The sequence below is a fragment of the Nipponia nippon genome, unplaced genomic scaffold (genome assembly GCF_047370975.1).
Source record: "Nipponia nippon isolate SJK-2023a ecotype South Korea unplaced genomic scaffold, ASM4737097v1 scaffold_2, whole genome shotgun sequence".
In the NCBI taxonomy this organism is placed as follows: Eukaryota; Metazoa; Chordata; class Aves; order Pelecaniformes; family Threskiornithidae; genus Nipponia; species Nipponia nippon.
In genome coordinates, this window is record NW_028262336.1 from 32,444,313 (window position 1) to 32,732,670 (window position 288,358).

General features: G+C 41.1%; 1 protein-coding gene and 2 long non-coding RNA genes across 5 annotated transcripts; 2 read left to right on the forward strand and 1 right to left on the reverse strand.

Annotated features, from left to right (window-relative positions):
* The first annotated feature begins 20,075 nt into the window (after positions 1-20,075).
* On the forward strand, positions 20,076-41,760 carry LOC148055726 (uncharacterized). Its single transcript, XR_015704679.1, has 8 exons — positions 20,076-20,160; positions 22,277-22,446; positions 23,401-23,488; positions 31,618-31,869; positions 33,094-33,270; positions 35,675-35,805; positions 38,695-38,841; positions 40,015-41,760. It is a non-coding gene; the product is annotated as an uncharacterized LOC148055726 (long non-coding RNA).
* Positions 28,054-192,440, reverse strand: KCNJ6 (potassium inwardly rectifying channel subfamily J member 6). 3 transcript variants are annotated; one of them, XM_087757185.1, is made up of 4 exons: positions 192,129-192,260; positions 145,547-145,595; positions 71,410-72,330; positions 28,054-31,362 (listed from the first exon to the last, which is right to left on the reverse strand). In XM_087757185.1, the coding sequence occupies exons 2-4, from the start codon at positions 145,569-145,571 to the stop codon at positions 31,037-31,039; spliced, it is 1,272 nt and encodes a 423-aa protein (XP_087613311.1). In that variant the 5' UTR covers positions 145,572-145,595; positions 192,129-192,260; the 3' UTR covers positions 28,054-31,036. The 3 variants fall into 3 exon arrangements, with proteins under 3 accessions (XP_087613311.1, XP_087613314.1, XP_087613312.1); XM_087757188.1 differs by lacking the exon at positions 145,547-145,595 and having other exon boundaries at positions 192,129-192,440; XM_087757186.1 differs by lacking the exons at positions 145,547-145,595; positions 192,129-192,260 and adding an exon at positions 142,956-143,016.
* On the forward strand, positions 146,957-160,955 carry LOC148055727 (uncharacterized). Its single transcript, XR_015704711.1, has 3 exons — positions 146,957-147,046; positions 157,294-157,424; positions 160,839-160,955. It is a non-coding gene; the product is annotated as an uncharacterized LOC148055727 (long non-coding RNA).
* Positions 192,441-288,358: the final 95,918 nt, after the last annotated feature.

The following is a 288,358-nucleotide window of genomic DNA, read 5'->3' on the forward strand; positions in this document are numbered from 1 at the left end:
TGTGCTTCCTGCCCTCACTTTAGTGCTTTTCAGGTGTATTTCCCCTTCCTTCTCCACTTTGTTTCAAAAGCTTTTCCAGGCGTATTTCTTCTTCCCCTCATTCATTTTTCCCATCCCCTCCCTGCCTTGATTTCTCTTCTTTCCCATCCTTTTCCCATCTCTTCCATGCTTTTTGGGTCATTTCATTTCCCCTCCACTTCTCTGTTCCCTGCTTTTAACTGCTTGGAGTTCTCTTCCCTGTTTGTTTCTGCGCACTGCCCCCCCTGCCCCATCCTCCTTATAGTATTTTCATTGCTTTTCACTGCTCTGACTTCTTTTCACTGCTTTTCTTGTCTCTTCTCTTTTTTTCCACCTTCTCTTGGTTTCCCTACTTACGCCTGCTTTGACATCCTCTCCCATCTTTTCACTCTTTTGACTTGTTTTCACTGCTTTTGTGGTCTTCTCTGGCCTTTTCCCTGCTTTTCAAGTCTCTTCCTTGCTTGGCACTTTGTCTTTTTCCTTCTTCTCTGGTCTCATCTTTTCCCCACTTCTCCCTTCTTGCCTTTCCCTCCTTGTCTTTTCCCTGCTTTTCAGGGATTTTCATCTCCCCTCCCCTTCCTTTCTCTTCACTGTTTTGATACTTTTTCACAGCTTTTCCCTGCTTTTTTGTTTTTCACTGCTTTGACCTCCTTTCCCCTGCTTTTCAGATACTTTCCCTCATTTTCTCTGCTTTTCATTAGCTCAATGTTTTTCCTCTGCTTTTCCCTCTTTGCCTTCTCCTTGCTTTTCTATCCTCATCTTTTCCTTCCTTTTCATGCTTTTATTCCCACCTGGCTTTTCAGTACTTAGAGACTTTTCTCTGCTTTTCAGGTCTCTTCCTTGCTTTTCCCTCCTTCTCTTTTACATACTTTTCCCTTCCTTCCCCACTGCCCCTGCTTGCCACTGGTTTGACTTCTTTTTCTCTGATTTTCTTTTTCCCCTCCTTTTCTCCCTGGTTATTGCTTTTTGATCTTTCCCTGCTTTTCTTGTTTTTACTTCTTTCCCCCTCTCTTCTTTTCAATGCTTGTCACTGTTTCAACTTATTTTCACTACATTACAGGTCTTTTCCTCCCCTGCTTTTTAGGTCTCTTCTCCCCCCTCCCTCCCTTCCCCTTCTCTTCCCTGTTTTTCCCTTCTCTTCAGTTGTCTGACTATTTTTTACTGCTTTGACTTTTTCACTGCTTTTTACTGCTTTGACTATTTTTCACCGCGTTTCAGATCTTTGAACTTCTTTTCCCTTCCTTTCCCTGCTAGTTACTGCTTTGACTTCTATTCCCTGCTCCTCTGGTCTTTTATCCCCTCCTTGCTCCTTCTTTTCCCTGCTTTTCATTGCTTTGACTCTTTTCCCAGCTTTTTCCTTCTCTTCCCTGTTTTTCACTGGCTTGACTTTTTTCCCTGGTTTACTTTTCCCCCTTCTCCCAGCTTTACGGTGCTTTGACTTCTCTGCTTTTCATGTCTTTTTCCTTCTTTTCCCTTCTTTCTCTGCTTGCCACTGCTTTGACTTGTTTGCACTGCTTGTCAGTGCTTTGACGCTTTTTCACTGCTTTTCAGTGCTTTGACTTCTTGGGGCCGCTTTTCAGGTCTTTTCCTGCTTCCCACCCCGCTGCCCCCCCTCCCTGTTCCCTGCTGTTCACTGCTTTGACTGTTTTCCCTGCTAGTAACTGCTTTGATTTCTTTTCATGGCTTTTCAAGTCTCCCCCCTCCCCTTCTTTTCCCTGTTTATCACTGCTTTGACTTCCTTTCCCTGCTTTTCTGGTCTTCTCCCTGCTTTTTTCCTTCTTTTCCCTGCTTTCCACTACTTTTTAGTTTGTGTGGCACCCCCCTCCCCGTTTTCCTTCCTCTTCTTTCCCCTGCTTTTCAGCCTCTTCACTGCTTTGACTTTTTTCAACTGCTTGTCTGGTGTTTTCCTTTCTTTTCATTACTTGTTACTGCTTGGACTTCTTTCCACTGCTTTTCAGGCCATTCCCTTCCTTTTTTTTTTTTTTCCACCTGCTTCTCCATTCTCTTTGCTTTTTTGACCTTTTTGCTGCTTTTTGGATCTTTTCTCTTCCCCCCCCCCCCCCCGCCCCTTACTTCCCCTTCCCTCCCTGCTTGCCCCTTCCCTGTTTTTCACTGCTTCTCCCTGCTTTTGGCTGCCTTTGGCTGCTTTTTCCTGCTTTCACTTTATGCGATCCTTTTTGCTACTTTTCAGGTGGGTTTTGTTTGGTTTCCCCCTTCCCTTCTCTGCTTTTCCCTTTCCTGCTTTCCACTGCTTTAACTTCTTTAGGCTGCTTTTCTGGTCTCTGTTTTTCCCTGCTTGTCACTGCTTTGACTGCATGTCCTTGCTTTTCGTGTCTTGTGAGTCCCCCCCCCCCCCCCCCTTCTTTTCTCTGTTTTTTCCCTGCTTTGACTGCTTTTTCTTCTTGCATGCTTTACACTATTTTGAATGCTTTTTGCTGCTTTTCAGGTCTTCCCCTCTTCCTTTTCCTACCCTTCTTTTCCCTTCCTTTGTTCTCTTTTCCCCCACTTTGGCTTCTTATCACTGGTTTTCAGATCTTCTATCTCCCCCCTTCCTTCCTTCTTTTCTCTTCCCTTTTTTTTTCTTTTCCCTTTTCCCTTTTCCCCTGTTCCCCTTCCCCCTTCCTCTCAGTCTTTCTCCATCTCCCTCTTCCTCCTCCTTCCGCTTCCCCTGTTTTTCACTGCTTTTCCCTGCTTTGACTTCATGTTGCCAGTTCTCACATCTTGTCTTTTCCCCTTCTGATTTTCCCTTCTATGCTTCTTCCTGCTCTCCCCTGCTTTTCATGGCTTTGACTTCTTTTCGCTGCACCTTGACTTCTTTCACCCCTTCTTTTCCTTTCATGTTTTTTCCTTCCCTTCTGCTCCCCACTTCTCCCAGCCTTTTTGCTGCCTACCTCACCTTTTGGATGTTTGTCCAAGATACGCACTGCTTTTGATTTCTTTTCACTGCCTTTCAGGTCTCTTCCTTCCCCCCCCTTTCCCCCCCCCCCCCCCTTTCCCCCCCCACTTTCCCCCCCACTTTCCCCCCACTTTCCCCCCACTTTCCCCCCAGTGTCCCCCCCCCCCCCCCCCCCCCCCCCCCCCCCCCCCCCCCCCCCCCCCCCCCCCCCCCCCCCCCCCCCCCCCCCCCCCCCCCCCCCCCCCCCCCCCCCCCCCCCCCCCCCCCCCCCCCCCCCCCCCCCCCCCCCCCCCCCCCCTCCCCCCCCCCCCCCCCCCCCCCCCCCCCCTCCCGCCCCCCCCTTTCCCCCCTTTCCCCCCCTTTCCCCCCCCCTTTCCCCCCCCCTCCCCCTCCCCCCCCCCCTCCCCCCCCCCTCCCCCGTCCCCCCCCGCGCCCCCCCCCCCCCTCCCCCCCCTTCCCCCCCCCCCCCCCTCCTTTCCCCCCCTTTCCCCCCCCCCCCCCCCCCCCCCCCCCCCCCCCCCCCCCCCCCCTTTCCCCCCCGCAATCTATCTGATTGCTAGCTTTTTGTAGGGACCATCTTATGACAGTATTTGAGTGTCACACAATATGTACAGTACACCTAATGTCCTCGGATTTCTAATTTCTTTGGGGGAAAGGAAGGAGAAAGAAATTAACCCAAGGCTTCTAGGTATATTTTACAACAAATTGCAAAAACTAGCAGCAATGAAACAGCCAGAAGACACATTTGCTTCTATTTTTTAAATTTTATTTTTGTTAGGAATCAAAGGATCAATATAAACATGATACAGGCCTTAAACGATATTAGTTACAGTTTGAAAGCAAACACTTGAATACAAATCATATAGTTAAAGGAAGAAGAATGAGAGAGATGGAATAAAGAAAAGTAGAGGAAGTACAAAGCAGTAAAGAAGCAACATGAAATGAGTAAAAATTATAGCATAAATTGTTTTTTAAAAATAGAAAACACTATTGGGGAAGGAGTAAGTCACAGCACCACAACAAAGGAAAATTTGAGACAGGATGCAGCGAAAAAGGAGGCAAAGACTTTCAAAGGAGAGTAATTACACATAAAGGAACATTAATGGTAAAGTACAAGTGAGAATGACTGAGAACCTGTTTCCACCTTAATTCCTGACGCTCATTGATTTTTTACTTATTTATTAATTTAGCCTTTAAAAAAAGGTGCAAAGAATAAAGGGAAGAAAAGTTTTGACTCTATTCAACCTTCTACTGGTTTGCTCATTGTCTTTTTTGTCACCTAGAGAAAGGCAAAAGGAGTGTGAGAGGCTTGTCAATAAGGCTGTGTTTAAAATAGAAGATTTTCAACCTCTGGATGCCTGGAAACTGAACTACGTAAAAGTTTGTAAAGTTTACCATGGGAAGCAAGTCTATTGTCAGTAGGTTGAAATTTGCTTTTTCTAGGCTGCAGAAAGTACTGGGAGCTGGACCAAAGCATGACAGGAGATAGTAACAACAAAAACCTAAATTCAGGACCTGGTCACCATGATTTTTGGAATGTGAGATGGCAACATGAGATGAATTTGAGAACTTCAACTTTAATTCTTGAAATAAAATAGTATGTTGATTAAGTTTCATTATATTGGGTTTAATTGGAAGTGAGCTCTGCTAAGTGGTGGTTGAATTATTATGCTAGCTTTCTGCCCTTGATGTTCAGATTTATAATCTGGATTACCAGTAAATTGTGCTGGAGGACCCTGTCATATTTTCAGTCAACATTATCTATATTACAACAATATCCTGCATTTTTTTTCTTATAGGGTATCTACCAATGAAGCATAAAGACCCTGAGAAAATCCATTATTTAGGTATTTAGATTTGTAAGATTATTTTAAAGGTAGTTTTCATGTATATATTATGATTTGACAGTGCAAGGCTATTTTTTCAAATTGTGGCTTATGGTATGCGTCTGATCAGTACTCTCTGCCTTCCAGCATCCTCACTTGGTACCAGTCTTTCAATGATAAGTGTAGCTTCTAGTAAAACATATAGCAGTTATAAGGGAGATACAGAGATTGTGTAGAATTTTATGGCCCATAACCAGTGCAGAGAAGTCACCACAATTTACTTAACCTTGAAGACCTGAGGCAGCCTATGAATTAATGAGATTTAAAACAGAGTCAGTCCTCCCCCTGCCCATGCCTTTCTTCTCTACCCCTGCGATGCAGCACAGAATTTCAGTCTTTGTTTCTACTTGAAGTGCTTGAAGACTTCAATCCTGCCTCTGCAACAGTATCTCATCCCTGAGGAAGATGAGATATTTTCCATGATAAGATGAGTATTCACCCAAGTTATGCAAACAGTTGAGCATATGTCCATAAAACTTGCTTTCCAGGAGCACGTTTGGAACAAAGATTGATTGCTTGCATGTTCAAGAAGAGCAGACGCGAACTCATCTGAAACAAATTTTCTGCTCTGATCTAACAAGTCATTGTTGAAAAGGCTCTTTGGCATTTACACAGTTCTAATTATTCTGATAATTTTTATGTGCTGTATCTCTCATCAAGGGCTTTTGGCATCTATGGTAAATCCACTTTGTTCTATCTTTCTCTCATCTTTCTGTGCCCTCAGGTGAACGTATCCAGTCTTTGTCTTTCTGAAAATGAATCTGCCTGTTCACTATTTCTTCCTGTTGATGTTTTTAATAATAAAAAGTTTTAGTAGTTTTTCTTTGTAATGGTGAAAGGCTTGTCATGCCAAGGTTCTTACTCTAGCCACTTTATACCACATGAAAATCAGCTGTAAAACCAAAGTATCCAGTAGTGAAATCATCCAGTTTTAGAGATTAACCTCTGGAAGACATGTTGCTCTCATCGAAGTACAAGTTGCATGGGCCATGGCTGTAGCGAGTTTAACATCAACCCCACCCCCCCTTTCTGGGCAGATTTTGCTTGTGGTTTTGACCTATAGAAGGTGAAGAAGCCTTCAGTTTGCTCAAATCTCTGCCAGTTTGACATGAGTTTCCCTTGATAAGAGAACTGATATCATGATTTTTATGCCTTGCTCTTCATTGCCTTCTTCACAAAGTACAGCATGGGCAATTTAATTTCAGTAAGGGCTTTTCCTGGTTCAAATGTCAAAATGTTTCCCATTCAAATGTTCAAAAGTTTTTTGGCTCTAGACTTTTTGGCTGTATGGGTGTTTTAAAAATAATGCAAAGCATACGCGTAAAGAAAATGTTTTTCTCATAGTGGAAACCATTGGGATTTTAGTCATACTAAATTGAAATTATTTGAGTGGTTTAGTTGCTAAATGTAGTAGTTATCGATAATTTGAATAAATGACTGAAAATAGGAACTCAGGATAGAGGTAATTTATGTAGCCTTATCTATAATTATCCATCTTGCCATAAAATGAAATAATCTTTATGACATCTTGTTTTCTGTTTTCTTTAGTCACTTTTTCTCTGATCAAATATTACAATTAAATTGAGTAAGATCCAAAAATGTTTCTCTAAACAGAAGTCATGACTTAGAAGAACACGACCAAGAGTGATGTGTTTTTTAGCACATATTGATAATACAACTGCAACTTGTAACTGTGTGTTCGCAATATACCTCTCAACACTTAAAGAAATTTTTGTTTAAACAAGCTTGCTTTTCTTTTCTGATAGCTGTTCTAATATTCTCCTGTGTGCCATCTTTGGTGGAAGAGTCTCAAATAGCTTGAGGAGGTAATGTAATAATTTCCATGAGCAGAAGTAGTCATTTGATTCTTGCCACCTTTGAGCTGTACAATGGAAAACATGGTTAAGAAACAAGAAAATACATATATTTTCATGTATTTTTGCTTTTACTATGATGCAAAACTTATGCCCTCATGTAGCTGCTTATAATCTCTGATGCTTCTCATGGATTAAGAATGGTAACAAAGAGAAGAAGCACAGAGAACAAAATGTAATTAACCGTATCATGATCACCCTCAGAAAAACTCTGCTCTACTTGGATCATATTTCTGCATTCACATCTTCTTCCTCATTACTATAACCTTGGAAGTCTTTCTGCACTGTCTGCCCACTGCTTTGCTTCCTTTCCCCAAAGGATTCCTCTGCTCAAAATTTTCTAGTTCTGGCAGAAGACAAGAAATGGGGGGACACAATAAATCTACTTACTGGAGCACTCCACTTTCATTTTCAAGGAGCAGTCATCACAGAACCCAAGTTCTGAGGAGCTAAAGAGGAAAGCAGGAGCAGAGGAAAGGAGGAAGAAACCAAGCAGTTATTCATTAATTACGTTAAAGTTTATCCATCTACCTGCCTACCGTGATACTGTGTTTGTGTCACACCTCCTGTGTCCAAGATTATGAACTCATTGTGGTAGAAATTGAGACGAGAGTGACTGATGCACCCGCAGACGATCATTACAGAAGGGGAAAAGGTAGGTCAGATTTAATTTAGGGAGCCCTCCAAACCAGCCAATGCCTCTGAGAATCTCTGCGGTCCCCTGGACTGTAACTGTACCCATTTTATTGCCAAGGGGTTCCTCCTCACCCCATTCATCTTGTGAAAGGTTTCCAGAAAACTTTTGCATGGCTTCCATCTGGATGGTCTGTTTTTGGGAAACCCTTCTCTGTGGAAATAGAGCACTCGGCAACTTTCAGTCTGGTGTGAAAGGTCCATCTCGAGGTAAGGCTCTTTTGAGACTCCCTGTTGGGTTTCTTACAGCACTAAGCAGTCCTTTGGCAGATTAGTAAACAGGTTTCTTCAGCCTGTGGAAATAAATGTTATAGAGTGCAGATGAGCAGTATGTGAAAACCCAAGAGCTCTGATCAAAGTCTGCTAGTGAGTCTTGTAGTAGTTGTTATACCATCTTTAGATGGTACCTCCGCGAGATATATCAGATGTTGGTTGCTTCTGGACCAGAACTAGGCAAAGGGGAGATTTCTTCCACAGCGAACCTTGGACCTGTGCTCTTACTGCTGATGCACTCATGTTTAAATGAAGATGCTGGGCAGTAAGCCGTGACAGAGGTGTAGGCACATATTCCCTTCTGCCATGCCTGCTTTGGCAGCGTTATGACAGACAGCCGCAACAAAGCTGCTTAGCTGCTGGTGTGAGATTCTCCAGAGATTCTCCATCAAAGCTAATAGGTCTATATGGGAGCAGCATTTCCAGAGGAGCTTTATAGTATAGTTTGCATTTTTTTTCCATCAAACTTTTAGTGAGCTATTTAGAAATATGTTAGGAATGACTAAATGGAGAAACAGCTTTTAAGCTAGTGTTTCTGGCTTTACAACTGTGAAGTCCAGAACAGCTCACTGTGTTGCTATCTGTGACCATACTTAGATAGGAATCTCAAATAAGGAGTAATAAAATAGTTTCTCTCGTGCTGTAAGATACATGTCACATTTGGAGCTATTCAGTATCTTTGTAAAGCCATTTATCTTGAAAAGTAAAAGTCCTCTTCAAGTTTTAAAATCTTTTTTACAAGCAAGAAATTAATTTACATTTCTTGAAGTGGTCTTTCTTATGGATGACACCAACAACAACTTGGCTTTTTGACAAGATCATTGCTAGCAACTTTAATAAAATAAGAATTCTGGAATAAATGTTGAATCTTACAAATGGTACAAAATACTTCCAACCAATCAGTCTTTAGAAAAATTGTAAAAGAAAAGTAAAACAAATGGTTTCTTTTAAAACTTATTCATAATCTCTAAGCGTAAGTACAACCACTGAACTGTTTTTTAAGACTTTTAAAAAGAGGGGGAGAGGACAGGATGAGAAATAAGAAAACAAAACGGGCAAATATATCATTCATCAGTGTTTAAAGTTAGAAAAATAGACAAGAATGTAATTCAAAATATCATTTATTACCACTTCTGTTGAGGGAACATTTTATTTTGCTAAGTAAAGAAAAATTCATGGTGGCAATTGTTCTATAAGGTACATCATTATTTCCTTTTTTGTCGTGATAGTCACAAGCGGATGTGGCAAGAACACAGGGGAGTTTGGCTGGGAAGTCTCCTTGCCTTGCTCAGCTTATGTTTTTCTGGTTGTTTCTTTTCTGAATGTTTCTTCTGAATGTTTCTGAAAAAGAAACTCAAGCCTCCAGGTTGGAGTTTGGATGAAGGTGTATATTAAAACTATATGGTACAAATACATATGGTATATTAAAACTATGGTACAAAAAGTTGCCCAAGTAGCCTGTAAAGAGTCAGTGAGTCAGGTTACAACATGTGCCTTCAGTCTGTTGCACATGCTGTGCACATCAGATTTGCTGCACTGGTACAGGTCGATTTGCTTTCATGTGTTGTGCTGTTATTTCTGCACGCACAGTAAAGCTGGGGGCATGCAGAATGCCTCAGACCGGCAAAGAGTAACTATATTGCAAGCACCGTGTGTTATTGCAGTTGTGCACTGGCTTCCCTGTGCATACACTATTCATTGTATGCATGTGCCATTTCCGTAAGGCTTCTAGAATTTCTGTAGATTACTATTAAAAATGGTTGTCTGTCACTCAAAGCTGTAGACTGAGAAGGTAAGCAAAGGCACAAGTAATTTCCAGAAGGTAATGTTTGGATTGATAACAATCACCCCATTTCACCACGGTCAGAAATAAAAATAATTATTAATACCTTACGTACTAATCTTTTATCGTGAAACTTTGAAGATAACTGTACTAAAAACCTTGTTTCTAAGGAAATTGTAATGAGAAAACAAGTTTTGACATCTATACCAAACCCCTTTCCTTAATTCTCATTTCTTCTGAGGAAGGCGGGAACATCCGTTTCTGTGGGTGAGTGAGTGCTTATGCTGCCCTGAACTCATCCCTCTTCTTGGCCCTGTCTATATATTTTCTGCTCTGAAAATAAAAATTTTCAAGAGTATGAACAAGTAGCTCATGACTTCTGTTGCTGGCTGTAATTTGAACAAGGATAACGAATAGAGTAAGTATTGGAAGATCAAAAGGACCCAGTTTCCTTCCCCTGAGGGAGGAATGGTTAAACAATCAGGCAGCATCCTAAGGTCTAAGGCATTGGGCTTATGTTACAACAAACTTTCCATGCCTTTGTTTCACCTGTGAAGTGGAGGTAGCTGTACTTTCCTGTCTGACAGGGTGTTAGGTGAAAGCAGATCTGGTAAAGATGTCTTAGCTAGAGAAGAACCTAATTCTACTGCTGAGTGATTGGGAGTGGTGAGGCTCTGGTTCTCCATGTGTTGTCAGTTTTGCCAATGCAGGCACATTTTGGGTCCATTTCTGAGTGCTGTAAATGCTTCATTAATACTTTTTAGTTCTCTTTCAATTATTTCCCTGTTTTCTCCTCAGTTTTGTCTTTATAGCATTTTGTTTTACAGGTGTGAAAAAAGCTGAGAGAAGAACTGATGTGAAACTTCCCTGAGCAAAAGGCCGGTGTTGCCCAGGGAAAACTTGGGAGACACAGTCTGTTGTGGTCCAAAGTAGAGCTGTCTGTAATTGTCTAACCTAGGAAGTGCTGAAGTTCAGACTTTTCTCATTTTTCTATGACTCTTCCCAGTTGAAATATATTTATGTCCAATGCAAAAAGAATATGGTATGTCCTTAGCGCTGATGACTGGTCTTGTAATTACTGACTTGAACCCAATGTATTTCCATTGTGAGCTGACCTATTTTCACCTGCAGCGTAAATAGGTTTTGAGCCTCTTGCTCGAAAACATTCTTTGTTCCTGCCTTCAGGTAACAAGTGGTACCTTCTCTGTGACATGATGCAAATGCTTGTTGAAGATTTGTATGTGGCCCAATTGGTGTGTACCATAGAAAAGGAAAGGAAGATTAATACTGTAAATCATTTTACAAGACATGTGCTTCATTGCTGTGTAAATTCAGACCAAAAACCCTGAGCCCTTGTTTGTTCGGGTCAGCTTGCTTCAAGAGCTATCAAAAGCTTGACATGTCCTCTCGACTTCCTTAGTAAAGGTGCAGTTAGTTGGGGAAAGAAACCAGAGTGTGGTACAAGTTAAAAAAAAAAAAACAACACCCAAAGTGATGGAGAGGAGATAACTGGCAAACTGTTGACACTCTCGAGGGCAGAGAGGCCCTGCAGAGAGATCTGGACAAATTAGAGAGCTGGGCAATCACCAACTGTACGAAGTTTAACAAGGGCAAGTGCTGGATTTTGCACCTGGGACATGGCAACCCTGGATGTACATACAGACTGGGGAACGAGAGGCTGGAGAGCAGCCCCTCAGAGAGAGATCTGGGGGTTCTGGTTGACGGCAAGTTGAACACGAGCCAACAGCGTGCCCTGGCAGCCAGGAGTGCCAATTGCGTCCTGGGGTGCATCAAGCACTGTATTGCTAGCTGGTCGAGGGAGGTGGTTGTCCTGCTCTACTCTGCACTGGTGCGGCCTCATCTTGAGTGCTGTGTGCAGTTTTGGGCGCCACAGTACAAAAAGGATACAAAGCTACTAGAGAGTGTCCAGAGGAGAGCCACGAAGATGGTGAAGGGTTTAGAGGGGAAGCCGTACGAGGAGCGGCTGAAGTCACTTGGTCTGTTCAGCCTGGAGAAGAGGAGACTGAGAGGAGACTCATCGCAGCCTACAGCTTCCTCAAGAGGGAAGGAGGAGGGGCAGGTGCTGATCTCTTCTACCTGATGACCAATGATAGGACCCGAGGGAACGGCAGGAAGATATGCCAGGGGAGGTTTAGGTTGGACATTAGGAAAAGGTTCTTCACCCAGAGGGGGGTGGAGCACTGGAACAGGCTCCCCAGGGAAGTAATCATGGTGCCAAGCCTGACAACATTCAAGAAGCATTTGGACAATGCCGTCAAACATATGGTGTGATTTTTGGGGTTGTCCTATGCAGGGACAGGAGTTGGACTCGGTGATCCTTGTGGGTCCCTTCCAACTCAGGGCATTCTATGATTCTATGAAGCCAAATTATAGTGTCTGATAATAGAACAAATAATAGTAAAAGTGCTCTGAACTTCTCCAACTAGTAGAAAGTTGAGCCATAATCACCATATTTTTTTATTTAAATGAAAAGCAAGCAAACATTATTCGTGACAGAGAAGTGTAGGTCTACTCTGCTCTGTTGTCTGGAAAGCAAAGGGAACAGGATGATTCCTACCCTGTCTATGTAGCTCTGGCTGCGTAAAGAAGGCTTGAAGCCACCTGCGTAAATAGTTTCTGCTCTTGACGAGGTGCCCCATGGGAGCCTGGGGGCAGGGAGGGAGAGCAGGACTCTTTCATGTAGTGTAGAAGTTACCACAATGCAAATGAAAGCAGTAACAATATTTGAAGTTGCAAGCAAAAGGTCCTTGATTAGGACCTGTATCCTTATTAGACATTTGGAAAGAGGGTGAGGAACACAATGGCAAATCCCATAAATGACACGGGGTGGTAAACTTGGACAAAGTTCATAAAAGCTGTGAGAAACTTGAGAGGCACCTCAGCAAGCTGGGGAATTCACTGAACGGCTCGCTGCCTGCAGTTGGATATCTGCAGCTCCGTGAAAAGGTCCAGGGGGAAGGACTCAGAGAGGAGTGAGAAGAAAGGATGAAGGGAATGGAAAAGCTGTCATGGAGGGAAACTGAAAAGACTCAGGCTCTTTATTTAATGGGAAGGGACAAAAAGCATGTAGAGGAACTTAAAAATATACCCTGGTATAGCTTAGTGAAACCTTCTACTCACCTTTTTATTTATGAGGTGAAATATTGTGAAATTGTTTTGCTTGAAAAATTGAATTGAAGTTGAAAGTGACAAAGTCAAAGCTTTTCTATGCTTTGCTCTGCTAAGCCAGTGTAACTTACTCCTGTAACTCTCATTGGAACCAAGGACTGAAAAAAAAGCATTAGAGAAAGTATGGATAATGCTTAATCAAAATGAATAACAGATACTGAAGAGAACAAGCACCTTCAATCTTAAAGGCATTAATCAGTTCTAATTATTGAAAGTTAAGAGAAAACTTCCTTGCTATTTCTTGGTACAAAAAGCTGCCCGTGCTGCTTTCTACTGTAGCTATTCTCTTTGCAACTTGGGTGCTTGCTGTAGTTGGGAAGAAGATACTGAAGATCTTTTCTATGACCATGTAAGGGCTTTATCAAAGCCTGCCTGTCCTGCAACCTTCTCCTTCATCACCGAATCCACATTCAGCTTCAGCTGTATTACATAAAAAGCTCCTTGTCCCTTTTCTTGGATGTTGGCCAAGCTCACAGCTGTGAGTTCAAGAAGGCATGTTTTAAAATCCGAACAAGAGAGAGAAGGATTTAGGAGGGGTAATAGGAGAATGAGGAAAAAGTGGATCTAAGCATGCATGTTTCTACCAACTTGTTTTTCCTCTGGTTTGGAAAGAAAACCCTGACAAGGTAACTCTCCATCATTATCTGAAATAGATTTCAGGCCAACTCAGTAGAAGGGCATTCTTGAAAAACCTTAAGAAATATTTGACTTAAAGTGGGTTCTTAACACATCTGACATGGTTTGTTCATGTCTAATTATAGCTACTGCTCTGCGCGTGCGTTTGATTTTTGTAGCGTGGCTGGAGTAGCTGTTTCGCTTGGCAGCGTGTGTGCTGGCCTGCCACCCCGCTCTTCATTCACTGAATTCTGACACTATGTTTAGAAGCACCAGCCATCCAAATTATAATGGGCCTCATACTTTGCATTTAGACTGCAGAAGTTAAAGCCAATTAAAACAAGTGCCTCGGCATTTGATTCTTTTTTTTTTTTTTAACTTTATTTTAAGATGTTCTCTTTAAGGGCAATTTTTAATGAAATCTATTTTGGTATGGTACACTGAAAATGCATTTATTAATACGGCCTATTTTTTTTAATCCAGTACACTTCTTGTGCATTTGAAGCGATTTCACTTCAAGTATTAATTTAGAAGAAGGGAGAGAATATTTCTTAAACACGGGTTTGAAGAGGAGGGAAGGAAATGTCTTCAGACATGTACCCTCTTCATTCACCCAGTAACAGTGGCTGGAGCAGTACCTGCCTCTGGGCATGAAAGCGGAGAGCAAATTCATGCGTGTGCAGCCCCCTTCCCATTTGCACTGAAGCGATGTTGAACCCTGGTTATTCTTTGTGTGTGTGGGATGAGGGTTAAAGCACTAAGCTGATTCTTGAAAACTAAGTTCTATATCCAGCTCTGTGCCAGATTTTCAGCGTACCTTTAGACAAGCTACTTCACTTCTTCTGTCTCTGAGTTATGCACCCTGCAAAAATCTGTAATAATGGAGCTTTTTATAAAAGATTGTTTCAGTCTTGCAACTTTTTGGTTATAATTTCTTCATGAAGTTGGAATAATTTTTCTTATGGGCACAAACTGACAGAGCAAATAAGGCAAAATATTGTACTTCTCCTGAATGGGTATCTCTGTTCATTCACTCTGGAAATGGAGGAAAAGCACTGTGTAGTTTGTGACTAGTCTCAAGTAAAGAGACAAAGCAAAAGCTTACAATACTCCGTCTGCTGAAGAAACAAGAAAACCAGTGAAAGTATACTTGAGTGAAGCAGTTCTGGACTTTGTCTAGGCGTACCACAAGCAAAAAAACCTCACAAGGCTAAATTCCTCAACTTGGGAAAACTAAAAGGATATTTTGATGTTCATTAAGGAGGTAAAAAAGGCATTTGCTACAAATTAGTGAAGGTGGAATTTGTGCTGTATTTCTGGGGGCAGAGAGACAAAAGTGCTAACTCAGTCTACGATGCTTCAGAAGAGCATAATTCAAGAAAGGGAAGACATACGCGGTAGATTAGATAAAGTGCAGAGGCTGCAACTGTCAACACAGAAATAACTGAAAGTGAATTTGAGGTAAGAGATATGAAGGATGAACAGCTATTAATAATAATGAGACATTGAAAAAATCCCACAGCCGTTGATGGAAGAAATCTGAGAACGTAATGCTATTAGAAGGGTTTGTAAAAATAGTAAGATATGTTTGCAGGGGATGGTTCTCAGTCATGTCGGTGGAGTAATGGAACATAAAATGCAAGTTTCTAGAGTTGGCGCATTGGAGGTCCATAAGCAAGTTAGATTTCTGGAGCTAACCAAAATCCATGCCAGAGGAAAAACCTTACAGAAATAGCTGAACTGCTGTATCAGATGACCACAGTGAGACTACATTTGATATAGCATGGAAAGCAGAAACACTTGTACACGTCAGTCAAGAGTGAAACGTGACAGGAAGAAAGTGGAGTGGATAAAGCTCAAAGAAAGTAAAGAATTTAAGCTAGCCAAAAAAAAAAAAAAAGAAGAAAATAAAGAAAGAAATAAAAACTCTGAAATCCATCTACTCTTCTGATGCAATTATGGTTTTCAATGGGCAGGAACCATTTTTTTCCAGTCATTGAGTCTGGACAAGAATATGGAGGAAAAATAAAATAGTGCAGGCTCAGTGGAAAAGGTACTGTGCTGTCTGGCTTGACTGATAACAGGATTTTTTTTTCCCCATGAAATACAACTGAAGAAAGAGCTGTCTGGCTGATAGCTCCCTCTTTTCTTCACAGTAAAAGTTAAAGAAATCTGTTTGCATGGAGTTGAGCAGCTCTGACCTGATTCGCAGTTCATAGGAGAACCATTTAGCAAAAAAAAAAAAAAAAAAAAAAAAATCATTCCTCTCCTTTTCAGTTTTAATATAAAAATACAGGATGTCATTATGGTAAATTGTTATACCAGCAACAGTGTAACCATTTGGCATAGAGTACCAAATGGCATAGAGGCCTTCTTGCATGTCCCTTGGACCTTCAACTTCCAAGTAACCTGAGTCTTAAGAAATTTAAAGGAAAGCATCAGTTTTCATGGATCACAACAAGACCAAGACAAAATAAAAAATCCCCCTATGAAATGGATTATTTCACATAAATACTCTTTGTATTTGCTTCTGTTCACTGAGAACCAGGAGAACCTTACCAAACCAGCAAGATTTTTTTTTTTTTTTCAGTTCCAAATGAAGCAAATTTGCCTAGAAAGATTTCAGCCAGCTCTGTGCATGGCTACTGGTCATTGCATAAGAGCATCCCTCCCTTGGAGGGAGATGTGACTCCCCTCGCTGATCTCTTGGATAGCAAACAACTACACGCAGACAGCAGGTTAAGCACGTTGCTGGAATTAGACTGGTAACTTGCATGCCCTGGTTATTATTGTTCAGTGGGGAGTAAATATAACAGCTTTGCAGCCCACCGTGTTAAATGGAATTCAATGATGTGTCATTTACAAAACCAAATGGTTTTAAGATGATCTGGCAATGTGCTGAGTAGCTCTTGTAACGTCCATAGACTCTAATTTGGGAAAGGTATTTGTGCAAACCCATGACCTTAAGAGCACAGCTCCATTCCTGTGCTTAAAGACAAAATTTCCTAAATTGGTGTCACAATACCTTCAATTCTCGTTGAAAAATTCACAAAATTAAAATGAAAATGTTGATGAAAATGTGACTGTCTTGCTCTTCTTCCAGCACATTTTAGCAGAACACAAACAGCATTATTGCTACATGTTATGCTAATAAAATATACATGCTGTTTGGAGGGTGTAGGCTTGTGGTTAGTTTGTATAACAGCAACTGTTTTCTTGGGTTTGTGCAACATAATTTTCTCTGAAGAGTTAGTTAATTTTTTTGCTGTCCTTGGTCCTTTTACATAAGTTATCTAACGTGAAGTAAAATTTGGCATGAAGGGAGTAATAATCAACATCTTGTAAAACTATATCTGAGTATACTCAGTTTTTTAATACCAGCAGGGAACTGAATCATAGTTAATGCTGTTTCTCCTCTTTGTTTCCGTAACAAAATAAAATAACAGAAACTGATTTTCAGTTATTTACCAACTGAAGAAAAAATGTGCATTAGAAGTCAGGTGTGGGAGTTGGTATGTATTTTAATGATTCATATTCCCAGGACTGTTGGTAGGTGGGCTTTGGTTTTGTTGTTTTTTTTTTTTTTTTTTTTGCTTCTCCATTCATTTTGATACATTGAATTGGCTTAAATTCTTACCTACTTCTCATTATTTTTATAAAAAATAGTGTAAATCCAATCATTCAATCTGAATATTCAGTTTAGAGGGGATATGATGCTATCAAACTACAAACAAGTAGTTTGAAGTCCACCCCCCTGTTATATGGAAAGCAAACACGAACCAAATATTTGCAAAAAGTTGAAAACCAGCTGGAACTTTGGGGAACAGAATGAACAGCTTATAGAAAGGTAGAAAGACCTTTGTTTTTGTTCTCTTCCTTCCCTTACCCCCAAAAGAGGTCCTGTCTGATCTCTCAGACATGTTTTTATTCCACCTTCCCCTCTTTCTTCCTAACTGCATTTTTTTTTTTTTTGACATTTTATCACAGGATAAGTGCTCTTGCTCATCTTCCTCCTCCTGTTCATCTCCAGGCTCACTGAGTGCTCTGTTTGTAGTCACTGGTGTCTTTCTCTTTCCGTGCTGCCTCTTGTCCCACTCTCACCCTTGGGCAGAAGCACCCTCGCAGGCATGTGGGGAGGTTGCTCTGTAAGCAAATTTCAGAAGGGTGCTCCATCTGCCTCCAGCCTTCATGTTGGAGGCATGTTGTGGCCTTGGAAACACCAAATTGCCGTCATCTTGAATTCTTCTTTCCGCTGGCTTTCTTCTGTGAGGTCTCCTAGAGATCAGCTCTCTAGAGTTGCTTCATCAGAGTTTCCACAGAGGTGTACCTCAATCCCTCCAGAACTTGCTGTGGGAGTTTAGTGGGTCTCTGTCCTTGGACCCCTTCTCTTCTCCCTACCCATCCCCATTTCTATCCCATCCCATCCTTCGACAGAAAAATCAGCAAGTATCTGCGTGGAAAACTCTGTAATCTACCTCTCTGCTCCAGTCCTGCCTTGTCTGTCCCTAGGGTCAACTTCACTAAAACTCAGATATATGGCCCAAATATTTAAATTAAATTTATATTTAAATGCAAATTTCTATATTATAAATGTAAGGGTAAATTATCCAGTCTTCTCATCTTCCTTGTGTTTCTCTTTTGCATTCAAGAATAACTCTCCATAAATAGTAAAATGATAGTTTTATGTATAGCTTTAATTTTCCTCCTTGTAGCTTCTGTTTTTTTTGGTGACAGTTACAAAAACCTTAATACTGGTTCGTCCACATGCTCGCTGATATTGAAGCCTTACCCAGCCTAACAATGATGCTGCATTGCTTCCTTTTCTCTTCATATTTATCTGTCTGTCATCTCTAGTTTTATAACTGAGACTTGTCTACCCAGAAAGTTAATCTAAATTAGCTAATGGTATAATTTGAAGTGGATTAGTTTGATTGCACTGAATCAGTTTATGGCACTTACTCAAAATTTAAATGGCTTTAACTTAATTCAGTTTATTCCACTCTCCAAATAATGATCAAATAAGTTTGAGTTAGAGTTAATTCTTATGGGCTTTTCAGAAAAAGCAAATTATAAAGAACTTGAGCAATGAGAAGCAGAAATTTGCCTTGAGATGTGGTGCAATGGGCAGCCAGAATTAGGTATAGTAAAATGACTGATGAGGCAAGGGACAGGGTATGGAATAGAAAGCTGAGTTGTCACTGAGAAAACTGAATTCTGGTAAATTATATTTGCTTAACTATAAAGCACATTCAAAGAAATATCTGTTGATTTGGAATCTGATTATAGTATGTTATGTGAATAATCTAGTGTTGTAACATTTAGAGAAAGTATAAAGGAAAATACACTTTGATATAATGTGAGAAAGTGTCACACGAAACTGAAACTGTTGAAAACCAGTTTCAAAATGTCTGAGAGACCCAGACCATTACCCACCAACCCCCATTATTTAAAATTTTGTATTTGCAGTGTATTAACTGTTTTTCCCACATAAATCAAAGCAGAACTTGGCAAACATATGGGCTGTAGAAAAGATCTTCATCCTGTTGTCCTATAATCCAATGAAACATTGTTAAATTTCAAGTATCCTAGTAGCAATAATGAAGCTCTTACTAGAACAGTGCTTGGAGGCTGATCTTTCATAACCAGTTTAAGAGCATAAGACCTATTGAAAAGTATATTACCATTTTAAATACTATGCCTGTCAAGATAATCTTGTAACTTTTAACCTTTTTAAACACTGGAGTTTGTAATGTTGGATAATTGAAAAAGCATGCACCTTTTAGAGGTTGTATTTCATCTACTAGAACTTACTTAAGTGTTAGAGGGAGAGTGACACTTTTTTTCCTCCCTTTCTTTCTCCCTTGCTTCTTTTCTTTCAGCAAATTATCCATGTTTATGTGAAACGGTACTACCCCCCAATGACTAATGATGAAGAACTGCATTTATAGAAGAAATGTGGTCTGGAAGCACAACACACAAACCTAATCAGTTTTGACCACATATAGATTCCTGACAGATAATTTCTGTGACTGTGTATCCTCCATTTTCAGGCTAATGTTGGTGCATATTCCTGTAGTGCCATAAATGCAGTGACTGATGTAAGCCTATGTGTGTTGCACCGGCTTTGAACTGTCTAGTTCAAGTCCCAGCAAGGTACCCACAGGAACAGACCCTCGGAGACCTCTGGAGCCATGCAGCCTGTGTTTGAGCTGTGTGCACCACTAGCATTTGCAGGCCAGGTGAAAGTGAGTTTGCAGGCCAACTGGATGCATTTACTCAGATAGCTCTTTGCTAATTTTCCGATAAAATGATTGCCAAATCAACCAAGAGTGAAGTGCGATGTACTGACAAGGAATGTAGCTTGCCTTTGGCTGAGGTGGGTAGAATGTGAGTCAATGAAAGTGTCCGGACATGGCCCACCTCCAGACCTGAGGCTGCAACGAGGTCCTTGTTCACCCACACCTGCTGTGACATCCACCGTTTCTCAAAATGTGGAGCCTTGTAGGTACACCGCCAGCAGGTGAATGCAGGAAAACCAAAGATGCAAAAAAAGGGAGCCTGAACTCTGGGCTATGAACTAAGGAAAGCAGCTCTTCATTCTCAGCTCTCACTTACAGCTGTCCCTTCTGTTACTTGCACACTGGTGAATTAAACACAAGCAAATTAAAGACAAGCAAATTAAATCAAGACATTGTCCGAAGCTGTTTATTGTTCCAGAGGAAAGAATTTATTTATTTATTTATTAGTATTCCTTTTTTTAGAGTGGGTAAACAATTTTCCTAGAATAGTAGTGTCATATATGTTTTGTTAAAAAAAATAATTAGTTGTCTAAATACATTATCTTCTTGTGCTTTCTTAATAAATGTGCTTTCATTATTACCCATTTACAGGTGTATCGATATTGTTTCTAGGGAAAGACAAAAACATGCAAAGGTAGGTTAATAGCCGAACTATTACTTTTGCATACCTGCCTCATATCTTCTCTTATCTGATAGAATAATGGTATAGACACTGCTATGACAGCAAGTAGGCAACTGCACCTTCCATAGAAGTTTTTTTTCTGATTCCTCCTGTTCTACTGACTAAGATGATTTGTGCATGTGCAGTTTAACTAATTTATTCATAAACTTCTATGTAAGTGTTTTAGGGTAGATACAATTTCCTAATTCGCTAACCTAATTATGTTAACATTCAACTGCTGAGATTTATGCAGAACTGCAGAAAAAAATATATTTGATATTTGAATAAAAAGAAAGGCGACTATGCCTTGAAGTGGTTTAGAAAAAAGGTCTTTACCTGCATGTTTTGCTTATCAGTAAAAAGTTTCTAAAGGTTACAAACATGTCTCAAAATGAAGAGGTTTCACTTTTAACCGAATGAAATTTCTACTAACACCATAAAACTGAACTTCTGATTACATTATTATTTCTTACTGTACTGGGAATGATATAGCAGACTTCAGGCTTTGAAAAATCTGGAATTTGTGACTACGGATAAAGTGGTATCTAAACTAAAGTAAAAATCTTTATTCATGTTTATCTAAGGTAGTTGCTTTAGTTTCTGTTTGTCCATTTGCTGGATTAAATGGAAGAAAAGATCGTAGTAATTGCCTTTCATGCTCTGACTCTAGCCATTGGTGATATTAAAATGTAATGTTACTTATGGGACTCTTTAAAATATTGTCATTTGGTGCTTCAATCAGCAGTAAATTACTTACCATTTTGATATTCAAAATTAACTTTCATAGTTAATTTTTGTAAAATGACCACACTAAACAACAGAAAAGTGATTTTAGGTGGTTTTGTGTGTCAAGTGGACGTTGTTGATCCATACCATGAAGATTTTTGGGCACATCATTTTGAAGATGTTTGCCTTTGTCCTTACTGTACCCATGCGAGGTTGAGAGGAAGGCAACATTGAGGGCTTGTTACCAGGACAGATTGCTGAAGGGCCAGCAAGCCTAGAGGAAAATGTTCCCCATTTTGAGGGCTCTACCCAGGGCTTCCAGGAAAAGTGTTGATTATTTGCTAGCATTCACTTGAATTGTCAAGAAAAAACCTTGATAACAAGCTCTAATTTATTATTGCTGAAGGTACTCTAGGGTCACAGTGTTCACCATCAGGTGCTTGTTCCTTAGGAAAAGTGGGCTTCTCTTCTCACAGTGTTCATCACAAGCAATATCAAGAACACAGTTACCAGGGTGAGGTAGAAAAAAAAAAAACCTAAACCAAACAAAAAAAAAGCACCAACAAACAAAACCCAAAATATACAAGTTAGTGAGATATTCAGAGCATCATTTAGTGAAGTGGGAACAAGTCCTTTCCCCCCCTTTCCCCCCCTTTCCCCCCCTTTCCCCCCCTTTCCCCCCTTTCCCCCCCTTTCCCCCCCTTTCCCCCCTTTCCCCCCTTTCTCCCCCTTTCCCCCTTTCCCCCCTTTCCCCCTTTCCCCCTTTCCCCCCTTTCCCCCCCTTTCCCCCCTTTCCCCCCTTTCCCCCCTTTCCCCCCTTTTCCCCCCTTTTCCCCCCTTTCCTCCCCTTCCGCCCCCTTCCCCCCTTCCTCCCCCTTTTCTCCCTTTTCTCCTCCCCCCATTTTTCTTCTTTTCCCCTCTTTTCCCCCCTTCCCTGCCCCCATTTTTTTCTATCCTTTTTTTCCTTTTTGTTGCCTTTTTTGTCCCACAATCGAATTTTCCATTGTGGGACAGCCACAATGCAGAAAAAAAGCAGTCAGTGCTTCCTTGGTGTTTCGGATGCGACTTTGAGGGGCTGTTGCTGGAACACGCTGGCATTTCCATCCCTGTGCTCGTGTAACCTTTCCCCTCTCTCCTGCTGCTCACAAGCTGTCAGCTATGATCATTTTTTAATCATTCATTTCTTAACTGGCTATCCATTCGTTCCAGGTGGACCAGGATAGAGTATTGCTCTTTCAGCCTTTGGAGGCACAGCTCTAGTTTCAGCCAGTGACTAGAGAAAGTCTTTGTATCTCATCTTACTGTGAATTTTATGGTAGATCTTAGAATTTTTCAACTTAACCCCAATTTTTTTTTCTTTTAGCTCTTCAGAGATTGACTGATAATTTGTGACCTGATGGGTAGAAAATGCCAGGGGAGGAAGGATATCTGGCTTGAGCTTCTGCAACTCCATATTTAAGATGATCTAAGATTAAAAATTTCTGTCTGAGTCAGTTACAGCAGGAATTTCAGACTACACTTCCCAAATCCCAGGTGGGTCCTTGACATTTCAGTCCAAACCCTTCACACGTCCATTTTTGTGAAAATGTACAAAATGTCATATTGTGAATAGTTTAATTTTGGCTGTAATCAGTCGTGGCAATGACTGACTCATATTGTAAAGGTGAGCTTGGTGGCAGACTTCTTCACTGCTAGATATCTCCAGCAGTGTATTTTATAAAAAAAAATATTAATATCTATTCATTTTTACAGCAGGTAAACTGACATTAACTCAATGGTGTGAATTTGTTCATTATCTGCCAAGATGAGCAAAAATGGATTTTTCAGCCTATTTCAAGAAAGTCTCCAGCTGAACAAAGCATTTTGTTCTAATATCAAAATGCTTCATTTACTGTATTTTGGAAATGTGAGAGGGAAAAACTGTGAATGGTATATTCCCTTCTGATTTGTAAAGTGATGCATTTTAATTGTTGTGAATTTTTCCTCTGAAGCAGTTCAGTATATTGATCTTGTTCTAATTATCAGTACTAATCCACAGATTACTGAATAATTAATAACTAAAGACCCAAAATTTCTTTACAAAACTAGAATTAGTTTTGAAAGGTCATATTTTTATGGCCATGTAGATTTTTAGCAAATCAATCAGAGCGTTGACACAAAGAGAGAACAAACACTGTCATTAAAAAGGAAAAAGGAAATTGTTATTTAAATTTATGAAATAAAGCCACATCTTTCTCTGCCATTTTTCAGGAAAATTTCTATGTAGTTTTCTTTTTCTGTTTCTGTTCTACTGTGTTTTCTCTGGGAAATCAGGCTAAGCAGAAGCTTAACTCCTTTTACATGTATTAGTTATCTTTTTAGGTGACCTTGCTGTGATTTGTCTTCAAGTTAATTTTGAATTTGTGCCTCTCAAGGAATAAAAGCTTTTCTACAATCAGTACTGTAGGTACTAACTAGCATACAACTAATTTCTTCCTTGTTATGTAGGTGGTGGCAACAGGCCCTAAAGATGGGATCTTGAAGAGGCACAATGGTTTTTGTACATTGAATATTTTCCCCCCTTCTTTTGAATTCAGTAAGTTTAAAAACAATGCTGTCTCTTGTTGATATTACTTTAATGCATTTCACAGGGAGAGAAAAAGTGCTGAATGGGGTTTAAGTGATGAATTCTCTCCCTTGTCTCTTCTCATTATACGGATTTCATTTTGATGATTTGGCTAGCCAATTTTTTTAAGCAATAGTTTTGGTTATGCTTTACTATATTTATTCATAGTAATTTTGTGCATGTCAAAGAAATGCTACTTGTGTATAAAGAGTGAAAAATGGGCAGTAGCATGGCTTAGCTTTGAACTCCTAATCCCAGTGGCCCTGCCCTTTGGCCAAGACTTTTGTTGGGTTTCATTTGTGGACTTTGCACTTACTTGTATTCCTTCCTTTCCCTGTCCCCAGGGATCTTTTTTATTTGCTATGAACTATTTTACCTTTTGATTGGAAAGCGCATTATCTTGTTTTCCCATTTTTAAGTATTGAGCTTATTAGAAGTATGAGGATTGCTGGTTTCTCTGCTAAGTGATGGCTTCTATTTTTTCCTACAGAAGCTACAGCACAAGTGCAAGCTGTGCAGCTTCTGCTTCTTACCCCACTGCCATACCTTTAACCCGATTTCAATAAAACGCCTTTAAGAGAGTCAAGTAATTCTTCGTTCTTGTTCAGTAGTGTCTTTAGCACATTTGACAGTGCCTTTAGTGATCCCAAGGGTGCTTAAAAACGTGTGCCTAAAACCTACTGCAACATGTGTGGGTTCTTTAGGACTTTGGCATGTATTTGATGCAGATGGCATTTCAGTGAGGTGGAGACCTCCTGACTCCATCTTGTCCCAGGGAGCCTAAAAGCAGGAGCAAAAGGCAGCACCAAGTTCCTACGTCATCATCTGAGCAGATGGTCTCTCTTCACAGAAATGCCTCCTAATTCCTACTGATCTTGGTAAGATCCGGTAAATGTTCAGCATTTCTGAAAATCAAAAGCAGAGATTTAGGAGGTTACTTCTAGCATCCCATCCATGTAAACCAAAAATGTTGCCGTGAAAAGGAAATAACTTCTATCACCGTCTGAACGCGATTCATTATAATGACTTCAAAGTGCAACAGTTTGCGTTCCCCACCCCCAATCTTACTGATATTTTCAGATTAGAGATTTCTCATTAAGATATCATAATCTTTTTTAGAAAAGGTCCTTTTTACTTTGAGTTTAATTTGATTAGAGTTACATTCTTGGGAAGATTTCTTAGGTATTTAAAGAGATCTGCTAGCAGTGTCATGCTCCAGCTCCATTTCCTCAGCTCAGCAGAAGGCTGCGTACGACATGCTGTGCACGTGAAGAGGACTGAACACTGTGTGTTGCATTGCTGTCCTTTCTGAACTAGAATGGTGCCATCTCCAGCATCATATCACACATCATTTAGCACGGATATTTCAGTGAGGAATCTGGGTCCTCCTGGTCACGATGATGGGGAAGCAGACAGGCAGGGTGGCTGCAATGATTCGTGCTTGTGTGCCAGGCATCCTCCTTTCCTGAGCTGGAAGAAGTCCAGAGGACTCCAGTCCAACAGACTGTGAAAAGCATGTGGAGGAAAGTGTGGTGGGGTAACAGTTCTCCACCAGTTCTTCCCGTTAAAACTTCCAGAAAAGTTAATGGAAGTGACTGCCTATAATCATTTGAGTGAAAACAGCTCTATGGCTTGGAAGAGTGGCTGATACAGATTTCAAAGCAAGCTGGTAGCAAGATGGTGCCCGTAGCTTCCAGAGGACTGCCCGTGAGCTGCAGCTGTGAGTTTGGAGCTGCCGCCTTTGATTTAAAAAAAAAAGGAAAAAAAGTGGGGAGGGCTCTCCCCCATCCTGCCCTCTGAGAAAAAAATCCTCAAAGCAGCTGGTATTATTTGAAACTCATAAGTTTTTATTCTGTGTGGATGACACACAAGTTAGGGAGGATGAGGGAAGAACTGTGGTTTATACTTGTGAATGTGCTTAGAACAGAAAACAGATTTCACACTTGAGATGAAATAGCAAGATACTCAGGTCTCTTTAGAACGCTGTCTTTGGATACGATGTCTGTGTGCTATCGGTGTGAAACTGTGTTAGAGCATCAGACAATAAATGGGAGAATGGCAAGTGGTAAAATAAGTATGCCATGGCACCAAAGTTGCCACTAGGTTATAACTTCTGGAAATCCAGAGGATCTGAAAAAATGGAAATCGGTAGAAGTAAGCTTGAACTAAACGCACAAAATGAAGCGTGCCCTGAAATTTCTAACACCACTTCTCCCCTCCAAAAAGCCTAGAAGTTTAAAATTCACTCAGGAAGCATAAAAGAGCATCATCTAATATGAATAATAAATAACAGCTTTCAGGTCTTGTCTTTAAGAATTATTTACAGCATGTAGTCCAAATTTATGCCTGCTTTTCAAGCGCCTGTTTCCAAACAACATGTTTACGAGCTGAAGGAACAAGAGTGGAAGAGAAGCCAACTTTTGTTCTTGTTTTATTAGGTCTGATTTATAGCCTAAAAAATGTCCGAGTGAGGCAACATGGCTGTTAAGGAGGCTGATATTCTGAAAAGAAAGATATTTTGATGGACAGAGAGTACCATAATAGTAACAAGTTTGTGTTTCACAGTCAGAAGCTCTGGTGGTAGCTGCTAAGAAATGTCCTACCTGAGGTGCCCAACCTTCCCATTGCCATATAGACAAATTACATTTTCTGCTTTGAGCCTCTAATTCACATCCACATTAAATAACTGGAGGAAGTGGTATAAATTAGGGTTAAACTTGCTTAAATTGAAATCTGCAAAAGACAGGAGTCCCAGATACCCCTTCCTCCTGCCGGCCAGGGTTTCTGGGCATAACATCATGCATCCTCTCAGGGCTGTGCGCTGCTGTACCTGTCTGACAGTGAAGCTGGAGTGAGATAAAGCAACTTGGCTTCCCTCCACCTCCACCTCCTGGCGAGGCTGGTCTGGTGGGTGGTGTTCAGAGCACATTAAACCCAGGCCTTCGGGGATTTTGCCCTCCTAGGAGATGTGGTAGCTGGTTGCATTCGGAAACATAGGCAAAGGCCGTGCTGCTGCACCTCTGCAGATAGCAGCTGACTGCTGGCCGTGCTGGCTCAGGGGATGAGAAACCTGAGCACCGTGTCTTCCCCAGCCTGAGGTCTGCCATTTAGCCCCAGGGAGAACCCTGAAAGACCGGATGGAGACTGTTATGGACCCAGGGAATGAGGAATTTTCCATTCTTCCATTAAAAACTCAATGATTTAAAGTTTCTTTGGGCTAGTGGGAGAATTCAGCAGCCCTTGGCATAGGGGCTGGGGCTCTGTCGTTGCTGTTACGGCAGGGTTAGTTTCTTTGGAGAAGTGGGATGTGGCTTTGAACCTCCTGGGCTGAAGAGAGCACTGAATCCAGGTCTTCCCTCTCCTAAATAGCTGAATACCGTGAAGCTGAGCAAAATGGGAACTTCTGCCCTGTGGCTGGAAAGAGAAAGGGATTTCTTCTCTGGTTTTGAAAGGCCTGAGTTTTCTCTTTAACTCCAGCAGAGGAACATGAGCAACCCCAGATCTGGGCACCTCCGTGCACCAGGGTTAAATCCAGAGCCCGTCTTGAAGTTCACTTCAAACCACCCTTCAGGCGTTTTCCTCTTGCATTTGCCAGCACCTTGTCCCACCTGGTTCAGCAGCTGCCTGCTGGGGACCCTTCTCTGGCATGCTACCTCCTTCCTCCGCCTTGCAAGGCGTGCACAGAGCTCTGACTCAGGGCTGTCAATCCTCTCTACCTGCATGCTTGCAGCAAGGCCCTTCATGGAAGCAGATGTTCAACTTTGATCACAGAAGTTAAATTTGTTGGGATGGTTCACATCAATGCCAAAGACTATGGTTTTGTAGGGCAAAGTTCTAAATCATAGCAGCTATATACTGCTAAGAGAATGTTTGCTTTTTTTTGATGCCTATTTTGAAATAATTTCTGAAATTTCTTTTAATGCTGGTAGGATGGTATTTATTGCTAAATAATAATCCAGAGATTCAAGTATTTGCTGGATGTCACATTCTCTCCCAGTATAAATTTTTGTTGCTCCATTAAAAGCAGTATGTCTGTGTCTATTATCAACACCTGAAAGATCTGATTTGGAAACTTGTGGGGGGGAGAAACAATTAGTGTGTTATTAAAAAAGAAAAAAAAGAAAAAAATGTGAGGAGTCAGAGAGAACTGTGCAACATTGTGCATGAAGTCTGTACAAAGCAGCTCTGTGGCATTTCTGTTCATTGGAAGAAGGAATTGAGAGCTGCAGTAGATTACTGAGAGCTCACATTTATCTCTGTAAATTCTTTTGCTCCTGGAAATCACAAGCTACTCAGAGAAAAAGACATCAAAATGTATTAGTGAAGTATACAGAGATGTAATGGGTCTTGATTAATTATGTAGTCAATTATATTAAAATGTTGCATTATTCATGTTCCTTAAATGTGATTTGCCAAAAATATTCCCATAGGGCACTGATATTTCATAGTATATTGTTTAGGATTGGGAGATGAAGTTCTCAGGTTAAGTTATTTACTGTTAATGAAAACACCACTCAGTATATACGGCTTGAAAATCCATTGTTAATTAACAGCATTCAATTCTTAATTGTCTTTTTACCAGTTCAGTTGAAATCATTGACACAAAATACATTGTTAAACTGCTTAATCAATCATTGTAGAAAAATAGAGGTGTTTGATAGGGACATTCTAGTACAAAGTTTATGTGAAGCTTCCCCGTTGAAAGCTTTGGAGGCTTCTTTTTTTTTAAGCTTATGTTACAAAAATGAGATTTCATAAACTTTACAGTCCGTACTACATTAATACTAAAGACAATAAAATACAGAGGGAGAAAGAGATGAACACACACACCTTAAGCTTTAAGTGCCCTATTCACAAAAATATAGCTTACACATGCGCATGCCCCAGTGGCGAAAAGTCTATTTTTTTGTGCTAAAGGACACAAAAAAAGTTTAATTAAGGCCCTGAGCTGCTGTTCTAATTAACGCAAACTTTTGTTAAACTGCAGCAATGAATTATAGAGTGGCCCAGTAAATTACAAGAGCAAAAAGCAGGTTTATCCTCAGAGGAATGGTTTGCTTTCAGCTCGTGCACCTTTCGCTAGGACTGATACATGCGGGTGCCTCATCGCTGCCGATGCCGCACTCCCTCCGGCTCCTCTGCTATAAGGCTTCTGTCATCCAGTGGAGCTGTGGAGCCACCCTTCCTTAAAAATGCTCAGTACCTCTCACGGGTAGCCTTATGGGTGGGCTGTGATGGATGAACTGGAGCACTCAGCAGCTGCTGATGCTGGGGCAAAAGAACGAGCTTCAACAGGGCTGTAGAAAAATGAGTGTTATTTCACAAAAGTTAAGTGTAAGTAACCTTTACTGAGTTGGCAGAATCAGCCATCCCAGGTGGAGGGAGCAAAAATCCATATTCTGCACCGTTCCTTACATCATGCTGCTTTGTGAAAGCCTTCTAGGGAAAACGTTCAGGGCTGACCTGCCAGTCCCTGGTGTGCAATCCTTTCCCCACACCCTACTCTGCCCACCTCAGCATGAAGCACGGCTGGAGGACCTGCAGAAACCCCACTGATTAGCCACATACTGTGAAAATTAGCAAGGGGCAGTTGTTTCAGCAAAAAAATTCAAAACAGGTGTGAAATTAATGTGACAGCTATATCACAGTGCAAAATTTCCTCCTGCCCACTAAGTTTCTCCTGAGGTTTTTTTTTTTCTCTTCTATTTTAACGTAAATGTTTCTGTACAAAAATGCTTCAGATTCTCTTCAGTGTATTCTTCCTTTTGGGAGTAGGCAGGTATAAAAAACAAAATTAAGGCTGCAGCTTCTTCTCCTTTGCTGACAGAAACGCTGTTCTTGATGGGCCTGAGGGAAAGCCCACCGAAAGCAACTCAATCTCTTTTCAAAGGTAGTATTTTATGCACGCTGGGCCTGACGGAGAGGTCCTTAGCACTGGGCAATGCCGCACTGCGCGAGCAGCCCCATGTGGAGCATGCCCGTGAAACTGTGACCGTACACATCAGTTCCCCTACTCGCGTGAGTGTTGCCGTGTAAGCTATGCAAATTATCACTGCCCTGCTAGTTTTGAAGTTGTCAAGTCAGAATGTACAGGACTTACACTGATTTACAACAGCCAAGGAGCTAACTGAAGGTGAAGAAAGTTGTTAGGAAGCCACTCTCCTGAGCACGGGTGGCAGGAACCATGTGTTTAGCTGAGAAACCCTGTTGAAGCATATACCCAGGGATGTCACACCATCCATGACTCTGCAGGACCGGCCAAGCACCGGCGCTGTCAACAAATGAATTTCATTGATTACAGCTTCAGATGAAATTCAGCTGTTTCTTTCCCAGCTGAGTAGCTAAAATCTACTCGCTAAGGTGCAACATTCGGTTTTCAATGGCTTGTGCTGTTTGTGTAGCAAACTACTCTGCTGAAATCCCATGGTTTGGGTGGGGAGAAGGAAGAAGTTTCCTTAGATATTGCACATAAAGGATAATGCCTCCACATGAAACATGCTCGCTATATTAAGAGTATACAGGAAATTCTGGTTTGCCATGAGTTTGCCACAGCCTAAATTTTAGGTTGAACTGCCAAAAAAATAACCAGGAACAGTTTGCCTTATTTGTAAACATTTTCACAGTATATCAGTAATTATGTTACAATTTCTCTACCCTGCCCTCTCCCAGACTTATGGCTTTTTAGAGTCGGTGAAACGATCTGTTTGGCAAACAGTGAGGTACTCTAAATAGCTGCCAGTCTGGTACACTGAAGAAAATGTCATGCGCTAGAAGAGCCATAGATATAGGGGGAAAAAAAAATCAATATTACAATCCAAATATTAGAAGAGAAATGCCTACTTGATGGGTAGTTAGTTTTTGCATCCCAATATTTCTAGAGCTCTGTTTCTAACCTACATTAATTACACATCTATGTACATTATTTAGAAGTTCTTTACTACAGTACTTTTGTACATGCGGTATTTATTACTAAATGTAAAGAGAAAGTAATTACATAAGGCATATGTACAGTATCGTGTTGGATTGCAGATCCCTCTGCTCACCTTTGTCTTAAAGCTGCAAGGCCCATTTCATAGAGGCTTGCACTCAGTATGTGAAACTGTTCTGAAATACATAAAAACTAGAGCGAAGGCCCATTACTTTGATGAGTGTTAATTAGTCTTTCCTTTTAAATCCCTTGTATATATTCCCATTGCTTTTGGTTTTTTTTGTTGTTGATGGGAATAAACTTGGAAGTCTGAACTCAGAGAGGTGCCGAGGAAGCCAGCAGTCGTTACCAGGGTGGGGATGGAGATTCCACCATCAATAATGGGTATTGCAGCTTTAACCCACGCCTTTGCTTAGTCTGTGAATCTCTTGAGTTTAAATTGGGCAGGTAGATATTTCGCATCTTAAGTATTTATTTTCCCAGAATTAAGAACAACAAGGAAGAAAAAAAAAGGTGTGTCGGAGAAAGAAAAGGGGAGCGAAGAGGGGGAAGATAAAGGAGGTGGTGTGGCCCTTATGCCTCCAGTGGTTCTACACGTTGGACTCATTCTCCAAGTTGGCCACATCACCGTTTCTTTCATTTTGGTCTTCTTGATTCTTTTCTTCCTCTTCAGTTTCCAGCTCAGCATGCTGGTCCAGCTTGCTGGAAACAGACCATGTGAGGGGCAGTTCTGCTCGGCTGGCCATCTCTGCCAGCTCTTTGGCACTGTAAACTGGTGTGTTGGTCTCATACGTTTCATGAAAACTGTTGTAGTCAACTTCATAAAATCCATCCTCCAGAGTGAGGACAGGGGTGAAACGGTAACCCCACAGGATCTCACTTGTAATGTATGAACTTCGAGCTTGGCAGGTCATTCCTGTAACAGAAAAGGAAGAAGTGCTGTAATAAGGACACACTGCTTTCCCAAATCCTTAATTATTTATTCATATAGGCAGAGAAGTGTTTGTAAAAGGACATATGCCAGAAAAGAAATAGGTTTGACATCACATGAGGTTGAGTGTGGAAAGCAATTTTACAATGTGTAACCTATCTGACACCCTTTCCTTCTGTGTGTGTACATAATAAGCGGCGAGTCTGTGAACAAAGATTAACATTTCTTTATTAAATGCAGTTCTTCTTCCTGTGTTTCATCAACGAGTAACTCACCCACTGACGAGTCTCAGATGGCTTATTGAGAGCATACGTGACTTGCATCATGCCACCCTTTGATTCCCTGATGTGTAACAAACCCACGCTGCCATGTCCAGCAGTTGCCCAGGCTAACTGAGGAACTTATGCAAAACCTTTTCTCTGCTGGAGCTAACCCCTGAGCCTGTGACCACAGGTTGACTTGGTTCCCTTAAAGGCTGGAGCTGCCTTTTAGGTACGTTGCTTTGAGGTTTGGGCTGGTGGCCAAAGCACAAACATCATTAAAACTCCTGAAGGACGTTGTGATAGTGTGTGGTGTTGAATTCAGATAACTGGGACTAACTTCTTTGTTGCCTTTCCTTCACAGCTCTGCTGAACCTCACTCTGGGAGCTGCTATAGGGCAAAAAAATCTGTAAAATACTGTATTTTGTTAAGAGGCACAGAGAGAGGCAGCTGTTCCAAGCTTAAAGTATAGTTCAGAGTGTCCTCTGGGTGAAGAAACCCCTGGCTGTGGCAGGGACCTGAGACTTGAGAACCTGCCCCATCTCAGACAGACAACTCAGGGAAACACTACGATAATATATTAATGCTCAGTAGTGGAAGGGGAAACCCAGCTGACTAGGAGAAGTTAATTTAAGAAGCAAAACCATGCTGCCAACAAAATGGGAGTACACTGAGAGAGTGTGATGGTTTTCCTTTAATTATTTGCACGTTATTAACTATGTATTACTAAGCAAACATCAGCTAAACAGTATATGTCAAATGCTTAGTAAATAATGATACATAACCCGTGGACAAGCCTGCCACACATCAGTTATTTAGAAGGTAATCATAAGCAATTAAAATTGTTTAATTTTGGGGGCACATATGGCAGTCTGTAGAAATGCACATCATTTCTCTGTGCTGCTGGCATCGTATAAAGTCATACGGAGAGTCTCAGGAAGAGCAAACATTGGTAGTTCAAAGTCTCTGATCTTTTTCAGGGCTGTGCAAACTGCTCTAGATAATTCTAACCCCATTCTCTTGGGCCTCCTCTCCAAGCTCAGATAACTTGCTTCTGATGGGTGAAAACTGCTGTTTCTTGGTACTCTATCTTTTTTGATAACATTATGTTTGGAAAGACATTTACCAGCTGTTACCACACTGTGGTACTTCAGCGCCTGTCCATCGTTTCCCTCTGCTTACTGCAGCGCCTCAGACCCTGTGGAGGGGTGATTGTCAGGGAAAGCTTTAGCATGAAAACTGCTGCACTGTACCTACCTGCTACAGCCAGGCAGAAAAGGGACCATACTTCTACTGTGCTTACTGATCTTAATTTCTCTTTCCTTTTGCCTGACAGAAATACTCAAGCCTTCATTTTTCTCGGTTTTGCAGGACAAGACATGTTTGCGTTTCAATTCTCAAGTAACGCGCAAATGGAAATATAAAGATCTTACCATTTTTTAATTCATTTCACAGGTAGGAAGGGCTGAAGGACATGAAACCATACAACAAAATCATCTCTTGTGAGATTTCCTGTGCGATTTTCAGTCTAAAGATCTTTCCCACAAAATGACAGAGGGAGAGGAACTTGGCCGCTCACAGAGCACTATACATATCAGAAACGTACTAGTTGTGAAGCAGCTTCCCCAAAGGGTAATTTATTTTTTTGCAATACTTTTCTGGGCAGACCCAGAAGCATGGGTGCAGTATTTAATAGGATCTCCCTGCCCTGGGAGGGATGCATCAGCAGGCTGGGGGCAGAGAGGGCCAGCAGCAACCAGTGCTGTTGTGGTCTCTTCCTGCTGTCTCAGGCTGGGGTGGTGTCCTACCAGCTCCTTTGCTGCTCCTTGGTGGCACACCGAGACCAGTGACCCCTGGATGGGTTTCCCCAAAGGAGTGTGCCATTCCTAAGACGCATGTGTTTCTAATTCCTTTCTCTGCTACTGAAATTTAATTTCGAAGTGAGTGGGAAATTTGGAGTTTTCATTACAAGGGCAATGAGATTAAATAAAAAAAAAAAAAAGTTGAAGTCCCTTTGAAACAGTATTGCCTTCCTGTGCTCAGACCAAATACTCAGTGATCCTGCTGCTTTGGTTGGAAAAATTCGTTTGACTGGTGGGAAAGAGGAGGACAAATTTCTGCAGAAGTCAAGCAGATTAACTGAATTACGTTAGAGTTACAGCTCATTAAAAACAAACCCTCATCTGAAATTTTGACCTGTCTCAGTTTTTAATTTAGTCTCCCATTCAACAATGATTTAATACCTGTTTTTTTTCCACAGCTAGACAAAATACTTTCAGAGCTAGAATGAAAGAGTTAGGATTTTTCAAGCAAGTAAGTTGAAATCAAGAAAGAGACTTTATCTAGTGAGGAACTGTGTATGAGAGAGACCATATTATGCTCTCTAAAGGTTTGAGAAAGCTAATATGGAAAAAATTTGTAAATGGATCACAAGGATTCCAGATTAGAATGCGCCACAGTTGTGGAGACCCTTGAAGTGATTGCCAGTGTGCCTGCATGGCTCTGGAACCAGAATAGAGAGATTTCTGCAGTTCTGCACGGTGCAGCTTTACCAGCCTCTGCCTGTGCTGGCTCAGAGGTCCTTCAACTCCACAGTCAGCAGAGCTTCTGGACTGTCTTTTCTGCATTTAAACCCTTATATATTATGGTCTAATTTACACATTTCATTATACGCCATAGTTTTAATTGTCCTGTAAAAGGAAATGTGACTTTTATTATTTGCTGTAAGTTCTGAACATGCTCTTGGTTGACAGGGGAGGGTGCATCTTGAGTGAGGGCGTTTTAGGCTTTAGGTTTCCAAGTATTGTGTGATTTATTCAGTAATTGTGTGGTTCATATCTAGCCATAGATCTGTTGCACAATGGCTTTAAAAATGATTGTGGTTTGACATTTTGACTAGTGTCTCATTTTAATTGGATCCCTTCAGGGTAGATGAGAGCTGAGGAGCCTTTGGAGCTACTTAGCTCAGCATTAATTGGACTTTTTCAAAATAAGCCAGGAAATTAAGAGACCCAAATAATTCATTCTAAATTAATTAAAACTGTAACTAGAAGGAACGATCTATTTGAGAAGGAGTGTCGGAGCCCAATGAAAACCTCGAGGCTGGACTATCAGGCCCTGCTGTGATGGGCATCGAGTGAAGCCGGGGCAGCGAGTGGTAACAGAGGAGCATTCCCACTGGGCTGGGCAGCCACTTGCCCCTGCACGTCCCGGCTCAGTGGCTCTGCAGCTCCCCGCACCATCTGTCCCTGCTGCCTGGCACAGGGGGATGGCAGCGGCAGGATTAGTTTGGCCTGCAGTGGGCTTGTGCTTGCACCTGTTCACCTCGCTGCATACTGTATTTTAAATATGCCGTGAGCTGACGAGACCTCTGATGGTTGCCCTTAACTGCTGTCTCCTTTAAACTTGAAGCATTTTTAATGAGTGGTAATGAGCCTTTGTATATGTTGCAGCTTTCTGTTTGGTCTTAATGACAGCGTTTTGGTCTGTTTGTTTTATGTTTGCACAGGCTAGGGGATCATGACTGAATGGTGTGCAAATACTTGATTGCTGGGCAAGTTACCTAAGAAGTAAAATTAATTGTCATCTTACTTCACTGTGGGTTTTTTGTTATGTTTAATGTTCAGTTAGAGCTTTGTGGGCTGTAACCAGCATCATAAGAGTTGCCACAGAGAAAGACACACCATGGTGGATACTGTTGCTATCGCTCCCCCATCCCCATTCCTGGGTCAGAACTGTGCAGGCAGAGTTGCAAGGTGAATTTTGGTCCTTGTTATATTGGAGGAGACAAACTAAATTATGTGGATTAGGTGAAGGAGACTCTTTTTTTTTTGAGATAGCCAACCTAACATGGCAACATTTTTATTGTTTTGCTTTCAAATGGGAAGAAAAAAAGGTCCTGCTGACAGTGCTGGGATTAGCTCCATATATCTGAAATCAGCAATTAGACACTACTTTGGATAGTCCCATTACCATACAACCAGTGTAATTAAAACTTTAATTTATCTTCTAAATGCTTATTATTCCTGTTCAACAGGCAAGGAGCTGAACTGCATAGAAACTTGAGCAACACTGCAGAGTGAAGAGTGGCTTGGGAGCAGGAGCCAGCCTGCTAAGCCACTTTCTGTCTGCATTGAATTCGACACACAGCTGGGCTCCTGCTGCAAGGTACCTGTGCTGGGGATGCTGGGTATCTGCCCGTGGGTTAGGCTGTAGAGGACTTGGTCATGTCCATGACATCATCTCCTGTTTGCTTCAACAAGAAGTTGGGACCATGCTCTGGGTCCTGGTACATGTGGGCTGATCCTATCCAGAGCACAGGCTGAGGTGGCTCCCGCTGCCTGACTGGGAGGGTGGACACTATTTCAGTGCACCCCATCAGCAATTTTTCTTGCAGCTAGAATGAAAGTTTTGATCAAGCTTAATATTTGCACCATGCAGTCTATGAAAATGACAGAATAATTCCTTTAAGCTGTTGCTGATATGCGGGTAAGGTTACAACCCCATCTTTGACTGATTAGAATTAATAACAAAGTTGATGCCACCTCCAGATTCATTACTCTTGAAAAGTCGCCCTGTGTAGTTATTTTGAGGTTGCGGTTTGTTCATGCTGTCTACTGCTATTTAGGCTTATGCTTTCCACTGTCTTACAGCGCTACAAGGGTTTGGTGTGGTGACCCAGAGTGACTTGATGCATTTCCTCACAGCGCACTTAATTTAAGATTTCATGGTAGCTTACACAGTAATATGTTGTGTCATGCCCTTTCACCATATATTATTTCACTTTGTGATGGGAGCCATCAAAAATAAAACGCTATAAAAAAGTTAGGGGAAAAAGGATACTTCAGAATCATGGAATCAAATACATGTTTGGGCCAAAATACAGTGATTTTCAGCTCTAGGTCAGCCTACTGCAGGTTACACATAGCGACAGCCTCATTCAGCTTTTGTTTTACTTGGGGCAGTCTTTGTTACAACACGACTTTTTATTTTCAAATTCCACTCCTGTGATAAAAAAAGGGCTCTAAATGAAATGAAGAGGGCAAGGATTACAGCCCATTACTGACTGCATCTTTTTGGCTGACAGTCACGATGTCAAGCTGATTTCGAGGTTCGGCGATTTTCTGCTGGAACTTAGCAGAATGAGGCAGACTTTCTGCTGCATAAAATTGAACGGTCTGTCCCATAAGAATGATCCGTTTTCAATCATTGCATTGGAAATTCGCTTCATGGTTCAGCCTGGAGTAAGACCTCAGCAGCAGAGGATTCAAGTGTGCACAGAAAACAGTGGTGTCCCCATTTCTGGGGTGAGTGGAGTTTCACTCATGTACAGGAGTACAGAATTTAGTCTGGGGTCTCCAGCTGGGAGCTGAGACTTCCATGTGCATGTGCGATGCTCCTATTAAATTACTTTCACCCTGTCTTTATTCATAATTTCCTTTGCTGAGGTATCACTGTAGCAATTTCGATCTACTTTTGTCAAAAGTTCAGTAGTATGATAAGAACTTTCTAAAAACAAACCCAAACATGTAGGAAATTTGCTACCCCTTGAGATTAATTCCTACAGCCTCTGTGTCAGTGCTCATGATGAAACTGTAGGAACTATTAATTTACTGTAGGAATTACAAAGAAAGGGAGGTGCTGGCCCGTAGCATTAGAGCTGACTTTTGCACCTTGCCTGGGGCAAGGGTGAGAAGATGGGAGAATTTTACTTAAACACTGTGATAATGGCACTAATATTGAGGTAATTAGATGAATGTGCACTTAGTGTCTGAAACTCCAGTATGGTGCTCAAAAAAGCTACAGTGATTTTCTAGGTTTGTATCTGAGCGTTTCTTCTGTGTTTATAAAGTATCACCAAGCAGCGTCCTACAAGGCAGAGAGATGGTCTCTGCCCGAATGACCTTTTGGTCTCAAATATATTTGGTGCAAGATTTGTCAGTCTGCTATTTTTAGATGTTAAGGAGAATGAGAAAGCAATGTGTGCTATTAAAAACAAGCAAAAGGCTAGGAGTCAAGAACTCCTAATTGATATCTTGGTTCTCCTGCAGACATTACTTAGCTTTGCTGGGTCTGTTTTATTGGTGTGCCACAAGGGACATGCTGAGATTTAAAGGCAGTAGATGTGCTTGCAGTATATTCTCTTCCTCATCTAGACTTTCACTGTCAAATTTGTACTAAACAATTCTTCCTTGTGTGAAAATCATCACTTCAAAAAAGAACAGAGATTTAGAATAGAATTTCCATAGTACCACCAAGTCATTGTCAGAAACATTCTGTATTAGTTAATTTGTTCTCTTTAATCAAGCTAAAAAAAAGAACAAAAGAAAAAAGTCATGCTGTACCCTGAATTCACCACTTTTTGTAAAAGCCCACAGCATCAGTTGTCATTGCTAGAAAATGTTGCAAATACTATGCTGTGGTAAGACATTTTCGCCCTTCTTTTTGTATTTGTGTACATCTGACAAGAAATCAGTGTTTTTTCAATTTTGAGTAAAAAAAAAATTAAATATATATAACCTCTCATTAAGAGCTAGCAATGGGAAATTCTCAGGGGTTCTGATTGATAACTTCATTCAGAACATGCCTGGAAATTGGATGCTTATCTCATCCTGAGCAATGTCTAAAGCTCTTGAAAGGAGTAAAAACTGGAAGGGTGCTGGTGAGTATTTCAGTGTGTCTGTGTCTCAGCATGCCTGGGAATCTGTGCAGGACATCCTTGTGTTGTGGGTTATGAACGGTGTGCGTGTCTTCTCCATGTCGCAGCTACATCGCAGCATGGCCACTCCTGGCTCTGGTGCAGCGACTGGAGAGAGGAATGTGTGTGTGAGTGGGAGAGAAAAGGAGGGGGAGGACAGATGTTTTTTCCTATAAGGATGTAAGGAATTAACTTTCATTGGCTTTTTTGTTTGTTTTCTTTTTTCCTTTTTAATGGTAAAACTGGTGCTTTTTTTCTGTAAATGATTTGAGTAATTTGGTATTTCTATTTTCATATTTCTTATTTAATCAGACCAAGAGGCTGATCACTATATTTGAAATTTTATGGCTTTGATCTAGTGCCATCTGTGAATTCTGATCAGAGGTCTTTGTGGTAGCTGCTGTCTTCATCTCACAGCTGATGACGGGACCAGAGACAAGCTCCACATCGGAAAATGCAAGTTGCCATGGAGTGGGCTGGAGCGGCTGGCCTGACCACCACCAACGGTAATAAAATTACATCCCCCGTGGAAGAAGGCATATATTATTAGATCTCGTGCACAAGAGGTGAATATGCATAGGAAATTGGGCTGGTGAATAGCCATAATTTCAAGTCAGGGGGATTTTCCGACACTCCAAAATCTATTTCTTTCTAAACAAGATAAAAACAAATAACAAGTATAAAAAAATGGAACTGATATTAAGTTATATTCTAAACAATATCTAACTTGGGTCAGTCAAAGCATTCTGTTTTCATTCTGACTTCTTCAAATATGATATATTGTATAATGCAGCATCTAAATTAGAAAAAGATGGCCATGTTTTAGTCTTTTTCGAAATATTAAAAAAATGCACATTTTTTTCCCCCAGTAGGAGATTTCAATGCCAGCAAAATGATATTTTCCAATGGAAAAATGCTGAGTTAGAAATGTTTGATTTACTTGGTTAACATTTCTCCTATCAGGAATTAAATATATTTCACTGAGTATGAATTTCTTGCTTTCTAGCTGCATGTAGCTTAGTCCGAGAAATGGTACATGTATAAGGCAGAAAAGCTTGTCTGATTCAATCTCAAATGTGCTGCCACATTTAGCTAACAGTGCCATATCCATTCTCAACAAACAGCTTCTCAAAGAGATGGTACAATTACTATTCAGCCAATATTTAACCTTCATTTAGCCTTATATTCAGGCCATGCCCAGCAAATCAAGCTGCCTGATGTGTATGAATTTTAATCATTTTTTCAGCTGTGCTCTTTTAAATGGATGATGATTACATTTTTCTGTCGACTAAATCTGTGGAAATTTAATATATCAAATAACACAGCGTCTGACCAGAGAGAGAAGCTTGTTCCAGAATTGGCACTCGGAGTCCTTGGAAACAGGAGACTCAATTTGGTGGAACTGGAACATGAAGTACCAGGATTTTGTACCCTACTCTGTGTTTGACTGTTGGGATACATTTATAGATTCGGTGGTTTCTCAGACATCGAATCAGCACCATGTAAGTGCTTTATTTCTCCTAGCAGATGCCCGCACAGGAGGACATAGGGGAGTTTTGTTTTAAAGAAGCTGCAGTACATGATTGTATCATTGGTGGCTCTGCTTTCAAAATGCGAAGTGCTGAGTAAACAGAAGACCTGTCCTGACCTTTTAAACATACATTGCTATTAATCCACAGGCTTCCTCCTGAATTCTGGACTGCAGATGGGACATTCTCCTCCGGTGTGGTGCATGGGCAGCCTGCTCTGCAATTCGCTGACAAACAGCTGGGAGCAGGCAGCAAAGGCACCGGCTCCAGCTGAGCTGCCTGCTGCTGCCGCACCGGAGAAGAGTCTTGGCAGGATTTTATGCTAAGCAACCCAACCTGACCCATCAGGGCTGAGATACGGCATGGAGCAGAGAGGATCCTAGGTGGCAGGGGGTGTGGGGAAAACCCCTGGCGGTACATTAAGGCTAACAGTCCTGTTTATGGTTTTGGACCTCTCCAGCTGTCTTGCTAGGTTGCTTCCATAACAGAGAGGATGACCAGCCAGCAAAAATCACAGACTTTGCTTGCGTTCCTGTTGGCTCCCTATTTCTTTTCCACAGTCATAAGCAACATCTTTAATTCTTATACAAGAGAACCTCAGGAAATACATAGTTCACACAAATATTCCAGTTTAGTTATCTTGGCATTTGAAAGCACTTCGGGCTTAGTCTGTTTTATGGTCTCTCTCCAGTCACTAGATTCACTGCTACTGGGGAAAAACATCTCATAAAAGCACCAGGAGAGGAGAGCATCAGGGGGCACCCAGCTGCACACTGGTATGCAGCAATGCTGTGCCTCAGCTGGCTTCCTGCAGCATGATCTCAGGCTGAGAGAAGCTAAAGGGGGGCCCTTTTCCTCCAGGGGCTCCCCTGCCTTTTCCCTCACCTTTTATGAAGGGGTGGAGGGTTGCAGAAAAATCTAGTTTTGGGTAAAAAAAGGGTGAAGAAGGAGCTGTGTGAGCTGCTGCATTACTCATCTTGGGGAAGAAAGCAGGAGAACAGCTCCTGTTCTTCTCTGTTCTGCATAAACCCAAAGGCTAAATGAGATCAGCACCTCAGAAGCAGGTTCCTCTCTCTCCAGTCCTCCTGGGGAGGCAGAAGATGGGAAAGGGACAGATAAATAAATCTCAGGTAGGAAATGAAGAAAAGAAAAATGCATCCTCTAACATTTCTAAGCTTCACAGTTTAATAAAACCCTATGTCTTTTTGAAAACTCCAGCTTTGATGGGCAGTTTGGATGGGAACTGCCTCTTCTCCAAAATGTTCAGGCTAACATTGCAAGACGCAATTGCTCAGACACACCTGCAGCAGGCCTCCCAAGGCAATGCCCAGGGACAGCATTAGTAGAGCTGGATGCTCTGCAGGTTACCTGCTGAGAACATAGACCTTAAATGCATTTTGCCTTGGAAAGGGGTAGAAGTGTTGCTTATGTGAGAGGTCTTCCAAGATGGCCAACCTTTTGTGGAAATATATGGCGGACTGCTATAGTGGCTCTATGCTACATAACGCATAGCACATGCAACCCTCTTGAGGAACATGTATTTAGCACACAGTAGTAACTGGAACTGAGACTAGAACAAAGCATGTTTGGGCATTGCTGAAATCCCATATTAGCATTAATGCCAAGGGATGGCTGGGAGAAAAACCCCTTTAGATGGAATGATGCTTGCTGTGAAAGAAGCATTTTCTGTAATGGCTTGTAGCTGCTGCACACTTGTGCTGTCATGACTGTGTGATAAACGGTTAATTAAAATATACATGTGATCTGTTTCATCTCTTGCTGTGCAGACTTCTTAAACACGTAATTTGAGTCTGCATGTTTGGATGGCTTTTGTTTCTCTTCTTAAAACGCTACTTACAAAGAGAACAGAACATCCAAGGTTTGCTCTGTCCTGAACTTTACTGACTTAGAGCTTTTTATAAAAATGTCACATTTTACTGTGGAACTGTTTGTGAACCCAGGATTAAAGACAAAACAGTGTGAACACGCAGCTTGGCATGCTGTAAAATTCAGGAAATAAGGAAGATCACTAGCTTTTTGACAACAAAATCTGTGAATCACCCACAAAGTATTCTGGTGGTTGTTTCTATGTTTGTGGCTAATGGCATTGCTGAAGCCTGGTTTAGCTGTTGTGAAATCGGAGGAGGAGATGAAAGAGAGTTCAGGATAAAGCACTTGTTTCTGCCAGGCAGATGTTGGTGAGAAGTGATGTCTGGAAATGAAGCATAAATAAAGAGAAATTATGTTCTATCCAAAATCACTTGGATTTTTGGTATGCAACAAAACATTTCAGTGGGGTTGCCTGGGCAGTTTCATAACGGGGCATCCTTTTAGGTGGGCTGGAAAACAAGCTAAACGTGGGTAGGTGGTACTTTCTTTTAGAAGAGACAACCTGAAGAAATCGGTTTTTCTAAAGATATCTTAGTTTCAGAGATGATATTTTTGATTTATATTTCACCTGAAAGAGTCCCAAAAGGAGTGGTGTAGAGGTGCTCTGTGGTTTTCAGAAGAAAGATTTAAATCCTGACGGCATCACTGAAACCCTCATGGCTACCATTTGAGAAGGCCAGCTATTATTATGTCAGCCTACAAAAAGCAGCTGGGCATGGGGATGTGTGAGAGCTGGATCGGTCCAGCTCTGTAGCACTGGCTAATAACAGCACAGCTGTTTTCTGGTTCTTTAATCAAGCAAACAAGCAACCAGCCCTTTCTCTGGGTATTTTGGACGAAGCTCAGCTCCTTGAAGGTGTTGCCCTTTGGTGACGGTGGTTGGACCTGTGCTTAACTCAGCTGGCAGCTCCTCCTCTCTTCTCTCTGGTGGCTTAAGCATGGATCTGCCTCTAGCCCTGTTTCTGTTCCTATGACCTGTTGGCAGTACAGCCCTTGGGAGGTGGAGAAATTTTGGTCAGATGTTTTGAAGCATGACCCTGGTTTTACAAGTCTTCAGTGTAAGAGGTGAAGGGGCTCAGTGCTGCGATCCTGTCTGAAGGACCCCCACACTGTACATGGCCCAGACCTTACCTGCTCTGGGAAGAGGAGGAGGAATATCTGGGCTAATTTTGCTAGTATTTCAAATGATGGGTTTGAGTCGTAGACCTTACACCCTTTCATTTTTTTAATGGGAGAGAGTTTAAGCAACCAAATATTTGTTCATTGTATTATTTAGTGTGATTGGTCAACTCCTTTATAAAAATCTTTTTAAGGGAAACTTTTAAACACACTAAGCTTAAAAATTCATCTGTCATAACAATGATCTTTAATTAAAATTTAAATTAGGTTTATTGATTCAGCTATTGTTATCTTTATCATAACAAAAGAATCAGCCAATCCCAGACTTCATGCAGCTCTGATTTTTGATGAACTTTTGCAGGCCTTCTAGCAGTTATGCAAAGAAAATCATCTGTGCCGTTAAAATCCTCCCACTGAATAGCAAGTAGGTTTTGAATTTTTTCTTTTTTTTTTTTTTTTTCAGTTCATAGGATGAGATTTATTAAGTTGATGCTTTCAGGTTAATAATATTGGCTATCTGTCAACTTCAGCAGCATATTTTTGAAATGCAGGACTGAGCAAAAACTGGGTGCCTCAGGGAATGAGATGCAAAGTTTTTCACTTCCTAAACACTATTTAATATTCAAGTTATGTCAAAATTTGTATCCATATTTTAGCTGCTTGGCATCCTGTCTGATAACAGGTGCTATTAATATACTTGCCAGTAGATCAATGACCATTTTAGGAAAATTAATATTTCACTTGGTTTTAATTGGCTTTGGTTTTATTTGAGGTGGTGAGGAAGAAGCTGATTCTGATCTTTAATTACTGCCTAGCATTTAGCCATGGGTCCAATAAAGGAGAGCAGCAGCAGTAGAGTTGGGATTTAGGAAAGCTTCAGTACTACTCTCCTGATATTTCTATTCTGGGAAAAAACAGGAACAACACGTTTCAAGCTCTAGGCTTTTCAATCTAGCACTTTCCTCAATGCCTGAATTCATTTAAAAGGGAAAAAAAAAGAAGCAAAAAACCAGCAAAAAGCTATTTTGCTATATTTCTTCTTCATGTGTTGTAAATATTTAAACTACCTGTTTCTGGGAGGAGCATAGATAAATCAATCCATGAGAATATGTGTCTGATTTTGCCTCAAATATTTCCAGCTGGTGATGGAGCAGAGAAATTCTGAGTTTCTTTGACATGTGCACCTCATTTATGGAAGCACCAAAGAGTCATTAGACTTCTTAGCACCCCAAAATTCTCCTTAGTTTAGCAATATTGATCTCAGCTGGTGAGAAAAATTAGTTGTTTTAGTAAGGAAAAAATAATGAGCTTGAGAAGGTATGTTGTAAGCTGTCTGAGGAAGCAAGGAAAAGAGGGTGCTCACACTCAAAACTGTGCAGTTCCCAAAGCAGAGGTACCTAAGATAGTGCAGAGGAGTCCTGAAACAAAATGTCTGGGCTTTTGAAGCAAAAAGCACCCTGTATAAAAGCCTGAATAATGTTGTCTGTTTTTCCTGAGGAATTTGTGTTCAACACTGCGGACAGGCTTGGTGTTCAGCAAAGATGCTAAGCTTTTTCTCCTGGAACAATGCTCACAAAGCACATGTTTGGCAAAGGAGTATTTGTCTCGGGGTGTTGGGGTGCTGGGTGGGTACACAGGGCATGAGCTGTTCCAGTCCCTGGCCATGGGCACTTGAGTGTTTTCAGCTTTACTGCTGTGGGTTGTTCCATTCCTCTGTATCAGTCGTGAGGTGGCACTCTTCTACCAGAAGAGATAGCTTACAAAGATTTTGAAGTGTGCATATATCTAAACTAAGAAAAAAGAAACAATGCCAGGAAAATATTGTTGAGAGATTATTACAAAAGTTACTTTCAAAATGTCTGGGCAGGCAGGCAGATGAGACACCACCAGGATGCTGTGTGTTTGTGGCAGGAATGTAGTATTTGAAGGAGATACCTTGCTGAACTCTCTTTAGGCTAGAGGTTAGTAGCTTACTTGATTTTCTTCTGACTCCCATACAGATTTGAGGCATTTCTGCGCACCAGCTGCAGACTATATTCTTCTTCATGACATGCACAATTACACAGTCTTTCTTGCAGCTTTTATTACTGCTGCCAGACCACTGCTAATTTGGAGCACTTTGTTGATATATGGTTTGTACAATGAGCACTTGGCTAAAACTGGACATCCTTCACTCTGATGATATCCTGCCTCTCCGACAATAAACTAGACCAGGCTCCCGGTTTCAGAGGTAAACGGGGGGAAAAAATAAACTCAGGCATTGCTGGCCAAAGAGATCTGTCTCTGACATTGCATACGAGTGTTTAACATGAGGTTTTAAAAAATGTATGCCAAATGGAAAGCACAACTCCAGATTCTAATCTCAGTCAGCAGCAGTTCAAACCAGGACCATCTTCTGTCAGGATATAGTTATTCCAGACTGTGGACCTGACTCAGATCTCCACAGTTTTACACCTCCATGGGATCCTTGCTAAATCCCAAGCAATCTAGCAGATGTCTGCTTGTGAGGCAGCATCCCCTGGCTCCTGCTGTGTTCCTAAGGCATGCTTAACCTCCAGAATGGGAAAACAAAATAAAATTTGGCATGATCTCTTTGAAAGTTTGCTGACCCCTTCTCTCCTTCATGCTTGCAGTGAACCAGGCTTGGGTAGTAGGGGAGCTCAGGGATGGCTTTAAAGGTAGCTGTGCTTCCTTCAAACAGTGTAAATCACCATGCCTGTGAGGAAAAATGCAAGAGTTTGGAGACAAGGCAGGCTGACGAAGGGGATGTGAGTTTGGGAGGAATTCAAGAAGGCATTGGAAGCATGCCGAATCCCACCAGCTCTGTGCCATGCCAAGCTTCTCTTTCTTCCCACCATGACTGAAGTTTTCCCTCGCTGCCAAAAGAAATACACTGCCATTGCCTTCACTTCGTATTTACTCCAGGCAGAGATTTTTTTTAACCAGAGAGATAAAAGAAGCAAAAACTCTGCACAAGGCACTTTATTATCTAACTAAACCTGGGAGATGCTCCTGGGACAGATGACAGATCGATAGGGCCACCTTGGCTTCTTTCCTTTCCTTCTTCTCTCAGCCCACCTGAGGATCTGGGCCCTGATGTGAGTAAGTGTTCATCATCCCCCCGAGGCTGAACTCCCTCCTGGCTAATCTGAGATCAACACAGACAGAGCTGTCTCAAAGAACGAAGACTCTTTTTTCTTTTTAATCACGTGTTTCTAAAGAAAAAAGGGAGAAAAAACTGCCATTGCTTATTCCCAGCATGGATGTGAGTACTGGAAATGAATTGAAAAATGTAGCTGTACCCTAAAAAGCCCAAACCCTGACATTACACATTGCTTTAAGAAGCAACTACAGAACTGGCACATGCCGGGTCCTATGTGCAGAGAGCATTAGCTGCTACTCATTTGGTACAACCTGGATTCTTTGCTTCTTGTGTTTCCTGTCAATTTTTAAATTACATTTTATTCTGAGTTTGCTGGAAATGGAGGTCAATGCAAATACAACAATACAAGCGCAGAATGTATTATGCCAATAAGTTTTCATCAGAATCCAGAAGCCCAGCAGGAAGTGAATTACTGAGGCTCAGAAAGGATAGTACTAGTAATGTTTGGCTCTTATTTCCCATGATCTTTTATCTGAAAGTCTCAAAGGAAGGGAAATATTATTATTTTTGTTTTACCAATGGGGAAATTGAGGCAGAGAATAGTGACTTGCCCTGAGGCCTCATAGAAGGTGTGTAGCAAAGAAATGCTACCGTGGTGAAGATACATATATTTTGATAGTCATTTGGGGGCATGCTGACTATCTGCTGTCCTTTGATGTGAGCCAGGAGGGTTTTTTGGCCTAAAGCACTGACGCAGTTTTCATGGAGAGCTAATGTTTTAGAACAGCATTGTTTTCAGATCCTGTTATTTCAACACAAGGCAAGCTTCTGCTTGTTACCAGGGTCTCAGCAGATATCAAAACTTTTCCTAGGAAAGGAGACCATTTCTCTCCTTTGCTTTAAGCAGAGCAGGGTTTGGATGACAAAACTGGAGAGCTTGTTTGGGAACAGAAGGCAGATGAGATGGATCATGTCATGGAACATGAACATGTTTTCCTGGAGTTGCAAGTGTACTTCCTCAGCTTTTTCCTCTTGTCTGTGTAGTGGAGCTCTCCCCTTCTTTTAATTGCAAATGAAAAATTTCTACTGTCAATCAGAATAATAGAGATTTTGCCTGCGGGTGCTGTGATAACACGAGGCTGTGGCATGTGCACAAGCACACTCACACACATGCATGCACACAGATACATAGAGCTGTACAGAGATACCGAGGTCAGTGATTTTGTGGTTCTCCTATACCCAAAATAGCAAATCCTTGATGCGTGAGCCTTGGAAATCCCCAGTCTCTTCAAATGCTTAATGAGATAGGTTGATTATCATCAAATGAAAATTACTTCTGTTGTATGAGGGGGGAAGAAGAGAATTTAACTGGCAGCAGTGAGAAGACAATTAACAGACTTCAGAGAGGCACTGGGACAGTTAAGATGTTGTTACAAGAACATAACTGGGAAATGATGGATAGATCAGGCTATTATAAACATATGGTGAAACCGAACAACAAATCACCACAAAATACTCTGGTATGGTCGGATTAAATCAGCCAACATAATGAGCGAAGCTCTGTTGCGCCATCACGGTGCAGAAATGTTTGGGTTTTACATTTTTGGGAAAGTTAATGGCACTCCCTCCCTCTCCCCACACACAAAAACATTTGTAGTGCAGAAAGCTTCACTTGATTTCTAATTTGGGAAAATGCTGTACGAAAACTCATAATTATTTTTCTGCACAGTTTACCAGGGTAGTATTACACATTTTGGCTGCAAGAAAACCCTGTAATAAATGATAGCTCTTTCAGCCATCAGTCTTGTAAATGTTCCCATAACCATTGAAAAGTTGAAATAATTTGGAACTGTGGCTTAACACATTATTAATCACAGAGCAAAGGGTTTGCTCTGATTTCACCAGGCATACTAATGTAAAAAAACCTGTGATCTTCTCAGATGCCAGCACAGGGATAAAAGCACAACTAATCATATGCTGCTCCCATGACTGAATACAGGCTTCAAGCCCATTATTTCAGGGAGCATTCCTCAGAGTTTGGTCAAGTATGAAGGCTTTCATTTAACAAATCCCTTTGTGAACTTGGCCAGCTTTTGTGTGTCAATATGTGTGTGTGTGTCTGTGAGTGAAGGAGAAGCTGATTAATATCTTGTTCACTTTCCTGATATCGAGAAAGAGAAATATGATATGGTCCCCTCATGAACTGACTGCTGTAGCTATGATGTGTGCCTTTTGGGCCAATCAGTTATCCCATTCCTACAGGCTTTCAACCAGCCAGCTAATGGAGCCAAAGCCAATGACAAAGTGATGGCCCAATCCAAGATTCACGAAAGTAAAAAGTATCTTCTTGCTGAATTTCTTGGCTTTTGGAAGAGAGGGGTTTAAGTCTGGATGAGAGTGGGTTGCAAAAGTCCCTATAGGAACAGGGTTGTTCTTCAGGATCCCTTACCATTGGGGAATTTCTCTAGGTTTTTGTGTGACTGCTGAAACACATGAATGTTTCTGAATCCAAGTGTGGTAATACATACGAAGTGACAACAAAAGAACTCATTCAAACAAACTCAGCCCAAGGTAATGAGGATGTCATGACTTGGGTTATTCATATCTAAAAGGTATAATTAAGCTTCATGAACTCTGCAATATCTAACAATACCAGCTTTCCACTACATACAGTGCCACGTTCAAGCCAGATCAGGCTGGCCTGCTGCTGTTTGGGTTATTGTTGTGCCTTGAACTAAATTGCTGTGAACAAATATCTCAAAAGAAGCAGCACAATCAGAGCCCTGACACTGCAAAACTCCTGAATAATGCTGTAGCTCATGGCTCTGCTGCTGACAGGAGAAAGATGGAGATTAAAATGGCAGCTGCAGAAGAAAATTCACTTTGCAGCCTTTTTACACTGTCATATTTAAGAGAGAAAGCTACAAGTATAACTGATGAGGTATGATGCTTTAGAGGAGGAGAGTTTGGATTTGCAAGAAGCTTTGAACATCTTGTTTTCCCACAGGCGCTGCCATATCCCTTGGTAAGCTAATTTTAAAAGTTAATGGACTAGATCCTTCAATGTGCTAATGCTGCATTGTACTGCTTCAGTTGCGTGAAAGAGCACTACAGCAGTCTCCTTCTGTCACTGGAGGTTTTCCCCTGTTCCAGGGAACTGCCGGGCAATATGGGTCAGCCAGAAGGGATCTTTCATGAGCCCTGATATGTCTGGAGCAAAGAGTTCTCAGGAAGAAGTGGGATAAGAGGTGTAAACATACACCCCGATTCTGAGTGACTACTGCTTTAGGGCTGTAGGCTGACAGCAAAAATAATGTTACAAGCTACCGATAGAGCAAATATTCCCAAGAATGGAAGAGCATTGAAAGACTCCAAGTGGTGTTTTGCATTGCCACTGCTCCTCCACCCAATCAGTAGATGTGGGTTCCTGCTACTTTTGACTGCATACTTGGAAGAATGTGTGAAAAACAGTGAGGGATAAAGGATTCCTTGCAACTCATTTCCTCAGCTGTGCTGACTAAACAGACAATTCCCTTTTTTTCGTGTGAGTTACGCCTACTGGCACGTGGCTGTGGTCAATGCACACTGTGCTGAGTTAGGCACCAGCTGCTCTGGGACCTGAGAGGGGATGCTGACCCAGCAGGGCACTGACATATCCACTGTGCAATCAAGGGGGAGTCTAAACCAAAGGCTAGTGCTGTGGATTGCACCATCTACCCAAATCCTGCAATGAACCTACTTACTAACTCCATACTTACATGATCCAAACCAGGGGTTTTGAAAGGTTTTTGTAGATACCCTGGAAAACCATAGGGTGCAGCAGCAACAGTGTTCATTAAAACAGCACCACCTGTGACAACATGTGTCAGAAAGAAGAGGAGGCTGACAGGGAGCACTAACAACTTTAACTGGCCAGTTTTAATCTGCTGTCTTAAGTCACTCTGACTCCAAGCCAGGGAGAGACACTGAAAGAGGGACTGACTGTATGGAGAGAGCCCCAAGCCCCTCTGTTTGCTTCACCGTTCTGATGTGAATACAAGCCCACAGTAAACCAACACGAGCAGGGCATCTAAAAAAGGAAACAGCAGCGAATAGGCAATCAGACTGGTCACTGTTGCAACTTGGTGCCATCATGTAGCAAAGTTTAAACTTTCTGCGGCTCAATTCTGTCATCATCCAAGAGTCTAGACAGCCTCCTGGCTCTCCCAATTGAGACTGGTTGTTTTTCACACAAGAGTTTGAGATTATTGTTGCTGTTTTTTAGTTGAATGAACGATCTTGTTGGAATTAGTCCAAAACCAGAGATGTGGACAGGTTTTAGCACAGCTGATGGTTCTCCTCCATTTCAGTCCAATGGACTGACTTTGGGCCTAAATAGTCCTTCTTCATCTCATAGAATCATAGAATCATAGAATCGTTAAGGTTGGAAAAGACGCTTAAGATCATCGAATCCAACTGTTAACCTATCACTGCCAAGTCCACCACTAAACCATCTCCTACCTGGGCAATGCAATGCAGTTTAGCTGTGCATAAAACCATGGATCCAATCCATGCTGAAAGCTGAAGCACTTCCAGAGACATATCTTACCTGTCATTTGATCTCTATAGTAAGAATAAAAACCTGTGCTTATTTTCAAGATGCTCATTACCTGAGACCAGAATAACTGTGAACTGTTTCCATGTTAGGTAAGGATGGTCAAAATGGAACTTTTCTGTTTTTACAGAGGCAAGAGACTGAGAAATAAACTCCAATGACAACTAAAACTCAGTAGTTTTCATCTGAAGTGCCAGACAGGCATTTTTGACCTTGTCTTTTTAATACAAACACAGAATCGCATGGATCAAAGATAAAGAGAACCAGCCATCACATCTGACACACACTTCTCCTGATGCAGTGAGGCTATGGACCACTTCTGATGCATTTCAGTTGTGCTGCATAATGTCTTTAGACACTGCAGCAGCAGGGATCTGTCTGAGAATGGGACAAAAAGGAGCTCCCTGGGTAGACAGTAATGAGACCAACAGGGAACACTGCTTCCTGAGAAAAGCACCATTTACAAAAGGAGTGTTGTTTCTTGGGGCAGTGAAGAGGAGGCTGTGGGAAAGGATACAGCACTGAGAAATCTGAGGTACAGACTAGCAACTTGAGTGGTCAAGAGCATCTTTTCTTTTACCCCAGGGTACATGAGCTGCTGGGGACAAGGCAAAAGGGCAGGTCTGAATTTTCTTTTTTTGTTCTTGTTGTGTCAAGTGTGAGGAAGCAGACAGTCAGTCAGCTGGGCCACCCATGAGCAGAGTGGATGGCTCAGTGGGACAAGCCCTCAGGGGTCATGACCAACTGAGCAGGTGGGGTTGAGGGCTGATTCTTTGTTTTGCATCAGGCTTTGATACTCTAGAGGGGGTGAAATCTCTAGGCTAACCCAAAAACTGCTGCTAACCCACTTCCATGCTGCACTTCCCTGAAGGACTGCCATGCAGGAGAAGCACAGATAGCATCCAGGCTGAGCAAAAATGCTGTGTGACGGAAAACTGAAGCTGTAGGGAAGCAGCTGGCATAGAAGAAGACATGCTCCTTCTGCCTTGTAGGTTAGTACAGCTTCACAACCTGTCATGGAGAACTTGAGAAAGACATTTTGATTCTAGAAAATATTAGTCCTAAATCTCAATGTTTTATGGCAACATGGAGAGGCGTAACTCTCAGGGTGCACCTATAGGTTGTCAGCACCAGAACACAACCTAGAATGTGAATAATAGTAGCTGGAGAAGTTTTGAACTGTGGACATCAATGTGAGCTGCAAGAGTAGAGCAAGTTTTACATGTTCAGCAAGGATGTGCATGCATTTTCTGTGTCCTGAGCCATTCTGGTCTTGGTGTTCGTAACCCTCCTGCTACCAGTTGTGCAATTCAGCATTTTGAGGTGATCAGCTCAGGTAAATCTGAGTTGAATGTAAATCTGGCCTCTGTGTGGCAGATCTGCCTTAAGGGAGGGCAGTGATAAAGATAAAACTTACTTTACTTTTTCCTTTTGTCTATTCTTTTCTCTTTCTCTCCTTGTCAGAGAATGACAGATGCCTATATGTCAAACTGACACACCATCGGGTATAATCTTGAACTGAATGAAGGCTGTAATTTGATTAAGGGGCTATGACAGGTTTTGAAACGATGGCAGTGTTTTAAGACTGAACCTGGAGGATTTCATTCATTAATAGTGTAGGTGCTGCATAATACAGTTTTCATAAACCTTTCTTACTGTAGCAGCTGGAACACCCCTCCGTCTGCTCATCCTGCTGAATTCAGAGGGACTGAACAGAGCTGAAAGATCTTGTGAAAGGGGCAGCTAATGAAGTGAAACTTCAGGGAGGTCGGATTCAGCAAATGAAGACCTGCAGTGATTTGACGGCTGCTGAGATAGCTGTGTGGAAAAGAAGCTGAAACTCTCACAAACCGCAGAACTGATTTGAGATTAATTTCTCCTCTCTCAGTTCAGATCAGTGTCATAAAATTAATAAACTGGCATCACTTGACAAACCCTGTACTTACATATGGGGGCTGGTATAAAACTAGTTGAAACTCAGTAAAGTTGATTGAAGTCCATGATGTTGTCAGCACAAATACAAAGCTTGAAGTGAAAAGCTGTAGGTCAGAATTGAGGAGATTTTTTTCACCTGCAATTTGTCAGAAAGTAATCCAAATTTGTTCTCCTGTGATCTGTATGATGGCCTTAGCAGTGGGGTGGGAATCAGATATGTGGGTCAGACCTAATTGCTCTTATCTTTAATGGATCAGGTTCACTGGGACTCTGGTTTGCAGACAGGTAGATGTGATGGCCTTATGGAGCCTCCAGGAGAAAGCTCGGTTCGTAAAACGCCCATCATCTTTAATGTTTTGGCTAGAAGACTTTGGATGTAAGCAAGCTAGTTAAAGTAACTGAGTATTTTTCTATTCATCCAGCACCATGAAGGACATACAGAGGAAAGGGTTCTGGTGTCTTTCTGATGGAGCCAGGGTTAGATCACTGGGTTGACAGTGGGACATGGTCTTCACTTCTTTGGAGAGAGCTAAAATATCGTAATAAATAAAGGTGTCTCCTGGCCCCAGAGAGAAGGAAGGACCAATCCTCTGTTAGAAGGAAGGGAATCTCTTTTTCATTCCTGAGAGTCTACTTCAGTAGCACCCACGCACTGTTCCTTGTATTGGAAACTTAATAACTTCACTTGAAAATCATGCCTTTTTGATGGCAGTGGAAATAACATGACTTTTAAACAAGTAGAGGAGACTGTCATTGAAGTCGAGCCAGCTATGTGGGAGTCAGATGATTAAGGTAGATATGATGTAGGAGGGAAGAAATACTATCATTTGGAAAAAATACTGTATTTTGAACAGGTTTAATGTTCTCTTCCAGGAAAGTGGGGTTGTTATTATTAAGTGCATTACCAACATTAGATGCAAGGCTCTGTTGACGTGCCTTCTCTGTAATTGTTCACATGCATGCAAATTGCCTATAAAATGAGTCTAAGTTGTTACTGAGCTGTACAGTTGAAGTCTAGGGGAACTGTGTGCTCACTTTTTCAGATGTAGAAACAAAGAGGCAGAGGGCGAGGTGAGAGGGGATTGCTCTCTCATCCAGGTCATGCCAGTGTCTGCCTGTCTGTCTGTAATGCAGCAACCCAGGGATCTATTTTCTGATGCATTTATAAGGACTGTTCCATTCTTGTTGGCCTGACCTGAGTCCTAGCTCAAGGCTGCATGATGCTGTTCCCAATGTTTCTGGGGGACAGTACTGCTCCAGCATGGATAACTCGCCCCTTCCAGGGTTCTTGGGCTTTGAGTCATGTGGGGGTCTCAAATTGGCCTCTGAGGCTGCAGCCCAGCAGCCTTAGAGAGGCTGTTGCATTGGTGTGTGCAAACAGACCCTTAATTTATGCCTCGACGTGCAGCAGTGCCCAAAGCTGGCACCACTGCAGGCAGCCCAGTGCAGCAAGAGCAGCTGGAGGGCAGAGGCAGCATCACTGGGCAACGTGCTGTCGTGCGTGAGATGCAGCAGCTGGGCATTGGCTGATGCTGAAAGGTCTGTTCTTGTTCTGAAGCAGGTTTCACCTCTGAAGCTTCAGGCCCTCTGCTCCTCTCTTCACTGCCCACTGGAGATGTCTTGCTTTTGGAGCATGGCTTCTTCATTGGGCCTGTTCCTGGTTTCTCTCTGTGGGACCAACCCAAAGCCAAATGAGGCCAAAAGACTTGGATCTGAACATTTTTCCCCCCCCCACATCTTAGTCCAGTGTGGAAGCAAAGACCATTGCGCACAATTTGGTAGTTGAAATTTAGATCTTGAAGTATTCATATTTAGGCTTGAAGCATTGCTCAGATGGTACCTTTTTTTCCTAATCAAATGGTCTTGCTTTCAATTACTCTAACCTGAGAAAGGGGGGAGGAAGTAGAAAACCTGCACTGAAAACCTAATAAATTCAGCATCTGAGATAGATTTAGTGTAATATCTTAGTATCTGGATGCAATAAAATCTCAGTGTAGTGATTATGCAAATGTAATAAGCCCTGGTGACGATGCAAGTAGACCTAACTCAATGCAACAGGAATCTTTCTGTTGATTTCAGTGAACTCAGGGTGTTCTCACACAGACTGGTGACAGCTTCATCTTAGTGTCTCAGCATTTTAATATAAACAAGTGCCCTCTTGGTAGCAGCCCATAGCAATACCATTCAAAATGCTGTATTTTACTACCAAAATGGTTTTGTGCTGTAGACAAAACTTGTCCACTAGCAAATTTCCTTTTCTCCTCCTTGACAAACCTGTACAACTTTCAAACTGGTAGAAAAATAAGATAGAACATAGTCTGTGCTCTAAATATTTTATGCCAGGTTGTAGAGAGCAGCTATTTTCTTTCTTAGCACAATTACTGGTCTCTGAGTTTGCAGTGGAGGAGCTAATTAACCCTGAACTATAACCAGGATGACAACCAACTGCTGTGTAACTTAGCCTCTGAGCCCACAAGATGTTCTGTGTTAGCAAGTATATTTTGATTTGTATCAGTTCCTCTACTTTTCTCTAGCCTTTCTTCCCACATATGTAAACACCATATCCACAAAATGAGTTAGAGGACCATGTTACTCGTTTATCACTTTGCCTGGGATTTGAGTGACCATGTGTGTTTGAGTGGCCTCTGCCTAAACACTTTCCCTGGTATTCATTGCAATTTTATAAACTCAGTGTTTTTTAACAATCTGTGGTTAAAAATTCATTGAGAAAATTACGTTTCTTCCCTGGCAGATTACAGCTGTTTTCAGGGTCCCTTTAGCATCAGGCCTTTAGGCTCACGATAATGAAAGTTCAAGATTTTACAGACTGGAGAACAGAAGGGTACTACCCCAGTACAAATATTACTGTTACAAAATTTTCTAGACTGTGCTTACTGTAATTACATGATGTATATAGAAAATACAGTTGCTGTATATTATCACCCCCTGCTTGGAATATCCTCTTTGTATCAGCATGGCTTCATCATTTAGTTGTAGTGTTATGCTACAGGGTCTCATGATAAAGACATTATAACACATATTATAAATGCCAGTATGGATTTATTAGCCAACCTGCATTTCTTTGCTTTCACAGCGCCAATTGTACACTGAGTGCTAATCTTCTGCCTGTATACCTGTTCCTGCTCGGTGCTATTTTCTTTCTTTTCCTTTTGTCTAAACAACCTACAGGTATGTCATGTATTGTGTCCATTTAAGTAAGTTATGTCCATCCTCAAATTAAATATTAAATTGCTTTAAAATTGATTTTTCCTTGTCTTCCCAAGTCCTGCATAGCTGGAATAGTGGAGATAAGGCATTCTGTACTATGTTGTGCTGTTTTTACCTGGAAGGTATCTGGCTGAAGTGTACTGCTCTCCCAGTGACCAGTGACAGCTGTGTGCTGGCTTTTTTTGGGAAACGAGGCTGAAGGGTGCTACTCAAGGGCAGGCTCCAGCTGCCTCAGCACTGCCTGGACCTCCATGAGGTCTCACAGGTGTGACATCTCCTGCATCCCTGCAGGACGGTGCATATTTTTTTGGTGTCCTCACATCCTCCCACGTGCCTGGGGGAAATGCAGTGTGCTGGCGAGGGTCCAGGCTGTGAGGAGGGACAGAAGTCCCTGGCTGCCTGACATAGAAGGTATCCATAAAAATTGGGTAGCATCACTCTCAGTATCTGTTGAATAGACTGCTGAGAGGCAAACCAGAACTAGAAAGCTTGCCTTGGAGAGGATGACAATTTGAGCTTCTATTCTCCTGTTGAGGCTGCTGCATTCTGCCTTTCTCAATTGCCCAGGCTCCCTCCTCTCAGGTCTCAAGCCATCAGCCTTTCTGTGACCACAGTGCAGCAAGGAAACAGCTGTCCTGTGGGCTGGGTGTTTTGGCATCAATGCGTTGAGCTCTCTCTCTCACATTTCCATCACACACTCAAAGCAGTGGTTCATATTTGGCGCAAAGTTCTTTGTGTATTTATTAATTTGGTTTTCAGATGTTACTTTTTGCTCCGTCTTCATTTTTCCAAAGTTTGGGGGCTCTGAAGTAGGCTTAGCGTAAATAATTGCTGAGATGGCAGAAGAAACAACTCATATCAGAAGCCAGTTTAGCTGAGCAGCTCTCACATCCTCACACCATGACTTCATTTAAATATTTTGTATATATTTTCATTTGGCTGTTTTATACATACACACACACATATATATACACTTTACCACACTAATGTATGAGATGTGGTATTGCCATAGTAAGTTAAAGACATCACTCTTACCCTATGCATAAATGCCTCTCAAGTGCCATGAGCCATCCCTTCACTTTGTTGCAATTCCTCATACCAGTCTTCCTCAGTCACACAAATCCCCTTTGTGTGGGGGATTGCACAGCCCAGTGCAAATCAGCCTATAACTGCTCACCTCTAGCTTGGCTGCTGATATTGCATCATTGGAGATTTACATTACTGTTTTGGCCCCCAAAAGATGAATGTGGTCATTTTCTGTTCCCTCCACATGGGTTTCTATGTCACAGTGGGGCAACACATGAAGCTGGATTTCCAGCAACCAAAACTGGTTGAAGAACGTGGGAATGGGAGACTCACAGCACTAACCTATCATGCCCTGGCTGTTCCACAGTCCTCAGGTGGAAGATGGCGTATGAGTTGCTGGATAGAAATTACTATGATTATTTATTGCTTTCTATGCATTTTATTTTGGTTGCTTTGTAGACATCACATCTTGGCATCACAGGTTGGGCTGTTGGGCTCTCCAGAAGACTACTTTGAAATATTAAGATTACCTGCCTATTGGGCCCTCCTAAAAAGAAATAAGAATATAAAAAAATGAGGAGGAGGGGAACATGGCAATGCTAGAACAGTGATGTCCAGACCCCATATTATAAACAGGTTTTCATGCCCAAGAAACCTTCTTGCTTCTGAAGGGAGAAGGTCTTAATCTGGAAAAAAATTTCCAGGGGAACTCCTGGAGATATTTCATTTTTTTTTTGCTGTCAGTGTTCTTCTGGTCTGCTTGATGTGATATTTGCATAGTGTAATGAAAAGGGTTTCAAGAGACATCTGATCTCTGTCTTGGCTGCCATAAAGAGGATCAGCCTTGAGAGTCCCTAGCTCTCTGCTCTAGTTCTGTTATCTTTTAAATTAAATCATTAGCACATATTTGTAATGGACCTGCTATACCTGGTGAAATTTTGGCTCTCAGTTCCTTTCTTTGTAACAGATTATGCACTAAACCACATGTGACAGATGGAAAGCGTGGTAGGAGGCAGTGAATTGAGTACATAAGAAAGGGAGATAGAGTAAGGTGTATTTCCATGGACCGAGCATTTTTGTACATAGCAGTGTTTGTATTTGCCGTGAACAGTTTTTATGATGAAATATTCAAGATTTGTTGGGGCTGTCTTTGTGGAACGGCTTGTTCCGTCTGTACGCAGAAGGAACAGTGGCTGCAGAGAACAGAACAACTGCAGGACTGCTGCAATATGGCATGCCTGAGGGAAAGATACCCTGCCTGATACCACCATTCCTCCCTTAGGTATGGAGTCTCCTCAAATGTCATGAAGTCCCCTTTTAATAGACCAAACTTCCAGTATGGATACTTTATCTATATTATAAACATTTATCTGCTTCTAATCTTCCATTGCCTTTTAATTAGAGTCTTAATTGTTTCTTCTCTGAGGCCATTAGGGAGCTGACAGGCATTGCACAGCTCAGTTTATTCCTTTCGGGTCCTAATTCAAAGTCCACCAGAGACTGAGACCTACTCCACAGGTTTGGGAGAGCTTTGGATCACGATCAAAGTTGTATATTAAACATCTGATACACATTGGTAGGGATGTTTCTGGACTGGATTTCTATCAGTGGTGGCTTTTGAATACTTGAACAGTATTTTATATCCCTTTGGAGGGTAAAGGAAGGCAGATGTAGCAAGATTAAGATTCATGTTTTGTGTCTTAAACCCTGGATCTTGACTAATTTAACAGGGTTTTAAAACCCTCTTGTAGTTGTGTTCAAGTCCTGAGGGGAGAGTCTTAAAGAAGAATTTGAGCACAGTTATAGAATAAGCTGTTCTGGAGCACAGACTGGCAACTTTCACTCAACTGTTTCTAATTCACCTGTAAGTTGAAAAACACATACTGGATCTATTCTGAAAGACTTGTCTTTTGAAAGGACTTAGATCTTTGCCTCATTATTCGTTGCTACAGAAAGAAAGAAAAAAAACCCCATCAATTTCATTGTAAAATTGGAAAGGGGAACAGATCAATTGTTCTTCAGGGGAATAGTTGTAGAAGGCCAGTTGTGAAGGGTGGGCTTGGGCTCATTCTGCACTACCTGCTGTGATGCCTCCCTTGAGCTGATGTTAACCCCTCTCTCTTGGTGTTGGCTCCCCTTCCTGCCCTTCCCCACACTGTAGATTGTGGTGGAAGTGCTGTGAGTGAGTGCTTTGCTGTGGTCTTGACACACAACTGTAATTGTACTTACAGCCTGTATTTCTAAAATGAATACTCTGCAAAAATGCTCTGCAAAGGCTTGAGTTGCTGTAATAAGGTTGCATAACATGAGGCCAGATCAATCCCTCGTAAAGCACCAAACTTGATTAGTCAGGTGCTGGCAAACAGTGGGGCAGTTGTGTTGTGAAGGCAGCTGCTGGCCTCTGTCTTCCCAAGAGAGCCTGCCCTTGACTCGTGGTAGGAGAAGGGCATTTTCCACAGACTGCAAAGCTAAACCTCCTCTACTTCACAGATGTGTAGATGTCGCTAGTGCCTTTAAAACATGTTCTTGGCCAGACAAGAATCCTTGACTGACTCGAAACCTTTGGTTTTGGACTCTTCTACACTTTTTCACAGCATCCATCATGGCCCTATTGGCAGTTAGAAACTCATTGGTGCACTTATTATCTGAAAAAGTAACTCATTTGTTATCTTCTCACTGTAAAAAGATACTAATGGGAAAAGAATTGGAAAATTATGAAAAGGGAAGGGAGATTTTCCCATCCTGGAGATCTAAGTGTAATAAATTAATACTTCTTATGCAAGGGTGAAAAAATTGAACCTAATGGCTGGTTAAAAAAAGTGCCAGCACAATTTAGCTGGACTGGCTGAGTCATAAATCTTTTTTGTTATGGTGGTGCCTGGCAGCTCTGCCACAATCAGATTGATTTTTTCTCCTTTAGTGGTAAGCCCCTGCCTCTTCAGTTCACATTAGTCTGCATCAGTCAGAAATGTGGAATAAAAGTTGTCAACCCTGATGTGCCTTACGGCTCCCCACAAAGACAACTCTTAAACATCTTGACTCTATTGCTAGACACAAGGTTACCAGTAGTGTGATGATGACGACGACGATGACAATAATAACAATAATGATAACTGAGCAACTGCTTTAGTTGGATTTTGTGTTGGCAGCTTGAATCACACAAGACCTGTCCAACGGAGAGAGAAGCAGTCAATCACAGCAATGTTAGATGCCCATCTCAACCTCCCTCACTGTCTAGAGGAGCAGAAAGATGCAAAAGAGGGTGATTGTGGCCAGGGTAGTGGGACAAAATCCAGGACAAGTAGGGAATGCTCCGAGTTAGTGCAATCTTTAGATCACTCTTCAAAGACTAGTTGTCTGATGGAGCGCAGCCATACAAGTTTAAGATTTCCGCTTTCATCAGACGTCCTGGAGCAAAGCTTGGTTGCACAGGCTGCCTGCCTGCCCACAGTAACGAACTCATGCTCCTTACCCAGTTCTGCCTTCCCGCTCTGAGGCACTGCTGTCTTGAATGGTTCAGCGGTGGCCACAGAACAACTTTCAAGTACATAAAACACAATTTCTTAAATGGCAACATGGGAGAACAATGCAAGCTGTTAGCTGGGCTATTTATTTTTCAAAGCCATTCAGTTCTTCACAGCTATAAAATACTAGGAGGAGCTGGCTTTGAGTTTTATAATCACAGACTAATTTAGGCTGGAGGGGATCTGTGGAGTCATCTGGCCCTACCCACTGCACAAAGCACAGCCAAATAGACTGAGTTGCTCAGGGTTTATGCAGTCAAGTTACAGTTATCTCTAGGGATGGTGATTCCCCTATGATCCTGGGCCCCTGTTTCAGGGTTTTACGAGATTTCTGGTTACAAAAAAAAAGTTTTTCCTAGTGTCTAATCAGAATTATCTGCGTTGTGACTTGCATGTGTTGCCTCTTGTCCTGTCACCCTGCCTCCATCTTCTCCGTAATCTCCCATTAGGTAGGTTCACATAGCAATAAGATCCCCCTGCACTGTCTCTTCTCCAGGCTGAACAGTCCCAGCTCCCTCCTCCTCTCCTAGTGCATGTACTGTGCTCCAGCCCCTGACCATTTGGTGGCCCAGTGTCCCAGGACTTGCTCCAGTACATCCGTGTCCATCTTATACTGGGGAGCCTTGAACTGGACACAGCACACAGGAGGTGGCCTCACAAGTGGTAAACAGAGAGGAACAGTCACTTGCCTCAAGCTGCTGGGTACACTTTTACTAACATAGCCCGGGATGCACCCGGCCTTATTTGCCATAAAGACTTATTTTGATTTGTATCATTCACTTATTTAATAGCTTGTGCTAAGAGTTGTGGTTTAATGATTTGCTTAGGACTGTGTTTGCGGAGACTTCTACTCATTTTACTGTAATGAATGTAGTGTGGGCAGCAATGTTCATTGTACGTGTGAACCTGAGCCCATTCTTCTTCTTGGAAAGGCTGTACCTAAGGGCAGAGGTAGGCAGTGGTGCTTGACAGCTTCCCTTCTCATCTTGTCTTTTTCCTCTTTTATTGTCACTGTCACTTTGGTGACATCAGGGACATGCTGACCTCTTCCAACTCCATTTAGTAACAGCTATGAATTCAATAAAAAACCCTGGGGCTTTGGCTCCCCTATTGGCCTTGGCCAGTGCCATGAACTGTCCTGAAGCAGATGTCTTGCCTGCCCTTTCCCCTTCCCTTGCTATGATAGTGGCCTGCATTCACACTGACCTAACTACGACATTGCCCTCCTCCAGTTCTCAGAGTATGAGGTCAACTCCTGATCAGTTTTGTCTCGGGCAGCTATTTGTACAGTTCATGGCTTGTAAAATTAAACTGCTGGGGGGAGCCTACAACCTGGTGTCCTTTGCAGGGCGGGAAATCCCCTAGAGTGTGTGTTACCCACCATTTATTTCTGAGAAGTCAGTGGAGCTGATCCAAATATTCCTTCTGAATTGGTTTTCTAAATAAAATTTTGTCATTCCCCAGAAAGCTCAAACAGGTTTCTGATAACCACTGAAAATCTGTTTTTGTTGATTTCTTTCATTTTTGCTTTGTTTTCATGTTTTGCATGTTTCTTTAAATTGAGTTTCTTTATTTGGATAACTTGTAAGAATGGAATATCTCAAATTCAACAATCCTATATTTATTAAAACCCTGTTTTTTAAACAAAAGTTTTGTTCCATTCTGCAGACATCCCAACAAATGAAAATTGCAAAACCAGGAAGAACAGAAATCTTGGAAATCTTAGTGACTCATTTTTTTCTCTAATTCTCTTGGGAATGGCAGGAATGAAGGTGAGAGAGTGAGCAAGCAAAAGCATGAGGCTGGTCATATGAGCTCTTTGTGCCTTTCACATTTGTTGTCACAGCGGCTGCCTCATCATTCCCAGAAGATCCTCTCTCTTTCCATCTCTTCTGCCAATACAGCAGGTTTGGAGAAGTGGCGAGTGGTGTACAACCAGAAAAATGAGATGAGGTTGCTTGGCAGTTATACACGTTGTTACAGGAGGAAATGTTTTTTATATCAAAATCAACTTTGTAAACTAAACTATAGATATTCAGCATCACTTACTGGAACATTAGCGCCTAACATTAAATGACTTGTTAAATTAATCTGACTTGTAAGCTGAGAGCATGCCTCATTGGATATGGCTATTTGGTAGCATATTCTCCCATTGAAGCTCTGGATTGTCCTCCTCACTTAGTGAAAAAAGCAGGCCAGCCTCCCTGCAGGTGGGCAGCACAGATTAATGCTGCTATGAATTGCAGGTGGGAGTCCTGAGAAATATGTGGCTGCTCAGTATAAGCAGACCATGTGTGTATGCTGCAATTGGTGCCTATGCTGCTGCTTGGACTCAGGCTCAGACTCACCAGCCTGGTGTTAGTTTGCTCCTCTTCAGTAACACAAATGAGCAGCTCTCTGAACCCCGTTGGCTACATTGGATGAACTAGAGCTCAGCTGCTTTGTAGCATCAGGGTGGTGAAAAACAGGCAGAGCACATCAGCAAGTCCGAACCTGTGTTTGATTTTCCTTGAAATACCATGGTTGAGGCCACTGACCACTGCAATTCTTTGTGATTTGTTTTTGCTGGAACCCCTTGAGGACTTTCTTGAAGTGGCCTCAGGAAACCCAGAAGCTATGCCATAACTGGAGTTTTCAGTGCTGGCAGGAGCTTTGTAGGATAGCAAGCATATACTCGTAAGTATTCTCTGTTGTTTTCATGTACTTCATGTAGCCAGTGGGGTTAGCTGCTGTCCATAGCCTTGTTCTTTTTAATCTGTCAAATGTTGATTTTGAATTTCTGGTTTACTTAACAGCTTTGCTTGCTTGTTCTTCAATCTTTCAGGTAACTTTTGACTTTACAGTTACTGCTCTGTTCAATTTTGTGAAAACCTTCTGCTGAAGGTGAATAATCTCTCTGCTTATATTCATTAGAAATTGATGTAAATATTTGTAACTTTAGAGAGGTCTTACTGTTATCAGGGAGTGTAATGTAACATGTTTATCCTTCATTACAATTCAGTGAGACAGAACAGGATGAAACAATGTTATACATCTGGAAGTAAATAAGCGCCAAGGGGAGAAGTGAAAAGATCTTTTAGAAATATGGGCAAGAACAGAGTTTGCCAAAAATACTTCCCATGGTTTTGAGCTGCAAGATAGTTAAGTATGCTTCATATCTGGAGATCAAACACGAGTGAACAAGGTAATCAACATGAAAGAATCAGTTCATTTCGGCAAAAGTTCCAGGGGTGAGACACTGCCCTGACTCAAATCAGTGTGTGCCTGGGATGCCATCGCAGGTGCTCAGCAGCCTTCGTCTCCAGGTTGGTAACAACCTCGGATGACCAAAAGTGAAAGTCTAAAATTAGAAATGATAGCTATATTTTTCTTTTTCCAAATCAGCTGTTTCAGTGCTGACCCTTCATTACACTGTTCCAAGACCAAATGGACAAACTGAGCATGCTTAGGTTAATAGCCATTTTCTTTAAAAGTGTTTAGAAATGTAAAAGGCACTTCATTGTCCTGAAGCACTTCTCAGGAGGGCTCAGAAATCATGTTCAGTGAGCCATTTCTGCCTGGGGAACCCTTTGACCTGGATAAGGCTGCTGTGCCCTTTGCAGAGAATCATCCCTTTGGTTTTGCAAAGTGTAGATCTTTGTGATGGTCACTGTGTGAGCACAGGGGACAAAAGCACTGCTCAGTGCAGCTCAGCCTCTACTTTCTTGGTCCATCCAGTAATACACAGTCATTCCTCAGTGTCTGAGCTGGATCTGGTGTCCCGAGGACTCCACAGTATCACCTTCACAGGTGCCTTGCTTCTGTGCTAAAACTACTGGAAAACACCATTGTTTGAAGCTATGTCGGAGGCAGTGGTGTTTGTTAGGTGTCTGGCACTGCAGGGTTTTAGGGGGAGTCTGCTGGTGGTGGCAGGTGAGGTCTGGGCTGGTCAAGGAGGAGAGTGCCAGCAGAGCTTCCCACTGTGCCCTTCTGCTAGGGAAACAGCAGCAGGGCCAGTGTTAAAGCACAGCTTTGTGATCCAGTCATTTCTCTGGCCGTGGAGATCATGAGTGTTGCAAGGAGTAATGTGTAGGCTCACGAGTGAGGAGTGGTGAGCAAAGACCACCTCTCTCTGCTTGCCACTGTGCTAGGAAAGGAGCAATGCTGACAACGGAGGTCTACAGGAATGTGCAAAGAATGGGAAACTGCCCTTTCTCTCTGCCCAGAGTGACCTAATACAGTTTGCAAGGACATGATGTGCAAAATGAAGCTCTTCTACTGCAAGTTTGATTTGTGTTCAGACCAGAATTATTTAATAATATCTAATTAGGTATAAGGAAATGTTTTTTAATACAGAGGGGTCTCAAACCTGTTTTTTAGGAATCTTACTTTTTAACATATGAGTTACTGCCTGAATCTGAATATTATATCTGAACATTTACGGTTGAGGGAGCAGCTGTAGTCATGAAGAGCTGAGCAACTAATTGGTGAGAAAGGTATGAACGATGGACAACAAGCTACTATTGAACACTCAGTAACATGTTGATATAGTACCGCGCTATTCAGAGAATGAAGCTGTTAAACAGAATGTGCAATCCCTTTTCTCTACCTTCCCTGAAAGTGATATAGACTCCCCCACCAGAATTTTGCTTGAAATATCATAATCAGCATATCTCTTTTCTCATAAACTTTGCTCCCTGACTTCTTGCCATTTTGTGTATTGTTCTGACTATTGTGAAATTGTAATTGCCTCATTTAAGCCTTGTAGTCTTCTTCACCAAATAGACTAATCTTTTCTACCTGTAGAGAAAGCTTCCTGAAAGAAACATCACAATGAAATCAGAGTGCCTTTCTTTGTCGGTGTTCAGAACTCCAGCTCATGACTACAATCACTCATGCTAACGTCCCTAATTTTCTGTGTTAGAATTAATAACAATGAAATGTTTTGTTAGAGTTAACAAAATTAAAATGAGAGCAAGGAACATAAGTGAAAGGGATTGCTGGCAAGCACTAGGGAAACGGGGATATATGAGAAGGTGAACCTAGATGTCTAAGTCTAGCACCTAGCATCACGAGATGTTAAAACCCTCAAAACAGAAAGAAAGAAAAACTAAAGACTGGAGAGCCATTGTATTCTGACCATTCCTGAAATGATGATGATCCAGCTTAGAGCAGAAGCCATTTATTCTTAACCCTGTTTAAGGTGTATTTCAGTCAACGTACATTGGTCACATCCCAGAGCACAACAATCAAATCTACTTTCACCAGTTGCCTTGCAGAAACACTTGGGTGTGAGAAGTCCTGGTTCCTTTCTTCCTTTCATCTACATCCCCTTAAGAAGCAATTTGATAGCATAAACATCTCTTCTTTGAAGAGCAGTAAAAATTTCTAATGAAAAACTGTAACCCGAGCAAGGCTTATTTGTAGAGAGAGCAAAGTCTGCTGAGATGTTTTGAAAGGTTGAAACTGCTAACATACATATCAAAGGGAGATATTTGTTAGGATTGGGCAAGGATAAGGGGTAACTATGGCAATTCATCAGGGAGAAATAAAAAAGACAATAACTCAGTCCGTCAAAGGGGTTGTGGTGAAGAGTGGGAACAGCTTTATACAATGTTTGTCTAGTTGATAGCATCATTTGCTATATAAATAACCATCTATGTGAACTTTTTATTGCTTTCCAAACACATTTTCCACAGCTGGCAAGTGTGTTTGTTTACGTATCTATAAACCATTCTGCAAATCCTGCTCTCAAGCTCCCCGTGTGTCAGAATTATAAATGCACCCTATTACAAGTTTATTTGTAAAATTATCCATATGAACATAAGGTTATCTGTCTAGCTTTGTTGCTTATTTTTTGGCAGTTATAAATATGTAGATCATTTTCTTTCCTCAGTGCTGTTTCAATTTTCATGTTTTTATTTTTAGGCAGAGGGAATTGCAAGAATGTCATCTAGTGCACCCTACTGGCCAGATACAACTTCACCAAGTTTGAGAGTCTTGCTGGCTCGTATTCTTTTCCTGTCTTAGAAAATGCTGTTTTCTGTAAATTAATGCAGGTTTAGAGGAGGGATTTGAACCAGGCTGCTTATGATTCAGGAACCACATTACCAACAAGGCTATGGGCTGTTCAGGATACTCCTCTTTCTCTCTCTCATTTTTTTGTAAATCCCTCTCTCAGTTTCTCAGTTTCTTTCTCTTCTCTCAGTTTCTGTTGTAGCATGCCTCACTTTCCCACTTCACTTCTCCAAATTTAAAAGACTTTCCTCTTATTGGTCTTGGTTTATTTTCTATATCAGAATTATACATTTGGTAGTCTTGTTTAACTTTTTGAAATGACTTCTTTGTTTATGATCATAAGGCCTCCCTTAAAAATAGATTTCACTAGGCAAAAAAAGCTTTAAAATTTCAAGCCTATTGTTAGGAAGAGGCTATTAAATTATCATAAAAAATTCTTAAATGTAGATTTTTTTTTTTTTTTTAAATTTAAAACAAGAAAATAAGTTCTTTAAATCCAAGTTTTTGTGCCTGCTGTTTAGGGGAGACAGGGTTCAGTATATCTGAGCCTAAGTTTTTTTTTGTTGGTCCAAGGAAAAAAAATTATTTTCTCAAATTCCATTACTATAAACGTGCATATTCTAACAGACGTCTTAACTGGTTTCTAATAAATCTCTTAAGTGGTCTCCAGAAAATAATATGAAAGCAGTGGTCGCACTTTAATATAAACCAACTATTTTGAGTGGCGATTATCAAATACTGCTGAACTGAGATCAGTGTGTTAGTCATGTTCTTTCCAGTTAGTTCATTTGCATTTAATGTTACAGCTCTCCCATAAGGAGCAGAGGGATGCCAGAATCCTGCTTTTTAGGGCTGCGTAAGCGTGGGAGCAGAGCCTTTGCTGGTAAGGGGCTATTCTACAGCTGTACAGCTACAGCTGTAGTCTGACACTAAAAGAAGCATAAGTGCCTCAGAAACGACTTCCCTGTTAAAGGTGGATGTTACTTTAGTTTTTCAGAGTTAGGATCGATCCTTGCATCGCACTGGCACTCCTACCAGCTGTTAGCATAGTGGGAAATGAAACGGGGGCTGCAAAAGGTGGAAGTAACAGATGCGTTCTTCAGATATGGTGATGCTTGGTTGGACTTTCCCCCCTCCAATCCTGAAGGCTTGTCAGTTGCTTCATGGCAGCCTAATGTACTTCACACCATGACTGGGTTTTTTGGACACTTGAGAGATGTGTATCAGTATCAGGAAAACCATACGAGTAAATCTTTGCAAGAGTGTTAGCCTTTGAACACAAAAGGATGTTTTTCAATATCATTGTAAATAAATACGGAAAATTGCATATTGGAAGGATCCATAACAAACATTTTAAAAAACAGTCTTGTTTTGAGTTTTTGCTGATGCTGTATAAAGTAGTCAGATTGACTTCACGTCTTGTTGAAAATGCTTTGTTGAAGATTCTGCCCTCAAAGTAATCTTCATGGTAGAATGAAGATTGATGAAGATGAATGTGCACAGTCAAGGTGTAGTGATACTTCCCAAGCTGATATTTTGGTATCTGCCTTGGTAAAGACATACCTACTTCTTTTTGCATGTCAGAAAGTTATGGTGATGCTTCCAAGGGGAATTGAGGGGTCCTTGATTTGATCTTTCTGCTGAATTTTAGTTTGTTTAGTTATTTCAATTTCATTTAATAAGATGCGTTATTCTTCATTTCCTATCCTAACATGCAATGCAGAGCTCACATGACACTACATAAACAGTTGTGTTTCATACTAGAGGGAAACATGCTTTTGGAGCCCTTAAGGTGGAAAGTATTATATATGTATAAAATTATATCACCTGCTCAGTAAAACTTTAAACAGAATAATATCAATAATTAATAAAAATAATAGCAAGTGTTTATACTTAGCATTTTCCACTGTGTTACTTCTCATTTAAAGGGATAAATGTTATCAGAGTGGGGAAGCTGTGAAAATAGAGGAAGGATTGTTTCCACTGGTCAAACTTGGGAGTGGCTTTTCTGATGAATAACATAAGCTAATGATTTCAGTCTGGTTTTGGCCCATGAGCAACGATACTGAATGATGATATTGCTATAGATGAGATCACAGTTTCTTAGATTCAGCTTTAATGTTTTTATATCCCATGACTTTGACCAATATTGGCAGGTATGATGGGTAGTGTGTTACTTGCTCTCCAGGACTGGAGATCAACTTACAAGCAACTTCTTTTGCTGCTCTCACTCTACATTGGGTGTAAGAAGGAAAAGAGAATATATGATGGCCTAAATTTGCTTTTAGTGTTTGCCAGGATGTAACTGGAAAATATTTGTAAATTAAAAAGAGAAAATGTCTAGTTTTGGTAGAAAGTTGGCCTGATTGCACCTTCAACAAAAATAACCCAATACATGTAGGCAAAGCACAGAACAAGTGGCTACTTCTGCACAAACATGTTTTGGAAATTGTGCTGGTAATTACAACATTAATATTTCTGATGCCATAGTTAAGCGGCATTACTTGATGCCCTCCCCTCTCATGCAGCTGTGTGCTAGAGAGCTGACCCAAACAGAACAAAATGGAGCAGCTTAAAATGCTAAATGTAGCTACGTATCCAGTGTCAGGGTAACACCTTAATCCTGGATGGCTTCAGTGAGTTTTCAAATCACTGCATCGAGTTTCTTTTTTAATATGGACTCTTCTAGCATTTTAACTTAGAATTTGCCAGCCTGAGCAGTCTGAGAAGTAGCCCCCTCTGGTGAAGACTGATAATGGCTCAGTGGCAGCTGTGGTCAGTATCAGACCAGCAAAGGTGAGCCCAGAGAGCCATGTGAGTGTGCAGGGGTGAAGACGAGGTAAGGGAGGGAGGGTTAAACAATGAAGAGTGATGAGGCTTAGGACAACAAAGCTACATTTGATGCACTGCAGAAGTATACTGTCTTTTGATCTTATAGGTATTTTCAGTGAGATGTATTTTGTACCTACTACTTGCCAATCATTTTTCTGGAAAATATGGTGTTCAGTAACCCTGAAAATATCCACCACTCTTTGGGATGTCAAGTTAATTTAGTTGCAATTCAGAAATTTCAAAATGGTTTCAGCTAACAAACAGCAATTTCCTCATCGTCTCACCCAAAGGTGATGCAGATGTTTGAAACCTCTGTGCCTACTGCACATATCAGAAACACTAAACATTTCATCTTGATTTCTCTTCAGTACCACCTACTTCCTGGAAAATTTGGAAGCCTTGCATTTACCACTTCAAATTCTCTGCCAAGTTCCTTTCAATTTTTTTTTTTTTGCTCCATTTTTGTCTCACACGTTTATTATATGGTGACAAATGCAGTTGTCTTCTGACACCACATAATAGATGTGTGAAACACACACACATGTTCTAGTAAGAGACTGCTCTTTATTTCCTGGCTCCAGTTGCAAAACATGAGTCAGGGTTAGAAAGGTTGTACCTCTGTCAGAGATGTGTAATCCACATCCTCAAACTTTCCTAGCTTTTGCTACAGTAGTGGGGAAAAATGACAAATCTGGTTCTTCTATTTCTATACTGTTTCCTCCTCCCCAAGCACATCTTTTCTTCATTTTATAATCACCATTCCCTTGTATTGATTATATTTACTCACTTCAGAGACTGATGCTGTCATCAACAGGAAAAAAATCCCTCCATCTCCTAAAACAAGTATACCAGCACTCTGACTGCAGGAGGTACAGCAGTTTTAGAGAAAGCATCTCCTACTATTCTGGCTTTAATGCAAAGAAGAAACATTACTAGTCTATTTGCTGTGAATTCCAAGCACTATTTTCTCGGCGTCAAATTGCCCTGGTTTTGGCTGCGATAGAGTTAATTTTCCTTCTAGTAGCTGGTACAGTGCTGTGTTTTGGATTTAGCATGAGAATAATGTGATAATACACCGATGTTTTAGTTGTTGCCAAGCAATGCTTATACTAAGTCAAGAACTTTTCAGCTTCCCATGCTCTGCCAGTGAGGAGGTGCACAAGAAGCTGGGAGGGAGCATAACCGGGACAGCTGACCCAAACTGGCCAAAGGGCTATTCCATACCATATGACTTCATGCTCAGTATATAAACTGGGGGGGAGTTGGCCTGGGGGCAGCAATTGCTGCTTGGGGATGGGCTGGGCATTGGTCAGTGGGTGGTGAGCAGTTGTATTATTTGTTTTTCCTGGGTTTTGTTTCTTTTTCTCTTTTTGTTATTTTCCTTTTCATTACAATTTATTATTATTTATTATTATTATTTTATTTTATTTCAATCATTAAACTCTTCTCATCTCAACCCATTAATTTTCTCAGTTTTGCCATTCTGATTCTCTCCCCCATCCCACTGTGGAGGGGAGGGTGAACGAGCGGTTTTGTGGTGCTTGGTTGCCAGCTGGGGTTAAACCACGACACAAGTGATATTTGATGTTCTGCTGTATCATTGTAGGTAATGACCAAACAGCCTCTCAACAAGACTCTGGTGACATAACATGACTTATTTATATATGCCAGCTTTAAGTGTTCTGTACACTTGTGCAGTGTGTAGGGGGCCTCAGTGAAAGACAAAATCAGACAGATCTTTTGTGAACTAAAGTGGAACAAGCCCCATGTTACAAGTTAAAACAAAAACAAGCAAACAAGCAAAAAGAGAAAACTGAACACATTATCACTTCCTACTGGATCCAAACAGGCTAGGAATTTCATGTGTGAGGCAGTTATTCTGCAGTTACCCACATGTGACTGGAAGCAGCAGGAACTATGGTGGTTCCATGTTAATAATAAACAGATTTTTGTATTGATTTTTTTTTTTCTAAATAATTTTATCCCACAAGGTTCTAGTGGTTGAGTTGCTGCTGCAATAGAATGACAAATAACTGGGTGACATGCTGTGAAAAATTTAGAAAATGAGAAATGCTATCCCATTTTCCAAACAGAGCAGAAACAACACTAATTCCATTAGGCAAGATGGAACAGACAATTAAACTGGGCATGCTTTTAATGTTGAAGCTAACCAGATAACTGATGCCTTTTTCAAATGTAATGACTATTGAAGTGATTCCTTTAACGTGAAGCAAACCCACTGATTTTCCTTTCTAAAATTAAAGCATTTACCTTATACAAAGTATAAGAAATGTTACCTGTTGCCTCCACCATTCCTTCTAGGATTACAACAATTTCTAGCTCCTCTTTGGGCAACTGGGCTTTGGAAATCTCCCAGAAAGGACTCTGCTGGTTAATTTCATGGCTGATGATCAGTGGTGAAACCAAAAAGAGACGATCATCCCCTGTGTAATAACCTACGTTGATATCTGTCTGGTTGAGTGGTATAAATTCCCCCTCCTTTGTCTGTTTGGATTTGATCAACTTGGCTCGTATTGATGCCTCTACAATGTGTGAATTCCTAAGGTCTCCTACTCGGAACATCAGACACAGCTTTCCATCCCGCATGGAAATAACTGCGTTTGTAGAAAAAACCAAGGTTTCTGCCCTCTTCTTGGGTTGGGATATTTTCACAAACATGCAGCCAACCATGAAAGCGTTGACGATAGAACCTAAAACAGACTGCACTAAAAGCAGAATAATTCCCTCGGGACACTTGTCCGTGATGACCCGGTAACCATACCCAATGGTGGTTTCTGTCTCGATTGAGAATAAAAAGGCTGAGACAAACCCATTGAGGTTGCTGACGCATGGGGTCCACGTGCTGTCCCCTATATGATCCATATCTCCTCGCATGTAGGCAATTAGCCACCAGATCATTCCAAAGAAGAGCCAAGTCACAGTGTAAACCATGACAAAAATCAACAGGTTGAACCTCCACTTGAGATCGACTAAGGTAGTGAAGATGTCAGTCAAGTAACGGTAAGTCTCTCTGACATTCCCATGGTGGACGTTGCATTTCCCATCTTTCCTAACATACCTCTGGATTTTTCTCTTGGCACATTCTTTGTTTATATTTTTTGGCAGATCCTCTCTAGCTTGTTTGGGCAACTTTGGCTGATGAATAGTGACAGGGCTCTCTATGTCCTGCTCCATTGAGTCTTCTTCCAGTACGTTAGCTGCCATTAAAAACAAACAAACAAGAAAAAGGCAGGCATTATTTTTCTTATTATTTCTCTAAGTCAACACACAACTTCCTGTATTACTGGCATGAAATTGCTATTAATCAATAAAATTATCATCCTTGTTCTTTGCTCACTTATTAGATGTACAACACAAAAGTCAAATGATGCCAAGCATCCTCAATTTATTGCTTAATAGAAATACTTTGAAGGAAAACTCTCTTTCTCATTTCCTATTCATCAGGTCATCCTATCTACACCCATATTTAAATTCTGCAAGACGTGTTCAAGCAGATCTTTCTTCCCCCCACCCCCCTTTGCAGTTTAATAAATTAGGTTTCTTATGCACCAGGAAAGATCTTCTGGGAGATAGTAGATATAAATGAGGAAATGGATTCGCTTGGGGGTTTCAGTCAACAAGATGAGCAGGGAAAATGGGCAATTGTTGAGCTATTTTTTCTATCAATCAATTGCACTGCTATGGGGAAAGTATTAAATAAGTATAAGGAGTTTAAAAAACCCCAACATTTTTTAGAAAGAACCAATAGTACTCTTGTTGAAGGAAAGGAGGGCTTTAGTGTAATATATACCAAGAGCAATTCAAGCACATTTCCATAGAAAATCAATGTCTCGCTGATACTGAGACAGGGAATTGTTTGTCCTTCTCCCAGTAACATAAAACATACAGTCTTCAGAACACGATTTCATTTTAGTTCAGTATGCCTGTGGCCTTTAATTCAAGTGTGCATTTTTCTTTAACTGTATGGGCCTACACAATGTTCCCCTGTAAGTGTCTTACAAGAATTTAAAACCCAAAAATGCCTTTTTTTTTTTTTTGGCTTACCAGCCTTTTGAAATAAATAGCTTCATTATGTTTATGTGCAAGAAAGAAGAGTTTACTAAGGAGGATAGTGGTATAATCGAATGGGTTTTGCATGAAGGTGAGGTCTGGGGTAACTGTTGTCTGTTTACTGGAAAAAATTCTGCACTCTGGGGCTTGTTCCTGCAGGAATTTCAGGTCTTGAACTCCTAATTTTCTCCCTTTTGGCTAACTGCTATCATTCTGCTGCCAGGCAGTGAAGGGAAAAGGCGTTTGCTGGCTCTGCCTAGATGCTTGGCTCTGAATATAGTAGCACTGTTGTACCATTGGTTTATGGAGATGCTCTTCCTGGTCAGTCAGGGTGTTGACCTGCGTGTTGTCAGTGCACCCTGTAATGGCCACATTTTACATTGATGTGCTGCGGTAACTGCTGTGCACGCTCAGGTGTGGGCTGACCAGTCCTGCTATGGGTGGTGACCTTCATGCAGAGAGCTGGGAGCAAGCAGCTTGGGTTGGGAATCACTTCATTTCCCTGAGCTTCGGTTGCCTCTGAGTACCTCTTGCCTGGCTGGGAAATGGGGGCATAAACCCATCAAAGCTCCTGCTTGACACAGCAGTCCTGTCTCTGGCACCCCAGGGGCTTGGGTGTCTCTGCCTGGCACTGCCCTGGGCAGTAGACCCAAACTCTTTCACGTGGAGGAGCTACCAGGGAAGCCTGGGCTCTTGTCCAGAGAGAGGGTTGCACAAGAAGCTGCTCTTGGTGGGTCAGTACGGCTCGAAGAGCATTTTAGTCTTGCACTTTTAGAAACATGTGCTACATAGCAGATGATCTGTGGAGTCTCACAGAACCTGTAGCTTTTTCAAGATGCGCAGATTCATCCCTGTGGAGAAAGATCAAAGACCCTTGTAAAGTTTTAGGGGGTGACTGAAATACCCAGGAAAAAAAAAATGGGTTGGAGACTGGTAGTCTCTCCTTCTGGCCGGCTCCACTGCCAGCCAAGCCTCTGTTCAGTCCTGTAGCCTTTTCTGAGTTAAAAGAAAGGCTCAAAGGCCAACAGTAGCATGGAAACCTGATAGCAGTTCTGTGTTTAAAGACTGTGTGTTCCATCCTGTGTCACCTTTTCAGTTTGCTGGTGTGTCTAAAGAGAGCATTATTCAGGCTGATGGTAGCGACAGCACTGGAAGTTGTGTCACAAGGCAGTCAGTTCTGAATACACTTAGCCCAGTTGGTGACAGTGTGCCTACTTGCATTATCATTAATAGTATGTAATGTATGACGAAATAAACACAATAAAAAGGCATTGCAGGAACTTTGTGAGGCAGACTTAAGCAAAAGCCAGAAAATTTGAAGTTAAGTCTTCACACTTTACGCTTAATTCTCTATTGTGCCTAAGGAAATTTCAGTCCACAGGAGCTATCACATCACTGCAGTAATAGACCCCTCAAATACTTATGAACAGCCTATGACGGCTCTGGCTTTGGAGGCTTTAATGCGATGTATGTTAGACTAGTAATGCTGGTTTAATGTGGTTCATTATCTTTAAGGCATTATGAAAATTTTGCTTTCCCCTCCCAGTTAGAGCCTGGCATGAACACAGAGACAGGGTGGAGGTGTCCTCTGTTGCCTTTGAGAATATACATTACTTCTGACCTTGCTATTAAAGGCAACCATGTCCTAGACCTCCCCGCCTGAGCATCTCTTACCAGAAACGGAAAAGCATACTAAAAACCATAACAGGGCTGGGAGGGCACATACATGCTGATTTTATCAGTGGCATCAGGAGAAATCTGAAGGGATGTCCCCATCCAGGGATGCCTACCAGTCACACAATGCACCCAGCTAGGCTGCTTTGCATACGGTGTTTATTTCCTATAGAAGTACTTGCTAGCGCTGAAGCACCTTATATTCATGCAACAAATTTTAGTGATGTTTTCAAAATGCTTTAAGTTGAGTAAGCCCTTGTGCATCATAATCAGCCTTTCCTGTCTTTTACAGGATGTGAGCTGACCCACAAAGAGAGGTAAGGGCCACATTTTCTCAAGTGACCATAGGTTTTGTAGCAGGAGCAAGGAGCCGCTGTGCTCCCCAGCACGTGGTGGTGGGCTGTCACTGTCACTGTAAGTGGGCTTCAGAGACCTGCCCCTTCCAACATGGGAGAATTTTTCTTTTAACCTTGAGAGGTCACACCAGAGCTGACTACCATCCGGATATGTAAGAGGGCAGCTTTGGACAACCAAACCCAGTGACTGCATTTAACCTGTCTCTCTTAGTATAGCATCTCGCTAACACTCTTGTGGGCATTTTAATCTCCCTGGGGGCATCTGGCCATTTTGTAAACTCTTCAGGCTCTTTCCAGTGCTGTCATTTCTCAACTCTCAGGCAGGCTCTGAGAGGAAAAATTAAGGTCAAGTTTTCAGTCTTTTTCTCTTTATGCAAGATGCCCTTTTACTCTTTCCCTCACCCAAATTCTCCTACTGTGAGACCCAATGAATACCTGTATGGGGAGGTTTCTAGATCAGAATCACAGCCTGTCACCGTCTCCTGGCCTGAGTTCTCACTCCAGAGTGAACCTTGGGAGCAGCAATTCCCGAAATAAGTGATCCAAGAATTGTGCATTTGTGTGTTTCCATGGAAATGCTTGATGAATAAATTTTAAACACATGGCAGGATCCCTGTTCACCACTAAGGCTGAGGAACAGCCACATATTGTCAGTGCCTTTGCCACAAAACACTTTGACTAATTATATTTTTACTTGATATCAACCCAATTAGCTTATGCTGTTTATTTCATTTAATTTTCCTTTTGGTTATATAATGGCTGTCATGGTTCCAGGAACAGAGGAGTGAATAGCAGCTATCTCACTTGAGAGCTATTTTTACTCTCTCCGCTTCTCTTCATGACAAAAATATATGCATATTATTAATCTGTGCTGCAAAAAAAATATGTACTTCTTCTGAATGCTTCCCCCTCTCCCAGTAAACATTGTTTGTTTGGACACAATGGCCAGTATCAATACTGTGCCAATTTAGAGTATTCTGTTCAAAGTATTTGTTTCAGTGAGTCCCTTAGGCAAATGCATACCACATGTATGAGATTTCAGTGGCTTGTTTCATTTTCCAGCAAATGACAAGGAGTTCTCCTAAATAAGCCCCTGAATAGTTCACTTCTGTTTCATCATAGCAGTATGTACGGGCTATGGCTATATTAGTAAATTAAATGTGCCCAGGCCTGTTCTTTAGCATGGAGGCTGAATGGAGTGGTACAGCCCACATTTGTATTATTGAACTGCTGTTGTTTTCAAAGCAGGGTAGTGTCATGCAATCTGCTTATTAGGAATAGTCTGTGTCCCATGATAACACCTGAAATGTAGACAGGAATTGTGTGTACTCAGTTCTGCACTGGTCAAAACCATGCCAGGGGCTTTTCTAGGAATTTTACCATGAAAGGAATTGGGTGCCAGTGGTCGGGAATATTTTATTTTCAGGTAAAGATGCAACCAGTGTTGGTGTCCTGGTCTTGTCTATTCCAGAATAGCATTGGAAAGGCACAGTCCAGTGTTTCCAAGCACATATTTTTATTTAGAGTCTGCAGAATAACAAGAATCCAGTGACAACAACAAACTATGAGCTGTACAGGAGACGCTCTCATGACTTTCATGGCTGTGAATGTAACATATTACTATAATCCCTAAGGAATCATTTTATCATTAGCAATGTGATTTTTTTGTACTTTGGTAGTGCTTCAGAGATCCTGTCGTGATACTGTGCAAATACAAAGCAAAAGGAGGTATGTAAAGGGCATACTTGTCTAATTTAAATACTGGTATCCCATTTTGATCATATACTGTAGCAGAGTTGTAGGATGACCTGCAAAATAATTAGGAGTTTCAACAGAGAATATTACAAATTATAACTGACCTTTTTGTAACAGAAACTGATACAGAGAGTTCAGCAAATGTTTCTGTAATTTAGTAGACTAATTTTATCTCTTGTAACATAGTTGTGAATGGTTTGTATGCAACTTTATTGAAAATTCATTGTTTTCAGAAAATCATTTACAATCTACAAATTGTTCTCATGGGCTTTATTGCACGTATACAAATGTTGAGAAGACATCTTTTTGACTGTGATTTCTGTCTGCGTGCAGGTCATTGCCCACTTTCCTAATAGGATGAGGGCAACTTTTAAGGTAAGCAGGTGTTTGCTTTTGTAAGGTCCAAGCTTGCCTTTTGTGAACATTTTTCAGTATTCACCTCTCATTTGCTGTGATCACAAACCTCCCTGACACTGAACTCATCTGTGGAATATTTGGCAGTACCAGGTGGCTCTTTCTGTTCCCCACTGCCTCTGTGAGGTTGTTAGGCTTTGACATCAGGAGAAGGCGGCATAGCACTGCGCTGCACAAGGCATTTTCTGCAATGTTCAATACTCTGCTCTAAGTCTGGGTCTTTCTGTTTCTTTTCTTGCCTGCGATGCAAGAAGAAGTCAGAGAGAGGAAGCAGAGGGGGAGATTTTGAAATGCTTTGCCTGATCTCTGGCTGGTTTTAGTCACTGTTTCAGAGCTTTGTAAAATATCAGGTCTGATGAGCACTGAGGGCACAGGAACAGATATTCTCAGAATAGAGGGGGATTTGCCTGTTTGATGAACTCAGCCTGTATCACTTGCAGCGAGACCAGGTAATCCATACTGCGAGACATTGTGTATTACCACTAGATATGAGGAGAAAAGAGTCTTGTTTACTGAAAAAATGGAGCTTTTTATGATCAGCTAACAATTGTAAGCAGTCATGATCACAAAATGCAGATTTTCTTCTGAAAAAGAAAGGAATTAGGATCCGGTCCTCCGCTGTTGAAATCAATGCAAGATTGTCTGTTCACTGGGCTGGGAACATTGTCTAGTCCTCATTTTGAAATGTTGAAATGTTCAATAAACACTGACTTGGCAAATTTCTTCAAGAACCAAATTACTTATTTGCATCCATAGAAACATAAATATAATTTCAGAGAGAGCATGCGTGTGATTTAAATTTATATCAGCAGCAGTTTTCACTAGAAAAGAAATGCAAATTGAAGTATATTTATGATTAGAAAAGACGCTGTAAGGATGATACCTTGTTTTTTCACGCTACCTGCTTCATCATTGCCTTCTAATCCAACTTGATAAAAATAACGTTCTACTATTTTCATTTCTTTTAAGCCTGTACAGCTGCAAAAAATCAGCCTGAGTAATGCTTTGCCTCTATGCAGTACAAACATTTCCATTCATTTCTGATTCTTGGCCCTTTTATTATGGAGGATGGAAAATGAAGCTGATACATGAATTGAAAAAAGCACAACTCCATTTTTGGTAGTCATTTGACCTTGTAGTTTTTGTCTTGGATTCTAACCAATTTCATTACAGAATTTACCACTAAAGGCTCGAGAATGCTGTTTTTACATCTGCTTTGCTAAATGTAGCTTCATTTGAAGCACGGGGAAGCCAAACAGCCTCCGCTTTGTTATGTATATGGGACAGTGTAAACAGGCTAGACATTCTGAACCTGCAAAGATGTGTGGAGACAGTTGATTATCAACGTCTTCTGCCTTTCATGAGGCCAGGGATCCCAAATTGGATTATAAAATTGTTTACTACCTGAAGTCTGAGTGCTTGTCGGTGTTAATTCAGAGCCATCTCTAGTGCAAATGCCTGGCATCGAAAACAGATTTCTGGAATAAGGAGAGTTTGCTGTTACATATCTCTGCTCCTGCCTGATTAGTCTAGTTATACATGATTTTTACCAGACTTTTGGCTTCCAGAAAAGCTTGAGCTAGAGGTTCAGAGCAGGTAAGGGTTCTCCTGAAAGCCTGTGAATCTACATAAATTAACCTATTGTTTTTGGTGTTAGCATACATGCTGGCCATTGGCCCCCTTATGTATGTAGTGACTGGGACCAATATCCAGAGTGGTTTTTGGGAGCCCAGTTCAGTGCAGTCTATATGCTATTCTTTTGAGCAGACTCAGCATACGTATGAGCTATTGCTGATATCGCACGTGTGCTCTGGCTTGTGCTGTGTTCTTATTCATCATATTCCCCTGGATGGTACAAGTAATCTCTGCCACAAGCTATATCTAAATTAACAACTCCCTCTTATCCTTTATGGCAGATGGCCTATCACCCTTGTCTAGTGCTCACTACCTCTTTATGTTCAACCACCCCACTTTTGTTCCCTTGCTCTCATCAGAAAGGCAAAAGCAAAGATGTTTTCAACTTAAGCAGGTAATAAATAGGAAAGTCTGAGAATGACAAACCTGTAGAGCTACAAAAAAGAGACAAATAGGTGTCCCGTGCAATTTCAGAGAACGTTGAACAATGGAGACTAAGCTCAACATGATGGAGGGAGCAGTGGTTACTCCGAAAATCATGGCCTACCAATGGAAGGCTAGACAATGGAGGACTACCAGAAAGGCAGAATGAAGATTCCTGGCCACAATAAGCGAGCAAGGCTGGCACTAAAATCAGAGACTCTTGCATGCAATTGCTCATAGCAACGTACAAAGAAGTCAGAGTGGTACTCTCTCTCTTTTGAAAAAGTCAGGTCTCCTTTGCTATAGTGTTCTTGTCCTATCCACAACCAATGCAGAAAACAGCCTGCTCAGAAGCAGTGTTTCTTCTGAGAAGGTGAGAAAGATAGAAAGGATGCATTTTTTGCACTTGGAAAATGCATACTGTTGTCACCGCTGCTACAAGCAGTGGAGCAAGATCAGTGGCAGAGACAGGCCAGGTGTCTCACCTTAACTCATGCCAGCTGGCAACATCAGACCTTGGATCTTGTATAGTATTTCCATGTGGCAAAACTACTGACAACTGCTGTAGTAGGGATAATAGGGATCATTAATGATTCACAGTGCCGACAGGCCTTAATAGCTGCAAATACTGGCCACATGCTTTCTTTCTGATGTCTCTGCATCAGATGTATGTCCCCCTGAGTTGCTGTAATGTGTCATTGTCTGATGTGCCCCCTGAGACATTTCTTTTTTGCAGTTACTCAACCCAGCTATTTCTGCCAGTTACTGTCACGTGTACTAATGCCAAAATTTTTACTTGTCAGTTGCACTATTTCTTCAGAGATTTACTAAGAACTCAACTTTTCATCTCTGTGGGGTGTACCAGGAAAAGGAGAAAGCATGAAGGAAGTATACTGACGTGAATTCTATCACTTTTAAACTGTTCGTGTTTACATGCTCTAACTGCTAGAAATAAAAATGAAATAAGTTTAAAACCTGCTTAAAATCATAGAATATTTTGGGTCAGAAGGGACCTCTAAAGGTCTCTTGACCAATCCCCTGCTTAACACAGGACCAACTTCAAAGTCAGATTATGTTGCTCAGGGCCAAGGATGGGAATTTCCACAGCCTCTCTGGGCCCTGTCCAAGTGCTGCACCTCACTGCAGCTTGTGCCCATTGCTCCTTGTTTTTCCCTGTGCACCTCTGAGAAGAGTATGACTTCATCTTCTCTGCAGCTTCTCTTTTGCATCTGAGTTGTTGATTTACAGCTCAGCCTTCCAGGGAAGTTGTGTGAGGGCTGGTTAAATCCTGGTTTCTCCAACTATTTTCCTTACTGATTACATGGAAAAAGAGTATTTTCAAGTTTTGTAAGAAGAGATGGAGAGAATCAGTTCCTTCTTCTCATGATTTTTTCCCATTAAAATTTTCCCAAATGAAAAGTCTAGAAACAAAAATTAGCTGATCAGCTGAACATTTCATATAGATAATTCTGACTCATTTAATTCTGCACCTGTAATGTCACTGATATCTGGGGAGTGCTCCTGGTTGTTTCTGGAAGCCGAAGTGTAAATAGGAGCTTGGCTGGCCTGTCCAATGCTGATTATCTGTACTGCTAAATGTTAGCAAGCTACCCATCTTGGCTTTGGCCTGTGCCAACTACTGCTCTATGACAATATGTGGTTTGGGAGACAGTATGTGCCAGGGACTGCTCCCATTAGACAGCATGGATGAGATTGCATCAGTTTTGGCTTCTTTCGCTCTCATCTGCCAACACTGTGCCAGCAGGCTTTGCTCCCTCAGGCATCTTCACAAGCCCTCATGCCACCTCTGTGTCAAGCAACATATAACCTTGGTCTGCAACACAGACCTCATGTTATTTCTAATAATTTGAAGTGGAAAAAAATCACTGTCAATATACTAATTATGCCTTAAAACGAAGACACACAAAGTCCACACAAGACTCAGGGCCAAGTGCTCTGCAGCATGGCATGGACATCCTGTACCACTCACTCTCAAGGTTGCAGAACAATTCCTGGCCTGGTTTTATTTAGTATTGTAGATGTAGTCAGACTGGTGATGGGCCTGGTGCATAGTCCAGTATGTGAAAAGTTTAGAAATCAAGGCAGGCAGCTGTTGCCCTTGTCAAAGTTAGGTGAGTAAAGAGAAGAGAAACAGACCTTCACAGAAGGAGTTGATACCACCAGTTTTCCCACTTTCATATTGGGAGGAGAAGCCAGCCCTTCTCTCTCTTTGTTGTTTTCTATCCCAACTCTATTCCTGTCATTTTTTCCTCCCTTTCCTGAAGTAAGAGTGGCTTTACTTGAATCTTCATCCTTGGGACAGCCAAATACAATTTTTGCCTGCATTGCTGAACAACCTTGAGACAACTTTGTGCCTGAATATTCATAGAGCTCCTTGGGCAGGTGTTGTAACTATCTTGACTGCTGCACAGACATATTCTGACAGCTTGCTTTGCTTTGATCAATGAACTATCATAAATATAAGGCACAGGAAGAATGGTGAAGAATATTTTTGTCAGAAAGAAAGGACTTGATTCAATCAATATGCTGTAGCAGTTGACTGAAGCCAATGACTTATGCAATGAAGTAAGCCTGCAGACCAAGCAGAAGAGCCTCTAGTACTTTCCTACAGAAATTGGCAGAAGACGCCATATATTGATACAGATCTTGGACCTGATCAGCTTAGGGTTAGGGGATCTGAGATGACTTTGAGAGCGTTTATTTTTTCTTTGCAAAACATCATCTACACTGAGTAAACTTTCCCTATGTCAAGATGATCATGCACTGGGGAAACCACCTGGCATTGGTGCTCTGGGTAGTGCGTGTGTATGCTATGATGTAAAGTAGCACACACACATGCTACCGACTGCTACTTTGCAGCTCATTTTGCCCACCAGCAGCTTCCTAGTGAAGCAAGACTTTGGGAGAGCAGTTTGAATGCCATTGGTAAAGACGAGGTTTTTGAGCTAGAAAGAACTGTCACTTGCTACGTCTGCTTTTTCAAGAAATATGGACTACAGAGAACAGAGTGACTCTGAAGTACAGATACCTGATTCCTCCTACCCTCCCCCAATTCTCGAAAGAAGAATGAAAAAATGTCACAAACTTCCTTCCTTAAATTATATTTTTTCCCCCTCAGTTTGCATCCAGCTGCACCCCAAACAGGCTGCCCCTAGGTCACAGACATTGTCTAAGCATATTGGTTTTCGTTCTGCTATTACTGTTGCATGCATTTACAGAAGGGGCTGGAAAGACTGGGAAAATTGAAACAGCCAAGATTATTTTTTTTTTTTAAATCTGGTAATGGAGATTTCTTTTTGGATAACTTCTTTGCAGTCAAAGGAGGATTTTGGTGGCTTTTGCTTCTAGGCAACATATTTCAGATGAGCAAGGTGTTCCTCGCTTACAAAAATCATGCAGGATTTCAATTTAACTTATTTGCACACTTGAGAAGAAATATTACTAAAATTTTTCTCATAGATGCTGGGGAAACAATGTTTCTGTGATTGTTGCTGTCTGTTGTGGTGGTGACTTGGTGGATGTACGCAGTTTTGTGGCAGTTGAGGTGAGTGACATTGTTTATTTGGCCTAACATACAAAACCAAACTCTTGCATCCAAACATCGCCTCACAAATAACATTGCCTCAGAGATCAGGCAGTTACCCCTCTTACAATTACTTAGTTTATCTGAATGGCTGCCATGTTCTTTCCATCCCCTTTCTCTTCCATTTCTTACTGCAGTTGATACCAGAATTCTGGCTGCTTTGTTTAAGCTAAATAATTAGGCCATCACTAGCTTCATCCCCTTTCCCTGCCAAAAGAAGTCACAGTGAAATACAAAGACCTACTTTCTTGCTACTGACTTCCCGTTTCTGCTTTGTGCAGTTTATAGACTGCAGAGAAAAAATAACTGAGAAATAAGGCTGGAACTAACATTTAAAAAGACATTTAGAAAAAGAAATTTTTGAAAACTGCCATAATTTCAGCTGGGTCAATGTTTTGTTTCAGGTTGTGGTATTTTGATAACCTGGAAATGGTAAGTACAGAATAGTACTTTAGCCATGTTTCCTAAGGAAATGAGCCTTAGCTATCACTCTGTCTGGCCTCCCCCCAATCACTTTTGAAATTTTGGCTTTTACATTTCTTTCAGATCTTTAGTTAGATTCTGAAAGGTAGGCATAGCAGCATTTGACAGGTGTGTGGAGGTCTCAGAAATACTGAATTCCTACCAGTGTCATGAAAACAGACTGAGTTGACCACACTATCAGATGCCAAGGAATCTATATAAAAGGGAGCTACAAGAAATGTTTCTTTTTCTCGAGTGCTGCTGCTCCCAAAGCTACAGTCAAATATTTTTTCAAATAGCTATTCCACTCAATGTCCCTGTGAAGTATCTTCAAAAAAAGTGCTCCTGCTTTGTATGGAGCATGAAAGGTTGTGTGCTTTTGTTTTCAGGCATGGAGTGCAACCACAGGCTGGATCTGCCTGATGCTCTTCTTTGATAGAAGGACTTCCATATTCAACAAGAGGGTTGTTTAGGTCAGAGTTTGTAGCTTTGTCTACAAAGCAAATTGAGTGCAAGAAAATAAAACTGACTCAACTCATGCTTTTTTTTTTTAATAAATTTTTTAGTTGAATCAGAACAAAAGATTGAATTAACATATGTTTGGTTTCAATCTAAATTTTTTCTTACCTTTGTTTAATTTGAAAGAAAAGCCATACACCCTTTCTGCAATGAGCATCAGGTATACAGGATTTTATACCCATCTACATATGAATTTGTTAAAAGATGTATTCAGGCAAGTACAATGTCAGATCCAACATGACTGAAAACATAAGTGAAAACCACGAAAAAATGTTTCCATGTCAACAAATAGCAACTTTTTTTCTTGAAATAAACAATTCAATTGTGTCTAAACTACCATTTATTATGTTGTTTCACTTAACCTACATAATAATGTAAATAGGTCTATACACTTGTTTGAAAAAAAGAATCAAAGGAGTTGCTGTGAAATTGCTATAATTGCTATTATCCTTTTCTATAGGGAAATAGTAGCAAAAAAGAATTGCAAGCACTGAAACATTTTGTAAATTGGATTAAATTTGACCAACAGGATTTTTCAAAATATTTTATGAAGAAAAAGACATTCAATTTCAGACTTTCAAAAATGTGTTATTTAGTCTGTGAAATACCGAAGTCTGGGAGCTTTTAGGAACAACTTCAGAATTCAAATTTTCCCTCCTTTTTCACAGTAATATTTTACCTGGCTTTAGGAAACAAAGTTGTTCAAAAGGATTAAGTAACACCAAAATGGAGGGATTATATGAAAGACTTTGTAATGCCTATTTTGGGTGAGGTAGGGGTTTTCTGTTTGTTTTTCTTACTTTGTTAAAAAGTGTGTAAAAGTCTTTTTGATTTGGTCTTCATTTTTCCTATAGCTCTTTCTAGTCTGACTGAAAATAACCCATCATTCACCAGGATTGTCCCATGCACGAGTCACTAGATCACCAGTTTCCTCTCTCAAAATAAGGCACTTTGAGAGGTAACTGGAACCTTTCTGAAAGACTTGGCGGTACCAGGCTCTCATGTTATTCCAGCTGGCTAGATTGAAACATCCAGTTTCTGCAGATCTGTTAAGGAGTCTTGATGGTATTTGATTCTGTGTGGCTGAATTTAGAGTTTAATACCTGTGGATTTAAATTTTCTTTCTACAATATGTATGGATCTTACCAGAACAGGCTGAACTGGCATTATGGTTTTTAAATAATTGACATTTTAGATGGCACATTAGCCTTCAGCTAGCAAAGCCCATCTATCTTTATTGGAGCCAGCAAAGCTCAGCATGAGCACAAATAATTCAAAGCTTTTGTAGCCTTTAGATGTCTTGAGAGAAAAGAGTAGTTCTGCTTTTCACATATCTCCTGATTTGTATGGGGAGATCTACCTCTGAAATGTACGAGCTATCTTTCAGGGATTTGCTCATAGACATCAGAAATACAGATTGCTCTTGTTAGAGCTACTACATGAAACAATAAATATGCTGGAATAAAATGTGAATTCTATGTCTTTTTTAGTCAGGTACATGTAGTCAGACTCACTTAAAGAAATAGTTGATAAAGGAGTTGACCTTTTAAAGAGAATACAGCTCCTGTGCAGTAAACAAAAGTATTGAACCCAAGGAGGAGAGCTTTTGATAAATGAATAGACTGGTAACAAGAACACAGTTCTTGTGCATCCAAAAGCAAAATTAAATGGAAAACCGAGATGGTAAAAATAGAGCTTGGCTGCTTCAGAGTGGCTTTCTGCGCATGAAACGAGTGGAACATTTGCAAACAAATTAGCTTGCATATTGGGTAGGTTTCTGATTTTCTTCTGTTTAAAACTAACTCAACCCCCTTTTGTGAGGCTGAGGCCAATGGCAGAAGGGTAATGCTTTGCCAGGAATGATGCAGGATTTCAGCTGCCTGCCCTGGTGCCTGAGTCTCCCAACAGCTCAAGGACCATGGGAGCCCACTTGGCTGGTCTAAAGGATGCAACTAGTGGCTTTGTAGATGCCCAGGCTTTCTCAATAGAGACAGCAGTTGCAAGAGAGGGCTTCCAGATCAGAGCATGTGAAGTGGCAGAAATGCACATGGATTCATTTTTAATGAAATGACAAAAGCTTTAAAAGGCCTTCCCTAGAGGTTTGATTGTGCTATCCTGGTGTGCGTGTGCATGTGGGAACATCAGAGGACATGGGTGCGTGGGAGAGAAACAAGGATCATGGTATGTCTGAGATGTGGGGGGATGGTAAGCGGGCAGAGTGAAATATCTGGGCACCAGCGTGGGTATGTTTAAACAGGCAGAAACAGAAAGTGCAGGCAGGCAGCTGGTGAGAAAGGAGGAAGGAGGCACTACAGTAACAGAGATAAGGAGCTGGATTTGTATTTGAGAGGGTGATGGGAAAGACAGTGTCTGCAGTATTCAGACTTGTCTGGGTTTGTGCATAGGATGAGATTCATTTGTGATGTTACAGAGAGTACCTTTGTCTCACTCCTTTCAATTCTGGTGGCAAAACAACCCCTTTATGCTTGAGCTGTAGCTTCTTTTTCTTTGTCCAGGACAAATGGTGGTGGGATGAATTATGATGGGACAAGGAAAAACAGGTGACAGTTCCTTTCAGTGACTTGCCCAAAGTCTTACTCAACTCCTTGACTCTCATCTGGGGGTCTCAACTGGTGCTGGATGCCTCAGGACTTGGGTGTCCCAGCTATGAGGATAGAGTATCTGCATAGCTCCCCTGGCATCCCATGGATGGCCAAGATGAATGTAAATATTCCTTATTTCCCATCTAAGACATGAGGCCCCAAGGCCTGCTTGGCTTCCATAAAGGAAAAAAAAAAAAAAGATGGTAGTCATAGCTCCATTTGTTTTCAGGGCCAGGAGCCATCTTCTAAAACCAGGTAACATCATATTGTACTGTGTGTGTGCACAGTCCCTGGACCTCAGGAGGCCATGGAAGAACTGGAGAAGGTAATGGAGATGGGCAGCCAAAGGGGTGGAGGAGTCCCAGCACCTGCCACTCAAAGAGATGGTAAGAAAAACCTGGACTCTTCAATTTAAAGAGGGTGAAGGCAGAGAGGGATGGCATGGAGATGGAGAATAGAGAATCCCATGGTACTGCGGATCTCACACAACTAGTAGGAGATTGGTTTTAAAACATTTACAGGAAAGTATTCCTTTAACAGCAGGTAGTGGCTTCAGAAGCTTGCTGCCCTTGGGAGGCTGTGGGGTTGGACAATATCAGGAAGTTCGAAAATGGTTTGGCAAGTCCGTAGACAAGGGGTCTTTGAATAGACAGTGAAAGGATGGGGCAGGGATGCTCCCTCCAAGAGGGCTAACGCAGGAGGTAGGGTTGCAAGGGAGTTGGTGGGAAATGGACCACCAGGCTTACGCGCTCCCTCTGTCATGGAATGGTAAAGCACTTCTTATATTCTCCCAGCTGTATAATACACATTTCTCTTTTTAAAGTCATTGACACATCCTCTGAGGTTAATGGGGGGGTTCGAAGAAGTGGACAGATGCTAAGAAAGATATTTTATCTCTATTCTGATAGGATGCCTTTGTTGTTCATGTAAATACTGTGATCAGTTGACATCAGAGGTGACTGGGCCTTACTTCACTGTTATAAAACAATTTCTGAGTTCAAATATAGAGTCTTAGACTTATCTTTTTCCTAGCCTTGCTAGTTTCCAAGGAGATCTAACCATGTAGATTGTCTGCAAAGGTGGTAATTAGCCAGCAATGAACAAGATGGACACAAAGAACTTCTTGGCAAAAATCAAAATTTCAAAGCAGTTCTTTCTTTTAACGGCTGGTATGCAGAAGCAATCTGATCAGTTCTTTTCAGGCTTTGAACAGGCATCCTCATTTGCCTTCACAGTATGGTTTTGTAAACAACCGCCTTTCAGATTGGTGGTTGAACAGAAAAATGAAAAATGTCCTCAGATTGATTTGGATGCAATTTTTTTCAGAATATCTGGCAATTAAAAATAGGATCCAACAAATTATTCTGCCTGCCTATAAATAATAATAGTTTGGATTTATAACTCAGTGTTCAGATAAATGGTAGAGTCATAAGGCAGGGAGGAGCAAAGGCAGGTGCCATTCATTCAGATAAGAAGGGTCTTAGCTCTTAGTGACTCTCTTGGGAATGCCACCTGCATTTCTTTATTGATCTAACCCACAAATATAATACTGTTTCTGTATATAATAGCTATATTTTCCTCCTTAGGAAAAATTTAAAAAATATTTAGTTGAAAAATATTTATTGAATTTGACCCAAATGTACAGATTTTAAGCTAGAATACTTAAAGCATCATTTATTCAATAAATAAACTATTTGCCATTAAAATGCCTCACAGCCTGTGTCTCAATGTAACTCAGGCACATCTAGGATGATGCTAAAAGAGAAGCTTTAGAAGAAAAGTCCTTTGCAATATCAATTGTGGAAGGGGCACTGTGGCTGAGAGTTACCCAGACACAATCTGTGGGTAGAAAAGTGGAAAATCTGCTGGTTTACTCTGGCTTTGTCACTTTGGGAAGATTTATAGTTATTATTACACTTTTTATAAGGACTGGATTAAGATTTTGAGCTTGTGTCTGACTTTCACACCTCCTGTATATCCCAATACGGACCTTATTTGTGTTCAGAAATGCATATTTATTTCTTTCTACACAGAATATGTAGGAGCCACGTGTGAAATGAATAATGAGGACCTGAGATACATGGAATACAAAACAATGAACATGCGTTCAGGAAGAGTGGGGGAGATGCACAGGAACCACTTTATTATCTGTATGCAAACAATTTTTTTCCATTGGATACTAAACTCTGAAATGGTGACTAAACTCTGTATTTTGGGACTGTTACTCTTCCTCCAGCTTCTGCAACTGCTCTTTCATTCTGGAAGGCCAGTACGTGAAGCTGCATCAGAGACATTTTTACTTGATGCTTCCTCAAGCAGGCAACAGGGAGCAGTAGCAGAGCAAGCATTTCCTTCTGCCTGATGTGTTTGACTGCTGGAGATAGCCCCGGACCTACAGTTTTCCTCTGAAGCCCAAGAGAGCAGTGAGTTTGTAAATCAGCATTCCCGGAGGAACTTGATATGATTAGCAGCACTAAAGCAAAGTAGAAAAATCACATCTTTCTCTAGTCACAGACTGCTTCTCTCTCAGTGGAGGGTGTCAGAAGTAGTGAATAGGATTTACCTGCTCACATACACAACACTGGGAAGGTGACCTGGATAAGGGTGTTATAGTAATGCAATGAGACACTCACTCTCTTGACACCTCTGCTAATGTTGGAATAAAAAAAAGGTAATGGCATAAGTACTTTCCTGTGGACTGTTACGTAATAGGAGATATCGGTCTCCTCACATTTCTCATTTTTGTGTATGTATAGGGACCCTAAACAGAGCTTTATCTGAGGGTCCCAGACAAGCTTTTTTGAGGTTTGGTAAATGGGGGATTAGGAACAAAGAGACTTGCTGCTGAACGGTCATCTAAACCTTCCAGGGACTCAGTCATCACCTTTAAAATAGAGAGAATGTCACTTACGGACCTTCAGAAAGAGCAAGGAAACGTATAACGACCCACACTGGGTGTTACTTGTGCAGGTATCAAAGAAGCTGCAACCTCATTTCCAAATTAATCTCCAGTTTGAGCTCTGATCTGTGCAAGGAGCTGATGCCCTGAACTGCCACAGGACTGCCTCCAGTGCATGACATGACAGGCACTACACCTTCTCTGTGTTAATATATTTATTATCACTGTCTTCTCATACAGAGCAAGCTCTGCTAGCAACATCTGGCAAGCCATTAATAACAGTTGACTGTGATAAATGTCTGTTAGTTACAACTGATTTCAGTGTTTCATGGCTGACCTGAGCCTAGGCAATCAGACCGTAATACTATTCACATGCAAATTAAGTACAAGTTCCTATTGCAGGGATGCTGTGGCTAAATGGGCAACCCTTTGCTTTTCATCTGTGATCAATTTTAACAAATTGCCTGACTTGCTTGCTTTCACCTTCCCTCTCTTGCAATTACCTTGATTATTTGTTTTTATATTTAGCATTAGTATGCTTTGTCTCTGGTAAAGCCTCCCTGTCAAATCAATAAGGAACAGTGCTTTCTCACTCACCCTGCTCATCCTCTCAGTACTGTTTAAGTGTGCTGATGCTATTGGGTCCAGACAAAATTAATAACAGGAGCTAAAAAATGCAGCTGGGTGCACTGGTAAGTATGTTTGTAGGAGGCAGCAATGTATTATGTTATCTCCACATTGGTGGGGGAAAAGCAGTGCTTAGTGGTATTCACAAAACGCTCCCTTTCTTTGGCAGGCTGAACACATTTCATCTTCTGTGGTGTTATCCTAGGAACATTAGTGCAAATAAGGGTGGCCTGGAATCTCCTCTAAGAGAAGTCATAGCTTAGTCAGGAATTGCAGGGTGGAATTTTAGGAGCCGTACTATGCTAGGCATCAGATTTAGTGGTTTTAAAGGACCTTTTTGACCTTTTGATTAAAAAGACTCCCAGCATTTGTTCTCCTCCACCTCCTCATAAAGCTGTCACTGTTTTCAGTCCTTCTGTTCCGTTCTCTTCCTACTTAAAATAAAATGAAACTGTTGGCCTCTGGTCAAGTGACTTTGAGCTGGAGAACAAGCCTGTATCAATAGGAGGGAACACCTACACTCTGTTTTCCTGTGTAAAGCCAGGACCAGTGGATAAAGTAGGGGACTGGCAATTATGCCGCATGGGATCTCTGACCTGGCAAGGCACTTAAGACTGGACCTAGTATTAGCCTCAAATCCTGTTTTACTTGATTAAGTGCTCAAATTCTTGTCAGATCACAAAACATGGGATGAACCTTCCCTGGACACTTAGTACTCCTGGCACCTGCATGCTTTTGTTCAAGCGGCTGTTGCTGAAGTGGGGCTGGTGCTTTCACAGGGGGTTACAGAGAAGATGCACTGCTTTAATGTGGTGGGATTTGGCTCCGACAACTGGGAGCCAGCAGTTGTCAGAAAGAGGTAGCCAACTCTGAACTGTAACACTCCTGGTCTGGGAGATTATTTTTTTCTTCTCTTTTACAAGATGCAACTGCAGGGGAGAAAGAACATAAAAGCTGTCTCTGTAATGCAGTAAACTCTGGGACAGATTATTTCCTACAAGTGAGGCTCTGCCAAGCTCCATGCTGTGGGGGTATCTGGGTGTTGGTGAGGACTCCTGCGCTCTCTGTGCCTGCTAACTTCAAGCAGTGCATGCACAGGGCAGAGAGGGTTGCCAGGGAGGAGGTGTGGGAAGCTGCTTCGCCAGCTGCTTGCCCACAGGAGTAATGCACGCGTGGAGTTTGCATAGTGGGGGGACTCAGAAGGAAACAGTTTTCTGTTAGTACCTGGATGCTGAAAAGGAAGATCTGCCCATAATGCACAAGGGGAGAATGGCAAGTAGGAAAAAAATAACTGCCTTGGTGAAGGGATCTTGGGTTTATCTGGTTCTCCCTGTGAGTCTGTTCAGAGTCATATGTACAGATGGGAGGACAGAGGAAAGGCAGCTCATGCAGCTCTTCCCATTGGCAGTGCAGCCCAGCTTGCTTTCAGGGTGGCGAGTCTTCATTTTTGTAGGCCTTAGCCTAGACGTGTTTTATAGCTCCAAATCCAGCTCACATTGGATAAGGAAAACAAAAGAAGGAAACCATATGCAAATTTGTTGTTAAATAATGAGAGTAACTTTCCTGTATCCAGTTAGCTTGCTTACAAATGAGGGCAACAGAGAAGGAAAGGGACCTGAGACGTGTTTTCTGGGGTTCTTTAGGACTCTCGGCACCTGAAACCTCTCTGCCCTTTGGCTTTAATATGAGAAGATGATGTGAGTGCCTGCTTTGGATTTACACTTGCTGATATACTTTGTGAGATTACTGGCAAATCTGCTTGGTTTCATTGTGAAGGGCTTGCTGATTCCTGATAGCCTGATGTACTTCAGCCCTCCTGGAGCTAGTGGGCTCTGAAGGAGGGGTCTGATGGGAGTTCAGAGGCGGGTTTAGCCTTCCCTGTCTTTGATAGCATTAGCCTAATAGGAAGCTGGGTGTCAAGTAAGAAACTCCTGCACTAGGCTGGGGCTTGGCTGCAAACATTCCCACGCCTGGATATGAAAGGCTGTACTCTCAGACATTTGTAACACGTGTACCCTATAGAACCCCTTAACTGCTGTTATACAGACTCAGAAACATCCATGTCTCTCTTTTCTGTTCATTGTCTCTCTTCAAAGACTGTGAAGAAGCTTCTAATTAGTTTCATGGTGCAAAACCAAAGGGAAATGCAATTGAGGAAGGACAGCCTTTTGTTGATGTAAATATTCTAATATTCTAAGGAGAATAAAAATTTACAACATCCGATTCCTACCATGGAGACAAGTTAAAAGATCCCGTTACTGACTCCCCTAAGACCATCACTGTGTCCTGATTCTCCGGGGTCTCAGTTTCCTACTGCAGCGGTGCTCCAGCAGGAACCAATATGAGCAGTGTTTGCTCCCATGTGAAAGGTTTTGCAGAATTGGACTGTTGGGGCACATCTTCCAGCTTGGGATTTGTAGAATCCCAAACAATTTCCAAAAATTGTACAAAAGTAATCTATTCACTAATTTTAATGGACATGCTGATATTTAGCTTTAATAGATCCACTTTGATGAGGACAATCAGACTTCCTGCTAGTTGCAAATTCTAAAGAAACTTCTACGGAAAGAAATATTAGAAGTATTGAAAGCATTTCAGTTTTTCTCCTGACCCTTGCAAACATCAGTATGAAAGAAGTGTGGTGATCTCTCTGTTGACAAGGGATATTATTAGCATTTGCTTACACTTCATAGTTTCTGCTCTGTATGAAGTGGTAGATGTATAGTAACTCTTTGGAATGGAAAAGTGAGATGCTCTGAAAATGGAGAGAACCTGTTGTTATAAATGAAGGGATTCAAAGAGGGGAAAACCATAAGTAGAGTTTAATAGATGTGGGAGATAATATGTTAGTTGCAATGGAATAAAGCAGCAAAGACGACTAGGTTGTGTGTCAGGATTTGTTTTTTATTTCTTTTCACTAGGCTTTTCATCCTCAATAACTTTTCTGTCTAAAATAAAAGAGGAATACCATTGATTTTCAAGTTGCACTGGGATGTCTCTGAACGTAAAAGCCAATTTGGATATTCTATTTCCTTTTCCCCTTGTTATTTTCCTTTGCGTTTTTATAGCTCCTCCTGATTTTTAGAGCTTTGTAGCACAGGTTTTGGTTACAAAAATGGTGGAAATCAATACCATCTTAATATCTTGTGTTCTCATGGTCTTTTTTGAATTGTGCACTATTCTCACATGTTTTCAAAGGAGTTGTCAAATTGCCAGTCCGGCTAATGTAATTTATCAGTACAAGCACCCTGAACACCTCAAATTATCAGATGTTAAACTCTCCTCACCAAATACACTAAATAATCCGGCAACTATTGAGCTTCATACTTGTGGGTAGAAAAGCAGAGCTTTGAAAGAGTCTTAAATCTCTGGGTTGCAGACAGTGTTAATCATGGAGGAAAAATGAGTAACAGGCAATGAGAAATCAGGGAAGCCACAGCGGAGATGTTGGTCTGCCTTTTCAAATACAGTTTACTACCTAGGCTCTGTCTAAACAATGTCTTTCAACATTCAGTACCTAGCATTAAAGCAATTATTCACGCCAAGGTAGTTGTTAAGACTATCAATATTACCTCTACTTTCTATTGTAGAATTTGTCAGCCTTTTATGGCATTTCAGATGAGGCAGTTGGCAGCTTTATGTCGAGCACTAGCCTAGTGTGCACACATGCTGTAAATCCAGTCACCTCCTACGAGTCGTACTCTTCTAAGTCATTGTTTTTCAGTAAAAAAAAATAAAAATTATCCTTTCCCTCATAGAAGCTCTATCTTCTTTTTTTTCACCATAAATAATTTTTTAGACTGACCCCTCCCCCCAAAAGCTCCAATAGTAAGGATGCTTGTGATATATTTTGCAGTTGTGAAGCCTACTGTACAGAAAGAGGGGATTTAGGAAAACTCAAATAACTGTATTCAAAGAAGCTGCTAAGAGGGGAAACACGTGGCTTATGCCTTGCAGAAAGTAAGATTTCAGCTGCTTCATCTGTGGGCAGAGCGCATATTCAAAATTGCACTTGGCCATGTAGCTGCTATTGGGACATTGTCTGGCAAGTGTGGCATTTGTCAAGAGAAGCATTTTGGGGGGCAAGGGAGGAAGTCTTATGATCTGAAAATTTTCACCCTAAACTGAAGGTGAACTCAAGAGTTACTGATTTTTCCTTTACATCTGTGATGTTTCCGCCTCCTCAGGTAGCATTTTACATTTTTTGAGCTTTGTCTCAGGTGACCCTAAAGAAATTAAAACTTTCATATTGTGAAATTGAGGAGATAAATGTTTTCATGTATTTCTACAGTTTTATTAACTGTGACTATTTGTACTTCAATTTTGTATTACTACTTTTTCCAGAATTTTCCTTAAAGTTTTGTGTTTTCAAACACATTGAATGCTCTTCTGTTACAGCTTCAGCTCTACCAGACCTAGTTAGTTGTGTATGATGTCTGTAAACACACACTGCAGAAGACAGAATGTGAACTACAATTTTCATGGCAGTGGTAAGATTATTCTTGGGAATAAATGTATGTTTTTTGTTGTTAAACCAAAACACCATCCTATCACTTTCTATTAATTTCTTTTATTGCTTTAGTTGGAGGGAAGTACTTGGGAGAAGGAGGCAGCCCAATTACGGTTTCACTTGTCTGAGGAAAATGCAGAGCTTCCTCCACCTAGAAAATTGAGTTTTAGTGTGAATTTAATTATCACACTCTGCTCCCAGGAGCATTCTGTGTGCAGAACAGCAAGGCAGGCCCTTTTCTTTCTCTCTCTCTCTCTCTTTTTTAAAAAAAAACCAAACCAAGAGTCTTTATGCTTCCCTGGCTTGCACATTTGAAGGTTAAAACTGCATCACTGAGAAGGACAGTCTGAAGGTTGTGTGCAGGTACTTACTTTTCAGGTAGAGCGTTTCTATATGGTCTCTGTGTTTTCCATTCTGCCCTTCCAAGAGCTCTCACATAAACAGTTTCATTAGAGTGGATCATATACACGGTGTACTGCCTTCTGCTCGTTTATTAGTGTACTGCTCTGGCTGAGTGTCTCCTGTCCCCTCTAGTGGCTGGACAGTGAAAAAAACCACCCTGTGATCCATGTTTTCAATGCTTCTCTTCTAGTTTTTGGAATAAACATCTTATGTTGGATCTTTGCTGGGGCTCTTTGCCCATTTGTGCACTTCTTACAGCTGGTAAGGAAAGCCCAAAGTGGAAAATGAATATGCAGCTGAGCAAGAGATGATATGTCATATGGGGTGCTTTTTGTTCAGCAAGGAGTTAGAGTTCCTCCAAAACTACATCAGAGACACAGCAGAAGATACTTTCTGGAGCAGAATTTGATAATTTTCCCTTCATTTTCTACTCACAAACATGTAATGATTTCTTGGCACTCATGCTGGAAAGCGTCTGATAAATATTTCTGGGACTTTCTTCCCTTTCCACTTTCCCTTGATGAACTGGTCCTAGAGAGTTTGCTGCAAATATTCAAAATGTTGCATTTGAAGTCTGGGCTTGGTTCTCCAGCTGGGACTAGTCACATAAATCTCATGACATTGTTGCTGTTCCCTGGTTGGATGGGTTGGAGAACACGTGGAAGCTCTGAATTTGTCACTGGGGCCATCAGTGTGGCTGAAAGCCCTGAGATCGTGCATTCATGCAGTGTAGCGGCAGTGCCCTGCTGCGTGGGGACACCAGCCTGGCTCCTGAACAAGCAGTTGGTGTAATAGTACAGTGCCGTGCCTGAACTCCCAACCCAGGGAGGCTACCTCCTGCTCATGGAAACCTTGCCTTACACCTGTGCCTCTCCAGCTGTGCGACCCTCTGTGCCTGGGCATCCCCTGAGGGTGCATGGGAGCGCAGCTCTCCAACCGGGCTAACCTGCCTCTGGCCTTGGAGCTGCCTGAAAGGTAGTCTGCTAGCACGAATGTGCCTGTGAGAAATAACACAGTGAGAAGGAGAAAGTCAAAGGGGGATTTCTGTTAAAAAGCTTTGTTTCTGACTGTTGGCGTTGTTCTGAGAGAGACTGGGTTACTGCAAGATGCTCATGCTACTGTAGGGTTAGCCTTACTCTCATTCTATTTGCCATTTTGTTATGAAGGATGAGCTCTCATCCTCTAGGAAGGGTTTTGCGAATGCTCTCTCACAGCTGTGGTGAGCCAATACAGCTCACCAAATACAGCTTTTCTGGCAGGGATATTCAAGTCACTTGACACTTAGTGAAGCCCTTTCTGACAAGTGTCCATTGAATCTTTTTATTTAAAGAATTATTTCATTTGCTCTTAACATACTTTAGCCTCAGGATACTGTTTAGGAAAAAAAAATCTTACTAAAATGATACCAGAAGCTAATGCTTACAGGCTATTAAAAGGAACAACAAACTAGCCATTAACTGATGGTAATCAGCGATTAAGAAAAGCTTGCACAACTCACTTCCAAGTGGATTATTCAGTGCTCAGTCATAGTTTGCTGCATTTCTGTGCTTCCTAATCATGGGAAGATACAATATGCTAAATAAATTACATCAAAGATTTTTGTCTAGCTGTTGCAAGTTCTACGGGACCAAATGAAGGATGCTATGCATTAGCTTTATGAATAATAGCACCTGACTATGTTCTGTAGACCTGCATTGACCTCTGGACTGCTTGAGGACCATGTCATCTACCTCCTCAGACTATGGGCTGAATATTGCAGGTGAAATCTAACAAGTGAATTCAAAGCTTAATTCAAACAATATTAGCTTTTGGTTGCAGAACTTTATCAAAGCATTTTAACAATGGAATTTTTCCTAGCATATAAAAATCTGGAAACATAGAAGGACAGAAATTAGAAAGACAAAAGAAATTAAGTTGATTTGCTCTGTTACTACAGATTTCTAAGAAGTTTTTAAATACATTTTTTTCTGTTAATGATTTAGCAAATAATGAAATTGTGTCTGTTCTGAATACTGGACAAACACCAACATAATTTTCCACTTTCATTAAGTTTAAAAGGAAAAAGCCATTGCATTTAGGTTTTTCTCCTCTTTGCATTTTGGTTTTTGAACCTTTAGGTTGCCTCTGCAATCATGACAGAGAAGAAACTCCACTTTTGTATTGAGATTCTCACATAACACATGGTTCCAGAAGGTGAAAAACACCCATAGTGTTCAAAGACCTGTAGGCAGTACAGTGAAACTAAATTTTCAGGAGTATTTTGCCTGCTTTCGCTGCCTGCTCAGGCTCCCAGTCTGGGTTGAGTCATAGAAACCTGAATATATCCCTGCCTGATGTCCCCATCTAGACTTTAATTTTCATTCATTCTGTAATACGCATTAGGTGGATGATTGCAAAAATTAGTAGGGATGCTTCATAAAGTTTTGTTTCGAAGCATGGTTGGCTTGCATCTGAAACAAGAAGTGCTTAATAGGTATCCAGTCACCGCCAAAATGCATCCTTAAATTTTAGTGTGAGCTCATTACAAAAACATGGTAACAGGACTTTGAAATTGTTAATCTACAAAAGTGAGATTAGATGCTTTTAATCACATCTTTGGTTTTGTTACCCAGTTGCCTACAAAATCCAGGCAACCTTTTTTGTAGTATATTTTATCATGCATTGGAACTTGGCAGGCAGGTGTAATTCACTTAGGACTGCTGTCAACATACACATTTAAAATAAGCTGCTTGCTTTCAAAGCTGTAAATTAACAGGCTTAACAAAGCTAGAAGCCACGGATTCCATGGAAACCAAAAGTACCTGAGTCAACAGAGATGTAAAGTCAAATGCACATTTCTTCATTTTGATTGTCCCTTGCAAGTAATTGCCTGAGCAACTGAGGTTATACCTGCTGTCTTTGGAAGCCTGCAAATTAGGTACAATTGACACAGTTTAAGAAACAAAGCAAAACACCCCAAACAACCTCCAAGAGAGTGAGAGTTAAAAAAAAAAGTTTTAACACTGAAAAGAGTTGAAGCTCTTGTTTCAGCTCTGTGTCTGTCCTCCCAACACGGAAATGATTCCCTGATCGTGACTATAGTATTGGTAGGGCTTGTAGCTGTTCATCTGCTACCTGCCAACACATGAATCACTAAATGTGTTGCTTTTCCTCATCGCAGCGGCACAGTCCTGCAATCCAGCACTGCACATGGAATTTACTACAGCTGCAGTGGGAGTTACATGCCTTGCTCTAATTTATTATGGGTTAAGCACTCTTCCATGGTGGGTCAGAAAGACTCTGAAAACCACCTGGCTTTCCCAGAAAGTGCTTTCATTTCAGATTTCCCAAGAGAAGTAGTCTAGATCTAGGTTATATTAGATGTATCACATGAAATCTCAATGTGCAAGACACTTGCTGACTTTTGTGCGCCTTTGCAAACCAAAACTTCAACCCATGGCTGTTTAAGTACTTGGAGGTAAAGCTGGCCAGGGAACAATTTGTATTTCATGACAGCTTCTGCAGTTTTTGTGACAGTTTCTGAGGTCGCGAAGTTTTTCTTGTGCACTGAAGGAAAACCAAATCCTTAAGAATGCTTTTTACAAAATGGATCCATGGAAAACATCCCTTTTTGTCTTGGCAGGATCAGATTTTTTCAACCTGGCTTCCTTTCTGCAGGCCCTCTGACCTGATAGCCCAGTTCAAAGCCTTACTAACCCCTTCCCAGTGCTGGTTTTCCTGAAACCGGAACCCACCTTGCTAAGCATTTTGGCTTTCAAAGAAAAATGTTTTCCAATAAAACTTTTTTTCAGAACCATTTCAACAGGTTTGACTTCCTGGGGTGCCTGATCACTGCTCCCCTATCAAGCTATGTGTGGAAACAACGTAAGGTATAGGGACCTGATGGGCTGTAGGACTTTCCTCTGTCCTATATTTACTCATGCCCATTTACTTGGAGCATGAAGCCACCGTAGGAAATATTGGGTGGGATAAAGATTGTGTGCAAACTGTGCAGGAAGCGCTGACGTTTTGCACATCTCTGGTGAGCTAGCATGAACTCTAGGAGCCTAAGGAGAGATCTGGGATATGAGGAGGAGCAAGACACATGCTTGATTGAGAGAAGCGCAAAATGTTTCCACAGCTTTACTATTCCTATGCCTTTTCTATCTCGTATTTAATCAAGCTGTTACTAACATCAAGCTGTTTTGTTTTTTACGTGAGAAGTAGCATATTGTACCATAGTTTTGAGAAACAGCCAAGGTCTATATGAGCCAGAGCAGTGCTTGGAACATTGTCTTCCATCCAGGAACTGCCAGCTGTTGTGCCCTACATCGAGACTAGACTAACCACTGGGGAGCAAGGCACTGAAGGAAGAAATTTTCTGGGACAAGCAGGCTAATCAGTCAGACAGTTGAGGTTTTCTGGGTTATGTCTGATATGAGAAGGCACTAATGTGACTATTAAGCATTGAGCAGCCTTTGATCTGTGAGTCAGTCATTCAGTATTCTTGGCCCAATGAGGGCACATCTGCTCCTCTTTGATCCACAGGGCAGACTCTGGTCTGATGATCTGCTTTCCCCAGGGGTGCGCGACTGGTTGCAATCTGTTAAGTGGACACAAGATAGTTGCCTTAGCAAAGACTGGGAACTTTGTAAAATCCCGGAAGTTTATTGACAACAGATGTGTTTGTCAATCTAATTTGCTGTCATAGAATCATGGACTTGTTTAGGTTGGAAAAGACCTTTAAGATCATCGAGGTCAACTGTAAACCTAAGCATGGCCAAGCCCACCACTAAACCATGTCCCTAAGCATCACAACTACACGTCTTCTAAATACCTCCAGGGATGGAGACTCAACCACTTCCCTGGGCAGCCTGTTCCAATGCTTGATAACCCTCTCAGTGAAGAATTTCTTCCTAATATCCAATCTAAACTTTCCCTGGCACAACGTGAGGCTGTTTCCTCTTGTCCTATCTCTTGTTATTTGGGAGAAGAGACTGACACCCACTTTGATACAACCTCCTTTCAGGTAGTTGTAGAAAGCAATAAGGCCTCCCCTGAGCCTTCTTTCCTCCAGGCTAGACAACCCCAGTTCCCTCAGCTGCTCCTCATAAGACTTGTTCTCTAGACCCTTCACCAACTTCGTTGCCCTTCTCTGGACACGCTCCAGCACCTCAATGTCCTCCTCGTAGTGAGGGGCCCAAAACTGAACACAGTATTCAAGGTGCGGCCTCAGCAGTGCCGAGTACAAGGGGACGATCTCTTCCCTGGTCCTGCTGGCCACACTGATGCAAGCCAGGATGCTATTGGCCTTCTTGGCCACCTGGGCACACTGCTGGCTCATGTTCAGCTGGCTGTCAACTAACACCCCCAGGTCCTTTTCCACCAGGCAGCTTTCCAGCCACTCTTCCCCAGGCCTGTAGCGTTGCATGGGGTTGTTGTGATCCAAGTGCAGGACCTGGCACTTTTAACCTTGTTGAACCTCATATAGTTGGCCCCAGCCCATCGATCCAGCCTGTCCATTTCCCTCTGTAAGGCCTTCCTACCCTCCAGCAGATCAACACGCCCTCCCAACTTGGTGTGGTCTGCAAACTTACTGAGGGTGCGCTCGATCCCCTTGTCCAGATCATTGATAAAGATGTAAAACAGAACTGGCCCCAATACCGAGCCCTGGGGAACACCACTTGTGACCGGCCTCTGTCTGGATTTGACTCCATTCACCGGAGCTCTTTAGGCCTGGCCATTCAGCCATTTTTTTTACTCAGTGAAGACTATGCCCGTCCAAGCCATGAATAGCCAGTTTCTCCAGGAGAATGCTGTGGGAAATGGTGTCAAAGGCTTCATTAAAGTCCAGGTAGACAATATCCACAGCCTTTCCCTCATCAACTAAGCAGGTCTCCTTGTCATAGAAGGAGATTAGGTTTGTCAAGAAGGACTTGCCTTTCATAAACCCACGCTGACTGGGCCTGATCACCTGGTTGTCCTGGAGGCTACCCAGACAACTATAGCGTGTGCAGCACATTAGGCATGATCTAAAGCAGGAAATTTATGCTGTTGGATGACACACGAAGTACAGATCAGTCTCTTTTCTGTTCTAGCTGGCACACTACCACCGCCCCTTTGTCACTTCCTCTCCTTCAATCCGTTCAGTCCAGGACCTACTAACATCCCTGTTGACAACATTCAGATCGGTTGACCTCTTCTCTCTTGACAGATACCCAAATGGGCGTGATCCCACAGTGCTGTGCTGCCTCCTCCATGTCTTCTAGTCCTGTTCACCTTTCCTCTCCCCAAAATATCCCCTTTTCTTTGCTCCTAGGGAACATATAGCAGTTGTGCTAAATAAAGCCTATCCAAATTTGTTCTGTTTGGTCCTACCCTTCTGTGAAGAGGGGATGAATTAAGGGTTGTTTATACCCTGAAATAAAACAGAAGTATTTACTGATTTTTATTGCTTGTACTGCAATGACTCAATGTATTAGGACAAAATGCTATTTAGAGTAATGAAGGAATGGATACTTCAGTGACAGCATTGATTTTGATCTAACACAGACTAATATCTAATCCTGGCACAATGCAAATCACAGCCAAATGAGATTTTCACTCCCTGCAACAGAAAATTATTAAAGAGCAGTACTCAGTAAAAGCATTAACATATGGTGATATGACTGTGATTTTGTCTGCACTCCGCAGGGCTCATGGAGAACGTGTTAAACTCTCCCCTCCCCCAGCCCCTTAAACACACATTTCCTACTTAGGGAAGAGCAAGTAAATAAAGACCAGAGCTCCTGTTTCTAACTTTTGTGCTAAATACCAGTTCTGACTCTGACTCCAGTTGCCCAAGGCCAAAACTGGATTTACCTGTCATATTTAGCCTGGAGAAGAGAAGGCTCCAGGAAGACCTTATTGTGGCCTTTCAATATACAAAGGGGGCTTACAGGAAAGATGGAGAGAGACTTTTTACCAAGGTCTGTAGTGACAGGACAAGGCACAATGGTTTTCAACTGTAAGAGGGTAGATTTAGATTGGACATAAGGAAGAAATTTTTTTACTGTGAGGGTGATGAGACACTGGAACAGGTTGCCCAGAGAAGTTGTGGATGCCCCATCATTGGAAGTATTCAAGGTTAGGGTGGCTTTGAGCAACCTGATCTAGTGAGACATGTCCCTATCCATGACAGGGTGGTTGGACTAGATGATCTTTGAAGGTCCCTTCCAACCCAGAATTTTCTATGATTTCTTTTCCTTTCTTTTGGATGCTGCTTGACAACATGTTACTTAGCCAAACCTCACCAGCCATCCATGGTTAACACAGTGTATTTGCAAAACTAAATAAAGATCCTCCACAGGTCCACGTGAAAGATTAACCTAAAGGTTATTTCAGTTCACTGTCACATTTGTATATGCAGCCTGTATTGATACCAGGGATTCCCCCGACCCAGGTGCAGGACCTTGAACCTCACGAGACAAATGAGGTTCACATGGACCCACTTCTTGAGTTTGTCCAGGTCCCTCTGGATGGCAAATAAGACTCCTAAATAAGACTTCTAAATGAGATTCCCCTTCTGATCAAGACCATGCATAGCAATGATGCAGTTGGTGAGAGATTTTCAGTTTTTGGCTTCTCTAGTGAGACTATTGTTTTCTGGAATCTGCATAAGCGCATGTGTTGGTGTTTTCTAGAGGACTGTGGGAGAAACTGGAGGGGCTGAAACACTCAATGGTACATTCACTCAAGCCTCAGAAATTTCCTGGGTTTAAGGCTATTAATGTAGAATTTCAAATTTCTGGTGGAGTCAAGTTCTGAGCGAATCTGTACAATCCCCATAATTATGTGTAACAGTCATTCAGGCTCTTAGTAACAGGCTCGCAGAAACACACAAGAAAAAAAGCCCCAAAAGAAAGTAGGACAATAAAAGAAAACTATTCTGAGAGTCAGGAGAGTAGAGAAATTAAGTAGAGGCTTGCTTTCTTCCTGAAGCTCCAATCTTAGGGCTTCCTAAAGGAAATACAAATAAAAGAACATACCTCCTTCATTTGTAGCAAAACCAGCCTGTATCCTAATCTATTGGGGTTTCTAACAGACTCCTCAACTTTTAAAAAATCCTTTCAAAAACACAAATTAATTTCTATCAGGCTGTATTGCAAGACAGATATTTTAAAGTTTTAGGTCTCTCAGCCATTGTGTGTTTTTTAGGGGAAATGTCTCTTGTGCACACTGGTAGTTCATTGCACAGCTGTAGTGCCTTTGGCAAATGAAAGGGTTATAATGACTCTGCTGGAGTTGTGCATTTCCTATGTCTCTGTAACCACTGGTACAAAGCAGCGTTTAGCACTCTCCTGCTGCACGAGGATTTGCGAACTGCTGGGGGACAGGGAGCCCCAGATAGACAGCTGAGAGAAAGGAAAACTGATGTCAGAGGAGGCACCAAACTCCTGCAGTTGGGAGCTCCCTTAGAAGAACTGGTGGTAAGGGTCTAATTGCAGGTCCTTTACTTCCACACATGGACACTGCTGAGAGGAAACTCATGGCTGCCCTTGTCGCTGAAGGTGCATATGGGGTACAACAACCTGAGGGAGTGTTAGAGGCGTCCTGCCCTGCTGCTGAGGCCAAGAGGGCCATGGCTGTGGTGTGAGACGTGTGTGGCTGAGGGTGTGCTCCATAGCCTGGAGGGTACCAACCGTATCAGCTGCCAGGTGTGGGTTCCCCTCATGCAGATCTGTTGTATGAGCTGCATTAAAGGCCTTCTCTTCACCATGCTTAGAGCATGGTGCAATGAACACAAACCCCCACGTCGTCATGCAAGTGTGACGATAACACACCAACCTTTCAACCATCAGGCCTAAGTTAATGATATAAGTAATTCCCTCTCGCTGATAAAGTGTGTTAAGGTGAGGTAAGCATGTGTCCAAGTCTGTCATTCTTAAAAGGGCTGAGAAAATGAAACAGCATAAGGGATGAATCTCTGGCTGCTAGATACTGTCTTCACCTGTTGATTTATGTTAGCTAAAGATCTCATGCAAGTGTGTTGCTAAGAGTACTGTGGGAAGAAGAAAATCAGATTTCAAGTAAGGAGAGAGCTTCATGCTTTTAATTTAAATGATCAACTGCATATGCTTTTACTAATCCTATTTTTTCTGATTCTTAAAGTTGGCTAGATTAAAATTCCTTGTGGCCCATCAGCATAATAGCCCCAAATAAAGCTGGGGAAAAAGTCTATGGTCATAATAGAAATTCAGAGAGTAAAATGATAACAGAATCATTAGGCCCGTGCCAGACAATGAGAAGCTATTTCCATTGACTATCAATTCACATTGGGACCAGAAACTTGCTGAAATGTCCCGCTCTTTCCCACTAAAATGTGTGCAAGTTCCTGCACTGTCAGATTTGCTGCCTTTGTCGTGCAGTAGGTTGCTGAGCTGAAAGTGCTTTTTTATCACAATGTAAAAAATAGACATCCAATAGGAAAATTGGCTCCTTTTAGGTACTATCTGGCATGCACCTTTGTTTGTCTTTCCAAATCTATCAGCACCAGCTTTAAATATTGGCTGGATTAGAACAAATAAATATATATATAGATCTTTTTTTTTTCTGTTTGATAAAGGAGGATAAAACAAGATTTCCCTACAAAAGTGGTATTGTGAGTGTCCTAAGGGCAACATGATAAGGAAATCACCTTGTCTTCAAATAAGCTGACAAAACAATTCAGTTCATGGCATGAACAAGGTTTCTAGCAAAAACAAATGTGGTAGTAATTTGTAATTCTGCACCTGCCAGATGCTATCATGAAATATGCACTTTGTTTAATTGAGAAGGGATGTTGCATTGTTTGAAGAAGTAGCTTGATTTTGTTGGAAGCTGGTCTGTGTTTTGGAAATGGACAAGAAGAACCTGCTTTTTATCACAAATGACCAGATCCTTATGTACCTCACCTCAGCAAAAGATATAACATCTGTATGCCAGGAGAAACTCCCTTGAAATCTTTTAATGGATTGCTCAGATTTTTTACCTCTTGGTGGTGCCAAGACTGAAAAGAAAATTAAAGTAAAATTCACATCTTCCATGATTATAGCCTCCAAGTATTAGCCACTGCCATTATGATACTCAGAGCACAACAGACCAAAAGCATCTTGAATGCGCTTTCTTTAATTTCAGCAAGGACGGTTACAAAGGGCATGTCTCCAGAGGCAAAAGTCAGCCATTGCTAGGTACCTCTTTGGGGTGTAGTCTGAATGTTGCTTGCTTGGTGGTATCAGGGAAGTTTTGAATTGTGGTAAAAAGTGACTCTCACCAGCTGTTCTGAGCCTTCCTTGCTGAGGTTCTGACTCAGCCTCTTGTTGCTGCCTGATACCCTGATTTCTGTAACGTGCCTCTGATCCCTCTCTGCCTTGGGTCTGGGCTGCACCGCACGGTTTCCACAATGGAAGTCACCCGTCTCAAATTACATGCATTTGTGCACACATTTGATGTTAAGATTGCTACACTTAGCTTCTTTGCCACTGAATGCTATCCCCTTCTCCAGCTGTACAAACCTGCAGGTAGCAGGTAGCTACCAGCAAAATGCTTTCCAGCCAGGTAGCCATGTCAGCAGCTGCAAACCAAGACATTTGCTCAATGGATCTACCTAGTGCAGATACACCTCTCATGGCTTTTAGCTGCTTTACACCAGGAGAGAGAGGGCTGTGGGCTCTTACAAACAAGCTTTGGGTTCTCTGGCCTGCAGGGCCAGAGCAGCACTTGGCGGGTGAGAGAGGGAGGGCTTCTCTGCCCCACCAAGGCTGCATTATATGGGGCTGGCATGCTGTACTGCACAGTGTGGCAGTGAGGAGTGAACTCCTCCTCCATACGCCAGTGCCTGAATACCTTTCTGGGTTTTACTGTTCTTGTTTTTCTGCTTGTGCCAACTGTCTGACCTGACAAGCAGGCTTCCCTTTGACGTGGAGAGCTGCTTGCTGAATAACACAACTCCATCCTTTGCTTGCTGGCTGCCTGCTTGCCTTTCCTCATGTCTTTTCCTATGAAAGATATATTCTTCTCTTCTTTTGTGCCCAGATCTGCATGCATATTCTTTGCTTGCCAAAACTTTCCTGCATTCAATGGTTTGATCAGTTCCCAGCTGTTTATTTGCATGTATATGTACATCCCAGCACTCCTCCCCCCACTTTTGTAAAAACATATAAATATTTGAAACAGAAAACCATGAATGTAATTTCCCCACTTTTGTTATTTTTAAGAAGTACTTCAAATATTGCAGTGTGGGGGAAAAAACAAAACCCAGCAGAACCCACACTAAGATGTAGCCTTATTACTTGTGCATTAATAGAAAAGGACTGTACTACTTCTAACTTCAAAAGGAGTTTAGTGTTACATTCCTGCAGCATATGGAGGGTTTGTTTGATACTGACTTGATCAGGATTCTCTTGGGATCTATTCCACATCCTGCCCATTTGTTTCCTTAGACAGATATTGTACATGATCCCTCTCCCTCCCCCCTGGAAATGGCTCATTGCCCTCTGTCTGAACTGCTTTACAAGGACGGTTGTAGGGAGCGTGTGGTAACGATGACAAAGCCTGTGGTGCATGCCAAGCAGTGGATGGTTCCTATAGGGGAAAATGCAGTCTGCAGACACTCTGCCTCCAAGTCCGACATCAGAGGCAGCTTTTCCCCTTATCTCCCAGTACTTACAAATATGCTGTTAGGCATATCTTTTGCATGAAGTGCCGGGTTTGAAAGCTGAGACAGGTGCAAGGAAGGATGAGATGCATGGGCAATTTAGGAGCTGTGGTACACGTGGGTACAAAAAGAAAGAGTTCAGCAAAAAAGCTGGCTTTCTATTCTGGGGTTTTGTTGCTTTTTTGTGTCTCCTTCATTCAGAGATAGTACTCAGAGGTATTTCTTCTTTGTTCATAACACTGGCAACTTTCTTCTGGGCTTGCATAGAAATCGGAATCAGAAACAGGGAGAAATTACGGGACTGGCAAGGCTGGGAGCCTTAATAGAAACCTAAACAAGAAAGGAGTGACTTATTTTTAACAGGATGGGAAATTGCTCCTGAAGTTGTTCTCACATGGGAGGTAATGTGACTCCACATTGCCTATAGAAGGTAATTATATCTTCTAATAGATCAACTCATATAACTGGGGTCAAAAACAAACAAACAAACATGCTTTTAGGCAGAAGCGTTCTTTTTTATTTTGGAAATGTAGTGTAGGAGGAATGCATTAGCAAAGTAATAACCCCTCTACAGGGGTAACCGGATGAAATATTCTTGCAAGTGTTATAAAGAACTTTTGGTCTCTGCTGACCTTAAAAGCAATAGAGAAAGCAGGAAAAAAATCCACCTTCCAGCACAGAAGAATCTGTATTCCTTGCTGATGTGAAGGTATGGATTTATTGAGAAGGGTAAGCACAGCAGAGCTGTAGCATGACCTGCGCAGCATGTGCTTTTTAGCTGGTCTTGTTGCACAAGAAGATCCCTCTCTCTTTCCCCCTGTCCCCACTGGGGCTGCCCCCAGCCCCTACCTGTGCCTCAGTGATGCAGATCTGTAAAATTACACGATTGTCTCCCTTTTCTGTAGCCAGTTTTTGTTTGTTTTGCTTTCCCCAGGACTGTTGGGGAGTTTCCTTTAATGGAAGGAGGTGGGTGTCTCTGAAATTGTTTTATTTTACTTGTGTGGTGTGAGTCACATGAAGCCTTCTAACTCTCTTCTTTTCTTTGCTGTCCTTTTTACCAGTCCTCAGTAGTCTACTTGAAGTGCTATCTTGCAAGTAAGAGCCTGCATGGGTCTGTAAACTACAAGAAACCAGTCTGTGAAAATTGTCTTATGGGGAAAGAGGAGAGGGATGGGGTGAATTCTGCAGACTCTTCATGTATTATCGCTCTTGCTTTCAGCAAAAGAGCTGCAGTTGTTCAAGTCTTAGTTCAGGCTTATTCCTTCACCATATGCTTGATCAAGGAGTTGTCTACACTTTGGTGTAGTTTTACCATGTGATTTTTCTCATATGAATTGCCGGCCATAGGATGACACGTGGCATCCTCCTGATGTTTCATGTGACATACTTGCTATGAAGATAACACATGCTGGCTGAAGGACCAGGATGTGCAGAGCAGATTCATGGTCAAATGCACCCTGACTGAGTTTGGAACATGATTTCAGACTGTCCATGTCTACAGTGCAGAAATTCATGTCAGCATAAGTATATCTTTGCCTTTTTTATTTTCTTGACAGCTGCTTGCCTGGATCTTGCTTAAGTATGGATACCACAGTTAATATGTCAAATCAGGCTGGATCGATGGGCTGAGGGCAATTGTATGAGGTTCAAGAAGGCCAAGTGCTGGGTCCTGCACTTGGGTCACAACAACCCCATGCAATGCTACAGGCCTGGGGAAGAGTGGCTGGAGAGCTGCCTGGCAGAAAAGGACCTGGGGGTGCTGGTCGACAGCCAGTGGAATATGAGCCGGCAGTCTGCCCAGGTGGCCAAGAAGGCCAATAGCATCCTGGCTTGCATCAGTGTGGCCAGCAGGACCAGGGAAGAGATCGTCCCCTTGTACTCGGCACTGCTGAGGCCGCACCTTGAATACTGTGTTCAGTTTTGGGCCCCTCACTACAAGAAGGACATTGAGGTGCTGGAGCGTGTCCAGAGAAGGGCAACGAAGTTGGTGAAGGGTCTAGAGAACAGGTCATACAAGGAGCAGCTGAGGGAACTGGGGTTGTTTAGCCTGGAGGAAAGGAGGCTCAGGGGAGGCCTTACTGCTTTCTACAACTACCTGAAAGAAGGTTGTATCAAAGCGGATGTCAGTCTCTTCCCCCTAGTAACAAGTGATAGGATGAGAGGGAACAGCCTCACGTTGCGCCAGGGGAGCTTTAGATTGGATATTAGGAAGAAATTCTTCACTGAGAGGGTTATCAAGCATTGGAACAGGCTGCCCAGGGAAGTGGTTGAGTTGCCATCCCTGGAAGTATTTAGAAGACGTGTAGTTGTGATGCTTAGGGACATGGTTTAGTGGCGGACTTGGCCATGCTTAGGTTTACGGTTGGACTCAATGGTCTTAAAAGTCGTTTCCAACCTAAATGATTCTATGATTCTATGATTCCATGATAACAGCTTAGTGTTGACAGGTTGTTTGTATAGTCAAAGGAGAGATTTCAGCACCATCTGGGGATGATTTGGTCCATATGTCTGGATAATCTTTCATTGTGCTGTCTCCTTTCCTTTGTCTACAAAAGATGGCCATGCTTCTTGTAATGCAGCCCCCTCTGGAATATAGATAAAGCTATGTATGATGAAAACAGGTCTAAGAGCTCTGGTTTTAAATCTACACTGCATAAGTAGAGTGATCTCCCTTCCTTCCACTCTATCTTGCCTTGTTGAATTCAGCAGGGGTTGACATGGATGCAGGGGCCAACATGAACAGAACGAGTTGCAGAGTTACAACACAAATTATTCTTGATATAGGGAGGAAAAAGAGATTAAGAGGGAGGAGGCAAGAGGATGCAAAAAATACATGGGTTTAGTGTAATGTAACCAATTATTTTAGAATATAATTGAGCCATTAATTGGATCTGGGTGTTAACTGAGAGAGGGATATTCTTTGGTAATATAAAGTAATTACCTACTGCCATTTCTCTTTTTGCTGCCATGCTTTCAAGCCTAGCTCAATTATCTATTATTCCACATAGTCTATTACTAAGGTCAGCCTCTGCCACACAGTGCAAATTTCTGTCAGTTTTCTTTTGTCTTACTGTGGCTCTGTAGCAAAGCCCATGAGGAAGTCAGTAATTCTGTCTGCTGAGCTGTGGGTAAATGGTCTGCAAGAAAGAGAGTGTAAAGCCACATTGAATAACAAGAATAAAACAAAATACTGAATACCTTCCAGTTGAGTGAGCACTATGCATATTTGTGCACTGAATGAGACAGGGCCCATGGAAACAAGAGACAGTGGTGTTGTGTAATTAAATGCTCTTCCATAATGTATGTGCTCAAGCGGGTGGGAATGTGAAGTTTTCCTGGACTTTCTGAATAAGCACATTTCTTAATTTCTCTTCTTTTCTCCCTGCCACATCCAGTAAAATGCTTTGACTGAAGTTGATCCTCAGCATGGAAAATTTCAGCCCAAGCAGTTATTCTGATGGGAGGTAAAATAAGCTGAAAAAGTTGCTGTAATGGGAATTATAAGGCAGTTTTAACAATACGAGATACAGCTAGGAACTTCAATTGGGTTAATTTGGCCACATTTAAATCCATTGTGAAGCTGAATAGATGTCCATAACTCCTTGTGTCTGCCTAGATGCTAGATTAGAGCTTAGGATGGGGAACCCCAATATTTGCTTGTCCCTGGACAAGTAGCAATGTCGCATTGACTGAAAGTGGAGAATCCTGAAGTATGCACTGTTCAGAGGGGTGATGCAGTTCAGGCTCAGTCCTCCTCCTCCATGGGAATTTCACCTACGTTATGCTCTAGCATTAATTAAAGCCCCAATGCTAATACCTAGCATCCCTCCTAGTATCTTCGTAGATTTTAAAACTCAACTATTTCAAAGTATGAACAAATCACCAGGTTAGAGTGGAAAATCCAAGCACCATGTCTGTACTGTGCTCTGAAATAAACCGATCCCAAACTTTCCTTCATGATCCATGGAGATGCTTTTTGACAGGGAGTAGCTGAGAGTGGATTCTTATAACCAGGCCTTCTGGAAACGCAATGAGCTCTCCTTCAGTGAGGAAAGGCACTGTCGGTACAGCTGACTTTCTTAAAAACCCTTGCGGGGGTGTTTTATTATTCAGTTTATTCAGAGCAGGATTAACATTCTAAAAACTGTTGTTCTAAACAATAATGAGTTCAATCTAGACAATGTGCGAAAGTCAGAATTCAAATCTTCAAAGATATAACCCACAAAGAGTATTCAAATGAGTAGTCACACTGCATTTATACTCAAGATGCCTACCGAAAACAAAGCTCGCAGATTAATAGGTAAGTTTGCCGTTAGCTTTGCATTTCATTCTATTTGCTTGTATATTAATTGCTTTTGTCTCATATGAATTATTTTGAAGGAAGAAAATGATTTTTCGATGTGCAAGGTGTGATTGATATGTAAATACAGCTAATATGCAGGAAACGCAGGAAGAAGGATAAAGAACTTCATGTGGTGGGAGATTTAGTTAGAATACAATTTGCCATAAGATGTGAGCTTTTTTTTCTCCTACAAGAATGGGAAATGTAGACAATAAAGCTATTGTTACATGTGCTGAATGCATTTAATATTTTTAATTAGGATGAATGTGCAGATGCTAGAAAATTCCTAATGGCACCGCACATTGCTCCTTGCCATTTTCCTATCAAAAGAACTGTTAGTATGAAAGAATCACTGCAGATTTATTTGCCTTGCTGGCTTGCTTTGCTCCTTTGGGCTTCCTTGAGCTCCTTTTTTTCCTGTCATTTTGAGATATTAAACAGTATTTAATCAATGTGCAATAATGCCCAAGGCTTCATTAGTGTCGCTTGGCTCTCCTAATGGTTGCCCTTTTATAATGAAGCAGCTCAAATTATAGCACCTCTTCAAAATGTGCAAGGGATCTAGGCTGCTCCTGTGCTTCCAGGCTTGCCACAGTGCTGTCAGCCAGGGAGCGTGGTCTCATGACTGCTTGCTGGTGAGATCTTTGCATTCTCCTTGTTCGCTTTTGGGGTTGCCGACAGGCCAAATGAAACGTAGGTGGCAGAAAATGAAAATGAAAGTGTGTTAATCTAAACTGCCAAGATGTAGAGTGATTTGCTTTTCTTAGAAAAAGTAACTATTCCCTATTTCACAAAGAAAAAAAGGGAGAAAGAAGTCTCTATCCTCTTTTTTTTTTCAGGGAAGCTGCAACTCAGAGCATCATGTGACTTTTTGCTACCAGGTTGTTTTAGGCCAGTTATTACCGAATACAGAGTGTGGTATAGCTCTTGCTCTCCCTTTTAAATTCATCCTACTCAAATGGAGTATAGCACAAGTATCAGGTAATGTGCACAGAGTGAAGACTATCACATAATGTCCTGCAGGGACCCTTCCCTTCTCAAGCTACCCTGCAGTAAAGTATGAGGAGGGGCAAGGCAAGACCTTTTCCCCCTGCTTAGCAGCTGCATGTTGACAGAAATCTGTGGTACCGCTAGAGGAAATGAAGCTGAGTTGAGCACCAATTTGCTTGCCTGCAGGTCTTTCTGGTAGCTGGGTGGAAGACTGTCCAAGGAATTGGGCAGGATGAAGGAAAGAAAGACTGGAAGACCTTAGGAAGAAGGTGGTGGGCAGAAGAGTCAGGCTGAAAAATGCCCTGCTGTTATGGAAAAGGGATTTTGATACACGCCACTTTTGATGAAACAGTATTTGGAAGTTTTATAGATGTGCGAATGTTCCTGGTCAGGCATCCTATATGAATCTGAATTTTCTATTTTTGAAGTACGTTTATGGTTGTAGCAGAAGATACCTTGCCATTACAAGTTAACAACACAGGATATGAGCACATTCCAAGCAAGAGGATGAATCTTGCATACTTTCAAGAGTATTTTAAAGGTTTTTGCTGAATTTTCCTTACAGGGCTTTATAGGTACCCAGCTGCATGGAAAGGAATATGCGCAGCAAGACTGTGCTGGGGAAGAGAAGAAGCATTGCTGTGGATTTCACACTTGCTGTATGTTAAGTATGATATGTTTTCCTTAGAAAGCTTCCTGATCCTTCTTGTGCCATATCGTGCCTAGCAGAAATGTCCCTCTGTTCATTTGATGATTCTACCACCAATGAGCCATTGTCATTGATGGCTCCTATTTCTTTAATAACATTTTGTTTTGTGTTATTTTGACAATTCATCATCATCTTGTTGGATTATATAGGAATTTGGATATTAGTTTTGTTTGTTTCTGAGGGCAGAAATATTATTGAAAGAGTTTTGTTCTCAGGTTTGCTTGAGAAGTTTTTTTGTCAATGTGACTTACCAGTTTCTCATCTGCAGTGACAACTGTTGAAATATATTTTTGGTTAACAACAAAAAGAGCCATTTTTGTTAACAATAATAATGAGAACTAGGCTTCTCTGTGTAATGGAAACCCCTGCTGGTTGCACAAGCAACAGGCTCTGGTGTACCATCGTTTCCTGTGAAGTTGTTTATTGTTCACACGTGTACCTAGGACACATTTGACTTATTTCCTCTGACGGCTGAGTGAAAGGAGTGAAGATGTGATGTGCAGGTAGCTTGACCTGCTCTAGATGGACTTACTGGATGGACTTACTGGATGGTCAGGAGAGATGGTGTGGAATGGAGAAATCTGTCAAGCCTAGGGGACTTTAGCTCCAGATTGGGAAAAAGTAATCTCTGCTCTTATGAAGGTTTTCACAGCCATCGCAAGGCACTGTCAGAAATGTGCACTGTTGCACCCAATGCACCCGTGTGGTCTGTTTATCAATCAGTCGAGTCTCTGGAGCAGCTTAGATCACATTGCAGCAGTCATTTTCATGCTGCTCAGATGTATGAGATCATGACTGATATCTGCAGAACATAAGAAAATTTTCTTGATATTCTATGACACAAACAACCGCATAGCTTTTGATCACTTGGAGGAAAACGAGGAGGGAGAAAGGAGGGAGCAAGGAGAGAATGTGAATAATTAAAGCCATTTGACTGATGCCTTCCAAACTGCTAAATCTGATATAGCTGTTTAATTTCAAAGGCAACTTAACTAAGTTTCCTATTTGTAGAGCAGAGCTGGGAACCAACAAGATAACAGCATGCAAGAGCAAAATGACTGATTTTCTCCCAGGTCAGCACTTAGCACTCTCAGAGTTAAATGTTTTCTGTAGATTATGCTTTTAAATCATTTACAGCCTCAATTCGCTAGCAATCCTGAAATAGAAGAAATAGAAGCCCTTTCATTGCACTAAACATTTTAGACTCAGGACCCTTGGGGGAAAAGAAGGGTTTCTTTCTGCAGGAAGCCAGAATCTGCATAAGAGAGCTGCGCCTATGTGGTGACAGAGCACATACCACTTTGGACTGATTTTGCATCCACACTCACAGTCTTGGGTCAGAATTTACTTCCTCTCCAGTAATGGGACTAGGGATGGCAAAGGAGGGAGCAATGCTTTAAGAGATCCTCTGTCCCTTCCCTGGAGCCTAGACCCTGGGGTTTAACTCCTGGTCTGTACTATTCCTTTCTGCTCTTCAGTGGTCCCATTACTTGGAACACAGAAATTATATGATGGATGTGAATGGACACATGTGACTGAGCGAAGGTAAAAAGAAGAAGAAAAAAAAAACCCTGGGAACACATGTCAGTCTTCTTCCCTCTGCACATCTCCAAGGCTGTAACATGTAATTCAAAATGGGGAAGCATCTGTCCAAAAGAACTGCTTCGAGGTAGTCCAGCAGCTGGTTGTTCCAGAGACTGCAAATGTCCCCATTCCCACAGCTCCCCCTTGGACAGCAGAGCAGTAACTTAGATGGCCAGAAGATTCTTTCACTGTGGTGGTAAGCCAAATAAATTTGTCTGGTGTCATTCAATGGGCAATCCTGTTTACCTTTTCAGTCAGCTTGCAAAACTGATTATATCCTTGTGGCTTTAGCTCTTGGGTTTGCTTGTGCTCCCTGAAGGACTTGTGAGACTCTGAGCAGGCTGCCATGGTTTGGCACTGATAGAACTAGTGCAAAGAATAAGCCAGCCATCTTCTCCAAGTTTAAGAATCCTCTTCTAGATCGTCTTAAACTTGGAGAATCCAGAAAAGGGTGCTTTTCTTCTCATAATAAATGTTGTGAGGATGTAGGGGATGGTCTTAACTTCCATCTTTTGTTAGCGATCAGTGAAGGGAGGAGGCAGCCTATTAGACTCAAGGTAGCTCCAGCCTGAGAGCATGGCTGATTGCACAGGATCAAGGCCATGGCATTTCCTAATGGAGAGGTTTAACTTTCCTTGAACAAGAATATCAGTTCCCAAACAGCTGACTAGCTCAGAAATCAGCACCTTTTTCTTTTGCCCAGCCCTTTGGTTTGCCTTATTGAACAAACTTCTTTCAGGCTTGGACACTAAAGGAAATACTTTGCTGCAACTAACATTCTGCTTACTTACCCAGCTCTCACGTGGACTTCAGGCTAAGCTCATGTGTACAAAAATCAGATATTTAACATTTCACTCATTAAATGTGCCTCTTGCATGGAAGCAACAGCTTTAGCATAAAGTGGCTGGGTGACAAACATGGAGGAGGGGATTCGGTTCTGAAATCACTGTGTAACAGAAATATGATGATAACTGCAAAATACACTTATCTTATTCTGTGTCAAAAGGGGAAGATAATTTAGGGAATCAGTGTTGCCCCTCAGTTCTGTGTCTTCTCCCTTCACCCTGAAAACTTCACATCAAGCTGTGATGCAACCTGTATTATTAAAATTGAATCCCTAGCTATATGAGTCAAGACAGCTATGTCCTAATTCAATGTATGTCACCCGAAGAATGACACCTTGCATTCTTCTCCCTGAAACAGTTAGAATTATAAAGAAGTTCTGGTGTGTTTTCACATGAAAGAAGCTAATCCTAATGACTGATGAAAGATTCAACCAGTAGGCTGCAAAACTCTTCAAAGCCGTTTTAAAGGTCTCATCAGAAAAAGACTACTAAGAAAATGACACACATGGGTCTTCCATCGTGTTGGAGTCTTAGCAACTGGTATATCTCCCTCTGTATTATTTAGGTAAGCTCTCACCACAAACCTTTCCTCATGAGTCTCTTCCTTTATGTGGAGGGGGATGTTGTATATTAATTGGAACAGAAATGCTTCTTAACTCACTATGGTATGAAGGCCCAGCATATAGTATGTGGCACATTGCATTAGCAAAACATTATAAGTAACAAAAAAGCTTTTAACAAACTTGTGTTTCAGACATTTTAAAAGACTGTTCTCCTATTATATTCCATATTCAGTACCACTAGAAGATGACACATTGTGAAGATCCCATGGGCTGAGTGTGCTACACTCAACAGGCACTCTTTGTTCCACCACTACATTTCTTCTTGTACAAGTTTCCTCCAAGAGTCGGGATTTCCCTCACAGGCTTCCCTTTCACTCCTCTGGTTGGTCTACAGCCAATCACATCAATGGTAGAGGCCAATGGCTCTGTGTACTGGTTTTGACTGAGAGAGAGTTAATTTTCATCATAGCAGCTTGTATGGTGCTGTGTGTTGGATTTATAACCAAAACAGTGTTGACAACACAGGGATGTTTTAGCTATTGTTGAGCAGTGTTTGCACAGCATCAAGGCCTTTTCTGTTTTGCACACGTCCCCACTAGCATGTAGGCTGGGACTGCATGAGAATTTGGGAGGGGACACAGCTGGGATAACTGACCCCGGCTGACCAAAGGGATATCTCATACCATATGACATTGTGTGCAGCAATAAAAGCTGGGGAAAGACCAACGGAAAGGTCTAAAAGTTCTTTATCAAGAACTAAAAGCCTAAATGGTGGGTTTCGAAGACAAAAGGGCAAGCACATGAGAGTCATTTGGTAGAGCACATAATTGCTATTATTCCACCAAAACAAACTGTAATTTGAATACTTACTATTGCCCTCAGAAGCAAACCTCATATTTAAAGTTTTTGGAGATAATTTAGTAAAGGAACTTAGTTGCCCTCAATGATACATTAGATGTAACTACTTGATTTCATTCCTTTACTATCTTCCCACATGCAGCTTCTTTTTCTGTCACAATAAATGAGTGACTGGACAACTACAGCATGCAGACATACCTCTGAATGTCCTACCTAGGAAGGTGTAAACTATAGGGGTTTTTTTGTTTGTCCACCATTTTCAAAATTTGCTGGTTTTGATTTGGAAGGCTAAGATGATTTTTAAAAGCTTTTATTTTTACCTGTAAGGGTGACGGATGCAAAAGCAAACCTACAGCTAACCTCTACAGTGTATGAGGACAGAAGCAGCTGGCTTGAGTGGATGACCTGCTTGGGACATTGTCTGAAACACCGCTGCCTCTTGCACTTTTACTACAGGTTTTCAAGAAGGAAAAATTTCTGTCAGATATTAGAGGAAAGAAATGACCAGTCTTTATTTTAGTAAAACCATGTTTTCCTTCACAAATAGTCATATGAAGCATGTTTATTTGTAAGAATTATGCATGCTGAGGTGAAGGTTTTTGGCTTGGGTTTGTAATGTGAATATGGAAACTTACAGTTGAAATGAATACATGTATCCCTAGGCTCCTTCAGCTTGGATGCCGATCTCCCCAGACTCTTTCCGTAGACAGTGGAGGGAGAGGATCTCCTCCAGAGCTCCCTAATTCAGAGTATCTAAAATGGGCACTTAAACTAACCTATGCAGAAGCCTTGGAAGAGAAGCTTTCTGATACAGCACTAGAAGTTAGGCGGTGACACTGGTCATTCTGATGTTTCATAAAATGCCCTCTGGACTATGTCAGGTAAAGGGGAACCGCTTGTCAGCTTCAAGAAAAGGATAAAATTAAATTACTTAGTAAGAAAAATAGGTGGATTTTCCAACCAGTCAGTGTTTGATGGTGTTACAGTAAAGTTTCCTGTTTGTCCATATTTTATGGAGGCAGGAAAATGGGAAGAATCGATTCTTGTAAAGGAATGATGGGCCTAAGGGACTACAGATTCAGTTCTCATTTGCTGGCTCCTGTATCATGTTGGGTAAGAGTTAGATAATTTCATGAAGCAATTCCTGATGACTGATCTCCAGTCTGAGCTCCAGTGTTCCCAGTGCAGTAGTTGGTAAGAGAGTATGAGAAGATTTCAGACCAAGCTATAGCCTACAAGACCATAAGGAATATAAGTGGAAGGAAGAAGAAATGTATGCAAAAGCATGCTTTATCTCGAAAATGCAAAATAATAGAAGTGCCTTCTTGATGACACAATCCAAATGACATTTAATGAAAGATGGTGTATTTTGATGTGGCAGGCTTGGAAATGATTTCAGTGATAGTTATGAAAACAAGACACCAAAAAACCCTGCAAATTACTGATCTGCTTAAGGGTATCATATGCTACTAAAACAGATGAAGATAATCTACCTCCCAAAAGGAATAATTGTATTTTGGAAGGTGAACAAAGGAAGAAAGAAATCTAATGATTATATGACACAGTCGTTTTTGTTTTTTAACCAGCAGACGAAGAGCTGAAAAGTGTCACAAAAATGACACACAAAAAAAATCCCTCACAAAATGTGATAGTTGCACTTTGTTTCTAAGGCCTTTTTCTAAGTGGCTGAATCATTCTTAGTGCTTCAGTAACAACCATCAGATAGACTCGCAGGGATCCGAAGTCCTCTTAATATCTCTTGTCGGGCAAATTTGGGAGTGCTGGGCTCTTTCTGGCTATTCTTTTTAAGGAAACGAGTTTAATGCATTTGACTCCTGTTTCTAGCTCTGTGCTAACTAGCTGTCCATGTATATCTATACTTATATCTATTTGTTCGTGTGCATATAAGTATTTTTCCTAGTAAAACCAGGTACAAGATGCTGTTAATTCAACAGTTTGGAATACTGAAATAAAATAAAACAACATGTATCAATATGTTTACTACTAATGATAAGCAAGAGCATATGCTGTATTTTATGTCCACTTTATTGGAATCATCAGATTCTTTGGTATATTTGGTACTGTAGTTTAGAGTTCAGTTTTATTGGCATTTCATGGCCACCAATTCCATTGCTGGAGCTTCTCTGCCAAACATCTTAAGGTGCTTCAGGGCAAAGTTTGCTTTGAATCTCTTCTTGTCTATGCCTTAGTGCTGGTGTGGTACTTCAAGAGACTGATATATCTGCTTGTACGAGCGACACATTTCACCCAGCTGCCAAGCACACATTTCCATCTAGGAGAAAAAACCTCTGCTTTCCTTCAGAAATATTTCTTGTTATGAACTGGCAGTAACAGACAATCGTGGGCTCTTAAAATACCATGTTCTTCTAGCACTGTAGAGTAAGGGTGGTTAGGCTTTTTGTGTGCACATGCCTGAGGGAGAAAGAGAGAAATTCTGGATCCTCCCGACATATCATCTACTTGTCAGAGTGACTGCCAGCTGACATAGAGCTGTATTGTCTGCACCCTGAGACTTAGCGCTATTTCTGAGTTGCCTTCAAAATAGTTACTCTCTGCAAAGGAATTCACAGCACACTAAAATATCCTCCCTGTACCTAAGCAGTCTTTGGGAATTCAATGAAAGAATCACTCCGGGGCATTTCCAACTGAAGGCAGTAAGAGCAGCTACTCTGTATTTGCTGCTCACTGATTAGTTAATGGCAGTTCGGCACATCCCTGAGGGCCTTTTCTAGCACAAATACAAAATTCTGCATCTCAGGCCTGAGGGGATCTGCCAGGCCTGTAAGGTGCCTTGGACTCTCTCTCTCTTTGCGTCAAGAAGCTGGTTAACATATTTCATGCTGGGGAACTGTGATTCCTCTTTGCCTTTACCCATCTGCTTGAGATGTGCCTCTGTTGCAAATATGCATAGAAACTCACCTGCTTGGAATATTTTTTTGAACTGAGCATGCACGCAAACAAGGGAACAGTTGGTGTGCACGCACTAATCACGGAAAGTAAAATTAAGCTTCTGAACTGTGTGTTTACCGGTGTTTTTCATTCCCAGCTTAGAGGTCAAATGGACACCAGACTGCTTGCAGTTCAATGGAGGTGATCACACCCAGACTCCAAACAGTATGTGAACTATAGCACCTGGTGAACCCAACTTTGCCAAAGAAAAGCAGTTTTTCTTGTCAACCTGAAAAAATGTATTTGCCACTGAGTAATACCTATGGAGAAGGTACCATTTTTGTAGGCATAATTCAATTCTGCCAGCTCCCTGTTCCTACTCCATCTTTCCAAATGAGATGAAACGTAGTCGTTCATGAAGGTAAAACATAGCAGCACATTCCTTACTTGTGAGCTGAATAACAGGATTAGGCTCAAGTGATTAATACTCTATTGGTTTCCTGTGCAGAGTGTGTATATGAGGCAAGATTTCCTCTCAGGCTAACTGGCATATTTACACTATTTGGGGAGCTAGCAATGAGCATTTGAGGTGGCCTGAGGTATTTCTGTTAACAACCTTAGTTACATTTATATTGCCATGTGTCCCAGAAGAAGACTGTACTTGTGCCCAAGGCACGGAACCCAGGAAATCTGTTCCCCACATTTCCATAAACATCCTTTGGGATCTCTAGCAAGTCTCATCAGCGGGTATTTTTTTTCTGGCACATGTCAACTGAAACTAGGGGCTTTGGATTTTGTTGCCCCCTTCAGACACACACATTTCTGCTGCAGTGCACCACAGCTCAGCTCAGACTTTTTGAAAATGTAAGCCTATGTTTGCATCTCAGGGAGCAATACTGCCTTACCCTGCAGTCCTACGGAAAGGTAAAGCTCAAATAATATGGCAGTGCCTTTAAATAACAAAAAAATAAAATAAATTGAATTCTCATTGCCAAACATTCTTAGCAAATTGCTTGGTTTTTTTTAACCTCAAACAGCTATAGAAGTATTATTAAACCTAAGCAAATACAAATGCTAAGTAATATGAAGAGCTTGACTCAGACCCAGAGTTAAAGCTGGAAATAACTCTGTCCTTAATCCACTTTGTAGTGCCCTGTGGTAACATTGGTTGTCATGCCAGAAGTCTAATAGACTGCTTACATTCTCCTTGGATAGCAGAACAAACTGGCCAGGGCACATTTTCACTGCAACATGCATTGAACTTCTCATTGCGCTCCTTGTTGGCTTTTAAAAGAACATTTACAAATGTAATTATTATTATCTGATTATTGCAAGATATACCTTTGCTGTATAAATGATAAATGGAAATTCAAGTTCAGGTTGCTTATGGAATACACAAACTGATTATTTTACCCTTGCACACTTAAGTAAAGCTTGAGGTGTTATCAGAAGCTTCAGACTACTGTAGCTCTCTACTCTTTTTTTTCTGTATTTATGTCTTTTTCTGGCCTTAGTCACTGAATTCCTTGACTTGGGGAACTTTCTCATGTAGCAATACCTAGAAACTATGCACACAATACATTGATATGGAGTTGGATTGATTTTCAGATACGTGGAAGGCATTTGGTCATTGAACTCTTTAAATATTTGTAAATATTCTTCTTGAAAATGTAAATATAATATATCATGCGTGTAGTAAAGTTCTTTAAAGACAAATTAGTGTTGTTACCCCTCCTTATACCTGTGGAAATGGAGTCATTGGGAGAGACTGGGAGGCACTGGCAATGAGATTACTGAAAAGTGGCAGAACAAAGCAGATAATAAGTTCAGACTCCCTGTGAGATCTTGTGGTTTTTCTCAGCATTGATAACACAGATGAAAATAATATGTATGCCCTGGGACTGCTGCAGTGCTTAATTGACTGACCTCTCCAAAGCTGGATAGCAGCTGGTATATAAAATGTTGCAATTGCTGGTCAATAACTGGAAGAGCTTTAGGCAGTCGCTGCTGTCCATAGTCATACTGCCCATCCTTTCATTTTATACTACTAATTGGTGAAACGAGCTTGTGGTCAGCTGGAGGATCAGTTAGTGGAACAAGTAGGTTAGATGCCTTTGACTGGTTCTTGAAGCAGATATGAATTTCTCCCAAGTTAGCTGACTGTCTTCCTGTTGTAGTCCTGCTTATGATTTTTCAGTTGCTAGGAATGAAATAATTTCCCTGGATCTGTAACTTCAGTGTAAAATAGGCAGAAAATGTGGAATGTCTGCAAGAAGTGAGCTAATAATCAATAAATACTGTAAGAAATAAAGCTCCAATACTTCACTGCTAAATTATCTATTTCTCTGAGTTGCATAAGCAGTTTTAGTTTCTCTGATCCTGTGCCCCAGGGCAGGGACTGTATTTTCAATTTCTGTAGAGTATACAGAACATCACGCTTTTTATCAGACAGCTTTACAAACAAGTTATATTGCCACTTGTGATTCTGTCAAAGCTGTGAGAGTGTGAACTTCTCAGAATGGTGAGTTTACTTAAGACACTGCACTTAAAAATGCATGTATGTTCCTTGAGCTACATTTGAGATGTCTTCCCTAAGCCTTCTGGTGCAACTGTGAGGTTATCTCTAACCCTGGTCTGGTACAGCGTTAAGTCAGGCAGATGGTCCCAGGAAAGGGACCTGAAGGATCTGGAAGAGGTGCTCAGGGCCCCAAAGGGTCAGTGAAGAGAGCGTTGTACCTTCACAGGAGGATCCACAAAACCCCGCAGGCTAAACTGCCTTTACTACCACTGAAAGGGAAAGGAGCTGACACTGCTTAGCCCAGACTAACTACTTGAGTAATTATTCAGTTTCTTAATTGATGATGGGGTATGACTGAGCCTGAAATGTCATGGAGACTGCTGGTTATTTGCCTTAAAACGCCATGCTGTGAACTGCAGTGACTGGAGAGCTGCCTGCCGGGCAGTTCAGAGCTCTGGGCAGAGCCCCTGAGGATGACCTCCATAGCAACGTCTGGGAGCATCCTTAGTTTTCCCAAGACAAGCCTTTACCATCTTCTGCCAGATCTGTCACTGTATCAGGCAGATTCTGTGCCTGGTGTGAACTTCCAGGCTGTTGCTTTTTTACTGCGAACCACGTCTCAATCAGCTGGTTTTAAACTAGAGGGGAATGCTTGCACGAGTTATGGCCACAGCAGGGACTGCACTGCAGATATATCCTGAGGCTCCAGTTCAGCAACAAAGTACAATGGTCCACCCGCACCATTTAAGCTTGTTGCATGGTTAGGACCTTAGAGTCTGTACTGGAATACTGGAAACAATAAATGCCTATAAGGGCTAATAAGCTAAAAAATGTATTGATGCTTTCTTGGCTAATTTCTGATAAACAGAGATATGATCTTACATGACCTTCATTTCTCCAGAAAGAAGGCTCTTCTATTCAGGAGGACTACATTTCAGATGAAAGTAATGTAATTATATGAAGAATTACAAATAGAGAAAGGGTAAATAAGGGTACGGGTAAAAAGGGGCGAGGGTGAATAGATAGCCTTAATAGGATGCTGTGTTCCTTCACATGGGCAACATCTATCTCACTTCCCTCCATCCACTTCTACAACAACTGATGATTTATTTTATTTCTAAGGGCAGAGTCAGATTTCAAATTATTCATAGAATTGTAGAATACCCCAGGTTGGAAGGGACCTTGAAAGATCATCTGGTCCAACCTTTTGTGGGGGAGAGAGCATGATGAGATTATCTAGCATCCTGTCCAATTGCATCTGGAAAATTTCCAGCAATGGGCACTCTACCATGTCCCTGGGGAGGTTGTTCCAGTGAACAATTCTTCTTACTGTAAAAAATTTCTTTATGTCAAAATGATGTTGAGATTTTCAATTCTGCTTCTGTTTTCAACACTCCGATGCAACAAGATGCTCAAGAGTCTATTTCAGCAGGAACATAGACATTTGTCAGTTTGGTTAGGAGGGCTATTAGTTCTAAACCTCTGTATTAGACTGTTTTATTAAGAAAGTAGCAATTAGTTTAAACTAGGTAACTGCTGACACAGTCTAAAGCAACAACAAAATTATGACTGGTGAAATATCATTAAGCATCTCATAAACAGGTGAATTTATGCTATGGTCTTTTCCTGAGGGTTTATTAGAGTTTAGACGTGAAAGCTGGAATACAAAAACTGAGCCTGCAGTTGGCTATTTTAGCCTAGGGGAAAATACAAATGCATTTTCAAAGCAAAACTTCAGGCTACCCAGAGCCATTACAATTGTAATGTGAAATGTTATGGTACTCAGTTTGTGCCTGTTTGTTTGCACAAACATCGTGATATATTTCAGTTTGCTTTATTCTTGTTTATGTAATGGATTGTTAGAAACATTCCCTTTTTTCTTTTCTTGGTGCTTCCTACTCACTGTGTGTAGTATGTGCAAGTACTGTTCAACAATAACACTTGCCTTGAACTTGCTTGGTTTGTAGACTAGATTGAAGTGGTCTCTGGACAGGGTCAATAGGCAAAGATGCCCATGTGCATCAACCTCTGTTGCACCCAGGAAGCATCACTGCTCCAAAAAGTTGTCAGTATTGTACATGGCACAGTGTTGAACGTACAGTGTTTTTGCCTTGGAGCAGAAATTTTGGCCTTCTAGATCTAGGCATATGACATGTAGCTCTACTGAGGGATACTGGATCCAGGGGAACCATTCAAATGAGAATGTGCTCTGATTTTTTTTGTATTTATACACAATTTCATTTTCTGTCTGTTAATTCATTCATAGATTATAGCTCTGATCTTGGAATATAAAGTATCACATGTTGTTGCACTGACTTCAGCATCGGTGACTGCCACTGCTGACACCAGAAACCCCCTCATGCCTTCATAGCAGTGAGTTCCAAAACCAACTTTCCCGTGGGAACAGTGGGACCAAAGAGGTTTTTGATAGACCTGTAGCTCTTTATTTATAGACCTTGCAACAGCTACTGAAGAACCTTTGATTTAAGGAGCACCTTTTATCTGCTATGTAACTTTAGCTGAAGTTTTTTTCGGTTTTGTCTGGGGTTTATTTTCAGGCAGGTTTTTTTTGGAAGAACTCTAGGTTTTTGCTTACTACTGACGTCAGCGGTGTTGTCACCAGAATATTCTGTTTTCTTTGGAAAACTTGATATCCTTGTGGTGGGGGAATAGAGTATTCTCCTGTCCCTTTCACCTGCAGTCTTGCCTGTCGTATGGTAGGGAGATCTCAGCAAGTGAACCAAGGACAAGATGCAGGAGAGTGGTGGCTCTGCGCAGAGGCTGAGATATTCATGCCAAGTTCTGAGTGGTGGTGGGAGATGTGACCACCTCCTGTGTGGAAAGCACTGAAAGAGGAAAAAGGTGATGATTCAGTTTGTATGTTCCCAGCTGAGGGCAAAATGCATCATAAGCCAACTGTAATTTCTGCACTTGTCCTTCGAAAATAGTGTGGGCACATAATATAACTCTGTGGGCTTCCTTGGTGCAGAAGCCAGTGGGGGAACACAGACAGATGGAAAGCTATCAGAGGGGGCTTGTTTTTCCTTAGGAATCTCAGTTGTTAGAGCATTGGTGCCATACTTCCCAGCTACCCTGTGATATGAGTAATGCTACCCTGGGAGCAGAACATGTCAGGGAGGCGTGATGGGAAGGAAGGCACTTGTTCACCTTGTTTGTCTCCATAAAGTGTTGTGATGGGCTTTTTAGGCTGAGCAAAGAATAGGTGCACATAACTTCCTATGAATGTACACTGAGACAAGATGAAGCTCCTTGGTGGTTCTCACATTTACAGCTGTTGGCTCCGAGAACCACAAACTCTGTCTGCCACCATGCCGCTTATGTTCTGCTTGGTTGCACTACTGGGAAATAATGACAGTCCATAAATGCTGAAATGAATCTTGCAGGGGAGCTTGCAAGTGGACCTGTACAGATGTGAAGCTGTGTGTTTGAGAGAACCAGGACCTGCAGGACCAGGAGGCATATGAGAGCATGAGGATGAGGTGTATTGGCAAACTTGTCAGGGGAAGCTTGCAAGGCATCTTTCTCAACTGCTCCTGGCTCTATCTATTGCATTTGCATTTGCATAAGCACTAAATCAGAACCAAAGTTTAGAATCTCTCAGACAGCAGTGATCTGAAGTACTGCCTATACAACTTTGCTGAAATATGCATGAAAGGAATTTCAGCTAATACATTATTAATTTTGGTAATGCCACATCTCTAGCAACCTCAGATATATAGAGTAATGAACGTGAATATTTAGAAAATTTGTCTTGTGTGTGTGTGTGTGCATACTTGCCTGTATACACACCCATGTGTGTGTCACATGAATGTGACTCTAGGTTTTCATAAGCACTGCTTAATATTCGGTCTTGATGCACATTGGAGATAAAAAGATTTGTACCAATTTTTCCTTTTAACTGTTTAGTTCCTGTTTGGTGACTTTTTGTTCCAAATGCATTAAGGGAATGGAAATGGATGTTTTCACTAGCTATTTATAGCAACAGGCTTTAAAATAATATTTAAGAGGAATTTTTCAGGGAGCATTTTATTTATATTATAAAGCTGGAATAAATAATTGCACACTACACACAGTAGCAATTCCTACTTGTCATGTTTTTACAGTCTTCATAATATTTATCACTTTTAAAAACTTGAGTGATAAATTCCCTGTACTGCCTTCCATCAAAGCTAGTTAGAATATATCTTAAAATGACAATTCATTAGGGTGTTGCCAATGTAGCTGCAGAGCTTTCTATCATTTTCTGAACTGTATTGCTTATATAATAAACCTAGTGGCAAATAATAATCTTTAGTGACATACGTTTCTGCTCTTGGGATGCATTTAGTGAGGTGAATATAAAATAATGTGAAGTAATGATTACAGGAATAAAGAACAAGGAGTTACCCCATCAGTCTTCTACATGACTATAGATGAAATGACTGCTGCAGTAAAATAATACTATGTTAGCTTTGTCACTTTATTCTCGAGATGGTGCTAAAGGACTGTAATCCATTTAAATACTTTCAATTTTGGGGGGAAACTACAAAAATTAAAGATTTTGATTTATATTAATTGATACTATGGAAGAACTAATTGATTCCTTTTTATTTGAAAACATGTATATGTATGTGTGCTTGGAGTGACTCCACTTCTATTGGCTTTGTTAAACAGACTTTCCTTACATTGAAATCCAGCTTCCAGATAGTTTTCTTAGTCCATTGTGTGACTGTATTTCAAGATCATTTTAAGATGAAATTCTTATTGGTCTTTTCATAATGTATAGGGAAGTCTTCTCCATTAATTCAAGTCTGAGATAAAAATATATCAATATTCTGGATTTTTAGTTGGAAACACAGTACAAAGTCATAATCTTTGAATAGTTGCTGTATTTTACCATGAACCCTGTGGGAACTGGCAGCACTGGGACCTTGTAATTCTAAAGGCAGGGGCTTTCTGCTTCACCACCCTTGGGAGAACCCATGCAGAGGGCAGATCCTCAGCTCTTCTTGAAACTGGTTTAGCTGATTTGAGGAAATTTATTTCTGTTTCTCTCAATGAAATAGTAAACTGGTTTACTGCTGTTAGGTTTTTTAGAAGTGAATATGAAATGCTTGATAAACCACATCCCATTTCTATACGTGATTATCTCAGGTGTTGTGCTAGTGCTTGTTGTCACACATGGTTGTAACTGATGTTGCTCACCTTGGTGTGAGGACCAATGTATTATCTGTCTTGTAGGCAGTGAGAGATGAAAAACTGAAGTGCTTCTCCACTGTATCTATGAGAACATATTCACAGTGGTTCTCTCAGATGACTTTTCATATGATGTGCAAAGGCAAATACATTGCCAGTTCACCTTTCTTTGATGTTAAATCTCCAACAGGCTTTTTAAAAACAACCACTTGCCACGTAGATTTCTTTCTGTTTATGAAGACTAGTTTCTTTATTTTTATAGGACTAATGAGCAGAAGTAGCCCAGAAAATTTACCAAAAAATGAGAGACGGGAACCTGGATCTTCTCTGAATATGATTGTAATGCAGTGAACATCCACCACCATAAAGGTGCAGAGGGCTCTGACAGCCTCCTCCACCCCTGCAGCAGGTGCAGGTATCTGTCATGCTGAGGTAGCTTAATGCTCTGTATTGTTTCCTTTCTTTTTTTTTCCCTCTCTTTTTTTGGGTTGGGGATTTCTTTGAAAAGTTATACTCTGCAACTTTTTACAAAGGTATTTATGTTTGACTGGAGGCTAGGAGTGCCTTGTTCTGGCCTGATGTTAATCTCCCTAGCATTGTCTCAGTAAATGACTTCTGGTTGCCACTTTCTGCCTCTGGTTTATGCCATGCAAAAGGCAGCGTTCCTCTAAATTCATCTGTTGTTTATAGCATTGCTTCAGCACCTCACTTCTTTCAAAACAGACGCTGAACAGTCTGATGAGAAATAGATACAGTGGGGATGTCTGGTCATGACTACCATGCTTTCTTCTGCCAGAAACCATTGGGCAAAGAAAGAAGTGCATTCTTCAGGGGTCTGGCATTAGTTATTTGTCAGTGAGAGCTCTTAATTAATGAAAAATAGGCTTTGTCTTTCATGGGATGGGCCAGAGTTGGCAGCAGAATCAGATCATGGGTTCAGCAGCATCTCTGCCCATCAAACCCACTGGCACTACATTTCAGAGCAAACTGTGCGTCTTTCCTCTTGAGTATCCTGATTGCATAGCACGACTGCTGGTGCACAGTAACCAGTAACAGTAGGTAACAACACACCTACTGCTATTTCAGTGTACTTTAGTTCTCTAGTGCTTAGTTCAGGCGGTATGAGAGCTGCCTTCTGCCACTTAAGCAGTTATTCCTGTGCCATGGGATGGGGGAGGGAGTCTGCTGCACTAGTGTGGGATCCACTGCTGATGGAACATACACATGTATCCCATCTGTATCCTATCATTGTATGACGACAGGTAGCTTCCTCTTTCTTCCTTTTAAAAAGAAGAGCTAGTATTCAATAATAACTGTATTAAAAGATCTTTTTAAAGCCACAATGTTAGCAAAATTAGGACATACTTATAACATGGTCTCTAATTGTGTTTTGCTTTTTCTTTGGGAAATCTCCATCTGCAGGAGTGATGTTTAATATGTGAATCATGGATATGCAGTGAAAAGGTATCTGGTCATACATCTAATTTCTCTTTCACTCATAAAATTCACAGGCGTATAAATAATGACCTTGTAATTAGATGGCCATTTAGTTCTAGGTCCTTAACTCTCATTTTGTTGCCCTTTTTGAAAGCTTACAGAAATATTTAATTAAAGTTGTGGCTGGCTGTCATTAGAACCACACACTCTTCATTTCCTGGGTGTTCAGCTGAGACTTGGAGATTCTGGTTTTAATCTCAGTTACCAAGCCTTTGCACCTGACATTGCTGAGGCTTAGCACCTTTGGCAGAAGGCCTACTGGGATACAAACTGACTGGGGCTCGGGACATCATTAGTTGTAGCCCTCATCTCTGGTTCCTCTAGTAACCTTTGGGAGGTAAGTCCAAGCTCCTGTCTCAGCTCCTTTCTGCAAGGTGGAGACAGAAATAACTTCCATTATTGTCTGCAAAGTACTTGGACACCATGTCGAAAGCCCTGTGGGACAACCCAGGAGGAAATGTGTGAGCAAGTGGTGTGAGCTGAGCATGTTAGTACTGGTGCTTCCGAGCTTGAGAGTGCTCTGAAACCACGGCTGCTTGAAGCCTTTCATGGCAGACTGATGGGCACAGAATATGTATAGACACAACTGCTTTTTCCCTGCTACTCTCATACATCACTGTTATTTACAGATCAGCTGTACATAGTTTCTCTTTTATGTTACTGGCAGCGTAAGGTTTAAAGCCAAAACAAATTCTCACCCAAGAAGTCAGTGCATCACCACCTCCTCCAATCGAATCAAAGGTTATGTAAGATACGTATACATTTATATACACACAAATCCGTGCATATATATGTGTGTATAGATATCCATTTAAGATATTTAAGAAATACTTTGTGCATATGAAAATTACTTTATTTTAAACGGAAAAAAAAGTCAGGTCTTTAATCCCTAGTACATGAAATATTACCTCTAGTTATGTGGGAAAAGAGTTGAGGATATTAAAACCTGAAATTACTGACCTGTTTATAGAAGTAGTTAGTGAATGTGGGCAATAATCTGTTGTTTAAAAAGCAAAATCCCCAAGGATTTTGAGTCCATGTGTTCAGCGTACATGCATGGCATGTCTATCTAATAGATCAATATTTCACAGACCAAGAACAATTTACATGACAGACTGTAAATTATAATGGCTCCAAAACCAGCCAGTATAAATGGATTCTAAGCAGCGTGAATCAATAACAGACGCTTCTCTAATAGCTTCCCCGCTGCTGGTGGGAGACAAAAGCTGAAACACCACATCTGTTGTTCTGTTGCCACCTTGGGAATGCCTGATACTATATATCCCATCCAGATCTTTGTTCTGGTCAATTTTTTTTACATTTTCTATTGAAAACCATGGCAGGGTAACTTACAGCCCTGTGTGGAAACTTAAGATCTTCACTGTGCCTAAGCAAATCAAACTTCTTGTATATAGAGGTGTACAGCTGGTGTTTATTTAAGCACAATGTCCCATTGGCTTCATAGCCAGATGTCAGGAAAGGGACAGTATGGTTTTGTGGGACACATGGTTTTGTCCCCAGTGGTAAGTCTCAGCAACATACTGACGATTAGGTAGTTAATACTTCTGAAATGCTAAGTGTTGATCATGGAGAGACACTCTGTGGCTAAGGATTTCCAAAGGGATACGGTCCACCTCAGACAACCCTAACTCTCTGTCTTCTTCTGTCACACATATAAAACATATTCACTCAAGCTTCTCCTCCAAAAGTGCTCCTTCTCACTTTGCCTCTTTCATTTGTTTGTTCTAGTAAGAGTTCTTCAATCCCTTCTGTGCTTTTGTAGATCTGTAATGAATTTTCTGTACTCTTTTCTTTCTGAATTTCAGGTCCCTTGCTCTTTCTCCTTGGATCCCAGCTATTTTTGAGCTCCTTTAATTTTCTTCTTTTTTTTACAAACTCTCATTCTTTCCTGATGATTCTACTATGCCTTCTTCCATTACATGCTGTATTTTTTATTTATTTTGTGTGGGTTATTGGTAAAGAAACAGCCTTTCCCTCAGAAAAAAACAAAACAAAAACCAAAACAAAACAGCAGAAACAAACCAAAACCAACCAAAAAAAACCCAAAGCCAATCTCTGATTCAACAGCTGTGTGGTTTATATACATCTGCTGGTGATAGGAGTGAAAGCTTACCTCCACCCCTGCCATCATTGCTCACTTAGCCCCATTCCCATTAGCCTGATCCCTCTGTCCCCATAGCCTCTCTACTTCTGATCCCTGTTCATTGCCCCCCACCCCTCTGCATGGTGGTTTTGAATTGTGAGTTATGTGAGGACTTGTCTTCTAGTACCTGTACTTTCAAAGAGGTGTGGATTTTATGAGGGTATATAGGTGAAAATAGGATATTAAGATTCTCACCTTTCTCTTCTCTTCCTGCCTCCCAACTTTTCTGTGTTTTTATTGAACTGTAATCATTCTCTGATTTCTAGTTTAATTTTCTTAAGGTCTATCTGACAGCTGAATGTTAATATGTCTAAGAAAGGATTTCTTACTCTCTTCCTCCCTTCCAAAAAACCTCTCTTGTTTTCATTCCCAGTTCTAGTTATTGGTGTGAACAGAGGGCTCTGCTATTTCTGTCTCCATAGCATTTCATCATTTCAGTATCATCTTTAATTCTCCTGAGTTTTCCCTCACTTCTTCACTACTTGGTTAAGTGTTTTTATAATGATCTTGTATGTCTTTTCTATCTAATCACATCACTAAAACTGCTGTAGTACACACTCTGTATAATATACATAGACTGAAACACAGTCTGTAAATCTACTGCTAAAATTTCTCCTTCCTCCCCTCTGCACACATACACTCTCACACCCCGCTCCGCTGTTCATTGTTGCAATTGTGTTCCCATTTTTTTTCTGTCTCTTTGCTAGCACTTTTTCTTTCTATTATTAAATTGAAGCTTCTTCTGCCTTTCAGAAAGCACAAGAAATCAGGTCCTGGTTAGAGACCTGCTCTTCTCTCCTCTGCCTATTCACCCTGCATCCTTTGAAAGTGTTTTTCCTCAGGATGTCCCATAGACGTGAAATTGCCAGGCAGTCATGGTCACTGAAGTACATATTCCTTGTTGCACTCTTCTTTCTTGTAAGTGTGAACGATCTGGTGCAAGAGCTGTATTAATGATTTGCCACAGATTGTCTTTCATACAGATCAGTGTGTGTGTCTGATACTCTTAAAATTAAAAAATGTAATGGATGATTGGCATGAAAAGGAGGAATAAACAGTGGATAAGGGTATGGCAAGTGAATTAGCACTGAGAACAGTTAGAGCTGCCTGGTCAGTCTTATTGGAACAGTGTCTTTCTAAGCCTCAGGGAAAATACTATAGATTGCTTGGTGCGTTTCTGCATATAAAAGGGATAGAGTGGAAAAGAGGAAGAAGCAAAACAGTCTTTTTTTTTCCTCTGCAGTAATGTATAGATGCTTGGCTGAGATGGGCTAATATTAAAATGAAAGCACATTGTCACACTCTACCCACATCTCCGAGCAACAGGCTGAACTATACATAAAAGACAGTACTCCCTAACATCTGACTGAAGCACATTTGCTTTCACTGTGCCAAGAGGAGGATGGAAATGGTATCAACATCTTGCTTTAAAAATGCTGTGAGAAAAGATTTAAAAAAAAAAAAGAAAAAGAACAGAAGAGGCGGCTTATATTTGGAGCTCAAATTGTGATTTACACTGACAATTTCAGCGGTAAGCAATTCCATTGTTGGGTTTTTTGTTTTTTTTTTTTTTTCATTTTAGTGGTTTTTACCTCTTAGCTCTCCCTGAAGCTATAAACCACCCCAAGCATAGTAAACCAACAGCAGCTGTAGCTTTCTGTTAGGCAACACTACCTGTTCTCCTTTGCTGGCCTCCCCACCCCTAAAAACAAGATATGCTATGAATGTATATTATAAGCATCTTTCCCTCCTTCCTTCCTTCCCTCCCTCCCTTCCTTCCTCCTTCCTTTCTTTCTTCCTTCCTCTTGCCGTTCTTCCTTCCTCCCCTCCCTCTTGCCTGCCTTTCTTCTTCGTTCCTTCCCTCCCTCCTTCCTTCTTTCCTTCCTTCCTCCCTCCATTCCTCCCTCCCTCCCTCCCTCCCTCCCTCCCTCCCTCCCTTCCTTTCTTCCTTCCTTCCTTTCTTCCTTCCTTCCTTCCTTCCTTCCCTCCTTCCTGTTGCCTGCCTTCCTTCCTTCCTTCCTTCCTTCCTTCCTTCCTTCCTTCCTTCCTTCCTTCCTTCCTTCCTTCTTTCCTTCCTTCCTTCTCTCTCTCCCTCCATCCCTCTCCCTTTCTCTCTTTCCCTCTTTCAGCAGCCCCCCTCACTCCTCACCAATATGTGGTCTATTGTGATTCCTTAAGACTTATAAATGTCAGTCCTTCCCCCAGCCTTCCCCCACCAGATTCTGCTGTTTCAGTTCTCCAACATCTCTTGCTATATATAGCCAATTTGTCTAACGGAGTAGAAAAAAAAAATCCTTTACTTTCTGTAGGGAATACCAGCAAAGCAGCAAATATTGCCATGGCAACAAGCCTCTCAATCCATCAGACTCCTGCAGTATCTAATACATAATCTGTAAGGCGGGGACTAGCGTTGAAAAATGAACATGGCATATTGTCACTTCAGGATTTAATATCCCTTCCCCATGACCTTAATTAGCTCATCTTATTTTGGGTAATTGTTCAATTTCTGATAGAAACTTCTGTTTTATTTTGCTTTACTGAGGGAGCTAATGTGTGATCTGCCTTCATTAAAATGAAACTTTTGACTTTTTCCCCGCAAACATGCCACAAAATAGGAGTTTCTATAGTAACACACAATACAGACTTAATTTGAAATTATAATCTCTTGATAAAGATGAGATTCCCCCCAGCCCCCTTCTCAGTGTATTTTCTTTTTTAAAAAAAAAATTGGTTTATGCCACAGTGGTATACCTCTCTTCTGTTCCAAAGGAGGTTTGAAAAGAGTTTCTTAAAATTCAAAACCATCATCTAACTGCACTGCTGAAGTTAAAAATACACATTCGCAGCACTCATTTTCTTTGTACATTATAAATTTTGTATAATTTCGTTGCTTTTTGGCCTCCTCTTATTCTTAAATTATTAAATTCTTTTGCTATGACTGTTTGTTTAATGCCATGGAAAAAGGATAACTGCATTTAAACCAACAGCACTTGCAAGGGTTACTGGAAAGGCCTTTATCAAGTTTAGTGATAGGCCTTGGATTTTTACCCTTGTTTTCTTAGACATATACTATTATGGAGTCTGTTTATTGCTCATTCAATGTGACAACTACAAAAAATTTAATCTACTGACCAATTTCAACAGCATTTAAGGAGGATTTCCAGGCCTTCTGCTGTTGAGTGGGAAGATGTAGATCTGCAAGATCTTTTGTCAAGGGTTTGGAAGTGGAGGCGGGAGAGAGAAGAGAAGGGTTTGATTACAGTTTGGGTGTCCAAAATAGGAACATGCAGGAGTGAAATGTTTAATGGAGAACTGGACTTTTGTAGCGAGGTAGATGGAGTCAACCAGCTGCTCCTAAACACTGGGGTGTTTGGGGATGGAACTGACACCTTCTGGAAATGGCCCATGTGTAAATGGTTTGACGCAGCAACTCTAATTAAATCAATTCCACAGAATGAAGCCTAAATCCCACTGTTAATCCCTCCCACCAACATAGTTTCTCCAGGGCTTCAAATCAGGCTGCTCATGGCCAGGAGGTTTACTATTTGGACTTATCCATTCAAGCTGTCTAAGTGGCCATAGTGACCATTGCCTCCTTCTCCTTGTGGCGCTGCACCTCAGAGGGAGGGACTCTCATTTATGGACCCCTGACTGTTCTTCACGGGCATTTGCACGAACCTCTACAGATGTTTCTGAATAGCGAACAACAGAGTTGTGCCAACAGCCCGACTCAGGCTTTGCTCCAGTCCACCTATTTGCCAACAGGTTTCTGCGTGGTTGTTTCAGATCTACCCCAAAAGAGAAGAAAGGGTAAACTGTACTGATTTGAAGAAATATACTTTAAAATGAGATCATTTCAAGCTGCTTTGAAATGTGGTCATTTTAAATGTTGCCCTAACACCTGCAAAGCATTTTTTTTCCCAGCAGCCTTTGGGAGTTCTGTAAATGTCAGTCAACAGCATGGTGAAACCCAGAGTAGAATCTCTTGCAGCAGGGGCACAGAATGAATTGAGACAACACCAGATTTTAAAAACCTATCACACGCTCAAGACATGGCAACACAACGATATTTAAGACCTTGCCACTGGCAGTCTTTCCACTGTGTGGACTGTTCTACCTGACTAGCAGTCAGTGGGGTCATACCTTAACGCAGGGGTCTACCCGTCCAAAGTTACCGACATAAAGAAATAATTTAAATGAGTTCATAAGTCTCTCTCCTTCCTTTTCATGTTAACATCATAGGCACCTTATAAAATTAGGGAGGCAGAAAAACAGTAGGAGTTTTTCTGTTCACTTTAATGGGTTTTGTATCATGCTTTTCATGAATTCATTTTTAAACATTACAGCCCAGCACATATGATTGAATGGATACTAAAAATATGCAGCATTCACCCACAAATTAGTACAACAGCATGAGTTACTTGTGCCTTAAATAGAAATAGTCCCCTAAATAATAATGTTGTCACCAAAAAGACACTCAACCACATGCAAGAGCAATATGCCATAGGAAACAAACTGACTTAGCAGGAGGTCTGTAGATAGTTCTTTACTGCCTTATTTAAAAAAAAAAAAGATAAGAAAATGTGCACCAATACACCATCCTATGTTTCAGTAGGTTTCAGAGGAAATTATTCACTGCCTATCATTAAAATAACTATTCAAACAATACTAGAAAACAGAGCAGAACAGATATTTAAACTGCTTCCCAAATCTGTCAAGTGAAAGTATAGGTTTTCTAAACTCAACAAAAATGTGCTACTTTTAAGGACAAGTAATCATGCTATATGTTGTCCTTTTGATTTGCAGCTGGGTTAGCAAACACTTCATGACACGTGACGTGACTCCATTGTGTAAGTTCCTAGGAGCAACAGAGGAAACCTGTGATGTAGAGATAGCAGGCTCCGCTTGACAATGATAAATATGTCAGACGATGACAATCATTCTGTGAATTTAGTTCTTGTGAATGAACGAAAATGGTAATTTAAAGTGTCGTGATTTGAAAGCATAATCATCTCTGTATCAATCATTCACAATCAGTTGTAGTAGAACAGAGCCTGATATGGTTCCATGCATAAAGTGTGAGCTGCGTGAAGACATATGGATACAGATTTGGAGTCAGACAGGAGCATCAGGTCTGACCTCCTAGATAAAACAACCAATTACATTTCACCCAAGGACTGAGCCCAATTACTTACATACCACTAAAATTTGACTGACTTGATGCAGATGAGGCAGAAAGTATGTGTTTGTACAAGTCAAATACATTCTGGGTTTTGTGTTCAGTCTCTTCGGCCACACCACTCTCAGTTCCCATGCTAGCTGGGTGAGGAAGAACCGAGCTGGAGAAGGACAGGGCTCAGTGAAAGCCCTTGTAACTGTGTCCAGTGCCTCTTCTCAGCTTCAGAAATGTCATGGGGTTTCTGTCTCTTTGTAAGCTGCTACCTTGCATTTGGGAATTTGATAGGATCTCTAAGGTCTCAGGACAAAACTGGAATAGTTTTGTACCCATGCTTAGAGCTCTTACTACTGCTCAGGGGGACACAGGTGGCCCATACTGACACTGGATTAAAAGGGTCCCCAGCCTTAAAACTATAGGAAGACAAGGAAAGTTATCGTACAACTGCAGAGTGATACTCCTAATGTGTGGCTGGTGGTGGTGATGGTAGTAGGTGGTGTTAATAGGTGATGAAGAGGGAGATACAAACCAATCTCTCAAGCAGACTGATGGGATGTCTTTTTGCCTAGTCTTTACTGGTTAGTGGATCACTTCCTTCTAACCTTCCTCCTAGTGGATCGTCTCCTTCTAACTCTTTGTATTTTAATGTCTGAGTTACTAAACTGCATGTTTGTAGCCCACCAGCCCATCTCTACCAGGATTCTTTTAAACTCTTTTTCTACTCTATAATACTTTGTCGCAAAGTGTTTCATGGGCTGTATGCTCTATGAAAAGTATTTCCTCCGATGTGATGGCATTAAGGTTTTCTGATATCTGTCATTTGCCGTCTCCCCTCTTCACAAGTCGGTGCTTTCAGGAAGAGTAAAGAAAAATGCTTTTATCTAAGGTACTATTCCATCAGTTGGGCTGAAATTACCTGTCTCTGTCCTGAGGAAACACAGGATTTTATTTTGGATGAATATTGATTTTGATGAGTTAACTTAGCTCAACAATGGTCAGCTATAGCAGCGTTCTTTTTTTTTCCTTTTTTTTTTTTTTTTTTTTTTTTTTTTGTGAAGATGTAGGTCATTAAGCCAAATTAAGAACAGAAAGTCAAGTTTGGGCTCCAACTCCAATATCCAGTGAAGACTTCCAGATGAAAGGCGATATGACAATGCAAGAGCTAGGCTTCTCAAAGTAACTTTGTCGCCGCTACTTCTGTGTTGGGAGTGAAAGAAACACCACATTTCTTAAGTATTCCTTTTTAATTGCCAATTAGGTGAGTAAAAGCTGCATGCCTGCTTTTGCTGCTACCAGTATTCTTTTTCTTTTGTGCAAGCCTTTCTGTTTTCCATTATTTTGCTTATAGGTACGTGGACTAAGAAATGTGCTTATGAAGTATGATGATGACAAAGTGGAGGGAGTTCAGCAAAAAACAACCAGGCCCTGAATGCTGAAGTCGACTATAAAATCTAACTCTGCAGTTCAATTACGAGGTGATTAGAGAGGGGTTCTGCAAGCTGGCAAATATTTGAAGAGGTGAGATAGGGGAATTATTTACAGGAGGGATGATAATAGGAAGAAGGGGCAATCTCGTATTACATAGCAGAATTTAATGCAGTGCGCAGTGCTAACAGTGAGGATCAGCAGGTGCACACAAGCATGTCCTGCCTTTCCTGCAGACAGATATGCCTGTGCAACATGCCTGGGCTGAGACAGCAAAGGGACCAACGCTGAAGTCTGGGATAGACTGATATTGGGGTGCAGAACAGCCCCATTGCACAATCACTGCTATCCTTGCATCTGGAAACAGTGCTGCACTGACTCAAAGGAGGACAGGTCTCTTCCTTCTTCTTGGTTTATATTTTAACAGCTCTCTTACTGTTGGCAATGACTCTCACTGGGGTCTTTTTGGTTTTCTCCTCCACGCAGTTCAAGTTATTTTATGGTAAAAGGAATAGCAGTAAATAAAGTTAGAAGAGCCTGAGCTATGAGTGCAGGCAGTGGTTCGGAAATAATACACTTTGAATTAGTGTGTTCTGTGCACAAGAGAGAGTTTGACTTGTAGGCATTATTTTGCCTGTAATATGGTTAATATGGTCCCTGTTATCCCCTGTCAAATGTTTGAAGAGCAATGGAGGCAGGTGAAAAATACAAGGAGAATATAGTCTAGCTTTAGGGATTAATTTAATACCAGATTATAATGCTTTTAAAAGATATCTGTCAAAAATACCATGATAAGACCTCTCTCTCATTGTTTATATTGAATAATGCAACTAGGCCCTTTTTCCAATGAAGTGGGGTATTTCTCTTCATATCAAATAGCTTATCCTACCACATTCTATGGTATTTTCCATTCACTGATTCTGGACACCGTTGCAACGCATTTTCAAAGTCTAAGGGTTTCAAAATCGAATATATTTATGGTACTGCCTGTTTAACAGCTGTTCTTATACATCTCAGATACCTTTTTTTTTCTGTATTTTTTTTCCCTTAACTGTTGACCAGCATTCTTTGCTATTCATCATGCTATGCTTATTTCCTAGAACTAAAATCCATTATGGTCTCTTATCTGCTTGATAGCTCAATAAATCTGGTCCAGGTCAGACAGTTTTCTACAGCTTTCAGAAGCATTGATTTTGTTTTTCACCATTTAATTCAACTCATCTGCTCTCAGTGAAGACAATTGATTAGACATTTTTAATGACTTCTTTATCCTGAGTGAATATGAACTTCCTGCTCTTTACATAGACAATGTGGGCTTTTCTTTCAGCGCTGCACACTGCTCACTTCTCAAACTGAAGTCCGTTGTTGGTTAGCACCTTTGGAAGATTTAAATGCATGTTAAATAAATATAGAAAAAACTCTGCATTAGAAGAGCATTAAAATTGCGAAGCCAAGCCCCAAATAGCTGGAAATAGACAGTTAAGGGTGCAATGCCAACTGGCCCAGATGTGAACATACCCATATTATTCAGGGTATGATGGGACAATGTTGTCTCAAAAAAGGCTTTAGCTACCTAACTGATGTTTTTGGCAACTAAGTCCCATACAGAAGTCCTCAAAAACTGGTACTTAAAATCTGAAGAGACTTCTGCTTTCATTATTAAATTTCTGCTCATGCTTAAAGTAATTCTGCTCATGCCCAACACTGGGCATGTGTTTCGCCTCTAAAGACTGTCTTATACCTACATGTATCTCATACCAAATCTCATATGGATTCACAATTTTGCCCTACTGCTGATCAGAAGATGTTATTGCAATATGACTGTGGATTGGGTTCTGTAGAAAGCAGCGCTGTGGGAAGAGGTGAAGGTGTTTTATCTAACAGCTTCATGTCTAGACCACTTAGATTTAGTATGGAAGATGACTGTTTGCTCTGGGAAGCGTGTGACTGAAAAACCCAGCTTCGCTGTGCTGTGGACCATAGCAATGCAAAGGAAAGGGACTGAGAATTCTTAAATAGTTTCAGACTGACTGTAGCCTCTGTTTTAGAAATGGGTGATCCTGAGCTAATAAAAGTAAGGGAAGTATTGAAACACACACCTACCATGGAAAATGACAACCTCAATAGAATAAATGTTGTTAAAGGTGTAAGTAACAGGAAATACTGTGTTTCAATAAGAAGCGGTACCATGTAGCCTGCATGTAATCACTGTTCCTAACTAGAAAACCAGAAATTTTTACTTCATTCATAATTCAGCTCTTGGTTATCTCATCCTCGATATTTTGAGTTTAATTTTCACAGAGATTTTAGCTTAGCAAAGTAATATTAGCAGTGCTATCAAAATTTAATATGTTTTTGAAAAATCTAAGCTTCTAGAATTATATGACTATATGAGAGTCTTGGTTTTCATTTGGAAAAACCATTTCTGTCCCTCACACTTGCAAAGAGAAATTAAAGACAAGACAATTAAAAGCTCAGAGAATGCAAAGCAAATACTCTTCACACTGTTGGATACTGAGGACTGGAAATGCTGTCAATCAGCTTCCTGACTAAGACAAGTTTCTTTTGTTTCTTATTGCATATATAAGTTCACAGTTCTTCTAAGCCCCTGCTAGTGCATCACTGAAATAATAGAACTTCTTGCTTTCTTGCATAATTAACTCCTGTTTTAGAATTTCATTCTCCTCTCAAAACCTGACCTTTACCATGAAGATTTGACTGTATTTTCATTTAATGATAATAGCATTGTTCTTTCTGTTCATTATATGTATCAGCTAATTTCTGCTGAAATAATAACAACAACAACATTAATTACTACTAATAATAAAAAAATAATACACATTCTGGTTACTAGTAGTTTAAATTTGACCAAAGATTTAAGGAGTTCATTTTGAAATAAATGTTATCAACCTATATATACAGTATCGAATCAACAGTAATTAGATGTTCCACTTAATAAAACATTTATCTCTATGGCTTAATATTTGCTACAAAACTACTCCTCCAAAAATAACTATCAAAACAGAACTCTTTTCTTACTGAAAAGTAAGAGCTGATGAAAATACATATTGTGGGAAAACCAGCCTTCCTAATCTACTCTTGGCATGCCTTCATAAAAAGGCTAACCATAAAAAGATAACTGGGTATCTTGAAAAGAAATGACTCTAACTTCCTCAAGCATGGGCAAATGTCTTTCTTGAATGAGTTTTCTGAATGTTTTGGAGTTTTTGCACTTGAATTTTGCTTTGTAACAATCTGCTTTTTCTAACAAATTGATGGTACTTGATATCAATGGAAAATGTTGAACTGGATATTTGTTCTTAGAAATGTTTTCTGAGACTGAATAATCAGTATTCTAGACTGATGAGATGGAAACTCAGGGTTTGGGATCAGTTCTTCAAAGTCCTGATTCTGTATATGCAAAACTGGTGGTGTGTTCACACAAGATAGCCTTTATGCATGCACCACCAACTCCTGATGTGATAGTAAAAAGGTTAGGTTTCTGAACAAAAGACAAAGATAAAAGGTACTGGGAAAAAAAAGATGAAGTAGAAAGGTCACAATGTCCTATAGCAAGAGAGAGTATATTGGATATGTATTTACTGTAATGTACCACACATTTTTCTTACATGTCATAAAACAATAATTCAAAATAATTAGAACTGTCCAAAATATTCCAGACTACTCTGGCACATGTAAATCTGAAAATGTTGCAACTGAAAGCAGAAACATTTTTCTCTTTATAAACCCTCTCTACAAGTATGAGAGAGCAATAGGGACATTTCAGATTCAAACAATGGAGACAAGAAAAAGAAAGCTTTTGGGAAAAGCACTCCATCACAAACCAGATCTCTCCTAGGGTTTGTCTGCTCCTGAAATTCTTTCAGGTTAGCTTGATTTTTTTTTTTTTACCCCCCTGAGTAAAATTCATGGCATCCATAATTCAGAAGGTTTTATCTGGAGTCATCTAAGGTCTCAGTATTCAATATTTCACTGTTTTTGGGAGTACATTTACAGGCATTTGGAGTACACATTTTTGTAACAAATGAAGGAACATCCTTATTTTAAACCAACTCTTCTGCCTCTGGCTGTCCTCATGCAGGTGTATCATGTGGTTTAACTGGGTAGCAGAACAAACATAACTGTTTTCTGTTGTGCCCCTACGGCCAGAGAACATCTTAATTGGATGTCACTTCTCTGTTTAAATGTTTTAAGGCAGCCAACCATGCCCATTTTTGATTCTAGCCTGTAGCAAGTTCACAATGCTCATGTCACACATTGATTATGCTGCAGCCATCATATGGCACACTAGATCCATGCTTCTGCATAATTCGAAGCTGAGACGTTGGACTTCCTCATTACCTTAGGGAGAAGAGCTTGTACAAACTCATCTGTACACCAGTGACCTGGAGACCTGAGAGATCAGTCTGGATGAAAGAGAAGGGACACACTCATATTCTCACTTGGTCTTTGGCAAAAAGCACATCTCTGGCAGGTCTTTTAGAAATATCAGGACCCTAAGGAGAGCTTTGCAGGTGCTATCCAAGCCGGCAAGCCATCATGTTGTGAAAGAAGCAACCAGCTAGCCCCTCACATAACGTAGACATCCCACATATGCCAATTAGGGGTTGTGATGTAAACAGCTTGCTATCACCCAAGGCAACTTGGGAACATGCTGCACACCCTAACTAGCTGCATAGCAGGAGGAGAAACTGATGGAACTAGAGCGGAAATTCCTTTCAATATCATAACACTGGACCCTGAAAGGACTTTTCTAAAGTACTATCAAGGCATCCCCATATTTGGCTACTCACTAAATGTCTTGTAATAATTCTCATTCCCCAAACTATTCAAAATGGTTATCATTCCTGAAGACTGAATAGTTCTGTACAGGATGTTTCTCTGAATATCTCATTTTTCATATTGGCCAAATACATCAGGCTGAACATCTGATACCCTCCTGTACTGCTTAATATCTGCTCTCCTACCTTGCTTGCTGTGCTTTAGCTATTCGCAGGCAAGATGATGGCATCACTTGGGTTAAAAATGACCACCAGTGCATAGGAAGCGTGAGAAAAATAGGGGCAGAAGAAAACAAAAACCACAGGGAAAATAATTTGGCTCCTGGTTTCATTTATATGTTCAGCTTTTAAGTATTCTGAGATTATATGAGGTAAATTGCCCAACTCAAGCTATAAAGAAATTTCAAAATGCATATGGATTTTAAGGCATTATAAAGGAATTCCTGGACAGCTCCCTGGGGCTCAATGTAATTATGATGGCTTTCTATTAATTCTGTGCAAGTGTTGTAAAATAATAACGTGGGGCAAAGAATGGTCTTATATAGTATGCATTTCTGCTTCTATATCAGCTCTAAGGGACTATCCCAAAAAATTTAGCACAACATTTCTTCCTAGTTTGCACTTTAACTGTTGTATTAAAATGATTTTCCTTCTTACATTTTTTTTTTTATCTTTCAAGGCAGGCAGCTCTCTCAACACACACAAGTACAGGGGTCTGTCATGATACCTCATATCTTTCCACCATCATAAAGGTCCTACAGAAACAGGACAGAAAGTATTAAAACACTTTTTTCCTTACCAATCTTCCCTACAATGCAACACATCCTCTGAGAATGGAAATACAAAATGTGACAAAAATACAGACATCCCTGCTGGTGAAGATAACAGACTTGGAACAACTACTGCATCAGTGTTCTCTCAGTCTTCCTCTTAGCGTGCAATGTGACGTGAATCTCAGGTTCGGGGATTTTCTTACTGCAGAAACTTCCAGAGAATCTTTATGGAGAAGAAGGGGCAGAGAGCAGTGCTTGGTAACTTCATCAGAGCACTTTGATGGAGAGAAAAATATAGAGCAGTGGAGGGAAGGTGATTGATTGATTTTTTTCTGGAACTGTGCAAAGATGTGAACAGAGGAAAAAGCCAAGAAGCACAGCTCTTGGGTGAAACTGAAAGGCAAATAATAATTTTGTTATAATGGCACCATGATCAAGCCATTTCTTGAGGCCTTTGAAACCCTCTAAGGCCTCAAAGGCCTTTCTTTATTTTCTCAGTTCCAAGAAAAAGGCCCTGCAGTCCAAACCAGAGGCCCACCCTATGCCAGCTTGTTGCTTCCCCATTCCATTTATTTCCTTTTAATCTGCACTAGCTTTAAAATGAGCGCTGTTGTATGTTCACTAAGAATTTTCTTTCCAGCTTGCAACGCAGTTTATGATTTATTAAAAATATTTAAAAATGTCAAGAAATCATCTGAAAATTTCATAAAAGGCTTGCATGAAGTATGAACAAATCCTCATACAAAGCAGCAGTAAATCCTTTTAAGAAGCATGCTATCTTAAAGAAGCCAAATAGAAGTAATTTGCAAGACAAACATGAACCCTAAAAGAGCTGCACAGTGCATTTTTGAGCTCATGTTCCTGATTAGTTATAAAGTTTTATGGAGGCTGCTCCTCTGACTCTTCAGACCATTCAGAAAGTCTGCTTGCTTTCCCCTAACACTTTTTGGTGAGATTCCTTCACCTTGTTTCAGAAAGGTTGTGCAAGGCCCAGCAAGTACCTAATGCATAGAGCAGATAGATACTACTTATCTGCTTCCACCTTTGATAACAGGTTCCTTCATAGTTCCATCCATCTCCCACCCATCTATCAAGACATGACTATACAGCTATGCAGCATCTAGTAATGCCAGAGAAGTGATGGGGTTGCAGGATGTTTCTAAGAATTATGTTATGCATCCACAGAGATTCATGGAGCAGACAGAACAGCATTCAGATAATAACACACACCTCCATGGCAAGAACTCCACCAGGTGCTTTAATGAGAGTTTAACTACCCATCAGTAGGTTGCCATGTATCTTATGCCATTGCCTGTAGCCTGCTACTGATTAGCAATGCTCTCCCCATGGGGAGAGGAGTTCTCAGGTTGACTTCTGCATCCTGTATCTGTGCATGAAGCTTTAGGTATAGGGCCTTTGCTACATGGATGTTCTGTTGCCTCCCAGGTCTGCAGAATCTTTTTGTGGGATATGTTGTTTTCTGATACTGAAATATTTTTTTTATAGCTAGTAGTGTTAACTCTGCCCTGCAATGGCATATGTAAGAAGATACAGAGAACAATTTCAAAAGGAAGCGAACTGGGAGAGCAAAAAGGCAGGGAAGTGCTGCCCCAAGAACAGTGCTTCTGTACACAAACAGAAAAAATTAACTGGAAACAACTTTCTACTGTAAATGAGTCATGCATGTCTGTGTTTCTGTCTTTCTATAGTCTCTGATTAAGCAGAGTAAAAGTTTTCTCCCTTTTAAAGTCAATTTATTTAAGTTGCATAGGCTGTGGAACTAGCTAAGTTTTGGGGGAGAGACAGTGGTTTGCTAGGATTTCATCCTAAATTGTCTCCAAATTTTGACCAGAAATAGATTATCCAGAGTCTCTCAGCTACAAGTGTTTATAGGATTATGTAGAGCCATTATGTAGATCCCATATTATGGCAGAAGTACAAACTGCCTCTTGTTGGTTACATATTTAAGATAACACAGAGCTCTTAGAAACCTGTGAAATCAATGGAAAGCTTTCCACATATTTCTCTGGGCATAATTCCTGTTGGATGAATCTGGCACAGGCGACAATCCTGAAGAATTGCACTGGATTTAGCATGACCTTTTGTAAGCTTGTGACAGAATGTATGCACTAACCTGAATCAAGTAAACTAGGCACTCATTAAATCCACAAGTAGTTACACTCTGTTTAACTAAAACTCAGGCTCATGAAGTCAAGCACGCAGCAGCTGCTTTGCTGGATTTAGGTCCAAAACCAGGTGATTTAAACAGTGCATGAAGAAAATAGCAGTCCTTGTTTTGGGGATTCCTTTTTTTTTTTTTTTTTAAGAGTGGAATGATTTATGATGAAGTTAGGGGTAAAGACAGGACTGAATGAGATCCCTGAATGCAAGCACTATTTTCTGGTTTTGTGGCATCATGTAAGGGAGGGGGACAGAAGGAAAAAGAAAGCAGTTGAACTTCCTATTTGTACTCACTCATCGACTCTGTCAATTTGGCCATCTCTCTTTCTCTTTTGGGCTTCTCCTGGGGGAACAGACAAGATAAAAAACAAACATATATATATATTATATATATATATAAAAATACACTTGAATGCCAGTGGCAACATGAGGGAAGGACATTAATCTTTTGTATATTTCTATTGAATTTAGGGATTTAACTTTACTCCTAAATAGCCTGCACCTCTGGGGGCTTTTGTCTTGTAGTCTCTGGATGGTGTCAACTATGAAGTGTGAAACTTGTATTTATTTCTCTGTGTGTGTATCTAGTTGGAGTAATTGAAGTTATTCAATCAAAGTGATAATGGAGGAGGAAATCCTCCTCTCTTTTGTGCTCTGCACTAAACTTCGCAAGTGTGTTAGGACTTCCTGACAAAAGATATGAAAATGACCATCCTACAAAACAGATATACTGAAGGAAAGAAAACACTTATTTAGAAATAACTAAATTTCAGACAGAAGCTGGAGTGAGTGGTCTGACACTGAAACAAACTGACTGAACTACTGCCTTCATTTATTTCTTTGATACATGAGGGACTCCCAATCAAACCTGCTTGTCTTCGTTGCTTGTTTTTGGCATAATTTTTTTAATCTAATTTTGTTTTCCCATTTCAGACACTTGTTGTAGCTGTTGTATCTAAGCCTGCTTTGACAGAAATCTTGGTCAATCAAGAGCCCTTGAATTTGGTGGAATTCCCCTTAACAGGGACCAAGGCCCCAAAGCATGCCTCAGCCAAAGCAAGGAAGTCTGGGTCCAATCTCCTGACTTCAGAGCCAGAGTTTGGGCTGAATTAAATCATTCAGCCCTTCAAAGCCCTTTAAACTTTAATTAGCTGGTTTTGAGAAGATGTGGTGGGACTGCTCTCACCCTTATGATCCCTGAAACTATACAAGTATCTTTGATGACTAAGGTCCAGCCCTGTGGGTAAGCACAGCTAGTGATTACCTGTCCCTTACCCCACAGCTGTCTTCAAAATGTAAACAGCCCAGACGTTCACTAGTTTTAACCACAGCTGACAAGTCCACTTGGAAAAGCCAAAGGGAAAAGGGCCAGGTGTTAACACTTGTTAATAATGGGTGTGGGAGTCTGCCTCCACCTCTGTCCAGGCTGCGAGAGAGGGTCTTGTGAGCCACAGGTGTGCAAATGTCAGCTCTTGATCCAAGAAGCTTTTTTTCCCAAAAACCTCAGCAGAGGAGAGAATTTCCTCCAAAATATGACTTTAATGGGCAGCAACCCCAAACAGATGCCCCCTGCCCCCTATCTCAGCTCTGGGAAACCACAATGGGGCAAGCCATGGGCTGAGAATGGTGTGAGAATGGTCCCTGCTGGGTGTTATTTGACAGTATAGACTTAGTCTTCTAATGCTATTTGGCTATGACATGAGCAGATCCTGCTGCAGAGGTGCCAGGCTGTCACAAGAGCTACCTCTCCTGCTTTATTCAAAAGAATAAGATCATCTCATGACTTGAGAGGAGGTGAGGTCTATCCATCTCTGTCTTATCACGGTAATGGCTTCTATCTGGTGCAAAAAATATAAAAGAAGTATTTTCTATACCAAATATGCTACTACTTGCACTTCGGAAAGCTAGACTTCTACTAACAAAAAGCTCACATTTCATAGTAATAGAAAACATTGGAATGCATGAAATGAGCAGATAATGCTTCACAACTGTATGCATACTCCTTAGAGCATTTCATATTAAGAGAAACGTTTAAGGTTGTGTCCTGAATCCATGGTGAGGTTAATGCCCTAAGCCATGCTGACAATGTAGCATTCACCATCAGATTCATGCTTTACTATGAATGAAAAAAAAGGAAGAAGAAAGAAATAGTGCAAGAGTGCCAGTTAAACAACAAAAAAAGGTCCTGCATGGCAATTTCTTGCATGGTATTAATCATCAAAGGGAAGCACAGCACTGTGAAAATCATCAGTAATTTGTGTCCATGTTGCTTTACAATGTGACCTTAAAACATCTCCTTCCACTAGAGAACTTATAGTTTATCAGGAATGAACAGTTGGGGAAGATCAATGTTGAGCCCTGAAGATGGAAGGCTGGATTTATTAGACTAATAACAAGCTGTGATTTTAAATATTAATATTTGCTCTTGCATATTATTAAATACTTTTTACTAATGATGAGGTCTATCATAAGGACATAGGAGACTAGATTGTCATCTCCTTTTAAAGTGGAAGTATTAAAAATAATATATAAGGAGAAAGTTGTAAGTTTTTGAACCTTTGAGTTCTGCTAACAATCAAATATTTGTTTTGAAGAAGCTGGTAAAGGCAAGCGCTAACAGCATGTACTTTTTCCTCTAGTAATGGCCTGAGACCACTGACAGGTAAGCACAGAAACATTTACATGTGAAGAGACTGCATATCTTCACTGCAGCAGTTTGGGTATAGCATGTTAAAGAAGAAAGCTAAGGTTCTCAGACTTATGATACTGTCACCTCTGTGAATTTCCATATTAGAAAGACAACATGAAATGGTAGACAAGATTCCATTAATTGCTGCATTTGAAAATATTGAAAGAGTTTGGTTTACTTTTCCTAAGAGAAATGACAAGGACTACTGAAGTTCTGATCTTCCTTCTTTAGATGACAAAGGTACTCTTGTATGAATGTTTTTTCTCAATAGGACAGATTAAAAAATGACATCCCATTTTCCAGGTATTTTATTGAAAAAATTAATTTTTTTTTACTGTTATCACTGACGCGTAGAATCTGTGTGAAATTATTCTCTCAAGTTTTGCATTCTTCCCTTTCTCTAATGATCACTAGTATGTGCACACATACACACTATGATGTTCTTCTGGAAACTCTAAGCATATTTTTCCACTCATCTGTTTTATCAAAATGGCATATTTTAAGAAAATTTGAACACCTCTAAGAAATTTGGGTTTTGATGGCAGATAAAGAAGGAATTCCATCCTTTCTGACAGAATGAGTTCTAACATAATAACTTGGGGGAAAAAAAAAAAAAAAACCCATACTTTTGGTCCTGACTTCAGCAGATGTGATTTTGAATACAGACTGACAGCAGAGTAAGACTTGCCTTCTTTTTAAAAACAAAAACAAAAACAACACAGTGTTTCATTTCAGGATAGAACTCCTCTTTAAGGGCAGACTGTGGTAGTATTCCCTCTTGAGATTACTGGGTAAACATGAATTGTCACTTCAGAAAACACACCAAGAAATACAGGCCTTATTTTTCATCTCTCCCAACACAGTGAGGCTCATATCTTTTTTTGTAGCTATGTAGTCAGCATGGAGTGGTTTCTGCAGGGGTCTGAATGCATGGGCTGTTGCTGACAGTGTACCTGTTCTGGGGCTGAGAACCCAAATCTTCCAGAACCTCAGGGGAGCAGCAGAAACAGACTCTGCTCTTGTAAGCGACTGGAGTGTGTGCAGACGTATGCTACCCTTGCATACCTGTGTGAGACAGCTACCATCTTTCTGGGTGCATAAAAAGCAAGAATTCCTGCTCTTTGTATTTTAAATGATATGCATGTAAAATGCAAGTGATAGATGATGATGTTGTGATGCAAGAAGGGATGTGTGAAATGTAAATTGGTATGTGAAGCATGCTAGCTTCAACTGGTAAAAATGGCTATTTAAAAAGCTTTTTTCTACTTTTTGCACTGTTGTTGAGGTCTTTCATTCAGCTGAGGGTGTAAGAAAGGAGCGGCAAACTCTCCTTTTCTAGTGGAGGCATTTTCCTTTTTTTTCTTGTTTTTAGCTGTGTGCCTGGCCTTAGTTTATTTTGAAGAATTTGTTTGACACTTCTGTAAAATTTAAACATTACTATCAACTCATGGTGCCTTTTCTCACTGAATAGTTAGATAGATTTAAAGATATTTCCTTTATGTAAGCTTCCTTAAGGCAAATGAGTTGCCCAGTCCTATAATATCTCGAGACTGTGGTGTTCTGTCTTGCACTGAATTTAACCTCAAATTATTATCATGCTGTTGCAACATTCATGGTTTAATGTGATGCTCTAAGTGCCAACACAGAAAGTGTGGCCTTCACATCACTATTTCACTTCTCAGCCAATATAAATCAAGCACCTTTGTACAAAACTCTCCTTGCCTGACTTCCCATGCTGCACAGTCTGCCAAAGGTTCTGTCAGAGGGTGCACATGAAGATGTCAGTAGTGCCAACAAGGCAGTGCAGACTTAACCTTTTCAGTGTCAGAGAGTGAGGATTGCATCAAATTCCAGATGGGAATCAAAATACGGAGTACCTAGGTCACTGTTCTTGTAAGAAAAATTCTTGGGCAAGAGAGTACATGATCTTGCTGTAATTTTTCTGATCGAAGGACATGGACACATCCTGTGACTTCCTCTGCAATGGCTGTTAGCTTCAGCTGGCACAAATTGATGAGATCATTATCTTTATTTTGTTTGTTTACTGCACAGCTGAAACTTCTCTTGTACTTTTGCCAGTTCACAAGTGCAGAGGTGCACTGACATGCTAGGAATCTATTGAAGTAATCTAGAACTTTGGTTAAAATTTCTAATAGTATTTCATCAGTCCTGTACTGGCTGAGCTATGGATCAGAACTCAAATTCATTATATCCATTACACATACTTTTTGTGAAGCTTTGTTACTTTTGAAAGTAATTCAGTGGCAAATCCCTAGTAATTTCATTGATGCACCCTTTAAGGCAATAGCTATTCAATCACTACATGCAAATTCAATGAGCAAGAAGCAAAGAAGAACCTTTTCTGAAATTTTAGCATAGAGTAATCTATCTTAGGATATCTTAAATTACTTTTCAAACTACATGAAAATGATGTTATGTTTGAAACACTATTAAATGAGAATAATAGAATTTCATTTTAATGTAGTGTCTTTCATACTTGTGACATCCTCAAATGCTTTACAGTAATGAATTAGATACTGGTTGTTAGGCAATGGTGTGTAGGCAAACGCAGCAGTCATTATGTGTTATTCATTTTAGCAATAGCCTACACTCAGCTCTCGAAAGCATAGCTTATTTTAGGTGGAGAGGGATTGCTGGAAGGACTTGGAGCTCTTCCTTTTGAAAAATGCCATAGAAACTTTCATTTCTAACTGGACACATATCCAACAAAGGAAAAAATAGCTTAATAGCCCATCTTTAGGACCTCTAACAATGAGATGTGTTGTGTTACTGCATTATTTTACTATTATTAGAATTCAAGCTGTATGTAAGACCTGCCTAGATTTATGTGAGTTGCTTTTCATGCCTCCTTGTCCCAAAGCTAAAAAATAGTGTATATCTTGTTTATTTTTATTATTCTGTCTTGCCCATCCCAAGAAAGGTGATTGGTCCCAACTGCCTGTTTTGTCTTGTCTTCTAGAATTAGCTCTTGGGGTAGGGACTGTAATGACTATATGTGTGCAGGACCCAGCACAATGTGATCTCAAGCAAATTGGCTTCATCCTCAGCTTTACAGGTGAGAATACTAGCAAGTAATCTGCATTCCCTTGCAGTGATCCCAGCATTTAAATGGATAAGAATGCATTTTAGAGGACTATCCAGTGCTTGGCATAAGAGGTGATTTCAATTTGCATCAGTTGAAATGAGCTTAAAATACAGTATTCGAATAGACGGAGTGAGCAGAGTTCACTGAGGGTGTACCTTAGCTGGGTTCACTAGAGTTATCGAGCAGTAGGGGTGAGTATGGCTCATTAATGTGTTCAGATGTCATAAAGCACTCTCAGTAGCTCTGATATAAGATGCCTTACATGGAGGAAATTTGCATTAACAGCAGGAAGAACTGAATTTATTTCTCTGGGTTCTAGAATATAGTTTTTACATTTCTCATAGTCTTTAGTTAACTTACTTACTCATCATTCACACTTGGTCTGTGAAATATGTATGGAAAAATCTCAGGTTTTTTCCAGGCAGAAAATCAAGCATCAATTCTAGAGAAACTTGTCAGCTTCCCTCAGACTCAAGATACAAAGCTCACAGAGTTGTGTATTAAATCCATTGCAAATACATGGTCATTCTCTAAGTAGGAGGAACAAATATTCACATATTAAACAGTGGGGATGTGGTTCTGAGGGTAGGAAATCTTTCTAGGAACAGAAGCAGCATAAATAAATGTTACTGACTGCTGTTGAGTATGTATGAACATTTTTAATGTACTTGCATCTACCAGAACACAAATAAATAAAAATATGTTTGAACAAGATAAAAAGAAAAAATAATCTGAGAGTTTGCAGGAGAGAGAGTACTCGTATCTATGAAACAAAAAAAAAAAAAAAAAAGAAAAGGCAAGAGAGAAAGACTTTATATTTTTGGCATTTTAAGTAAGATCTAAGCTGTAGTAAGTCTCAGGTTTTCAGTTTTTTTTAAATAACCTAAGGAACTTCACATTTTTAAACTATTAAAATTGATTGCAAAGAACACGAATATAAAAAAAATATTAAAAAATCCTACCTTTGACAGCAAACCTCAGAACTACAGGCATTAAAGTATCCTTAATTTATTGTGGTAATGGTGCCAGAAGATGCAGATTATTTTATGAACAATTCTGTTTTACATATTTATGCTGTTAAATACTTGTTGCTTCTGCTGTCAACTGTAGAAGAGTCACTTAAGCATTAATACGAAATGGCCATTAAGGAAATAATGGGAACATTACACAGTGATAGGTTAATAAAGAAATATTTTGGGTATCTAAAAGACCAAAGGTAGGAGTTAAGTAATGCTGTGGTATTATTAAATGATTAAAGGCAGGTATATTTTCTTAGATTTTTTACTCAAGATGGTGAAGTATCAGCTTAATTTTCATCTCCCATTACAAAGTCCCTACAGAATGTCTGAAGATTTATTTGATTCCCTCAGATCCCAGTAAAAATACATCTCTTCTAAGACTATGAGTTGGGTTGGCTAAACACTAGGAGAGCTTTCACTTCTGTACTTTGACAGCCAACAAACTATATGTACTGCTTGCTTTTGAGAAGCTCAGCTTGGGTGTTCTAACAAATTATGGATGAAGATAATTGCAATGGAGTACTTAAGTCTTACATGCAACATTTCTAGCCTACATTGTGAAACTAAGCCAGTGTAAGTATAAGCTGAAAATCAAGAAGAATATCCTGACAAAAAAGTGATGCGGTGATGCTGTACTAAAAAGGGTGGAAAGCTTTTTACTTAGGGCTGTTAAAACTACATTGGACAAACCAGAATAAATTATGTCTCAGCAAACAGTCTTCAAGACAGAGTGGATAATCTTACATATGCTTTGTCATCTAAATCTCCAGACTGCAGGTAGGGTGGCTGTGTACAATTAATGCATGGTGAAAAGCTCTATGATCAGTGGAAATGGTTTTACCAATTCAAAGACCTTTGGATCAAACTCTTAAGAAGCTGGTATTTTCCTTTTTAGGGTATAATTCATTAATATATTCGTAATAGAAGAAATGTAAGTTATCTTGACATAACAGCAACTGCCTTATTCAAAAAAGTTGGTAGAAACACAGGAGATTCACTATATAAAAAAGACTTAAAAATGCTTATCCAATCTTTTCAGCTGTTAATAATGCATATATTTAGTTTTTCATGAACTCATTGTTTCTGTGGCCCCCAAAGGGAAAGTCTCAACTGGTTTGTATTCTTATAGCATTAAATTCCAGATTTCAGTAACAATCACTTAAAGAATATTTATAGACTGGGGATTTCACATGAAAAATTATACGTAGAACCATGCCTGAACTAATCTAGAAACCACTATTTAAACTATTTAAGAGAATAATGATCTAACAAAGTATGATTTGTTTATTACTTGCCTTGGTGCATTGTAAAAATAACTGATAACTGAATAGAACAGATCAACCATTTCAAACCTGAACCTGTTTCCTCACGTACCTTGTGAGGCTTAAATGATGTACATACAACTAGGGAAACTGACATTTTTCTTTGTTTTGTGCTATGATCATGTTCATTCAATGGAAGTTCTTAAACAAGAACTGTCTTCCGTGTCAGATTTGGCCCCGATTGAATAATACCAAAGTACCTCACACAGTTTCCAATTTTAGCAGCCTTTTGTTGTTAAGTCTATTTAAAAAAGTCTTCAAAAGCAGATATGTTGAAAAAGAACAAATAATGTGTCAGAAGATGCAAAAATGCTAATAATGAAAATATCTCTTCTGTTCTACTGCAAAATACCTGAAAATACCTCCCATTTACTACTCCCTGAGAGAAAATTGAAATTTTGGTTGCTTATACTGATCTTCAGGCTGGCTTACACAGATCTTTTTCAGTGAAACTGCAAAAGCATTAAAGAAGAGAAATGTTGAGGTAAACCGGTCTTTCTGAATGTAAGAACTGAGACTTTGTTCTGAAGTTAGTGTCTTCCACACAGAAAAATCAGAAAATGAGAGTGTAGCACTCTCCATATGATTACTTTGTCATCAGTGACTTTCCCACCTTAAGGTGAAACTCCGTCTTTCCCCAAATGCACAAAGTCACAACCCTGGCCTTCAATCTGCCAGCTTTTCAGAGCTAATGAAGATAATAATAGGAGCTGCAGCAGAAAGAGTCAAAATGGGCACCTTCGGACATGTGGCTTGGGGTTCATGTCACCTAAGTTCAGCCCACTAAAAATTTGGGTATACAGTCTAAGCAAGTTATTTAGACATCTGGTAACATCAACAGAGGGAAACCAGCACCTCCAAAGGCAAGTTAGCCAGGTGTCTCAAGTCGATGAATCACTGGTGGAGGGGCTCAACTCATTAGAAATACAGCAGACATGACTAAATCAAACTAAATACTTACTTGTTATATGGCTAAAGACAGGGGGTATGAAGCCCTCTCTCTCTGAAATTGCTGTGGTATTGACTATCATCTTTCTGCTGTGCTAAAGGTTTGTTCACCTCCCATTCTCTTCACCCCCACATACTGTTTCTTCTTCTTGTTCTCTCTTGTCTTATCCACACCATCACCTTTCCTAAAATGCTCTCTCCCTTCCCTTTTCTCTCCATCTAACTTTATAACTAACCTTCCTTCTCCCTCTCTTCACACTCTCCCACACTTCCAAAAAGAACGGTTGTGAAACTAGCACGCTGTTTGTTGCTATCACACTGTGCACGCCTCCCTCTCTACCCCTCAAACCCACATGTACTATCTATCTTATCTAAATAGACTGTGCATCTTTGAGGTAGGGACTGTCTACTGCTTGAACTGTGCAGGCTTAATCATAGCATCACCTCAATTCTTTCGACTCTGTGGACATATTCTTATTTTAATAATGTGTACAATATATTATATTATACATGATCATAAATGACAGAGAAGTATAAAATGTTCATTAATAAAAATGCAAAACGGGGAAAATCATTGCGCTGTTGCTCTTGCCATTTTCCTGGTACTTAGACCAAGCTGACAAAGGGTTCTGACCGCTCTAGGAGACTCGTGCTCATTGTCGGCTGAGGTTAGAGATAGCATTCACATTTGTTGTTTCAAACTAAAGCCAAAGGCTGTTTTCTGTAAGGGAATGCTGTCTCAGCACAGTGCAATGCTGCCTAGAGATCCCCAAGCAGCCTCTGAAAGAACAATAACTGTCAACAAGTAAATTAGTCTGCAAGAGCCTTGCAGTAACATAACTCTGCTGCTAGTTCTTGAGTTAGCTTTTTACCTAGACTGTTTTGTGTTGTGCCATGTAGACATCTGTATTTTGTCTTGGGGATTTGAATACGTTTTAACTGGAATATCTGGACAAATTCTGTGTGAATCAGACTAAAGATTTACAAGTCAGACACAGCAAATCTGTGTGTTCCTCAGATAGTACAGCTGATTGCACTTTATATACAGTGTACTTTACATACAGTGCCATATAATGGAGAGGTTTCAAAATGTGCTAGCTTGAGTTCTCTCTAAGTTTAACCACCCCCAAAATAATATATATGATGCTAGTGATGAAAGATCAGCTCATGAAGCTAGCCTTTTCTGTTGCTTTTAATCTAATTAAGTGTTATTAGTAATAAAATATTAGTAGCTGTTAGCTTCTAAAGGAGAAAATATATGCTCTAATAGAGATGGGATAAAGCATTTTATTCCATTACAAAAATATCAAATTGTAATGATATTACCACTAGCAGATATATCTTCTAGGCTCCTCTGCTGTATCTTGATGTTTCTAAAAAGGCTGTCCATCACTTTCCTACAGGATTGCTCTTTCCTGAGTCCTCTAAGCTCCTGTATTGTACACCCTTCCCTCACTATCGCTCCAAAAGAGTCAGTGCTCCTTTGACATTACAAAGCTCTGCCTTTTCCTCCACGTTTTTTGATTGTTGTAACCACTCTTCCCTCTTGTCTGAGATGCCTCCATGCATAAAGTAGAAGCAGCGGTATGGTGGAGAGCAACCTCTGGAGCTGCCCATGGGCCTATGTCCTGTGTGAAGGCTGAAGGCTTCTGGTGTGGATGAACACCTTGTACAATGGTACAGAGAGAGCAGACAGCAGGATTATGCTCAGGCCCAGCCTGCATATGAAAGAGTGAGGTGCTCGCTGTGCCCCACAGCTGCACTAGCATGGCCAGCACTCAGAGAGGGCAATGCCAGGCAGCAAAGACTCACAAGAGCATCAGAGCTTTATTGCACATCAAGCACAAATTCATTATCACCTGAGAATCCTTCCAGGTTTCTGTCACCTTGAATGAATTTACCTGTAAACTTAGGACAAGTCTCAGTACACCAGCCACAGTGCAGAGACCTCCTGACCTCACATGAGCTAATACAGCCGCACGCCCATGGAGGGGCTAGGCTGAGAAGCTGCATCACCGTAACACTGTGGGTGGAGCTCATCAGCTTGGCCCAGGGATGCACTAACATGACTGTAGTGTCTCAACTTTAAGAGGTAGGACAGTTTCTGATAAGCTGGATATAGCTGCACCATGCTGTACTGGATGGTATAGAAGTCAGAAGTCTCTAAGGTTGTTTTGTGAATTATCTGGTTATATGATTCCAATTTTGGGTTTTCTTGGTCTTATTCTTTATTGATTTGTGGTTAACAATGGTTACCTTTTTGAGAAAAAACATTACAGGTCTCGTTTTTAACTCAGTTTTCTCCTGCATGTTACAATTATGAGGAAGTTCATTATTAAACTGAATTGCAAGTATATTTCCTAAGAGCTGTTTTGTGAAATTTTAATCAAGAATAAATGTAGTCAGAAGAAGTATTTAAATATTTTTTCTCCAATTTTTAAAGCATCCTTTTTTCCTGTTTTAACGGTGTCTTTTCTCCTCCCCAAATTCTAGATTATGCCCAACATTCGTTCAGTTATGTGGAAACCTGGTTAATAAAAAGATAAGCACATGTATTAACATAGTGTTCTACCACTGTGCAAAATAGATGAGATACATAAAAATCTTCTGAGTTTTGCAGCTTGACTTGATTTTGATGTCTGTTGTATAATTCTTAAATGCTTAACACTTCAGAAAACTCCAGGTAATTTAAGGCTAAATTAATCTTTACTTACAGAAAATGGGAACAAGATTTAGGCAAGATGTTTTGTTGTTTCTTGTTATCTTTTAGTTAAAATTATTTTTTTTCTTTTATTTTTAGAAAAATAAAGCTCTACTTCCAGTCATTTGTACTATAACAGATCAGTTCCAGGCTTTCTTAACCATTCGATGGAACAACTTGTTCTGCTTTGCAAAGCCTTGATGTGCAGCTTTATGGACTATTTTTCATCTCTTTCTGGTTTTCTATTTATTTCCAGAGCAATTTCAGCTGCAAAAGCCTGGAGGAATGCTATCCAACACAGGCATATATGCCCTGATTGTGAAATTAAGTGCAGGCAGACCTGTTATATGTCTTCATGAAGCTCTGCTGGATATGGACAGACCACAGGTAGGCTCAGTCTAGGCAGAGATGTCTCAGTGCAGGGTCAGGGCTTAAGGATCTGATTTCCTTCCAGGATCTTCTGTGGTATTTGAAAAGACCAAAATTAAAGTGACTACCTCAGTTTGCATTCTACTGGAGAGAAATCAATTCTCCTTTTCCTTTCCTGAGTATAGAGTAGTAGCAAGATATCTTCATTTTTCTGTCCACCCTCTAAAATCAGCCCTCATGATGTAATTCCTCAGGTCAGAATGATTTTCACTTTGCTAAATTGATTGCTATGTAACTACTAATTCGATGCAAGCTGGTATGAATCATGGCTACAAAGGTTTTCATATCAAGCAAGTTAAAAGAACAAGTTTACCATAGTGATTATAATAACTATTGGAAAATTTAAAGCAGACACTCCAAACACTTACATGAGGGGAAAATGACTTGTTTGGGCTTTATGAGGTGCTATGTAATTGTTTCTGCAACTGGTCAGATAAATCCGGTTTATGGAACATCACCAGAATGACCCAGATCTTCCCAAGTTACAGCTGTCGGTCTTTTTCACAAACAGGCCCACAGTATGTTGGAGCCCAGAATGGCATTTCAGTGTCACAGCCTTGAGGACCAGCCTCTTGTGAAAGGTTTCATCCAATACTTCTGAGGATCCGGTTAAATCGCACATGCCTTTTCCATATCATTCCGTTCTTGCTTACAATCTATCCTTGTGAAAAATACAATTTACCTTCAACTTTTCTAGAAACTTTATAATGCAGTTTTAATATACTATTTGAATTTGTGTTTCTGCTACTGAAGGAAGTTGCTGATATGTGTTGTTCCCAGGACCAACATTTATTACTGCTTTTGCTCTCTACGACTACCTGAAAGGAGGTTGTAGCGACATGGGGGTCGGTCTCTTCTCCCTAGTAACAAGCGATAGGATGAGAGGAAACGGCCTCAAGCTGCACCAGGGGAGGTTTAGGTTGGATATTAGGAAAAAATTCTTCACCGAAAGGGTAGTCAGGCACTGGAACAGGCTGCTCAGGGAAGTGGTTGAGTCTCCATCCCTGGAGGTATTTAAAAGACGGGTAGACGTGGTGTTCGAGGACATGGTTTAGTGGTGGACTTGGCAGTGATAGGTTAACAGTTGGACTCGATGATCTTAAGGGTCTTTTCCAATCTTAATGATTCTATGATTCTATCAAAGAAACCAAAACATTTTCCCCCTCACACTTCTCTGTCTTCCTCATTTTTATGAAATCTGTTCTTTTAAAGTTTGGTGTTGCTTTTCATTGTGTTGACAGTCACTGGTACTTTGTGGCTTTCTCGTAATTCTTACTTGGCAGTTTTTGCACTGAAATTATGATGAGCATCCAAATTTTCCAAGCTACCAAAAGTTTTCTGATCCCGTTAAAGATGTGGGTGATGAATACCTTTGGAAATTAGGACCTGAGTGTTTTAATAGAGTCGTTATCCCTGTATGTTGTCACAACAACTAGACCCTTTCAGTGATTCAGATCCAAATAGAAAATCACATCCCAAATTACAATAAATGTGGGTACATGCAATTATCATCACAGAAGGCACTTCAGTTTCCATGCTCATTTAGTCATGTTTTTGTCAGCTGAGCCTGCCAACAGGGGTACTAATTAATATTTTTTCTAATGTGGGCACCTGCCCATTAGGAGCTACAAATTCTTTGTATCTAGAGAAAGCTGTCAGGTAGTAATTACCTTTTGTTTTCTGCTACTTGGGTCTCCAAAGGAGAAGTTTTTCTCACATTATCAGACAGGCATGAGACCTCTAGCACCTTTGGATAATTTTTAATTTTCTCCTTAGGAGGGGTTCTTTTCATTGTTTTCTTTGTTTTCTTTGTGTGTGTGGGTTTTTTTTTTTTAATGAGCTTTATTTGACCTTATCAACAAAGTCACATCATTTCCAAAATCACCTATTTTGTGATTTTAGGGGAATTTTAGATTCAGGGAGAAAGAAATTATTACCATATTACTAAACTGCTCCAGAAAAATTACTTCGGCATACCCAAACACATAATCAACAGTAGTCAAGAACTACTAGATTTACCACATCACAGCTCCACTTCCAGAAAATGTGTATAGAATATTTAACCCCAGCACTTTATAATTATCTTACACTTCCTTATTTGAAAAGAGAAACACCCCACTACAACTCTTGAGTGAATAAAATCTGTCTTACAAGTTTGAAAGCCCTGCAGCACAACTTTTATTATTATGATTTTAAATCCTTTCTTCATTCTACCTAGCACAATACAGTACATTCTTTATTACAGAAGTTATACACAGTATCTCCCTTAGTGAAAGTCATGATAGCAATCTGAGCTAGATTAGAGAAATTGAAAAAAGCCACAAACCGTCTACCCACTCCCTGCCCCATCTCCCCTCTGGCCTCCTTCTTGGTAGATGCACAGCCAAATATGGCACTCTACATGTTTTGGTTGTTTATTTTGTCAAAATGCATCATGATTTAAACCTGATTTCCTTGGTGTTCTCTGAATTTGAAAGTCTCTGATCTACAGAATGTGCTGTATTTGAAATATACAGCTTTTCCCTTGCTACCTTTTTCCTTCTTGTTGTTGCTGCTGCTGCTGAGTTTAGTGAGCTAAAATCTTGAACTCCTCCTTCAGGGCCTGTTCTACCAAGCATAGCCACATTGAGTGGTACTTTACTCCTCAAGAGATTAGCAGAGCTGCTTTCTGTGGGAAGAAACATCAGAATTTGGCTTTCTGTATTTAATCCTAAGGAAATCACCTGCCTTCAGCAGAGCCAGCTCATGCTGCATGAATAGGGGAGAGGGGAACAACGGGGGGATAATGCCAGGTAGGGGAGAGGAAATATCATGTAGAGTTAGAAATGCTTGAGGGAGCTCAAAGGCATGGAAAGGCAGGAGAAACCCACATGAGCTATGCAAAGAGGGGAGGGCTGCACAGTAGAGCAGAGCTCCGGTTTGGAGACTGGAGGTAGAATGGCTGTGTCAGCATGGCAGGATCTCCTAGAGCAGCCAGGCAGCCTGCTGAGAAGCAGAGCTTATTAGCTTGGACATAGTGCTGTGCTAATACGGCTGTACTATGTTCAGGTCCTGAACAACTATTCATGGAAGATATGCTGTGTGAGGGGTACCAGCCTATTCAGATCTATCTCAGGAGACTGGACCCTGTTTGATGGGTTTGTGCATGATGTTAGAGGAAAAGGTGAAAGAACTGAGCTTTTGGAGTTTAGCTTTAGACGTTGAAGGTCCAAGATGCTCCCACTTGTTTGACGGAAGAGTATGAAAACAGCTTAATAGGGTGGAGAGCTGAATAAAATCACTCCAGAAATGAGACAATGTTCAGTTTCAAATAGATTATGTGGACATGCGCATCCAAGTCATTCTTTTTTTTTTTCCTTTTTTTTTCCCCAGCCAAAACAATGGCAGTTAGATGGGTGAATCACTGGTCTTTTCTGGCGGTGCTGAAGGAAAATTCAAACTGGTGACTTCTTATTTGCACTTTAATGGAGACACTGCAGCAAAGATTGGTATTTGATGTGACTGAAAAAAAATGCCTAATTTCTTCTGAGACGTTGATGTTAATGCCTTTTTCTATGCCAGCTTCTATGTTGTTTTTTTTAATTCATCTGTTTTAAAATAAAATATATTTATAAATGACCCCAGGGCTATCATTCTTTTTTATTCTGATTTCCTACTGAAACAAGTCTGTTGTGACTACAGTGTCTTTTTTTGTCCTCTTCTAACAACATTTCAACAGTTTTGACGTCAGTTTCAACCACATTTTTCAGAGCAGTTAGAGGTTTCAATCACATTAATTTATCAGAGATTTTTTGAAAATTGGGAGCTGAGAAGGAGCCATTGCTTGGACTGAGCTTACTGCTAGGCAGTGGAGAATTCACATGGGACAGTTCCACAGGAATTTGTGCCTTCTGCTGCTCAAAGTATTACCCACAGGTGGTGCAGAATATGCACCTTCAGGGCCTCAAACAGTGACAGTTCTGTGATTCATTAAGCTTAAGTAGCTTCCCTGAAGGCCTTGGTAAGCTACGACAGTCAATATGTTTATCTCGGGGCACAATTTCAGCTCTAGAGTAATAGCTGTCTTTGGTGTATTTGGTTAAGTTACAAGTTTCTAGGTATGGGATAAAAATTTTAATCAGGGAACAATTTATATTTAAATGTATTGCATAGAGCCTTGCTTGCACAACTTTCTGTTGCTGTGCAGCTCTTCGTATTCCTCATTTTGCTACAGCCCTCCGTCTTCTGAGAAGACTATAAAGTTATGTCCTCCTTACTCTGGATGTGATAGGACTTGGACAATAACTCACTGTGTAACTCTCCTGACTAGAATGGTTGTCATTTTATTTTTTTTAAATGGATGTCTCGTAGATTTTTACATCACCCATGAAAAATAAGTTTGATTTTTCATTTTTTCCATACTCAAGTAAAGTTGTTCAATAGTAGAACAAGAGTACCAGTTTAGTGTAAAATATGCATTAATTAATCCCTTTTAGAAATTAATTTAACACTGTTTTCTTCCTTCTTCTGCAATAGTATAAGTTCCTTTGTTCCAGTGCTTCCTGAGATGACCTCCTGCTGGCTGTACAAAGTACACTTAGTGCTATAGTATTTTTGGCTAAACTGAAAATTGTTGGTGGTCTAGAATCCTTGACAAAGTCTATTCCTCTGCTTGCCAGCCTTCATCGTGGATTAAGGTAGTAATACTGCAAAACCTCTCTAGTCAGGACAGCAGTTGCACACCTGTTTAAGCAGATGGTTAAATGCCACGGAAATTGTTTTGTGGTGGCATAATGGAGAAGGGCATGAAGACTTGTATTGATAGAATACAATTATGTAGATGTTCCTGAAATGACAAGCCTCCATGAAGTTATTAAGATCAGGTGCAGATGGATAAAAGAACAGATAAGGAGAGGTGGGGAACAGATACCTTAGTGGCTTGTTCCCACTGTGTGCCTATCAGTACAGAAAGACCAGGCAAGCTGATTCCGGATAAGAATTAAGTAAAGGGTGATTATTTTTTTACATCAGAGTCTGGACTTCTTCTGCTTCTTGGGACAGCTCAAGACAGATTGTGTAATGGCAATCTTATGTGTGGTGTTTGAATATATAATAGGAATAGAATCCAGCAGCATGTGTATACATGGTGCAGAACAAAATGTTCTGTAAACCTTGTCAGAAAAGTATATGTCCTTGCCAGAAATACATACCCTTGAAAGACATAGAAAGCTGTTAATATGTCTACTGTCTATCAGGAGTGGAATTGAAAGGGGGAGGTGAGACAGGGGAGATTTTGTGGCCTCTATTGCCATTTATCACTTTCTTCAAATAGACTGTAACCCATGAAGGTACCCAATCTCCTTTCAGGAGTCCCCCAGATTGAATTGCTGAGCTTCCTGTAGGGAGTTCACTCATCTGTCTGCCAGTCCTTGTGAATTATTTAACTCCTTCAGGGCTGCTCAGAAAGGTATTACTTTGGTTTAACCTTGCAGGCTGCACTGATCAGAAAAGGCACTTCCTAATTACCTTCTATTTGTGGTCTCTCTTCACTGTTCTTTCACACCCTGCCAGGGCTGTGTCAAATTATAAAGAACATTGATCTGTCCGGAGCACACATGGAGACTGGTGGAAATTTCAGAAGCATCTAGGCAGGTGCTGACACTGAGAAATGGATGGGAGTAGCTGTCCAGCCAGTTCTGAAAGTACTTTGTGGGACACATCTGCTTATTTTGGCACCTATACACCTTAAAAAAAACTGGCCCTCTTTTTTTTTCTGGACAACAGTAAAGACATGTAGGTTCAACTACTCCAAACGATAATGTATAAGTAACATGCAAGGGTTGCATTGTTACTCTCGTTAGTATTAGAAATACTAATTCTTCAAAAGGGGAGCTGTAACCTATGCTGCAAGTAACACCAAGTGTGTACTGGCAGTGTTGAAAAATGGTTTTGAAATATATTTTGAGAGGTTTTTAGGGTATTGTTGCACTGTATGTGTTACATATTTTATTCTTTATTATTTACATGAGGATCTCTTTACTGGTATGAGAATACTTGCACATTTTAGTGGAAAATAGCTTCTGGAGTTGTGGTAAGAGGTATCATCTCTGTGACAACTTCATATGTCCCAAGTGAAATGAGGTATGATATTATAGAACTATATTCTGCTAGAGCAGATGTGTCTGTCCCAGGATATCCTGTCAGGACAGCTATGTCAACAAATTGTCACGTCTCTGACCAGTGTAAAAATAGCCAATACAAATGATGATAGTCTTGACAAATGTTTGCTGTTATTCTTTGGTGTGTATTAGCAAAATTATATCCTGAGTTCCTGTGTTTATCGTTCCTTATCAATTGCCCAACAGCTTGCTCTGTATTTTTCTTGCTTGTTGAAAAATCATTAGGTTAAAACATTGATTTTTTCAAGTTGGACAAATTAAAATTTAATAGTAGCAAATGTCAGCAATACTTCCTACTAAGCAAAGATTTCAGAAGTAAAATGGACCCTTGAAATATCCATTTTATTTTTGGCCAGAAGTAATCTCTTCAGGCTCTGGGCCAGATATCTGAACTGGCTAGAATAGAAAGCAATCTATACAGTTTTTCCATGAGTGCCCTAAGGTGTTCAACTATGTCTAAAAAAAAATGGACTGATTTGGATTATGGACAAATCATTAAATTTGGATAAAATCAGGACCTTCCCTTTCCCAAATCTTCATTTTTTTATGAACCCTATTCCAAAGACAATTTCACTGAGACCTGCCTTCTATCCCAAAAAACTTCTATCAGTCTTCTAAACAGAAAAAGGGAAAACAATGGTATGAAAGATACTATTTCTTTTACCTTTTTGGATGCAGTCACAAACATAGTCCTGGAACTCATCTAGAGAAGTTTGTTTGATTTTGTTTTAAACAAATAGATTGCACAAGCATCTGAAGAGAATCTGAAAAACTACCTATTTTCCTATCTTTGATTTGGGCAAACCTCTTTTGTGAGTGAACCTGTTTTTTAAGAACTCTTGCTGCTTTATGAACATTTTTTGAAAAGTTCTCATGTCTTTGAAGGGAGGAGTTTTCATGTTACTGTGAAGAACTGCTCTGTGTCTTTCTGTGGAACCAACACTTTAAAAATGCAGCTCGCTCTCTGAATCTTTTCTTGCTAGCATCTCTTCTCTTCATTTGTTGCTATGGTTCTCTTTTTACTTTCCCATGGAAGCTAAGCTCAGGAGAGAAGTTTGCATTGACCATGTTGAGCTTGAATGGATCTACCCAACACAGAGCAGTGGTTTATTTGTGGTATCTAAGACCACCATCTGCAGCACAGGTCCAACGTAAAGATTCTTATCACATGCTTCTTCACAATGAGAGAGATATATATGTATGTGTATATATATATGAATGTGTCTATCTGTTGGTTGGTCGGTCTCTCTCTTTCTCTCTCTCTCATTTGTGTGATATGAATGCCTACTTAATAATATCAAGACCCAAACTGCATTGTCCCTTCGTGGAGAGCAATGGTATGATTGATTCATTCATTACTAGGCAAGGTTGGATTTCCATTGGTGGTAGCAAGGTAATCGTAATGGTGACATCATGTTTCAGAGTGCTTTATGTGCAGATTTTTTAAGCCTATGAGAGTAAATCACTTTCTCAAGCAAGAAACATATTTTTCTTTGGTCAACATTATGATGCATCAGCTCAGAACACAAATTGCTTCTTGTCTGCAAAGGGGAAAATCCTCCTTTTTTATTCTAGAGCCCTCTGCTGTTTTTTCCTTTTTAAAGATTTTTTACCCTCTCTGACTTTTCTTGATTTTGCATCTTTTTTTTTCCCTATGTTTACTTCTTTATTTTTCAGGAAAAAAGGATTGATTATCAGAATTAGTTATCAATAGATCATTGATTAAAAAGAAAATACATGTAAAATAGTACCTAAGGAGTCAATTTGAATAAATTTAAGGCAATTCTATGAGTTAACCTAGAGGAGACACCCACAAAATCAATGACAATCTGAACTCAGTTATTTCTTCTACCTAGAACCCATCCTGTAAAGATCAGCTATTATTGGTCATATCTGTTTTCCTGTCAGGGTCAGTTTAGTTTTCTGTACACACTGCATGTTTATAAGGCAGGTTGTGGATTCAGCCATACCATTCATTAACCAATTGGTAGATTAAAGAATAGGGGAAAAAAAAGGATACAGATTGACTCCTGGTTCTGTTTCTCCTTTTTTATTGGTCATTGGGAAGACTGATTTTTTTCCCCAGCTTGCATAATGTGTAGTCTTGTGTGGTTGCCTATGGTTTGGTTTTTTTTTTTTCTGGCTGGAACAGAGGATATGCTTTTATTTTGATTAGAACTAGAGAACAGAGGATTACATCTGCCTTGCCTGGCATGTGGAGTTCCAGCATTTCAGATGTTTAAAGTATTTGCCATTGCACCAGAGTCTACTAATTTAACTTCTTCTAGTAGGCTGCAGAGGGTGTTAAAAGTTGGCAGAGTCCATGACTTCAAATTAACGCATGTAATAACAGGCCTGACTCGATAAATTATTTTGCCAAATTCTTGTTCTCTGCCTGCTAGTCCCCTTTTTGTGGGAAAAGAACATGCATTTTACAGCTTAGAATTACTATAGTAATGGAAAGAAGATGATACATTTTTTCAGCCTAGATAGTTTCTCATGTGGCAGTTTTCTTGCTGATTGCAGAATTAAGACCAGAATGAACTGTATTCTGTGTTTTTTGCTTATGGATGAGTGAGTCTTTTTTTTTTTTTTTTCCTGGGTGTTAACATATTATATTATGTTTCTTCTCTAAGTCTAATCTACTGACTCAGAATACAAGGGAGTAAACAGATGTTGCATGGGTAGGCTTTTATTTATTTATGTTTTGGGATAGAGAAAAGGTGTGGCTGCTCTGAAGCAGCGCATGCAGGAAGACCCCCAGGCAATTTGAACTTACACTTTTAACAAGATGTAAAAAAGAGGAGTAACACACCATAGAGCACTGGAAATCAAAGGTTTCATTCTCCACGCTCCTATGTGGACTGCAAATAGCCTTTCAAACTAGGTTGTGGTTTTTTTTTTCCTATGATATTGATGTGTCAACTTTTGTAGTCAGCTGTGTCATAGCCTTTAGAGAGTGACCTCAGGAACAGGCATATGAAGACTGTGCTGTAGGTCAGCCCACACTAAGAAACTGGGGAGAATATTTGTTCACTAAGAACTAAGCTAATGTACTATAAATGGCCAAAGAATTGAAAAGAAGCATTTGTAGAACCTGAGGACTAATGCAATTACAGATTTTCTGTTCTCTACAAACAACTTAGCACCAAACTAGTCAGGACTCTGTGTTAAAAGAAATTATAAAATAAGTGCCATTCCCTTATAGAGTCATTAGCTTTCAGTTCTTACAAATCAACAAGTAAGGGCTACCTGAACAGTGTGGTAGAAAGATCTCTGTCATCAGTGAGAGAAGGCTTGTCTTTGTGCACAGGAAAAGTAGACAACAGACTACTGGGAATTTCAAAATTGCTACTGAGGGATTGCTGAGTAGAGGGAAATTCTTGCAGAGGTACTAATTTCTTCTCTTTCATCCACCCAGTGGCAAGAGAAGCAGCAAGTTTGGCTCACCACAGCTTTCCCCAAGGCCTCTCTCTACCAGCTTTGCCCATTTACCCTTCTCAGATCAAGAGCAGCGTTGCTCAAGCTCTCCATTTTGGAGTAGTAACCTTTGACTGCGCGATGCTCCTGAGAAGTTTTGAGCCAGCTCTGGATGCGGCACAGCATAATGCAGTCAGCTGCGACTGAAAGCAGACGTTGGCTCATCATGTTTTTAATGCAGTCATATTTACACTCCACGCACTTAGAGCTGATCCAAGGCCCATTGAAATCAGTGGGAGGCTTTCACTTGGCTTCAATGGGCCCTGGATCAGGCCCTTAATTAGTTATACTTCCATTATTGCTCAGCAGGAGTCTGAAGGCAGAACCTTGTATACTCCTGTCTCTTTTTTTCTTGAGAACACTCTTGTTATTGAAACATGATGTCACGAACGTCCCTAAGGTACAGTAAAAAGGGCTTTCCCCCCCCCCCCCCCCCCCCCCCTTCACGGTTACACAGAAATCTATAGCTCCTTTTGTTTTTCTTTTGTTTGTTCCCTCCCACAATAAGCACACTAATTACCTGCTCCTTAAGCCTTTCTACTTTCAGTTACAGTAACCTTACTGGAAAGGACTGGTAACGAGAGACTTCAGGATCTAGACTTAAGCAAAAACAACTTTAATATATAAAAGCATCTGAGTGATATAGGTTCTGTTATCCCACTTTGAAAAGTTACACTGAGACTTTACGAGCCTAAAATTTCTAGTGCAAGTCTGTGGGAGTTTTGGAGTGCAACTCAGGCTAGAAAGTTCTAGCAGAGTACAATCTGCATCACTGCAATCCCACACAACTCTGCAAAGCTAGGAGTAAGAATATTTTTGAAAAAGGTTTAGAAAGGCAGAGGTGAAGACATCCCAAACTGCACTGAAACAAACAAGCATTAATAATTCCAGATACATCATAATATATGGGCTGATGGGCTTTTTTCTTTTTTTTTTTTTTGTTTTCCTTCTCATCTCTTGGACTCCCAGAGGGTCAGATTGTGTTTGCTTAGACTAGACTGGTCTCTATGGGGAATTTACTGTGTGGTATGTTGGGGTGAGCATTTATAGGAGACTTACTTGCTATCCTGCACTAATGCACTGTGTGAATATGCTCAGGATAGCATTCACCTCTCCTCCCTTCAGCCACCCGCAAGTTAAGCATCTACTTCTGTGGGTTGTCCTGTCTGTCACTACAGGCAATTGGGAAGAAAAGGCACCACTTTGCTCCCTCCTAAAGATGGCATGGCGAATTGTCCTCTGGAGGTATGTGTCTCCTTCGATTGATTAGAAAGGGTACCCAGACAAGGGGCTGAACCTAGGGGTTTAACTTCTAGGTTAGAGAAGTCCTCCTTCCTTTCATTGAGTGCAGTAAATATTCTCCATGAGCACAGAGTACATATAGTCTTCTCAGTTCTGTTTGACATGGGCATGTTCACACTGAAGGTACGCTTCAGTATGGGCAAGTGTATTGCAGGCTGTCTGGGGTAAACATAAGGACAAAACTAGAGATAACAGACACCTTTGTCAATAAAGTGTAAACCTGTCATCTCAATGCCTGGAAAACTCCCAGTCTATCTATGGTGTTATCAATACTGAAAGCTTTGGGTGCAATGACTAGGAGTATATTTCACCCAGAAGGAAAATCACCTCACACACCAAATACATATGCATCGTGGTATTTGAGGCATAACCCGTGAAAGCAGAGAGAAATCCATCTGGCCCGCCATTTATGGGCACTGCATTTTTACTGTCACTTTTAAAAAAGTTACGTTAACACCCACCTCCAGGCTAAGTCTTTGCGTATGCAGCTCTGTTCTAAAAACATTCCCTTTCTCAGCTGGAGAACCTGCTCCTGTTTTCCCCATCTCTCTAGCTATTCTTTCATGTTGCTGGTGCAGAACAAGACACTGAAAACGGCTGCATAATATGTACATATATGTCTTTGGGGAAGGTGAGGAGAGGCGGCTGCTGCCTTTGTAGGATAAGTGCCTTAAAAAGCATTTTTATGACCCTGTCTGAATATGAGTGACCACCACTCGAAATTAAAACCTAAAGTAAAATTTACACAAAAAAGTATCTTCTGATAATTATATATAATTTACCCAACAGACATACTGAAGTATTTTGTATGTGTGACATTTAATGCATTTTCAAAGCTCAGACTTAATCTGCCACTTCATCTACCATCCTTCATGTCAGTTGCTTTCACTCTGATTCTGTATTGTTTGCTTTCCATAAATAATACACTGCTCTTTTCTTGCTGACAAAGGACAGTAGTTCTCAAGAAAGGACTTTCTTGCTTCTCCTTATTTGATAACATCACTGAGGAATCCTAGGTAGAAAGAAATAACTTTTCCTATTGTGTTAAGCCTTAACAATTTGCAGGTAATTCTACTGCAATAAATTCTACTATGTGAGATTTCTGTACCTGAAAAATAGACATCTACCTGCACTGTTAGGTTGCAAGTTGCAGTTTGCGCTGTGCTATTTGCTTCTTATTACAGTGTATGAGCAGGCATGGGAGACTCAAGGACAGAAAACAGGCTGGAAGTGTTTCCCCCTACCCACACAAAATTTTCCATGATGTCAATGGACTTCAGAAAATTGCCTTGATCTTTGAGGGATATGGTTCTTTCCTCTCCAAAGTCAGACACTAGTTGTTGAATAAGATAAAAAGTCACAGAAGCTGAGCTCTGATAATTGGCAGAGCTAATCAGGTCATACTCTAACATCTGAGCAGAAAATGAAGAATCTTAATTGGAAACACATGCTGGGCCTGGCATCTTCTACATTTCCATTATAATGCACCGTCAATGGCAGCAGCACACAAGGGTTCAACATCCTACAAGAACAAAATAAATCGTCTTTTTAAAAGCAGAAAAAAAATCTTAGTCATCAACTGGACTTTTAAAATTTGCTTTAATCCAGTTAGATTTCTGAAAATTCAAAGATTTTGCAATATTTGTGCCTCGGAGGTGCATTGCTTGCTTTTTAATTGAGGAGGTAGGAGGATGATCCATTTAGGGCAACCTGGTGGTGGCATTCCCTTTCCCCAAATTTACTGTAATTGCTCCAGGGAGTGAGAAATCAATCAGGGCAGTGAAATTCTGAATCTTGCAGTCTGCTATGCTGGAGGAATCCTGTGAGACTTTGAGTCACTAAGGTTATTTTTTCTCTGTTTTAGCTCTGTATTTCATGTTATTGCCCTGTCTACTAGATGCACACTGGTGATGGACTCATCTTGATGAAGCATGCATGTTAGAACTGTATATGACCATTGTCATGACCAGACACACGTGGGCTAATTTTCTTTTGAAGAATGCTAGGTCGATGACCTGTTCTGCTGCCAATATCTGAACTGCTATTTCCAGGACCTGCTTGAGCACCTTTGCATACCTCTGTGGTGTGCTATCACCTCTTCACATAGGCAGATCATACACATACCTAGCAACTGTCGCAAGAAAGGTGACTGTTGCAAAGTCATTTACAGTCAAGCTATTGAATTAGCTGTCCCTTTGAATTTATACACACTAGTCCACGAATGTACAGACATAGCTCCGCATGTGCTCATGTACATGAGCATGTGGGCACAAACACACATACTGTCTGCACATTGTTTAATTTGCATTTTGATTTTACTACACTTATTTTCCTTGTTATTCCTGCCAGTGATCTTAATGGACTCCTTTCTTCCCTCCTTATTGATTCTGAATTCCTTTCATGACAAATGAATAGAAAAGACAATATATGGAAAAGAATTTGAGGGAAATCCTTCTCTCCAGACAACAATGTACATTTCTGATGCATGCTGTACATTTTACTCATGAGGGTGGTACCTCCAGTGTGCTTGCAAGGGATGTTATGCTGACAGAAACAGTGGAGAATATACAAGTGATTCACAGTGAAAACTGGTGAGGAAAATTTGCTATTTACAGTCAAACAAAGTCCTCCACAGACTTCTGACTACATAACCTTTAATATAGAAAAACAGTTAATATCAGTTGCTCGTAGTGTTGAAGCAGAGGCATGGAACTGCATATGTAATGGAACTGGGAAGCTTTCACCATTTTCAGACCTGACAAAAATAGTGGATATTTAAATATTTCATCTTGGCTTATTATGAACTGGCATTTCTCTGTACTTACTAATAACTGAATGTATTGTGGCTTAAAAAGGCTTCAATGTAGCCTACCTGAAGGTGAATACAGTCAGCTAGGAAACACTGGAGGGAATGGGAGATTGTTACAAAGGGCACGTGCCTGGGTATGGACTAATAGGTTGTATAGGTTGGAAGAAGTGATAACACATTTTTCTTTTAAGCCTGTAGTGTATATTTAGCTGAAGCCCATGTGTCCTGGAAGTCACTGCCATATTTTGTCTTTATGGAATTATTTGACAATTTAATTCCAGTTCTGTAATTAATCACAGATCAGTTAGTACCATAGATATTTCTGATGCAGTGGAAGAAGGTGTATGTAATGAGAAACAACAGAGGGATGTTAAAGCCAGACAAATACAAACAAAAGGAGAGGCACAAATGGCTAGTAATGTTTGTATAATAACCTGTGTGTCCAGCTGCCAGGTATGATGTGGATTTACCAGTTCTTGAGTTCTCATGACAAGACCTGGACATAGCCTGGAAAAATATGCTTTTGCCAAAGACAAGCTACTAGGCTAGGATTATGTGGTATGGTCTGCTTTTTACAGGAGTAAGAACAAATGAACTGATGGTGACCCCTACTCTTAAAAACAACATAGAAAAGTACCTGTGAGTCATGTGCTTCCCTTTGTTTACAGGCTCTGCCCCCCCAAAAGTAGAATTTTAGCTAAAGGCTTAACAGACCTGGGAATAAAGCGCTGGCTGCTATTAATGCGTGGGGTTTGACTGCACATATTCATGGGAAACAGGGGACTTGTATCATTGGATGTCCTAGGGACTTTCATCCTCTCTGCCAACAGTTAAGTGTCTTTCTATAGCTCCACATTCAACCCAGAAGGGACAGGGAATCTAAATAAATTACTTAAGTTGCATTTGAGTCACCTTTTTTTAATGAGTGTTCTAAAATGTATAACTGTAGGAATGCTTAACACAATAACAGCTCTCTCTTCATTAGATAGCAGTCCCTTCTGTGTCCCTGGGTGACACACACTGTTGTTTTTTCAACTAGTTAATCACCTCTTTTGTTAAGTAAAGACGTATTTCTACATTTTTCCCCACTGCATGTCAAGTTCTTTGGTATGGTACTGAATTATCTATTGGACTGGTCTCCAGCTTCTGGGGGCTTGAAATAATGTAGTTACTCATTTTAATTTTGGATTAAATTTAGATTCAAGTCACGTGAAATCATGCAGTAATCTAAAAATATATCCTGCAGGGTTTTGTCTATGATTCCCAAAGAGACATAAACAGCATATACAGATATATGATAAATCTAGTATACTTTTTCTATCTTTCTTAAAAGAATATTCAGTTTTGGTATCTATGTTCAGTAGTTATTCTCCATCCCACATATGTCCAGTGAAATTTGGAAAGGAGTTAGTAACAGCATATCCTCATATTAGGACCATTTTACTTCAAGTTCATTCCATAAAGCACAATGCTGCCGGAAAACCTTAGGAGTAGTATAGGCAGATATTTCACAAATGATTCATGAGGCTGCATTGAATGTATTCTCCCAAACTGTTTTTTAAGAACTATTTTACCACACCATTCTTCCTTTAAAATATCTACTCCTTCCAAACATATAGGTTGTCTGCTGGCAAGATCCAGAGTACTGAACAAAGGCTAAAAGCCAGGAACTCCTTAATTCTAGCAGCAACTTGGTCAGTCTCTTTAGTAGCAGGTCTCTTTCTTTTCAAGAGGATGCACCAAATTAAACTTTCAGTGGAATTTTCCATGCAACCATGTTTCCCATAGATAATATATTCATCAAGCAGAAGCTAAAGAAATCTTAGGTGGCAATTGCGGAATTCATTTCACCTACTTTTTCCTTCTTAAATGATGATGCCGTTTCTGCTCCTTCTGTAGTCAATGGAGGCAAAGACAAGCAGGCACTTCCAGAGACCATTTTATCCCACTGAAAACAGGGTTTGAGGTAGGAAATATTTGTTTCTTCTTTGTTGACTGACTGCAGAGGGAGCAGTCCAACTTACTCTAAATGCCTAAGTTTTTGACAGCAAGCATGACAGAAATGGCTGATTGTTATTAAGATATACTGGAAATTATGACAATTTTTGCCCATTGCATTAGGCATTCTTGATGAATGGTAGCACAGAGCAGTTGCATTTTCCTTTCCAGAGTCAAAGAGAAATAGTTGGCATAATACAACTCAAGATGCTGCTTCGATCTCCTCTGTCCTCCAAGGCTCTGTCTACATGAGTAAGTAAAAAAATGTGCATGAATGCTGTGGCCACTGGAACTCAGTTGTCTGTGATTTTGAACTGTTAGAGTGCCCATGAGCATAGTTTTGGCCCAGGCCAACTGGCAGTCTCCCACTCTCAAGCATCGTTTGGGAGTTAGTATGGGCCAAAGCCCATTCCTGACAAGCAATTTGGACATAACTATATGTTTTGGAGACTGGAAGGGTTTGGTACTAGTGCCTCTGTGTCAGAGGACAGTCCCAGGCATTAGTTTATGATCACAGTGGCTTACTTAGCTGTGGTCCCCTTCTTATCTTTATGAGACTTTTAGCATTAGTAAAGTCTTTCTGTTGGGCTTTGTCACAGCAACTCTACATGTCCTATAGGCACTAGGGGATCAGGTGGTTAGATTCAAAGTCATATAAAATGGCTTTCAATATATTACAGGTATCCTATAGGTTCTGGCAAGCTAGCAATATTACATCTATGTAATTGGTATCTGAGTTCATTTAAGATTCTTTTAAACTTTTTATTTCACTCAGCTTTTTATTTGATGGGGGAAAATGCCTACAGTGCTGGCTACATAAGGGGTCATTTAGTAGAAAGGTATCAATTTATTTCTCAACTTCACAGAAAAACATTTTTAAGAGGTAATATTTGAACAAACATGGTCTTTCTTTCTACAAACATTATGGTAAAAACCATTAAAATGCTCAAAGAGTGTTGGAACACTGTTCCATTTAGCTTTTCCCCTTCTCCCTTGAATCATGATTCTCTTTTCTAGTTACTAAGTATATCTCCCATTTTACTGCTGGAACACCCACCCATAGGATTTACATTATGTAGCACTATCTAGTATTTTATTGTGTGATCTTACAACTTAGAGTGTAGACTGCAGAAGTGATAAGCTGCAGATTGTTTACTTTTAGACTCATTTTTTCTTTCCTAATGACAATTAACTAAAACAGAGGAAAAGTTATGTCTGATGTCTAACCAGGTGTATGGTATTTCTACCTCTTTATATTTTATCAGTGACACATTCTTAACATTGTACACTTGACCAATAGTTAGATCATTTTTATGTTTGATTTTTTTTCATTTTTTCCCCAGAATACATCACATATAGCTCCTAGCAAAAGAACTGCGATCTATAAGAAATAATTTTTCTTATTCTACCTATCAATGCTGGAATGAATAGTGCTCATTCTTCAAATGATTTTTTGCCAATGACTCACATTTTTATTTTTAAATCATATATCTAATGTCAGAAGTATTCAACATTCTATGTAAAATTATGTACTTATGTTAGACAGCCAGGTGAAATGTGTGACGCAGTACTGAAGTCTGTTTATCCTGCTTTACTGATGAAGTTTGAATTCAAAAAGACACTAAGAAGTTAAACTGCAAAGATAACCCTGAAAATGTCCTTCCTTCTGCAGTGGAAGTTAAATGGGTGTCATAGATGTCATGGATTTTACATCTATTTTTCATCAAAGCTTATGGTGTAATAAAGATACATGCTAGACTCTGTAAGGATTGGGGAATACCATACTTGAACGGGGGGAGTGGAAGAGAAGACTGCCAAAACATGGATTACAAAGCAACAAAATCTTAGGCTCAGAGGTTATTCAGAATGGTATTGTGTAAGTAAAGGAAGCAGCTCTGCTGCCCAGCTGCTCCAAAGATGCCAACAGTTGTTTTAATCTTGCCAGGGGGCTAGATGCCAGTGACAAAAATTAACATAGCGTAACATCTGTTTTTTGTGATTGCCACCCAAAAATGAAAAAGGAACATTCAGTTACTTCAATATGCATGACTGAAAAGGACATAGATTTTTTTAGCATCCTCTTTATCAGAATATGCTTTTGTGCACTGGTGCTTTTCCCAGCCTGTTTTCCTATGCAGCCCACATGTTGTATGGACTTCAAGACAATGACATTTTAGGACTGGCATCCCCAGTCATATCTGTTCATGGGGTCCCAAGTCCAGGGTGACTCAGTCAGTGTTCTGGAGCCTTTCTTGGTAAAGGCCTCCTCTCAGCTCCTCCTCCACCAAATGTCTCAGTGAGGCAGCCAAGCATGCTTAATCCTTTCTCAACATCCGCTCACAGGGCAGGATGCTTCTGGCAGACACCACCCGTCTGTTGTAATTTACAGGCAATGTGATAAAACAGCTGTCCTACATCTCTGAAGTGCTGAACACCTTGAAGAAACATTTGGCTAAAAGCAACATAAAACAGCTTTGAAGCCATTTAAAGCAGAGGCTCTGTGATAGCAAAACATAAGAAAGAATGTAAAAAGTCATCAGGCACAATCAAATCTAGCTGTTAGATGCTTGTTCTCAGGAGTGGGATGCACTGCTTATCTTGTGCCTAACCCCCTAGAGTAAGAGAGAATCAGATGTTTCAGGATGGAATATGCAAGATCTAACATGTTTGGGAAAGGTATCCTGTTCTCTGCTTGTTTCTAGTCCTTTGTTTTTGCAGCCAATTGTTCTTATTTTAGAGGAATAGCCTGTGTTGCTATTGAATTAGAATTTGGTCTTTCAGACCTTTTCTTCACTTTGTCAAGATCATTTTGAATGCTAATTTTATCCTCTAAAATACTTGCACACTTTATAAGCGCAGTTAATTCCATCATTCAGAGCATCAATATATTGTAAGACAAAACTGGACACTCTACAGAACCAACTTGACACATCTTTCCATACTGGCAGTGAACCACTGATAACTCTTCCCTGGAATACTTTTACAACTAGTTTTGTAACGATGACTAGGTAACTTTTCTAGACCAAGTTTCACTGCTTCCTTATTAGAATACTGTGGCAGATGGTGTAATGTCTTAATAAAATCAAAATATATGACCTTCTCAGCTTCTTTCTTAGCCTGTGTAGATCTACTGTGGAATGAAATTAGACTGGCTTGATGCAATGTGCTGTTGATAAAACCATTTTGGCAGCTCTCAGCATATATTTTCTGGTGCCTAAAGCAGTTTTTATTTTTTAAAGAGCTTAAGTTAAGGTGAGTGGTCCATAATTCATCAGTTTATCTTCCTTTTTATGCCAAACATCCTTCTTGTTGAAGACGGGCACCACACTTGCTTTTTCCAATATGCTAGAATTTCCCTCATTCTCCATGAATTCTCAGGTAGCTTTGATGTTGTCTTAGACAGTCCTTTAATGTATTCTTCAGGTTTAATTGATTTGAAAACATCTAAGTTTATGGACACTGTAGCCTGTACCTTCCCAGTTACAGGGTAAGATCTTCCTTCTTGGTTTGAACAGCACTAGCCCCTTGCTCACCAGAGGCCTTTCCAGTGAAAGCTGATGCAAAAAAATGCATAAAATACTCTTTATCCTACTAAGTATCATCTGTAGCTTTCCTTCCTGTTGAGAAGTGGGCCAAGACTCTCCCGGCACTTCCTCTTACTACTAATCTACTTACAGATTAATTTCTTGTGATTACTGATGCCTCTTGCAAGCTGAATTTCTTTTTGTTTCTTGGCTTCCAGAGTTAGCCCCTATTTCCTTCAGCAATAATCTTCAATGCTATGACATAGTTTGTGTATGTGTCCTTCTTGTAACGTCAATGTGAAATTCACAAGTTAGCTCAGCTGATCTCTAACTACATTTCTTATACTTTCTCTGGATTCCTCTGTGTGTGTGTGTGTGCGCACGTGTGTGGGTGTGTGCCCTTTCTCTGAAGGACAGCTTTCCTTAACTGCTATAGTTTTCTACAAAAATCCCCCAAATGCCTATGATCAACAGCTCCTGAAATCTGGGCAATTCTTCTAACTACCCACAAAAGAGTTCATCTGCTGATCCTTCTAGTTCAGTGACCTATTTCAGATCCCCAATGTATTAGCACCTTGTTCCTTTCCTCTTCTACTGTTACCTGGACACTTGCATCTAGTCCCTCCCTATACATAATATGGCTGGATAGACACTGAACAAACCTGCTGTGTCAGCCACCTCTTCAAGCCTCTGTTGCACCAGTTAACTTGTTATCTTGATCATCTAGTAAGATGTCTGTGCTAATGAAAGAAAGACAGGAAATAATGGACAGGAAATAATGGATTGACTGACTCATTCACTTCATTCCTTTTATGACCTGTTCATGAATGGCCCTATGCATGCCTTTGATTTTAAGTCCTTGTCAAAGTCACTGGTGTTGACATATACCTAGAATCATAGAATCATTTAGGTCAGAAAAGGGCCTTAAGATCATGGAGTCCAACCGTTAACCTAACACTGCCAAGTCCACCACTAAATCACGTCCCTAAGCGCCACGTCTACACGTCTTTTAAATACCTTCAGGGATGGTGACTCAACGACTTCCCTGGGCAGCCTGTTCCAATGCTTGACAACCCTTTTGGTGAAGAAATTTTTCCTGAAAGTTTCTGTCATCCTTCCCTTCAAGGGCAGTTACAATAAGCAAATGTGATTTTCCTTTGTCTTTGTCAGCAGGTGGCACTCCTCCTATCACTATCTCATGGAACACTGTTCTGCAGTCAAAGAAGCCACACTCCATCCCAGTTATACCATCTGAGCAGGAGGGTCTGAACCCTAGTTCTTATCCCTTCATGAGCTTGGCCTTTCACTGAAAGAACTGGCCAAGACCATGTTCCTGATGCTTATGTGTCCTGTGTTTCCCTAAGTCCTTTGCTCCAGCTCTCTGAGCTTCCTAATTAATTTGATTTGTTCCTTCAAGGTAGTATCCACGTCTGGAGTAAGAAGTGTGGCTAGTGGTACAGGTAAGCCTGAGAAACATTTCAGTTAGTTCAGACTCAGACTGCTTGGCAGTAACACACCCTCTGAATTCTTGAGGAGTTCTTTCATAATGGATTTGGAATAGATTTTTTTCTGCCTACCAGGACGATGTGTCTGTTCCTGATCTCAGCAGATGATTACTCAGGAGCTGGAAACTGTCTGTCTCCAAAGATGGATGTAACCAACCTTATCGCTGCTCTTCCTCCTATTCTGTTACTGGTACTGTTGCAAAACCTATACAATCATCTACTGTCTGTCTTTGGAGGTTTCTTAGCACTTCTTAGCACGTCACCCCTGCATGCTCTTGGGAACAAAATATGGAAAAGTCCAGTGGGGAAATGAAAACCATTTCAGTATAGGTGAGGGCATGTACTAGAGGATGGAGTTTACTCCCTTCTAATCTGGGCAAATTAGAATTTGCCTACTCCTCACGACAGGATAATCGGTCCACTTTTCAATAGACGGTTACACCCCTGAGCTTTCTCATTAATATACATTGAGGAAAAGAGAAGAACACCTTCAGGACAGATGTGGGAAATCTCTCCAAGTGCGGAGGGTAACCATGGCACATTTTCAGAGGCCCAGTGGGGATAAAAGGCTTTGTTCAGCAGCCTTGACAAACTGAATGAAGAAAAAAATGCTTTTTTTCTACAGACATAAGGAGCAGGAGAAGGAGCAAGGGGAAAAGAAGGTGAGGGAAAGATCAGCCACTTGAGGGGGAGTAAATAATGAGTATTTCATTTATTTCAGTACCTGAAACAGCTGTGGTACAGTCTAGAGACACTTGTATTCATGATGCTAAGAAAGAAGCTTGAGAAACAGTTTGATCAAAAGCAAAGCAGAGCAGGGGTATATTTGTTTCAGAATTCCTTGTAATGCTCTTACTATGCTTTTATTGGTGGACTGAAATGGCAGTAGTTTAATTCAAGTCACTACTGTAGCAATGTAAGTCAATCAGAAATTTGACTATCAGAAAAAAAACCCTGATTATGTGATAGTTAATGTGGTTAATTCACATTTTCAATTATTATCCCACAAGGATATATCTATGAGGAAAATATCACTATGCTCAAGTTCTTCCACGAAGATTGATATAAGTGACAAAATTTAATTAAGGGTTTCAATTTATTCCCACTGAAATGAGTAGGAAAACTCTCATTCACTTCAAAAGCCGCAGCTACCTTTTATGTATGACTAGTATCAAAAATACAGAGCTGAAAATATCAGAAGAAAACAAGTTTGTGTTAAGGATTCAGAAATAACTGAACCAAAACTCCTATGCTCATATGTATGGACTTCAGTAGCGCAGAGCTACTCACACAACAAACATTTGCCAAGCGAATGATTAAACATTTTTAACATATACCTTTGTTTTGCTGCAAATGAGTTAAACATTTCTCCAAATTATGTAGCTTCCTATTCCAGTACACATGCACACAGAAAGAATATAGATAAAGTATTTGGTGAGGGTAAGAATTTTATAAAGGTAACAATTTATAAAGGAAAAGTCCAAATCCACTTCTGGGCTGGGATGCTGTACACCTACTTTCTGCAGGAGAAAGCTTTACAAATGAAATATAAACCTTCTAGAAATATGACACAAATTTGGAAACAATTGCCAAGTAATCACTCAATGATAGACTATTCACACAGAAAATCAAGTTATACCCCGAGAATCAGCCAAGTTAGCAGCAAGAGATAAGGATACTCAAAGTGCAAGGAATTATAAACATTTAAAAATGAGAATAATGAACATAAGAACATTAAAAATCAAATTCCATAAAGAGTTCCATGATGGCTGTAAACAGGAAAACGATATGCCTTCCTTTTAAGAGAGACAAGTAAGTGGATTTATGGAACTACAGGCTGATTAGACTTTCTTCAGTCCTTGGGAAAACTATGGAGAAAATTCTCAAAAAAGTTATTTCCAGACACATGAAAGACACGACGATGACCAGGAAGAGTCAGCTTTGATTTTTCCCCTGGCAAAACATGCTTGACCATTCTGACAGCCTTCTGCAATGAAATGGTTGTGTCTGTGGATGAGGGGAGAGTAGCAAGTCTTTAGCAAGACTTTCAATACTATCCCGTAACTTCTGCTAGCCAAACAAGGACAACTGGACTGGATGGGTAGACTGTAAGGAGGGGTAAAAAATTGGCTGGACCTTGGAACTTGAAGGGTCTACAGTTTCAGGTCTATCCTTGGGGGTTGATACCAGTTGGGGCCAGTGCTAATGCCTTCATCAGTGACCTGGACAACAGGACTGAAAGCATCTCAGCCAGCCTCCAGATGACACTGAACTGGAAGGAGCAGTTGATGCACAGGGAGGGTAGGGATGTAACTCAGTGGGATCTAGACAAGCAGGAGGAATGGGCTATCAAGAAACTCATGAAGTTGAACAAGGACAAATGCAAAGTCCTTCACCTGGGGAAGGGCAAGCCATGCATCAATACAGGCTGGGGACCAACTTGCTAGGTAGCAGCACTACAGGATAGGACCTGTGGGTTCTACAGACAGCAAGTTGTATGTGGATCAGATATATACCCTTACAGCAATGAAGGCTGAATATATACTGGGATGCATTGCAAACAAATTAGCAAGCAGGTTGAGGGAAGGGATTATTCCCTTCTGCTTGGCACTGGTGAGGTTTGACTAGAGACCTCCAGAGATCCCTTCTAACCTATTTTTTCTATAATTCTGTGAAACGATTTCATAATTCTTATATTCAGTAATGTTCATTAGGTTTTGTTCTGAGTTCATCAGAGGTCTGTGATAGGGGTTAAGTTAGAGTAATAATTATAAATACACTGAACAAGAGTCTTTTCACATGGACCAAAATCTGAAAGTTGGTAGGACATACAAGATTAGGTCCTTGATCATTGGCACAGAGGAAATATTCACAGGCAATACAAAGGTAAAACATTTTATTTTTCAGTTACTTGTAAAAAAATTTTTATTGGGGGGGGGGAATCTTTTTAAAAATTTGTTTTAACTTTTAGTTCCAAAAGTTCTAATTTTGACCTCTATACTAATCGTTAATAAATGTTTATCTAGCTGCATCAGAACTACACTGTTCTCCTCCTCTTTACCTCCCACATCGGTGTGTAGGATTATGTAGAACTGCTAATTCTAGGTTATTGAGTATGGCTTTGATGATTACAGTTATAACTGAAGACTAAGGTTTGAGGTTTAGCTTTGGATTTTGGGGTGGAGGGGTTTTTTTGTTTGTTTTGGTGTGGGTTTATTTGTGTTTTACTTTGTTTTGTTTGTGGTGGATGGTGTTTTTTTTTTTTTCTGATGGCACATCTTTACCAGTGAAGCTCAACTGACTATGAAGCCAACCCACAAAATCCAGTCTTTAGACTCTGACTATGCTGAACTGTGGAATATATGCTTTGGGTCCAGCCTCACTCAACTTTAGATTTCACTGAAATGAAAAGCTAGCCTGAAGCCAGAAATCTATTGTTGTAGACAGTTGAAGTTCTTCCTCTGTGTAATTTGCAAAAAGTGAAGCCTGATTTTTCTCCCTCTTCTGCTCATAAGGGGTGTGCCTGAGGCCTTGTTTTCAAGAACAAAATGAAGATCATTTCAGTTGCCAGTGTTTGCTCTCACCTTTCCTGATTGCACAGCCCAGCGCTGTACCTGTCTTTGTCTTGAACCATGTGGGGTAGCCCTGCTTACACACTTGATAGGTACAATGTCACTTGGCATTTTAATGGGCCTACCGTTCAAGAAAAGAATTTTTCATTAGGCTTGGTCTAATGTTTGCTTAATACTGTAAAGGTCCTCTTTACACAGGATCTAGTCCTGCACAATTATGAGCCATGATATCTCTTTCAGGAGTAACAGAGTTTCCCCTCTCCCAGTTTTTCCTTCATCATAGTGGTCTGTATAAACAGCTGATCTAAACTATTTTTGCTTTGATCTTAAGCTGATGGAATGGTTAGACTTATTGTCATAAATTGGGGTCTGATCCTGCACTACTTGTTTATGGAAAACTTAATTAAAGGAACGTAGTAATAGCATAAATCTGACTTTATTCTGAATTTTTTAAAAGAATTATGATATTTCATTGGTTAGTGTGAAGAAATATAACAGATGACCGTTTTTATGCCTCTGATTTGACCATTTCAGCTGTGCTCACCTCGACCACTGCTGACTGACATTCCATGCAAGTTGCAACAGTCATTAATTTTAAAATAATCTGCTTTGAAATATATTTTCATATTTACTCCCAAATCCATGCTTTGGCCCTAAAGCAAGCTGATCTTTACTAAAGGTGAAGTAGAAATACTCAGGCTCCAACTCCTGGTAAATGTTTGGGTTGATACACTGCCATCTCTCTTGAAAATGTGCTATGTTTACCCCAGGGAGCTGCAAAACTCCCATAGGAGTACCATGTGCTTGCACTATGGCAAAATGTGAGAAACTGCATCTTAAAATCATCATAAAAGAAAAGGATTTGGAATACTTGTAGACATTTCTAGAATATGTTAGTTGATTGCTTTCCTTCTATCTGCTGGCTGCACACTTAGAATTATGTAGTGCAAATAGGAACAAAGTTTAGTCTGGATTATACAAAGATTTCTGATGACAGTTTTAAGTAATGAAGTAATCCTGAGATGTACTAAGGAAGCCATATGTCAGACCTCTCTCTCCTATATACTAGCCTATTTAAAATAAATTTACATTTAAGGTCTGATATGAAACTCATTGAAGTTAATGGAAAGACTTTAATGCTCTTTGACTAAAATGCATATACAAGATCACATATTTTCTGTGATTCTATTTCTGTAACAGCTTGGCAGGATTTATTATTCCTATACATTTCCAGCAAGGCTTCCTCCAGTTTCTTTTGTTATTATTATTTCCCCTCATGATAACATCATACGTTTTTTCTCTTCAGCATCTCTAAGGGCCTACCTGAGCTTCCTACCAGCCAGCAGCTTAATTCTCTTCTAAGATGTGAGTTGTATGTGAGTCCCCAAACCCACCAGTCTGGCTTTTGAATGCAGCTGTAATTAAAAACAGAACAAGAAACAAACCATGAGTTCTGTTCTTTGCAAACAGTCCAAGCCAGAACTTCCTCCTAATTCTGTCTGTCTGTCTGCTTATTTTTTAAATTCTTTGACTTTATACAGTATTTCAGTTTAAATTCTGGTTGGAGATATATTGGTTTCGTATCTGCTATTGTTATTTCTTACTTCATGAAAAAGCAAAGCTCTTTCCTGCAGCAAACACTGCTGGAATGCAGTGTGACAATAATAGACATTTGCTGTTTATACACAGTGGGTACTATTTCTTTTCTGGATAGCAGTTTATAATTTGTAATTATTTTTTATATATCTGGAAGGCAAAGGCTTTGGTAGTGTTAAGTCAGTGTATTAACTGCTGTAGTTTCTTGTGAAATGCTTTTCTGAGCCCTGTAATCTGGTAAGAGATGGATTTGACTTAAAACCATAAATTTGCCAGTTGCAAGAGGTAGAGAGAAGGAAAATAATGATCAGCAACATCTGAATGTTGCAAATAGGCCTACATTTTCAGTGGGCCATCCCAGAACTGTGGAATGGACTGTTCCAAATATGGGAGTGTTTAAGACCCAGTTCTAGGGGTTTTTTCCTTTCCCTTATTTGTATGTCTTTATTCCTTCTCTCTTGAGCCCTTCTCCTTCCCACCTCTTCCAAATTTTGACCCTCTTAAATTTTTACATAGCTTTGCAGTCTCTGACTAGCAATGAAGAACTCGGTCAGACCCAGAATTTGGCACTGGGGTACAGCAGAAGTTTGTGGTATTCTCTGAAAAGTTTAAGGCCAGTTGTAGAGAAAAAAGTAATGGTAATGAATGTCTGGAGAGCAGTTACAGGAGAGCTGTGGTCTCACATACTACATAGCACTTGCATGTGCAAAGTCAACACTTACCAAAAACTACCACAAAATCATATTGTAAATATCCTACATATAATTACAGTCACCATCACTAGAATATTGCAGATATTGTTGGAATATTTTCTTAGTAACTATGATCTTCTGTTTGCATGTTTCTCTTTCTGATTTTAATGGTAACTTTGGTATATTTCTGGAAAGTAGATTAACATTACTTTTTTCATAATCCTGAAAGACTTCTGATGCACTTTATGCTTTAATGTGATTATGCCTAATAGATGAAATACAGCAGCTTCATAAAGATTGTTCATATCCCTGCTGGATACTTGGCTGAGATAAACATGTATCTATCTAGTTTATTTAACATGATTAACCACCTGAAGTATCAGAATTCTTACACGGTAATTCACAACAGCCATGGATTGCAGGATTACTGGAGACACACTGCATTCTCTGAGACAGCCCCAGTTTGATGTACACACCACACTGGGTAGTGCTAATGGGCTGCGATCCAATAGCCTTCTTTCTCCTCCTCCCCTGTAAAAATGATGCTGGGTGAAGATCTGATAATCCCTAGTTCCCATTCAGTAAAGAATTAAATGAGGCATTTTATTTATTTCCCATCTAACTGATATGCTTTCCTGCATTTGTACCAGAGAAAGCCAACAGCATACTAAGGAGAGTACAGCACTAGGGTTGTACCAAAGCTGGCAGTTTCCTTTACTTCCCTTCCAGCTCAACCTCCTTTCCTCTCCGTATTGACACAAAGGCCATGAATCAGAGCCCATTGCAACTGATGACAGCCTTGATATCCTTAAACAGCCACTGGTTTTAATTACTAAAAAAGGTTTCCTTCCATTTCCTTGTGTAACTATGTTCTCCCTGCTCCTGCTGTCGGTTCCAGCTCTGATAGTCTAAGGCCACCTCTGAGACCAGGAAGCACTGAGCTACTTCATGCTGCAGCTGGAGAGTGTCAGAAACAATGAGAGAAAAAAATAAGCCAGTGTTCTACATAATATTGAGATTTTTATAAGCCAGCCAGGAAGACAGTGATGTAGGACCATGGAAATGAAGAGGTTTAGTGGGTACCATTCTCTACGGGAGCTCTGAAGACAGGGATTCATCACATCTTCTGCAACTGTAAATTGCCACATTGATTTAATTACTTGAGATGCATCCCATGAAACTTGAGGCACCAAATGTGACGTCTCTAGAGGCCTATTGAGATCTTTGGTGGACTAAAGTTGCTCTTTAGAGTTGCCCTTTAGAGTTGCCCAGCTCTTTTCACTGATGCTATAGGGAGCCCGGGGAGGCCATACTTCCAAAGCAGACATTGCCTATTGAAGCTTTTTCTGTGAAAATCTGGACCCATGGACATCAATAGGGAACTACCTCTCTATGTCCAGACAGCTATTGGGCTGGAAAAAGAAGGTTCTTAATTACAATCATTTAGCATAAATGCTTCTTTTCAAGAATGGGAAATTGATCTGACAAGCTGATAGAAACTGCAGACTGTGTGTGTCAAGAGGAGATGGGAGGGGGAGAAAAAGCAGGAAGGTAGGAAATGTCATTATTTTCTCATTCTTCAAATTAATACTTTGAGGAATATTTTGGCAATTGCTCATTGTTCTAATGAACCCCTGCTCTTGATTATGGTAAATACTAAATTATATGATAATTTCTCCTTTGCTTTCACTGACAAAGTTGTCTGTGTTGACAAGACACAGTGAGATTTTTTTTTTTTTAAATGGGAAGCAAAAAGCAGAGGATTTCCTGCAATGCTGCAAAGTGCTCTGAGCTGGTGAGCCTAATGCAGGGATGCTTATGATAAAGCACTGCAGAACGGAGTTGATTAGAACATTGAATTAACTATGCTCTCGTGTACTCTCTCTCTCATCATCTTGTTCGTTCTTTCAGCCTTCTATTTCACCCTTTCAATCTGCACATCATTGTTTTCTTGTCCAGAAGTTTTTTTGAGAATTCAGCACAAATGCCAGTACTTGACTTTCAACATAAAACAAGCCCCAGCGTTCTGCTCCAGTGAGTCCCAACAAATCCTGCGCACGGTCGCTTCTTCAGGTCAGGCTCCAACAGTCTATGTAGATTAAATGAATGCGGAATAATACAGAACAGCTGTATAAACCTATGATCTTTAGTATTTATTTCCCTATGAAATGCTGTCACTGCTATGACAGTAGCAATCAGAGCTAGGACTTCTCTTTCTAAAGGCATAGTTGTACTTAAAGACCCAACACAATCAGGTCGAAGGGTATGAAATGAAATCAAAGTCAAGGGTAAGGCTGTTTCTGCAGGCCTGTGATGGGATGTAGGAGCATATCCAAGCTTGTGCTGAAGCTTCTTGCCCCATCCATACTGTCTCCAAGCATTACCTTTAGCCATGGGGCACATGAGGATCAGGTGGTACTGCCTCAAGACCAAGTGGCAAAGATCACATTCACATTCGTGCCAGCATCCTGAAATCTCAGTGTTAGGATAAGTCAGATACTTCCTCTGGATAGGAGGCTTTTCTGAAGGCTCAGATGTCCACATACATGTCAAAGTCTGAAGCTGAGCTCCCTCAGCATGAACCATTCACTTTGCAGATGACAGAAAGGGTGGGTCATTGGCAGTAAGGATTAATAGCAGGCTCTCTGGCTTAAATATTTGAATGAGCCTTCATTGTCTGCACTAACACATACAGTGCTATTAATGTAAATGCTTTAACAAACTTAAATCTCTGTGGAATTGTAATTTACTCATGTGAATTGCAAGGTATGCATGAAAATGTAAGAGTTTTCTGACTGCAAGAGTAGCTCCATCCTTGGATATACTACACTATTTTCCTACCAAAGTGAGACAAGAAAGTAAATGCTTCTTGGAAGTAAATAATATCAAATTGAAGAATGGTGCATATCGTGAATATACACTTCCAGCCATATATTGGCATTCATTTTGAGGTAAGGCAAGCCTGATTGATAGAATGAGTCTTTTATTTTCTAATATTAAGGTGATATTTACTATCATAATAGGGCAATGTGTCTTCTGAGGGTGTTTCTGATCTTATTGTCAGTTAGACCTACAGTAATAGTATGACTCCTATTCCTGTGGATGCTTATACCGGGAATATCATGCTGTACCTCATACCCAGATACCACTAACGGCTGACCTGGAGTTGTAACTGGCAAATAGAAGCAGGGAATCAATGGGCTTTCACCTTTTAGGTATTTTTTAATTGAAAACTCTATTGACTAATACTCCAAAGCAAACTTCTATTAGAGGTTCTTCTCATTTATGTTAGAGCTCCTTCTGCAACATCTGGCATGAATTGGGGCTTCTGCAATCAGAACTGTGTACAGTCTTTGCACTCATGGAGATCTCCACTGATTTTACTGGGCATTGTGTGACTCTGAGGGTCCATTCACATGAACTGCTGGTAGAAATGGCTTATCTTTTAAAAACATTAAAATTTACGTTTTTTGTCCTGTATCTGAAGACAGGATGTTCTGCTGGCCATATGTAAAAGCTTGTGAATAGAGTGCATGTTACTAGCTAGCAAAAATCCATTTTAATGAGCCTTTAAACAAGATATTTTTCCTTAGTTGTCAAACTCTCTTGGCCCTGTATGATCTTGTACTAGGCAGACCATGGGTGATGAGTCAAATGAGGATGGTGCTCTGAGCCTTCTTATGGGCACGATTCATATCTGCAGCACAGTGCCTTTGTAGCTGCCATACTAATGTATATGACCAAAAAAACTCCAGTCTCTGCACATGACTTTTGACCACAGAGGTTTTCCTTCTCCAGACCCTGCATGGGCAGGACTGCTCCCATTCACCTCCTGCAATGCGCTGACTTGGGGTAGCCTGGGGTGGGCTGTCCTTCTGACAGAGACTCCACAGCACTGTCATAAGCCTCTGTCAGAAGGCTTTAAGCTTCCATGACAGGCTCATCCTCTGGCATAATTAAAAATTGCAGCAGTGTATGACAGAGTGGAATTAGTAACCTCCTATTGTTCAATACTTCTATTCCAGCTATTCTTAACGCACATATAATAAAATTGTATTTCCAATATCAATAGCATTCTAGTAAAGCATCCAATGCACGGTTTTGGGGGATAAAACAAAAAATCTTCCAGGAAGTCACTATCCAGTGGGAATGAGATTAAAATGCTTTTCTTGGATTTACCATTCAGTAAATCTAGCATTCATTGTTTAAGAAGCATCAGTCTTTTTCTGCATGATCAGTACTTAAATATTGATACTTAACATACTAGGAATATTGTTTTCTAGTATCAAACTGCCTCCACCAGTAAAAATTTTACATCCACATAAATGTAACAAACACATTAACGTAAACTATATCTCTTTTTAAAGACTGCCAGTGTTTAATTGTCCCAATTAAAAAGCAACATTTGGTAGCAAGTAGATGATGAAAAGACTGAACAGAGCTCCCAAGCTTTTAACAGCAATGAAAATAAAAGAAATAATATTAAAATAGAAATATGTTCTCTACAATGCTTCAACGACTATTACTTAAGACATAGTTTAATTTATTTGTGAGAATGCTAATATGAATTCTTTCACTTCTTACTTTTATAGAAGCATATAAACAACTCCTGAATAAAAACCTATTTGTATATGTGAAAATACCATGAGAATATCATGACAAACCCAGTAGCCTTACACCAACAGTGTCCAGAGTTCCTGATATTTTACAGGTGAAAGAAAGAACAACATAGAGCTTATACTTGTGAAATATTTGAATAAATCCCTTGTGATGGATATTTTATGAAAATATAAATGAAATTCTATTTCTCTTGCATAGTTTGAAGAAGAGAGCTTGTCTTCCTTCCAAAATACCATGTTTCAATAAAATGAATATAAAACAAGGCTGCAAACACATGCTTATGAAACACAAGTAAGTATTTTCTGCAGTGAAATTATGTATCTTGGGAAGCTCATACTGCATGTGGTATAAATGCACTGGCAGAAATTTTACAAAGAATTGTCTTCCACTAAACTGGTTAAGGTTGTGGTTGTGGGATTTTCTGTTGTTTCTATAATTAATTTTTTTTCTTATATTGCTTACAAGGCAAAATAATTTTGTAATTATCTGATAAAATTATTCTGACACTGCAGGAGTATTGCCTTACATAACAAAATCAATAGCTTGAGGTATTATAAGTGATCTGGTAACTACCCTGAAGAGCTGTATTCTATTATTTCTCCTCATTTTCCCACAGGAAAGTAATGAGTTCCCAAGCCCACACTTAGAGTTCAGTCCTTTATTTCCATACTCCCTATGAGATAGGTCTGAAAATGTGAGGCCCATCATTAAGAAATTTAGGTCTCCATTTCCATAAAGGCTTAACTCATTAGTTCACTTGACTTGTCAAGAAGTGTAGTTAGGGCAAAATGTGGATCTACAGTTAAAAAGACTTTACTTCAACTTATTATTCTTAGAGATGAATTTGCTTGGAGTCCCTGCGTAAGTACAAAGCCTGACTATCTCCCATGCAGGAATAAGACTCACCTATGTGATTTTCTCTGCTAGGCTAGGACTTATTTGAAACAGACAATTTATAACAAAGAAGGAACCCAGTAGCTGGTGTGATTTGACAGCTTGATTACAGGTAAAGCATAACCTCAAGAGGCTGGGGATTTGGATTGAAAACCAATAATTCTACATGTATCTATAGTTTACTGCCTATCAGGACCGAGGCAAGATTAAATAAACCTTGTTTGCTTAATGAAAAAAGAACATCCTGACACAGTGAACAGCACAAAAGTGACTAATCCATCTCTGTCTTCCCCGGTGAATATTATTCATTATGCTGTTTGCTTTTCTAGAATATTTTTTTTCTTAGTCTGAAGCAATAATTGCATATGTAACTACTAGAAAGAGATATGTATAGGAAAACTGAGCCAATAATTTACAACCTATCAGTGCAATAAATATCTCTTGGCTTTTAGTGAAATATCACCAACCTGAATGCTTCCCTCCCCCCCCCGCCCCCCCCCCCCCCCCCCCCCCACTTTCTCTGTTTCTTTAAACTGGTTACCAAATGCCTGAGGAGAACAGTTCTTCATCAGGAGGTGTTTTTCTGATTAGTTGATTGTGTCTGTCTGACTGGCACAAACTCTACCTGTGTAATCATGTACCTCAGCAGTGGGATAGCTCCCTAAGCTGGGAGTGCAATTTCTCCAAGTGCAATTTCTCAACAACTTTTCTTAAGGAAAGCAAGTTGAGAACACATATTTTTCACAATTTCTGCAGGACTTGTTTTAGGGATGTCATGCTTGTGAACGGCCCTGCTGGGGAATCAGTTAGCCATAACAAGTTACTGAGAACCACTGCAAAAGAGTCATAAGAAACAACCTCGAGCAAGTTCGTTTAAAAGATGCCATTTGTTGACGTGTTTGCTCTCAGCTCCTGCACACATTTGGCTCAGGAAAGTTTAGTGGCCCTAGGTGAGGCTTCCTCTGGCTCCTGGCACCCAGCGGGGAGCGGCACTGCGCTCGGTGCTGACTCTAGCAGAGAAAGGCAGCCGTTTCTGGGGCGGGGGCACCGGCGGGGGGTTAGCCCGGTCCTCCCAGAGCAGGGGCCCGGCGCAAAGCCGCCGGCCGGCTCCCTGCCCGCCACAGGGCCCCGCGCCCCGCCGCGCTCCCCGGCGCTGACCCGGGTGCTGACGCCGCCGCTCCCGCCGCCGCTCCCGCCGCTGTCAGCGGTGCTGAAGCGGGGCCGGGCCTGGCCCGCAGCCGGCTGCAACGCGCCCGGCGCCCGGCGGTGCGCGGAGCGGCCGGGAAGCGGGGGAGAGGGCGGCTGGGGGCACGGCTGGCACAGCAACAAACAGCGATGCGGAGCTCGCCCCGAAACAGCTTCTCCCTCCCGCCGCGGCCAGAGAAGAGGCTCCGGGCACGGCGAATCGGGGGCACCTGGCTCCCGGCAACCGCGGCTCGCTGAGCCGTCTGGGGCGGCCCCTTCCCCACCACGGTCCCCCGGCCTTTCGCCGCCCCCTTTTACCACCAGAGGAAAGTTTTCTATGTGTATCTTTCTCCCCACCTTTGGGACCGGACCTAGCCGAGAAGGGGCGGTGGCAGGGGCCGGGGGAGGGGAAGGGGGGAGTTATCTCCTACTTATTTATTTATTTAGCATTTTCCTCCCTCAGGTCGCCATGGTGATACCGAGCTCGCTCTCCCTCCGATCCAGAGGAGACGGGCACCCCTTCGTGAGCATCCCTCCGCTCCCGCTGCCCCTCTCCCCCGGCGGAGGCTCTCCCCTCCCTGCCCGCCCAGCGGGGCCGGGACCGCACCGCCCCCTCAACCTGGCTCCGGCTCCTTTCAGTCTGGCCCCGGCTGCCCTCAGTGCTGCCTAGGCTCCCCTCACCCTCGTCCCGGCTGCCCTCACCGCTGCCTGCATCAGCCCAGTGCGACCCCAGCTCCCCCCAGCTCCCCCATTGCCCTCCCAGAGGAGGAGTGAGACGGGAGCAGCCAAAACAGCATCTCCCTACGCCCCCGCTTTGAAGTTCTTCCCGGCTTCGGCTCTGCCGCTGGCGAGGGGGCGGCCGGGCGGGACGTCTCCAGCCGCCCCCGCCCGCCGGTGCCCGCTGTCGAGCCCCGAGGCGAGGGGAGGCCGGCGCTGCCCGGGCCCCGTCGCGGCGGCAGCGCTCTGCCCGAGGGCGCGGGGCCGGGGCTCCCAAGCGGGAGGCTCCCGCGACGGCAGTTGGAAACCGGGCCCCCTCCGGGACCGGCCCGGCCCCCGCCGTGTCCCCCCTCCGCCGTGCCCCCCCGCCGCCACCTCGCCGCTTGGCCAGCGGAAAGCGGCCGAGGCTGCTCGCCCCCCGCTTACATAAGTAGCGCACCCCGCACCTCCCGGCACTGCCGCTCGGGCTGCCCGGGGGCTTGAGGAAGGGCGTTACGCGGGGGGGCTGGGGAAACGCGGCGGCAACGAGCCGTAAGGGCACAGGCTCCAAAACGCAAGCCCCGAGCCGGGACCTCCTCCGCCCCCCTTCAGGTAACCCTTCCCGCCTTACCTGGCGGCGGCGGCGGCGGCACGCTGCTCTCACTCCATGCCGGCGCCCCGCGGGACGGGGCAGGGCGGCGCTGCCCGGCTCTGCACCGGCTCCGGCTCCGGCTCCCAGCCGGTGGGTGCGTGCTCGTCTGTGAGCGCCGCTCGCTGTCACACGGCCCCGAGGATGCTGTCGGGCGTCTCCATTCCCCACGCCGCTCGCCCACTTCCCGCGCCGCTCCGCCGCCGCGCAGACGGGCACGCCGGGGCAAGCGGCACCCACCGGCTGCGGGGCTCCGCTCCGGGCCGCTTCGCGCCGCTCGCAGCGAGAGCGGGGGGCGACCGGACGGCGGCGGCGGCGCCGCGCGTGTCTGCGTGTGTGTGTGGAAACGAGAGAGGCGGCGCGGAGCGCGGCGGGCGGGCGGGAGGGCGGGGGAGGCGCGGCCCCGCGGAGGCGGGCGGGCGGAGGAGGCGCGGCCCCGCGGAGGCAGCCGCGGGCGGGCCCAGGGGCTGCGGCCGGCGCCGAGGGGCTGCGCTAGCCCGGCCGGCGCGGCGGCGGCGGCGGCGGCGGGTCGGAGCGCGGCTGGCGGCAGCGCCACCTGCGGGCAGCGCGGGGCGGCGGGGGCGGCGCGCTCCTTCCGCGGGGGCGGCCCTGCCCGCTGCCTGCACCGCCTCCCGGCCCGAGCGGGGCGGGCAGGCTGCCGCTGGGGAGGCGAAGGCGGGGAGCGGAGGTGCGACGGCGGGGAGAGGGGAGCCGCCCTCTCTGGGAGGGAGCTCCGTCACCCCCCGGGGGGCTGGGTGACACGGCGGGCGTGGGAGGGGGCGAGGCCCCGGCTCTCTCCCCCGGGGCGTGCGGGCACCAGCTCCGGCAGCCTCTCGCCCCGCTGGCTGCCTCGGGACCGTCCCGCCTTCCTCAGGTGCGCCCTCCCCGGCGGGGCGTCCGGACGAACCACAGGTGTATCCAGGTGAGCGGCGGAGGCCCGTTTGTGTCCCGCAGGACTTCTCTGGTGCATAATAAGGGCTGATCTCACACTGCAAACAAGCCTCCACCTCCTTTAGGGCACTTAACAGCTTTGTTACCCACCCTCCTCGCTGATCTAGTCTTTGGGAAGGTCGTATCTTTGACACTACTTTCCCATTCTCAGGTTTGATTGAAGTTGGCCACCAGATACCACATTCCTGGGAAGGAAGGGCAGCTGCCAGAAGAACAGGCAGGTGCACACGTTCAGACACTAACAGACACCTTACTTCAGCCTCTGTTTCTTAGAAAACCTAGCTGAAAAGTAGAACTAAGACGACATTTGCCAGATGTCATCCTCATCATTTTTCTTGTAGGATGCATCCTTTCCAGACTACTCCACCTTACACTTCACCTCTTGTGTCTACATTGTGTTAAATTACTCATATTCCAAACTAATGCATCTATTCAGTGGGAAGCAGAATGGGTCTGTAGCTCTCCAGGTAACATAGATAATAACACTCTGCACTTTCGCAAGTCCTATCAGTTTCTCTGGTTTTTGCTTTTTTTTTTTTTTTTTTCTTCTTTCCTGAGATTAGCTGCAAGCCCAGCTCCACAGCTCATCTGTGCTCTGTGACTATGGATCACCAATGATCCTATTTTTTTCTCCTTCTGAGACAAAAGTAGTATTTTAAACCAGCACTGCTTTAGCTTGTAAAATCTCCTTATTTGCATTTCCTTTCTCACCTCACCCTTCCTCTTCACACCTTCCTACGTTTCCTAATGTACTTTCTGGGAATCTTTTTTTTCTCTATCTAATCTCATCTGAGTCCATGCGTTTGTGTTGTGGATGTATTATATCATGCTAGTCTAAAAAATGGCCGTGTTCTAGTTTCTTAAGCTGTTTCCGTGACAGGGAACCTCACTGAAAAGAGCAGTATGAGGCCTCTTCTTCCTTGGAGATTTGCACGACTATTCATTTCTTCTTGCAAACTACTGTTTTTTAAATTTCTTCCCTTTTGCTAGGAGCATATCTACTGGAACAGTATCTGCTCTCCAAGCCGAAGCTGCTTTTCTAGAGCCTGCTCCACTTGTTACTCATGTTTTGTGCTTTCATTTGCCAACACAGCAGGAAAAGTGAGCATATTCAAAATGGAGAAAGGGTTTCTGTGGAAGAAGGGTATGTATGAGCTTATCCTTCCTGACTTTACAATCCTGACACAATGTGATGTGTAGTAGGGCCTTTTATCTCTATTAATTGTTAAATATTTCAGGAGGAGCAGCATATGGATGGTTACATTGAGCTTGGAACTGTAATAGCATCATTAAATTGCACAAACCCTTGTGCTTTCCAAATGGCACTTTTTCTCTTGGGGCACACAAACTAAAATGGCTCTTGAACAGGTGCGCAAATAATTATTTTATACTTAGCCTGCTGTCCCCCTTCAATCTATTTGTCTCAGTTGCAGTTTTCTCTAAGCCAGCTCCATGAATCTCATTGCAGAACCTCTCAGAGTCTATTAATACTTATGCTAGCACACACAGAAAAGATATCTGCTACTTTCTTAAGGTCCCAGGCAAATGCCTGACTAGTGCATTGCTGAGATTTCTTTTCCCTTTGTATTTCAGTTGAAGGCCAAAGCAGTACTTGAACTGGCAGCCTCTAAATCCGTATTGCTTGTTCAGGGTGATTTCAGTTAATGGGCTTTGACTCAGGGATCCCTCTTGCCTCCCTTTGGACGGGTAGTCCCAGAAACAACTTGACTTCACCAGACTTGTGCTTTGCCTGACGGAACAGTTTATGTCAGGAACTGAAGTTTATATTAGCTTGAGGTTTTTGGAATTGGTTTTGGAAACTACTTTTTTTAAACAATAGGAAAAGTAGAAGCATGGGTTGATAAGGATAAGTGGTAGAAGAGACATCCTACTTTAGATGCATAACCTTAGGGATTTACATTAGGAGTCTGCTCTACTTAGGCCATTGAAGAGAGAGAGGAGCCCATGGAGGGCTACTCAGTGCACCCAAAATAAACATCAGTTCTGAATTGCCCTCTGGAGGTTTTTTTCTCCCTTGCCTTCTGTTAATTGTATAGGGATTGTGCAGAGGTTGTGAAGAGATTACATGGAGACTAACTGCCTAATCTGGGATCTGATGCATGATTATCCCCCTCCAGTTTTCATTTTGCCAATGTAACATGGCATTTATGCATGGAGAAATCACTTCCCAGCACCTCTCTAGGAGTGATTTTGATGTAGGCTTGCCAACTGGAGATACTTGTATTTCAGTGAAGCTACAGCTCACAGAACAAAATGTGAATGCACATGTTATTCCCATGACCTTATCCTGCAAACTCATGACAATAACTTCATGCTAGCATTATTTAATTCACATCTGTAAGTGTATGCAATGCCGTCAGCTTGCTACCTGCACTGTAGTTTCCGATAAGCTGAATCACCTATGCCAGTCCTGCTTGTATGGGTTTTTCTTGCTGTGTGGATTCTGCAAATGCAGTCCCATGCATGAAAAACAGCATTACATGTTTGAAGTCTGATGAAATTGAGACAGAGCTATCGGTTCTTCCCTTCAAGTTCTAAAGTGTTTACTTTTCTTGGTATATGTCCCTCCTTTCCTCTGGAGGGTGTGACTAGATGAATTAAAAATGTGTCTGCAGAAGAATTTTGGTCACAGAATAGTGTTTCATACATAAACTCTGAGTTTTAACTGTTTTAAAGAGTCAGCGGTTTTTAATCTGTCTCATTAAAGGATTGCTGTTTAGCTGTAAGACAAAGTTTGTCCAATGTTCTTCTCAAAATTAGGGCACTTACCTGGAGATATCAAAATCACTCCTGAATGCATCAAAAACCATCTGCTTTTATGACTAAGATGTACACTTTGACAGTCATATGGCTAGCTGATCCTGACTGATGGCTCTTAGACACCATCACAAACCAAAAGCACATGAAGATCAGGCCTGGGGGTGTTTTGATGTACAAAGGGAACAAATCATCTAGCAGCTTTGGAGAAGCCGCCTTGCCTAGAGCCTCCTTTGCTTCTCCTCTTGTTATTACGCTTTTTCTCATTGGCTCAGAAAATGTAAATCCAGATATTGCTTCAGACCATATGGTGACACTGAGAGCCTTTTTGCACAACAGTAAGAAAAGCTATGGTTAGAAATGTCTGCTTAAAGATCAGCTAAAAGAGTTTTGGTTCACACAACCTGATAATATTGACAAAGGGTCAAAATTTGCTAATCTAACAGTAATTTTAAATCCTCAGTAGGTTTTATGGCTTGTTGGAGTTGGGGAAATTTTGCAGAGCAAGCCATTGGAAACCGAAGGGGAGATAAGGAGAGACTAGTGGGTGGAAGCTGTCTGATTTTGTTTTCTGGCAGGAAGAATACCAGAGGGAATTCTCTTTCCCAACCTACCACCCCCATTTTTTCCTTATTTACACATCAATGCACGATTTTTTGGTGTCTAACATTTCCATATTGCAATCTGGTAAACCTAGCACAGCTGTTTTGAAAACCTGCCTGATATTTAAGATTGCTTTACTGTCCAAAAGCTCCTATTTCACTTGCTAGCCTTCCTGTTTCTGGATGTTAAGATAGGGAATGGCTATAAATACGGAGTTAGGTGTCACAGTTGCCAAGATTTATTATGGAGAGGTTTGCAATAACCTTCTCCCCTTTGCCCTTTATCTATCTTCTGTTTTCTGCAGGGTAAAGTCTATCTTTCCTGATGTTTTTGGATAGTACCTGACACAACAAAGCAACTTTCCTGTCTGTGATCAAGTACTTTTGTAACAGAGGAACAAAACAAAACAAATAAGCCAACCTAAAGCTATTGATCTTCATGGAGCATTATAAAAGCTGCTTATGTAAAGCTGTTTTGCAACCATCGCAGAGACGCAATGGCAAGCTTGGAATTTTGCTGCATGCAGAAGCAAAATCTCCCCATGTTTCCCACAGTATCCCATCTGATGTGCAAACTGTCTTCCCTGATAATGTAGCTTCATGTTTGGACAACAAATATCTTTCCGAGTATTCTTCTTTCTTTGTAAACTGCAGGACACATATCAATAATATGAAAGTTCTGCCCCCCCCCCAGCAAATTTCATTAATCATGGTTTGTTCAGTTTTAATCCCCTTCTACTCCTTTTATGAGTAATTACTTCAACTCTTTAAATCTCAAGTGACTCCCTTCAGCTCTTTTGTTTGGCTGGTATTTCTTAATCAATTATGAATTTTAATTTTCAAGATGTAAATTTTTGTTACAGAGGTCAGGTTAAATACTGCATTTGTGGTCTTCCTTATATATATTATAGAGCAGTCCACCACTGCTTCTCTGTCACTGCATCTAGTCTTCCTCTCTGTTTCCTCTGCCTCCCATTTCTACTTCAGCCTTCCATTTCCTGAAATTTGGTTCACAAAAACTTCTCAGCTCTGTTATGCTGTTCCGGTTTAGGACTAGAGGTCTAGAAAAAACGTCACTGGGTCATGTCTGCACTGTGCTGAACAGTTCCTTCCTTCCAGTGATTGCTGTTTACTGTAAAACCAGTCTGTTTTTTTGTGGTTTTTTGTTTTTTTTTTTTTCATTCCTTCTATGACTCCTGAAGCACTACTCACTCCTCTGACAGTTAGAAATTCACTTTGACATTGTACTTTAAAATTTTGCTTATCTAGGTGAAATCTTATTGTTCAGGTAGTGAATTTTTAACTAATTTAAAAGCATGCCCACCTCCTTTTCTCCCTTCCCTTCCTCTGATCTAATGTATTCATAGTGAAGAACTTAATGCCCTCTTAGTCTTTATTTTCCTAAGTTGAACTAGACCAATTCTTATTATTTTTCCCTTACACCATGAGCCCTCCATTCTCCTTATCAGCCTGCTGGTCCTCCTCTGTATAATATCAGTTTAAATTAATCTCACTGGTGCAGGAGGAACCAGAATTGTGACAGTATTACTGCAAAGGGCTCATCAGTGTCATGTACAACAGAAACAATATTCCCTTCTCCCTACAGGAAACGTCCTAGCTGATGGGATGTAGGATCACATTTACTTCTTTACAGTTATATTCCACTCATAGCTCTGTTATCTCTGACTGAGGAGGATACAGTTGGTTCCTTCTCTTTCCTTGTCAGTCCAATCATGTTCATGACTGAGGGCAGGAATATCTGTTTAATTCATGACTTTGCACTTTTGTACTATTAAATCTCATTCTGTACCTATTACTCTAGTTTTCAAGGTCATGCAAGTCACTGTGATATTCCCAGTCTTCCTGTTTTACAGACAGTAGTGCCTCAATTTGACATCTCACTGGTACTTTCCTACTTTGCAATATAAAATAGTTTTGGCTATGTACCCCCTCCTCTTCTTACTGAATTACTGCCTTGGCCAAATAGGAGAAAGGAAATAACTGCCTTCAAAAGTCAAAAGCTAAAAAATGCGAGTCTCCTTGTTCAAAATCTAAAGTAGGGTATTAAAAATGATGGTGGCTCCTTCCTGCTAAAAATCGGTGTGATTTTCTGGTACTCGCTCCGATTCTGCAGTCATTTCATGGCAGGGCTGACCGGTTGTGTCCACAAGACACTCCTCTGCCACGGGCCTCTCCATAGGTGCAGTAATTCATTACTACAGACTCAGATAGCAAATTGGTGTTAGAAGGAAATAGGTTGCACGTTGTGGTAAAAGACGGCTGAAGGTAAAGGAAGGTCTGTGTTTGACCATGGGTAAGAAACGATGCTCAGCACCCTACCATTGAGACTGGAAAGATGGTTTGTTGCTTGGGGTTAATCCTGCCAGTGTTATGAAGGGTATTGAAACTGAAAGGGCGAAAAGGCTTAGTGAATATGATCAGTTATAAAAGCAAAGAGGAAAACTTGTTTTTCCAAAGTGATGATTATAAACCACCCAATTAAGTAAACAAAGAAGTAGTTGAAAAAAACACACTGACAGACATCAGATAATAAAATTAATTATAAACAGCAGCCAAAATGCACCAAGTACGAACTAATCAAAATACTTAATTAGGCTTTGCAGTAGCTACTTTTCTCCCTACCACTATTTATTACAATTTTATCTGGGGGTTGGTGTCTTTGGTAAGGCTCCAAAGTGTATAATAACTAGTTTAAAAGCCTTATGCTCCCACAAAATAATAATATTTTGAAACACGGTACATTTCAGGCTGACTCAGCACGGCAAGCAAGGAGCCCCTTGCCCTAAATGGAGAGATTTGAAAGCTGATATTGCCTCTATTTGTTCTGTACCTCTTATGGTGTTAAAGGGGCTTGAGATGCTTACCAATATGTTAATTCTTGGCCAGACAGCTACCATTTGTGTCATTGCAGGTATCTTCTCCAAAGACCATGGGTAAACTGACATTGAGTTTAAGGTTATAAAAAATCTGTATCAATAAAAGCAAATCCACGTATAGGAAAGAAACTAAAGAAGCTAGTGGCAATTTAGAAGAAGGCCCCCATAAATTGTACTGGATATATTGTCATCATTTGAGGTAAAAAGAAAAGAAAAGGGAAAAAAAGGAAAAAAAGAAAGCAAATTTTATTTCTTCGGATTTAGGCATGTAAGAAACAGCCACCCTAATTTTTTTTGGTCCTCCCCTAGTTTTGAGGTAGAACATGGTGGTGAGTTAAACTACTACAGACTGATCATATCAATCACAAATAGATACCCTGACATGAAATGACATCCACAGAGGAAATTCTGCTGAGGAGCTTTTAAGGAGGATGGATTCCATCCACCCGTCATTTACAGACAATTCCCAAGGAGGCTAAACTCTGAACTCAAAGTGTGCACATCCCCCTTTGGAGGATGTCCTTATATAAGCATAGGCACCAAGTCTGGTGAAGTGAACAGAAGTGCTATGTCTGGCTACAGAAACCTACTGGTTCTAAAAGGGGTTTTATTTAAAATATATGGTCTCTTTAAAGCAAGAACACAAATATGGATGGATTTCTGTTTAATTTAAAAAATTGGGCAAGTTGGGCTAATGTAAAAGGAACTTGTTGTTTCATGCCAGTCATAAACCACTGCTGCATTGCTCAGTGCTAGCAATTGTAAACCCTGACAATTTAATTACAAGCTGGTACCATTCTTCCTACAATTATAATTGCATTTTGATTTTGATTTGTAAATTCTGAACTAATTGAAGTGGACTTTGCACAGAAAGGAATTGGATTAACCTCTCAATTTTTTTTGTCCAACTCTATGAGATTAAAGACACACCAGCTGTGGTGTTGGTGTCTCTCTTCTCTCTTGCCTCACGAGAAATTAAATGTAATGGAAATACACGTAGTGCTACCACCGCTTGTTTCATGAGGCAATTCACAGTTCATAGATAATGCATTAAAACAGGAACAGGCAATTGGGTGATTGTCCCTTCTGAAGTGCAACTAAAAGAACTGGTCCCAGTCATATGCTACTGAAAAACCAGAGGTGAACTGGTTACTCATAGTAGCAGGCCAGATTGTGAGATCCTTCCCTCTTTCAGCTCTTTCATATGGTGCAAAGCAGTACTGAAAGTTTCAGATGTGCTCCTGGGATTCCTTGCCTGGCACATCTCCTGAGGGGTTTGCCCTAAATCTGGCCCACAAGGACACATACTCCTGTGCCCACCCCCTCATGGTCTGGGGTAGGGGGGCATGTAGGACCAGGCTTGGTATGTCATTTCTAGGCAAGATTTGGATTAGTACTGAAGCTTATCAAGTTCAGTGCTGTTACTGTCATAACCTGACAAATCCAAAGAACAATATCCATGCTGAAGAGGCCTTTAAAATCTCTGAGACAGCACAGGATTGGGTTGGTGCAAAGGTGCTAGATGTCTGCTCTCTGGCTCACTGGACTTCCAACATCCAACAGTGAGATCTAAAATATCAAACACTTCAAAAAACTACTCAGTGGCAGGCCATGTTATAAACCAATGACAGAGTGCAATATCCAGTTTTTCTGTTGCCTATCTAGTATTTCTATTGCATGGTCAATGGTTTTCATGGTCAACGAATGGAAGGTGACAATAGTGTTGATAAATTAAAGGTGTTCCTAAATCATCTGTGCTTTCAAATAGTTTTTAAAGAACCCAGGCCCAGATATTGTAAAATAGTTTATGCTCTAAACTCCCCTACAAACCAGAAACCTTGTTTTTTCGCAGTGCTCTGTGCATTGTAACAGCACTTGTATCTATAATAAGTAGATACAGCTAAAGCTGTTATCCCTCCTGTCATCTTATGAGTAAGGTATTTTATATACTTGCTTTGCAATAGTATCTTTGGCCATTGGGTTAATGTTCATCTAAAATTTAGGTGCACAATGACATAGGCAGTCTCTGTGAACAGTGGAGAAGGAGAGCCATTCTGTTATTCATGTCTTAGACATAGCCTAGTGTGATGGAAGATACTTGGGCTTTTAAAAAAAAATAATTCCCAGTGATGTGGTGTTTCTTTAAGGAGAGAGGATGAGGAGGAAACCTTTAAGGGAGGGGAGATTGCCCCTACTCAAGGGAAGCTGCAGAGCCTTCTCAGGGGAGCAGGTGCCAGAAAACACTGAGTAGGGGTAGCAGAAGTAGCAGGGAGAAATTCCCATCGTGGTGCTCAGGGCTTGCTGTTCCAGGAGAGCTTGAGAAGCTGCTTGGAGGATCAGGAAGGACATGTGCCATGGGGGTGAGAGACAGCAGGAGGAACAGTGCAGGAGCAGCAGAATAAGGCAGTGTCTGCCATCGCTTTTGGGGTAGGTTGAGGCCCTTCAAGGAAACAGGGAGAAGAGCAGGGGGTAAAAGCAATGACTAAATCCTTTCTATTTCTGTTCTGTCTTCCCTTGCCATGTAACAGCTTTCTCCATCTAAAAGTCCATCACCCTAGTTCATATTCAGCTACATCCTTGCCTTTCGAAGTTTAAAAGCATCTCAACCTTTTTGTGGAGTTTGACATGAGGAAAAGGTACAGGCACATAAACCTCAGCAACCTGGGCAGCTCAGGATTTGGTTGCAGTAACAATGAGATTAATTATCTCCCGCTCATACTTGCCTCTCTGGGGGCTCTCCAGGGGCTTTCACAACCAGTGTAGATTAGATACTTATGCTGGAACAGCTGGACTTAGCTGAAATAAACCCTGTCAGTACAGTGAACTGTGAAGACTGAAAGATGACTGAGTGGCACAGCTTCTTGAGAAGCAGAAGGGCTGAGGGGGCAAACCTGGAAAAAGGGATCCATTTTCATTCAGTCAGAAGGAGGTCACCAGGGAGTTGTGTGGGAGCAGAAGTGTGGCTGTGTGAGAAAAACTGAGAAAAGTCAATGCAGGGATGGCACTCAGCTATGAGAAATCTTAAGGCAAAGCAGAAGAGCCTTCTGGTCAAGACAAGAAAAAAATATTACAGGGGATGTCTGCTCTAAAGCAATATTGTGTTTGTTCACACATAAATGACAAAGAGAAATGTGAAGGTCTAAATTCAGAGCTTGTATTAAAAAAAAAAAAAAAGCTATCAGTTTTCTTTAATTGTTTCGTACCCAAATGCAACTTAATATGAAACTTAGCAGATATTAAGAAAAACAGTATTTTGCTTACCTGGAGCAGATTTCCAGCAGAGTTACTTGTTATATTTCCATGTATGCCAAAGGATCTGTAGTCATTAGCGTCAATGGAGGATCTGCCTTTGCCAGAAAGTGCTTAGGTGAAAAAACCCAGACAGCTGAGTTTCATAAAATTCACAGATCTAGTTCCATGGAGATGTCAGAATAAGCAAATGGATGAGTTAGGAATGATTATAGCACAGAATTTACATTCTTATTTTTTGCTTGAAAAACAACAAAAAACTACATACATCTTGCTTCTGGGAAAGTCAGAAATTACAGACATGAAATAATAAATGCTGCATTAGAAATAATGCATTCACAGCCAGTTTGCTTTCATACGGTATCTACAGTCGAAACTTACTAGCCAATGTCGTGAGATTTATTTCCAACTGAGAAGGCCACTTAAAGCTCAGTAACTAATGTGATTTAATAAAACACAGAATAATGCACTCCTACTTTCATTTTCCTAAATGAATATTAATCTCAGAAAACAACAAAAAAGCATGTAATCACTCAAACGTGCTATTTTACAAATAAATTATATCTAAACCAAAACACATACTGGGTTTAGGAGATTCTTATCTGGCTTGTACAGGCAGTTTCAAAGGAAGCGAGAATCTTCGGAACATTTCCATAAGCTTTGATGATACTGTGGGCAGTCTTTGCTGCAGTCTCTGCATGTCAGTTAATAAGTAATCCTGATTCTCTGTGAAAATGCAAACCACACACATGCACACGCAGAAATATATAGAGTGAGACCCTGGCTTTATTAATGTCAACAGTAATTTTGCCCTTGCTTTCCACAGGGTTAAGATTTCACCCAGGAGGTTTATAACCTCCAGCGCTTTCCACTCCTAAGTGGTGATAAGGGCTTATAATTTAATTTCTGTCCTAGTAATAATGTCTGAGATACAGAAAAGCCACTCTCTTTCCCCTAGCACGCTTTTTTATTACACAACAGGCTCAGAAATAGAAGGCTAAATAACTGTAGATCCAAAAGCTTTCCAAACCCAAGAGGTCTGTGCACATCTCCTGAAGCTTGATGCAGCCTGTGCCATTGAGGCTGATTATGGTATGGCAGCATCCTGGAGGTGTACCGCCGGCGTGCGAAGAGCGGCGGGCAGGCAGCCAGACAAGCAGCCGGCCACCCACACATCGCTGCAGCACGCCTGCCGTACGACGTATGCTTTCAGCAATCCGCTTGGATGCTTTTAACGTTTAGCTTTCTGCTTTGCCTTTGATTCATTGACTTTCTGCGGACAGAGAAAGATGTCTGGATGAGAGTGGGCTGGATGATTTTAGCTACAAAGAAATGCCATGCCTTGAGTGGTTTGGGTGGAAATTGTTGGGTTAGTAGGGCCAGACCTACAACCGCATGTGGAGTAAGAAGTCACCTGGGCAGGGGCACAGTTGCAGGTTGGCTGAGGGGTAGCAGGGACCGGGTGAGGGATGGATCCCTGCTGCTTTATCTAGGCCAGCCACAGAGCTGACCTGGTTCTGTAAATGGATCAATGTTATAACAACAAAAATGCAGACAGAGGGCTGACACGAACTCCTTATAATGGAGAAGATATGACATTTTTGATGAGTCTTCTCATTTTAATTCTGGCATGAACTGAGTTAAAACAAACAAACAAAAAAAAAGTGGGTATGGAAATATTGCAGCATCAGTAGTAGGCAGTGTGAAATTGCCCTCTTACTGTAAAATGTAAACAGTAGGCATCCAAGTTTGCCAGTTCTATTTTGTATTACACAGTAAGGAGAAGGTTGTTGTTGTTTTTTTAATCAAGTCCTTTCCCAGGACTTAATATAAGGTAATACACAATATATAATGTTAGCAGGGGAAAAAATAGCTGAAGGGAATAGGAAACGAGCTGGAAATATTTTTACTTCTAACTCACTGGTTCAAATCCAGTCCATGTTGGTAGCAATTGAAAGTTGCTACCATCTGTTGTTTGGCGGCCTTTGTGGGTGAGCTGTATTGCTGTGGTCCCATGGACAGGTGTTTCCATAATGACACCATTGCTACGCTTGGCAGTTGCTGGTAACCTTGCTGGTAGCCTCTGGAGAGAAGCCAAAGACTGCAGTGAACTTAGACGTGGAAATATCTTCGCGTTCCCCTGTGCCGTACCTAATTAGATTCGTGAAGTCACGTGTGGGCTGTTTTCAGTGCTATGACCCGCACAGGGAAGCTCCTGCTGTACATAGCTTGGTCAGCCTGTTTCTCGTGCAGACTTCTGTCCTCCCACCCAGGAAGAAGCACCGCAGAAAGGACTTTGCCTCTGGGTATCCATGGGCCTATTCCCCGGGCACGCATTCACGTAAAACTCTGGGCAGGACTCCTCGAGTGGCATCCAGAGGCTGCCAGGGTAGCTGGTTATTTTTTCTTTGGTATCCTTTTCTTACTGCTTTTGCTCCCTGACTTCACTCCTGCCCCTGCCTCTGTTGGCTGTTCTCCCTCTTGTGCTAATCCACATGTCTTCCTGGCTTTGTTCTGCTTCCCAGTACCCTTACTCTTCAGCGGGAAGTCTATACGAAGGTCTTGTAAAAAAAGAAATAGGGTAGCTATAAGTTTGCAATCCTTTGGTAGCCCTGCCAAATGGTGGGCAGTGGCCTGAAGCTGTCAGGGCTTCTCTAGCACTCTGTGGTTTAAGCTGCCAGTAATTTGGTGGATTCTTCCTGATTTGCCAGGGTCTGAATTATTTTCCATCTACTGCAGCTCAAGCACTGAAAAGCAGATTGTTCATTTTCAAGCAAAGAAGGAACTACCACTTGTGTGGCTTCTGCGCTCCACTCTGTCCATCAAAACATTTAAAAAATTTAGCATGGAGTGAAATACACTGCATTAGGCTAAACTATCAGGATTTCTGGTTGAATAGCAGAAGTACAACTTCTGTAATATGAGAGTATGAAAGCCCTTTCACTGGAAATGCTCTTTAATCCACACTGTTTTTTTTTAAAGTAATAAAATTTCCGTCTTGCTGTGTGGGATCAAATGGAAAGCTGATTGGTTCTAACAGAGTGAGTCTCATTGACTTAATAGTTTGAGTCAGGTCCTTTGAGAGTACTGATGTTTTTGAAAGGGAATTTTGCACTCTTCTGCCTCAACAATATCTTGTGTCTTTGACCATCTTGCTTTGCTCATTCATAAGATTTTTTGAAGAGATGGTATTTGTTCTGTATAAAAACCTTGGCTGAAAAGAGATGTATTTGTACACAGTACATGTGGTTTAGATGTCCCCTGTCACCAGCGGTCTGTGGGTGGGTTAATAGACTGCAATACTCATTATCTGGTGCACCACAGTTTTTCGGTGAGCCCCTGTTGTGCATCCTGGGTTTGTGGCACAGCTTGGGAGATTGCAGTGCCCCAGCTCACAGTCCGGAATAGGGGCACAGGCATATCGGAATGACTGGATTTTCATGACAAAATTTTCAAGTGGTTTTCCTTTACTGGAAAAATGAAAATTTCTGTGGTAGTTAGCTTTTGACAGAAGCAGATTCTTTTCTGTTTGTAGCAGATAGTTTTAATGAAATTTTGCTTAGCCAAACCCCAAATTTCCTGCTGAAAACCAGTATTGATTGAAACATGTTCAGGTAGCCTTAGTTTACCTCCAGCTGACTAGGAAACTTAGCTTGGTCTCTGGACAGGCCAACTGTACAGTTTGAGTTGAATTTTAATTGAGCCTAATGACTTTGTAAAAGGTTCTGTGGTTGCATAGGAAACACTTCTGATTAGAGGCCCCTCTGCCGTCCTGAGTCTGTGGGGAGATAGGTGTAAATTGGCTAGACTGTAAATCCCCAGTCCTGACCTCAGTGATCCACTGACTGAAGGCTAATGGCTGATACTAATTAGGGAATATTTGGTTACAATTGCATGACATGCTCTGTGATGTCATTTGTATCACACAAGACAACTTTGCGCTCAGTAGGAAAAAAGACTGACAATTTATGGAGTTTATTTTTCAACCCACATTTATTGACAGAAACATATTCACTCTCTTAATTATCTGGGGATAAAAAACTGTGTCACGTATTACAAGTGACCATCTCACCTGCCTGGGGAGATCAGCAGGACTTTGCAGTTCTCAGTTTTCTCTGGCTCCTTTTCCTGAACTGTCAGAATTTCCCCTCATCCCCTATGTGCTCATCTCTTCTATGGCTTATATTGATTCATTTTACTGGTTAGCTATATTTAACTCTCTTTGAAAAAGTGTTTCTTCAGTTGGGTTGAGAGGAGTTAAATATTACAGATTTATGACCTTGCTCATTTTCTTATCTGTTTCGTGGAAGATCTATGTAGTATTTTATCATCTCTGAAGTGCTCTCTTGCTTGTTGATGGAGGCAGCTTCTCAGGCCACTGGGTCTTGACTGTTCATAAATTTTTTTTCCCTCTCTAACCTGACAGTCGTGATGCACTCTGATGTAAAATGGGTTCAGAAGTTCATCTGTACTTTATGTCTCCATTCATGGTAAAGAAAGGAGGAGCTGCTTAATATAGGGATGCGACAACAATATGGTACTATAGTGCAATATGGTTTATGTACATAAACTAAATAACACAATTTATTAAATGTTAATATGCATAAAATTATAATTGCAGCATGCACTTGCATACTGATGTAGAGATATATAAAATCCATACCTCCTGCTTATATAAGTATTTAGATGTTTGATTCTCTATGAAACTTTGCGGGTTTGATACCAACTTTAATTTCTCCCAACTCTGATTTACTGCTGCTGTAGTTCGCAGCATTGTTTTTATTTCAGTGGAAGACACTTTGTTTCCTACATGGATTTTGACTTTTGCACCCTGGAAATGCTGACTGTTTTCCATTTCAGACTTACTGCTGAGTCTTGAGGTGTCTGAATAATGTTAAAAACGAAGCACTGACTTGTAAGACGAAGGAAGGAAGACAGTCTGAACTTGTGCACTGTCTGTGCTTGTGACTACATGTCCACCCTGTGAGTAAATAATAGTAACTTACTCAGCACCAGCAGCTCCCCATTTTTTTCCAGTTGTACCAGTTTCTGGCAACCAGTCATTAAAATCAGCAGTGCTCCAATGATGTGCTGAACTGCTGGGGATGTGGAGACAGAAAACATGCAAATATTGAGGGAGTCTGAAGTAATCATTTCTCAGAGTGTCTGTTCATTTAGAAATCAAACCCTTACTTACACTGAATAGTGAAATACTGCTGCTTGTCAGCAAGACTCTTTCCCTGAAGGCTGACAGAGGCACCCTCATCCTCCCGTTGTGGCTTTCTGTCTCTATTAGTTATAAATTAGGATACTTTGATCTGGGACTCCTGGATTCTGTTTCCAGCTCTGTCACTCATTTGGTACATGACCATGGGAAAATTGTATCTTTTGCAAAGGAATTGCTCAGTCAGAAAAAAGACTCTGTATGCAGTGCTGCAGACTAAAGTGCGGCTTTATGCTCAGATGGTCGATGAACCCCCTCAGACCCAGCTTTGTCAGGCAGGTAGTCTACGTAGGTTCAAGCTGTCAACAAATCCCATCTGCTCTGCCAGCAGGTGATTCTAGCAGCCATGCGGGAGGGACGCCAACCTTCTTATTTTCCTGGTGTCAGGCTTGTATGTGACAAAGTTGGGACAGCAGATGGGATATACTGCAGATAGCTGGGTTAAGCAAAGCAGAATGGAGCTCGTCTGCTCTGCAGGCAAGAGCACATTTGGGTGCCCTGCCCCAGCACCGGGCAGAGTTGGAATTTGCCTCTGTCTTCCTAACTGGTTTGCACTTAATTTGTCCCTGAATACATTTCTAAGGGCAAATGGTTTATTTGCAGTTTACCAATTTGCCTTTCAGCTTAGCCCTAAAGCCACTTTTAAGTAACCACAGAGATGGAGCCCTGCTGCTTTATGAAAATGCATCCTAAGCCCTTGTATGAATGACTCCCATTTACAAAACAGGCAATACAATAAAAACTGCTTATGTGTGTACTTATAATATAACATATATTTTCTATGCATATTTTAAGCAGAGTATTTGAAAAAATGTAACTTGTAAAACTTTCTGATTTACATCCAACATTTTCAGGTGCAAAGGGTTAAAGAAAAAACATATTATTGTTTTCACCTTCACTGGACACGTTTGCAAACAATCACATATGTTTAAGGGATTTTTGTGCCAGCTGTAGTTATACCAAATGATACAATATTTCATAAATAAACTGTCACTTATTCAGCATCTTTATTTAGAGGTGCTAAACAAGAGACTTCTCTCTGCCTAGTGGAACACACACGGAGAGAAAAATGTAAGCAATCTAACCCATGGAATAATTTTGGTTCTCAGGTTTAGTTACAAACAAAGTCACCCATTCTTAGTGACTCCTGATGCCTCTAGAAGACAACCTACATGAATATCTCGAGGCAGAACTGGGTCCTGACTATGGCTAATACTGATTAAGCAGCAGCAGCTGGAGTGAGTCACTTGGAGGTCAGGATTTAGTTCACTCTGTGATAGTACATCTTCTGATTATGACTTGGAGAAAACAAGACAAAATGATGCATTTGTTTTTACAAACCTATATAGAATCCTAGAATTGTTAAAGTTGGAAAAGACCCTTAGAATCATCAAGTCCAACCGTTAACCTATCACTGCCAAGTCCACCACTAAACCATGTCCTCAAGCAGCACCTCTACCCGTCTTTGAAACACCTTCAGGGATGGAGACTCAACCACTTCCCTGTGCAGCCTGTTCCGATGCCTGACTACCCTTTCGGTGAAGAAGTTTTTCCTAATATCCAATCTAAACCTCCCCTGGCGCAGCTTGAGGCTGTTTCCTCTCATCCTATCACTTGTTACTTGGAAGAAGAGACCGACCCCCACCTCACTACAACCTCCTTTCAGGTAGTTGTAGAGAGCAATAAGGTCTCCCTTCAGCCTCCTCTTCTCCAAACTAAACAACCCCAGCTCCCTCAGCTGCTCCTCATAAGACTTGCTCTCTAGACCCTTCACCAACTTCATTCCCCTTCTTTGGACATGCTCCAGCACCTCAGTGTCCTTCTTGTAGTGAGGGGCCCAAAACTGAACACAGTACTTGAGGTGCAGCCTCACCAGTGCTGAGTACAGGGGCACTATCACCTCCCTGGTCCTGCTGGCCACTCTTGTTTCTGATCTCAGCCAGGATGCCATTGGCCCTCTTGGCCTCCTGAGCACACTGCTGGCTCATGTTCAGCTGGCTGTCAACCAACACCCCCAGGTCCTTTTCAGCCAGGCAGCTCTCCAGCCACTCCTCCCCAAGTGTTGCATGGGGTTGTTGTGACCCAAGTGCAGGACCTGGCACTTAGCCTTGTCGAACTTCATACAGTTGGCCCTGGCCCAACGATCCGGCCTGTCCAGGTCCCTCTGTAGGGCCTTCCTACCCTCCAGCAGATTGACACTTCCACCCAACTTGGTGTCATCTGCAAACTTACTGAGGGTGCACTCAATCCCCTCATCCAGATCATCAGTGAAAATGTTGAACAGGACCGGCCTCAACGCTGAGCCCTGGGGAACATCACTTGTGACTGGCTGCCAACTGGATTTGACTCCGTTAACTGCCACTCTCTGGGCTCGGCCGTCCAGACAGTTTTTAACCCAGCGCAGAGTGCACTTATCCAAGCCGTGAGCAGCCAGCTTCTCCAGGAGAATGCTGTGGGAGTGTCAAAGGCCTTACTAAAGTCCAAGTAGACAACATCCACAGCCTTCCCCTCATCCACTAAGTGGGTCACCTTGTCATATAAGGAGACCAGGTTAGTGAAGCAGGACCTCCCTTTCATAAACCCATGCTGGCTGAGCCTGATCCCCTGGTTGTCCCACACGTGCTGCATAATGGCACTCAAGATGATCTGCTCCATGACCTTTCCTAGCACCGAGGTCAGGCTGACAGGCCTGTAGTTCCCCGGATCCTCCTTCTGACCGTTCTTGTAGAGGGGTGTCACATTTCCTAACTTCCAGTCAGCTGGGACCTCCCCGGTTGAACAGGACTGCTGCTAAATGATGGAGAGTGGCTTGGCAAGCTCCTCTGCCAGCTCACTCAGTATCATCAGGTGGATCCCATCTGGCCCCATAGACTTGTGAGCATTGAGGTGGAGGAGCAGGTCAGTGACTGCCACCTCTTCAACAACTGGGGCTTCGTTCTGCACCCTATCTCCATCTCCCAGCTCAGGGGCCTGAAAACCCCAAGGATGACCAGTCTGACTATTAAAGACTGAGGCAAAGAAAGCATTAAGTACCTCAACCTTCTCCTCATCCTTCGTGGCAATGTTTCCCTCCGCATCCAACAAAGGATGGAGATTCTCCCTGGCCGTCCTTTAGTCGCTGATATATTTGTAAAAACATTTTTTGTTATCTTTAACGGCGGTGGCCAGTTTAAGTTCTAGCTGGGCCTTCGCATTTCTAATCTTCTCCCTGCATAACCTCACAACATCCTTGTAGTCCTCCTGAGTCATCTGCCCCTTCTTCCAAAGGTGGTAAGCTCTCCTTTTTTTCTTGAGTTCCAGCCAAAGCTCTCTGTTCAGCCAGGCCGGTCTTCTCCCCGGCCTGCTCGACTTAGGGCACATGGGGACGGCTTGCTCCTGTGCTTTTAAGACTTCCTTCTTGAATAACATCCAGCCTTCCTGGACTCCCTTGCCCTTCAGGACTGCCTCCCAAGGGACTCTGTTAAGCAGATTCCTAAACAATCCGAAGTCTGCCCTTCTAAAGTTCAGGGTAGCGGTTTTGCTGACCCCCTTCCTTACTTCTCCAAGAATCGAAAACTCTATCATTTCATGGTCACTGAGCCCAAGACAGCCTCCAACCACCACGTCGCCCACCGGGCCTTCTCTGTTTGTAAACAGCAGGTCCAGCAAAGTACCTCCCCTGGTTGGCTCGCTTACCAGCTGCGTCAGGAAGTTATCTTCCACACACTCCAGGAACCTCCGAGACTTTTTCCTCTCTGCTGTGTTGTATTCCCAGCAGATATCTGGTAAGTTGAAGTCTCCCATGAGAACAAGGGCTAGAGATTGTGAGACTTCAGCCAACCACTTGTAGAATAAATATAAATATGTAAACATAAGTGTATAATACACAGGGGTATTTGTAGAGTATGTGTATATCACGGATATCGCAGCTGATAAGAGTATTTCAAAGGTACTTGCAGAATCTATGCCCCATACTACTATATATAACTTCATAGAATAGGCTGGTTGATACATGATTTTAAAATATTTCAAAAATAGTTTTAAAGAAATAAACTGAATGATGATTGTAAGCAAAATAAACTGTATTAATTCTACTCAGCATTGATCTTGATATTTACACAACTTGAATTATAGAAGAATTTATGCGCAGCCTGCTTTTTCTGTTAATTACTTTTTGCATATAACATGAGAACTACTCACGAGTCAATTGCTCACAGGGTTGCATTTAATATAAACAGAGCTCTAGCAATTGAATTGGTACACGCTGCCACAACTTTTTACCCTTTCCTTCCATCTCCCCAGCCTTGTATTCCTCTTCTCACATGCATAAGGTTTTATAGAATTCTCCAAGTCCCTCTTGTGCTGAAAAGCCTCTGTGTTCTGCATTGTGGAAAGATGAAATGCTGCAAGAGGGATTGTTACATTAGAAAAGAGGTTTTCTCACTGTCACTGTTGTTAAAATTCCTGTGAATTACATGCACTATAACAAGGCTAGCTCCAGTCTGGATTTAAAGCTGTAATTATAACCATTGCATGCTATCTGAATGGAGTCCATCTTGAAATGTAATATTTGAGAAAAGTGATGCTTTTCCTCATGTGGTGGCCAACCACTGAAAGAAAGAGCATTTATTCAAAAAGCAGTTTCTTGTGTGGTATCCACTCTGCTCATGCAAAATACTTTTTGGCTATGTTCTTTGTAATACAGAATTGGTTTTGGTTTTAATGCTTGCTGAAGTTGCAAGTTGAGTTATTATGCGATCGCTCTGGACAGGATGCTAGAGCAACAAGTTTGTGTACTCTCTCAGCAGGGTTTGGAGTGGTGGATGGAAGAGGTGTAAACATGTGTTTGGTTATGAGCATTATTTGTAATTAGAATATGTGACAAGGAAAATTAGAGTACACAGATGGAAACTAAATGGTTCAATAGTTATATATGACACATATTAAAGATCTTTTCACTTGGGAATTCAGTATTTGGGTTTGATTTAGTTTGTGTAATTATCTCAGATACTTCTGAGATCATATATCTCTTGGGTTGGACAGAATTAGAAATACCAGCTGTGCTTTTGTGCTCATTTGCACATGCACAACCCACACAGTGTTGTTGCTAGTGATAACAACCTAATGGTGGTTTTATAGATCTATTGGTGAGATGAGTCAACATTTTTTATGGCTGTCATTTTTCCAGGATTAACAGCCAAATTCTCCAGTCCTCTGTTACACTTAAGGAGTTAAGGGGAATATGGGTCTGCGTCCTACTTAAAATCCTAATTCCCATGAACACCTCAGCTTCAGTTGCGAATACCATTTGCAGTTAAGATTAAACTGAATAACTGAGGGAGAAAAAGCCATAGACATTGTCCCTAATATTTTCTTTTACTGAAAAAATGGATCACAAAGATCAGAAAATAAAGTAGGAAAACCCCATATGTTTGCTATCTGTGCTGTTATTGGGGGGCAAAAGTTGACAGAGTTCACTTAAAAAGTAGCATTCCTGCCTTGATTTCTGTCTCTATAAGAGCATTATGTGAGTATTATGTGATCTACATTTTGTCCATGAATACCATGTTGAGATTCTAAGGCTTAGAAAGATCACCCAAAAATCTATTTTATCAAAGAATTTTGCCCGGGTTTTGAATTTTTGATTAAAGCATATATTCCAAATAAACCACTTCATCTTCTTGGGAACGGAAGGCATCATGGTATTTTTCACACATGATTAATCACACTTTTGTTAAAAATAAATGTCTTAAATCTGGTGTGAATTTATTTGTCCATCATTCATATGACCCATTTGCATTGGACTGAAATTTCCTCTATTATCAATTATTTTCTCATCTTCAAGATATTTAGAAACAATAGTTGGGTCACTGTGCCGTCTTCTCCTTCATAACTGTCTCATTTGGTCAAATCCCCATCTCTCAAACTGTACAGTGGCTTCTCCAGCCTTTGGGTATATTTATTTTTCCTGTAGCTCTCTCCCATTTTTCATTTATTCTTTCTGGGATGTGGAGCATAGAGCTGATCGTAACAAACCCATATCACTTTTACCACTGCCGTTGCAAAATCATCTTCTTGCTACTTCTCCCTGTGGAAACACAAACATCATGTTAACATACTTTTTTGTTGAGCTATGTGACTCCTGTGACTTTGAGACGATTGAGCAAACTCTGCCAGTCAAGACTCCGGGTCTTACAAGCTTTGCTAGCTGAACATTACAAGTTTTGCTCCTATAACTTTGCTTTTTCCACTTTTTACCTGCATAATACTTCAATATGTTCAGCTTAACAAGCAATTCAGATTGCTTTGTATAACTGATCAGTCCTCAATATTATTTACCTTTTGTTATGTCCACAATTTTCATAAATAGTAATTTTATGTCTCCCGCTCTTGCTACATCAGTGAGGGCTGAGCATGCAGAAAAGTATAGTCTATGAAGAGCATGAATTGCAATGATTCATTTGTATGGTGCTATAACACTCCTTTGTTATTTCCCTCTGATGATTTTCCAGCTTTTACATTTCAGAGTTTTGTCCTGAAATCAGTAATGGAATGTAAAATGCATTTCACAAGCGAAGGTTGATTTTATTTCAGTTCAAATCCATCATTTATATATCCCCTAAATTCTACCAGTACACCACCTCCTAAGGAGACAACAGAGGTGAATTACACATAATGCAATTATGGTGTGAAAACACAGCCGTTTCTGTTATTCATTGGATTATGTTACTAAAATACTAGTAAAGATTAGAATGTAAACTAATAATACTTTTCAGTATGCCTATAAAAATATCTCTACAGATTTTACAGTATATACATCTCGTAGGAATGGGATTCAGTATTCATTGAAAGCATAAAGGATTGACCAAAACAGAAAGTTTTTTGAGCATCATTCCTGAAACATAGCTTCCTAACCTCCTACCTTGTTTCCCTTCCTTCCTCCTATGCTCTTTTAAATTTTAATCCATTCATTTTAATGATGTATCCACTGAGTATCATCTCTGATACATGACACTACGTAAAACATGGATGGCATTATTTTATATGGAAGTGACAAAGTTTGAAGTTCGTAATTGGAAAGAAATTGTTTGAAGGTATTGATCAAAACATCTTGGGCTTCATGGTGCTTACAACGGGTGCTGTAATTTGCAGCATTGTATTCTACTTCATGTCTTTCAGTAGCCAAATAATTAATGTGCACAGATACTCATACAGTTTATGCTAGGTATACTTGCTATCTTGCTCTTTACACTTTAAAACATATGTTGTGAGATTTTTTTGTTGTTATTCTAAACAGAATTTTCCCATGGTGTATCAGATTGGAATCTGGAAACCTGTATTTTCAAAAGATTTTCTTTAACTAGGTGAATTTTGGACAGAAGGGTGTTGAGCAGTTATGAATAGCTATATCCTTAATTTTCACTTACATATTTTTCTATATTCTGATCAGAAACACAGTTCTGGTGTGCAACTCTGCTGTTGTTGTTAAAACCCATCTATGTTAGGTTTTGTCCTATACATCCTGTGTTTATCATCAGCAACTACTGGCTGCAAGTCAAGCAAAGCACAATGACTGTTGCTCAGTAGCATCTTCGACAGCGTCATTGTGCAAACCATTCTAAGCATTTTGCCTGTTGTGCTGACAGTGTGCAGATATTTGCTAGTAACAGAGCAAAAGTGACGGACTGGGTCACCAAAGTGACCAAAAAATGGAACATCTACATATTTCCACATATTTATTTGATCTGAGCAGAGCTGTGTATGAGGTAAACACATGAAGATTATGTAAACATAAGATTAACAGAGAAGCTGAACATCCAACATATTAATGGGTTTACTCGTTTTTTTCCATACATGCAAGTATGTTTGTACAAGCTTACCTCCAGATAAATACGATAGGGAAGTCCTACACTCCACATTCCATATTTATTCAAACCTGTAATGTAAATTGTATTTCTGCTATATATAAAAAAATTCTTACTGTAAGTGTACACATTTTATTAGGCTAATGTGAAGTACAGAAAAGTTAGGTTTTATGAATTAGACCTTAACCATGAAGGGATTTTATGCTGTGATAAATATAAATAGTCCTTTATAAATAAAGGAGTCATGGTTAATATCTGTTTCAGCATTTTCATTTGTGAGGGAACAGATTTCCTCACTAAAAGAGACTGGAACAGTGCACGTCAGTTTACGCTTTCATGTATGATGCTTATAAGTGAGATTCTGACAAAGAATCTGGTTTGTTTTCCTTGCTCCTGCCTGCTACTGAGAACAAAAACATTAGATGTAACTGGAAAATAAATAATGGGAAAACATTTTTTGTGGTTTATTAATTAATTAATTAATGTTAATCAAATGACGGTTCATTTGTAGATACCTGGGTGTAAAGAGAATTAGTGGAGTGGTGGGGAGGAGGGGAAACAAGAGGTACATGCCTTCGGTCTGCTGAGCACTATGAGTTTGGATACTAGGCTGATCACCTGTTTTGATTTTAATGATATTTTGCAAGTTGTTGAGATGTGACTTGCTTTCTCTGTTTTTGTGTACAAGGTCCTTTTAGGCTAGATAGACAGACAATGGCTGGCATAAGAGTTTAATGACATGATGGTTGGTTATAATTGCTGGCAACCTTTCTGAAGTTCCTTATTTGGAGTAGAACAGGCCATCTTTTGCTTCCATAGTTAGCCCTTTTCCTACACATCCAGTTCATATCCTCAAATAGGGGACATTTGCTTTGAAGCAGAGTAAATGACAATTGCACTATGAATTCAAGTGTGGAAGAAGTGTCTGTTGATTTTGGCTCTTCTGTAGTAAAACCTGCAAATACCAGACCTCTGCAATTCTTTCAGAGGACACAGAGCAATGAGTAGGGAAGAGTGGACCTGAATATATCCTGAGAGTTATAACTGCCTTTGTTAAGAAATCTCTATGCATCATTGGATATGTTGAGAAAAACAAGAATGTGTGGTGATTTTTCTTCATATGACAGGGTATACAGACAGTATAGAGAGCTTTCTTAGAAATAAAAATAGAATGCTTCTACTAGTAAAGAAAGTCTTTGGATCCGTGACTCATTTTCTTCTTCCCTAAGAAGGGTGAAAGCCTAAGCATGGTCTTTTCATACTGCAGTGGTAGTTTTTTCCTGCTTTAATGGATTCACAAAAGATACTAAGGTGGCAAAAGAAAAAGTACTTGGACTCAATACTATAAAATTCTTGACCTGGAAAGGGCAATGCTCTCTTTAGTAAGAAGGAGTTTGATTTTTCAAGGTTTGAGTAGACTTTACCTGGCTGCATCTCACAAGTACGAAGTGGCTCTTGATTTGAAGGGATTACTTCTCTGATCCACATGCTTAGGTCATTCAAACTGTCTTATGTCTGTGGACTTCATTTTCAACAGCTGAGGACTCAGCTCACTTAATCTGTTCTTGTTACTGTTGAGGTTAAATTATCGGAAAATAAAAATAGATATAAAGTTTCACCCAGAAAAGCGTATGTTTGTTTAAATTCTGCTAAGGTTTTTTTAGTCATAAATATTGCTGGCCTCACAAATGAGTTGTGTGGGAGTAGGATTGCTGTATGTCTATATTGCCTGCAGAATAATTGAAGTTGATATATTTTTTAAACTTCATATCACCAAAAGTAAATGAAAGATGCATGATAGAATTCATTATCTTGGCTACAGACAAGACTTTTTTTCTTTTTGGTGTTTTTCCTCAAGCTTGATGCAAATGTATACATGAAAGGGTGGTATGGAAATTCTTGTCTGTTTTTTAGCTCCAGCTAGGAATGTCGTAATTGTGAGCCTGTTTGGGTGCATAAGTCCCAGATCTATCCCTTCCTGCCTCCCCCCCCCCCCCTTTTGTTTTGGTCGTCAGGACACGTAAAGCATTAAGAGCAAAAATCCAGCCTTTTTGTGCTTCCCTGACAGTTATTACTTGGAGGGACCATTTGCGTTTGCAAGGGTAAGTCATTCACTACCTTAGTTTCAACCTTTTTCCCTCTTGCTAACTGCAGGTAAACCTGGCTGTTAATCTTAGACAGAGTGGTGACCTGGGTGATGTGGAGGCCTTTTTCTATGACAGTTGAAACAAAACTGCCAACTTTATAGCATCATTTGAAGAACCAGTATTAACTTAAAGTCTCCGTTGGTCTAGGAACAATGTTGTATGTTGCTGGCACAGTTGTGAAAGATTTTCACACTGGTACCCTGACTCATCCTGTCCCTTTGCATTTTTATGCATGCATTTTGCCTTCAATTTTTGAGGGGTGATTTTTTACTCACTCTTTCAGAAAATTACTTTACCTAGCAACAGTAAGTAAGTCGGATGATGAATAAAACTAAAGTTACTGCACAGGTTTCATCAGTGCTTCCATGCCTCTTAACAGAGTTTGATGGGCAGAGCTAAGAATATATTTACTTAATGTGAGCTGTAAGTCAGTTCAGATATGAATGTTGAGATATTAAGCACAGCCTGATCCCTTATGAGCTGTGGAGTTTTGATAGCTGACTCAGGGTTTAGACTATTTAGCATCAGCAAAAGCCTAATATTTACAGCGGAGCTGACATGAAAAGACTCCAACCAGGGATTTCATCAGCTTGGTATTTAAATGTTTGGTACCCACAGGTACCAAGGCCTAAGGCAAGAAAAAGAATTCATCACAACATCAGTTTTAGGGCCCATTTCATATTCAATCACAGTGTACATCATCATTTATGGAAAAATCAAGAGATTTTCAAAGATATATTTTGAGGTTTGCTAGGGGAAGCTGTTAAAAATAGCTGCAGTATGACCCACGGCATGTGAATGAATGGAGAAAAAGAAAACACTTTTTTTTTCAGGTGGGTCCCCTGTCCAAACTGTGACCAACTAGAAGAAAATGTTGGGTATCAAGTATCTTGGGCCTCAGATTTCTCTTCTGTGGTTAGAGGCTGGCATTTTAGAAGTTTGCAGTCCTGTTATATTTAGACAACAGTTGCTCAACATGGACTCTAATGGAGGGAGCAGAGACCAGCTAACCAGGCACATAAGTTTCTTTCCTTCCTTTTTAAAAGCTGTAAGGTGCGGTACAGTGCCAGAGAAGTTTGAAATCCAGAAAACTCCAAAGCACTCAAAGGCTTTCCTGTAACCTGTAGCCCCAAATGATTATGGAAATATGACAGAAAAAGCAGGAGGACAAACAGAGTCTGATATGGGACAGAAAATTTGTGAATAAGAGGTTGGAGGGTGGAAAAGGGATCATCTTGGAGAGGAAGGGAGCACCTTGGCAGAAAAGAAAGAGGACAGTGAGCACTGTTGTTGAAACAAAATTCTTGTTGCAGAGAGATATCTGAGATGATTTCGCTCCTCCTGGAAATGTAACCAGTGAAGGAAGGGTGTGGGAACAGGAAACCTGCAGTCCCCGAGCACCAGGTAAGGGTCAGAGGAGCTGTGATTTTATAGCATGGTTTAGATCATGATAATTTAAATGAATCCTGGAACTTTTCCAAAGAATTGTGGCCTTAGAGCTCTGAGTGACAATAATTTCTTTGGTTTTGTAATTTCTTCTTAGAGAATTCATGCAATTATTTTATCTAAAAGTCATGTAAGCCCTCAGGGTGGGATTTCCCTTACCTAACTTCAGACAAATCCAATATAGACATCTGCACCTGTACTATTCACCTGGGACTTTTTGTAGTCAGTGAAGACAGCTGCATATTTCCTGGAAGGGATTCTGCTGTTTTAAATCTATTTGAAATGTTTACCTTAGGATGAGATGAACGATGCCCTAGACCTTTTCTGTCTAAACCCCACCTACACCATTCACTACATGCTGTTAAGTATCTCATGCATATTGATAATTGTTATTTGTCATTTCTCCTGTTTTAGTGGAAGTATTAAATTAGTAGTCTCAGACACAGATATTGTTCTTGAGAATTTCTTCGCTATTCTCTGAGGCAGAAGTATTCTCACAGCTGTTTGTACTGTCTTCAAGTTTGTGGGAGGCTAAGAGAGGAGGAGAGAATGAGTGAAGGGGATTAAATTAATTAGGCTAGCAAACAAATATATGTTAAACATTTGCTGTGGATAACAATGATTTATTTGTTTCAAAACTTTGGAGAGATAACTCAAAGAATAGTTTTACAGTGCAAGCTTCCAGCAGAAGGTAGTAATATCAGACTATTTCTAGGCAGGGAAGAAATTACTTGAACTTGTAATTATATGGGGATCTTTTGCTGACATGGAAAGACTGGCAAAGACAAGATATGCTGTCTGTACACAAGTTCTTCCACCAAAGAACTTCCAATCAAACTAAGGTCTCCTTGGTTTGGTGACCAGAACCAGTGGGCCAATGGTGTGTGCTGCAGGTTTAGGTATTATGCCAGCTCCTGTGTCTCTTAATCCAACATGTAAGCAAATTGGAAGCACAGGATACCCTGCACAGTTTCTTTTGGCTTTTGCGGACAGAGATACAGATAACAGATGACAGACACTTTCATCTGTTCTTTCTACATAATCCGTATTCATATCACACCCATATGTTAATTCTTCTGCCACCATAGGGGCTGTAAGTATCAAAGTATCAGGGTGCTGGTAGAGGGGTTGAAACAACAGAAGAAGAAATGTGCTCTGGATGTCCCATCCTTTTACAAAATACCTGGGGATGGGATGCACCAGGACACAAACTGGAAAGCAGTCACTTGCCAGAAAACAGTCTTTGAAACAGTGGACCCTTGGTCTAGACTAGTTGCTTCTCACCTGGTTTCAGTTTTAATGATGGGCTTCTGGGTAAACTATGGATCTACCTGTAGCTCAACAAATGGCAAGACAGGCTCTGAATGAAAAAAGGCAACTTGAATGTTCTAAAAATCCATAAAAAACAAAAAAAAAGCCAAAAAAGGGCCCTCCAAGACCTAAAGCCTCAGAAACACTAAAACATGATGTTTGTTATATCCTCTTTTAGCAGTTAAGGAGAAGGAATAATATAGCAATAAAAAGGACTGCAATGTAAATAACCTAAACTAGCCGGGTGAATCTCTGGTCCTATATAACTACTTAGAAAACTCTCTTAATAAAGTATTTGCTCAGCAAGTTAAGAATTTAGACCCGTAAGAAAGTTTTCCATTTACATTGTATCATCCTCAAAATAACTATGTTTGCACATAGGCATTTTCAACACTTGGTCACTGTGGAAAGTGCTGAGATGCAACTGGTGTTTGTTTGCCTTAAGAATAAGATTGCAAAGCCTAGAACAACCTTTTTTTCTTTAATCTTTGTGATCAAAGGTGGAAGCCCTATTTTTATGAATGTGAACTGAAACCTACTATCTTCCAAAGAACCAATTTAAGTCTTCACTGTTTTTAATAATGCCGAAAGGCAGGTCAGACTAGCAAGAGACAGAGCATGCAGTTTATGAGATGATAGGTGGAAAGATTAAAAAATGAATATTTAAGAAAGTAAGAGAAAGACCTCTAGCTTGTGTGCAGTGGGGCAAAGTCAAAACCTCAGAGAGAAACCAAATGTTTTTTCAGTGTGTGATTAAAAAACACGAAACTCAAACCCTTCAAACATCAGTAGCACTGCACATTTCCAAAGCATGCTGCTGCAAATACGTGTATAATAGACCTGCTCGACCTTTTTAGGCTGGGTTTTATTTTTTATAAATTGCAAAGGCTCCTAACAGGTTTAACCTCTGTTCAAGTTTGAGAGGACAATGGTATTCAGGAGATGATTTGGAGCAATTGGTTTTCCTATAACTCTGGTAGGGAAATAAAAGGAGGAAAGTTTTTAAAATGCAAGTGAAACACTGCTTTGGTGTCTGCACATTTTATGATGTTCAGCAAGAACCTGGCAGTCTCTGTTATGTCTTGGTAAAATATATGACTGACATGTGCACTGTGAGATTTGGTACAAAATTTACTACACTTCATTTACCAGGACAGTTCTCTGAATTATTAACATAACTAAGAGAACTTAAGGATAGCTATCATCAGCGTTAATGAACAACGTATATTATGTGAAGCTTTATACTTGCTTATTGCTTGTCTTTGCTTCATTATTCATCAGTTTGCAATCTATGGTAATTCACAATTCATCTGCCAGCCGTTAGTGTGAATTAGTGATATTCTGCTGCACGTATTATATCTGTTTACTGCACATGCTTGCAATATGAAAGAGATTATTGTACAGTCAATTGTCTGATATGTGCCTCTACTATGCACATCACTAGAAAAAAGGATAAGCATAAAAGTCGTGGATATACTTTAGCATCTGTCCTGAGTATTGTTTTTATTTTATGAGCCTTAAGGGAAAATCTGTTCAAGAGTTGCCTTTACATTTACTTTCACTGCTAGAAGAAAGGAGATATGGAGAAAGTGATGAATTTCTTCTTGTACAATCAAGCTGTCAAAAGGGAAAACTTGGTAAAGTTCTGTGTTACCCTTTCTTTAAACCATTTAATCAATCTTTATAGGTGTTGAAAAAATGACTATCCACATAAGCCCCTGTCTCTAACTAGTCACTCATTTATTTAAATAACTAAGTTTTGTATTCATTACTTGACTTAATATACTTCCTTTTGTAGTTGCATATTTTATAGTTTATATTGTTTTTTTCATCTGCTTTATTGATAGTCTTGTAAATTTGGGCAAACTTGAGGAATCTTTGTTATAACACAGATATCAAACTTTCTGTTAAGTTACTGAAAGGTATTTTCTGTGTTTCCCTTCAATGCCATTGGGACTAATGGGATGCAACAATAAGTGTTACAACTCCAGTCTGGCATGGCACTGAAATTAGTGCTTACCCTGAAGTGTAAGAGTAATGTCATTGAATTAAAAATTTTGCACATCTTACATGCTTTATTTGATTCAGACTTAAAAGAATAAACTTCTATTCCACTAACTGTGTGAGCTGCTCCTGGAGTCTGGGCATCATGTACATTTTATGGCATCATGTTGTACAGCAGGATGCTCTCAAATTGGCAGTAATCATCTTGATTATAAATAATCCTATGTGCATGTGTGTGTATAAAATAGCAAATGCTATGGTTGCTCCTAGTTAATTCAAGCTTACACAAAAGCTCCCACTATATGTCATTGTCAAGCATAACCTCACAGAGCCTTACAGCAGAGGGAGAGATGTTTTACTCAAGAGTATAGCCTGGTCTCCTACAGTGGTGTACACAATGGAGTCTTTCTTGCTGCGAAGAAGTTTCATGGTACTCTGAGTACAAAATTATCTGGATGGAGATAGCCCTGCCTTCCCCTGTCGGAGGAAGCTCTTGTGGACTTAGAATATTTTTTTATTTTAAATTAACTTCACTACATAACACCTGCTGAACACCCAGGGAGTGTAGAGGAAAAGAGAAAAGGAAAATGTAGCCTTGTGAGCTAAATCAAAAGGAAAGGGGGTTGTATGTACCCATTGCACACTGACCAGTCAAAATACTTCACTATTTACAATTAATATGAACTGTGGCTCCAAAACTCTGCTTAGTAACAGTTAGTAAATGAGAGTTAAACACCCAGATGTGGAATTAATAAATTCTGCAACTCTTTGTCACAAAATCCATGAAACATTAGCAGGAATTTTCAAATGAAAATTGCGGTCACAGCACCTTCAGGTAGGTCTTTTCATCACTTGATCAGCTGTTCTGTCTCTTGATTCCAACAACAACAACATACAGCTCAGTAAGAAGGAAATTAAATTTCAAATATTGAGTCCCTATAGGGAATGTCTCCTTGTGGCTCCCTTAATCAAAATATACTCCACTTCAGAGAGGAAATTAAATCAAGGTGGCCAGCTTCCCTCCCCTCTCTTTCCCCCCATGAATAAGCCAGAACTGCACAGATTTATTGAGGAAAAGTGATTTCCAAGGGGTAAAAAGTGCATTTGGAACAAATGCACAGTGTACCTGTAAAGCAGAGCAGAAGACTATTTCTATTCCTGGACAATTCAACTGTAGTAGAAAGTCTCATTGCAATATTACCAAGGGCATTATCAATATCCCATGTGTAGGAAGATAAACTGTCTCATTTACCATGTGCTCCAGGACATGAGCCTAACCAGGTGAGCTAACACATAGGGCAAGAAAGGTATGGATGACTACAGATTAAAGTATGTTTTCTGACACTTGCAGGTCTCAAAGTGTAAAATAGAAGGTGTTTTGAATACCCCTTGACTTTGAGGGTAGCTTGGACACACAGCACCAGTTGCAGGAGGGTGATGATAAGTCGCGCTCACAGGGAGGTCCCAGCATGGCTTATTCGTGAGAAGACAAAGAGGCTGGGAATCAGCTGCCTTGCAGTCTGGGTGTCAGGTAACTGACCCAAAGACAAACTAAATACCAGGGCTGACTTCTATCCAGATGGTATACATCCCTTCAAAGGTTTTACCTTGGGCTGATAACCACCAGCTGTGTATTAAGTTCTTGTAGATTTTTTTCCCTTTCACCATTTCCAAGAAGAAACAGAGGAAAACCTCCAACACTTGGAGCAACGTTTTCAACTAATTTTATAAGAGAAGACTCAGATAGGAAAACGAAGTTCAGAAAACAAAAGGTTTTATTGGGTGCTTAATAGAAATGCTTAGTGGGAGATCTTTAATGTCATATAGGGGAATGAAGCATCCAACTCCTCCCCATTTTCTGTGGGACATAGTCACTTAGTTGTCTTCTGTGCCTCCAGAGTCCAGCCCTTAACATTTTAATTTAAAATCCAGTTTACAGTTAAAATAGCTCAAATCCAAGGTAGGTTTTTATCCAACCTATTCAAAAAGCTTAGTTTGTAAACTGGCACCTTTTGTCCAGGTTCTGTCCAAAACCGTCATTCAAAATAAATTTAGCAGTTTTTATTCCTCAGCTTTGGGTGTGCACAGGAAAACAAGGAGACCTATGTCTGTGGATAGGATTAGAAGACTGGAGACAGGATTTCTTTCAAAAATAACCAGCCCATGGGCTGAGATCTGATCACTGGAAGCTCCGCTTACTTTGTTTAGCTCATTCAACAGAGCCTGAGCTGGAAGAAGGCAATGTGCAAACACTAGAGTAACACCTCACAATTAAACCATCACCTAGTGAATTAACAATGAAGCATATGTCTCCCTGTCAAAACAAAATAATTTACCAAACATTACCTTTAGATAATGTGTGCTGTACTGTTGGTGACTCATATAAGGTTGGTGATTCAATGACCTATATGGATCTTGCTATTGTTAGATTGCTAGCTCCAGTTTCTTTTAAGTGCCACTCTAACAATGTCACTGATTAGGAGAATGAAGCCTTATCAAAATAAAGCTATAAAAGGACTACATTTTGCATGTTTGTTTTGAAATGCAGGCTAAATCCTAAATCTGGGGCTTAGCTCAGCACTGAGATGTCCAATCAACTGATGTTTTGCCCAGTAGCAAACAAAGTGATCTTTACCCTCACCATTGCATATTAGACATGCATCCATAAATACTACAGAACTGCACTTTGGAAGTATTCTTTTCTAGAAGCAAAAAAATGGCATCTACCACGTGTGTTTGTGAGATGACTGGAAAGACTCTAATTTACTTTCCCACCCTGAATGCCACAAAGGAAAAAAAAAACCAACCTGTTTAGGGATTCTCAGAGCAGTTAAAATGAGGACAGGATTATGGGAGAGGGCAAATGTGTCTGTTACACGTGTATGCATGCATATACACATATGTTTATCCTTTCTTCTCCTAGTCCTACACAGTAATTGGTAAATTATGATATGATCACTGCCAGTAGAACAGAACCTCAAAGCTGCCATGTATTGCTGCCTGGTGACATAAAGGTGGGTCAGCTTCTCTATGGATTTCTGAAAAATGCTGTACTGGATTTTTTGGTTATTGGGAGAACTGTCTGCATCTTTACTGAATGTATATGTTGTCTTCAGGATTTTTTATGGGTGGGTGTGGTTTTACAGCAAATTGACCTGATTGGATAAGACAACAGTCTCAATATATTAACTCACACTTCCATGCAGAGACAACTGTTTGGATAATTTTGCGTCAGGAAAGTTTTAATTACACTACTGTCAGCTGGCTCACCCATTCATGCTCAGTTCACATTCATGTTTAGTCTATGCTGGTTTCCTGGCCCCGTCTATCATCACTGAAGAAAGCTAAATTACATTTTTGAGTCTTTTGTCTTGATCTTCTTCCTGAAAATGGAGCCCAGGCAATCGCCTGACACTAAAGAGGTGCCAAAACTATGTGAGATGAGTCTCATTCATAGAGGATACCATACAAAAAACAGATTTCAGTATATGCTATCTTGCCAACTGGTTGTGGCATCTAAAGTGCTCCTAGTAGACCTGAGACCGTTGATGGACAAGCCAAATAGCTGCAGTAACAAGATTTCTTGTTGTATACTTTTCAAGAGAGTGGCTAGATGCTGTGAGACAGACTCACAAACTAAAAAAAAAATATATTGGTATTGTTGAAGAGAAGTATAACAAGTCACTCAAATTGCTCCATGCTGGAAAAATTACATGGTTCCTTGTAATTCTCCATTTACCCTAAAGCAGGAGCAGGCAATGGCAGTGATCAAAATAAACAAATTTGTTTCTTAATTTCAGTGTTTTGCTTCCTAATGGGGATATGGGGACACTGAAAGACAGGCGCCAGTTTTCCATAAAGGACCACAAAGGTCATCTTTCTTTCATTGTTGTGAAATAAAAGATGCTACAATATCCTGTACAGCTGGTAGGTTGTGATTACTGCTTACAGACCTAATCACAACTCCTCCAAACGTACCTTTATATTTTATATAGAAATATGTTTTCTGTTTATAAAAAATACGTGTATTTGAACAGAGGTGAAGGAGCTGAAGAGAGATTTTACACCAAATTAAACTCAGATGTGCTATATTCACAGAGGAAATAGCAAAACAGGTTATCACAGGGTAACAGATCTTCATACAACAGCTGATACATGATGGCAATTAATGTGTGCTTTATATTTCCCCTGCAAAACGGGATGTGATTTATGCAAGCGTAGCTTCTTCAATGAATGCTGGTTGAGTTAACTCAAATTACCTTTCCTTTTCTGCCTGCAATGTGCATGTTAGTGGAGAATTACAGGAGATCAGCAGATGCATATTAAATTCCTATTCTATGGTAATGCTCGTGTATTTGAGCTCTTGATTGTTACTTGATATCCCAGGCAAGCCAATGTTTCCTTCTCTGGTAGGTCTGACTGGACTGTTTCTAAAATTGGCAGCTGTCATTGGCTTGAATGAGTTTAAAATTCAAGCTAAAAATGTCTCTTTATGTAAATATGCAACATATTTTATATTCTCAGCCAGTATCCTCTAGCAAAGTCTGAATGTGTTTGTGAACAACCCATCATTATATCTTAAAAAAAAAAAATCTCAACATTTGTTTGTTTATGTAACGTTTGTTTTAACTCTGTGAATTGTTTATGCATGGTGGAAAGTGATTGCTAAGTCTTAATGATTTTGGATTATTTTGGGGACATCTATAACAGTGCTGACTCTTGATTCCTCTGTACTTGCACACACAAGTCACTCTGCATTTCTGTCTTCCTTAGAATAGGGCTAAAATTATTAATCTTGATCTGATATCTGATGCTTGTATTTGAAAGCAGCAGAAGCTCCAGGGTTATCGTTATAGGCATATGAGTCACATCCCATCCCAAGTTTCTGGTTTATCCCACTTGCTGTGGGTAATATTCGCAGTAAGCTTTTCCATATAATGATAATACTTGCCTGGTGCTCTCCATGAGCAAAATATTGTACAAATATTAGCTAACTAACACTTGCATAACCTATGTACTGTGAGTAAACATGTTATAATCCTCAGAGGTGAAGATAGGAGAGAGTGGGAGGAAATGAACAGCTCTCCTCCCTTCCTCTGCAAAGAGCAAGAAAAGTTTCCCCTCCTCTTTCAGATTTATGTGAGATGCTTCCCTTGTTTCTTGGACTGTGCAACAAAGATTGCTTTTTCCATTTCCCTTGGCTTAGACCTTGTCTCATCCTTGTTTTACAGGGAAAACCACTGAGGGAAGAAGGGAATTGCACAGGCACAGTGCAACAACTCTCTGGCATGGCTGCATTCAGACCAGGAGCACTTACCTCTGTGTCCATTGCACTGCACCTGTCCACACCTATGTATATAGCTCTGTTCCTGCCAAAATGCTTTTGCTCCAAGTTACATGGGTTTAACCTATTTCCTTGGGGTTTTTCACTATTTTATAAGCAAACCCTGTAAAGCAAACACTCATAGATCCAAATGTCAGAAGGAAAAAGAATGAATTCACATTTGGCTGCTGAAACATGTCCATGATTACTTGAAAGAGAATCTCAGAAGTTGTATGTAAAACTGTACCGTGTCCCCTTCAGGTACAAGAACCACTTTGAAGACAGAGTGTACTCTTCTGATTTTCAAAGGCAAGCTCCTCTGTTCTGTAAATACAGCTTGTCTGCAGTAAAGCTGTCCTGCTGCAGGGCTCAGTGGGTAACCCCTGGCCCAGCACATCAGGAGGATAGATTTTATGTTTTCATCATAGGACTTGAGAGGCATTTTTGTCCCTCATATCCTGGGTGGATGTGGGAATACAGGGAAAATTTTAAGCCCTTCTCTCTCTCTGCAGCTTAAAAGTTGCTCCTACTGGCCAATGCAATATAAGCACAGGGAAGGTAGGACATATGAATAGATGCATTGAAATGAGTATGATTCTTCATGTGCTTAAAGATAAGTGTGTTCTGATGGTCACAGTGCAATGGCTGAATTACATGAAGGTCAGAGGGAGAACAGTGTTTCACATACATGCATTTCTCTGTTTTCTTGTTCTGAGTTTAACAGGCTGCAGTCTGCAGTGGCTGAAAATGAGCAAAATGACTACTTCACAAGGCAGAGATGTTGGGCCAGAGATTGCTGAATCTATCTGTGTATCTATGCCAAGCATAGAAAAATATCAAGGACTTGTTATGTGATATATTTTAAGCGATCAACAAGGCAGATGCTGCAGTCATGCAACTCCTACAAGTACTTATGATCAATCAGCTCTCCAACATGCAGGCATCTAGTTACAATGGAAAGCACATGTAGATCAGCAAGGCTTGGTCAGATTTTCCAGACCTGTCAGACTTTGCATTCAACTTCGGCTCTTTGTTCATTCTGTGTGCTGGACCTTTGTCTGCTGTATCCTATCCTCTTCCCATTTAAATCAACCAAGTCACTCTTCTTCTGATGTTGAGTGGGTTATTGAATGAGGCCTCAGCTACAGCCCGAGCTGTTACATTTTGCTTCCTTTGTTGCTGAGGTCTTTCCTGCTCTGTAAACACATTTACACTATCATGGCCTATATGACTCTCTTGATTCTAAACCAGACAAAACAAATACAGCCTATACACCACTTATTATGAGCCTAGCACTTTTATTCAAATATGAAGGTTAACATTTCAAGTGTTTTCCAATCTTTTGCAGTGGGTCTGCTCCAGAAAGTGCCAGCTATGAGAGTGGCAATAGGAAAAAATGACTCATTTTTGCTTGAAAAGGGTAATCCCAAAGGACTGCATCACCTGACTGTGGTCCTCATTTAAAATCAGGATTATGATAGCAAGGAGAGGAGTGCTGAATTATTATAAGGAGTATTTCTGCTGTTAGTTTATTAGTGTTTTGAGCCAAAGGGATATAATATTTGTGTTCTTTCACTGAAATACAGAGAAGGCTGTTAGAAAAAGAGTTCTGTTAACATCTGCTTTGAACATTCAAGGCACATCAGCTAATGCCTACGGGATGACATTTGCTCTTGTGTAAAGTACAAGTACAATGTCTGCTCACCGGTTACCCTCCAGGCTTACGTGGTCTAAGAGGTACCTATGATTTTTACAGACAGTTGCACAATAGCGGGTTTCAGCCAATAAGTAAATGACACTAACTGAAGACAGCATCTGCAAAGCTCTACCTGAGCAAATAAGTGATGATAATGACTTTTTACTGCACAAATGCCAATGCCAGACTTGTTGATCAACAAAACGTTGCAAATGCTGCCACAGGATTTGAAAGAATCTGTCCTCTTGCAAAGCCATGCCCTCTGACAAAAAGATGTAACCTTATCATTTGTTGTAGAGATGGACATAAAGGCAGGAATCTGTCATCCTTGTCTTAGAGACAGCTATTGTATATGTGATCCAGGATGCCACGTTTAGCTGCTCTTCCTCTTTGTCCCTCCGCTGCCCTTTGGTTGTGTGGGGCACAGGCAGCGGGTAGGCACTGCCGCAGCTGTTGCTAGTGGCAATGCTACCATTAATCCTCCCCACGCAGTTGTTCCCGGGCTACCTCGGCAAGAGTTTGAAACGAATTTGTGACAGCAGCTAAGTGTCATGGTCCTCTAAACTACAAAATTAAGTAAGTGGATTTAAAGCAGGTGGCTTAAATCCTTTACTGGGGACCATGATGAAAGGAAATGCCTTGGCAGATCTGTAGGGCTGTCCCGGTGATTGGCATCCTGAGGTATTACTGGTGTTGCAGCTTGCTAGGACCTGAAATTTCATGTCTTAACACGTTTGACTAATTTTAGAGTTCTGAGGGTTTGACAGTGAATACTATGAGCAGAGACAGCGGGAGAATCAGCTCCTAATCCACCGGTGATCCTGATCATTGATGCTGGTGGGTTGTAAAGGGCAGACAAGACCTTTGTAAGGGAGACACTCGTCTCACTTGTTGCTGAAGTTGAGAACTGCATGTTGAATGAGGACGGAGACAGTTTGAAGAGGCAAGTTTGTCTCTTTTGTGAAGAGTTGCATGCTGCCCAGGAGAGCTACTGCTTCTCTCTATCTGCATCACAGGATTAGCACAATGATACTGGTCAGATCAATAAATCTTACCTAATGTTAAGCTATTAAAACAGCTTGTCATGTAGGCTCCCTCTCTAGTCAGTGGAGAGAGAAAAACCCCTCCAGATAATTATTTGTTCCAGATGTCCAGGTGTAAAGCAAGAATAATACTTGCCTAATCGAACTGGAGCACTCTGAAGGCTATTTTTTTCATGCTGGAGAGAGGCTTCCATACACCACTCATGAGCTCCATACATAAACCAGTAACAAAGATAACAATTTAGTCTTTAGTCCTGATTTTGCAAGATGGGCTGGGCCACAGACTGAATTACAGCGGTAAAAAGAAATCATAGAACAACCTTTTGTGTAATTGTCATTCTTTTTGTACATGAAATGAAACAGGGCTCCCATGGGGAAGAAAGGAGTACGTGACCAGGTACTTATCATTGTGCATGCACACAGAAAGGCTTAATTGGAATTACACAGTAAACAACAGTTCTGTTATTTCCTTGCACATAAGAACTAATTTTGCAACCCCAGTATTTCCCTCACCCCTTTTTTTAATGTGAATATGTTATTTTTTTCACTGTCCATGTGTCTAGGAAGGCTTTAATATCAAGGGTTACAGGCAGCAGTATGTGAGTTATAGCAACTGATTTAGTGGCTGATTTAACCATGTCAAAGGTTGAAACTGATTTCATACTTTGAGTGCAGAAGTAAACACAGAGAAAAAAAAAGGAGTGATCAAGAAATAGGCATAAGTACATGGAATAAAGTGTTCTACCAGAAAGTGACAAAAATTGCTAGTAGATATGTAAACCTGGAAGGTTGACAGGCAACAAACTTGGAAAATGTGAGAGGCATTAGGAAAGAATCAGCTCTCTCATTAAGCCTAGTACTGATTAAGTTTTTCCCGTGCTACCAATTTAAGCTTTATGCAACAAAGCCAGAATTACTTCATACCCTAGAAAAATTAATGAGGGTTTTCCTCTGGAGCCTTCAGTGATGACAGAAAGGAGCCTGTTTGTCTTTACAGAGTTTACTACAGTGTCTGGACATACATACAGCCTAGCTTGAGCGTCTTCTGTCAAACTGGTAGGGTCAGTCATGACAGAGTAAGCACATGCACTGGACATATTGCACACACATACTGGACCAGCATACTGGATGGTTAGCTTCTCTTCCCATGAACTCCAGAGAATATTATTCACTAAGAAGGTTTTTAACCTCAGTTCCACTATTGCTCAACAAGGTTCCCCACTTAAAAGAGAAAAATGGATTTCATTAATAACAAGTACCACAATGTGTATTTTTAAGAGGGGATGTTGGAGTTATAGTGTCAGCAAATCGGAAAAGTGAATGTAATCCAAAGCTAGGATTAATACTATTGCTGCTAAGCTCACTTTTCCTTACTTGATATCAGTAGCTCTCACAGTGTATTATCTCCCCCTGAATTCATGTCTGCTGGAGGTCCTAACTTCTTGCCCATGGAGGGAGCTTATGTAAACTTTCTTCCATTGAAGGTCTTCAGTGTCAGGTAAAAGGTAACCCTGCCATCATTTTTCTTTTAAAATATATGCCGAGTGTTTCTATTTTGTGTGTAACAGTGAAATTCATCTATGCCCAGCAGGTGGTGATGTCATTGCTGCATACTTTGCTTTCACAGTGACATCATTGATTCTCCTCCCTGGGTCCCCACTGATCACTGCAGGCAGGCATGCTGGCGGTGTGGTGCAGCTGAACAGGCACTCCCTCTTCACTGCTCCAAAAATGTAGCTTAGACTGTGCTGTATGGAGATGGTATCAGTCATTCTTGGTTTTACACAACATACATATCAAATACTGTCTCAGCCTATATTTCAAATTACTATGCTGGCATCCTGGGCCCTGATGCAAAGTCCACTGTTATCTTTCCAGTGATCAAAACTGGGTTTAAATCAGGCTCATTTTGAATGGATTTTACAGGCTGTTGCACACTTCATTTATTTGATTAAAAAATCTGGCCCATGTTACTCCTAATTCTGCTGTGCTTGTGATTTGTACCAAGCAGTCTTGTAGTTTTAGCTTCATCTGTCACAGATGCATTTTTCATGCAGTGATTCATCTAGACATGGTGTAATAGCCTTGTCCACCATCTAGTTTTAGAATTTCTTCTTTGGTTTTCAGTGTTTTTTCCTGTTTTCTCCTTAAGACTCAGTGAATTCCAGAAATTGCACTATGCAATGCTTTTGGAGTATGTCAACTCTCTATACATTTTCCCCTTACTGCAGTAAAAAGACTTGCTGTCATTTTCCTTTGCAATTTCATGAAGCCCAAAATACAATTCTAAAAGATTAGTCCAACCATCAAGAATTTTCATTTTTATCTAATTAAAACCCCTCTTCATATCAAACACAGCCATTTTAACAGTTTTCTGGAGCCTGGTTTGGGTTTTGGCTGGGTTTGGTTTCATTTTTTTTTTCTCTCATTTGCTGGTCTAATCCACAGTGATTTTCTAGGAACAAATAGGAAACCTTTCAACCACTTCTAATCAGTCCCGATTGTATCTCCCATCCGCATTGCCAAGTACTGTATTCCCTACTGTACAGTGAAAAATCAGAAGCATGCACTCAAATTTTTATAACAACCACTTTTTAAACACTATGAAGTGATATCACATAGCTAGTTCTGTTCTCTCCCAAACAACTCTTGCTAGAGCTGCTCTGTTTCCATCAGAGGAAGTGGTACTACACAAGGTTAAGGTGCAGTGGCTCATCTCTTTCTCTAAGCAGTTTTATTGAACAAGAACACACAAGGGCTCTGCATGGTTTCAGATGTGTCTGTGCATTATAAACAATGCATTTTTGCATTGCTAAGCAAAAGAGTTAGATAAATCTGGGAGGAAACATAACATCTGTCTATCAGCCCTCCAAATCAGCTCTGCCAACATTCCAGCAATGAAAAGCAGCCACAAAACTTTACCAGACATTTACATTAGATTAATACCTCTGGAATATGCAACCCAGTGATTGCATACAATCGCATTTGGCCCTAATCATGGAGAAACATGGAGACAGAGGCCAGCTCTATAAAGAGAGCTTGGCCAATAGTTAGAAGCATGTTCAAAACAGTTGCCCCTGCCCACCACCACCTCTTCCTTTTCAGGGTCCCCAGATGGAGTACATCTTGGGCTTGGAATTGTTTTCTGTGTATTTGACTTTCACAAGCAATATTTTATTTTAAGATTTGGACTCCTGGTAATTTCTTTTAAAAATAGGACCTTACTTGCATCCCTTTCATTGCCCAAATGCCAGCTCTACTTTCAGTAGACTGGAAAGTTTCATCTTTTTTTAATGTGAATTGAAGACTAGCTGTTCAGCTTTTGCTATTGATTCAATCCTTCAGCTTTGTTCTGTATCACAACTATGTTTCACGTTAAATCAAATTAGTTTTTTTACTTGACAACTGATAAATAAAAATTCTAATTTAAAAAATTATTTCAAGGGAAATGAAGTTTGGAGATGGTGAAAAAAAAGAGTCTATTGAAAGCCAACTTCTTGGAAATAAAACTAGGGGACAGATAAATTTTAGGTGAAACACAAATTATAAAGACAGCTTCTTTGCTGAATCAGGCAAGTGTCCAGTTCACTGTTTCCATGAAACATGGTGCTGTGTTCACTTGTCACAGACAATTTGTAAATTCCAGCATGTCTCCTGCTTAGTCCTACCATTGCTTCAGCAGATACTACATATTTGCTGTATTTTTTATATCACACTTAAAGAAATTAACACAGATTGCAGGCTGGCAGGAAAAAAATCCCTGGGGAGTTGCAAGTTTGTACCCTCTCTTAGGCAGATGAGTCAAATCCCACCACCTCTTCCCTCTGGCACAGGCTCTTGGAAACAAAACCTTTAGCTCACACCTGCTCAATGGGACATCTCTGCTGGAAACTTCTTTCAAGAAATTAGTATGGAGATGCAAATAGGAAATAATAACTCATTTCACTAAGGCAAGAGTCCATCAGTTACTTTGTTTCAGTAGCCCCTCAGCTAATTATTTGTTGACAAATTGTGTAATAGCATATTTTGGGACCTTAGAATGGTCCCATTTAGGTCTTGCACAGATCATTTTTTCTTGAAAAAGCTGATTGACATGGTTTATTCTGTTTGTGAATGTAGTCTGTAAAAAGTATGAGGACAGCAAAACTTAAGGCTAAACCCTAACCACAAAATTCCTGCAATGAAGTCTGCAGTAGCTATTGATAGAATCATAGAATGGTTTGGGTTGAAAGGGATCTTAAAGATTATCTAGTTCCAATCCCCCTGCCATGGGCAGAGACACCTTCCACTAGACAAGGTTGCTCAAAGCCCCATCCAACCTGGTCTTGAACATTTCCAGGGAGGGGGCATCATTCATTCAGTCAGTCACATAAGAGCACCTGAAAATGACCTGCCGTTCACCTTTTCCTCTCTTACTGACATCATTATCATTTGCAGCATTTGATTGTTGCAACTCTGTGGTTAATATATTCATTGGCATATTTCTTCTTGTATTGTAAACACAGGTCTCAAGTATGTCCATTCAGTTCCTTGCTCCTGAAATTGTCTCTGCTTCATTGCTCCAGAGATCAATCCCTGACCTGGAGGCCAACTGCTGCAGACCTTTCTGGAGTAGATTGGCCACTGTGTACCTCTTGGCCTAGGTCTCCTCTGGGACCCGTAGAAGAGCGTGTAAGAAGCAAAGGTAAATTTCTCGTCATTTTTCAGCTCAAAGTGCCAGAAGTAATGTCAGGGATTTTTCCCAGCCTTCCAGAATAGTGTTGCTGGTTATAGTATGCTATGCTGGTTATATGCTGGCAACATATTGGTAGAGAACTGTGCAGGTATAGATGGGTTGAGAGGTGACCAAGTTCTCTCACTGCACACTTGACGTGAAGGTGTTCAGAGTTTTGATGGTAGCAAAACTGTAGTCAAGTCTAACCTGATGAAACCCACTTCCCAAGAGGTACGTATTACAGATGCCTCTAATCTGCTTCTCCTGCACCTAGGGATACGGTGGTTGTCCTACTAGCACAGATGCACTCTTTCATTGCCCAGTGCTACCAAATATGGATTATCTCATGTGAAAGGTTTAAAAGCGATTGGAGAGAGGGAGGAGATGGGCAGTTGCATAAAACTTGTTTTCCTAGGAAACTATGGGAAAACCCTATCAGTTGTTAGCAAAATATTTTTTGTCCATCAGTTTGTTTGTTTGTTTATTTATTTATTTATTTATTTATTTATTTATTGACTTTACATGCAAAATAACCATAGGACTCTATGAAGACTGTGTCCATACATTGCAAAGAAAATGATGGCATTTAACTGTGCTACAGACATGGGATAGACCAGAAGATATATCTTAGCTAGGCACTGATTTACCAAGAGATGCTTAAATGGCTCTGACTCTGTCGCTTATTCCCATTGTCATGGTGTCATGTATTTTTTCACATCAGGCACCAGTGTCATAGTTGCAGGATTTTGTTAGCCTCCTGCACCCTATTTCTGATCTGGAGCTGCACCCCTGCAAGAACACCAAACAAAAATGCTTTCTTTTGCATCGGTGGCAATTTTGAACGACGTTTAGTGACCTGTTCCTTTCACTTTGTGCTGCAAAGACCTGGGGACACTTGTAAGCTCCTGGGATTCAGAATTCCTCCCACATCACCTTCAGCCTGTTGCAGTCAAGAGGGGAAGGAAAGCAGCTGCCATTCTGCCACACAGCCGTAAAGCAGAAAGCACAGCTTGTTTTTGAAACTATATTCTCTACTTATACAGACTTTCCTTCTAACTGCCTCCTGTGTCTTTTCACACTTTGCATTTTACTTGAATTATGTTTTCTAACCTTGTGCTTGTGTCCCCTGCTCCCAGAGTCTCTTGGCCTGTTTGAATGCAATCTGACTGGAAATTGTGTATTCTCTCCCATGGGAAACATACAGATTTTCTTTTATAAATTTGCCTGGTGCATGGCTGCAAAAACCTTCCATTATCATTTCACATTCTAGAAATGAACAGAGGAAGGAAGGTTTTTGCAACCTTCACTCCCCGTTTGTTGCGAAGGGGCTAAGGGAATATTTTTGTCAGCCATCCACAATAGGTGGTATTTTTTTTGCTGCAATGCTAGGCACAGAACTTGTGAATTCATTTCTGTATTCAATCATTAGACAGGTACTTCCAAATTTTCAGCTTGGGATTTGACAGTGTGCTGGAACACTAGACTCATTTTATTAAAATCACATGCTTTGCAATGAGGCAGTGTTCATGTGATACTGCCTCGCATTTTGACAGTCTCAGTCTGAAATAGCCATTCAAGCTCTTTATACTGGACAGTGCATTAACTTGGCAGCCTCGGCTTCAGCTGGATCAGGGATGAGCAACAAAGTTCATTTCCTCAAATTAGACTGAGCATATGATATGGATTTGTGCTAGATGCCGCCTGGGTCTGAGGGGCAGAATATTTCTTGTCTAGTATAAAGACTGCTGAGACAAACATACTTTCCTGACATCTTTTTGAAAAAGTTTCAACTTGCATAGTTATATTCTACTGGCTTGCCCGTTTGTATCCCATATTTTTTGCATTTTTGGTCTGGTTCCTATATGCCCCACAGCTTGACCGACTCTCACGGAAATATGGTCTTCATAGCACTCTGTAGAAATAGGCAGGTTTGGCTGCAGAATATCAATGTGATGTGATGCAGAATGGAATCAGATGTTGTGCTTTGGATATCTTGAACAGAGCTTGCCAGCAACTCCTTTTGAACAATTTCCTTTTTCATTTTTGTTTATTTTGGGTTTTTGTTTTTTTCCAGAAAACCTCAAACCCATTTGAAAGCAGATATGGTGGTAATGAGTAGCCTGGCTGTAAATGTTTTGGAAAAATATTTCAAAATTTTCAGCACTGTGTTTGACTATTTTGATCCAGAAAAGTTCATTTGGGGGATCATAGTGACTATTCTGATTTTTTTTTTTCCCAAAGAAGTTTCAAGCACTAACCAAAAAAAAAAGAGAATAAGATTAAGCAAAAAAAACCCCCGTTCTAATAACTCAGAAACTGCACAGTGTGATTCAGGTTTGACTTTTTTTCATTTTTGGAGTTGTTTTTTGTATTTCTTCACTGTGCCTTAACACAAGACAGACAGAATTTTTAAAATATCAAAAATTCTTGTGGTGCAGGGAAAACACTTTGTCCTGGTCCCAAGCTTGAATATGATAAATTTCATTAGAAATACTAAAATGTCCCTAAGAAATCACTCAAACCTATTCAGCTCCTCAGTTGCCCCCTTCAGAATTTTTGATCATCAAGAGCAAATGGAATTAATTATGAGCCTTGTGTATGTGGGTCTTTGAGTAACGGTAGAATAGTTCAACATTAGTCCTGGACTAAAACAGTGAAAATATCATCACAAAATCTCCTTGCACAATAAAAGCAATACTAGGAATTAAGACTAACCAAGGCTGGAGGTGGAGCTGGTCTAGTTATGAAAACAAAAAGGAAAATTAGCAAACTGTTCTTTAAAAACCCACCCTGTGATTTGAAGCCCAGGCTTGCTTAAGCATTAGAACCAGCCTCGCAGCCTCGCAGGCAGAAGCCCATAAACATTGTGGGCATCACATAGTGTGAACTGTACACGTCCTCCCCTGCACGGTGCAGTCCTCTTCTGCATGTTGCTTCTTGCAGTGACGGAAGGGGTACTGCCCATGGCTGGAGTTATATATTTATATGCAGGAATTCAGCAGGAGCTTAGATAATGCCCTTAAATAATCTCTGCAGTAGATTTGGGGGCACTAACATGGGTTTACTGTTTCTGAGGGGTTCAAAGTGACCCAAAAGGGACCCACTGACAAATTCTGCCCTCTCCCGTCCTGGTGCCTGAGGGCTGCAGGAATGTGATGCTGAGGGAGAGCTAGAGGATGAGTGAGGAAGCAATTTACCTGGCAACCAATCTCATGTTTGCTAAGTATTAAGGGTAAGAAACCTACAGCTCTGTGAGGAAAAAAAATACCCTATTAACCTTGCTGCCAGAGGAAATAAAATTTAAATTCAACTGTAGGTGCTTTTTAAAGAGATCTGTAATTCTAACTTCAACGAGTGCAGCCGAGTACAATAACCTCAACAGAATCTGCCCACTCTTTTCTAGGCTTTTTGATTCATCGGACATGTGGGAACATGCATGTGTGAGTGTAAGGGGACTGGAGGCCCATATGTGAGGAGATCCTCTTGGCAGCCAGCATCCTTCTTTGGGAAAGGATCCAAGACAAATTCTTGATGCACTCTTAGGGATTAATAAAACAGAGCAGAATGGGAAACCGTTAGATGGGATATAGATACAGTGGACTGTTCTGAGTGATGAATTGCTGATTCTCCCTGTAACTTGGCAGGCAACTGCGGAGAGACTTCTCTTAGAGTTTACAAATTGCGATGTGCTGTGGAGTGACGGAAGTCTCCCCCTGGATGCAGAGGTCACTGCAAGCAGCCACAGCCCATAGCACAAGCCAGCATGGAGGACATCATTATCATATTGCCTCAGCACCTGTCTGGGTGAGCTAGCAAATGGAGATGCTTGAGGGGAAAAGAAAAGTTTGTTTTTGCCCATCTTGTGTTATGTTGACACATTCAGGAGATAGTGCCAGAGAGAAATACAGAGATACGAATCTGAAGAAGGAGAAACAGGCTGATTTGGTCTGTACTGAGCTCCATGTGGGGGAAGCTCAATGGGATAAATGACACCAGTAACTCAGGTGCCTCTTCACAACACCACTGTACACAACATGGACACAGTTTTTATCTTCTGCACCCTGTAACCATTTCTTCCATTATACACTGCAGAGTTAGATATCTGTCCAGCATGGCACTCCTAGCTACAATGGTACTTCGTCACTGTGGTGTGTAAAGAATACCAGCCATGGGAAGCAGAAGAGTCTGCTGTCTCAAGCACAAAACACCAGAAGAGGTGGAGGACTGAGAGGACTGTAGCCCCTCAGCCCATTTCTGTTGTCTGGAACAGTGTGTTTGCTCCCCTCCATGACACAGCTGGACCAGAGTTTCTGGCAAACCACTCTCACCTGAGTGGAGAGGTGGAACAAGAGAGCAAAACTGCCAGCTGAGGTGTGAGGTTAGGAACCCAGCAATGACTGCCTGCTGCAGATTGGTTGAGGACTTGGAGTCCGTGCCCAAGCAGGGCACAGCAAGAGGTAGAGGAGGAGTTGCCTGTTGAACCAAACACAGGCAGATCTGCTGCTGTGGGAGGAAACAATAGTGAGAGGAATGAAGCTGGTTCAAGCCACTTCTTGATGGATAGCTTGGGAACCAGCTCTGGTTTCTACAGAATCAGACCAAGCCACTTCCAAAAGGACCACAACAGCTGCTTCCAGCATTTGCCACTATTTCCCTACATGGCCCTGGAGCTGCTTCCCACCCCCCACCTTTTAAGAATTTTAGCTGAAATTCATGTTTTACAGCATTTTTTTCTTCCAAGGCAACCGTGTTCCAGGGTAGTGCATCATATTTAGTGGTGGCTTTGGCAGTCCGAGATTAACGGTTGGACTTGATGATCTTAAAAGTCTTTTCCAACCTAAACGATTCTATGTTTCTATGATTCTATACTGCTGGTGTGTGGAGGAATCAGGAATGAGGTAAGGTCAGTCTGCATTTCAAGGAACAGGACTGACAGCAGTCTTTCTGTCTGGCCCCACTGGTATACAACCAACTATTATCTGTTAGAAATAAGAGCCTGCCCAACACCTGATGCAAGATGGGACTGAGAACTGCGTCCCTTTTGGGGGTTACGTGGAGGATTATGGAGAATTGCAGGGTTCATAGGCTAGGAGAATGACTTTGCGTTGCCTTCCTTCATAGGATTTTGTTTCAATAAGAAATATTACCTTGAGCCAGTGATCTAAAGAGCTTGAGCCAGACTCGCAGCCTCCTGCTCCCCCAGTGCCTGGGAGGGAAGCATGTACACTGGCATGTGCATGCTTGCAGGATCACATCATAGGCAAGAAACTACTGCACCATGCCACAGCAAGAAGTCATCTTCTAGCAAGGGTGCCTTGGGCAAGGGACACTGTCAGAGGCACAGCTGCTTTCAGTTCTCTAGCCTTTCTTTTGCTTTGTGGCAAGAGATTGCTTGTGGGTCACAGATCATGTACCCAAGATATAGGGAGCCTGAGTGGGAGAGGGATCAGGGAACTGCATGGCTTGTAGATCCAGGTGGCATGGCAGGGAAGTTTGTGGCATCTCCCAGATGCCTCTTGCACAGTGGAAACTGTGGGTAATGGAGACAGAAAGGTTAGCCAGTGGGAAAGGTATGCCGAATCAGTCTGTTTTTCCTTCTGCTTCAAATATAAAAAATGCATTCCTCTTAATATTTTCAGGTTGTCAAATTGCTAAAGATTTCTGCTTTTCCTTTTTTTTTTTTTCCTCTAGCTTTCCCTTAGATTAACCTATCTGTCAGGAATTTCATACTCCTGTTCATCTAAAATGATGCCCTTATCCTGCATAAGGATCTTTTCTCATTAGAAAGTTATCATCCAGGCTGTTAGCATTTCCAGATATTTTCCTTGTAATAAGTGAAATATTGCAGGTGTCCTATTGACCTGGCAGAGGAAAGTACTAGCCTAATTGGGACATAAACACAGGTGGATTTAATAAGGAGGCACATTAGTAGTCTAGCCCTTCACTGGGACCACCTGATTTTTCTAGTCTGGGTAGAAATTATGGCTGTGTCCTGCTCTGCAACTACCCAGATTTCAGGTGCAGAGGCTCTGAGGGCATGTTCTGGCCATGGAAGTCACATAACCCACATAGATGAAGGAGATATTTGCACCAGAGGACTGCTTGCTCTCATATAGCCAGGACCAAACACCATATATCCTAGCAGGCGACCAAACTGAGCTGAGGAGTCCCTTTGGCTGACAACATAAAGGCATCTGCTCTCATTTATTCTGCAACATGGCCAAGTCCTCAACTGCGCTGAAATGGAATAATTCCACCTGTGGTAAATGAGCTGGTGACTTGGTTCCACATTACATGCATTTTAATGACTTTGCCACAGCATGTCTTAGGCTTAAACCCGCCAAGTCCTATACATCTGAGAAGGGAGGTGAGACATGCAGACCTTTGGCACCAGACTTTCTCATATGTCACGTGTTCATCATATACATGGCTGGCATTGTAGGCTCTTATATGTCCAGTCAATGAGTGCCTTCAGCAGTCCACATCTCATGTTCACATTCATGGACAGTGAAACGGTGGGATGGTTCACTTGTGAGAAAAGGCAGCAATTTTTTCCCTGACTCTGTGCCTCTTGTGAGTTACACTATATATTTCTTCATGGCTCAGGTATAAAGGGCTTTGTTGCCACCTGGCAATCAGACACTGAGTTAGATACTGCCACACAGCCTTGACCACAGCAGAGGGATACAGCTAAAACTGAAGGGGCTGAGAGAAGGTGTGAGCCTGCAGAGGCATTGTATAGAGCTGACCATAGCTATAGTGCTATCGGGGCACTCATAGTCTCTAAGACACTTGAATTGGTGAGTTTGGTGCCTTGAAATCAGTGCTCAAGGAAGGAGAAAGTTCTATATTTTTAAGCTCTTATAGCTGCGGGTGCACTGCCTACCTGTTTCCTGACACTGATTTATGCTGCTGGGGAGCAGACAATGCTGCAGAATGTAATAATAGAGTTTGGTTTTGTTTACTGACTTTCATACTCTGAAGTGCTCCGAGCAACCTCCACAAATGGCAAGTTAAATGTTAACAGTTCAATGTGTTGCACAGTTCCTTGGGTGAATTAACCCCTGTAGTGCTATAGGCTTTCCGCTTGTGATCTTCCAGCCTGCCCTCTGCTTGTGGCTCTGTACCCTTTCAGCTAAGCTTCTCTGGTGTTTTTTCCCAGAGCCTTCATGGCAGCAACCTTTCCCTTGTGAGGCTCATGCTGTTGCCCTCAGGGTGTGAGCCTCAAGGGCCCTGCAAGCCCAGATACTGCTGTTATGGTGGGCCTTTGTGGGAACTGATGTATGACATCAACTATGGTCTTAGCTAGTAAGGCTTTGGAGTATAAACCTGTCTCAGCATCCTGTGTGCAACAAATGCCAGAGTAGACAAAATTCAGCAGCCGGTATGAAATCAATAGATCATACCTAAATTTGTGCATTAGAGCATTGCCAGCTGAAGAGAACACCTGCTGCGCCAGGATATTAAAGATCACCAATCATTTTTACCAGTCGTCCCTCTTTCCCCTTCTTTCCCTTGAACTTCTGTCAAATACACAAATCAGATATTAGAAGCAAGTTGCCTTTATTTTTCTTAGCCTGCTTTCCAAAATAAATGACTCTGGTATGACCCGTCTGTCAGTCAAACCATCTCTCTCATATCTTCTAAATCTGTTGGGCAAATGGACCTGCAAGTCATTAAGATAAATAAAATTTTGTAACTTTGGTGAAAATCAGTTTCAGTGTGTGTGAGAGAGACCCGAAGTATTGCCCCAGTGTGGCATGACTCAGCATTTCTGCACTGTTAATCTATTAGAATCTATTAGCTGCTAACAGATGTTCATGATAGGCAAAATATTTGTAACTAACTGACCACATCTTGAACTGTGGCTTGTACTTGTACCATCCACACTTCTTCTTGCATCCCCATGTTAGAGGGGTGTCATACAAAAGCCAAGGAGTACCAGAATGAGGGACTACGGCAACGACCAGGAGAAGGACACATATCTCTAGGAAATGTGTTTGATTAGTTCTGCTTCACATGGAAAAATGTAGAAAGTGGGGTTCACCATAAGCTCCAAAAATGGTCTTTGAGTCCACTCTTATGAAATATAGTTTGTTCCCAATTGCAGATTGTCTTAATGAGCCATCTCCCCTTATCTTCTGCTCCACCAGGGAAAAAAATAGCATTCAGGTGTGTAATTCTCATATCCATCTTACCTTTAGTTGGCAACCTCACCAGTTCTCACTCATTTAAGTCTTTGGCAAGCTTTAAACACTAATTAATGTACTGTATTATCATATCTGTTAATATGTTTCTGGCAATATTTGACAAGTTCTTATGTTTCTCCTTGCCAATCTTGTTGTTTTGGATTGCATGATGAAATAATGTATGCTCAGATCAGGCTGTGACTGGGGAGTTGCTTGATAAAGCTAGTGACTTTCTTTTCCTGACTATCGCATTTTAAGCTGTGCTTATGACAGACTGTGTGACATATTCGACATAATAAAGAGGCTAATAAACGGTATTATTGAAATCCATATAGAAGATAGGTCAAAACTCTGAGAAGAAGAAAACACTGTTAATTATAGATGGAAGGCTGGCTTCTGAAAGTGCTGGAGGGTCTGTTTTAAGGTTGTTTATCTCCAGTAGGTTATGAAAAAGTCAAAAGAGCACATCCTTATCAACAAATATGTATGAATTAAATTTGGAAATAAATATCCATTATATTCCTTTATCAAGTTATCAAGATAAATGAGATGCCAGAAACTAAACTTTTATCTTCAGTGACATGATGTTTTTCGTTTTCTAGTTTTATTTCCTTCCTCAATTTTCTCTTCCCCTCCAAACCAAAATGATTTTTCCTTTCCTGTGCTCAGCTGAAAGTAAATGAGTCTTTAAACGGTTTCTTGATTCTTACTGATCCTTGCTACTTCATAGTTTTGTAATCAAAAAAATATCCTCTCAAGTGTAAAGGAACATAGTCTTCTAAAGAAGCTCCACATGCTCACTTAGGAGGATATGTTATTGTTTTCTATAACTTGTGTTTTCTGTCAGCTATAAGATATACTAGAGTTTTAGGAATTCTTAATATGCTAAAAATGCTCAATATGCTTAATATGCTAAAAAGCCTTTCACAGTTACTTAATAATGAGTGATGGCTTGGGCCTGGAGAGCTTAATTTTATTTTAATTGGTCTGGATTATCCCCAGGTATGTGATAGTGGCATTTGTGGAACAATAATTATTCCACATTTTAGAAGTAATTGCACTTCAGTATCTCTGCAACAAGAAGACTGACCTTTCCATAAATGGGTAAATCAGAGGTGCCTTCCTCTAAATGTAAGGTGCCCTTGACATTTTTCCATCAAGCTTGGGAACAGATTCATTCAAATGCTCTTGCAACCAACACCCACCTACGGATGTACACAATTCCACAGGGATCCTTGTGAGGGTTCTCGTGTATCACATGTATCACATCCAAAGAAGGGCAACGAAGCTGGTGAAGGGTCTAGAGCATAAATCATACAACGAGCGGCTGAGGGAACTGGGATTGTTTAGCCTGGAAAAAAAAGAAGCTGAGGGGAGACCTTATCACTCTCTACAGCTACCTGAAAGGAGGTTGTAGCGAGGTGGGGGTCGGTCTCTTCTCCGAAGTAAGAAGCGATGGAACAAGAGGAAATGGCCTCAGGTTGCGCCAGGGGAGGTTTAGGTTGGATATTAGGAAAAATTTCTTCACCGAAAGGGTAGTCAGGCATTGGAACAGGCTGCCCAGGGAAGTGGCTGAGTCCCGATCCCTGGAGGTATTTAAAAGATGGGTAGACGTGGTGCTTGAGGACATGGTTTAGTGGTGGACTTGGCAGTGCTAGGTTAACGGTTGGACTCAATGATCTTAAAGGTCTTTTCCAACCTAAACAATTCTATGATTCTATGCAAAAACAACAGGCATCATCTGTAGAAATGCCAGTAATGAACGCTCTGTTTTGGAAACAACATCATGATTCCAGAACAGAGCCAGCATTGCTCCGTGTAAACAGAAGCTATATCCATAATCCAATACTTTTCAGATTGTGTCAAATAGGAAGACAAAGCAAAAGGACATGGATCTCTGTCACAACTCAACCTCTTGCTGAACAGTTTGGGGGGGAGACTATTAAATACTTATTGGATAATTAACAATGGTTAGAAGCCACCAGACAGTGCGTAGATTTGTGGGAGGGTCTGAAGGGACACATAGGATGAATGGAGACATCCTAGAACAGTTTTTGGAATCAGTTTGTAATCTCTTTGCAGGTCCCCGTAAAACAGAAGAAAGCAGAGCTTTTCTTTACCTACTCGAGCGAGACAGAAATAAAGCTGTGCAGAAACTGTAGTGCACTGTACATTAACGGCAATTACTGCCATTCATTGTAGCAGTAGAATCTGTACCTGCCAACAACTGCATGTGGTGTCTGGTGGTGGGAGGTGTATGGAGCAGACAGCTGGGCATGGCTCTCGCTCCACTCCTGTTTTGTCCTGTTGATATGATGAAAGTTGTGGATTCTGTCTGTTGGAATTCAAGGAATTGGACCTTTCTGTGGCATTTCTTGCCTGATCTGTAACTCCCTACTCCACTTAGGCTCCCAGATGGATTTGTTGCACCTTCTGCTATTCCACTGTACTGTGCAGATGTCAAACAGGTCTGTTAAGTCTCCTGTGGTGAATGCAAGATCCTTTAGCACCTGTCTTCTCACACTTGCCTACTGCCATGCCACGTCTCACATATTAGTGCTGCTGGTACTGCTACCTTTTCTTCCCTCAGGCCTCCCCTCCACACACGCATGACCGACAGCACTGCAGTCTGTTTGCCAGCCATGCTTGGTGCACAAAGGCAGGAGGAGCTGTGGCCCTGTGCTCCATACATCCCTATGCTCCCCTATGGCAGGCTGCCTTGCTCAGGTAGAAGATATGCTCTCCCAGTATGTGACAGGACATCTCCCAGCTTGTGGGCCCGTGTGTGAATCTCATGGTCTGGGATTGCACTGGCTTGAGGGGGCTGTAGAAGGAACAAGTGCACCTGTGGGAATGATGGCATTAGATGGCATTTGTAGCATTTAAACCTGAAAAGTCTTCAGGAAAGGACATCTGAGAATGCAAACAAATTGTGCTTATACTCTCCAGCCCCATTCATAGTGTTTCACACTTATTATTTAAGTAACACCCCCTGGAAGTTGTTTACTTTTGTAGACATCTTGAGGAGCAAAGAAGCAACCTGCCTTTCCCTCCTCTATTTAACTTCTGTGTTTGAAGAGGGAACTGATGATGAAATGTTTTTTTGAATAGCAGAGATTTATGTACATCAGCAAGTTGAAAACCGAGGGGAGACATCACTGGAGAATAGGATAGGGACTGAGCTGCTGATGGGCTGAGAGGTCTTCCTGGCTGGAGAGATCCCCCTGCCCCTTACTTTCACTGGGGGGGAGAGCAGGGATGCAGTCTCCAAAATCATTGACTATGTTCTGCTTGGGGAGCCAAGAGGGGCTGAATGGGCATCGTTGTGATGGAGAGGTGAAAGAGGGCAAGTATCTCCACAGCTGTCTTGAATTGCCCTTGAAGGACAGTAGCCAAACCGACCATAAAAAGATTCATTTATAGTTCCTTAGAACCAAGTGGCTGTTTAAACACTGCATATGTTTGCATTGGTTGACACTAAGGTCAGAACACTTATTTTGCACTTTCCTTCATTCCTCTGAAATGTAAATACATTTCTTTATGTGCTGAGTGGTTTACTTCAGTCCACAAAGGTATTTCCGAAAGGATCCAAACACTGAATTTAAGTACTCATTGAGTAGTACGGTTTTTCATTTAGCCTTGTGAGTTATACTCCTAAAGAGAAGGGCCAGGATTCTTGAAAGGTATTTATCTATCTAATGATGCCTTAGAAAAATATGCCACATGGAGCTACTGAAGTCATGTTGACTGCAAAGAAGTGAGAAACTATACTGATACATCTCTTGGGCTGTGAATATTATATATTATTCAGAATTATGTTTTGCTTGCAGTTTATGGTATTGGTGTTTTTACCTTTGATTAAACTGCATAGGCATCTGTAAATTTACAGTGGATGTACTTTGCATTTTAAGGAATAACATCTCTTGCCTTTCTACAGTGATTTGGTTTTGTATTTATTTATGTAGCGTTGATTTTTTTTTTACAGAAGGGCTAGGTAGCAGTCACTTTTATTCTTTCTTTTTTTCTCCTATTAGATGTTTGAGTTTAAAGAATTACTAATTAAGTAAGTTCTTTATTAGCTAATTTGTATTGTAATTTAATCTCACTGAGTTTGTAAAAGGTGCTGTTACTTCTGAGAGCATTTGTGTTACATATGCATTTTTCATCACTTCAGCAGAAAGTACCTTAAGTATAGGAGTTAACAAACTGTTAATCTTAACACACATCGAGTATTAATTCACATTTCTCTTCTCATTTAAAGGATTATAAAGTAGCACATAATGACTGTCCTATGCAGATGCAGTAGGAAGTGTGGCACTATGCTTCATTTTTGGATGCAAGTATACACAACAATATTGGTTCATAAAGGTAATATGGCCAGCCAATTTATGGAGACAGACCCTCTTTCTTTTTTGTAAGCAAATGAAACATTCACAGTTGTTTCTCAGCTACTACTTTGTTGGAAAAAAATAAAGAATATGGCATTGATAAAAGCCTGATATCGCCAGCAAACTGCTGGGGATAGTATAGCTGCTCATGCAACTGAAAGAAAGTAAATTGGTGTTATTAGTGGAGGAGGAACCATTCAATATTATTCAGGTTGTTTAATACTTCCCATATAAGAGCATGTATTTAATTCTTATCTGCATACTGAACTTGAATTTCACTTGGACGAAACTTTTCCAGACAAGTGATATGCCTTAGGTGGATATTTCTGAAGGAGAGAGGAGACCTTAACTCAAATAATTAATTTGTCTTCAATAAGGGGCTCAAGGAAAAAACATGTGATTTTCTCTCCAGTGAAACATTTGATAATCTTTTCTTGAAGTAAATCTTCACCCCATGTACTTGGAACTTAAACACGGATTTTAGCAAGAGGTATCCTTTTGCAATTTCATGTTCATGAGCGTGCTCCAGCTGAGAGCTAAGCTGAGCAGGATCTTTCCTATAACTACAACTTCAGACACCTGCAGGCTGCTTGAGGTCCATGATTCTTTGGGGAGAGAAGGAAGATGGTCTCAGTGGCTCTGGTATTGAATCTAGAAACTAGACCCTATTTTCCACTGCTGAAAACAGATTAAAATACAGTGGGAAGAACAACAGAAATTGGAGAAAGAGCCTGGGAAAGGAGTTTGGTGGATGATACCAGGACTCAGCAACCACAGAAGTTGCCTAGGCAAGTGTACTTGGACTGGAAGCAGGCATGAGAAGTGAGTGAGGGAAGATGACTAGGGATCCTTGATGGAACAAGTCATGGGATTGCAATGCAAGCCATTAGCAGTATAGTAAAAATACTGAAATTTTCCAGACATAGAGTTTCCTGTAACATAAAGGAAATAAAACCACTGCAAATCGTACTGTTGTGATGTACACATTGAACTATCTGAAGCTTTGTATGCAGGCTAAATTATCTCAGCTACTACTGAAGTGCACTGGATGTCTAAATCATCTCACACGGCTCGGAAATAACTGTTTCTTGGTCACTAGATGCCTCTGTGTTGTTATTCAGTCTTCCCATATTGTAATAGTGCACATCAAAATGTCCTGCACAGCCTTTCTGAGAGATTAACTTTGGTTTTGACTCAATGATTTTGCCCTGACTTGAAAGTAGAGGTCCACTCACTTATCTGCAAATAGGTGAAATGAAAATTACAATAAGGCTTTTACACATTAACTCCCTGTGCCCACCAAACTCTTTTGGAAAGTGCTCCTTTTCCTGCTCTCTTCTAATGTTATATTCACCAAATACTGATATATTCAGTCATTGCAACAATTTATATCTTGCTGCAGAATCCCATGGAGGTAAATATGAACAAACTTAGTAAATTAGGTCTTCTTACAATGGTCCAGTCCATTTTAATTGTAGCAAATCAACACTTTCCTGTTCACCATTTGCTTCTTGCTTTGTAATAGCATCTTTATCTATGCACCTACATTGTTAGATAGTTAAAATATTTGTCTCCTTTTTATTTAGTTCACATCAGCTGACATAGGGATTCTGTTGTGCTTGTAAGCGATGTTTTTGCAAATGTCTTCATTTATGTCAGGTAAAACATGGAGTAAGTTAACAATTGTACATGAGGATGCTGAAGACTTGTGACTCTAAGATCCACTGTGAAGTACTTCCGTAATCCTTGCAGGAGTCAGCAATGTGTCAGGAGGAACTCTCTTTTCCTACGTGGATGTTCAGAGAGCTCATTTCAGAATAAACAAGTTAGCCTCAGCCTATTAATTTTCATAAAGTTTTTGAGAGGGTTGAAAGATGATATCTGAAAAGAGAGGAAGATTATTGTCTCCTGTTACAGAGATCTGACTCCAGTATAATAGATTAATTGTTTAAGAACCAGATTAAATTAGCAAAGGCCAAACCAAATTTAAAATTTAAATTATAAATCAACAAGAAAAAAAAATGGATTAAATTATTGAAATCTTAGAGCCGTGCTATTGTGACAGAAATTAATGGAAAATGGAAAATCAAACAGAATGATTAAAACATGCTGATGGATCCACAAAACAGAAGCAAAGAATATTAAATTAGTTTCCTGAAATATTAAATTAATCCACTAAATTAAAAATACTCAGGTGACAGATATGCTTATCTCTGTATTACATTATTACCATCTTTTAGTGTTGATCAATTATTTTATCTTGTCAACTGTATTAAATCCTGCCATGGGTAAAGAATTTCCTAGGATACATGTAGAATTTTGTTTGTTGGTTCATTTTTTAAAGAATTTGTCACAGCTTGGCCTTAAACTGGGATGCACTAGGGATAGGTGGATCCGGAGCTGGCTGGCAGGTCTAGCAATAGAGTCTCCCCTGCTGCTGGAAATCTCATGCAGGGGCTCTGATGGTAAGGGTGTATACTGGAGGACATATGTGTTAGCACAGTTGATGTCATTCACAGCCTTGCTAACTTTTCAAGAGAAATTACCTCAATGAAAATTATCATGAGGATACTGCTTATGAGGCTGGATGTCTGCATTCAAATTATTTCTTTTTTCCTACTTTCTGTCTCCTTATCTGTTTAGATTTTGGGCTCTCCAAGACAAGTAGTTTCTTGAAACTAGCAGAACAAGGTAACTGTTTTGAACTGAAGTTTCTAGGCATTAGTACAAATAAGCAGTGACAACAACAATGATTACTTCATTGCCATAGCAACAAAAGCAGAGATAATGTCAGTCACGAACATGACGGTACCACTACCACTGCTTCTAATGGCAAGAAATCTAAGAGAAGCGAAGAGTTGCTGGAAGAAATGAAGAAGGAGGCAGCCTGGCTGAGAGTTTGCTTATGAGATTGCCTAAAGACTGGGAATGAGGAGAGGATAGGGGACAGAAACCCCAAGATCTGTTTGCAAAGTGTATTTGTGCATGCTCAGCTGCATGCAGGCCAGAATATTACGACAACCCCTTTTTAAAACAAAATGTGTCCTGATAGTTCTGTCAATGGGAATGATGCAGAGTGGACATAATTTTCATGTATCCACATGTAATAGATTATGCCAAACATTAAACATGTGGCATCTAAGCAGAGAATGATTCAGTTGCCAAAGTATAGGCATGTAATGTGGTTTGACACCCCGTAGGAGATCTGAGGCATCCACATGAGGCTGGCAGAAAAGACATGGGAGCTGTAGGAGAGGCAGGGACCTTCTGCAGAGGCATTCGGACAGGGCATGACAGGCAATCTCACCTGGCACTGGAGACCTAGGTTAGACAAGTGTTTCATGCTGCAGGTGCCTGGTGGAATCCCCCTGTCTCGACTACACGTGGAGACAGCTGCAGGTAATGATCCAGCCCATCTGTCTGATACACTTGTTTGAGGATAGGATGAGTTGCTTTATGGTAGTGCCTAGCTTCCTGTTAACTTTGGAGAGAACGTGAACAAGTGGCAACATCTAGATGTTAGACAGGTTAGATGATACCCTCTTATAGAAGCTAGCCAGGCTTAGCCACAGAAAAAGGCAGGGCATTCTTGTTTGAGACTGTCAAGGAAACATTTGAGAATTTCCCCTGTGAAAAGTCATATCAAGGAGAAAATACTGAGAAGCTGTTCTGTAGTAACACTCTTTGTTTTTAATATGTAATTTTCAAACAGGAATATACTTGAGGACTTCCCCAGCTGGTCAGTCTTTAAAGGCATTAAAGTGGGCTTAGAAATTTTTGCAGTATATTCCACTGGGAAGCAGGAAAATGTTAGCTGTGTAGACTGAAGAAATAAGATGGCATGAACAGAAAAAAAAAAAAAAAAAATAGGGTCTTTATCACCTGTGCAAATACACTGGGAACCCTGTGGTTGCCTTTGAGGTATATTTATTCAGGTAGATCCTTTGAGGCTAATTGAATTTGACAACAGTGAAGAATTGAGCCCACCAGTCCCAGAAATTGCTCACTGTTTATGTTTTCTACCAGAATGCAAATATTTCTGTTCTGATAAGGTCTTTGTAATTGCAAAGGCTGCATACTTTATATACTATTTTCATAAAGGGAAAGTTTCCTCATAAAGAAGCCACCTAAAGGCTATCAAAGATACGATGTATCTTCTCTACAGCCTATTTTCTATCCATCCTTGTTGTGTAAGCATCTTAAATTAGAACTGTTTCTTTTATCAGCACAGATTGGATGTGTCATGAAATAGCTGAATCCCAGCTGGGTGGTCCCAGCATGGAGCATTTACGCAGTTCTTCAGAAGCAGGTGAGATTTGGATCTGCATGGACTCAATACCTGCCATGTCAGCATCCATTTTTGAAGAATAAGATTTCTTGGATCACAGGGAGTGCATTGCTGCTTCACAACAGCTAATGAGAGTGATGTGATTAGCATTGAATCTAGTTCATCCTTTGAAGATATCTGGTTACACTGGATATCCACTTTTTCAATTAATGGAAATAGTTTTTATGACAACTTACATGCACAAAAATGTATCATGTTGGAGCTTGCTTTGATAATGGATATATTTTTATTTAGGCTGACTTAGTCTTGGGCCAGTAAAGAGAAAATGTACCTAGAACAATGGAAAACATTTTAGCAAACTGTTCTTCCACTGCCTCATGTCACACATTTGGTGGAACCTCCATACCTGTATGTATAGTTTTGAAAAATCAGTTTTAATATATACAGCTAGGTTTTTAATCATACTTTAAAATTGTAAGTTTCAAATGTTCTTTGTCTTGTACCTGTTCTATTAGATTTGTAATAACTAGTAGAATTTCAGCTCCGATGTAAGTTGTTTTACTGCTTAGTTTCTTGCTTGCCATGAAAAGACAGTGAAGAACAAAACATCCTTAAAAAAAGGAAATTGATAAACATTGTCCATGTCATATCTGCCTTGTAACATTTTCTAATAACTTTGGCAAGTCATGAGAGCTAAGCAAACTGCATTTCTTAATTAGGAAATGTACTTTGAATTTAGTGAGATTCTTAAATCACACCAGTATTTTTGAAAATCCCATGTATGCAAACTTAAAAGCTTAATTTTAGATTTGTCATTTTCGAAAATGATAGTCTTCATGTATTAACAAATCTAGTCACTCTATTACTCTATTGAAAGCCTAATCATTTCAGTTTTTCACAGTGACAGATTGTGTGTCACTAAAAAGGTTTAGTAGGCAAATAGATACTTTTCTTTGATTCACATATTTCTTTATAATCTTAACTTCTAGTAAAGTAGTAGTGCATATGAGTAAAGCTATATGTTCTGTTAAGAGTTTGCAGGCCAACAGCCTTAATTGTAGTATTCTGGGTTTTACCTCTAATAGTACTGTGACATTACCATGCAATGTCTTGCTGGTAGTGGCATTAAAATAAAAATGTAGGTGTTTTACATAAACATTTTAGTCTAAAGTCACAACAGATAGATAGATACACAAATATTCCATTTACCTCTATAGGCTCTATGTGACCTAGGCGAGTAATGAAAACAGAACAGTAAACAAATTCCTAAGTTGTTTTGCATTTCAAGATGCTGCTCTTAGCAGGGACTACAAGGAAGGACTACAGGGCAGCAAGCAAGGCACAACAGTCTCCTTTCTGCATCTTCCAGTGTTTTGTGGCAACTCATCTTACTTTGGTACTCACTGTGAGTATGAACAACACCTCCTTGCTCTGGGCCATGGACTGTAGAGACCCACAAGCTGCCTGTTCTGGAGAGGGGCATGTGAATGTCCTGGAGACAATGAGGGAGGTTGAAAAAGCAAGTGGGCTGGAGAACAAGGAGAGGTAGCTGGTAAATTTATTCTGGGAAGTTCTGGAGACACAGAAGCTTTTGGTGCAGGTGGTTTTGGAAGGAACTCCCCAAATGCCATATTTTGTAAAGAGTTTTTAGAGGATCTTTCTCCTCTTTCCAGTTTTGATTTTTGTTGTTATTGTTGCAGCTTTTGTGCGAGCCTCAAGTCCATATACTGCATGCTTGGAGGAATCAGTTACTACAGGCATTGTACTAAACTTCAGCTTGTTGCTACAAACAAGATGCTGAACATCATAAAAGGAACCGAGGAAAACGTCCTGGTGCTGCTGTGTTTCAGAAGTGTTATAAAAGCCTAACTGGGAAGAAGTAACAAAAAGAGTAATATGTCATGGTTTCTAAATGGATCATCTCAACTGTTGAAGGAAGGTGTGCAGCTCAGAGTTATTACATTCAAGTCTAGAAAAGTCTGTCAGGGCACAGCAAGGGCTGGCTGATCCTGAAGGGCCAAAGTGACCCTAGTGCTAGCCATGCCATCACTGAAAGGCACTGTCCTGCAGGGTCTGTGCTCAGGAGGCAGAGCCAAGGGGCAACAGGGTCCATTGACCACTCCTAATGCAGTGAGGGGACGAACCAGGGCCAGGGTCCATCCTGAGGGTCCAGTAAGGGGATGGGGCCAGAGCCAGGGCTGGAGACAAGATGATGATGTGAGGCCAAAGTTCATCCAGGGGACAGGGCCAGAGACGGAGTGGGGGATAAACTACAACATCTGTCCTAAGGATCCATCCAGGAGATGAACAACAACAGCATAGGGCTGAGGTCCACCCAGGAGGCAGGGGCTGGGGGACCCACTATGGCATTTCTGGGACAAACACAGATTTCTCCAGACTGAGATGAAATGGGGCTCCTGGACCTGTGGTTGGGGGACCTGGCTGAGGTTGGCTGTCAAGCCTGCTAGGGTACTCAGGTCCATGACAATGTTGTATGGAGAAGGCATCTCGCAGTGTGGTCCTCTGCATAACTGGTGAGCTAATTTTATTTTTTCGCTCTTTGTTCTTTTCCTGTTGAATTTTCTTGGCAGCTCTTTCACCCTCTGATTTGACTAAATTTGAATGTTGTTGATCTGTGCTGCAAAAGAGCTATTAGTGCTTAATGGTTGTCAGACATCACTCTGTACATTTATCAGAAAATCTATTTAAAATCGAAGGAAGCAGTTGAAGACAAATAAGCAGAATTACCATGTAAAGAAAGTAGAGTTAATTAGTCTCAAACATTTCCAGTGTATCAAGGTAAGAATTTGCAACATCCAAAGATGTAAACAATGAGTATTTTTCAAATTCCGCAGGGCTGAACATGCCACTGAATGAAGCTTTTTTGGTTGAGGTAGAGTCTGAAGATGCTGGTGACCATATAAATGAGACATTTTTAATATCATCATTACTATAAAAATATAGATTTGTATTAATTTTCATTGTATTCTAAGCTTTGTGGTTACTCTTAAATACTTCTTGCAAATGTTATCATTCTCAGGATTGAGTGTGAGGAAAAGGAGTGTTATTCCGTCTGCCTGTCCATGTCCCAGTGACAGTCAGTAGGAATCTCAGAAAAGGCCAGACTTGGCCTTTTGTAAGTATACTGATATTAGGACACCACAGAACACTCATGGTTTCTAAAAGCACTGAAATAAATTCAAGTGATGAGATGGGCTACAGTTTGAAAGCATTACACTGTGAGTTCTGATGGGAATTGATTTGATTTAATAGAGAGCAAAGAAGTTGAACTGACATAAGGCTGGAAGAAGGATGGTGGGATGGTTCTCTTGGGCATCCAAATAGATGGATGACACGTCTGGGGGTGGTTCCAAAATGGAAAGACAGAGACACGCCTTGTGGGATGTAATGTCTTTGTTCCTTTTTGGTTATTCACATGGAAGACCCCTTTTTGATGCTAGTCTGGTGGTGTTCTTTTATTTATGGAACGTGATGGAAGCACCATCACAGAGGGCTGATCAGCTGGAACAAGAATACTGTCAACTTTTACAAGACTGGAAGTACCATTTATCCTGTTCAGCACGAGCTGAATAGCATTTGAACTTCCTGATGCGTTTAGTAAGAAATGAAGAATGACCAAGGTGCTGAAAAAAAATCCAAATAACAATTTGTCACTCTCTAGTGCAAAACATGAGCAGGAAGTCTGACTAGCCTGCATGCTGATGGTTGAACTAGTAACTGCTTGTGTTTCTACATAGACAGGATCAAACTGCTCATTTTGGATGAGGTAAGTAATTTTTCTATTCACTGGCAAAAATCACAGAGGCATCTCTAAAAACCTTATCTGGGCAAACTCCCTCTGTTTCTTCTTCCCCTTCCTTTCTGTCTTTCTCCCTGCATGGAAATTTTTTTTTTTTTTTTTTAAAAACCAAGCAAACAACTGGAGATAATCACAGTGACTGTGATCACAGTGATCTTCTTTCCCAGATAAGAAATACGAGAAGCATAGCAGCTTTTACCCATCCTTCTTGCTGATAGCAGTGCTACAAAGTGGAAGTTTGTCTCCTTTCCCCATTTCCAGGCTTTCACTAGCACTTATGTTCTGGGTCTCAGTTTGGTGTTTACCTCATTTGCCCCACGAGAGAGTCATGGCTCAAATCCAGCAGTAGTTTCTTTTTTGCTTCCTGTTTAGAACAAATGGACATAAACTGTGCCAATTCCAGTTGGATGAGCTCTAGATAGCAACCCAATAAGCTAGAGGTGCAGAGTTAGCAAAATCCACACAAGCAGGGCTTTGACAACAGCCGAATACCTTAAATTGTATCAACTTATTAACCTGATGTCACAATTCATTTTTATTTGTGTGATACAGAATTGATGAGTTTAACATCATAATTTATTTCTGAGTTTATTTTTGCTTGCCTATGTGTGAGAGGGCATTTCTACTGTTATTTGTTTTTTCCATTAGAAGTCTCTTTCTTCAGCTGAGGAACTGTGATGATGGAGGCTGGTAATAAATTTTTACTTTCTTGACTTCTGTTGACCTAAAAATACGTTTTCAGATAAGTCTTGATATTTTGCTCTATGGTGCGCAAGAGAAGGTTACATCTTCTGCTTTACAATTCTCTTTCATTTTCCCCCTATCTCCTATAAATCATGTGCTCTATTTCTTCCTTGTTTATTTCTTAATTTACACCATTTGTTTATAAATATGCAAAAAGACAAAGGTTTACTTAGAATTTCAGCTTTTGTCAGAATTTCTGTGCTGTGTTTTGGCAGGTTTTATTACAGAACAAATCCATCCTGTTTCCCTTCACCTTTGGATCTGAAAATCTGCATTCATATTCTTGTTAGGTTCTGCTGTACTGCATACAGGAATATTGGCAGGATGAGAGATGCGTATTTGAGGTTGTCAGTGAATCTGAGAACCTTTCCAAGGAAGCCTTGGGGGAAGGGAGCTTGTTCTTAAATTTGCAATTTCTGGTGAGTGGTTTAAAGTAGTTTTATTAATAACTGCAGACTTTTTAATAAGGTGACAGCTGGTAGAATAATTTAATGGACAAGCTTGAAAGCTTTTTTCTTCTTCTTCTTCTTCCAGAAACAAACTGTTCAAACTGCAAATAAACACTAGTGGGTACAGAATCACACATTTCTGAGATGTTAATGTGGGTTTTGCAATTTGCATATTCAATTAGGAATGGCTAAGTAGGCATTTTAACTGTTGCAATTACGCTCAGTGCTGCAGTCCTGAAATACCTTGGACAGCTCAGGATATCGCACATTGCTTCCCACTGCACGGCGAGCAGCGTGACGACAAACTGGCTCAGCTGAGGCCTGGGAAGGTTTCTAATTTCCAAAATTTCACTCCAGGTTGGAATTTAGTGGTTTATTTACCCCTGAAGTAAAGGGAAAGCTGCTGATTTCATAGATGGAGAAAGCTGAGTAGAGCCTGTATAAAGGTTCAGGCTCAACTTCATGGACTAACTGAAAAAATAAAACTGTATTCTGATATAATGAAATAAACAGTGCTCTTCAAAGTGAATGGCCTGCTGTGCTTTCTAATGAGAAAGTTCAGTAGAACCTACAACAGTTTGAAATCACATGCAATCAATGAACATGAGTCTTAATCCTCTTCCTGTCTGGGACACTAATTTAGCAAAGGATTTAAGCATGTGTTTACCTCCATTCCTGTTAGTTAAGCACTTGTAGCACTGGAGTTGATGGGACTGAACTTTGTTTATGAAGCTAAGCATGAGTCTTGATAAAAAGAGTTGGATAGCCTTACTGAGGCCCTGGGCAATCCAGAGCTGAGGATCTGTGCAGGAGACAGGGCCTGGTGATAAGTGTTATGCTTTGAGTATAACAGCCAAATAATCGTGTTTTCCTCAAACTGGTATAAAGAATAGGAACACTGATTGAAGCTGAAGACAGAAAGGAAAGGATGTATATCTACCAGGATTCAGCAGTGTTGGCAGACTCCTGGAGTGTGCTCCCTGAAGTCAATGGAAGGGAATCCAGGGTGGCTGGTGAGTACGAACTTGGCCCTCAATGAGCAAGTGCAAAAAGCAGGTGAAAGACCTCTTGCAGATGCAATGCCCTGGTCACCCAACCCCAAATATCCAGTATAGCCAAGATTGATGTTCACTAGATGCCCTGGCTGACAGATTGCATGACATAGGACTGCAGCCCCTACCACTAACAATAAAAGGATGAGCAGCCAATGCCCTGCTTTGAGAAAAAACTCTCATATGTCAGTGGGAATCCTAGACTCAGGCTGAGGGGGGGCTGGCAGACCCAGTGTCCTTTTCTGGCAATTAAACTGTCTCATAATCTAACTCATAAAGGGCATCTGCTTCCTCCATGCAACAGGCCAAAAGAGAACTTAGTATTTTGAATTGCAAGGTTTACCCTGTGGGGCTACTGAACCATCTTACAAGATAGTGCAGACTCTGCACTATCAATCTAGGTTTACTGAACTGCCCTCTGAAGGCTTTTAGAAGCACCTGACTCTGTTTTTCCAAGATCACACAAGCATCTAATTTAGATAGTCTGAATCACCCTGGTGGGGTGAGAAGCCTAAATTTTAGGTGCTGCAATGCTGCACTTAGGTGTCTAAAAGGAGAAGTCTGAATATAGCTCTCAGTATCTAATGTGTGGGTTAGACACAAAACACTATCAGGTTCTAAATTACAGTCTGAAGTTAATTTCAGGCTCCCATCACTTGAGACTAATTAGTGCAAATTAAATTTCATCCTTGTCAACTGAGGACAGTAGTGCAAAATATGCCAGTTTGGGATTTGTTTGAATACCTTTTCCGCAAAAGATCACTCAAGGCATAGACTTGACTGTAGAGACTGGCCAGAATCTTTCCGTGCTCCAGCAAGTGTATGAGGAGACAAATAGAGCCTTGGCTAAACCTGAACTTCCTGATGTCTAAATATCCTCTGTGGCTCCTTGATTTGAATGACAATCATTTACATCTTATTCTGTGCAGGACTGGGACAGCCAGGGAGAGATCCTCAACTGATGTTCAGTGTCACTGCACAACAGTGGAAACTTGCAAATGTATAATGTGATATGCCCTAGGATGTCCACGAAGAATGATGAGTTGGTGTCTCCCTTGACTTCAGTGGAGCTGAAGAAGTTTTTTTTCATCTAATTAAGTCACCGGCATATGTTTTAATCATTCAGTTTAATTGTACTCCTGTGCATATATATAAGGACTGTAGTTATCCAGTGCATGTCCCTATCCCTTCAAGCAGCCAGAGTACTGCAAACTCTGAAGTAGAAGTGAGTTATTTTATCCTTGCCTAGGGAACACTAGAGCTGGTTGTGACAAATATGCTATCCAAAAGAAAAGTAAGTATGCACAAAAGAAGTAGGAAACAATCTCTAAGCTTGGAGGTTACAGCTCTTCTGTGTGTGAGAGATTTTTTTTTTTTGTAGGCAGCTATTTCCTCGCATGAATAAAGAGACCACACCGGTGTTCATAATCTCAGTGAGACAAACGCAGTACCAGAAAGTGCCTGAGAGATTTTGTCCAAACCTCTGAAACCATGTATGTACTTAGCTTCCTCAGGCAGAAGTGGTCCAAGAAGGGCTCAGCTGTATCAGCTGGGCTGACTGAGAGCAACTCACAGAAGTTGAAGCAGAGCAGGAGTTGCCGCATTCAGAGATAGCAAAGAAAGAAGTGTGTTGGCTAAAAGGCTGAGCTGATGATAGGTGTGCCAGGCAACGAGTAGTCTTGGGGTTCTGTTAGGAACTCACCACTGAACATGACTTTGTCGAGGTCCTGTTCTGAACTTCTCTGTCTGTCTCCACAGAATAAGATGACCACAGTTCCTAGCACTTCGTGTGCACGTAGATGTACATGGACACGAGTGCAGTATTTATAGTCTCTCTTTTGCTTTACCTTAGTGATCATTGCTTTGATGGGAAGAATTGGGCAATGAGCAGAGCAGTGCAGAGGTTTGTGCTCATACAGTAGTTAATTGTAGAGAACTTTGATTTTATGAACCTTGGCATCTGTAACTGAAAAAGCACAGAAAAATTTAGGACACAAGGGAAATCCAGGCTGGGTATTAACTATTACTAGCACACAAATGCACAAGGATAAATGAGGGACACTGCACAGAGGGAGATCAATTTGTGTGAGGGACATTTTTTTGCACATTATATTTTTGTCTCCATTATATATTCTTAGTATTCTTCTTTCTGGGGACTAAAGTGGGGAAGGTGATAAAGAACAAGGCTAATATTCAATAAACTGTGATAACTGAGCTTAGCAAGGACTTGCATATAACAACCAATATGCACGCCACAGTCTGCACTGGCCTTAAAAGCTGCAGCTGCAAAATCATATGTGTGTAGGACTAGCTGGCGGGGGGGGGGCAGAATCAAGCCAGTGAGGGACTGCCCTGGTGCTGACTCGCTTGGCGTGGCTGTGGGGAGGCTGTGCTGCACTGGGGAGATATGCCTGCCTGGGATGGGGCAGTTGGTGCCCCAGCCCACTGCGTCCCGGTGCATGCTGGGGGTCTGCAGCCCCCAGCTCCAGGCACATTGCCTCTGGACGCTCACTGTAACGCCTTCCCCTCACTCACCCTGTGCTCAAGGTTGTCTCCAGTCTCCCCAGGGCGGGTACTTGCTGTGGGGAAGAGGGGCAGAGGGAGATGGAGTGCAAGACCTGGTTACAAATAACCGTAATTCAGTCATCTATCTAAGAACTGCAAGGCAGGACTTTGCCCCCAAACACTGAGCAAAGCTGATGAACACCCCACTTGATGCATTTGTGTTAGCTGCAAGATGCAGCTTCTTCAACAGCCGGAGACAGGGGTAGCATGCTGCCCGGCTCCTCTGTCTCTGCTGGCATTTTACTCTGTGCTGTCTTTGCAGGTGGCCTTGGTTTCTCCAAGACAGTCCTGTCACTGACCAATGTTTCTTCTATAATGAACTGCAATGTCTCTGTCCTTGCATTGGATATGATAGTTTGAGGGAAGGAGAATTTATGCCTGAAAGTTTTTTTTCTGATTATATCTGCTGTCTAGTTAATAACAATAATGATTATGGTGGTAATGATAATGATAATAACTATCCCTGCAAACTACACCTTGCTTTGAACAGGGCAGTGTTTTTTAAGGTATTTTGTTGCTAGATTCTGCTTTTCTTGAAAGCTGTAGGATGCAGTGTTGATGTGAAAATGTCATTGCATGTTATTAAGGGAAAACTGAATTATGGCAGTGACAATTAAGAGAGCCTAAAAATGTGTCTATTAAACTCTGTTTTACACTTCACATTTGGGTGAACAGCTCTCAAGGGTTCTGTCTGAGCAAAGTAATTAAATTTGTGTCTAACTTTAAGGTCGCGCTTTAAAGAAATCATGTGCTCAACAGAATTGGTTGGTTGCCCCTCAGAAGAAGCTTTATTTGAATTATTAGAACCTGAAGTTTCATCTCTTCATTTTTTTTAGTATAGCCGCTTGTTTTTATTAGCCTACTCTGTTAAAGTCCTTACACCATCCCTCACTACCACAGTACTCGGATGCTTTCTTTGGTTCATTCCGCCTGTCTTCTTTGTATAGTACTTTGGTAGAAAATTGTTAAACAAATGATTTTTAAAGGTCTATGTTGCTGTATGTACATGGTTGTAAATGAAAGGTGGAAGAAACGTGCCACATCTTCATCCTTATGAAGGAAATGCCATTGAGTTGGGGGAGCAGAATTTCTTACCGAAAGCTTCATCTGTACGTTACAGACTAACTTAGAGATGCTGAATGTAGATGACTGAATACCCCTTTACAGAGGGGACCAAAATTTTTAATTTGACCAACATTTCAATGGTATGCCAGTGGAGAAAGCCCAGGGCATGTTGAATGTGCCCAAAGTAGCCTGTCAGGAGAGGATCTGCAGTATGCTGTGCTAGCTGGGGAGGCACAAAAGCAGAAGGCCTCTTGCTCAGGTGCTGGGGTGGTGGTACAAATGGACAGACACAAAGTCTCTGTCCCCACGTTACACCATCACCTAGAAAAGTGAGGCAAGGTCTGTTCACAAGTGGACTCTGCTCAGTGAGGAGCCTAGAAATAGTTCCTTATGGAAATGTGTCCTCATCCATCCTTTTTTTCCTGCAAACTGTAAGGAGCACTTACGGGGCTGCATGATCCAGAAGGGTGTATTGTAAGCAGTTGCTACAGTAGTCATGGTTTTCTCACCATGCTTTCTGTGCAGTGAAAACCTCCAATGCCCTGTTCTCAGGGCATTGGGGGCCCTTTTTTCCCCCCTAGAGTGTTTTTATCTTTGAGGGAAAGTACCTCTCACTAGTACTTCATTGTGGTAGTGAATATGCACATCATCAGGCAATACTATCTTCTATCATTTTATAATGCACTGGGAAATAAAGCTTTAGAGGAAGTTTAATGTGTTCATTCTTAGCATATTGTACTAAGTCCAAAAATAGACTGCCAACAGGAGTAATTCTATCACTTTATTTTACAATTAGGGCAGCATTTTTGTAGCACTTTTAATTAAAAAATATGTCTAAAATACTGGTTGTCCAGTATTTCATTTTCAGGTTTTGCTTGCCTAGAAGTCAGTGAGAGGCAGTTCTGCCTGTGTAGCTGGGTGCCTCGTGCCTTCTTGACCATGATCATTTTGGACAGAGGCATGAGAATTTGCAGCACTGTGTATTTGTTTCATAAACATGTGAACAAAGATGTGATCTTTTCTTCTTCAGCCTAACATTGTTCTGATGATCCTTGCAATTATTGCTTTGTGACTGGGTTGTTCTTTTGGCTTTATGGTGGGATTCCATGCCCCAGAGAGGTAGGGGACCACCCCTAAGAACGACGAGTGTGTGGATCCTGTGGCTCCAAACCTGTTTTGCACAGAAGGTGCAAAGAGGCTGTAATCAGTCTGGCAGTCTTCAGAGTGCAGTGATTATATCAGACAGGCTGTATAACAACCTGGATAGCTATTGAGTACATTTCTGTCCTCTATAACTCTTTCTAGGATCCTATCAAAAAATTGATTTCATGACAGCCAGATTGCAGACTGAACTCTGAAACGTGCTCTCATTGCAATGTTTGCCTAACTAAAACTTACCAGAAGATTACTTTTCATCCTCTGTGTTTCTTGGCCAAGAGCCTTTCAATAGCATGGTGTTTTGATGGTTAATACATTTGGTGAGCATGATACAAAGGACAGGTTTTGTGAGGTTTATTTCAAATTGGAAAGACAGAAGGTTTTTGGTCTTGTTTGTTCTGCTGTATTAATAAACCCTTTAGGTCTAAATCAAGTGTGTAACAATCGAGCTTAAAAGTTACAATTGATCACTTTATCTGTCTTTTCTGTTGCATGATCCGTGAAAGCCTCTACTTGATAAACAGTACAGCTGTTAATAATGTAATGAATATAAATAGGAGCAAGAAGAATGACAGGATGATATGTTTGCTTGCATGCTAATGAACACGGACTGCGTGGGTAACTGGGTTACTTAGGAGAGGGTGAGAGTGAAGTGAAACCTTCTCCATACACATGACATCTAAACTTTAAAACCTGCAAAGATGTAAATGGCAGCCGCTCACTGGCTATGCCAATGGTCTGTGGATAATCGAGTGCTAGCGGAAGACATGCTGTCACAGCTGATTCATGCCTGTTTTTCTGGCCAAGAGTCTATAATGCACATTATAAATCAGTATCTGGTAACGTGTTAAACTGATGAAGGGACTGTGCTTTCGAGTATATTTGGACAGAGCTGGATAGCACATAGAAAGCCAAAATATGTTCTCGTGCAGAGGTATAAATGTGGAGTTATCTAAAATGGGAAATTGATGGAATAGCTCCAGGTTTACACTAGAGCAGTTGGGAGCATAACATGTCCCAGAAGCATTTTGATTACTGGCTCACCCTTTCTCATGGATGAGAGGGAGACAGTAGTGGGGGCTGAGTGACAGTCAAAGAAATGCAAGCAGCATTGCTTTGGGCTGCTTTCAGACTATATTTAGATTATTATGTACATTGCTGGAAATATTTCCACCTGGGATAAACCCTTAAAATAACTGTGTTTTCTTGGATGGCCAGAAGATGACAATGGCCAGACTTCTAATGTAATTGAAAAGCTTGTTGATGCAGAAAAGAAAGGATGAAGACTGAATTTAAGTATTTTAGTACCTTGGAAAAATCTAGGTTTTCATTTTGGTTCAAGTCTCACGGTTTTAAAAGTCTCCTCTTCTGGATTCTTGGGGCAGGATTGTTATGGCCAAGACATTAGATCACAAAGAATTTTTTAAGCTCTGCAAAACAAGTAAATGTAGCCACTGGGATCACTAGCATGAATATCAGCCTGCCTCCACAGAAAATAAAGGGGATTAGCCTCAGAAGAGAAGGGTATGTCCCAGGCTCAGAAAACCAGACAGGGAGTTCACATTTCAGTGTCTGACTGTCTAGGTAGTTACAGGGTTCTCACCATCGAGGAATCAAAGCACCTACAGACATTCTTGCTGATTGACACTGCTCTAAAATTAGGCTGCTCCCCAGTCATTAGGAGCTATTTAAAAGTCAGACTTTCTAAGTGTTCCTTACCTGGGTGCATAGACTAAATTTGACATGACTGTTCCTTCAGCTTTTTTTTGTGCGCCTTATAACAATAATAACATTATAATGAGAAATGTAAAAGTTGTTGCATCCACAGCAATTGCCGAAGAGCCAAGAGCTGGCTGGTTGTCAGGGCAACGGCAAGAGCACGCTGAGCGATACCCAAGGAAAGGATCGTGCTGACTCTTGCTTTGCTTCTTTTTAATGGGTAGTTGATGCTCAAGTTAATTTTCAGGGGCTATTTAAAATATCTTGCTGATTTTATTGTCTGAAAATCTGGAAAGTGACATTAAAATTACAAATATTTTTGTATATTACTTCCCTCCCCTTCACTGTATGCATACGAAATTGCATTATTTATTGTTTTCACTCTGTATTTCATTCTAAACATCAAAGAGGCTTCTTGCAAGTCATCTTCTGGAGATCATTTCTTTCAGACACTCCTATGGGCCTAGAGCTGGGCAAACCAACTGCCATCCCTACCAAGCTGTTAGTCCCTGGTGTTGGGCATCATGGCATTGCAGTGTGGCTGTGTGGGAGCTAGAGGGGAAAGCCAGGGCTTTTGGTCCTGCCTCTTGTGAACAGCGGGGAAGAGGTGTGAAGGGGAGGAGGAGAAGGAAAATCTCTAGGGCAGAGGCATGCTGGCTGCAGGCAGCAGAAGACAGGGCAGTGCTTCTCCCCTTCTCAGCACTGTGCCCCACGCAGCCCTGGGGAGCCCAGTCTGCATGAGGGAAGCTTGTCACCTTCAGCATCATAAGGTGTTGTGCATGTCAGAGCAGTGTAGTACCACTGTCTGACCAGGAAATTTGCCTCATCGTGACTAGAAGGGGCTTAAATGAATGCTTACAACTGAAATGACATTTATGCTAGGGATGGCAACATGAAGCAGCCTTTGGCTGTTGTACAGTAATGTGGATGGTAATGTGGATGCTGTGCCTTTGAAGATGGACTTGTATAAATGTTGATGTCCCATTCCAGGTGGTATTACCTGTTAATCTACTTTGCTCAGTATCTGGCAGTCTGACTGCCAGCTTTGTAATATTGCATTGCAGTTTTGATATGCCAATATCAGCAAGAAATTATACTATGCACTGTATCCAGCTCCTTGTGTGGGGCTTTGGTCTGAGGGGCAGCAAGAGACCCAGACAGAGTAACCAGTCAGCTTCCCAGATACCAATCAGAAATACAGGAGATATAGTGCTTTTTAACCTGTATGGCTGGTGCCCTGACCCCAGAGCAGCTGTAACTAGTGTTGTTGTCATGCCTAACTGCTCACAGTGCAGAAGTGGTGCCTTACGAGGAGAAGTGCTCCCCAGCTCTTCCTCCTGGAGGTCTCCTGGAGGATGGGGCATTCCCTCATGGTGAGCCTCCTGTTCCAACTCCCTTCTCCACCTGGGCCTCAGGACTCCTGCCCTGGTTTCTGTTTCAACCTCAACTCTGCCTCTCTGTTTTGCTCTGGACCCCTGTTTTGGGGCGATTTAGTCACAGTGATCCTAATATCCACCCCATCATGGACCTTAGAACTTCCAAGCAGGCATCCAGCAAGACAGAAGACCAATGTTTCCTCTCCTGCTCTGGAAAGAATAGATCTGAATGGAGAACACATACAAAGGAGAAAGCTGTTATTAAAAGTGATATGCAAAGCAATTTTGAAAGATTTGGCTTTTTATGTCATCTTACCTTGTTTAAGAAATGCCTGGGCATGTTTTTAAAATATATTTTCTCCTCTCTTCCCCGGTTCTTCTCAAGAGCAGTGTGAGTGGGAGTGTTGAATGGATTTGATCTCACTTTAGAGGGAGAGTGTTACATCTTTAAAGAGGGCTGTTTTTCTCCAGAAAGGTTAATCAGTCATTGAAGTTAAAGTAGTGGTAGTGAAAACCAAACTGTAAAGACTGACTGTAATTTTCATGAGATGTATTAATAGATCTGGTGAAAGAAATTGTAGTCACATTGCAATTTTGGTGCTAATATTTGTTCTGTGACATGTCTAGAAAGCTGAGTGAAATGCACAGTGGTGTCATGTCATCTGTAATTGTAGTTTTAAATGGAGGTGTGAGTAGCCATTAAAACAACAGTTGAAAACAGCCTTATGGTGATTTTTGCAGCAAACCTTTTGAACCAACCCCATGCCAAGCAATCTCAACATTTCTTGCAATTAGCCTACCTTTCTCATTTCCTCATAGCTAGATTCTTAAATTGTATTTAAGTGTACCTGATGGAAGGGACTCCTAGCTTGTGCTTTGGTAAGTCTTCACCTGTTGAGAATAAAATTTTTCAGAAATCTATGACGTTATCTTATGTAGCTTATAAATGCTAGAAATTGCTCTAGTAACCTTCCAACCTAGGTTTGATTCTTTGTTTTTTTATTTCTACCATGACTCATGAGTGCTTGCTGGGAGGTGGGAGTATGGAAGTACATTATTCTCCAAAGTTCATTTGTTCTAAAATAACTTACTGAGAAGAATCGCTTGGCTTGACTCTGTCCTCTGCTTCCTGGTATGACTTCAGCAGCTCCAAGGGACAGACATTCTGGTGAGGGTGACCATTGGTGTTAGTCCATTTTAGGGGTATGAAGTGCCATTTTGCATAGCCCTGACATGGTTCTATATTGCAGCAGATTCAGACTAATTCATAGCACTTTCCCTCTCCTATGCTGTGTGTTGATGGCAGCTCCACCAGAGGAGAAGAAATAGCTAATTATTTACTATCATAGTTAACAGCTAGTCTGAATAAAGCATGTGTTAGGATTTCTCCGGCCCAGTGTTTGCAAGAACCTGTCACAAAAGGCATTGTTTTCTCAAAGGGCTGGCTATCACAAAAAGAAGAAAAAGATGGTATGCACAGTCTCTGTGACTCAGCTGTCAAAGTTTTATCTTTTGTGTATACAAGAAATATTGTTTGTGTAATGAAGCTAATAAGCACATATCAGAAAGGTTGTATTTCTCCCAGAGATGAAGTAAAACAGTACTTACGACATACACCATGTAAGGTGGCTTCTGTAAAAATTCATGCACAGTAGAAACATTTCTTCTATGAGAGCACACTGTATAGCACAGGAAATGCCAACTGTGCTGGTTGTATCCAGGCCCTGAAGCCAGATCCAGCGGTACAGGAGCTGTGCAAAAAACGGTTTATAGACCAAGAAAATGGACCTGGAGGCATTTACAAGGAGCAGTAAGAAGAGGAATGCCCATCTCTACACCGTTAAATACCATAGCTATTACTCCTCATCAATGGCATGTGTGACCCACCCTGTCCCCATTGCAGATTGAATGTTTTTATACTAGCAAGAGCACAGTGAAATTAGGAAACTGCCATGCTCACTGAGAAAAGGCACTGGCAGCCAGCCACTACCCCTGAGAAAGGGGGAAGAGCAATTCCAGGGAATGTCAAAGTCCTATGCTTTTGGCCATTCCTGCAGAATCCCTCAGCCTGGGAGAGGCACCATGGCTCCTTGCACTGCAAACACAGAGAGCTGGGCAGGACAACATCTGTGGCTGTCATAACACAGACCACCGACAACCCAAAGTAGTCAATAACAAAAGCTTAGTAGAAAGGTATGTCTCAAACCTGGAACACAGATGTCTCAACCAGCACTACTAAGAGATGCTTCTCTCCTTGCTCTGAAAGGTAAGTCCAAATGCTTTTTGTCTGGAGAACAAAGCAGAGCCATAACCATCCTTGGAAGTGATAGTGATGGGTGTGACGCCACTGTTCATGGATAGGGAATGCAGCCAGGAAGCAGGAGCTTTGTGTGCTTTCCATACCCTCAGGGATTCAGACTTCCAGCTCCTCCCTTGGAGCCATCCCAGGCCACAAGACAGGTTAAGAAGAAAGGAGTTCTTCCTTCATTTGAAGGTATTCCACTTGGCAAAGGAGAACAACTAACTCATTGAGTTAGGAAAGCATGCCTTGGACCTGTGCCTTCCTCTGGGCTTGGGAGAGCTTGGTTTCAGTGTGCGCATCTAGTATCTGTTTGATATGAATACGTAGCTACAGCCTCCACTGCCAGGGTCATTTCTGGTCTATTGCTGTAACACTCCAATATTGACGTGGTAATGACATTTTATCCCTGGTACTTAAAATTTAAGCTGTGTTGCCCGTAATTTTATGTTCTTTTCTAACCCACTTATTTTTTTCTATTTAGGAAGTGCTCCATCAGTGGGTGTCCCTGTCTTTAAGAGCAAATAATTTTGTATTTTAATTCCTTTCTGTTTTAATTGTGTTCATCATCAAAAGCAGCACACATAGATACGTGGGTTTACAGCTACCCACAGTGTTTGTTCTGTGCAGTAGTGCACATCTTTGAACAAGTCAGATAAAAAGATAAGGAACCAAGCGGCATTAGATTGTACCTCACTGCACAGATAATGCCAGTGGAGTGACCTCCACTTCTTCAGTATGTTTTCAAGTACAAGACAAAATACTGGAATATAGAACTTAAAATCAGTTATGATTTTAAATTTCACATTCTAGGCCACAAAACATCATAAATTTCACATGAGAAGTCCACAGGGAATTCAAAGTCAAAGTGTTTTGGAAAAGGTCTACCTAGACTTAACTTGCTAGTATGAAGCTTACCAACACATGGGGAAAGGTGGTGAATGTCTGAAGAAGTGTTTGTGGGCTAGCTGTGACTACACTAACTAACTATTTCACTAATACTAATAAAGTTATCAGCCAGGAAGTCTCTACCTGTCAGCTTCTGAGAAACTCTTGTAAGCATTTAAAAAGAGCTGATTGATAGCATCTGTTTCCCATTCTGTCCCTCCTTTGGCTTGTCCTGCCCAATGAGACCCCTTGTCACTGCACGATGAGCAAGGGGCAAGCTAGTGTATATCAAACTGGTCTCCTGCAGCAGTGGGCAGTGAGTATTTTGAGAATGAGGAGGGTGGGTGGAGGGGCAATATGTGAAGAGAAAACCATCCAACTCTAGAGTCATCTGTTGGTGAGATGGATTGAACCTTTCTTATGTTCCCTTCTCTCAATGGTAGCTCTAACACAAACATCTATATATGAAACCAAATACATGTATATACATGCATGGGGTTGCAGGCTGAAAAATTTTATTCTTGGAAACGGTGTCAATAACCTCACATGGAAGAGTTAAGTCATGTGAAAGAGGATTTGTTATAGATGTAGGTAATTATAAGGCATGTATGTGGTATATATAGGATAGAAATAGTGTAGGGAAGGCCTACATTAGGGAAGGCCCAGCCCAAAGGGTGCATGGCCTTTTCTGCTGTGCAGCAGCAGAACTGGGTGTGCAGAAAACTTAAGGAAAATGTACACCGCATTTACACAGACTAGAGACAAAAAAACAGTAAGTTGGTGGAAAGCAGACTGTGAGAGGATGGAAAGAACCACCAAGGGTCAGCCTAGCTACTGTGTGCGATAGTACCACAGGGAGGAAGGGAGGTCTCTTAACTCACCTAAAGCTGAGAACCAGCACAGCAAGGCAAGCAAAGTATGACTCCCAGTATGAACAACAGCATAAAACTTTGAGAAAGGCAGCTTGTTTATTTGAACGTTTCTGTCCAAGTGTACTGAACAGGCCTCACTGGATAATGAGAAAACAGGTCCAGATCCTAATGGTTTGGAATTGGTATTTTTAATGAGTGAGTGTTCCCCAGCAACTTGATTAGCTGTCTTATAAGAGTGCAGTGGGTCTAGTGTATTAGGAATACGCTGTCTGATGATACAAATAATCATATATTTCAAGGACTTAGAATTTGCTCATATCAGTACATTTTGCTTTTCTAATTCCATGAAGTAGGTCTGAGATTAAAAAAAATGTGTGGCAGCCAGTGTTTCATTCTGCTCAAAGTGTTTTTCAGGCTCCATGCTCACTTATTTTGAAATAAACCAGCTATGGTTTTGTTGTAAAGCAGAACCCCATTAAGGAAGACTAATTGATTCACCTTTTAATTGGGATGCATGGAAGATTATTGTTTACCAGTTCACTACCAGGAACTGTTTTGGCACCTTAATAAATCTACTGAGCAGCTTGGATATGAGGTGGAGAGATGTTTTTAGTTTATCTTCTTATGACGTCAGAATAGCTTACGCTTACTCCCTATGGAAAAATAATGCAGTGCTGTGGCCTCATTTTAGCCTTATCACTTGTGATTGTTCTGCTCATTTTAAATGACGGACTGATGACCTGTTAACATATTGTACTAGTCCCATTCTAGTGATCAAAATCGCAGCAAACTTGCTCAGCATTTTCCATTAGTGATTACAGAAGTTAATTCACTTACAGTCTACAGTACTATTCCTGCCTCTTTAAAAGTAAAAATGAATGCACAGTCATAACCTCAGAAGAATCAAATATGATCATGAGCCTCCACTCCCACTCATTTCATAAGCCTGTCTCTTCAAAATATTCTTTTACTCTCCATCAAAATGCTATTTATTGTCTCTCTCTGTAGACATGGTTATTAGACATTTTGTACATAATGCCTGATACATTTTCGCACTCACAGGGGTTTAAGCTGTCAGCTAGGGGGTTTGAATAGCAAGTAGGAATAGATGAAGCTAATGACATTAACACTATACTGGCATAATAAAAATTGTATTAAATGTCTTGAGATGTAAAACTGTATCAAATACCTTAATGTGAGCTGAATAGAAACAGTTATTATCTTTTAAAGCGATTGTTTTTATAAACCAGAAGACCTCTTATTTAGCAAATTAGGCTCTGTAATGGTTTGCCATACCTGGTGATTTCTTGTATTTAAAAACATTCAAACATCCTTTTTAATCCCAAGACAATTATGTGAACTAGCAGACTTCAGTTTCCTAGGTGTCTTCAACTGAAAAATATTAGGTACTTTACTTGGCCTGAATTTTGGGTTTTTCGCTACCTCTGAAAAGTGGGACATTCTGGCTTGAATATTTAAATATTGATGTAAGAATTGAGCAGGTTGGAGTATTTCAGGTTTTGGGAGTGTTTTTTGTCAAATGTGTGAAAAACTGGGACATTTTCAGGCATGCACTGCTTTCAGAAATCACACGTGTTCATCAGCCTACGTATCTCCAGTCCGGAAAGGAATCTAGGGGATAGAAGACAAGAGGTAAAAGGGAGGATACCAAGAGCAAGATACATCTCTTCCTTCCAAAATATCCAAAGGAAAAGCTCAGGCTGTCACCTGGGAAATGTAGTGTCTACTCCAGAGCATGTACAGTAGAGAAGAAGGTCAACCCTGGTTATTCTGCATCCCACAGCCTCTGATTATCTGGCCCTTCTCAGAGGACCTGCTCTCTCTTCTCTTTCCTGAAAGCCTGGTTTTACACTGCTGCAGAATCAGACTTGAACATGCAGACATTTCTCAAAGGAAGAACAAATATTTTCATGCCCAACTATAGGTAATGGGATATTGCTAGACACTCAGGTTTGAAAGCTTTCCTTGAAGCAAGTAAGCCAAACCAAAGAAGAGAGGGGACTTAGTTTTGGAAGTTGGTTGTCTTTTGCAAAGTGAGAGAGATTATTTTCGTGGGAGTGAGTCCAAGTCAAAATCTAACTTAGTCACTCTGGATCACCCTGAAAGAAGCCTGTCTTTCTCCAGTAACTCCAGGCTGGCCCAAGAAGACTAGATAGCAAGGTTCGGTGCCTATAATTAGGTACAATGAAAGTTCCCTAACACACCTGTTGTTATTTCCCAATGCACTAAAGGTGGTATTTTAAGCTTCCTGGCAACATCAGCTACTGTACAGAAATCTGCAAAATACATGCCATCAGTTTTGAGACAGAACCTCATTTTAGTGAAGACCTCTCTTTATAAAAGGATAGTACCATATGGCCCAGCATATCAGATCTAAGCTATATAAACTTATATAAGCTTCTGCTGTCGATGAACACCACACGGACTTAGTCTAACTAAGGAACAGGATTTTGTTCTGAAAGCATTTGCCTAGATACCTGACTGACACTAATTTTCTCAGAAATTATGAGAATCATGGTTAGTGAGGACCCCCATTTGTCAAGAACTTAGCTTATCTCTTAGTAAAAGGACTATCTGTGTTCAGAAAACCCCAAATGAACAAATCTAAACTCCTGGGGGTGCATTTTTCTGAATTTGGCAGCAACTGTTCCTCAATTATTACGAATAAGTAAGGAGGAAATTATTAGTCTGTGAATTAAATATGGGCATGAACCCACTTGTTATCTCCTAAGCAGAAACTAGTGTTTTGTCACCCTGAATTGATAATGATCATCACTATATTTTAGTAGATCTAGTAAGTTCTCTTTTCCAAATTAAAATGGGGATCCATTTTCTGACTCAACATAGTATTTTGCATGCTCATTCTGCCTTTTTGTATTTTTGTTGTGGAATATATAGCTAAAACAAAGGAGGAAATGAATTTAAAGACTGCATGCCAAATAAGCAAGCAGTACTGGGCTGTTTCCTTGATCCTTTTCTCATGCTGAGAGCTCTATAAAGTAATCTGTAGGAGAGAGGAATGATTTTACCCACTATTACCCCTGCTCCAGGACCCAACAGAAAACATACTTGATACCCATGGTGAGTTCATCCTGCTCCATTTGATCACTCAAATTGTTTAGCATGACACCAGCACACCCAGACATACAGAGAGGGAGGAGGTCTGGATGGGTCACCCAGCACATGAATCACATTGTAGTCTGTAGTCACTGGTGCCTGTGACTGTGAGCTGGTGGCATGGGTTCTGCTTGCTGGAGGTGACCTCAGCCCTTGCAAGCCTGTATGAGCATTGAAGAATCTGGAGAAGCAGGGATTGAGATGGGCACCTATCTACCCTTTCATCTATAGAAAAAGAGGGCAAATATGGCCAACTCTGAAGGTTGTGCAGGTGCTGCCTGGACTAGCTGAGGGCAGACTGGGCAGAAGAAGCTGGATAGAGCCCATGGAGGAAAGAAGGAGCAGGGACAGAAACGCTTGGGCAGGAGGCAAGAGGCATTTAGTGTGAGAGGGATGTTTGTATTCAAGAACTCTTGCTCTGCTAACATTTGCACATTTTATAATTTATTTTTCAGCTTGTTTCCCATGAATACGTTTCAGGAGCCTCCAGAAACTGAGACCTTGACTGGAGGTTGATGCATCTCCTCTTGCCCTCTGTTTGATCTTGGTGGCATCTGCCCAGCAGTGCCCTACGGCAGAGCTCTGCCCACACTGCTGAAGTCCCCCATCCATCAGAGCTCCTTCCTTTGGAGAGCAGGATGACAGAGAAGACAGTGCCTGCGGAGGGGGACATGGGGGCACTGGTGCCTGCCGCCTGTGCTTTCTTCCATTTGCATGGGCCACACTTTTCTAGGCATACATAAAAATGCTTACTCTGTGAAGCTAACCATCCTACAACATCATTTTCTTGATTGTGTTAGCACATTGAGAGGATGCAGCTATTTTGATAGGCAGATTCAGCCTGCAGAGAGTGCAGTGGCTCTGTGGAAACTGGGCGGCTTGTGCTCCCTTGGTGTTTATGGTACAGGACACTGGTTTTCACTGCCAGCAATCTGATACCTATGTCCTCTCACTGCTGGGCACACACATAGCCAAATTTCATTCAAATGTCAGAGTCCATCCACAAGAGTGCTTCTGCTGTTTTGAAGCACATAGTTTTTTTTCTCTTAAGTGTTCTTATGAATTGAACATGCCCTAGCTAACCAGTGTGTCCACTTGAGCTTTCAAGCAGTGCTAGTGCTCTGGTTTTCATAGCTTTCTGTAGGACCTTTCATGCTTTAACTTCCTCTGTGTACACAGTGTCCTTCTGATGGCTCCTAATGAGGATTTGATAGAGGTGAGAATTCACAAGTGGGTCTACATTGTATACTTTGGCCGCAAACCTTAGCCCAGCAAGCCTCCTAACCTGTTGTTATGCCTGGACCACACATATACATGCACAAGGAACAGCCAAGCCAAGACTTGCACAGATGAAGTTGATGAGCTGTTCCCTGCAGGAGAAGGAAGATTTCAGAACAGATTTAGTCACCAGCATGTATATGACTGGTAATCTTGTTCCAAAACCTTATTCTGCTGGCAATTCTGGAAATTGCAGCTATATGACAACTGGCAAGGCTCAGGCTCCACTTTAAACTGTTGTCTGTTAGTTTACTACTTCAGTTGAGACCCAGCTGCTGAGTGCGTGAGCACTCCTGAATAGTATGAACCAGTTCTGAAGGTAGTTAAGCAGCTTGTGTGGTGCACTTGGCTTTGCGTATGTGGGACTGTTTGTCCCACTTCTTTGCTCCTAGCTCCAATCTTCATGTCCTGAGTTTCTGTATGTCTTTTGTCATTCTGCCTGGTGCCTAGACTGCATATTGGGGTGAGATAAGTTCACCCAGAAGGACTAGGTAATCTTTCTCTTCTGTGGGCTGCAGAGATGGTCAGCTCTGATCAAATAAGACAGAATAGCAAAGGTCTAGAGAAGGTCTGCAATAGAGTCCTGAACTGAGGGCAGGAATAACATCTAACACAGCTTTCTGGCCAGGGAGTGTACTGTCAGATACTGATCTGTGATCTGTTGGGAATCGTCTCCATCTCCTGATTCTCTGCTGTGGTGCTGCCAGCTCACAAATTTCTAGAGGAGGGGCTACGGCTTCTCTGCAGGTCCCAGTACAGCCGGGGTACCTGCTTGGCCAACCACTCCCAGCAAAAGGGGAAGCCATGGCCCTGCTGAGTGCCTGCATGTTTGTACCTCCTAGCAGGACCTGCATTTAAAGAAACCGCCTTGGAAGGTACCAGTCCTCTGTCTTCAGATGTATACCATGTCCTCCTCCTGATGCATGAGAAATGTGTGTGTGCCTTCCCTCTGCTGTCGTCCCGTCTATCTTTCAGCCTCTGTGACCTTGCAAGTGAAGCCCAACTGGCAACACCGCCAAGGAGGGCTGAGTGCTCAGGCTGGCTGCCACCGTGTTCTCTTCGCTTTCAAGCACAGCTGGCTCCTTTTGCTCTTCCTTCCTCTCTGTACATGTCATCCTAATATTTGACATAACATTAGAAAGGTGCTCAGATGAGTGTAGTACAGAAGTGCTGGCAATACATCTGTACTACTTTGTGATTTTGTTTTCCTTGAATGCTAGAAGATGGTAAAGTAGCCAAAGGTATGGGCTACTGACTGGTTTCCTTTGGAGCACAGTGTCTATAAATCAGAGAAATCCTATTTTGAACTTTGATATTACTGTTCTGAATGTGGCTGCTACCTACTAATTCCCTACCTCCCCACAGTACTGCGCTTTGTCACAGTGGGACATTGCGTTAATCACTACTGTATTTCACCTGGAGCCTCATTTAATAGGGTTTTGTAGAATAAGTCAGAAAGCAAAACACAGGTAGCTCTCCAACTACAAAATGCCTAAATGACATGCATGCTAGCTTAGCCAGTATGCACTTTCTTTCCTTTCTTCCCTCTTTTTTTTTAGAATGGCATTTGGGTTTTTCACAGCACTTAATTTGCCTTCATCAAGAGAGATGCTAATTGTCAATAATCGTTGCTTGTCCACATGAATGAACAAGGAGAACCACACTGTATGCTGCTGAGGAGGCTGTGGGCTTGGCAGAAAAATGCTAGGCATCCCTTACTGAGGAAAGAAGAGCTCATGTTGCTGCAATATTTGGTTTGCTTTCATTCCCTCATTTATCTGAAATGTTTACTGAGCATAGCTATTATCTGTCATGGAGACTGGAACTAGTTCATTTTTATCTCTTAACTCTCTTTCTTGTCGTTCTCTGCTGCTAGCTCTGTCCCAGGTATTACAACACCAGAAAAACAAAGCAGTGTTCACAGGTTCTATCAACCTTCAGATTTTTTTTGGTTGTTTTCTCATGGCTGACTCCATCACAGTACAGGCAGCATGAATTTCATTGATCACAACAGACTATAGGTTTCCTTTGTAGTATTATATGAAAGAAATGGCAGCTTTTGGGTAGCAAATACATTTCTCTTTGTCCTGGAAAGCAATTCCTTCTGTGAGAAAGGATTAATGGTGGAAAAAGAGACCAGAAACTTTTCAGATGCAGAAATACTTTGGGAATTACCAGGATTTGGGGTCAGAGTCTCTGCTGCAGCTGAGGTCTGCTGGGGCTGGGGTTGCCAGGAAGCCAATTACGAAGGATTTGTGTCTGGTTGCAGCAGCCTGGGGATTGGTCTAACCTGAGCTCAGCTGGCTCTGCTTCCCCAGGGAGAGCATGCCCACTCTTGGATAGTGCCAACACATGTGTGCTGCCCATCCTCCTTCTCACCTAGCTGTTCAAAGCTGTGTGGAGGGAGCTGGAAGAGACAGAGGGACTTGGTTTGCCAGAACAAAGTGGTTTCTGGCTCTGTGTGTTTGCCACTGAGAGTCAGACTGATCTTTGACGTGTCCTATATAGTCCATTGGGACTACACTTATATTGTCTTTGGGCAAGTTTGGGTTTAATTCCTGAGACCTCTATGACTCAAGACATCTACAACCACACTGTTTTTATGGGCTCAGCTGCAAGCCCTGTTCAACCCCAGACCTCCCCATAGCTGGGCAACTTGGTTTAAAGAACCCATGGGCTTTCTTTTGACTAAGGTCAGAGTGAAAACATGAAGACCATGAGGATGACTGAAGAACACGGATTTAGAACATGGATACACTTAAGATCTGTGTATATTTTCAGAGGAGAGTCCATCTGCCCATCTGGTCTAACTGCCCAGTTACTTGGCACCACATCAAACATGGCAACATCCCTGAAGAAGTAGTTTGTGTGATACATCACGGTTCCCAGCTGATCTTGTTTGTGGTTTTGGCTCTAATTAAATGGCTTCTTGGTAGACAAATAATAGCATCAATATCCATACCTGTTTGCCTTGAAATAAAGATTGAGTAGCATGCTACAGTATAATGTAGGGGTACAGCAAAGCAACATACTTCTCCGAAAGAAAGAACACTGTGAAGAAAGTACAAGGGTGTTTGAAAGCCATGAAAAATATGGAATATGCAGGGAAACAAACACTCTGAAGTTTAGGACAAACCAAATTTCAGAACATTAGCAAAAGAAGCTATAGTAATCTGCAGGAAGATGTTATTAACATTTAGAACTGATGGCTGGTAATTTAAAAGTCAACTGCATAAGTGCTGCACATCAAGCTGCATATTTACATGTCATAATTGAGGGTTTGACTGATTGTCTCAGGCAGTCAACATGGCTGAACCAGTGCTTCTGTAAGACTGGGGCATCCTCTGCTCTCTAGACTCTCTTTTACTGGCTTTGCTTCCTGCCTGTTGTGAAATTGTAGGTTTTGATTTGGTTTAATTGCTGTTTTTTAGACCTTCCCACCCCTTTTCATGAATAAAAGCACTTTGCATGGCTTTCTGGAGTACCTAGACATAAGGAAGAATGAAGGAACTCTAAGAGAGATTTCAGGGGAGACCAGGAGCTACTCAGATGGCACAGGAGGTTGTACAAAAATTGGAGAAGGGAAAAGACAGACTCAGTACTGAAGATGGTGGAAAGAAAAGATTATTTGAATGCTGTAGAAGTGAAACAGTAGTGTAGCCTTTACACTTCTGAATTTACATGTTATCCTTGAACGTTTGCTTGAGTTAGTTTAGCCTATTAAGTTTAGATACACCCTAATGATAGTTCTTCATAAATCATTAATGTTTTTTGTTGCTATATATGGACATATGTTTTATACAAATACAGTGAAAATGGTGCAGCTCTGGGGAGGTGAACACACTTGTGTAGCTGTAGCTGACTGCAGTAGTTAGACAGGTATGTATACTTCCATACTGATTTAAACAGGTTGTCAGCACAAATGGTGTATCCATTAAATCCATTTATGTATGACTAAACTTCTACAAAAGCTGAACACTGGGTCACACAAGGGAAATCAGATCACTTTGGTTATCAACTTGATAATACATGTATTGCTTTGTTTCCTTGGTTTAAACAGAGCTAGTAGATATACAAAATTATTTGACAGTGTATATGAAATGCTGAATTACTGCAGCACTTGAATCTACTCTGTTAGGCGGGACGCTGTCTCCTCTATAAATGCCAGTCTTCTTAGGGAGAAATTTGCAGTTGGGTAGACGCACAGCATCAAGTTCATAGATTTCTTAAGCCCTGCCTAATCCCTGTTCTGAGGCTGTGTCACACAGCCCCTGTGCAAACCCTCTGTTAAAGACTCAGTTTCACCCTTCCTTTGTTAGTTTTGCTCTGATGTTCAGCTTATCCATCAGCTTCGTGGCATAAGCTAGTCTGAAGGTTCAGGACAGTGTCTATTTATTCTGGGTGATTTGTCTTTCAAGTGCCAGCTTTGGCCAAACTATCCACAATAGTAACTTTTAGAAATCCTGAGAATTTTCCGGTGCTGGCTATGCAGATACTTCAGAGAAAACATGTTCTGTTTTCCTCTAGCTTTCAGTCCAAAAGAGCATTCGGGGCTTGGTTCTGCTACGCTCTGCTGCAGGAGAGCGTGATGTTTTCTCCCTCTTGGTAGCTCCAGTGCCAGGATTAAATCAAGCACCTAAAAGGTAATATATTTTTGTCACGTCTTCCTTATTTGACACATATCTTTATCTATACACCTATCTATCTATCTGATATATAAAAATCAAGCTACATCCCACTTCCTTTGGCTAAAAAAAGGGAGCACAATTTCCAATGGACTAAACAGAGTTCATAGAAAATCTGCTACATTCACTGAACTTGGCATCCCCCCTCCCCCAGACCCTCTGCCTAGTGTAACAACTTGATTTTAAGGGGAAATAAGTCAGGTTTCTTTCTGCCAGTGGCTCCGGTACACATCTCCGCTGTTGATCCCACCCCACTGACTGCAGCAGGAGCCAGTTTAGACTAACTGTTTCCTCAGGATGCTTTACCTGCCAAGGCAAGCCCCACCCCTGGTGAAGTCTTCAGTCATCTTTACTTAACGTGCTCCCAGCTGTGAAGTGGTTAACAGTGTTGGCCTGTTAAGGTGCTCAGCCTTGAAGGGAAAAAATCAGTCCTCTGTACACAGCTCTTGTTGTGAGCAAAGTAAGAGATCTCTCTCCCTCTTTCTGTCATTGCAGCTTGCTGCAGTGTGTTGTAGTTTTTCAATAAAAGCTGCGTCTCTGCATGTTATCTGCTTGCTGTGCTGTGTACTGTGCTGTTCTTCCACAGTACCATATTTCTCTGGGCGATTCAGGCTGCTTTTAAGCAAATTACTCAGTCCTGCTGTGATTCTTCTGTTTAGGAAATGAAAGAAATAAATTGATATTTTAGCTGTCTGCTCAAGACAAAAAAGGCTTTCTGGGTTTGTAGCATGCAGGTTTAAGGCCTGTCCATCCTAGAATATCTTGTGAAAATCTATACATTTGCACTGAGACTAGAGCCTGGATAAATCTCAGCCTGTGCTATGTTTGTTCTGGAGTCCCCAGAAGACTGTGGATTTAGGGGAGTCATAACCCTTTGCACTCACCCTCCACAGAAGCTCTGAGCCAGCACTATGATATCCTCTTGCTTCTTTACACCGCTTTGATGACAAAAAACCATGACACAGCTAAAAAATCCAGCCCCTTCACAAAAGCGACTTGGAGGTTGGCAAGTAACTATGACACTGATGGAAACAGCCCATAGCCCAGCTGCCCTGAGGTCAGCAGGAATATAACCGTAGTCTTCAACTACTTTCAACTTTCCCTCCAGCTATGCTAAGAAGCTGAGACTTGGCAACTGAATACTGAGTTAAGTGAACATCAACTGAAGTTTGAAATTGACTCAAGTGCCTTCATATTTTTTCCCCAAAAAACTGGTAGAAAATGTGTTCATAGTCCCTGGGAATGCAAGAAATTAGGACTTAAAATATAACCATCTTTTAAATGTTTGAAAATGTAGGAAAACTGGAGTTGTCTATATGCAAATAGTTTCTGTATGTAGCTTCTGTTCTTCACCCCATATTTGATTTCACAGGGGTCTCCTTGTTTAAACAAGTCCTTAATGAAAATCTTCGTTGTCAGTGCAAGGGCTTATGCACTTAATTAATTTGGCCATTGTATCTGAGTGGTTTACAAACATCCCTAAGCTGTACCTCTTGTGTGTCTTTCTTTTCTCTGCAGGATAAAGAGTTTGTTCCCACAACCACAGGGAATGGTTTTAATTACACCTGGGGATCCCAGAAGAGGGGAGGAGATTTTCTGTGAGGCTTCTTAAGATCATAATTGTCGATGCGATTTATCTTGCCCAATTGCAAGGTAGATGTCTCATGTAGGGCAATTATCTGAGTTTCTTCCATGAGAGAGACATTGGCATTTCCAATGGGATTTCCTCGCACCTTTAAATGAAAAACAGATGAGATATATCTCACTCTAAAGGTATTTCTGCCTGTCTAATGACCACAGAAGGAATCTAGATGATTTTAGACACAGCTAGGTGAGATGCTATAGGATGGGTGGATAAGACAGGTTATCTTTTGAGACATGTTTGTGCTCAGCTGTGATTTGTGCAGGCGTATTTCCTAGCCCTGAAGTGGAGGTGATACTAGAGCTATTTCTTATTGGCCCAAGAGCTCTGGTCCCCTTTGTCCCACCAGCCATGCAAAGGATCACCCCGGAGCAAGGTCCGAGTTGGCCCAGGGCTGTGAGCGCTGGGACATTACCCTGGGGGCTCTGTCAGACACTGGTTTGAAGGGCTAGGTTTTCATTTCAAATGAATTTGGGCTTTCCCTCTGTGTGGATCAGGGGTAGAAGATGCATTGAGTTTTAGGACAATGTTGGTTGTAACACCTCCTTGCTCAGCTGCTGTTTAAAATCCTATTTTAAAATGTTGACAGACAAGGTTTTCTGCTACTTCCCCCCCCCCCCCCCCCCCCCCGCCCTTGTATTTATAGTCAGCTAAAATACTGAAATTTTAATTCTCTTTCCTGGCATCTGTGTCAAGTTTCCCATTTGTGGTCTTATCTTTAGTTTTCCAGGAATAGTAACAGTTTTCCAGGGTAACGGGAGACAGTGGGCCCAGCCTTTCTAGAAAACAGGGTTACCTCTGTGCAGAAAACAAGCTATGTTAGAGAAACCTCCATTTCATTTTCACAGCAGCAATTGCAGGAGTTTTAATCTGGGGTTTGTGGAAGGGCAGAATGTTCCTAGCTTGACTTTGGAGTTTTCTTTTACTCAAGTCTTGCTTGGATTTGTCGGCTTAGGTTTTTTTTGTACAGAGAATGAGAGAAGAAAAAAATACACTCTCCACTGGGAAAACTGGCAAGTTTGAAATGGGGCCAATGAAAGATAACAGCCATGGAAGCCTGCAATACAATTTAATTGTGTTAATTTTCAGATGATTATGCATATTTCTTTAAATAGTTCTGCAAAGTTCTCCCTTCTTCTCTTTCTTGGAACTTGCCAGAAATAAAAAGTAAGAAAACAATTGTAATCCTGAACTTCCTTAAGTTGTTCAAATCCAGATCTGTTGTCTAGGGAATCACCTCATTTCCTCCCAAAATCTTTTACATTACATCCAAGCCTTCTGGTCCAGTGTGAGAATTTAGTTCATGAGTTATTTCAGAGCTATCTGGCTTAGATCCTGGCAATTTATGTGATGTTAACAGAAAGTCACACTTAACTGAAATGGGAGTTCAATAATAACGTAGCGCCATCCACCTTTCCACCTTTCCCCCTTTCTAAGCACAGGAATCAGAGCACAGGAGGGACTGGCAGGAGAGAACCTACCAGCAGAGGCTGCAAGCTTGACCCAACATAGCCAAGAAGCTGGGGCTGGGTGGCCGTTGGACAAGTCATGTCTTCTTCCACCATTCTGGTCCCACTTTGGTCTTCATGCAGAGGCAGGTCTTGGACTGCTGCACTGGAAAAGGATGCTAAACACCAGGGAGAGTCTGAAATCCCATGTGTTTCACAGACAGCTCCCCCTCTCCAAAGATATTCATCTGACTGTATTTTTTGCCAAAACCCAGACATGACTGTAGCCTTTTGTTTCATGTTGCATGGTTTTCATTTTAACATCTGAACTAAGAGTGACATGCTCATAAGAAATCTGGCTAATCATCCCTGATTGTCTGATCAATGATCCATCTATAGCAGGTCGTGCAGGGTAACTTATCCCCTGGGACTTGTCCATGATCGTGTACAAGTTGGGTCAATACATCTGAGCCGATCAGAAAAAGATTGCTGAGCATGAGGGCAAATGACTTTTGATTGCCTTTCCTCTTTTTGCTTTATTGTACATTGCTTGCTTGATGAGGCTAGTTGGCCTTAAAATGAACTCTAGATTCATTTCACTTGAACATGGGACCAGCTTGTAAATCAGCAATCTGAGCAGGAATTTCAATATAGCATCTCTTACATGGTTGGACTTGGAGAGTTGCTGCCATCTCCAGCAATCTGTTCTAGTTCATAGCAGAGAGTAACCGCCAGTTGTAGGAATTATCTCCCCTAGGGTTTAGAAACTCTAGGCTTTCTTGAAGACAGTGTGCGAATGTGCATAAGCACACACACACAGGCTCTGCAAAGCACAGTGATCCAAATATTCATCTGGTTAACATGGAGCCTGTTTCTTGGTTGGTTGCTGCAGGGGTGGCCACTGTGAGAAGAGGCTAAGGGCTGCCCTGTGCCAGACACAGCCGGTTCCAGGTGGCTCCAAAATGGACCCACCGCTGGCCAAAGCTGAGCCCATCTGCCAAGCTGGTGGCACCTCTGTGAAAACATATTTAAGAAAGGGTAAAAAAACACTGTGTGGCATTTGTGAGAGAGAGGAGTGAGGAAAAAAAACCGTGTGGGAAGCAATCCTGCAGCACCAAGGGCAGAGAAGAAGGAGGGGTAGTGGGTGAGCAGCTGGGTGGGCAGCTGGCAGCTGGACAAGGTCAACCACCACAACAGGTGATTGTTCTGCCTGTGAAATACCTTTCCAATGTTCTTGTGTAACTAACTGATGACTTCAGGCTTGTCTTCTCTCCTATTTGTTATGTTTTCCCCTCTATTACCCTCAGAAGCTATGCAAAGTCTGTAAGACTCCTCTTGCCAATCCTATTTCAGCCTGCCAGACAATGAAGAAACTTAATCCTCTACAACTCCCCTTCTCAGAGTCTGTATATGGTTACACCCCTCTGGAGCTGTGCACATAAAGATGTTTTTTACTACATTAATCTAGGGATCAAATGTGATTTTTAACAGAGAAAATCCTTTGTGCTCATAACAAAAAGTCATGTGTGTGAGACAAAAGAATTCCCTTCTGTAAACTGCTCTTGATTTTTTTTTTCATTCCATACTTAATTGCTGTCAATCCTTTTTTGAAATAAAATAATGTAGAAATAATCTCAACATCCCGGGAGCCAACTTCAAAGATACTGTTGCTGATTAATTTTGTTATTTTTGTTTATTATTTGCTGAGATGAGATTTTAAGGAGGAACCTGAGCTGTGCAAAGTCTCTGCATGACAGTGAAAAGGCAAAGGTGAACCCTATGTTGTTCCCACCACATATCTGGATGCACAGTTCTGTTTCCCGATAGGCAACCTGAGGCTCAACATTGCTCACAGTTTAGCTAAGAATCACCTTTTAGAGCAGCTATGATTTTAGATCAAATGTGAAAGTGGAGGGAAACAGCAGACTTGTCTGTAGGATTCATAGATCTGTCCCCAGTAATATTAAACTCATTGCAGGGGAGAGACGGAGTTTCTCAAAAGAGTGATGAGAAAAGAAGACAGGAGAGAGATTTTGGGAGCTGAGGAGCAAATGAGAAAGAGAATGATGTTGTGAGCAGCGAAGGCTTGCAATAATCTTCCTGAGCTAGCTTTCTTTACACCTCCCAGTATAAACCTGAAGGAAAATCTGCTTGCTTTCTAATACGATCGTTCCTGCTTCAACTCTACCTTAAGTGGTCACATGCAGGCACAGCAGTAAGGTGAAAAGGTGGAAGAAACACTAATTGCCCCCAGTGCAGCGTGCAGTCCCAGTTCTGTGGGCCCCATTTCAGAGGCAGGTTGCAATGTGATGCAGCCTGGACAGAAGCCAGCACAACTCTCCTCATTCTTACTGGGTTCAGATACACTCTGGGAGTTTCTGCCACTCCCTCGCCTGCTAGCAGAGATATGTTGCAGTTGTAAACAGCTTGAACTGGCTTTGAATCCAGAGCTCACGCTCTTTTGCTCTTCTCAACCTCTAAAATTTCTGCCCAGGAAAATGACAGGCATGCATATTCTCTTCCTCTGCTGCTTCCTTCTGGGCTGTGCAGTCCTGCTCTCTCCTCCGTCCCTGCTCCCTTATTCCCTTAACACACTGCCAAGAAAAAGCCATGTACTCCCAGTTCTGCTTCTAAAGTGCCTGACTGCTGTGATTGTAGGTGATTGCTCTAGGGCAGGACAAGCCCAGAGTGCTCTGGGAGGATATCCATAGTCTCTGTTATACATCTAATTAAAGCAATTCAGCATCTTGGCAGCAAAGCAGCAAATGAAGAGAGTGCGAGGGAAGCAGCTGATCATAAAAGCACAGTTCTCTCTTGTGTCAAGACTGAGCTTCAGTTCTGAGCAGTGGCAAAGATCAGCTTCCTGCAGATCTAGATAGACTACTGCATCAAAAATGCTTATACACCTGATCATCATTCTCTGCTATGTGGGCCAGACCGTCAGTCCTGCAGTGATGCCTTGGGATCACCATGGGCCATTCAGTCCATCTGATGGGGTCTCCTCAGGGCAGACTAGAGGTGGCTGCAGTAACCTTGTGTGCCAAACAACCCTTCCCACCTGCTGGCTGGGAAATCTCTCAGCTTCCTTGCTTCTAGAAGGAGTCCAAAGACTTGATTTGCAAATTGTGAACTATATAATCTGTGGCAAAATTCCCAATGGATGACAGATGTACACTGATACAAAACATGACCACTGTGGTAGAAATCAGAAACAGAGCTGTGAAGAAATGGATACAAACAATGAAGCAATAAAGAGTTATGAGTGACCAAAAACTTGTTGTCAGAATGAAAATGTTCATGCAGTAATAACTTATAATAACTGCCCTGAATCATCTTTGGGCTCTGAAGGTGGTTGGAGCTCAATGGGATCACTGTGGAAGTGCAATACATTGCCAGGACTGAGTTGATGGGAAATGCCACAGGGTATCTGTGCCCTAGTCTCAGTCCTGCTGTTTTCTTGCTGTGTGTTCTTGGGTAAGTTATTTCTTTTCTGGACTTTCTTCATGTATACAACACTGAGGATTGAATTTACCTCCTTTGTAAAGCTCAGTGTGATTTTATGAATATCAAATGCCATATGTGAGTGCTACAGTTCTCGAGACTCCCAGTGTTGTCTCTATTTCAATATGGGATTTGTGGGTGGGCAGGAATTTGAGCATGAAAATATTAATCTCTGATTTATTTTTCTTCTTTTCTTTTTTTTTTTTTTTTCCTTTCTGTATATGTATTTAGCTCTAATTTCAGAATGTGGAAGTAAACAGAGGGAAGAAATTCAAGCAGAACCCCTGTGGAGTCAAGACATTCCAGACAGCTCTGAGGTTACTTGCTTGCTGTCTATAGCTTCAGCAGCGCTGACAAAATCAGAGGACTGGTCACAACATGCAGTGGTGACACATGGCAAAGCTGAGTATGACTTCTTGTGTACAACTGTTCCCCACGTGTCTTGCACCAGGGATGGTGACTGTGCCTCCTAATGAAGCCGCATCTTGAAATGAAACAGTTTTCTAAGGGATTATCCTTAGAAATGGCCTCTAGAGTAAGAGATATGGAGCTCTGGAATGTTGAAGAAATCAAGGGTGATCCTAAGAATTAATAGGAAGACGGCCCTGGACTTCACTGAATCCAAAAGTTCCCACGTAATGTTTTATAACCTTGGCAACACGTTGTGCCACTAGGGACAGGACATAATCCTGCCAATGCTTTCCCACACAGACGTTTATTATTTCAGCTAGGCTGTAATCAAAAGAAGAGAAAAAAAAGGAAAGCACAAAGGGAAGATAAGGCAGGATAGTTATGAAGTGTTCTCACTTGTTCTTATTTGATCAGAACTTGTTTGTCTTCCCTAACTACAGTCATGATTTCATTGCAAAAGTACCACCTCAGTTTTGCAGCTTGCTTGGGCATAGAGGGCCACACAAATCATCGCATGGAACGCTGCATACAGACCTTGCTTGTATGGGAAAGTGTTCCAAGGGAAGAGGCAGTGTTGTGCTAAGAATTAGGAGTTTCAGGCTGCCCATGTTCTGTTTTGCCTTTTCTGATTTATCTGTTTCTTGCTCCACCTGCAGTGCTTTCCTGCTGGCGCTGACATGAGCAGGTCCTGGCAAATGTCTAGAAGAAATCAAAAAGGTTCAAAGCCTCTGAGCACACAGATTTTGTGACTAGTATAATGCTGGGTTCATAGTAACTTTTCTTTATCTTTGGGTCAAAATGATAAATTACTTTTGGGAATAATATGCATTATTTAAGCATTTCACTCTGTACACCAGTTTCAGACAGATGGTGACATTTCCTTCATTATACTTCTAATTTTTCTAAGGAATTGACTACCCAAGTAAAAAAGTCAAGCCAATTACAGTGGGCTTGGGGCACAATTTTTTCTCACAAAAGAACATACCTGAAATCTCCTGACATTGTTTATTTAGAAGAAATATGCATATGAATGAAGAAGAGCTTATGCTTTTAACTGTATCAAATCAGCATTACCATCACAATAGAGATTCCCACAGAAGAAAGTGATTTTTTTGAAGTAAATGTTCTTTGAGTAATGATGTTAGCGATATACTAGCACAGAGTAGATTTCCCAGGATTTCAAACTCAGATAGCCCCTCAAGGTTGTAAACTCAATGGATGTATTTTTCTCTTCATACCTAATCCATTGGATCCCTGTTGGAGGCAGTAAAAGTGATGAAAAATTTTAGCACTAAGCTGGCAGAATAATCTTCTCTCCTCCCAGGGATGTAAGCCTGTGAGAAGGAATAGTAACATGCTCCATACCTGTTGTGGCTTTGAGATTGCTATTAGAAAATGACTTGTTGCTGTGTAAGCTTTGCCCCCTCTGCACTTGAAAACATAGGTGCCTCATGCCTGAGGAAATTGCAGGAGGACACTCTCACTTGTGTGTGAAGTGCCTCAGGTGAGGGTCACACTTAGGGCTCAAGATGTGCTGGACATCCCAGGTGCTAGTGGAAACCACAGCATGGAGGTGTACGAAGAGGTGCCTGAGGGGATAGGATCTGCCAGAGGCACATGAGAAACTTAAACATGGGCCCCAAGGCTTCCAGCCTGATGTTTCAGTAACTCACCTGTGGTGCTTCATTAGGCTGTCACCTGGTATCTGAGGTTTGGATAGCATTTGTTCCTATTTTTATTGTCACCCTCATTAAGATCTGCAAGAACAAGGAGGCTGGGGGCACCAGGATTCTTGCATAGTACACAATCCATAAATCACTGGAAATACCATGATATCAAATGACATTTATCCAGTATTTCAGTTCAATAGTTTATAACCTGTGCCCACCCAATCATGACCACAGTGTTGTATTTTTGCATCTATATTGCTTCCTTGCCCTTCTAGCCATGCAATAGTCATGAGGAAATTTACAGCTTAAACTCTTGTTTGATTAACATTATTATGGCA

Bases quoted from the DNA above. Each gene is read 5' to 3' on its own strand.
- KCNJ6 (XM_087757185.1), bottom strand. From the start codon at position 145,571: ATGGCCAAATTGACAGAGTCGATGA. The intron at 72,331-145,546 runs GTGAGTACAAAT...TTTTAATGGCAG, and splicing joins CAAATTGACAGAGTCGATGA to CTAACGTACTGGAAGAAGAC. The intron at 31,363-71,409 runs GTAACATTTCTT...TTTCTGTTACAG, and splicing joins AGGAATGGTGGAGGCAACAG to GAATGACCTGCCAAGCTCGA.